The sequence below is a fragment of the Aquarana catesbeiana genome, linkage group LG06 (genome assembly GCF_042186555.1).
Source record: "Aquarana catesbeiana isolate 2022-GZ linkage group LG06, ASM4218655v1, whole genome shotgun sequence".
NCBI classification, from domain to species: Eukaryota; Metazoa; Chordata; class Amphibia; order Anura; family Ranidae; genus Aquarana; species Aquarana catesbeiana.
Window position 1 is genome coordinate 355348752 of NC_133329.1, and position 288358 is coordinate 355637109.

General features: G+C 43.4%; 1 protein-coding gene across 4 annotated transcripts; it reads right to left on the reverse strand.

Annotated features, from left to right (window-relative positions):
• Window positions 1-2188: 2188 nt before the first annotated feature.
• Window positions 2189-168777, reverse strand: TANK (TRAF family member associated NFKB activator). Of its 4 annotated transcripts, XM_073634055.1 has the most exons (11): window positions 126609-126673; window positions 123350-123415; window positions 101347-101437; window positions 101105-101254; window positions 94422-94527; window positions 92970-93103; window positions 69823-69999; window positions 53148-53209; window positions 37330-37439; window positions 28628-29199; window positions 2189-3616 (listed from the first exon to the last, which is right to left on the reverse strand). In XM_073634055.1, the coding sequence occupies exons 2-11, from the start codon at window positions 123382-123384 to the stop codon at window positions 3446-3448; spliced, it is 1608 nt and encodes a 535-aa protein (XP_073490156.1). In that variant the 5' UTR covers window positions 123385-123415; window positions 126609-126673; the 3' UTR covers window positions 2189-3445. The 4 variants fall into 4 exon arrangements, with proteins under 4 accessions (XP_073490156.1, XP_073490157.1, XP_073490155.1 ...); XM_073634056.1 differs by lacking the exons at window positions 123350-123415; window positions 126609-126673 and adding an exon at window positions 168597-168777; XM_073634054.1 differs by lacking the exons at window positions 123350-123415; window positions 126609-126673 and adding an exon at window positions 155875-156384.
• Window positions 168778-288358: the final 119581 nt, after the last annotated feature.

Genomic DNA, 288358 nt, shown 5'->3' on the forward strand with positions numbered 1-288358 from the left:
GTTTTACGCAGTGGGGTAGGGGAAGCCGGAGAAGAAGAACAGAGGCGCCACTCTAAGTGCAGTATTAAAAACAGATTTAATGAATCTTTAATATTGGTACTCACAAGGGTACATGTAAACAGGCATGTAGGTAAAGAATAAGTGCTGCCGGATGTCCCGGGAGTTGTGTCCAATCAGGTCATGAAGTGGCGGTGTTCTTCATACGACAGGCTGCGCTGCTCGGTGCCGATGCTTCCTGCCGCTGGAACGCACCAGTAACCAGAGGGATGGGATCACTTCTGGGTCCGTGCAAGGATAGGCGACGCGTTTGCGGAGCTACGCTCCTTCCTCAGGCTGAGGAAGGAGCGTAGCTCCGCAAACGCGTCGCCTATTCTATCCAACTCCTGGGACATCCGGCAGCACTTATTCTTTACCTACATGCCTGTTTACATGTACCCTTGTGAGTACCAATTTTAAAGATTCATTAAATCTGTTTTTAATACTGCACTTAGAGTGGCGCCTCTGTTCTTCTTCTCCAGTACCCAGAGGATTGCTTCTTCCATATCAATGGGGCTGCTTTCTATAGTTGCTTACACATGCAATGGACTATATCCCAGCTTATATGGACGTTAAGCAGTTAATAGCCCGTTTTGCTTTTATCACACATTACATTGTTTTAGCCCCAGTCTTTCATTCATGTTTGTAGCTGTTTATTATTTTTCTGAATTATCTTACCTGCTCCCTATTAAGAGCAATAAGGTTGGGGGGTTCTAATTGTTTCTATTGTGTTGAACCCAGAGCTCACACTTACATGTTGGGTAGGGGAAGCCAGTGAAGGATTGGCAGAGAAAAGCAGTAGTCATGGATTGGTTAGTGAGGTGTATTAGTCTAGCAGCAGAATTCATAATAGACTGAAGGGGGGGATAGCCTGCTTAAGGGTAGGCCATTAAGGAGAGAGTTGCAGTAGTCAAGGCGGGAAATAATCAAGGAGTGAATAAGTTGCTTTGTGGTGTCATTAGTCAGGTAGGGTCGAATTCTGGAGATGTTGCGGAGGTTAAGGCGGCAGGATTTAGCCAGTGATTGGATGTGGGGGCTGAAGGAGAGGTCAGAGTCAAGGATTACACACACTATACATGGACATACTTTTCAGTAAGCCAACATTTCTGTATTAAAAATCCTTTTTTTATTGGTCTTATGTAATATTCTACTTTTCTGAGATACTGAATTTTGGGTTGTCACTAGCTGTAAGTGATAAGTATCAAAATTAAAAGAAAGAAATGCTTGAAGTATTTCACTCTGTGTGTAATGAATCTATACAATATGAGTTTCACTTTCGGCATTTTATTACTGAAAAAAAAAAAAAAAAAAAAAAAAAAAAAAAATCACATTTTTGATGATATTCTAATTTTTTTTTAGATGCACCTGTCTGAGGACCATAGAATACTTTATACCTGCTCTTTTTATTTACATGATGCTGGTTAATAACGAATACAATAATCAAAATTACAATATATAAAGTTTCTACAGTGCAAAAAAAACAAAAAAGAACATCTGGTTGGAATTAAAATTTTACAATTTTTTTCAAGGAAGCAAAAATATACAAAAAACCCGTTTTGTAAACTTGGAACAATAACTGCGAATGCATTCAAAGAATATGCATTTCCTGCAGCAAAGCCAGTTTTGTTTACTTGTGATTGCAGAGGGCTCCTTGTTACACATGTGGTATAATTAGTAGTTTTGCTTTTAAGCAGGGGCAGTGAAAGGTGCGCTGGGAAGTATCACAGTTCTCACTAGAATATCTCACAATAAACAAAGTCTCTAGGTATAAGGAAGATATACAAGCTGCTGCTCTCTGAGTAATAATGTGGGCTTGCTTTGTTGCTCAGGGTTGTTAGGGAGAAGTGTAACATCTCCGGGGGAACTGCTACTATAGGGATCTCCACAACAGACCAAGCGCTTCGGCCTTTGCCCACCGAGCGGCAAAGCAGCTTTTTAACTAGAATCTTGATTGTGATAATCTCTGGTGGATCGCTACAGTTTAATCTCAATCGCGTCTTTTCTACAAGTCTTCAAAACCTTTTTCTGACAGTCTAAGATTTTCCAATAACCACATTTTACAAAATAGACAAAAATGGGTACTGCAACAATTTTGTTTTTTTATCAAAGTATTAAACAAAGTTTATGTAATTAAAAAGAAAAAACAATTGGGTTATTACATAAAAATATTTATTTTATTTTGACCTAGTGAACATGTGATCACTTGTCCTTAAACCGACTTATGTTTGAAGTCATCAGGTTCAGGATACGAATTATAGATTTAGTGAATCCCTTAATCTGTAACAGTTTATTCATTAGATATCTACTGTATAAACTGCAACCTGATACAGATTACATTTCAATGAACCCTTTATTACGCTGTGATTCTGGAATATAATAACCAAGATTAATATAGCAAAAATAAATCAAACAGGAAAAAATTACGACTTTGCTATAATAGATGACCCTTTCAGATAAAAATGAAGAAATCACTGAATTATATATTTGCGCCAGAAATCCCCTTTAATGCTTTATTTTTTTGTAAAATAGTTATCAGAAATATAAATATAAAATATTTTTACTTTTGAGGTGTATTGTAAAAAAAAAAAAAAAAAAAAAAGTAAACATACAGTTTATACAATGAAACTACAATATAATACAAAAGAATTTAAATAGATTTTAAATGCATCATCAGCCGCCCCCCCCCCCTCCCCGCCAACAAAAAATATACTTTTTACACCACATTTCAGTATTTTTTTTTTTCATTTCACCAGCGCCTAATTAACACATTTTATTAATTTCCTATCACATATCCATAATAAAGAAATATACCTAGAAGCAGTTAGGCTCAGACCATAAAGCAGGTTATGGTGCTAAAAAATAAGAATGCTGTTAGCTTGTTGCTTTGTGGGGATTGCCACTTTTTTTCTGTGCTAAATAGGGCCTTTTTATAATTTGAAGAGAACAAATTGGTTTTGCTTAATGGAAAATAATATAAATTATCACATATACAGTATAGTCTATTAACCGAATACCACAGATTAAAAAATAAAAAAGGAAAAGAACACAGAACACAGCATTATACCTTCATAACAGATATGTCAATATCACTAGACAGTTCAATAATTGTAAATACAGTTTTTGGCTTCTGTATTATAACTGACAATGTACATGAATAAAAAAAAAAAAGAGAAAGTAAAAAAAAAAAAAAAAAAAAAAAAAAGTATAAACATATAAAGCAGGGTTAAAAAAAAAAAATAAAAAAAAAAAAAAAAAAAGGTAATATTTTGAAAATGTACCTTTTAAAGGTTAATTATAATGTGTATATATATATATATATATATATATGGTCCGCTCCATTTACACACAATTTTCCAATCTGAATTTGTATTAAATATAAAACAATTTGGACAACAAAGTGTCTTTAAATTCAATTTTTAAAGTGTGAATTTAGATGTCTAAGAAATTCATCCTCAGCTCTTGTAGATGGAGGGAAAACAGCTTGGCAGAATTCACATACGTCCGAACTATCCCGATCCCATTTCTCACCAACTGCTATGGATGGGTCGTCATCTTGATGTGAGGATGGCTTCCAAACAGGCTACAAAAGAAAAAAATATGTATTTATGGCTTTGCAATGCTCACTGTATATGTCTTGCTATAACATTGTTATGTGCTTTTACAATGAGATAAAGACTGCTTCATACAACTTTTGACATCGACTATTAGCTTGTGGCTTATATTTCCCATTTAGCAGCTTAAAATTCCAAGTGAAGTTATGCTCCTTACCAGGTCTAAAGGTACCCTGAGATATAAGATGGTGGTCAAAAGATCTAACTACTACATGATAGTGCATCTGTATGTCTACTGATGGTGGTAAGGATGTTGGGGGGGTGGTCATGACAATAGCAAATATCTGGGGAACTGCACTCTGGATCTGTTTTTCCTCCAGACGGTCCAGGTATATCTGCATGGGTTGAAGTAATTCTGCTGTAGAGTGGATTGCAAGATGCGGATACCATGTAAAATTCAGGTGCTCACACGGCTTGCATTTAATATAATTTATGCATAGCTCCCAACTGTCCCTGATTTCAAGGGACTGTTCCTGATTTGGAGCAATGCCCCTCCGTCCCTCTTTCCCCCTCATTCGTCCCTCATTTTGGGCGGATCCATATAGTTGTATACAAAATGCACTTTTTATCTTTCAAAAAGTGTTTCCCAGTGCTAAACCTTTCATCCAATTTCTAAATTGCTGCATTTGTACATTTTAAAAGCCAATATAAAGGAATAGTAGTGGTAAAAAAAAAGGCCTTGTGGATTTAATTAACTTTTTTTGGGGTTAATTCTTCTTTCAGGGGGTGTGGCAGGGGGCGTGTCCTATGCCTACATACGTTTGTTAGTAGGTGTCCCTCATTCCCATCTCAAAATGTTGGGAGGTATGAATTATGTATTAATAAACACAGAACTGAATAAATGTATTTTTTATATCCAAAGAGTTCAGCTTTAGGATATGCTCTAGTTTTAAGCAAAGAAACATTTAAGAATTGTTTGAAAATTCAGACACAAATAACATATATGGATCAATACAAAGTCATCTCTGCAGTTGTGTACACTAAACAGAGGGCAGTTATAAAACTTTCCTAGAAACATTAAAGTGATTGTAAAGGCTTGTTTTTTTTTATAATAACAAACATGTTATACTTGCCTCCTCTGTGCAGTTGGCTTTGCACAAAACAGCCTGGATCCTCCTCTTCTCGGGTCCCTCTACGCTCCTGGCCCCTCCCTCCTTTGAGTGCCCGTCAGCCAGCAGCTCGATACAGGGGGCACCCAAGCCGAGTCACAGCTCTGTGTTTCCATTCAGACACTGAGCCCCAACCTGGCCCCTCCCCCTCTTCCCCCTGATTGCCTGACTGACTTTGATTGACAGCCACGGGAGCCAATGGCGCCGCTGCTCTGTCTCAGCCAATCAGGAGGAGTGTCCTGAATGGCTGAGGGGATCATGGACATGGCTGGAGAGAGAAGTGCCTCAGGTAGGCAATTAGGGGGGTGCTGGGGTGGCTGCTACACACAGGTTTTTTATCTTAATGTATAAAATGCATTAAGACAAAAAACCTTCTGCCTTTACAACCACTTTATGGATATTTTAGAAAGAAGCCAGATGATAGAAGGACCCATCATTTTTTATGATTTTTTTCTGTTCTATTTTTTCCCCTGTGAAATTTTCTTATTCAATTTACTTTTTCCTTTAGCAAGTGTTGATCTCTGATAAACATGACCCGAGAACAAGTTGTCCTTTAATTAAGCATTTTTTATTCATTTGTACACAGTTAATCTCTATTATATTGTTACATTTTCAGCTAATTAACTAAATGGCAAATAGACAAAATTAAGTTAGTTATTACAAGATTAAGTATCAGTAGCCTTAGAAGGAAAAATGTGCAAAATAATTTACCATTGATTTATCTTTTGTCTAAGTTCACAAATCAAGTTAAAAAAAAGCACTTGAGAAATTTTAATTGATTGGTTAACTTTTTTTAATAGATTGGACTAGCCAAAACATAATTAACAGTTCAGTTTTTGAACATCGGTCATTAGAAATAGAAGTATTTTATTACCTAGCTAATACACAAAAAAATATTAAAAAAATTAGTTCATCGTCCCAGTGGTTTAAAAAAAATTTAATTCTTTATACCCGACTTTCAGGTAAAACTGTACATAATGCACCCTGACACAGAGCAAAAGAAGGAGGCTCTCTACACACAGACTAATATCTTCTGTGTTGACAAAAAGTCAGCAGTGGATACGCCACTCATGTGTCACTTTGTTTTTCCCACTTCATAGAGGTGAACGTCTTATAGGGTCGTGTTGTAACCCAATGTTTTCATCTGACCACTAGGAACTAGGAAGGAACAGTTCATAAAAATAACCACAATCCAACATTTAATTGATTGCAACTCATTTTACACTGTTCTCTGCGTGTGTGTGTGTGTGTGTGTGTGTGTGTGTGTGTGTATGTATGTATGTATATGTATGTATGTATATATATAACACATACATACACACACACAGTAGGGACAGAAAGTATTCAGACTTTTTCACTCTTTGTTATATTGCAGCCATTTGCTAATACCATTTAAGTTCATTTTTTTCAATGTACACACAGCACCCCATATTGACAGAAAAACACAGAATTGTTGACATTTTTGCAGATTTATTAACCACTTGAGCCCCGGACCATTATGCTGCCTAAGGACCAGAGGTCTTTTTCCAATTTGGCACTGCGTCGCTTTAACTGCTAATTGCGCGGTCATGCAATGCTGTACCCAAACGAAATTTGCGTCCTTTTCTTCCCACAAATAGAGCTTTCTTTTGATGGTATTTGATCACCTCTGCGGTTTTTATTTTTTGCGCTATAAACGGAAAAAGACCGAAAATTTTGAAAAAAAATGATATTTTCTACTTTTTGTTATAAAAAAAATCCAATAAACTAAATTTTAGTCATACATTTAGGCCAAAATGTATTCGGCCACATGTCTTTGGTAAAAAAAATGTCAATAAGCGTATATTTATTGGTTTGCGCAAAAGTTATAGCGTCTACAAACTAGGGTACATTTTCTGGAATTTACACAGCTTTTAGTTTATGACTGCCTATGTCATTTCTTGAGGTGCTAAAATGGCAGGGCAGTACAAACCCCCCCCAAATGACCCCATTTTGGAAAGTAGACACCCCAAGGAAATTGCTGAGAGGCATGTTGAACCCATTGAATATTTATTTTTTTTGTCCCAAGTGATTGAAAAATGACAAAAAAAAAAAAAAAAAAAAAATATTTACAAAAAGTCGTCACTAAATGATATATTGCTCACACAGGCCATGGGCCTATGTGGAATTGCACCCCAAAATACATTTAGCTGCTTCTCCTGAGTATGGGGATACCACATGTGTGGGACTTTTTGGGAGCCTAGCCGCGTACGGGGCCCCGAAAACCAATCACCGCCTTCAGGATTTCTAAGGGTGTAAATTTTTGCTTTCACTCTTCACTGCCTATCACAGTTTCGGAGGCCATGGAATGCCCAGGTGGCACAAAACCCCCCAAAATGACCCCATTTTGGAAAGTAGACACCCCAAGCTATTTGCTGAGAGGCATATTGAGTCCATGGAATATTTTATATTTTGACACAAGTTGCGGGAAAGTGACACTTTTTTTTTTTTTTTTTTTTCATAAAGTTGTCACTAAATGATATATTGCTCACACAGGCCATGGGCATATGTGGAATTGCACCCCAAAATACATTTAGCTGCTTCTCCTGAGTATGGGGATACCACATGTGTGGGACTTTTTGGGAGCCTAGCCGCGTACTGGACCCCGAAAACCAATCACTGCCTTCAGGATTTCTAAGGGTGAAAATTTTTGATTTCACTCTTTACTGCCTATCACAGTTTCGGAGGCCATGGAATGCCCAGGTGGCACAAAACCCCCCCAAATGACCCCATTTTGGAAAGTAGACACCCCAAGCTATTTGCTGAGAGGCATGGTGAGTATTTTGCAGCTCTCATTTGTTTTTGAAAATGAAGAAAGACAAGAAAAAACATTTTTTTTTTTCTTTTTTCAATTTTCAAAACTTTGTGACAAAAAGTGAGGTCTGCAAAATACTCACTATACCTCTCAGCAAATAGCTTGGGGTGTCTACTTTCCAAAATGGGGTCATTTGGGGGGGTTTTGTGCCACCTGGGCTTTCCATGGCCTCCGAAACTGTGATAGGCAGTGAAGAGTGAAATCAAAAATTCACGCCCTTAGAAAGCCTGAAGGCGGTGCTTGGTTTTCGGGGTCCCGTACGCGGCTAGGCTCCCAAAAAGTCTCACACATGTGGTATCCCCGTACTCAGGAGAAGCAGCAGAATGTATTTTGGGGTGTAATTTCACATATTTCCATGGCATGTTTGAGCAATATATCATTTAGTGACAACTTTGTGCAAAAAAAAAAAAAAAAAAAAAAAAATTTGTCTCTTTCCCGCAACTTGTGTCGCAATATAAAATATTCCATGGACTCGACATGCCTCTCAGCAAATAGCTTGGGGTGTCTACTTTCCAAAATGGGGTCATTTGGGGGGGTTTTGAACTGTCCTGGCATTTTATGCACAACATTTAGAAGCTTATGTCACACATCACCAACTCTTCTAACCACTTGAAGACAAAGCCCTTTCTGACACTTATTGTTTACATGAAAAAGTTTTTTTTTTGCAAAAAAATTACTTTGAACCCCCAAACATTATATATTTTTTTAAAGCAAATGCCCTACAGATTAAAATGGTGGGTGTTTCATTTTTTTTTTTCACACAGTAATTGCGCAGCGATTTTTCAAACGCATTTTTTGGGGAAAAAACACACTTTTTTTAATTTTAATGCACTAAAACACGCTATATTGCCCAAATGTTTGATGAAATAAAAAAGATGATCTTAGGCCGAGTACATGGATACCAAACATGACATGCTTTAAAATTGCGCACAAACGTGCAGTGGCAACAAAATAAATACATGTTTAAAAGCCTTCAAAAGCCTTTACAGGTTACCACTTTAGATTTACAGAGGAGGTCTACTGGAAAAATTACTGCACTCGATCTGGCCTTCGCGGTGATACCTCACATGCATGGTGCAATTGCTGTTTATGTTTGACGACAGACCGCCGCTTGCGTTCGCCTTAGCGCGAGAGCAGGGGGCGACAGGGGTGTTTTTTTTTTTTTTTTTTTTTTTTCTTTATTATTTTTTTGCTTTTTTAATCTTACTTTTAAACTGTTCCTTTCATATTTTTTTTTTTAATCATTTTTATTGTTATCTCGGGGAATGTAAATATCCTCTATGATAGCAATAGGTAGTGACAGGTACTCTTTTTTGAAAAAATTGTGGTCTATTAGACCCTAGATCTCTCCTCTGCCCTCAAAGCATCTGACCACACCAAGATCGGTGTGATAAAATGCTTCCCCAATTTCCCAATGGCGCTATTTACATCCGGCGAAATCTAAGTCATGAAATACTCGTAGCTTCCGGTTTCTTAGGCCATAGAGATGTTTGGAGCCACTCTGGTCTCTGATCAGCTCTATTTTCAGCTGGCTGAATCACCGGCTGCATTCTCAGGTTCCCTGTTGAGACAGGAGAGCCAGAGAAAAACACGGAAGACGGTGGGGGGCATTCCCTCCCACGGCTTGTAAAAGCAGTCTAGAAGCTAATTAGCCGCTAGGATTGCTTTTACATGAAAGCCGACCGCTGGCTGAAAAGAATGATACCAAGATGATACCTAAACCTGCAGGCATCATTCTGGTATAACCACTCAAAGTCGTGAATGGCGTACCTGAAGACAAAAAAATGGTTAACAATGGTTAACAATAAAGCACAGTAAAGTGTAAATAATTACACACCTGAAAAACAAACATGATAAAACATAATAACAATAACAATAACAATAAAACATTGCAGAATAGAATACAGTAAAAAAGAGCAGAACAATAGAGAGAGAGAGAGAACAATAAAACAACAACTATTTTTTTTTATTTCATATTTTTTTTTTTTTTTACACTTTTTTTGTAACTAACTTTTATAACTGTAACCGGTTCCAGGTTCGGGTCTCTCAAAATGCGATGGCATCTTGGGAGACCCTGTGAAAGTGTGCCTAGTCTGTGCAATGCTGTACCCTACGCTAATACTCAACTAGTGAATGGTAGCGTTCAAAACATTCACCAATGCAAAGACCAGGATTGTCAGGACAGGAGGGACAATAATAGCGGGTGTCACGTCTATATCCGCGCTTGCTGCAGACACGACATCTTTTTTGGGGGGTTCGTTGGGTAGGGGTACTCGGGAGGACATAAAAATGCCTCTCATGCAGCCGACTGCATTTGGTTGGGGATGTGAATGGGGGAAGTACGGGCGCTCCAGAAGCGGTGGGTTCCCAATTAGGATTGGCGAATGCAGCAGGAAGGGCACTATGGGCACGATGGGCCTGTGTTTGTCTTTTTGGTGGCAGCGGGACACTACTTGTGCTTGCCACCTCACCAGCTTCAACTGCACTTATGGGACTCGCCACGTCACCACGTGTTACTGCAGTGCTGGTTTGACTACGACCGGGGTATACTAGGCCGCTGGCGCTTGCCAGTTCACCAAAACGCTACCAAAAAACGTTAGCGATCGCAGGGATCAGGCCTGACTCTGCGAACGCTGCAGTTATGCGTTTAGTGTTTTGTAAGTGTCAGTGATCGATCGATACTGCACTTGGGTGGGCTGGGCCGGGCGGAGGGGCAAAACGCAGGTGCTAGCAGGTATCTGGGCTGATCCCGCTAACACTGCGTTTTTGGGAACCCTAAACTGCTGGTGACGCTAGTATAGATCTGATCGGATCAGATATTGATGCGATCAGATACTATACCACTAAGGGAGGTGTACGGTGCGTGCGTGGGTGTTAGCGGTACTGGCGCTAATCTGACGCTGCCTGGGGCTGGTGCTTGCCAGTTCACCAAAACGCTACAAAAAAAACTGTTAGCGATCGCAGGGATCAGGCCTGACTCTGCGAACGCTGCAGTTATGCGTTTAGTGTTTTGTAAGTGACAGTGATCGATCGATACTGCACTTGGGTGGGCTGGGCGGAGGCACAAAACGCAGGTGCTAGCGGGTATCTGGGCTGATCCCGCTAACACTGCGTTTTTGGGAACCCTAAACTGCTGGGGACGCTAGTATAGATCTGATCGGATCAGATATTGATCCGATCAGATACTATACCACTAAGGGAGGCGTATGCTGCGTGCGTGGGTGTTAGCGGTACTGGCGCTAATCTGACGCTGCCTGGGGCGACGCATATCACCGCCGGGCGATCAGGGGGCTAAACCTTTATTTGGTAATAAACGGCGGGTGCCCTGACACTATAAAAAAATAAACGAACTAACCAGCGTCATCCGTAACGGTTATATGGTGATCAGTGGTGAAAGGGTTAACTAGGGGGCAATCAAGGGGTTAAAACATTTATTAGGTAGTATATGGGGGTCCCTGACGCTATAAAACGCTGACGGCGAACCTAAATATTTACCTCACTAACTAGCGTCACCAGCGACACTAATACAGCGATCAGAAAAATGATCGCTTAGTGACACTGGTGACAGGGGGTGATCAAGGGGTTAAAACTTTATTAGGGGGGGTTAAGGGGGTACCCTAGACCTAAAGGGGGGTAATACTCACTGTCCCAACACTGTAACTGTCACAAACTGACACTATGCAGTAATCAGAAAAAAAAAAAAAAAAAAAAAAAACTGCTGGTGTCAGTTTGTGACGGGGGGGGGGGGGGGTGATTGGGGGGGGATCGGGGGGCGATCGGGGGGGGGAATCGGGGTGTTTTGTGTGCCTGGCATGTTCTACTGTGTGTGTGTGTGTTGGTGCACTCACATAGATGTCTTCTCTCCTCGGGCCGGAACGGAAAATACCGACCCGAGGGGAGATGACATCACTTCCTTTGCTGCTGTTTAGCATACAGCAGCAAAGGAGTGTTTTCATTGGCCGGCGGCGATCGCGAGGGGGGGGGCCACGAACGGATGGTCTCCCCCTCATCACCGATCGCCGCTGGACAAAAGACGACCGCCTCGGGCACCGGGGGGGGGTCCGATCGGACCCCCCACCCGCGGAAGGCAAATCACGTACCCTGTACGTGATTTTGCCTGTCCGTGCCACTTTGCCAACGTACATCGGCGTGAGGCGGTCGTCAAGTGGTTAAAAAAGAAAAACTGAAATATCACATGGTTCTAAATATTCAGACCCTTTGCTCAGTATTTAGTAGAAGCACCCTTTTGATCTAATACAGCCATGTGTCTTTATGGAAAGATGTAACAAGTTTTTCACACCTGGATTTGGGGTTCCTCTGCCATTCCTCCTTGCAGATCCTCTCCAGTTCTGTCAGGTTGGATGGTAAATGTTGGTGGACAGCCATTTTTAGGTCTCTCCAGAGATGCTCAATTGGGTTTAAGTCAGGGCTCTGGCTGGGCCATTCAAGAACAGTCACAGAGTTGTTGTGAAGCCACTCCTTCGTTATTTTAGCTGTGTGCTTAGGGCCATTGTCTTGTTGGAAGGCAAACCTTTGGCCCTGTCTGAGGTCCTGAGCACTCTGGAGAAGGTTTTCATCCAGGATATCCCTGTACTTGGCCGCATTCATCTTTCCCCAGTCATGGGGAAACATTTGTAACCAGTCATCCTGTCCCTGCAGCTGAAAAACACCCCCACAGCATGATGCTGCCACCACCATGCTTCACTCTTGGGACTGTATTGGACAGGTGATGAGCAGTGCCTGGTTTTCTCCACACATACCGCTTAGAATTAAGGCCAAAAAGTTCTATCTTGGTCTCATCAGACCAGAGAATCTTATTTATCACCATCTTGGAGTCCTTCAGGAGTTTTTTTAGCAAACTCCAAGCGGGCTTTCATGTGTCTTGCACTGAGGAGAGGCTTCCGTCGGGCCACTCTGCCATAAAGCCCCGACTGGTGGAGGGCTGCAGTGATGGTTGACTTTCTACAACTTTCTCCCATCTCCCGATTGCATCTCTGGAGCTCAGCCACAGTGATCTTTGGGTTCTTCTTTACCTCTCTCACCAAGGCTCTTCTCCCCTGATAGCTCAGTTTGGCCAGATCTGTGCCTTGCCACAATTCTGTCTCTGAGCTCTTCAGGCAGTTCCTTTGACCTCATGATTCTCATTTGCTCTGACATGCACTGTGAGCTCTAAGGTCTTATATAGACAGGTGTATGGCTTTCCTAATCAAGTCCAATCAGTATAATCGAACACAGCTGGACTCAAATGAAGGTGTAGAACCATCTTAAGGATGATCAGAAGAAATGGACAGCACCTGAGTTAAATATATGAGGTCTAAGCAAAGGGTCTGAATACTTAGGACCATGTGATATTTCAGTTTTTCTTTTTTAATAAATCTGCAAAAATGTCAACAATTCTGTGTTTTTCTGTCAATATGGGGTGCTGTGTGTACATTAATGAGGAAAAAAATGAACTTAAATGATTTTAGCAAATGGCTGCAATATAACAAAGAGTGAAAAATTTAAGGGGGTCTGAATACTTTCCGTCCCCACTGTGTATATATATATATATATATAAAATATATAAACTTGTTTTCTGCATCCATATTTTTACACCCCCCAAAGGATAGAATTTTCATTGTGAGCAAAGCAAGTAAATGGTGTCTTTTATACTTTCATTATTACTACCACTGCTTTATGGTGCTACAGCCCATGAAGGGGGCTTGACCTCCTGTTTTAAGCATTACAATAATTGCTATCATATATAACTTTTTTAATAGGATGCGTTTTTAAGGTGTTACTAAACCCAGGACCCTGCATTCACTATATCTGTTCTCCCACAGTACACAGAACATGTAAACGCAATTATTTTAGTAAATATAAACTGCTAAATACCTTTTTTTTTAGCAGTCTTATGACTTCTATCAGTGTCTGGCTGAGCACTGGTTAAAGCTTGTAGGAGGAGTGTTCATTCTCCTCTGACTGACCTATGAGACTGCATGAACCCCGACCCTCTTTCTGGACAGCGCTGATTGGCCCTGTGCTGATCACATGCATCCTCCCAAAAAAAAAAAATCTCTAGCAATTTGCACCAAACTAAGCATGTGCAGATTACCCCAAGGCTCTGTACTATCAGCAGATGGATTAGGGACAAAAAATGAGGGGGGGGGGGGAATTTTACACAATGAGCAGGATTAACCCCTTAGGTTCCAAAAGGAGTACAACAAGCATTCTTTACTGCAAATACACAAACTGATTTTACTGTTGTGGATTTAGTAACACTTTAATGCCGCGTACACACGGTCTGACTTTCTGACTGGAAATGTTGGATGTGAGCTTGTTGTCGGAAAGTCCGACCGTGTGTATGCTCTATCGAACATTTGCTGTCAGAATTTCCGGCCACAAATGTTTGAGAGAGAGCAGGTTCTCAAATTTTCCGCCAACTTCACTTGTTGTCGGAAAGTTCGATCGTATGTACACAAAGTCCGTTGCACAAAAGCTCACACATGCTCGGAATCAAGCAGAAGGAGCTGCACTGGCTACTGAACTTCTTTTCTTGGCTCGTCGTATGTCTTGTATGTCGCCGCGTTCTCACGTTCGGAATTTCCGACAACATTTGTGTGACCGTGTGTATGCAAGACAAGTTTGAGCCAACATGCTTCGGAAAAAGACTGTCTAGCAATATGCACCAAACTGAGCATGTGCAGAGTACCCCAAGGCTCTGTACGATCAGCAGATGGATTGGGGACAAGAGGGAGGGGATCAAACAGCCTTTTTACACAATGCGCAGGATTAACACCTTAGGTTCCAAAAGGAGTATAACAAGCATTCTTACTTCACTTGTTGTCGGAAAGTCCGATCGTGTGTACACAAGTCCGTCGCACAAAAGCTCACGCATCGGAATCAAGCAGAAGGAGCTGCACTGGCTATTGAACTTCCTTTTTCTTGGCTCATCGAACGTGTTGTATGTCACCGCGTTCTCACGTTCGGAATTTCCGACAACATTTGTGTGGCCGTGTGAGTGCAAGACAAGTTTGAGCCAACATTCTTTGGAAAAAAATCCACGGTTTTGTTGTCGGAAATTCCGATCGTGTGTAGGCGGCATAACTGTATGTCCATCCCGCAGCCTGGAAAAGCAGGTATTTGTTTTTGTCTGGGTCACTGCTATAGATCTTGAAAGCATCGGTTTCACTGATAGTTATGCAACTGCGGGCATAGTTCTCAATGTCAGTTGACCGTGCAAGCCCCCAGCATTATTGCAAAGTGCAAGTACCCTCCAGGTTACATCACATGTAACAGATGTGGACAATGTTATTTCAAGCAAACAAGAAACAAAGTATAATTAAAGGCGAAACCTTTTTTGTTTTGTTTTGGATACAGAGAAAAATTAGAACACCGTTTTTTTATTGCTGTCCGTGCCCCCAGTAAGGAGATTCATCCTCTCTTTTTGTCCCATTTACCATTATCGCTCAATGAAAATCTGAAATGTTGTCCCCAGAATAGTAATAGAGGGGATATGTTCCAATGGGGACACTAGTTCTGGTGACCCCGGTGACAACCAGGGATTTACTCGCTTTGGGTGGGGGATCTCTTACTTCCTGTTTTGGCTACGGGACACAGATGGCCAAAAGAAAACCGATGGGGGTTATTACCCTCTCTTACTGTATCCAAAATGAAAGAAAAAATGTTGCCTGTAGTTCTACTTTAATTTAGCATATTAGCAGCCAGTGCCTTGCTGCAGGTTGGGTCGTTAACCTGTGTGGCAGTCTGATGAACAGCAGAAGTGTGCCCATGGGTGTACGTGTTCAGCAAAAAATATTTGAACTGAAATCCAAATGAACAAATCCATATTAATGGTTATAAATAAAAGGCAATGCATTTCAGGGGTCGCAGACACCACCTTACCATGAAAACACTTCAATCAACTAACACTCTTAGCTTGAAGTCTATAGTGAAGGATGAGAGATACTTGCAGGATATAGCTGGGCCAAGTAAAATATATGCATTAGTATATTATCAAAATTAAACACAATGGCGCAGTAGCTAGCACATTACTGGTCCATGCATTTTCCACTCATCAAGGTGCTTAGAAAGAAACGTTTGCATGGTTGTTTCCTTATACCTTTTTGGAGCGGAGTTTAAACACTTCAATACCGGGCACTTTCACCCCTTCCTGCCCAGGCCAATTTTTAGCTTTCAGCGCTGTCACACTTTGAATGACAATTGTGCGGTCATGCAACGCTGTACCCAAATGACATTTTTATAATTTTTTTGACAGATAGAGCTTTCTTTTGGTGGTCTTTAATCATCACTGGGTTTTTTTAATTTTAAATTTAAAAAAATTTTAATTTTAAAAAAAAGACGGTAAATTTTGAAGAAAAAAAAAAGTTTTTCTTCGTTTTTGTTAGAAAATTTTGTAAATAAGTATTTTTTCTCCTTCACTGATGTGTGCTGATGAGACAGCACTAATAGTTTGAATTGATGGGTACTGATGGGGCGGCACTGATGAGAGCGCACTGATATGCAGCACTGATGAGCGGCACGGATAGGCAGGCACTGACTGGCATCACTGCTGGGCACTGACATCCTTTACTGCTGGGCACTGTTGGGGCTGCACTGATAAACAATGCCCTGATGATCTGTACAGGTCTCCCCTGTGAGGAAAGGTCATTGATTGGCTCTCATTTCCTCACTCTGTCAGTGTGAGGAAAGGAAAGCTGATAACTGGCATTTCCTTCGTTACATGTGATCAGCTGTGCCGCCATGATTTGCCTATACAGCGGGCAGGAGGTGGTTAAAAAATATTCCCACTTTAAAAAAAATGTAAATAAAATAAAATCTGTTGGTGGTTTTTTGGTCAGCCATTACTGCCCCCTTTACATGCACTGTTTGAAATGTTCTGGGCAGGCAAAGCTCCGACACTTCCAGGTAATGATATAGTTTACCCATCCTTTCACTTCTTCACACTTTCCCAATGGATAATCTCTATGGCTAACCTCTTCAATTGTAAGCTCTAAGGAGCAGAGCCCTCTGATTCCTACTGTATTAAAAGTGTATTTTATGCATACCGTGTACCCTCAAGTTGTAAAGCGATGTGTAAACTGTTGGCGCTATATAAATCCTGAATAATAATAATAATAATAATGACTGGCTGCCTCACTGGTCAATAGGACTGTGTGGGAGGTGGGAGGCCAAAGGCTCTGTCATTACCAAAGTTCTGCCCTTCCAGAATGGACTGGCATTTGGGCATACAGGGGACAATGAATGCTGCTTGCAGGTATGTAGAGTCACGTCTAGGTGGTTGAACTTTATATCTACCTGATCTTTTTTTTCCAAAGGAACACAATCACTTTAAGAACTGATGCCTGTGCGTACCAGACACTCTCCCTTTGATGACAGTTCTTTAAACCTATTTAGGTTTTTAAGATGAAATAAAAAAATTCTGATATTAAAAGTAATTAGAAGCTTTTCCCAAAAGGTGCCTTTAATCATGTAACAGTTGATGATCATTTCCACCACCGCTAAACTAAGCATCACAGCTCACCAGAGTTGCAATCTATTCCAGCAATCGCTTACAACCACATAAGCTGCTGCCTACTTCTATAAACAACTGTGTTTGGTAACAGCCCTCGCTTCTTCGATGAGTAGGGGCCAGCCATATGGACCATATGGGATCTCTAGAGCATACTTGAGATGTCCATGTTAGTATGTCAACCTCCAGAGTAGATGAAAGTTGCGTAGAGCCGTCTGCATTGGATGTTAGTACAGAAGGATTAAAGCATATTGAGATTGGAGAAGGGAATTACTTGGCAGTACGTGAATGTGATGACTTATGTGTCGAAACATTCCATAGACCTCAATTATTTGCCTGAAGGACGACAATGCGTGTCGCTCCCAATTGTGTTTTCAGTTGTCAACAAACTTCTATGTTTTAGCTGACCTTCTGTCTCCACCAAAAAGTGTTCCTTTCCCATCACGCCTGCTGCTCCGCCGCTATAGAGCTCAAGAACACGGCTCCGATTTAAAGGGCAAAAGTTGAAAGTAAAAATACAACATATACTTCAGGATGAAGTGTTACACAATCAGCCAAAAAATTCCTGAGTTGATGGTACTGTTGACTAACATGAAGAGAAGTATAATGACCCGTTCACACTATGTGCCGCGATTGGTGTTATTCTGCACCTGATCAACATCAGTCACCGCAAAGGGCACATAGAAGATAATTGTTTTCTATGGGCCTCATTAACACCACACAGACACACACACCACAGGTTGAACAGGATGGACTGGTGTATTTATTCAACCTTATCAACTATGTAACTATGTAACCATAGCATTGGTGTGATGTGCGGTGCAGAAAAATAGAGACACGTTGCATTTTGTTAGAGGTGCACCGATTGGAAATTTTGGTGCCGAAACTGAAAAGTCAGGATGCACTTGGGTGAAACCAAAATTTACAGTTCTTTAAAAAAAAAAAAAAAAAAAAAAAAAAAAGTATATAAATTGTATTATATTGAACTTTTTAATTAATATAATGAATTTAAAATTAATATGAATTTATTGTTGGCCATTAGAAAAATGCATCCCTTTAAATTCTATATATAAAAAAAAAGGAAGAAAAACTGCGCTTGGAAGAATCAAATGAGCAGCAGCTTATTGTGGGATATACACAAAACAGATAAGAAGCAGAGAAGCTGCGCTAGAAAATGATAAAACCTAAAAGAGTGATTGTTCTTGATATTTGAAGCATTGGAACATCTACTACTTTGGACTTTAATTAGCACATCACAGAACTTTATGTTTTTGTGTTTTCTGGGTTGTTCATATATTTTTTAATTTTTAGATTTTTTCACATATTTATTCATTTTTATAGTTCATACTGAAAACAATCACTCTTTTAGGTTTTATCATTTTCTAGCGCTTCTCTGCTTCCTAAATTCTATATATGTCTTCACACTAGACTGCTGCGCTTCCGTTGTGGTGTAAAAAAATCTTGCTTGCTGCATTTTTGGTTAGTTAAAAAAGAAGCATCAAAAAGACACCTCCCAGTTGAAATGCATTGAAAATGTAGCAAGAATGCATCAATAACGCACCCGTGTTACATTTTTGATGCGGTTTTGGAGTCACATGACCTATAAAAAACACAGCATAAGCACAGTAAAATCATGGTAAAATCGCACCACCATTTTCAGCTGATATGTTTCGGCACCTGAAACTTCGTGCATCTCTACATTTTGCCACAGCGCATTGGGGGAAACAAAAGTTATTTAAAAAAAAAAAGTAAACAGTGAACAAGCTCATTGCACCACCCCCTCACCGCATGGCAAAATGTACATCAGAAAAATGGAAAAAAACAGAGCATTTAGCATACGGCAGAGATTTACACAGCACAGTTCTGTCTGGCAGGGAAGGAGACCTGAGTTTTCAGGTAATGTGTTTTTAAAAAAACCCACTTGAAGTCTACCATCAGAAGCCAGTGTGAAAGGGTGGCAGCAGCTGGGAGACAGGGACAGATCGTGGCCACTCTAACAGGAAGTGCTTCAACGTGGCCTCTCATGGTGGGATCATCAGGTATTATTTTAACAGAAGCTGCAGATGTAAAAAATATAAAAATTATTTTTTAAGTCACATTATTTATTATTTTACGTCATGTTTAAAGCCCAACTACAAACGTATCTTTTGCAGTAGGACTGTGCCTGCACTGCAAGGGTTAATTGCTCCTTCTGCTCTAAGGGAACAAAAAAAAAAAAAAAAAAAAGATACTATTACTTGTTATTCTTGATGCAAAATTTGAATAAAATAAGACTGAACCAAAAAAAAGATACTTACCTGCTTTTACCTGTAGCTTCTTCTCCCCCAAGTTCCAGCAGTCTAGGGTCCTGACATCATCCAGACCAAAGCAGGGTCTATATCCCTACATTGGACGTGATGATGCCAAGGGACAGTCCACTGCCAGAGTGCTGGGAAGAGCTGTCTGCCCGGGGAGCAGATGATCAGGTAAGTAAAACCGTTTTTTCTCTCTGCTAGACAAACAAGCTATGAAAGTGGTTGTAAAGGCAGAAGGTTTCCTGTACTGCAGCCCCCCCTCTTAAATACATACCTGAGCCCGATCTCGATTCAGGAGATGTGCACGAGAGCCAAGGCTTCTCACTCCTCACTGGCTCAGGTACAGCAGAGGGAGCCATTGGCTCCAGATGCTGTCAATCACAGCCAGTGACGAGGGAGTGGGGGCGGGGCCAAGCCCCACTCTGTGTGTCGAGCTGTTAAAATGGCTGTAAGGGCAGAAGAATTGTATGCAGTAAAGTAAAAGAAAACCTTCTGCAAGCAGGCCCCCCCCCCCCCCCCCCCCCCAACACATAACTGAACCAGATTGCGATTCAGAGATGTGCATGTGAGCCGAGGCTCTTTCACTCCTCATTGGCTCAGATACAGCAGCGGGAGCCATTGGCTCCAGATGCTGTCAATCACAGCCAATGACGAACGAGTGGGAGGCAGAGCCTAGCCCCGCTCTGAGGGTCATATGGACACGCACAGCTGGCTCCGAAACTAACACGTATGAGTGCCCCCTATAGCAAGCAACTTGCTATGGGGGCACTAGGCAGGGAGGAGGAGGCAGGAGTGCTGGTGGGGGACCAGAGAAGAGAAGGATCTGGGCTGCTCTGTGCAAAACCACTACACAGAGCAGGCAAGTATAACATGTCTTGTTTTTTTTAAATAACGAATAATCACTTTAACCCTTTTAGTGTGGGTGGAAGGGAGATGGGCTTTAAGCTTTTGAAAGCTACATTTCCATTAGAATATTACCTTGTAATTCTGCAATGAAACCTCCTGCTCAGCCACTCCCTGTTATGGGGGTGACAATGCTCCTTGCCTCCTATAACTGCTCTAATGGGTTGTCACCCTTTCAAATGTGCCTCAAAAAGTCCCTAAGCCATTGCCCTGGTATGTTTGGCTTTTGTCATCATAAAGCCAGGCCAGAACCATTACTGTACATGCAGCCGCTGTTGGACAGAAAATAGCTACAGAATAGGCTGGATGAGAACAGCAGCACTGAGATGCATAAAAAAAATGAAAACATCACGTTCTATTTGTGATCCGCAGTGTGTTAGGAAACTAAAAGATCACTAAACACAATACAAATCTGCAGAGTATGAGAAAGATCATTCAAATACAACACAGCAACCACATAAACATGTATAAAGATACATCACAAGGTATTCATTATAAAGCACTTGTTGAAAAATAATTTTTTTTTTTCATGAATATAAAAAAAAAAATTAAGGCTCCACTAAAGTGTTCCTTAAAAGCATATTTGAATAAAAAAAAAAAAAAAAAAGTTTAATGTGTACAAAAGAAAATTATATATCAAAATATATATTACAACACTGAAGCTGTGCTGTTTTTTTTTTTAATAGAAAATATCATTTACACAAAAAACAGTTCAAGAAAATAAAATGTATAATTAAAAAAATGGATTGTTAAACTCACAAAGCAAAGTCATTTCAAGGCTCCTTCCCCCACCTTACCCTAGTGAGAAAGCCAATTATCTAACCTTCTGCCCTTTGCCTTTTGACAGCTCAGCACCAATTCACTTGCATTTTTTATTTTTTTATTATTTTTTTCTCTAGCTGCCTACTTTTCTATCAACTTGCAATCACATAACAGCTGTTTCTTGTGTTCTGGTATGGAAAGAAAATAGACAATGCAGCCTGACACCTAGTGGATAAACAATATACAACAGTCACAGGAATAAAGCAGGGCTCTAGGCTAAATATAAAATTGTAAGTTAGAGTAATACTGGTAATGCTCAATTAAAAAAAAACAATGTAATGTAGTTTTACTCAGGAGCACTCGTATGTGAATCCGTCTTCATATCAGCACTTCTTTAACCTGTTTGTACAATGCTTTCACAAATTTGCCTACCTAAATATTTTTTTTTTCAAAGCGTATTCAACCTCCCTGGCGGTATGATTATTTCCGATTTTTGCATCTCAAAGCGCTACAATTATTTTGCATAGAAATTTGGCATTTTATATTGTAATTCTTAGTAATAACACACTTAAATCTGTCCAAACCAGAGTCTAGTAGACATCCCGGGTATGATGAAGTTTGAAACACAAAATCATAAATTATTATTATTATTATTATACAGGATTTATATAGCGCCAACAGTTTACGTAGCGCTTTACAACTTGATTAATATAATAAATATAAACAATTATAAAAAATAATAATATAATAATAATAATAAAATGAATTTCCCCACAATTCACTATCGCTCAATTCTGCAAGTGTTCTAATTTACTATCGCTGTTTTCTAGCTGGTCTAAAACCACTTTTGACGTAAAGGGACATTTTTTGGTTGCCATGGGCAATCTCAAGTTTCCAGGCAGAAAGAACAGTATATATCATATAAAACTGCATGCAGGGCATTGGACAAAGCACTAGGGACAAAATGGATGTGAAAAAATTTCATACAATACTGTTAATCTGTAAGATTACAGTACTGTATGTGTTATGAATTTTCACTTTTTTTAATTTCCCGCCAGGCTCCGCCCCCGTGCGTCACGACGCTTGCAGGGAACGGAGCCCGGCACAGAGAGGCTTCAGGCGGAGGACACAGCCTACGTACACAGCGGGGGGACATCACAGGATCCTGGGGACGAGGTAAGTATACTGCACCAGGATCCTGAGATGTAATCCCGAGTGTGGTTCGGGGTTACCACTAATGGTACTGAAATTTAACCCCGAGCCACACTCAGGAAAACCGCCAGGGAGGCTACAGCTGATCTCTAGGCAAATTTTTTATTTTATTTTTTATTTGGATCAGTGCCCGCACTGCATGGGTAAACTGCTCGCTTTAGTCTAGGGGTTCGGAGAGCTAAGATATACTCACCTAGTCCTCTGATCCTCCCAGTCCACCACTGGATGCGGGTGAGTATATGCTCTGTGTTCACCCCTAGACAAAACAAGTAGTTAACCCATTCATTGCGGGCACAGCCCCACTGCATGGGAAAAAAAAAAACTGCCTGGTGTTCGGCTTTACCACTTCAATACTGGGCACTTTCACCCCCTTCCTGCCCAGAGCAAGTTTCAGCTTTCAGCGCTGTCACATTTTGAATGACAATTGCACAGTCATACAACACTGTACCCATTTAAAACTTTTATAATTTTTTTTCCCCCCCAAATAGAGTTTTCTTTTGGTAGTAATTGATTACCACTGGGTTTTTCTTTTTTGTTTTTTTTTTTTTTTGCTAAACAAATAAAAAAAGACTCAACATTTTTTAAAACAAAAAAAAAAGGCTTTTCTTCGTTTTGTTATAAAATTCTGTAAATAAGTACATTTTCTCCTTCACTGGTGGGCACTGATGAGGTGGCACTCATGGGCACTGATATGTAACACTGATGGGCACCCTTGATAGGTCTGCACTCATAACCAATGCCCTGATCATCAGCGAAGACCCCATCAGGAGAGCTGTTGATCTGCTCTCCTCTACCTGCACCTTGTCAGCGTGAATAGAGGAAAAGCCGATAAACGGCACTTCTTGGTTACAATGTGACCAGCTGTGATTGGACACAGCTACATCATGGGCTCTTTACCGAGATGCGGTATGTCAGAGCGACACACCACACTACTGATCGCCGTTTTTGTCAAATTTACAATATGTTTTATATCAGAAAGTAAAAAATAGTTTTTTACTTTCAGATATAAAACATATCCAAAAAAAAAAAAAATTGAATTTCTTCATCATTTTAGGCCAATATGTATTCTGCTATATATTTTTGGTAAAAAAAATCCCAATAAGTATATATTGATTGGTTTGCGCAAAAAGTTATTGCGTCTACAAACTAGGGGATAGATTTATGGCATTTCTTTTTTTTTTTTTTTTTTACTAGTAATGGTGGCAATCAGCGATTTTTAGAGGGACTGCGACATTGCAGTGGACAGATCGGACACCTGACACGTTTTTGGGAACCAGTGACATTACTACAGTAATCAGTGCTAAAAATATGCACTGTTACTGTACTGACACTGGCAGGAAAGGGGTTAACACCAGGGGCGATCAAAGGGTTAAGTGTGTCCATAGGGGTTGCTTTCTAACTGTGTGGGGGATGGACTCACTAGATGAACACAGTGATCTGTGTTCCTGATTAGCAGGAACACAAGATCACAGAGTTCAACGGCGGTCTGACTTGTTTACATCGGCAGACCGCCGTTCTATCCCTCTGGGGAGCAATCACTGATTGGCTCCCCCTCTGCGCCGCCACTGGCAATTGCACAAAATGACATACAGGTACGTCGTTTTGCGCAATAGAGCCGACTTGCTGCAATATATGTACTGTGGCAGGTCGGCAAGTGGTGTAAAAAAAAAAAACCAAAACAAAAAAACAAACTTACATTTGAACATAAAAATCCAAATAATTTGTACTACTCTTAGTACCAGAAGCCTGTTTGCTCTCTCTCGCTCTTTATCCACTTGCCAACCACCTCGTGTAGGAGTACAGTGACAGAGCGGCTCTCCTGTGATCCAGAACTTCTACTGAGATTAGACACAGCACAAGCCAATCAGAGGGTGCCAGCCAACGGACTTCCGCCAGCAACTGCTGATCAGAGAGGAGAGACACACAACAGAGCTCTGCATATGTAAACAAGGCAGAACTCTGTTCTGTCAGCAGGGATGTGGTGGATTTTGAATAAAATCCACCACATCGCTTATTAAAAGCAGCACATAGTAAACACAAAAACACTGGTTAGGCATACATTTAACCCTTTGATCGCTCTAGCTGTTTAACCCCTTCCCAGCCAGTGTCATTAGTACAGTGACAGTGTATATTTTTAGCACTGATCACTGTATTAGTGTCACTGGTTCCCACAAAGTGTCAAAAGTGTCAGAGAATGTCCGCTGCAATATTGCAGTCCTGCCGATTGCCGCCATTACTAGTATAAAACATAAAATAAAAATTCCAATAATTAATATATATACATACATACACACACACATATATATATATATATATATATATATATATATATATATATATATATATATATATATATATATATATATATATATATATATATATATACACACATACATACATACACACATATATATACACATACACACATATATATATATATATATATATATATATATACATACATACACACACATACATATACACACACACGTATACACATACACATACATATACACACACACATACACACCATAGTTTGTAGATGCTATAAAAAGTGCGCAAACCAATCAATATACACTTTTTGGGATTTTTTTTTTTTTTTTTTTTTTTTTTTACATAAAACATTATATTGAACATGTTTTATTGCAGAAAGTAAAATATATATATACTTTTTTCAAAATACACTCATGGTTAGTGTTTGGCTGAAGCCATTCATTATCAACTGTTTACTCTTTTGAAATCATAATCACAACAGAAACTATCTAAATGACCCTGATCAAAAGTTTACATACCCCAGTTCTTAATACCATGTATTGCCCTCTTTAACATCAATGACAGCTTGAAGTATTTTGTGGTATTTGTGGATGAGGCTCTTTATCTTCTCAGATGGTAAAGCTGCCCATTCCTCTTGGCAAAAAGCCTCCAGTTCCTGTAAATTCTTGGGCTGTCTTACATGAACTGCACGTTTGAGATCTCCCCAGAGTGACTCAATGATATTGAGGTCAGGAGACAGATGGCCACTCCAGAACCTTCACTTTATTCTGCTGCAGCCAATGACAGATCGACTTGGCCTTGTGTTTTGGATCATTGTTATGTTGGAATGTCCAAGTATGTCCCATGTGCAGCTTCCTGGCTGATGAATGCAAATGTTCCTTCAGTATTTTTTGATTAATTACTGCATTTATCTTGCCATCAATTTTGACCAAATTTCCTGTGCCTTTGTTGCTCACACATCCCCAAAACATCAGCGATCCACCTCCATGTTTCACAGTAGGAATGGTATACCTTTCATCATAGGCCTTGTTGACTCCTCTCCAAATGTAGCGTTTATGGCTGTGGCCAAAAAGCTCAATTTTGGTCTCATCACTCATGAGAATGACTTTGTGCCAGAAGGTTTGAGGCTTGTCTCTGTGCTGTTTGGCGTATTGTAAGCGGGATACTTTGTGTTATTTGCATAGTAATGGCTTTCTTCTGGCAAGTCGACCATGCAGCCCATCTTTCTTCAAGCGTCTCCTTATTGTGCATCTTGGAACAGCCACACCACATGTTTTCAGAGAGTCCTGTATTTCACCTGAAGTTATTTGTGAGTTTTTCTTTGCATCCCGAACAATTTTCCTGGCAGTTGTGGCTAAAATTTTAGTTGGTCTACCCGAAAGTGGTTTGGTTTCAACAGAACCCCTCATTTTCCACTTCTTGATTAGAGTTTGAACACTGCCGATTGGCATTCCTTGGATATCTTTTTATACCCCTTTCCTATTTTATACAGTTCAACTACCTTTTTCCTGTAGATCCTTTGACAATCCAGAAATGTCAGTGCAGCACTGGATGAAAGATGCAAGGGTCTGTCAGGAGTCCAGAAACTCATTGACCTTTTATACACACACACACACACACACACACACACACTAATTACAAGCAAACAGATCACAGGTGAGGATGGTTACCTTTAATAGACATTCAAAATGCCTTTGTGTCAACTTGTGTGCATGTTATCAGGCCAAAATCACCAGGGTATGTAAACTTTTGATCATGGTCATTTGGGTAATTTCTGTTGTGATGATTAAAAAAAAAAAAAGAGTAAAACATAGTTGATTGATATTAAATGGCCTCAGCCAAACACTAACCATGAGTAAAAGAAAAGTTTTTTTGTTATTCATATTCTCTGAAAAATGGCCAAGAAATCATAAATTCTGCCAGGGTATGTAAACTTATGAGCACAACTGTATATACACACACGGTATCTCACAAAAGTGAGTACACCCCTCACGTTTTTGTAAATATTTTGTTATATCTTTTCATGTGACAACACTGAAGAAATTACACTTTGCTACAATGTAAAGTAGTGAGTGAACAACTTGTATAACAGTGTAAATTTGCTGTCCCCTCAAAATAACTCAACACACAGCCATTAATGTCTAAACCGCTGGCAACCAAAGTGAGTATACCCCTAAGTTAAAACGTCCAAATTGGGCCCAAAGTGTCAATATTATGTGTGGCTACCATTATTTTCCAGCACTGCCTTAACCCTCTTGGGCATGGAATTCACCAGAGCTTCACAGGTTGCCACTGGAATTCTCTTCCACTCCTCCATGACAACATCACGGAGCTGGTGGATGTTAGAGACCTTGCACTCCTCCACCTTTCGTTTGAGGATGCCCCACAGATGCTCAATAGGGTTTAGGTCTGGAGACATGCTTTGCCAGTCCATCACCTTTACCCTCAGTTTCTTTAGGAAGGCAGTGGTCTTCTTGGAGGTGTATTTGGGGTCGTTATGTTGGAATACTGCCCTGTGGCCCAGTCTTCGAAGGGACGGGGATCATGCTCTGCTTCAGTATGTCACAGTACATGTTGGCATTCATGGTTCTCTCAAGTGCCGGCAGCACTCATGCAGCCCCAGACCATGACACTCCCACCACCATGCTTGACTGTAGGCAAGACACACTTGTCTTTGTACACCTCACCTGGTTGCCGCCACACACGCTTGACACCATCTGAACCAAATAAGTTTGTCTTGGTCTCATCAGACCACAGGACATGGTTCCACTAATCCATGTCCTTAGTCTGCTTGTCTTCAGCAAACTGTATGCGGGCTTTCTTGTGCATCATCTTTTCTGGGACGACAGCCATGCAGACCAATTTGATGCAGTGTATGGCGTATGGTCTGAGCACTGACAGGCTGAACCCGCACCCCTTCAACCTCTGCAGCAATGCTGAAAGCACTCTTATGTCTATTTCCCAAAGGCCATCTCTGGATATGACATTGAGCACATGCACTCAACTTCTTTGGTCGACCATGGCGAGGCCTGTTATGAGTGGAACCTGTCCTGTTAAAACACTGTATGGACTTGGCCACCGTGCTGCAGCTCAGTTTCAGGGTCTTGGCAATCTTCTGATAGCCTAGGCCATCTTTATGTAGAGCAACAATTTTTTTTTTTGAGATCCTCAGAGAGTTCTTTGCCATGAGGTGCCTTGTTGAACTTCCAGTGACCAGTATGAGAGTGAGAGCAATAACACCAAATTTAATATACCTACTCCCCATATACACCTGAGACCTTGTAAGACTAACAAGTCACATGACACCGGGGAGTGAAAATGGCTAATTGGGCCCAATTTGGACATTTTCACTTAGGGGTGTACTCACTTTTGTTGCCAGCGGTTTAGACATTAATGGCTGTGTGTTGAGTTATTTTGAGGGGACAACAAATTTACACTGTTATACAAGCTGTGCACTCATTAATTTACATTGTAGCAAAGTACCATTTATTCAGTGTTGTCACATGAAAAGATATAATAAAATATTTACAAAAATGTGAGGGGTGTATTCACTTTTGTGAGATACTGTATGTGTATATATATATATCTATCTATCTATCTATCTATATATATATATATATATATATATATATATATATATATATATATATATATATATATATATATATATATATATATATATATACACATACACATACATACCCCATATAGTAACAATTACACACCATCAGTCTGGGGTATCAAATACTTTTCTATTTTTAAGCAGCCTGTAAAAGGGGTGACTGCATACTTACTTCTCCAGGGAACGGCGAGTCAAACCTTAATTTTCTTTAAGAATAAACAGTATTGCCTGCTATATGATGCTCCTCCCTGCATGCTGTGGTCCTGCTATATCACTACTACAAAATACGGAAGTGATGTAAAGGTTGGTGAAGGAATCAAAGTGCTCACTAAGAGACACACTTATTTAAAACCAAAGATTTTTAAATAAATAGCAAAATAGATAAAATAAAATTACTCCAAACCATACATGTTTACCCAAAACTGGATAAATTGACCTTGGGCCACAAATGACTGATTACCTGCTGAGGTCCTCGGATTCTTCTCTCTGCGACGTCTATGGATTCATCCATATTTGCAATATCTGGCATACGGAAGGTATTCGTACATATCTCAGATGGATTGTGGGCTGCAAGGAATAGACTGCTATCGTGAGCTCCTACTGCAAAGGTGCCCTTGTAGTTAGGTCCTAGTTCATCAACCTTGACATTGTCCATGGGGCATACAGTTCTTGGTGAACGAGGTGAATATGGTGGGCTGCTCACTGCCGTGCTGAACTTCCTAGGATTGAGGGGTGCTTCCACCTGGGCTTTGCCAGAATTTGTGTTTTGTTCCAGTACAAGAGGAAGAACTGGCAGCTTTTCCACAGAACTCTGTAAAAATTCTGAATTGTCAGTGCTTGGTGGAAACTTCACACTCAAGTTTGAGAGGGACTCTACAGAAACGGTCAGATCTTCATCTGAAGACAATCCTCGTGCTGTGATGGGTGTAAAGTGTGATGGGCCCATTCCCATAATTGGCTTCTGTGGTATCTGGGCTTCCTGGAAGTCTTCATCTGTGCATTGGATGGGCATAGAAAAGGGCAGCTGGGGATCTGCATTTAATCAAAGTATGGAATATAATTATTTAATATTACTGCATAAAAGTTTCATTTTCCTAAATGAACGGCTTTAACGCTCAAACTAAAAAGGAAGCAGTTAGCAAGTGGCTATAGAGTCTCCGAAATGTAAGGGTTAAAAAGTGTCAAACAGTTAGGTGTCCACAATGAACTGTGGGGAACCCTGGTGCAAGCCAGAGCTCCAATTTTTGGAGCCTCTCTTTAGGAATTAAAGCTCATCAAACACCAACACTTTTATTTTTACTTGGAAAGTGGGAAAGGTTAAAACTCCTGCCAGGTTTATATAGCTGTCTCCCTAAGGGGAGATTCACTCCCTCTATTTGCTCAGAGTTACAGTTATAGCCGTAACCTGAACAGTGTGAAAAATCTCTCAATCTCTCAATAGGATAATCAATAGGAGAATCGACCAAAAAGTTCCCATTTGCAAACAATGGAACAGGCATAAGTTCCATTCTGATCGATTTAGTTTAGATTCGATCAAACTGAGTAAATCAGCCAAGGCAGCAAATTGTTGATCATTCTGCATCAAATCAGCAGCACTTGATACTTATTGATAGATACTTTATTCATGAATGCAATCGTTTTTTAAGTCTCCATCTGTGGCTTCCCTCTGCTGGCTGGACCGGTAGCTACACTGCGGACATATCTCTGACTAGTCTTGTTACTCAGAGTGCCCTACATCCAGAATCACATCCCTCCAGCACAGAAGTGGTAAAAATATGCCCCGATCTGGGGGAGGGGGGGTACTGGGGAGGGGTGGGCTTCCCCCTTCCAAGCCCTCCACCACCCCTGATGCTTGCCGGCAGTCTCCAATCTTGAGCACAGCATTAAGAGCTCCTACTCCCCATGCCATTCCCTTTCAGATACCATGTGCACAGTATACAGCTAGCTACTGCCACTAATTGGCGTTCCTACCATGGAATTTCACAGGTCGGAACTTCACCCGGTAGCTAGCTATACACTGTGCACGTTGTAGCTTTAAGGGAATGGTATTTCAGCTCCAGCATGTGCTGTGTGGGGAGTAGGTGCTCTGCCTGTGTTCAGGCTGTGTACAATGCAGCGATGGGAGACAGAGCTCTGCCCAGTGACCCCTGTATTCTGCCCTTCTAACCCACTGTACTGTGCCCTATTGCCCACCCGTACTGTGCCCTCTTGCCCTCCCTGTGTTGCGTCCTCCTCCCTCCACCAGCTGTCACCTCTGCCCCTATGTCTCCCAATGACCTTCCCATCCCCATCCTTTCCCCCCCATCGATCACAGCCTTTTCCAAAAAAAGTGGTATCGGTGCATCCCTACTATCCAACAGAAACCTCTTCCTAGTGTGTGGAATATCAATGGAATGGGCTGTCAGCTGCAGGTTGATTATTCCTATCAGGAGAGATCAATTAGAAAATAAATTGATCGTATACCAAAGCATAACATTAGAGAATAAATCCCCTCATTTTTCAGAGATCTACTCTCTCTTCTTGTTGTGTCTCCTAAACAAGACATCAAGGTAAATTTCCCCAACTAGGCATAGATCGAAAAAAAAAAAAAAAAACCTGACAGAGGTCTGAACCATTCCCTACTCCAAGGCCTCGTTCACACAGGTGGTAAGGTAAAAACAGGAGTTTGATCTGCATGTTTTGCTGCTCTATCCCCCACCAACTGCCAACCAGCAAGTGAATATTGCCAGCAGACACGTTTGTAAACTATGTCTTTGTCGCTTCTTAGTGCAGCAAATTTTATACAGCATGTCGTGGATGGTAGGAGGCTTGCCAACCCTGTCCTATTCAAGTCAAAAGGGACTGCAAACACAATCACATCTAAAGCAGGCTGGACAGAAAAAAACCCAAAATGGATTCCCCCATCCACACAAGCAAGGTGAATGGAGGAATCCTCCCTGCTGAGACAATGTATTCTGATGGTGTAGACCAGGGGTCTTCAAACTGCGGCCCTCCAGGTGTTCAGGAACTACAATTTCGATCATGCCTGTCTGTGAATGTCAGAGTTTTACAATGCCTCATGGGATGTGTAGTTCTGCAACAGCTGGAGGGCCGTAGTTTGAGGATCCCTGGTGTAGACCCTCCGCTGTCCAAATACACTTATCAGTGGCTGCAGCCCATTGGCTACAACTGCTGATTTAGATACATTTTCCAACAAGCCCGTGTGACAGAAGTTGATTGCTAGATTGACTTCTGTTGAGTGGAAGTGGCTACAAAAGGGTTGAAGCCGTTCCCTGCTAAACCGGCCGAATTTCAATCAATCTATGGCCCGTTTTAAGCGAAAGGATGCAGTGCAGTCTGGTGGGACTTTGTGTAAATCGTACTTGGGGGATCAAAAAAACTGGCACTCAGAAGGCGGCACATCACCTTCTGAACACCTGTGAACCAGCTCTAAACCACCTCAGAAAAGCTATGTGTTTACAAATCGGACCCGTGTGTGAACAAGGCCTATAACAAAAAAACTACTGGCCTGAGATACTTTAGGTAACTTCATATCATTATTAGGTTTGTGTGCAGTTTACTTTATGCTACTACATAATAAAATCCGCTAAACATGTAAGCAGTGAGGAAAAATTGCAAAAATACTAGTGCACACAGCAATTCGTAGATTGTGAAGATTGCTATAATGTTCTGGGATACATTTGTAGTAAATTTTGAATTTCAGCAGATGTAAGATGCATTCGTTTTTCTAAAACCAGTAAAACCTAACTAGATGATATGTAAATGGTCTGATTTTTCTTTCAAATCATTTTTTTTAAAGACTAAAGAAAGTACAGTTACACAATGTCAACCAGAGTATATTTTTTAGAGGAACATGCAGGAGCCTATAAAACATGTTATAATGGGGGAATTTAATTAAACAGACAAAGACTGGGAGCGGAGGGAACCACGCATTCATCTTAAGGCCCATACACACGATCTGACTTTTTTACAACAAACATGCAAATTAGCTGTTTTAAGGCAACATCAGACCGTGTGTACGCTCCATCGGACAAACTTTTTAGGTTTTCATCGGACAAATGTTGGCTGTACGAACAGACAAACTTGGCAGCAACAAAAGTCCTACTTCGGCTAGTCCGATCGTGTGTACATAAAACCATCGGACTTTAGTCCAAAGTACAAACACGCATTCTCAGAACCAATGCAAAAGATGAGGCAACAATACAGAAGTTGACCAAAGGGTGGCACCGGAGAATTGAACTTTCTCTTTTGAAGTGTTTGTGTTTGTTGCCTAAAAAGTCCTGCCGTGTGTATGCAATACAAGTTCATGGCAAACACTCTTTGGACAGAAATCCACGGAAAAGATTGTTTAAAGTCCAATCGTGTGTACAAGGCTTAAGGCTCACCAGTTTCTAAATATCTTGCAGGACAATTTCATGGTTCAGATGGTAGATGCACCAACTAGAAATAAAGCGTTACTGGATCTACTGATTACCAACAATACAGACCTGATCACAGATGTGGAAATACGGGGCAATTTAGGTAACAGCGATCACAGGTCAATTGGCTTCAGTACAAATCACACAAAAAGGAAACATAAGGGGAATACAAAGACACTGAATTTCAAAAGAGCCAACTTTTCTAAACTACAAACCTTGCTAGAAGGCATAAATTCGGACAAAATCTTAGGAAAAATGAACACGGAGGAGAGATGGGTTTGCTTTAAGAGCATATTAAATAAGGGCATTAGCCAATGCATCCCATTGGGTAATAAATTTAAAGGAGCGAACAAAAGTCCTGGGTGGCTTAACTCCAATGTAAAAATGGATATAAAAGCAAAGGGGAAGGCCTTCAAAAAATAAAGGGTTGAGGGGTCATCATCAGCATTCAGACTTTATAAAGAATGCAACAAGAAATGTAAAGGTGCAATAAGGATGGTCAAGATAGAACATGAAAGACACATAGCAGAGGAGAGCAAAAAAAATCCCAAGAAATTATTTAAGTATGTAAACAGTAAAAAAGGGATATCAGACCATATTGGCCCCATAAAGGATGAGGAAGGACATCTGGTTACAAAGGATGGGGAGATGGCGAAGGTATTGAATTTATTCTTCTCCTCAGTCTTCACGAGGGAATCGAGGGGCTTCAGTAACCAAAACTGCAGTGTTTATCCTCATAACACATCACAAGAAGCACCTCCCTCCATGGTTAACAGAGGACAGAATTAAAATTAGACTTGAGAAACTTAACATTAATAAATCACCGGGAACAGGTGGCTTGCACCCGAGGGTACTTAGGGAATTCAGTCAGGTAATTGCCAGACCATTGTTCCAAATTTTTACTGACAGTCTACTGACCGGAATGGTACCGGCTGATTGGAGAATCAATGTAGCACCAATATTTAAAATGGGCCCAAAATACATCCCTGGGAATTACAGACCAGTTAGCCTAACATCAATAGTATGTAAACTCTTGGAGGCGACAATAAGGGACTATATACAAGATTTTAGTAATGAGAACGGTATCATTAGCAGTAATCAGCATGGATTCATGAAGAATCGCTCTTGCCAAGCCAATCTACTAACCTTCTATGAGAAGGTGAGTTGCTATCTGGATAAAGGAAGGCCCGTAGATGTGGTGTATCTGGATTTTGCAAAAGCATTTTGAAACAGTTCCCCACTGTACAAAATAAGGTTTCGTTGGCATGGACCATAGGGTGAGTACATGGATCGAAAACTGGCTACAAGGGTGAGTTCAGAGGGTGGTGATAAATGGGGAGTACTCTGAATGGTCAGGGGTGGGTAGTCCCCCAGGGATCTGTGCTGGGACCAATCCTGTTTAATTTGTTCATAAACGACTTGGAGGATGGGGTAAACAGTTCAATCTCTGCATTTGCGGCTGATACTAAGCTTAGCAGGGCAATAACTTCTCCGCAGGATGTGGAAACCTTGCAAAAAGATCTGAACAAATGAATGGGGTGGGCAACTACATGGCATAGAAAAATGTAAAATAATGCATTGGGGTGGCAAAAATATGAGTGCAATCTATACAATGGGGGGAGAACCTCTGGGGGAATCTAGGATGGAAAAGGACCTGGGGGTCCTAGTAGATGACAGGCTCAGCAATGGCATGCAATGCCAAGCTGCTGCTAACAAAGCAAACAGAATATTGGCATGCATTAAAAAGGGGATTAATTCCAGAGACAAAACGATAATTCTCCCGCTCTACAAGACTCTGGTCCGGCCGCACCTGGAGTATGCTGTCCAGTTCTGGGCACCAGTGCTCAGGAAGGATGTACTGGAAAAGGAGTACAAAGAAGGTGTAAGGAAACCAGTGGAAATCGCCTGGCGCGCGCGTACGGGTGACTGCAAATGCCCGTATGCGCTTATGTGCATGTGCGGCGCCCAGCGTGCACGAGCAGGAGCGCAACCCTAGCACCAATTGGCGCCAGACAGCCTACTTAAAGGGGGCCCCAACCACTGATCTGTGCTGACTGGTCTTTAGCTGTGCTCCTGTTACCCTGAAACCTGTGTTTGTTCTGTCTGATTCCCGTTGCTGACCTTGGCTCCTGTTGACCCTGCTCTGAACTCTGCTATACCTGATCTCTGGTTCCTGATCCCGGCTTCCCCTCTGACTTGTCTCCACCTGTTGTTCCGGTACCATGCTGCCCGCCTGTTAACGAACCCGGCTATCCCTGTGACCTTGCTCCGGTGCCCTGCTTGGCTCAGCACTACTATCAGAGTGTCTGCCACTACAGTCCTGCATCCAGCTGCGACTTCCTGCTCTGCAGTTCTGCAGCCAGCTGCGACTTCCTACCCTGCAACTACAGTCCTGCGACCAACTGCGACTTCCTACTACAGGTTTCCGGGTCTTCATCTGCAGGCACTCATGTGCCTCCCGTCCCTCAGCTCCCTCTGTTTCACTCTCAGTGGGACCTGGGCTGGAGATACAAGAGAGGCCGACCTCGTCATTTCAGCCCCCCTTCAGGAACGTGACAGAAGGGCAACTAAGCTAATAAAGGGTCTGGAGGATGTTAGTTATGAGGAAAGGTTGCGAGCACTGAACTTATTCTCTCTGGAGAAGAGACGCTTGAGAGGGGATATGATTTCAATATACAAATACCATACTGGTGACCTCACAATAGGGCTAAAACTTTTTCGCAGAAGGGAGTTTAACAAGACTCGTGGCCACTCATTAAAATTAGAAGAAAAGAGGTTTAGCCTTAAACTACATAGAGGGTTCTTTACTGTAAGAGCGGCAAGGATGTGGAATTCCCTTCCACATGCGGTGGTCTCAGCAGGGGGCATCGATAGTTTCAAGAAACTATTAGATAAGCACCTGAATGACCGCAACATACAGGGATATACAATGTAATACTGACATATAATCACACACATAGGTTGGACTTGATGGACTTGTGTCTTTTTTCGACCATTTAAACTTTCTTGAAATTGCATATCTGCCATGCCTTATCCACCAAACGTTGCTTTGATCTTAATTTTCCCCTGGGTCAGGGGAGTACAGGGGCAAGTATCAAGTGCTGTGATGTTTTCAAGAAGCTATGTACAGCCAAAATCTGCTTGCATTGCAAAGAGAAGCACAGAAACCCACTGGTGAAATTATTGTGTCTAAAATAACGTAATTGCAGCAGAGAAAAATAAGTCAGGTCACCCTGGCTGTGCAGTCTGGCAGTGGTGCCAGAATCTCAGGACAGAATTACAAATCATGTGGCAGAATAAACCTCCCACATACTGTATTCTAACTGTATGTTGAGCGGTTTTTCTGAAACTCAACTTCAGTCTATCCCTGAATCTTATTTCCCAACACAATGATAACACCTACCAATCCATCCTTACTTTTTTTCTTATCAGAAGCCATCCTGCTCTGGGATTGGTGACAAAAACCACCCAGTGTTTGCTCCAAAAACGAGCAGTGCTGCAATCTTGGTGCTGAAACTAACTGATTCGCCAATGCCACGCGTCTTTAAATTGTGTTGCTATGGCTACTTTAGTGATTTTATAGCATAAATATGGATTAACATTTTTAAGACCATGTATTGTTTTTAGAAGCTGGGCTTCCCCTATTCATATGCTAATGAACCCACTGGACTGGTTCATGAGCTCAAGGCAAGAAGTGTGCTACAGGAAGTAGGGGGAGGGAACAAGGGACTTGAACAAGCCATGTGCAGAGGACACAAAGGAACTGGGAGAAGCCTTTGCAAAACTGCAATAAGCAAGAAGCAGTCTGGAAGATCTTGGATGATGACTCCCTCATAAAGAAAAAGACTTAAAATAGGAACCTTACCTGGGAATGACACTAAATCTACAACCCAACTTAATTTTTAGTGTATCCCTCTTGCATACATTATCCATGCTAATTTGCTGGGAAGGATAGATACTTTGTGCATGTGTATATTGTATGCATATTTTATGATGCTTTTTACATTTTCAATTGTTTTTCCTATGAGAACACCATGTTTGTTTAGTAAAGTAAATTATTATAGTTTTTTATGCTTCCTTGCTTTTACCGCAAAATAAACTCCCGTGGACGATTTTTACCTATAGTTAAGCCTATAGTAAGGCTTACCTATAGGTAAAGTAAATATCTCCTAAACGTGAACCATGTAAGAGATATTTACTTGTGAAGCTGCCAATGACGTCACCAGCGAATGCACTTTGAACGAATGGCATACCGTGCTGTTCCTACAGAGCCCTGTGCCGTGAACAGCGGCTCCTGTGTGCATGTGCGGGAGTGACATCATCTCAGCTCGTCTAATCAAAGAACCGAAGCCTGCCAACCCGGAACAAAGATTGGGTGAAGATAGAAGCCCTGCGGTGACAGCGCGCCGCTGGATGGCTTAGTTTAAGGCAAGTTTCACATAATGTGCTAGTATGCGATGCATACTAGCACATTATAAAACTTTGCCTTGCAGGTTTAAAAAAAACAAAACAAAAAACAAAAACAGAAGTTTACTACCGCTTTAAAAAACGCAAAGCAAAGCAATACAAGTCAGCTATGGTAAGCTCTGTATCCCTGTCCTCACAGGTTCACATTCATGCAAAAACCATGCTTGCTGTGTTTAGTCTAATGTTACCCTCTTTATAGGTATGAAGCGTTTACAGTTAGATTAGGAGATGTGGAAGAATGCATTTCATTCAATGTGAAATCGAAAGCACATCATACCATTACTAGATGCGATTTCTCCCTTTAGAAGGCGGCTTTGACTTCTAGATAACTTGGAAATCCGACTTAATTGTTCCTTTAGATCCGAGAAAACCCGCACAAAGCTTTGCCTGTGTATAAAACATTTTGGTTTAAAGCGTTCATTAGCAGAGAAGGTAATAAACACATCTACGGCATGCTAATGTCTTTTAAAGGCAAAACACAACCAATGAGCACTTGTACCTTAAATACTGATAAAGTATGTCACTGAAATAATTCTATATAAAATAAATTGGTTATAAAATCTTGATTCATAAAAAAAACAAAAAAAAAAAAAAACAAACAAACACTTATAGAAACAATAGGAGGTGCACTTATTTAAAAAAATCCACATAGCTTTTTGCCTGTCTAACTGTGCAAAATCTAATATTCTCAAGTTTTATTCTCTGCAGTTTGAATGTGGATAATACCACATTGTGACCACTAGATGGGGCTAAGGAGCATACTTCTTTCCTATAATAGCACCATCTAGTGGCCATAATGTGGTATTTTCCCAATTCACACATTCTTGAACTGAATACAAAAATAGCCTAAGAACTTTCAATTTTGCCCTATTCGCAAAGAATGAATTTACATGCGATTTTGCTGATCAGCTATGTGAATGTTTTCATATAAACACACCCCCTGGGTATCTTTCACTAAATCTATAAACAGTATACACCCAACCCTGCCAAAGCATTTAGTTAGTTCACCCAGTTACAAGTAGAGTCATATTTTCACCCTCTCCATTTCGGTCTTGATTTCATTTATTTAAAAAAAGAAGGCAGGTTCAGCGTAAATCTTATATCAGAATTGTATTGCGGTCTGTGTTACCAGTAGGGAGATTCGCCCTCTCTAGGTGCACTGGTGTCCAATGTTACCTAGACATAAAATGATGGGTTGTCAGAGTTGTCACCAGAACCAGAGGTAGAGGAAAATCATTCAAACAGGACACCTGTTCCAGTCACAAAATGTGTAAGAGGGAATTTCCCTTTACATTGTAGATATTAGTTATTTACTATTGTGTCTTCTAGACAGGAAATGAAGATCTCCCCAATCGAACACAGACAGAGAGTAATCAATGGATCTGTTTTCACAACCTTCTTTGATGGCTTCAGTTCCACCGATCTTCAATTTAAAAAAAAAAATACATACTGTAGATCTTTTACTAGGTACAGAGAAATGTAGGCAGAAATTGCAGCCATAAATGTATGAAAAAGTATCTGGTTCTCTATGTATTGTTTCCTTTGTGTGAAATACTTGGTAATCCTGCCAGTCCCCCAGCTTTCTTACTTCAAACTGACCACACTAGGCTTGGTAGCACTTTCATCCCAGCATGGTCAGTTTTCTAGCTGTGCTGGGTGCACAGTCTGCTTGTCCTCCAATGGTTAGTGTTGTGCTGACATGCCCCCTCACCGAACAGCTTATCACTGGTAAGACCAGTGTGCTATTGTTTCTCTGCCTCCTGCTGACACGCCCCCTGCAGTCTCCACCCCCCCCAGATCTTCAAGGGCTTGTTCACATGTAATGAAGAAGAATTAAGAAATTCTCATTAAGGTTATAGCTATAACACTTATAACATGGTTTTGAAGCGTTGAAAAAGCAACAAGAATGCTTGTTTTAAATGCCCATGAAAGTGTTGTATTTTCAGAGGGAAGTTCTTAAAGGGGAAGAGGAAATGATCTGCTTTAAGGGATGATTGGGTTGTGGTGCGATAGCCGGCATTTTTGGTAATTCTTTGCAAGACAGATTAATATACTTTTGATCTCTTTGACACTTGGCTTGGTCCAACAAAAAAGGATCATGGAAGGACTGTCAGTCACCTGAAGGCACTGACTCTTGCTGGCACCAACATTTTGGTGACACAAAAAGCTTTACCACTGGCAATAATGCTCAATGCCTCTGCTCCTGCCTGGCACCGTCAGTATTGCTGGCTGGTTGATGTTTTTGCCCACACATAGCAGCCAATGGTGTTACCACACCAAACGTGCTGGAGATGCTCTGTCCTAATTCTCTATTATTTCCCAGTGCATTCTGGGATACAGGAAACTCCACTGCCTGTCCCCCAGAACCCAGTTAATACTTTATAAATACTTCACTAACATGCCATAAATGCTATAGGTGCAGTTACAGGGAAGTTACGGCGCACTTCCATCAAAATTAATGGAGGCGGCTGACAAGCAGTAATGCTATATAAAAGCGACATGCTGCTTAATTTTTAACACAGCATTATGTTACCACATCTGTGTGTATTGCATTATATGTACATTGCAAGAGCAGAAGAGAAGCTCTAGTAGACCGTCAGAAAAAGCTATTCGATGTATGAAGTGCATATTCTATCTCAAGGCCAATGAGCCAGATCCCTGCTAGTGTGAAGACTAGGGCACGTTGACACGTCCCACAAGCTCCATCACCACCATACTGGGAAGCACATGTATATGAGCAGCCCCCCAAATTGTTCGTTTTTTTCGACAACTGACCTTTTTCTACAAAAAGCAGCATGTCTGTGGCCTTTTGCCAGGCACTAGACTCTCCAATTTAAGATGAAGAGGTTGTGTTGCCTATCAAAACACTAAAAACGCGCAAAAGACTGGGACCAGATGGCTTCTCAACCTCTCACAAATGCTCCACAGATATTCTAGCCCCTCTTTTGCACCAGGCTTTTATAGATCTCCGTGACCAACATTCTTTTCAACCAGGATCCCTACTAGCTGATATCTCTACGATTCCTAAACCCAACTCCAATGACACAAATTGGTCTTCCTTCCGACCAATATCCCTAATAAATGTCAATATTCAACTCCACTCCAAAATTCTGGCCACCAGGATGAACCAAGGCAAAGGAGGCCTTATCCACCAAGATCAAGTCGCTTTTATTCCCATTTGATAGGTTAGTGACAATATGCATAAAATGCTCTCCTGGTTGAGGTCTCTATGAGAAGAAACCACTTATGCTCTTTTCACTTGATATACAAAAGGCCTTCAAACACTGTGTCCTGGCCTTACCTTTTTTACATATTAGAGAAGTGGGGCTGTTGCCCCAAGTTCTGCCTGTTAATCTAAAACTTTTTGACTCCCCCATGCCATATGTAAAGTATGCAGGCTTTAAATCCCCTTCTATCAAGCAGGGAACCAGCCAGGGTTGCCCCCTATCTCTGCTCCTATTTGCTCTGGCTATTGATATGGGACTCCCCAGACAAAAATCGGTCTGTCAATAGCTGTCCACCACTACAAGTTGAGCAGCTTTGTGGATGACGTCATCCTGACAATAGCCAACACCCTAATCTCCCAGCCCAATTTACATAAGATCCTAAAGCAGTTTGGCTTGCAGGTTAATTCCACAAAATCAAAAGCTCTAAATATGTTCCTCCCCCCACTCAGCTCCACAATCTTCAACAAACCTGTCAATATTAGTGGGAACACCACAAACTACAGTTTCTGGGCGTTAATTTGATGAATAATTATTCTACTCTTCTTAAAGCCAGGTATCCTCCCATTAGTCAGGAAACTCAAATCTCACCTGCAGAATTGGGCTACCCACAACCTGTGCTGGTTGGGGCACATAGGGATAATAAAATAGGTAGGTACTTAATTTTTATTGTTGCCACTTAGGGTCTTACAGTTACCAATTCCTGAATCTTTCATGAGCTCCATCCAAGGTCAGGTAATGTGTTTCAAGTGGCGGGGCTGTAAACCAAGGATCTCTAAACATGTTGCTTCAAACCAGACCAAATAGGGGGCTGGGTGTCTCAAACTTCTTGAGATATTACCAAGCTGCACAAATTGCTAAACTGACTAAATATTATACCAGCTCCTAAACACTGTTTGGGGTTCAGCAGGAAGTTGTTGGTCTCGCCCTCCTGTCTATTCATAACCTGTTGTGGCTGCACCCTCGGGACCAGAAAACACTTCTGAACCCTATCACACAGCATTCATTACAGCACTGGGACAGTCAAGTATTCAAGAAGGATGCTCTCCCCCAAATGCCACTATTGTCTATTATTCGCAACCCCTCCTTCCCCCCAAGTCTTTGAATTCCCTGGGGCCTTCAAACATTTCCTTTACTCTTTGTTGACCCCCTAGATGATTCAAACCCTTTGCTAACCTCCAGAAAACCCACTGCTTGCTCTCTTAACAATGTTGCTATCTACAGGTTATACAGACTTGTGCACATCAACCGTGCGCCTTAAGGGAGATTTTCTAACCCTCACACCTTTTCAATCTAAATGTAAAAATGACCCCCACTCTGAGGGGCTAATCACTCTACTTTATGGCACCTTAACCTCCAAACAAACACCAGTAACCTAAACTGTGTCAGTAAGTGGGAATAAGGTTTACAGTTGTCTATTGACCATAAGCCCTGGGACTAAAGCTACCACAAAATATTGCCTTCGTACTCATAATGCAACTACGGTTGAACCGAACTACAAAGTACCAATTCACTGGTCCCTATTAGACTAGCACATATTAACCCTAATGGCTCTTTGCATTGCTTGTGTGGCTGTTCAGAGGCCGGCTCTTTTATTCACACATGGTGGAGTTGCCTGGTAGTATAGGGGCTCTGGCAACAAATATATGGCATGTTACCCTTTTTTGCAGAGCATTGCCAATGAGCCCTCTTAAAGCACTTCTCAAATCGGAAACCAAATCCCAATTTACTCTCTTGACCCACATCCTCACAGCTAAGAAAAAAAGGATAGCGAATGCCTAGAGCTCAAACACATCTGTGTCTGAGGTTAAATCCCAAGTTCTTTGGACTTTGCTTAATGAAAAGCTGACAGCTAGGCTTCAGGGCAGTATGTTTATGTTTTGGCAAGTCTGGGAACCATGGAATACCAACTACCTTCCATGAAAATTTCATTGCCGACTTTTGTATCTAAAGCAACCACCACGTTTGTGTACTCATATCTGAGCTGATTGTCACCTCCCCCCAGCTGACTACCTCCCCTCCTCCTTTCTCCTCTCTCTTCCTGCCCAGTATCTCTCTGCCTCTTCTTCTAAAATGTTTACTCTTCCTTCTTTTTTGTTTCATATTCAATTGTGGGCAATATGCAGAACTTATACCAATTTAACCGATATATCAGTGTGATATACTGGATGTTCTTATCGTCCCCAAAAATGTGTTGTCTGTTTTGCTGAACATTGTCTCTACGTGTGAATTATTACTTGCACAAGCAAATAACATGTAATCAAAACTCTATGCATTTTTCTTTTGCTTTGTTTGCGCTTTAATATTCAATACAAATCTACTGAATGAAAACGTTTTTCTATTTAATTTTTTTAATTGCTCTCTCCCTGCTGGTTTTTACATCTGTACATTTGTGTACAGGAAAATCAAAATTTGTGTACAGGCTCTAAAGGTACACGTGAAAGTGAATTTGCAGTTAATCATATATGCCAGGCCTCAGTCTGGGGTTTCAAAGGGAGCTGCAAAGCAAACGTCTGCTGTACTGCCTTTTTAGATAACCCATGGTGCTGTGGAAATCCTTGTTATGTTTGACTGTTCAAAATACACACAAAGCTTTTATTATTATTCATATACACACACACAAAATATATAAGTGATTGAAAACCATTATAATTTTAATTAACTAATATTTGGGGAAGCAAATCACTTCCATGTCTGCATGTCCAGACCCAGGATAAAATTAAGCTCCCTGCTTCATTCCTCCTGTGGATCTGTGCTATATTCTGATGCTTCTTAAATATTGCCCCCCACAAGCCATCAGGAAGCCAGCTCTGACATGAGGAAGAAAAGTCTTGCCTCTACTAAGATGTCCAAATTCACACAGATTCAATAATACTGGTTAACATTAACGGAGCCTGGCACTTCATGTTGTAAATTATACTTCCTCAACAGCTGTAGGAATACAAATTGCTTATTACTGGTATACACACACCTGCATAAGAATGTACAGGGATGTGAGTAGATTAATAATAATTATTATTATATTGGAAGCAGAGTGAGCTATGGCAGATAAAAATACTTAATATTAATGGTAAAAATGGTAAAAAATTGTGCTAATGATATTTATTTCATGTGAATAACAATGAATATAGGAAGATAGGCCCCGTGTTAGTGGGTACTAATTACAGATGACAGGATTGCTAATAAATGCTTGCAAATACAACCAGCATATGCTGTGAACTGTTAGAAAAATAGAGTAACGTGCTAATAAATGCTTACAAAAGCAAAGAATTACACTTAACAACTAATACTAGTGAATGGTAATGAAAACTAATAAGAAAAAAAAAATGTAAGTAATAACGGCCCTAAGAAAGAACACTGTGGGCTAATTAGTGTTACTGGTGGCTGGTTAGTGCCAAACACATATTACCCAGGAAGGCTAATTATAGAATATGGAAATAAGCTATACTAAGAAAGGAGGGACAGCCAACGCTGATGTGTGTTAACATGTGCAGTTTTATCAACAAAGAACGGGACTGGTAAGGAGAAAGTGTGCACGTTAATGATTCAGGATGCTTGGGATGGTGGATAATTAAAAGGGAAAGTCGAATGGTTTTTGGCCGATTGTATTCTAAAACTCATCCCTGGGTTTAAAAAAAAAAAATCCTTCCTTTCCCACACTATTCACCCTTCGCTAATCACAACTTTTTTTTTGTAAATAAAAACATCAATATGCTAAAAACACTGACAGCCCTTATCAGTCTTCCTTTTCATTTAAAATGAAGGGGGGGGGGTCCCTTTTTTGTTTTTTAAAGACATATTAGATAAGTATAGGTGGTGGTGGTGGTGGGGGGGGGGGGGGGGGCAGGATTATTATTATTTGTTTTGCCCAGAGGTTGGCTTTCATTTTTAGAAATGTACAAGGCTTATACCCAGAATTTTTTTTATATCCGTTTTACATATAATACACAGTTTATTTCTACTGTTTGAAAAGTTGTTGTGGTGTTTTTTTTAATAAGGATAATCTCTGTGTAACTGACTAAACCAAAAAGTTTTATCCATGCTAGGAGAGAGGAAGAGATTGTGTCCTTTATCTGAGACTTTCAGGAGTCTGTTAGTTGGGCTGGGTTTTCTAAAGAGGGGAAACAGCAAAAGGTGCTTGCTTGCAGGGTCTCTCTAACTAAAATGTTTAATTATTATTATTATACAGGTTTTATATAGCATCAACAAAATAAACAGCGCTTAACAAAATAAAGGCAGACATTATAGTTACATTACAATTTGGTACAAGAGGAATCAGAGGGCCCTGTTTATTAGAGCTTACAATTTAAAAAGGAAGAGTCAATTGATACAAAAGGTAATAGCTGTGGTGGATGAGCTGATGGAGGAAGCAGGACAGTGTTAGAAGTGGGATAGGCTTCTTTAAAGAGAAGGGTTTTCAGGGATCATCTAAAGATGGATAGATTAGGCGACAGTCGGCCTGATTGGGGTAGGGCGTTCCAAGGGATGGGAGAAGCTCTGGAGAAATCCTGGAGGCGAGCATGGGAGGAGGTGACAAGGGAGCTAGAGAGCAGGAGGTCTTGGGAGGACCAAAGAAAGCGGCTTGGTTGGTATTTTGGGACTAGGTTAGCGATGTAGCTGGGGCAGCGTTATGGATGGCTTTGTAAATTATTGTTAGTACTTTGAATTTTATTCGTTGGGTGAGTGGAAGCCAGTGGAGGGATTGGCAGAGAGGGGTGGAGAACACGGAATGGTTGGTAAGGTGGATGAGTCTTGCAGCGGCATTCCTTATGGACTGAAGGGGGGATAGTCTATGTAAAGGTAAGACAATAAGGAGGGAGTTGCAGTAGTTGAGGCGAGAGATAACCTGGGAGTGAATTAGAAGCTTGGTGGTGTCTTTAGTTTAAAAGGGGTGTATTCTGGAAATGTTGCGGAGGCTAAGGCGGCATGATTTGACAGGGATTGTATGTGGGACTGAAAGGACAGTTCAGAGTCTAAGGTTACCCCTAGCACCCTGGTATGTGGGGACAGACTGATAAATGTGCTATTATTCTTGATAGAGAAGTCAGGGGAAGGGGCACGTGAGGGAGGAAATATTAAGAGTTCATTTTGAGGAAGGAGTTTGACATCCAGGCTGATATGTCTGTTAGTAGATCAGTGATTCGTGAGGAGATTGATGGGGTGAGCTGAGGGGCAGAGAGATAGATTTGGGTGTCATCAGCATATAAATGGTAGTGGAAGCCATGGGAGGCTATGAGCTGACCCAGGGAGGACGTGTAGATCGAGAATAGTAGAGGTCCAAGGACAGAACCTTGGGGGACCCCAACGGTCGGTAAGAGGAGTTGGAGAGGAGGAAGTGGAGTTGTAAGTGACACTGAAGGTGCGATGAGATAGGGAAGATTCGAACCAACGGAGAGTGCAGCCATGGAGACCAAGAAAATTGAGTTTAAGGAGAAGGGGGTGGTCAACTGTAATAAAGGCAGCGGAAAGGTCCAAGAGTAAGAGTATTCAATAAGGACCGTTGGTTTTGGCTGTTAGTAAGTCGTTTTTGAGTTTTAGGAGGGCAGTTTCTGTGGAGTGCTGTGGGCGAAATCCAGACTGAAGGGGATCAAGAAGGTTATTCTCAATGAGGTGGTCGCTCAGTTGGTTGTAGATTAAACGTTCAAAGAGTTTGGAGGCAAAAGGGAGTAAAGAGATGGGTCTTAGTCTATTAAGATTGGTGGGGTCTAGTAAGGCCTTTTTTAATATAGGAGTGACTAGCTCATGTTTTAGAGGGTTAGGGAAGATGCCAGTAGAGAGTGAGAGGTTGAAGATATGAGTTAAAGAGTGTAGGATAGAGTTAGATGGTGACCGTAGTATTTGAGAGGCAGGAGGTTAGGTGGGCGTTAGGAAAAAAAGTTTAGTGACTTCCTCTATAGTAGCAAAAAGAGGGAAGTATTGATTGTGCAAGGGGACAACGAGTGTAAAGTGAGGGAGATATCTGTAGAGCGTGATATCTGTAGTGATTAGCAATCTCCTGGGCAGTGAGTAAGTTAGTGGGAGGAGGTAATGGAGGACGAAGTAGAGTGGTAAATGTAGAAAAGAGTTAATGCAGTCGGCTATACACAGCTCCGACTCAGTTACTTCCCCTAAACAGAAGAAGGATAAGCGTATCCCGTGCCACCAACTGTTCACTTGGGTGCCATTCTTCCATAGTACATATTGGTATGTGAGAGCCACGAATTCCCTGATGGGACAGGGTGGTCGGCATTTTTTAGTATTGTGACATTCTGATCACACAAGGGTGGACTATATGGGAGCCTTACTACATGTTGATGGAGTGTTTTAAACCACAGTTCTGGCACACGCTGCAGCAACAGTAGAGAACCATGGTGGTAGGCTAAAATGTTCTTTGCCCATTTGATAAAATATTTACAAGATAAAAAATGATTCTGTCCTAAATGTGTAACTCTTGCACTTAGTGCAAATGTTATAATAAGGAAAACAAAAAGAACCAAAATACTTTCCATCAGAAACAATGTGAAGTACAGCAGTATCTTCTCAAAGAAACTGATGGTCAGTCTATTTTTTATAACTTCTAATTTTGTAGTTTTTATGTAGTGTGTCTGGTGTGAACACTCTGCAGAGCAAACCAGATCCCACCCCCTCCTCAACCGTCCTGGGGTGCCAGTTTGACAGCTGGGTCTTATGCCCCGTACACACGGTCGGACTTTGTTCGGACATTCCGACAACAAAATCCTAGAATTTTTTCCGACGGATGTTGGCCCAAACTTGTCTTGCATACACACGGTCACACAAAGTTGTCGGAAAATCCCATCGTTCTAAACGCGGTGACGTAAAACACGTACGTCGGGACTATAAACGGGGCAGTGGCCAATAGCTTTCATCACTTTATTTATTCTGAGCATGCGTGGCACTTTGTGTGTCGGAAAATCCGATGGAAAATGTCCGATGGAGCTCACACACAGTCGGAATTTCCGACAACACGCTCCGATCGGACATTTTCCATCGGAAAATCCGACCGTGTGTACGGGGCATTATTCTGTGTCAGAGCACCAGGAGCAGCTCTTGTGTGAATGAAACCTGCAGACAGTCTTTATTCATAAAAAAAAAATATATAGTTATATTTTATGTTTAGGGTTTGTATGCAGATCAGATACCTACCCTTTAATCTACCTATAATGTCCATTACAAGAAACTTGCAAGTGTTAAAATAAATAATTATATTTGACCCCCTTATTCACCCTTCGATAACTTGCCTATCTTAAAGCAGAGTTTCAGTCTCCTGTGGAAAAAATAAAAGTCAGCAAAAACTGTAGTGGCCGACTTTCAAAAAACAGCCACTCACTTGTCCCACAATCCAGCAGTGTGCTCACCCCAGTCAGTCTCACCCGCTGTCTTCTTTCCTCAGGCCAGCATCCTTACTATGGGCACCTGGCTGTGACAGCCTGCAGCTTCACAGCCGGGTGCCCATTGCGCATGCACGAGCAGCGCTGCACATCGTGAATGGTGGATGTATTCTTCTGGGACCTGTCACGTGTCCCAGAAGACTGCAGGAGGGGGGGGGGGGGAGAGAAGAACCTATGCTTTGATTGCCTAGGCGGAGTGGGAGAGGGTACCTGACCCCCCCCCCCCCCCCCCGCTCCTCAAAAGTGCCAATTGTTCAAGAGGAGTGGGGGACAAGTCCTTAAAGCAGAACTTCCCACCTTAAAGTGGTACTAAAGCCACAACAGTAAAATCAGTCTGTATATGATTATGCAGTAAAGCATGCTTGTTATACTCACCATGGAACCTAAGAGGTTATTCCTCCGCAAAAAAAGGCTTTTAAAAAGGCTGTCATAGTTACATAGTTAGTCTGGTTGAAAAAAGTTCATCTAGTTCAACCAATAAAAAGGGAGAAAAAAAAAAAATCACAATCCTGTCTGATTCTATCTTCTCTAATCCTCCCCTTCTTTTACTGTCCCCAACCCATCTGATAAGACAGAGCCTTTGGAGTCACTCTACACATGCTCAGTTTGGTGTGCATTGCTAGAGAGTTTTTTTTTTCCTGGAGAGGGTGCATGTGATCAGCACAGGACCAATCAGCACTGTCCAGACAGAGGGTCAGGGGTCCTGTAGCCTCATAGGACAGTCAGAGTAGAACGAAAACTCCCCCTACAAGCTTTAACCAGTGCTTGGCCAGACACTGATAGAAGTCACAAGACTGCTATATACTGCTGATGAGAAAAGGTATTTAGCAGTTTATATTTACTAAAATAATTACATGTCCATGTTTTGTGTACTGTGGGAGACCAGATATAGCGAATGCAGGGTCCTGGGTTTAGTAAAACTTTAATTTATTACTCCCCTTTAATTTTTTTTTTTTTTTTTTGCTAAACTGTATTTTTTTGACATTCTTATATAAACATTTTTGTGGTTTGTTCATGTATTTTTGTTGTCACATTATTAAACCATTCTAAAAATGTTTTTTTTTTTTTTAAATAATAAAAAATTAGCGCACGCACGTACGCATTATAATTAAATCACACAAATTGGATCTTGCCCACGTACTAAGCACACAGCAGCACCCACACCCCTGCTCAATTTTCCCTAGACTAGAAAGGGGCAATCCTAAATATAACCAAGGATAAGAGCCAGTACCACTGCATGCTGGCAACACATTTGGATTCCTGTTTACATGGGAAGAAAAGTACAGAGCCACTTTAAATCTGAAAATGTTTTGGGGCTTACAGCAAACATACTAAGAAGTTGGAATGACAGGCAACATATCATCATTTAAAGCAAACTGACAGATTTTAGAACAGCTGTTAAAACTGCCCTGTGTAAATATTCAGAAGATGTAAATGCTCCCCACTCCAAACCTAAATGAAAAAAAATAAAAATAAAAATAAAAAAAAATAAAATAAAACCCCAGAAGCAATGCAGGATATAAGACAGCAAGATGAGCAATGTAAATCCTCTGTTTCAGACTTTCAGGCTCAGTGATAACTTCTGATGCAAATTTGTGCTAATTGGCAAATGTTTTGGTTTTAAATGTATATTTATTGGTGTTTAAATATACGAATTGAGCTATAAACACAAAGTATTTTTTACAAACGTAAATGTTACAAATACTACCTAAATGATGAACATTTATAGTTTGTATTTGATAACTATGTTTGATATCATTTTTTATTATTTCTTTACTGAAAATTCCACTATATTTATTGGTCATTCCATTGCACTCAGAGCTAATGCTAAACGTTAAAGTAAATCTAAAAGCCAAAATGCAGTCTTTGAGATAAAAATAGGAAATGACCCAATGGAGTGCTTTCCCTTAATTTTCTTCCCTGTAGATGCAACAGGAATTTAGAAGAAATATCTAAAAAGTGAACAGGAACCCTTCTTAGATTTCACCGTAAAAAATGTTCACATTGGAAGATTTCCACTTTTTTTTCCTGTGCTCATGAAAATCTTCAACCCTGTGATCAATAGAAAGCAGTAAAAAACCTGAGAGATGGACATAAGATTGTCAAAAGTATTGGGATGTCTGCCTTTACACACACATGAACTTTAATGGCATCCCAGTGTCAATCCGTAGGGTTCAATACTGAATTGGCCCACCCTTTATAACAGCTTCAACTCTTCAGGGAAGGCTGTCTACAAGGTTTAGGAGTGTGTCTATGGGAACGTTTGCCCATTCTTGCAGAAGAACATTTGTGAGATCAGGCACTGATGTTGGAGAGAAGGCCTGGCTCGCAGTCTCTGCTCTAATTCATTCCAAAGGTGTTCTATCAGGTTGAGGTCAGGACTCTGTGCAGGCCAGTCAAGCTCCGCCACCTCAAACTCGCTCATCCATGACTTTTTGGATCTTGCTTTGTGCACTGATGCGCAGCCATGTTGGGACAGAAAGAGGTCATCCCAAACTGTTCGGAGCATGAAATTATCCAAAATGTCTTTGTATGCTGATGCCTTAAGTGTTCCCTTCACTGAAACTAAGGGGCCAAGCCCAACCCCTGAGAAATAAATCCACACCATAATCCCCCCTCCACCAAATGATTTGGACCAGTGCACAAAGTAAGACTCCTTACCTCAACCCGATAGAATACTTTTGGGAAGAATTAGAGCAGAGACTGCGAGCCAAGCCTTCTCGTTCATATCAGTGTCTGACCTCACGAATGTACTTTGGAAGAATGGTCAAACATTCCCATAAAAGGTCCATAAAAGACATGGATAAGTGAATATGGGGTGAAGGAACTTGGAGTCTTGACCTCAACCTGATAGAACACCTTTGGGATGAATTAGAGCGGAGACTGCAAGCCAAGCCTTCTTGTCCAACATCAGTGCCTGATCTCACAAATGCACTTCTGTAGAATGGTCAAACATTCCCATAGACACTCCTAAACCTTGTGGACAGCTTTCCCAGAAGAGTTGAAACTGTTATAGTTTCAAAGGGTTTGCCTAACTAAATATTGAACCCTACGGACTAAGACTGGGATGCCATTAAATTCACGTGCGTGTAAAGGCAGGTGTCCCAATACTTTTGGCAATATAGTCTATATCATAAACCATTTGCACAATGGATGTTTTACCAACTCTCCTAGACGCCTTTCCTCCTGGCTGCAGTGTTTTGGCAGAAAGAATGCTTGATGGCTGTAAACGCATGTAACTCGTTTTGTCGCTTCAAACTCTTAGACGGTAATTCATTTCATTGACCAGAATAATAATTTATTCTTGCCACAGAAACAAAATAATGCTCAAGCGCTAAATTAACCTAGCGCTTAGGCACGTCAAGTGTTTTTTCCGCCAAACCTCTGCTGCTCCTGGGCGCACTAGCTGTGTATATTCTTTTCTGCCTTTAAACTTGTCTAAATGCCTAAGTATGCATGGACACATAGGCTAAGATGCAGGGGCATTTAGAGGCAGGGGAAAAAAGGAAACACAGAACACCCCTAGGAGCAGCAGAAAAAACGTCCACTGTGCATGAGGCCTAAAGTTCACAACAGCTGTAGTTGGCAGCTCAGGGACAGGAAGCAGCTTCTAGACCAGGGGTCTCCAATCTACACAATTGTATCTGCCCACAGCTAGGGACAGTGGAATATCCTCAATGTGCATTGATTGAGGATTAAAGTCAGCAGAGGCTGCCTATGGTCTGTGCTTCAACACCCCCAACCCACACCTGGACTTTGTATGGGGGGTGCGGTGATCTTCAACACTTACAGGGAATGTGAGGTAACAGGAGGCTCTGATAAGGACCCTGACATAACGGGGGACCTTGACGAAGGGAGGGTGGGGGGATTCTGATGTAAAGGAGGCTCTGATATAAAGGGGACTGAGATCAGGACTCTGATGTAAAAAAACAATCTAATGGGGACCTTACACCTTAAATAAAAAAATACCATACAAAATGTCTTTCCAATCTTGGCATATGGGGGAATTTTTTTTTTTTAATCAAATAATTATTTCTTTCTTTTATATACAAACATCATGGACAATGATAACAACATACAACCCAAGCATGTATAGAGAGGGAATAACCCAAAAATAAATCATCAACAAAGACAAAAAAACAGGAAGAAAAAAAGAAAAAACCCATCACCCCTGGCCCCCATGCTCCCCCCTCTCTCCCCATCGCTTCCACATCTATCCGGACCCCTCTCGCCATACCTCCAGAATATCAAACCATCTTCTCCATATTTGTCAAATTTCCCTAGACTGCCTCTATGTAAAAAGGTATATTTTTCCTTAATTATGGTTTCCCTTACTTGCATTTTCCATTCTGCTACTGTAGGTGGATATGGTGACAACCATTTTTGTGCGATAAGCTTACGAGCTTGAAATAAACTTCTATTTATTGATACCGTGTATTCCCCCGGAGTTCTTAGTTCATACAGGATACCCAGGAGACACCCCCTGGTTCTATAGACATCTCAATCTCAAATACATTATTAATCATAGATACCACCCCGTACCAATAGCGATGGAGTTTAGGGCATCTCCATATCATGTGTATTAAGTTGGCAGCCCTCCCTTTACATCTAGGACATTGGTCTGTTTGCCTCCGTTTCCATTTAAATAATTTCTCTGGTGTATAATGTACCCTATGTAGGATGAATAGTTGTGTTAAATTTTGAGTTGGAGATAGAGAGGCCAGGGGTATTGCCGACAGTGCCAATGCCCACTGTTCATCAGAAATTGGCCCAAGCTGATCTTGCAGGTATACCCACAGCACCTTAAGATTTGTCATATAACATATCATATATATGGGAAATTTAGGACATATGGCAGGCTGCTTCTGCTCTATTTATCCCTGTTGAGATTTCCAGAACCGGAAGTGAGAAAAAAAGCTTTCCAATGGAGGAAACACCTGACAGGGGTTCCTAAACTTTTCACCCTAGTTTACACCTCTTCCCCCCTCCCCAATCCTTCCCTCAAAAGGTCTCCAGTGTGTTTAAGCCTTTATTATACCTTTTCCAAAGTTTTTCAGTCTTTTGACATTGCAGGTCCCATTTCACCTCAACCTCCTTACTGATTTAAAAGGTGAAGGACCATGATGACCAGTACACTGAAGGGCGCTGTTGTGTAAGAGGGTCCCATGATGTCCTGCCTTCACAGAAGAGTCCTCAGTCTGCTGAGGATAATGATGCTGGACGTCATTTAATCCAGAAAACTAAGGACAATCTTGTAGAGAAGGGGGGTTACTGTGGGGACAGCTCTGGGTTTTAAATAAGTATAGCAGCCTGAGCTTTTTTTACTATATGTTTTTTTTTTTTTTAACAAAGGCTAGATTACTTGTTTTTTTGGTAAATCTAACCAGGATGTAGGCATTAAATTCTTTCCCTCACTTTCTGTGTCTATTTACATTGCATGTCTAGGAAGAACAATCATAGTCAATAACGTTCGTTTACTTTACCTTTCATTTTCACTGAAGGCAGAAGCAGCAGAAAGGTCTGGATTCAAGTTTTTACTTCTCATCTCAGAAAATAAAAATAAAACAAAAAGTACACCTTAACAAGCACGAATAACAAAGCATTTCAGTTCATTCAGTTTTGTACATCTATTTCAGGCTCATCTAAGATTGACGGGAGGTGCCGAAAACCATCTATATACTATGCTGGTTTAAAAACATTGATAATTATGAAGTATAGTCTCTGTCAGACAGGAATAAAATGGATGGATATGATTTGACAATAACAAAGAGATGGAAATAGACGGTGCAAAGCAACACCAGAAAATCTATTGCAGTGTTATACCGTCTCCTAGTGGCCAACCAATGTATAGTTCACAAATGGATGATGAAGGTTTTTACTGGATAGATGGATAGCTGGAGGCTGGCTGGTTGTAGTAAGAAAGATCAGAGTTGATTCTCACCTCCTCTATTGAAGATTATTAAAGCAGCTGATGTCTCAAAAAAAGTCAGATCGCATTTAAAAATTGCAAAATGGGAGGTAGCACTCTACTGGATGTCATAGGCATTCCAAAAAAAAAAAAAAGAAAAAATAATGCCAGCAACTTACAGGCCTGTGAGCTTATTCAACGAGAATCCGTAGTGTTAAAAATGATATCATCATGAATAGGAGATAGGGATAGAATGATTTGATTTTATCACACACACCTGTATCCAGATCATCCCATTCCATCCCATCTGGATTCACCCTTTTCCACCTTTATCAAATTGATTGAGGGCCTGTTCACACCAGTGGTAGCATTATACTGTGTTGTGAAGGGAGCAGTGCCAGTGCACTGTAATGATACAACACGCTGTTCACTTCTTTTTAATTTAAACGTTTCAACATGACAATTTTGTTTATCTTTATGCACTGCAGCATCTTATGATGGGGTGTAGGGAGTCAGTGAAAAATAGGATTTTTTATAACAGCTTAGCTGTAAAATCCTTTTCTTTCGATGGACGTCACGGGACACAGAGCCACAGTAATAACGGATGGGTTATGTAGGTACCACTAGGTATTGGACACTGGTCACACCCTAATCAGAAAGTTCAACCCCCATATAATCCCTCCCCTCACAGGGATACCTCAGTTTTGTAGCAAAGCAATATAAGTGTATTAGAAGAGGGACGGGACCTCTGTGTCCCGTGATGTCCATCGAAAGAAAAGGATTTTACAGGTAAGCTGTTATAAAAAATCCTATTTTCTTTCTCGGACATCACGGGACACAGAGCTACAGTAATAACTGATGGGATGTCCCAAAGCAATGCCAACTGAGGGGGGAGAAAATCACAACCAAGTAGGGTGCAATCAGACCTGAGGACCTTGTACCGCTGTCTGCAGCACACTACGCCCAAAGGCGATATCCTCATGCCTTTTCACATCCACCTGATAAAATCTGGTGAATGTATGGACTGAAGACCAGGTTGCGGCCTTGCAGATCTGAGCCATAGAGGCCTGGTGATGCACCGCCCAAGAAGCACCAATAGCCCTTGTGGAATGTGCCCTGATCTGAAACGGAGGAATCTTCTGTTTCAAACCGTAAGCCTGAATAATCAATTGTCTAATCCATTTAGAAATGGTAGCTTTTGACGCTGCCTGTCCTCCACTAGGACCCTCTGGCAGCACAAACAAAATGTCCGTTTTGCGAATTTGAGCAGTTGCTTCCAGATAGGCCTTGACTGCTCTTACTACATCCAAAGAATGTAGCACTCTTTCTTCCGGAGAACAGGGATCTGGAAAAAAGGAAGGCGGAACAATGTCTTGGTTTAGATGAAAATCTGAAACCACCTTCGGTGAAAAACTAGGATGAGGGTGCAGTACCACTCTATCCTGGTGTACAATCAAATAAGGCTCTTTACAGAAAAGAGCTGCTAATTCTGATACTCTTCTAGCAGAAGAGATGGCTACCAGAAAAATTAGTTTCCTTGTCAGCAAGATCAAAGGAATCTGCCGTATTGGTTCAAAAGGCTGTATCTGTAACACCGACAGAACCAAGTTCAAGTCCCAGGGGTTTAGGGGCGCCTTAACCGGAGGATTAAGATGCATCACCCCCTGCATAAAGTTTCGGACCAAAGAATGCGAAGCAAGTGGCTGTTGAAACAATACTGATAAGGCCGAGACCTGGCCCTTGATGGTACTCAAGGCCAGCTTCATCTCTAATCCTAATTGTAGAAAATCAAGAATTCTACCTATCACATATTTTCTGGGATGCCAACCCCTGGATTCACACCAGGATATATAAGCCTTCCAGACTCTATGATAAATCATTCTGGAAGCTGGCTTCCTTGCATTGATCAAGGTAGATATCACAGGACCTGAAAGCCCACGACTCTTCAGAACGTGGGTCTCAACAGCCAAACCGTCAAATTTAGCATTTGTAAGGCAGGATGGAACACTGGACCTTGAGATAACAGGTCTGGGCGTACCGGTAGGGTCCACGGGGAACCCACCGTCATCCTTACTATTTCTGCATACCAAGTCCTTCTGGGCCAGGTGGGGGCCACCAGAAGTACTGACTTCCTTTCCTGCCTGATCCTGCAAAGGAGTCGTGGCAGTAGCAGAATAGGACGGAATGCATAAATCAGTGAGAACCGATGCCACGGAATCACCAACGCATCCGTCCCGCATGCAAGAGGATCCCTTGTCCTTGCCACAAATCTGTCTATCTTTTTGTTGAATCGGGAAGCAAAGAGATCTACATCTGGAACCCCCCATCTTTGGCATATGGCCAAAAAGACGTTGGGATGCAGAGACCATTCCTCTGGGAGTAACTGCTGGAGACTTAGATAGTCCGCCTGCCAGTTCTCTATCCCTGGAATGAAAACTGCCGATATGCATGGCACATGCATCTCTGCCCAGATTAAGATCTGGTTCACCTCCTTTTGAGCAGCTTGGCTCCGGGTGCCTCCCTGATTATTGACTTAAGCCACTGCTGTGGCATTGTCGGACTGAATCCTGACCGGGCAACCCTGTAGCCTGATAGTCCAGGCTTTTAGGGCTAGATATACCGCCCGAATCTCCAGAATGTTGATGGGTAAAGTCCTCTCGGTCTTGGACCATAGCCCCTGGATCGCAGACTGTTCCAGAACTGCTCCCCAACCTGACAGACTGGCATCTGTTGTTACCACCGTCCAGGTAACCGGTAGAAAGGATTTCCCCTTCTGCAGGTTTTCGGGTATTAGCCACCAATTTGGGCTCTGACGCACAGCATGAAACAGGTGCATCGGAAAGTCTAATGCCTGAACCCTCTTGTTCCAGGTCGACAGAATACTGTGTTGCAGCAGTCTCGAATGAAACTGAGCATAGGGAACTGCTTCGAATGAAGACACCATCTTTCCTAGCAGCCTCATACAAAGACGGACAGAAGGACCCTTCTTGGTCCCGACTGCCAGAATCAGTTCCCTTAAAAGCAGTAATCTTTGCCTGAGGAAGAAATACCTTCTTCCTGGCTTGTATCTATGATCAGACCCAAATACTCCAGTCTTCTTACTGGCTTTAGGAAAGACTTTGCTAGGTTGAGGATCCAACCTAGGTGTTCCAGATCCTTGACCGTGGTCCTCAAGCTCCCGTTCAAGGAAGCTACCGACTGGTCTATTAAGAGCAGGTCGTCTAGGTATGCTATGACAGTTATACCCTGAGCCCCTAATCTGGCCAGAGGAGGAGCCAAGATCTTTGTGAACACTTGAGGTGCAGTGGCTATCCCGAAGGGCAAAGCCACAAACTGGAAATGACGCCCTTCTATCTCGAAGCGTAGAAACTTCTGATGAGCAGGAAAAATGGGCACATGTAGATATGCATCTCTGATGTCTATCGATGCCAAAAATTCTCCTCCCTGCAGGATGGAGACTACTGTCCGAACTGATTCCATTTGGAAGGACTGAATCTTTAGGAATCGATTCAGATCTCTTAAATCCAGAATGGGTCTGACATCCCCATTTGGTTTTTTGGACCGTAAAAAGGTTGGAATAGAAGCCCAACCCCTGATCCTTTGTGGGGACCACCATAATGACCTCTTGCGACAAAAGTTGCTCTAACGCTAGAGAGTGCTTTTCCCACAAGAGATTCTCTTGATATAGTTATCCAAGTCTTCTCCAAACAACCTTGTACCACGAAAAGGAGACCCAGCCAAGAGCTTCTTATATGGTGCTTCAGCTGACCAATTTTTCAACCATAAGATCCTACGCATATGCACCAACCCAAGTGAAAGACGAGAGGTTTGCATGATAGAATCTCTGATGGCGTCAACAACATAACATAAGGCCGCTGGAAGGTTAGCAAACCCCTGGGCCTGCTGTTCAGGTAGAACCTTAATGACCTGCTTAACATGGTCTCTTAAGTATTGACAGACTCCAATCGCTGCTACTGCAGGTTGAGCCACTGATCCTGCTAGGGAAAAAACATCCTTCAATAAGGATTCCATCTTTTTATCCACAGGATCCCTGAGCATCTGAGCGTTGTCTACAGGACAAGTCAGACTACTATTTATAGAGGAAATGGCCGCATCAATGGACGGCATTTCCCACATTTTAATAAATTTTTCTTCCATAGGATAAAGTGCTGAAAACCTTTTCGGCGGAAGAAAACGCTTATCTGGGTGATCCCACTCAGAATGAAGGAGCTTTTCAAGCAAATTATGAACAGGAAAAGCATGTGCTGTTTGAGAAGGTTTCAGCGACCCCAAAGAAGAAGATGGCTCCTTAACAGATTCAAAAACGGGCAACTTAAATGTGGAGCGGACCAATCCAGTAAGGATCTGTACTAAGACTTTCTCCTCTTGGGAAGTCGAAGAGGGTCCCTCTCCGCCTGATTCCTCCGAAGAGGAATCATCCGTCCCATCCTGATCCTCTGAAAGGGATTCTTCTCCTTTATCCCAGAGCTCCTCTGTCTGAGGGTCTTGGGGAGCAGAGGAAGGCCTAGTGCATTTTCTTCCACTGAGTGAAGATGTAATCACGGCCATTAATCTTTCCTCTAAACCAATAATGGTTGAGGAAAAAACCTCTCGTGTAATGTATACAGGGGCTGAAGTGCCAGAAACGGGTACAGCCCCTGACCCCAACGGTTCTCCCTGGCTAGCCGTCCCTGGCCCCTCAGGGGGAGAGGATGTTGCAGACAGGGGGTCCTCAGAACTGGACTGAGATCCCCTAGTGTCTCTGGTTCTGGGGGTATTTGAACCTCTTCTACCCACAGTGCAAAACAACAAGGTGGAGGTATCCAAAATGAACACTGACTGCTGAGCGATGTAGTCTGGCAAAAGCCTTGCTACCAAATGCCCAGTCTGGTGTTATCTTAGTAAATGCAGCCTAGGAGAATGCCTGTGTCCCACCTTACATGCGACTGTCAGCTCTGTGTCCCTCCAATGGCTCAGAGCACCTGTAAAGTGTGCTTTAAATAGCCCTGTTTCAGGTAATGTGGGTGTCTGAGCACGCTGACGCTGTGCTGACGCCCCGCCCCCCCCTTTACCGCCCCCCCTTTTTTCGAAAAACGTGCGCTTCCCGCGCGAGCCGCTTCCGGGACAAGCATGGAGGAAGGCTGGGGGTGGAGGAGGAAGGAGAGAGGCTGGCAGAGATGGAGCCTGCACGAGGCAATGGCGGCCTGCGGCAGCGGCGCTGACAGTGCAGTGTAAAACCGCCTTACAGTCCTCCCGCGGCCTCCCCCTAGCCTGGGGGGAATATCCCAGAGGAGAAATCCCCCCAACCCATCCTACCTGGAGCCGGTCGGAGGAGCCTCTGCAGTGTCGAACGCTGTGACAGAAATCAGCATGGAAAGGTATGTGCTCTTGGCAGCCCCCGGTGGTCCCAATAGGCCTAGCATGCATCTACCTTAAAGGAGAAAACCTAGTAGAATTCAAAAATTCTGTGGAATCTCCTCTTACCTTATCCAGCACCAGGATTCTGTATATACAGACCCAATCGTCACCTCTCACAGTGGGCTCCGTTTAAAAAAAAAACCTTCAGAGACTGGGGCCCCCTACGGATAGGGGGATCCACAGTTCTGGCCCTGTAAAGCACCCAGCCAGAAATAAGGTGTTAAAGACCCTTTTCTGATATGCGGGGTCCAGCTCTCTAAAAAGAGAAGCATTACAGGTAAAACCTCGTTTCTTCGGACACGAGGCCCGGGTACCATCCAATTCAGCCATGAAAAGACACTTTGAATGGATCCGATTCGCCTGGCTTGCCCCAGTATAGGATATCAGGATATTCCCTTTGGAGCTTCAGCACAGGACATCTTTACACGTCCAACACCTAAGACACTGGCGTAAAAACTGAGGTATCCCTGTAAGGGGAGGGATTATATAGGGGGTTGGACTTCCTGATTAGGGTGTGACCAGTGTCCAATACCTAGTGGTACCTACATAACCCATCAGTTATTACTGTGGCTCTGTGTCCCGTGATGTCCGAGAAAGAAAATTGTCTTATCTATGCATTAGGCAAGCCTGCCCAGGGCAGTCTATTGCATATGGTGTGAATTTGCTCTAAAGGAGACTGAAAAATGCCTATGATTTTTCGTAACTCTAAAATCCAGAGTATCTAGACAACTGGAGTATCGTACTGGGATCAGATTTAATTGAACATTGCAAGTATATAAATGCGATTGTTAGATTTAGGAGATAGATTTATATTATATATAGAAAGGAGCAAGAATGCCTGTGCTTTATCCATTCTATTTGCAGATACACTATATTACCAAAAGTATTGGGACGCCTGCCTTTACACGCACGTGAACTTTAATTGCATCCCAGTCTTAGTCTGTAGGGTTCAATATTGAGTTGGCAATTTTTTTATTTGAGAATCTTGCAAACAAGAAACACATTCCAACTTTTTTTTATACAAAAATATAAAAAAATAAATATTATACATATATACACACACACACACATACATACATACACACACACACACACATATACATACATCTATTTCCTTTCCTTTTTTTTTTTTTTTTAAATATGCATAACATATTGTATATACGACTAAAAATAATAATAAAGGCTTACTTCAACCTATAATATATGAACAAAAGGGGTTTTTTTTTCCAACCAAGAGGAATATAACTGTATTATATTATACTATATACATATATCACTAAATAGCACAGACATCTTCAACAATTCTACACATTACTCAACTTGATTAACATTCAGACCAAGAAACATAGATTATCATGTGTATGTAGCCTTTCTTCAAAATTATGTTTATCCTTGAAAATCTAAAGAAGTGTCCAGAGAGAAAACAGGGAAAGAACCCAACACCCAGAGATCAACAAACAGCAGCTACAGGCCTGATATTCCTCCACGCCTTTATCCAGACCCTTTGCCGCCATCTGTCTTTCTCGAGACCCCGAATTTTCCCTACCTCACCAAGAATCTCACACACCACCACCGGAATAGGAAGGACTTTCTGCCGAAGGGATACCTGACACCCTGCATTCCAGGTATAATATCGGACTACTAAGCTGACTAGAAAAAGAGTGTCCAAATCAAATCCCTTGCGATTCTGCAATGCTCCATACACCCACTCAGCATAAGACATGCAAGGCAGGAAAGGAATATTCAGAGCCCTCCCCACCTTTTTATAGACTTCTATATTGAAAGGGCACTGAAGCAAGAAGTGGTCCATAGTTTCCACTTCACCCTGACACTCCACTCTTGGACAACCACGATTATCCAAAGAGCGGCACTTCACGTTCCCCCTCACATAGAGCCTACCGTGGAAAGCGAACCAGGCCTGGTCCCTAAATTTCAAGGGAATCCGCTCAGAATTTATTAAACGTAAACCCTCCCTCATAATATGACCTGGGCAATCCCTCAAGGCCAGTGGCGCATGAAAGACAGTACCCACGATCTTCTCCCCCAGGAGTCTCCTAGGAAGGGACCTGATATCCTCTGCTGTCACATGCCACCGTTTAAGAATTTTCAGGCACAGGGCAACATAAGCCGGGAGCTTACCATGCTTGATCCTTAGGCTTTTCACTGGCCCGCCACTCTCCCAACAGCCCAGAAAAGGTCTAAACCAGATCTGGAAAATACCTACCCATCCAGGCGGTCTCTCTGCTAGCATGTTACCAAAATTGTGTTTCAAAAACATCAGAGAGAAGAACACAAACGGGTTGACCATCCCTAGGCCACCCTTCCACCTAGATAGGCAAGTCACATTCCGCTTCACAAGATGCAGCCTGTTCCCCCATAATAATTGGAAGAAACAACTATAAATCCTGGTATAGCAAGACTCTGGCAAGATGCAAACAAAGCTGACATACAAAAAGGTAGGAATCAGGTAGGTCTTAATCAAGTCCACCCTTTCCCTCAAGGAGAGCCGCCACCCTTTCCAGCATTTCACCTTGACATCAGCATCATTCAGCCTGGCTTCCCAATTTGACTTACTGTAATCATCAGGGCCAAACTCGATGCCTAATACTTTGACTTTCTGCTGAGGCCTCGGGAAGGTGTCCGGAAGTGCAAAGCTCTCACCTCCCTCGCTCATCCAAAAAACTTCACTTTTATCACGGTTGACCTTGGAGCCTGATGCCTCGGAATACTGCTCTATAACTGAAACCACCTCCTGTGCCTCCTCTGTCCCAGAGATTAAGACAGAAACGTCATCAGCATAGGCTACAACCCTCAAGGGTGGCTCACCAGTAATGCCCACCGGCACCCCGCACAACGGTCCGCTCTCTAGCCTTCTGATGAAGGGGTCGATTGCAAATACGTATAGCAAAGGGCTCAGCGGACACCCCTGGCGCACCCCCGATCCAACCCCCGAAGGGCCGTCCAACCCAACCGTTAACAAGCATGAAGCTCTCTGCCTCTCTGTATAAAGTCTTAAGCCATCTAATAAACCCACCCTCCAGGCCATACTTGTCAAGGAGAAGCCAGAGGTACTCATGATTGACACGATCAAAAGCCTTCGCCTGATCCAGTGCCAGCAAATACTTTCCCCAGCCTTCAGCCCTGCAACGTTCCAGAGCCTCCCGGACAGCTAACACCGCTGAAAAAGTGCTTCTGCCCTGGACCGAACAGTGTTGCTGACGAGAAAGCAATCTGTCTGCTACTGACAAGCGCCAGAAAATTATCTTCGCCAGAATCTTTCTATCGACATTGAGAAGGCTAATGGGGCGCCAATTCTCAATCATCGAGGGATCCTTGCCTTTTGACAACAGAATCACAGCAGATTGTCTCATGGAGGGAGGGAGCGAACCTTCTTGCAGACAGCCGTTAAATACCTCCACAAGATAAGGTACCAAGCTGGATTTGAAAATCTTATAAAATTCAGCCGTCAATCCGTCTGGCCCAGGGGTTTTCTTAATAGCCAGACCATCTATAGTTTTGACTACCTCTTCTGCTGTGATTGCCCCTGTCAAACTTGCAAGCGGAATGTTATTTCCCAGACCTGGTGTAGAATCCAAAAAACTCGACATCTTTGCCCGATCGAGGTACTTCTCCCTCAGAAGATCCACATAAAAAGACCTTGAGACCTCCAGGATCCCTGACCTGGATTTCGTCAAAGAGCCCGTACTATCCCTTAGCCCAACAACCGTCTTAACTGCTGCGCTTTGTTTGCAGTTCTGATAAGGGTCGGGCGAGTGATATTTCCCGTAGTCCCTTTCCAGAACCAAAGAAGCGTGCCGGTCATACTGATACTTCCTAAGGAGAAGTTTCACCTCAGAGATTGCCTCGGAATCTCCACCACTCGAGACAAGGCGATCAAGTTTTCTCCGCAGCTGCTGGTAGGCAATGTACTTACCAAGCTGTTTCCTTTTTCCTATGGCTTTGAAAAACCCACTAATCCAGCTTTTAGCAAGCTCCCACCACTCCGACTTACTGCTGCAGAAATCCAGGATGGTTACCTGAGCCTGAAAAAAATCCTCAAAAGATGGTCTTACCTCCTCTTCATCCAGCAGAGCCGAATTCATCCTCCAAATACCCTTTCCTTTAGGTGGTATATCTGAAGCATTGAGAATCACAGACAGCAAAAGGTGATCAGAAAACTCAATCATACGACACTCAGGAGCCGAAAAGGCAGAGTCCCCTTTTAAAAAAAAAAAAACCTATCTATCCTGCTCTCACAACTGCCTCGCCTAAATGTGTACCCCGTGCTGTCTGGGCAACGCTTAATATGCGCATCTTCCAGACCTGCTTCCCTGGCTATCGTATTAAGAAAAACGCTATCATATCTCAGGCTGTCAGTGGAGCCTTTCCTGTCTTTGGGCCTAGTAACGGTGTTAAAATCACCTCCAAAGACAACTTGCCGAGATGTAAAAAGGAAAGGCTTAATCTTTGTAAAGAGGCATTTCCTCTCCCATCTAGTCTGTGGTCCATAAATATTTATTAAACGCAGATCATGCCCCTTCACAGAGACGTCCAGGACCATACACTTTCCAATCTCTACCTCGATAACCCGCCGACACGTTACCATGCCAGTAAAAAGTACTGCAACTCCGCTGTAAGGCTCAGCCGCAAGAGACCAGAAGGAGGGCCCACGCCTCCACTCCCTCTTTGCCAGGTGGACATCGGCAAGTCTATTTAGCCGGGTCTCTTGCAAAAATAAAATATCAGCATCCATCTCGCTGAGCAAAAATAAGGCCATATTACGAGCCCATATTACGAGCCCTTACAGATTTTATGCTGGCAACATTAATCGTTGCCAACTTTATCGGAGTGGGAACTGCCATCAGGATGATTGAGGTAGGCGTTTCTTAGCCTGAGCTCCCTCCCCCCTTACTGGAGACCTTGACCTCTTTAGAGAACACTCTACCTCATCTTCCTCCATCTGAGACAAGGAATTAGAAGACTCCTCCTCCCCCTCAGATAAGGACCCAAACTTGTTTCCCAGCGGTACATCATCTACCTCTAAGGATGAAACCGAGGAGGCAGAGGTCAGGACTACCTTATTCCTCCTTCTCCCCACCTTGGTCCACTCTCCCTCCTCCCCTGAAACATTACCCTGAAAGACCTCATCTACATTATTAGCAGTGGCAACTTCCCCCTTCTTCACCTTAGAACCTCCACTAGAGGTTTTACGCTGCCTTAGGGAAGGCCCTGATGAAGCTGCCACCTCAGATTTGCACGAATCTGCCCCTTTGGCAGCCTCAGCCAATCTGGATGACATTTACTTTTGGAACACTGGGCACTTGAAACACTGGGGATGAACACACAACAGAAGTAGACACAGACACAGTAGGGAGCACAGACTGGGGAGCAGACACAGTAGGGATCACACCTTCAGGCTGGGAAACGGACACCTGGGGGGGGTCCTCAGGACTAGCTGAAACAGCTCCACCAACCCCTTGCTGCCCCCCACGTTCCTCCTCCTCCTCCATCCTCAGAAGTTCTTCCACCACCTCTGGCTGATTATGGAGGGCTTCAGGGCAAAGACTATAGGGGTGACCTAACTTGTTACAAAGATTACAACGAATACTATTGCAGTCTTTTGCAACATGCCCTGAGCCCTGACAGAGGGAACATTTCTGCACAGAACATGAGCTTGAAAAATGCCCCTTTTCACCACAGCGATGACACAACTTTGGTTGCCCTGCATAAAAAGTGATAATCCTGTCACGACCTATAAAGGCAGACGAAGGGATGTGCTTAACAACATTACCCGTGACATGCAGTTTTACCAACACCGTCCAACCTCCTGTCCAAATCCCCCTATCATCTACAACTTTCCTCAATGGAGCTTGGACATCAGCATATCTCCCCAACCACACCACCAGATCCGCAGCAGGAATGGACTCATTGCGTACCAGAATGGTGACGTTCTTATATAATGGCTGGCGAGAGATTACTTTGGGTGACAAACCTGCCCATTTTGGGGACTCCTTCCACCTCTGCTCATACCTCTCCCAAAAGACATCTAATCCTTCCGCCTTGACAAAGGAGAGGTCATACTAATATGACCCAACTGGGCTGATAAGGGCAAAAACCTCCTCTGCTTTAAAACCCATCCCCAGAATACGGTCCACCACATCTCTCCTATTTGGGAGGGGGGGGCCTTCTCCAGTCCACCTCAATTGGACCACATTGCGGCGTTTGAAGGAGCTACCAGATGGTGTCAGATTGGCCTGACCTTCACTCACATCAGTCCTAGTGACCGCAGAATAACTGGCCCTACTCACCCTGGGGACAGGTGCAGCCACCGCTGCAGCATAGGAAATAACTGCACTCCTTGCAACATCCCGCACATCACTTTTAGTTACAGACCCCTCTTTAGATAAGTTAGAAACAACATTATTATCAACAGATGGAACAGAGACTTCTGACACAGAAATATCATTTACATTACCCTTGGTAATTCTTACTTCATTACCAGTAACTAAAGGGTTACTAACAGCGGAGATGTCTTTATCAGCACTCTTCACAGCAGAGTCTGCACACCCCTCACTGGCTCTCTGTACACAGGTGGTAGTCTCAGCCAGGAGATGAGCTTGCTCTCCACTGCCCTCTACAGCACCCTCTATAGGAACTACATCTCCATTATGTTGTATTGGGAAATCTTTAACAAAAACGGCTTTTTCAGCCAACCGATGTTTCAAAGGTTTTGGGGGGACATCACTATCCTCTTCTTCATCCTCTGATGATCCAGACACGGCAAACTTGCGACCATGCAAAGGGGATTCCATTTCTTTGATTAACTTAAGCATTCCTGCTCCCTTTACAGGCTCAGATGGATCATCTTGCTCCATAGCCTCCTGCTGCGGTGAAAAGGGCACAGAACTTCCTTGGCCCAGTGACATACTGGCAGTCAAAACACCTGACTGCTGATCACCCGCAGCCTGTGTGCCAGAGCTTTCTCCACTTTCTGCAGGCATACCGATACTTGGTAAAGATTTTCCAGCGTGCTGGCCAGAAACACAGTCCAAGCCCGAAGAAACTTTTTTGCTTTGCACGGACCTTTCTTTCTCGCACTCTGGTGATGCTTCTCCTCCACTGGACTCTATGGTCCCTCTGCGCACTGTACAGAAGCGATCATCATTGCCATATTTCTCCTTGAAAGTTCCGCTGGTTTCTTTCAATGCGGCCACCAGCAGACTCTGCTTTTCCACTTTAGCCTCCAAAGCCATTAACTCAGGCCGCATCTGTCTTCTCTTGGAACTGTGAAGCCGGTCATTTGCAATTTTTTTATGTTTGAAGTCAAACTTCAACTTCGCCAGTACTTCCTCCTCCTTGGCAATTCTCGCACAAACCTTCTTTCTGTAGGCTGACAGACTTTCACCTTTAGCTGGGCCATTTCCCAGGTCCTCAAACACTGGTATGGGAGGACCGGTACTCTGGCCATCCGGGGGATCCTCCCCGGGGTCCACCCCAGATTCCTGCATCCACTCTGGGTATAGGGAGTAATCAAGCTCCCTGGATCAGTAGGCCTCTCTGGAGCTCAGGAGATCAGCAGTAGTGCAGCCACACCCTTTGCAGCTATAACAGCTTCAACTCTTCTGGGAAGGCTGTCCACAAGGGAGTGTGTCTATGGGAATGTTTGACCATCCTTCCAGAAGTGCATTTGTGAGGTCAGGCACACTGATGTTGGACAAGAAGCGCTGGCTCGCAGTCTCCGCTCTAATTCATCCCAAAGAGGTTCTATCAGGTTAAAGTCAGGACTCAAGTTCCTCTACCCCAAGCTCACTCATCCACGTCTTTATGGATCTTGCTTTGTGCATTGGTGTGCAGTCATGTTGGAACAGGAAGGTGGCATCCCCAAACTGTTCCCTCAAAGTTGGGAGCATGAAATTGTGCAAAATGTCTTGGTATGCTGACACCTTATGAGTTTCCTTCACTGGAATCAAAAGGCCAAGCCCAACCCCTGAAAAAAAAAAACCCACACCATAATCCCCCTCCACCAAATGATTTGAACAAGTGCACAAAGCAAGGTCCATAAAAGACATGGATGAGCAAATATGGAGTGAAAGAACTTGATGGAGTCTTGACCTCAACCTTCCCAGAAGAGTTGAAGCTGTTATAGCTGCAAAGGGTGGGCCAACTCAATATTGAACCCTACGGACTAAGACTGGGATGCCATTAAAGTTCATGTGTGTGTAAAGGCAGGTGTCCCAATACTTTTCGGAATATAGTGTATGTTATATATGATCTCCCCAAAAAGAATGGATGAAGCACAGGTGCTCTTGCTCCTTTATTTGATCTTATTTAACAAAAGATACATTTGAACATTTTGCAAGTTCACAAGTGTTATATCAAAATATACACAATTATTTTTAGTTTAGTTCTATGATCATAAATTAGAAGACCGCTAAGGAACCTAAAAGTGGAACTAAAGTAAAATATAATTTACCTCTGTTCCAATAGTCCGATGTCCCTTGGTGGCATCTTATCCCCAGCTTCTTCTGGGTGCTAGGTCTGACAGTCTTGGATGATGTCACGCCCGCGGCATGCGCAGAAGCAAAATCATCACTGCACACAGGCACTGTTTTTCGGAATATAAATTAGGCTGCACATGCGCAGTTCAGTATACATACTATAGAAAATTTCAAACAGGCAGGTACATTTATATTATTGCAGAAAAGACACTGCATGTCTGCAATAAAAGAACCTGCCTGGCTGCAAACTTTTTTTTTTTTCAACTTTAGTTTTGCTTTAAATGATAATTGCATCAGTGCAACACATTTTTTAGAGATTGAACAAATAAACTAAATAGAAAATAAGGACGAGCCTAAGAAAATACCCAATGTGGCAGAAATGCTGATTTTAAAGCAGACTCCAGCATCCTGATCCCTTAATAACTATGGTGTGATTCTGTACTCTTCTCTTCTGACCTTCTAGATATCTAGATATTTGTCACAGTGTTATGGGTATATTGAAAAGAACCTAAAGTTTCAGAAGGTCCCTGTTCCTTTACAAACCCCATGCTGTGCTAAATACTGAGTGGTGGCTGCAAGTTCCCAAGAGCACCATCAACCAGGATTTGTGTCTGGCCAAATACATTGATAGATTGGTTAATACTGGTTAAGCCACAGCTACGGCTGAAACCTAAAGCTGAACCAGGCTGAATTGGTGGATAGGCGATAGCTGGAGAGCCATTTGTGAAGTCCAGTATTTATCTCAACAGAGGAGTTGAAAAGGACTGTCTGAGACTTCAGATGTGGATTAAACTGAAGCTGGGTTCACATCTATGCGAATTGGATGAGAGTTTCACCACATCCAATTCGCATAGCAGGAGATTGTGACTGGCTCTCTATGGAGCCGGTTCACAAATCTCCGGGGCGGCTGCCGAGCGCACTGCACAGAAACGCTGTGTGTCTTTGGCTCAGTTTCAGGGCCGAATTCAGGCAAAGATTTGGCCCTGAAACGGAGAACATGGACGCATAGTGTTCTTGTGCAATTCGCGACCAGTTTAGGTGTGAACCGAGCCTCACGCTTCACTGTGAAAGCTAAAAAGCTTCTGCATTACTTTAATTACTATTTCACGGTAAAGAATTGTGTTTAAACAATGCCAGTAGGCTGTTAATGCTGAAAACGATTAAAGTGATAATAAACCCTCAGTTTTTTATAGCACTTTCAGCAGCGGATTTATTTAAAGCAGTTGTAACCTTACAAAAAAAAAAAATGATCCTGTTTCTTTAAAGCAGGATATACAGCATAGCGCTTGTGTGTTGTCATTTGTCCCTCTCTATGCTGTAAAATACCTGGTTGATCCTGCCTGTTCCTGTGTCCTCCTTAGTGTGCTGACCATGGCTGCTAATCCATGATACTGTGGTCAGTTTACGTGCCTCTGTCATCCCACAGTTTCTCCCCCTCCCTGCCTGCCTGTCTCACTAATCCCAAATCCTGGAAGCCCCTCTGTTACTGTGCAGTATCTGTGTTTTAAAAATTATGCAGCAAAATATATCTTATTTCAGAGAGCGCTCATGTAAGCTCCCGCCACTCTCCTCCTGACCGACGTCAATGGGAAATCCCAGCCCCTCCCAATATAGTCCTCACATTGATGAAGCTGAGCGCCAGGAGGTCATATGAGCCCACAGCATCACTGTGAAATAAGGTATTTTGCTTCATAATTTTATATCTTTCTGTAATGGAGGGGATTACAGGATTTGGGATTCGTGACTTTACAACCACTTTAATTACTGAATATACAGCTTTTCTTTATCTTTAAATCCATGCCTATGCCCCTGTTTAAGCTGGTGCTACATTTCCTGTTTCATGGCAGCTTTTTCTTGCGGCCTCCTCTGGAGTCACCCTTGCATGCGGGGACTAGAGCTGGGTCTCCCTACACTGTGTGCATCAATAAAAACACACACCCCATTGGCTAGGATGGCAAGGCACCCCCCTGCTTTTCCTCCTCCTACCCAATTTCCTTCTTCAAGCTAACAGACTGATTGGAGACTGCACTGTGTACTGTTAACACTTTCCTATGGTGATTGGAAGTTCGGGGAGGCGGCACTGAAAGAAGTGGAGTCAGCAGCATTGAAAGTTGTAAACTGCAATTGCTTGGGTAAGAACTCTAATAAAGTTTACTGGAGGATGTTTATTTTTTTGGGGTTCAATGTGATAAGCTAAAAATAGTAAGGTATTAATACTAGTTTAAGGAAAAATTCTAGTTATTGAACTATGATACATTTTTGTAATATTACCCTCTCTAAATGAATACCGTTACTGAAGAGTTTCATATGGCACCTTCACAGGTGCCTCCTTACCTCCATTTCATGTCCATGGACGGTTTTAGAATCTTGCTTTTCTCGCCTCTCATTGGCTTCTTTCAAAAGGGTTTTTAAATGCTGAACTTCTTCATTTTTACAGGAAAGGACAGATAATAGCTTGTCCCGTTCACCTTCCATTTCCAAAAACCGGAGATTCTCTATGCCAAGTTGCTCCTGTCCAAATATTCAAGGTTAATAATACTTTTACTATTGTTACACCCACATATTTTATACATTTCAAAGAGATTTTATTCCATAAATCTCAATGGCGTATGCAGAAAAAAAGGAAGTACAAGGGGCCAACACCTGACATCAATGTACCACATCCCAAAATCCTAGAAATACCCAAAACATGAAAAAGTAGTTGGGACTATTGAGGTGCAATGAAGATCACGCTCAATTATGAAACAAATATTTGATTGATGAAAATGTAGTAAAAAAACTGCCTATAACACGATCAGAGAATGGGAGAAAGAATCTTGTAACTCATCAGACTCTCCCTTCCAATCACAGATCGTGTTACAGGCAGTACAAGCAATGAAAGAATATTTCTTGGAGGATGAGGAAGATTGAGGTGGAGGAGAAAGAGTGGGGAGAAAAGAGGAGGAGAAAGGATGGAGGAGGGGATAGGAGGAGGAGAAAGAGTGGGGAGAAAGAAGGAGGAGGAGAAAGGAGGAAGAGGAGAAAGAGTGGGGAGAAAGAAGGGAGGAGGAGAAAGGAGGAGGAGGGGATAGGAGGAGGAGAAAGAGTGGGGAGAAAGGAGGAGGAGAAAGGAGGAGGAGGGGATAGGAGGAGGAGAAAGAGTAGGGAGAAAGGAGGAGAAAGGAGGAGGAGGGGATAGGAGGAGTTGCCTGAAGTTGGGCTTTAACTGTGGAGACTCTTCACACAATAAATTGTGTGAACACCTAACTCCTTTAGTAGATCAGTCTCTATATTTTACCAGATAGCTTTCTGTCATCTGCATACATCTAGATCATTTTAGCAAAGAAATTGTATTATATTGTGTTTGTATGTACTAAACTTCATTTTAGTGTATTTTTTATTTTTCCCTTAAAATATGAGTTTGATAAACAGTTGTGAAACTATCATACAGCATAAAACATTGAAAACTGTTTCCATTTTATTCCACAGGGCCTCTGCTTCCAGAAAAGATATAATTGTTTAGGGGTTCAAAGTAATTTCCTAGCAAAAAATGCAGATTTTATCACGTGGTGAAAAAAAATTTAAAAATGTCCCCAAAACGCAAAGTGGTTAAAACTTCACCTGTTACGCCACTACAAAAAGTACAGCATGCGTCAGGGGAGTGTGCATTTTGGATACCTGAAGTGTCAGATACCTGCAAAATGCCAGGAAGCAGAGTTTTGAGACCAAGGCTGCCAGAGGGGGGGGGGGGGGAGTATACATTTCACTGTACCGGGTGGCCTTTACTTTAGATTGGACCCGCTAGTAGCCAGGTCACTTTAAAAAGTATGATTCCAAAACTGAACACTGGGATGTACCACTTACATCATCACACCATTCAGAGTGTGAATTATTAACACAGCTGTCGCTCATTTAAAAATAAAAATAAGGATACTGCCACATAGTAGTACTGTTTACTGATGGTTGAACATCTGTATTCCTGGCTGAAATTTCAGGCGTTCATTTTGTGCATACGCGCAAGCGTAAAATTAATTCAACCTCTTCAACACTCTTATCATTTTCACACAAATAGAGCTTTCTTTTGGTGGTAATTGATTACCACTGGGTTTTTTATTTTTTGCTAAACAAATGAAGAAAAAAAAAAAAAAAGACCGAATATGTTGAAAAAAAAATAAATATTTTTCATTGTTTGTTATATCATTTGCAAACAGGTAATTTTTCTCTATCACGGATGTGCGCCGATGAGGAGGCACTGATGACGCAGCCCTGACGAGCACGGATAGGTGGCACTGGTAGAAGGCACTGATGAGGCTGCCCTGATGAGCACTGATAGGTGGCACTGGTAGACAGCACTGATGAGGCTGCCCTGATGAGCACTGATAGGTGGCACTGGTAGATGGCACTGATTGGCAGCACTGGTGGGCACTGTTGGGACTTCACTGATAATTAGGACATTGATAATCAGTGCCCTAATTATCAGTGCCGATGTCCCTTTAACACAAGCTGATTATTGGCTCTCTTATTCTCTCTTAATAACCGGCTTGTGTTTACATCCGTGATTAGCTGTCATTGGACACAGCTGATCACATAGTAAAGGGCTGCTGTAATTGGTTCTTTACCCCGATCTGTGATCAGCACGTTCACAGGAGGACATCCATATATGTCCTCCCAATAAAGTAAGCCCGCACTTTAGCCTTCTTTCACCTATAGCGCGGGCGGAAAGCGGTTAAGAAAAAGGCAATAGAGCCACTTTAATCAAGAATTTCTGAATGCAGTCTCTAGCCTAGTCTTCTGTTTACAAACTGAATTGTGTAGAAAAGGAAAGCCTTCTTATTAACATGTCTCATTCCATCACATATTCAAAAAATAAAGATGATCATCCCTCATTTTAAGATGACAATTTGAAGACAAAGCCATTACAAGCATTCTTTTATGCCCTAACAGACAGGCACACATCCAGAACTGCCGGTGTATAGAGAAAATATGGCTTAATATTATAGAGCCATTTAATCCAAACTGCATACATCCGTTTCAGGGTTTTTGGCAATTATTATTGCAGTATATGGAAACCATGGCTTCTCTGGGGTAGGGCTTGAGACCCAACCATGCAGTATACCCACACAGGGTGTGGGGAGAAGGAAATAAAAAAAATCAACAAGCCTTGCAACTGAATCAGGGTATAGCACAGTAAAATTTTCTTAGAACAGAAGGTATTTGCAGAGCCATGCAAATCATTGCTTCACACCCTACTGGCCAGATGCACATCCAGAACCTCTGGTGTATAGTGCAAATATAGATTAATGTTGAACCATTTATTCCAAACTACATACAGCTGTTCGGGCCTTTCGGCCAGCATCAGTGCAGTGTATGGAAACCATAGTTGATATGGATTAAGGCTTGGGATACAAAGAGACAATATAACCATACAGGTTATGAAATGGAAAGGGACATGTGAATACCTTTTGTTCCAAGAAGGCTTTACTGTCCTACACACTTGGTTCAGGTGAGCGGTCTTCTCGATACCCTTAGTCCTTCTCACTATAACCTGTATGGTGCATTGGCTTTGCAACAAACTGCTTTTACCATCCCAGTTATTAAATAATTTTTAAAAACTACAAACAATAGCTTAAAAATATTGTAACTGAGCTCCACTCTTGAATACTCTCATGACACAAGATCGGTCACCTAAGCTGCAGAGAGGAACTTCTGGTCACCGCTTCCAGAAGAGGCATTGGTGGGTATCATGTGATAGCTTACTCAGCATGGAGGACTGAGACTGGTAGCGGCTGAGGAGCTGATCATTGTGGGGAAGGAGATCACAGGCTGTTTCAATTCTTACCTTTGGTAAGCATACACACAAAAGCGGCTGATCACGTGGTGATTTGGTGAAGGTCTATCATCCTAAGGATAATATAATCCATTTGAATTAGAAGCTCTTTTTTCCTTAACTGCTGTCACTTGCATGCACGGGATTCATCACAGAAGGATATGTTTTGAATACATTTATTATGCTATACATATAGTCCATTTTTTATGATACCTGGAACTTCTTTTCTTTTAAAAGAACATTTTCCTTGGACCAAAACCATTGCCGAACTTTGACAAGGATTGTGGATTTTTTACCTTTGTCTTTTTTTGGTTTTGTGATGTCAGCTTTTATACTACTATTTGAACCTCATTATTGAGGCATACTTTTGCACTAAGAGTCATAGTGTATATTATGACCAGAGGGTAGTAGATGGTTTCAGCACTTTATGGTACATCATATGTATGAATGAACATTCATAGTTCGTGCTGTTAATACTTTCTTCTCCTAAGAAAGTATATATTTATTGTGTTGGTCCATCACATAAAATACCAATAAAATACATTTACGTTTTTGGTTGTAAAATTTCAAGGGGTAAATACTTTAAGGCACTGTAGAAAAAGTATACGATACAGATATGTTCATATGAGTATTCTAATGAAGCAACTTTTGTAAAACTAGTGTTCAGGTTTCATTCATATACCTTACAACTTGGTACATCCATGCCACTGAGGCTGCTATTGGTTTGGCTACACAATTATTTTTCTCCAAATTTCTCCTAGTCAATATTAAGCCAAATTGATGCATACAGTGCTTTGAAAAAGTATTCATACCCCTTGAATTTTTCCACATTTTGTCATGTTACAACCAAAAAGGCAAATGTAACAACACAAAGTGGCAAATAATTGTGAAGTGGAAGGAAACTTAAATGGTTTTCAACATATTTTACAAATAAATACCCGAAAAGTGTGGCGTGCATTTGTATTCAGCCCCCTTTAATCTGATACCCCTAACTAAAATCTAGTGGATCCAATTGCCTTCAGAAATGACCTAATTAGTAAATAGGGGTCCACCTGTGTGTAATGTAATCTCAGTATAAATACAGCTGCTCTGTGAAGCCCTCAGAAGTTTGTTAGAGAACCTTAGTTAACCAACAGCATCATGAAGACCAAGGAACACACCAGACAAGTCAGGGATAAAGTTGCGGAGAGGTTTAAAGTAGGGTTAGGTTATAAAAAAAATATATCGCAAGCTTTGAACACCTCATGGCACACTGTTCAATCCATCATCAGAAAAGGGAAAGTGTATGGCACAACTGCAAACCTACCAAGACTTGGCTGTCCACCCAACCTCGCAGGCCGGGCAAGGAGAGCATTAATCAGAGAAGCAGCCAAGAGGCCCATGGTAACTCTGAAGGGGCTGCAGAGTTCCACAGCTCAGGTGGGAGACTTTGTCCACAGGACAACTATTAGTTGTGCACTCCACAAATCTGGCCTTTATGGAAAAAGTGGCAAGAAGAAAACCATTGTTAAAGGAAAGCCATAAGAAGTCCCATTTGCAGTTTGTGAGAAGCTATGTGGGGGACACAGCAAATATGTGGAAGAAGGTGCTCTGGTCAGATCAGACCAAAATTTAACTTTTTGGCCTAAAACCAAAACGATATGTGTGGCGGAAAACTAACACTGCACATCACCCTGAACACACCATCCCCACCATGAAAGATGGTGGTGGCAGCATCATGTTGTAGGGATGCTTTTCTTCAGCAGCGACAGGGAAGCTGAATGGGAGTTGATGGGAAGATGGATGGAGCCAAATACAGGGCAATCTTAGAAGAAAACCTGTTAGAGTCTGCAAAATATTTGAGACTGGGGCGGAGGTTCACCTTCCAGCAGGACAATGACCCTAAACATACAGCCAGAGCTAAAATGGAATGGTTTAGATCAAAGCATACTCATGTGTTAGAATGGCCCAGTCAAAGTCCAGCCCTAAATTCAATTGAGAATCTGTGGCAAGACTTGAAAATTGCTGTTCACAGACGTTCTCTATTCAATCTTGCAGAGCTTGAGCTATTTTGCAAAGAAGAATGGGCAAACATTTCACTCTTTAGATGTGCAAAGCTGGTAGAGACGTCCCCAAAAAGACTTGCAGCTGTAATTGCAGCGAAAGATGGTTCTACAAAGTATTGACTGAGGGGGGCTGAATACAAATGCATGCCACACTTTTCACATATTAACTTGTAAAAAAAATGTTGAAAACCATTTATCATTTTCCTTCCACTTCACAATTATGTGCCACTTTGTGTTGGTCTATCACATAAAATCCATTTATGTTTTTGGTTGCAGCATAACAAAAATGTGGAAACTTTCAAGGGGTATGAATACTTTTTCAAAGCACTGTATGTTGTGTTAAATAATCCTTAGATTGTACATCAGCGCCACCAATTTCCCTTTTTTTGTAGCACAAAAGACACTAGTCAATCACTTTGCTTTCTCTATGTCTCCAGTGACCTACTCAAAGTTATTTTTTGTTAGAGAATCTGTGTGAATCTATTATCAATGGTTTAAAAACGTATTTGGCATTTGTCTTACTGTCTTCAGAAACCTGTTTTGCCAACCTGATTTCCTTTTCACAGCTTTTGTTGTATTATATTTAACTCTTAAATGATGGGCGTTTCTTTGGTTTCATATTTTTGAACTGTAATCTTCTCATTGTTCATGGCTTTTTTTCAAACCACAATAAAGAAGCCCACGTACATTGTTTTGATCAAATTAAAATCTTGCGAGCAACTAGGAGATGATCTTGGCGGGCAGCAAATAACACACTCTCTATATATACAGAGAATGTGTAAAAGTGATAATACAGAAAATGCCGCGCTAATATACCAATCTCTTAACATGTCAATCATATAAACATGCGCCAGTGTCAAATTAAATTCAAAATCTTCTTATAACAGTCCAAATAAATATATCCAGTATTTCAGTGCAATCAGGTGAAATATAAATAAAAGTCAAATAGATGTCAGATAAAGATGAGGCTTGATGAATCTTCACAAATCCTCAAAACATGCCTTATATGATTTACCACAGTGCTCCACCATTAGATATGAGCTCACCTCAAGATGTGTGACCTCACAATTAAAGCAGGCCATACGTGGTCGAATTTCGAACACATTAGCTTTTCAAGATCAGGTTTGTTTTCATTGTGATCTGATGGCGCCACCATTGATTTTCGAAATTCGGCTGACCAGGCCTTCAATTTTACCTCATGTTGCTACAGAAAATAATTTTTGTGGCCGGGAATCTTCTTTTCTCTCCATAAATTTTCTTTTATTGTTACATTTCTCGCACGATTCTCCCTTCATTGATTCGAAAATCGTTCGTTTTTCTAAAAATTTCCGACATGTCCAATTCCTCAAATTTGATTGCCGCACGAAAATCGGCTGTTGCTGCAGCCCACTAATGGTGCGAAATTCGTACAAAAATTCTTAGATACAATTTTCAAAAGAAAATTCTTTCGAAATTCGAACCGTGTATGGCCGGCATAAGTTTAGTCAAAATTAGCCTTTTGGTCACCCTGGACTAACAAATCGTGCTTTCCTTCTTCCCGTCCTGTTGGGGACGCTCGTTTGGGTCTCCACAGCAGCCTGTGAGGAAGACGGAGAACTGCTGCAGAGACCCGAGGGAGCGTCCTCGACTCCTGTGTCCTCTGTCTTCCTCACAGGCTGCTGTGGAGACCCAAGCGAGGGTCCTCGACTCCTGGAATACTGGAGTGCTTGTCCTCAGTCCTCCTCACAGGTTGCGGTGTCATCAGGTTCCACTTGGCTGGCAGCAATGGCGGAGGAACACTGACAGGACGGGAAGGAGGAAAGCACGATTTGTTAGTGCAGGGTGACTTAAAGGCTAATTTTGACCAAACTTAATTGTGAGGTCGCACATCTTGAGGTGAGCTCATATCTAATGGCGGAGCACTGTGGTAAATCATATAAGGCATGTTTTGAGGATTTGTGAAGATTCATCAAGCCTCATCTTTATCTGACCTCTATTTGACTTTTATTTATATTTCACCTGATTGCACTTAAATACTGGATATAATTTATTTGGACTGTTATAAGAAGATTTTGAATCTAACCCAAAACTGGCACGTTTATATGATTGACACAATAAGAGATTGGTATATTAGTGCAGCATTTTCTGTATTATTATACCTTCTTTTGATCCTTTTAAACATATTGCCCTTGGGAATGAATTATGTAATGTGTTTATTTGAAACCCACCAATTTCTGTTCTGTGTTCTTTGATAGTAATATTTGCTTCCAATATACACTATATCACCAAAAGTATTAGGACGCCTGCCTTTACACTCACATGAACTTTAATGGCAACCCAGTCTTAGTCTGTAGGGTTCAATATTGAGTTGGCCCACCCTTTGCAGGTTGAACAGCTTCAACTCTTCTAGGAAGGCCATCCACAAGGTTTAGGCTGCTTTCACACTGCAGCCGCAGCTGAGTTGGCAGTAAAGCGCCGCTTTACCATAGTTTTAGCGGTGCTTTTCAGCCGTTAGTGGGACGCTTTTAACCCCCACTAGCGGCCGAAGGAAGGGTTAGAAACGCTCGTGTTACGGTGCTTCCAAAGTGCTTTTAAGGCCAATGGGCAGGGGCGGTTTGGGAGCACTGTATACAGCGCTCCCAAACTTCCCCAAAGATGCTGTTTGCAGGACTTTTTTTTCCCATCCCACAAGCGCACCGCCCCAGTGTGAAAGCACTCAGGCTTTCACACTGGGGAGGCATGAGAGGCAGGTTTCAGGTGCTTTACGGGCGCTATTTTTAGCGTGAACACGCCTGAAAACTGCCTCAATGTGAAAGGGGTCTTAGGGGTGTGTCTATGGGAATGTTGATCATTCTTCCAGAAACAAATTTGTGAGGTCAGGCACTGATGTTGGATGAGAAGGCCCGGCTCGCAGTCTCCGCTCTAATTCATTCCAAAGGTGTTCTATCGGGTTGAGGTCAGGACTCAATCCATATCTTTATGGACCTTGCATTGTGCACTGGTCCAAATCATTTGGTGGAGGGGGGGCGGATTATGGTGTGGGGTTGTTTTTTCAGGGGTTCGGCTTGGCCCCTTAGTTCCACTGAAGGGAACTCTTAAGGCGTCAGCATACCAAGACATTTTTGACAATTTCATGCTCCCGACTTTATGGGAACAGTTTAGGGATGGCCCCTTCCTGTTCCAACATGACTGCGCATCAGTACACAAAGCAAGGTCCATAGAGACATGGATGAGCGAGTTTAGGGTGGAGGAACTTGACTGTCCTGCACAACCCGATAGAACACCTTTGGGATGAATAAGAGCTGGGAGAATCTCAGGGATGGATAAACAATTACAAACTCACTGGAAAAACTGCTCTAATTTTTTCTAATTTATTCCATCTGTGTATTTAGTGGTTTGCTTGAAGTTAAACTTTAATTTCAGAAGGGGGGGGGTCTGTAATGTGTAATGTGCTGCTATGATCAACCCATATACAAATTCACTTTTTTTATATTTTAAAAGTTATTTTTTGCCAAAAGATCCTAACAAGTTTCTTCAGTGCCCACAGGAATGGTACATTCTGGGTAGCTTTAAGAGAAGCTGATGTTTAATTTGCTGCAATATCAGCAAATAAAAAAAAAAAAAGAAGATTATGGTGCATCTTTCATCACTGTAAGGAAGGGCAGTATAAAATGCAATTTCACTGCTGTTCCTATGAACTCTACACTTGTGAAAGTCCCAGGTGACAGTATTATCTGGAAATCATAAGATAGCCTGCAATAAATACCTGAAATTAGATTTCCATATTAAAATTGGCATTATGCGAAGTTTCAGTTCTGTGCAAAAATAACCTGACCAGGAACTGCGACTACACTAGATACAAAGGCTGATAGTTCAATTCTGAAATTGAAAAGTGTAAAATACGGCTGATTAAAGTGAACCTGTAGATTATCGAATAAAGGCAAAATAACAGCATGACACCCAACTCTATATCTGTACTTCTAACTTCACTCCTTCAGGCTCAGTTCATTATATATATATAAAAATTTTAACTGCATCAAATTCGCATAACATGTGAATCTGACAGGCTTTTAGTAGAGCCGGTTCACACATATGCGGGGCAGCCATGAATCGGTTTTAAAAAGGGTCCTGTGTGATTTTGGGTCTGGTTCGGGTGCGATTTCATGTAAAAATTCACACCTGAATCGCACCTTAACCGGTGAACAGAACTGTACCAGACTGCTGCACTGAAACCACAGCTGCATGTTTGAACCCAGCCTGAGTTTCCACTCTCATTACTGACATATCAGCATGGATGTCCCACCACTGCCTTAAGCTAAATCTTTCTAAAACTGTGCTCATATTATTCCCCCCTGCCCCACTGACTTTTCCATCAAGATCAATAATACAACTATCAGTCCCACCTCTCAAGCTGGGGTGCTTAGTGTAATCCTGGACTCTTGACCTGTCCTTTCAGCATCAAATCCACTCACTGTCCAAAACTTGTAGACTTCACCTCCGTAACATCTCCAAAATATGCAGACCATCATGAATACTGCTCCTAGACTCATCTACCTTACCAACCGCTCAATGTCCTCCCCTGGCTTCATATTGCCCAATGAACAAAGTTCAAAATACTAAAAAAAGCATGCAAAGCCATTCACAACTCTCCTGCAAGCTACATCGCCAATCTTGTCTCAATATATCACCCACACTTCCTCTCTGCTTCTTTTAAGACCTCCTGCTTGCTAGCTCCCTTATCTCCTCCAGACTTCTCCAGAGCCTCTCCTATCCTCTGGAAGTCCCTACCACAATCTGTCCAGCTATCTCCTACTCTGTCCATATTTAGACAATCCCAGAAAACTCATCTAGGTAAGCCTATTCCGCCTCCACCTAACAAATTAACTTTTAAAGTGTTTGTAAAGTCTTTTTTTTTTTTTTTTTAAATAACAAACATGTTATACTTACCTCCTTTATTCAGTTGGTTTTGCAATGAGCAGCCCGGATCCTCCTCTTCTTGGGTCCCTCTTCGCTGCTCCTGGCCCCTCCCTCCTATCGAGTGCCCCCACAGCCAGAAGCTTGCTATGGGGCACCTGAGCCGAGCCACAGCTCCGTGTATCCATTCAGACACGGAGCCCCGACCCGGCCCTGTCCCCTCTCTCCCTATTTGGTAACTGACTTTGATGGACAGTCGCAGGAGCCAATGGTGCCGCTGCAGTGTCTCAGCCATACAGGAGGAGAGTCCAGGATGGCTAAGAGACTCGTGGACATCGCTGGCGAGAGAGAAGTCTCATTTAATTAGGGGGTGCTGGGAAGGCTGCTACACAGAAGGTTTTATATCTTAATGCATTGTGATGATCCGGGATGATTAAGCTCTAGTGGTGCGTGTGAATTGAAGAAATCGTGTCAGTCCCGACTGCATTTTCAAGGGCATGGCAGCCCATTTTTTTATTCAAAAGAAACAGAAAGTTCAAAAATAAACAGCAGATTCCCTCGCAGGGGTATTCAGCATTACAATCCTGCTTCAGAACAAACAGCATTCAGCCTTCCTGGCTAAAAACGCAGCACTCCTGTTCAGGCCTTTCACCTTAGGCCTTGGTCTGTCTTCCCCAGACCTGACGCTCAGCACCTCTGTGCTTCCTGCTGCACTGGCTCCCTCCTGACTCCTAGGCCAGAACTCCTGTCTGCCGGGCGGAGCTGTCTCCAAGGATGCGCACTGACCTCTATTCCTGGATTATGAAGCCAGCACACAGGTGTACAATTAGCAAGCCTACCAAAATCAGGCATACACTGCTTGTCTGCACCTGTGACATGGGGTCGCATCTCCACAGCATATGCATTAAGATAAAAAACCTTCTGCCTTTACAACTACTTTAAGTCTTCAATCAGCTCATCCCTCACAGTTATTACCTTTTGCACCACTTTTCCCTCTATTAGGCTCGATTCACACTAATGCATTTTTTGATGCATTTTGCAGAAATGCAGGGAAATTTTTTTAACATGGATTCCAATGGAACATGTTCACATCAATGCATTTTTGTGCCTCTGAGTTTTTGGAAAGGGTCGGGGACTTTTTTTACATGCAAAATGCAGCGTTTTGCATGTAATAGAATTCAATGGACCCGCATACAAAACGCAAGTACCACGTTCTTGCCGCGATTCGCGTTTTGCATTTTTTTTTTTTTATTTCTTTTTTTTTACATTGTATATAGCTGGTTGCTAAGCAACCACATTGTAAAAAAAAAAAAAAACAGTGTAAAAAAACAAAACAAAAACGCAAAACACAAATCGCGGCAAAAACGCATGTTCAAAAATGCGGCAATTACCGCAAAAAGCACTGCAGAAACGCTCAAAAGCAACATGCATAGATGTGAATCGAGCCTTAGATTGTAAGCTTTTATAAGCAGGGTCCTCCTAACCCTCTTGTATTGTATGTGCACTGTCTGCCTTTAGATTGAAAATGTATTTAAAAAAAAAGATTGCAATTAGTCAAAGATCAGCAATTCAAGTATAAACAAAATCTCTACGATACAGAAAAGGCACACGAGTCATCCACAACAAGTATAGTTAAGAGCAAGCATCAAGAATGTAAAATATACACCAGTATAACTACAAAAATGTTTGATCAAATTTCGCCAGACAGAAATTCCCCTTACCGTAGGGGTTTCAGGTGGATTTCTACGCTTAACAATCAAAAATATCCATATTAATAAAATAAGGGGAATTTTTGCTTAAAGTTTTGCCAGCATTGGTAAAGGAAGTAAAGGAGGGACCTTACTAGGTGAACCCATTTTTTTTCTTGAACATTTAAAATACAGACCCTTAAAACTCTTATAGCAGTAAGATTGGAGAAGGGAGAGCTGTACGTTCATCCATACATCCTCTATTCAAATAATGCCTTGGATTAGATAAAAAGAATGCAAGGCTTTTTCAGAATCAATGAAGTGCCGAGCGAGCAACCCACTGTGACCAGTATACTGCAGCCAGAACTACAAGTCCCTGACCCAGAGCAAATACGCATATAATGACTATTTACTAGGGCTGTTACTGATTAAAATTTTCGTGTTCAATTAAACGATTTTTTTTTTAAATCAACTAATCGACTAATTTCGATTAATTATAACACACATACAGATCCAACTACTTTTAGCTGATTTAGCACCGTTATGGCAACGGCCGAAGCCAGACATAGCTGGGCATGGCTAGGACATCACATGTCATAAACTCAGCCTCACCGTGCCCATAATCGCAGCCTTGCCGTGCCCATAATCGCAGCCTCACTGTAGTCAGTGCCTGTGCCTGTATTACAGTCTGTGGGCATCTCCCGCTGTGTGTCTCCGAGCTGAGTGTGAAAACTTTGGCCACGCTGTGAGAAAAGTCCCGCCCTCCTCCTAGATCAGCTCGTGTGATAGACAGAACACTGTCTATCACACGAGCTGATCTAGGAGAAGGGCAGGACTTTTCTCACAGTGCGGCCAAAGTTTTCACACTCAGCTCGGAGACACACAGCGGGAGATGCCCGCAGACTGTGTATGATATATAGGCAAAACAAAATGTGTAGCGCTAGAAGTTCAACATAAACAAAAATGTCCAACTGATGATTCCAGGTATCACAGAAAACTCAAACAGTCCTCCATGTATATGAAGCTCATGAATAAACAGATACTATTCCGGTGACTTTGTGCAAAGAGTGTATGATATGTGTGACATCAAAGGTGATCATAGGGGGGGGAAGCACCACCACCAACATTAGGAAGGCTTACCAGATGGCGTTGACCCAAAAGAGCATACGCCCAACTGGGTCAAATCAGGCTTGGGTGGTGGGTGATGATGGTCGTTCCAAAGGAATGATGGAAATGAAAATTCAGAAGCCGACCAGTAGCTAGTGGGTCCCTCAGGATAATGATGGAGAGCAATTGGCCATGAAATGGGATGAGAAGGAGAGAAGCCACATAGTGTAATTCCGTAAAAAATACCAAATTTTATTTAAAAAAAGGGGTACACTCACATGAAAGACTAAAATCAGCGCTGTAAAAAGAATGGCGGCAGTGGGGTCCTACCCGACACGTTTCGTCCTCTTAGACGATGTCTCCTTCTCATCCCATTTCATGGCCAATTGCTCTCCATCATTATCCTGAGGGACCCACTAGCTACTGGTCGGCTTCTGAATTTTCATTTCCATCATTCCTTTGGAACGACCATCATCACCCACCATCCAAGCCTGATTTGACCCAGTTGGGCGTATGCTCTTTTGGGTCAACGCCATCTGGTAAGCCTTCCTAAGGTTGGTGGTGGTGCTTCCCCTCTATGATCACCTTTGATGTCACACATATGATACACTCTTTGCACGAAGTCACCAGAATAGTATCTGTTTATTCATGAGCTTCATATACATGGAGGACTGTTTGAGTTTTCTGTGATACCTGGAATCATCAGTCGGACATTTTTGTTTATGTTGAACTTCTAGCGCTACACATTTTGTTTTGCCTGTTGTTACATACCCATATTTCATTGGTTGTGTTAGCTGCTTATTTTTATCTTTTGTTTGGCCGCGCAGAATTTTTTGATATCCTATGTGTATGACATATAGTGGAGGGAGTGGAGCGCTGCAGCCACAGCTTGGCCCAAAGCGGCCCCAGGGCAAGCAGCCTACCAATCAAAAAAATTTTGATCGATCAAAAAAATTAACGATTAATCGAGGAATTAATCTTTAATTTCCACAACCCTACTATTTACCTTTTCTGACTCGCCTGTTCCGAGATTCCAAATAATGAAGCCAGTGGATCAGCATAACAGCCAGGCAACAGAGATGGTTAGAAAGACAAATGAAAAACCAACACAGAGTATTCCAGCATTAACTAAAACTTTACTTTTTACAGAGACATAAACAACGGTGCCCATTGTGGGATCTCCCTATCCTAATTCAGATGAGAGGTCCCAGATGGGAGTTTGTTGTTCATGTCTCTGAAACAATAAAGATTTAGTGAAGGCTGGACTACTATATGTGCAGCCGATTCTTTATTTGTGGACTTTGCTGTAGGTAGTGCTGAAGAGCTCCGACTCAGTGTTTGCACCTGAGAGCCGAAAGCCAGAGTCATTAAAGCGGAGCTCTATCCAAAAAGGGGAAGCTCTGCTTGTTTGCCTCCTCCCTCCCTCAGCTGCCACATTCGGCACCTTTCAGGGGGGAGTGGGGAGCGGATACCTAGTCTTGACAGGTACCTGCTCCCACTTACGGCTGACATTTCCATGGCAAACTCAGCCGGAAGTTTGGCCCCCTTCCTCCTTCCCCATGCTTCGCGTATGTGCAGTAGGGAACCAGCTGTAAAGCTGCAAGGCTTTACTGCCGGTTTCCCTTAGCCGAGATGATGACCATGGCCACACCCAAGAGCCACCTGAAAAACTTGCTTGGGTGAAGACACCGCTGAATTTATGGACAGGTAAGTGTCCAATTATTAAAAGTCCGCAGCTACAGTATTTGTAGCTGCTGACCTAAATTTTTTTTTGAAGGAGCCTGAAACTCCACTTTAAGGAGGCCATGATTATTGGAAGAAGGCCAACAATAAAGTACACCTAGATTGTTCGAATTTTGCTGATTCCTGCTGAATCTGCCTGAAATTTGAGCCAAGGGTGGCCCTGCAAGCACTACCTAGTTCGGCAAAAGCCTATTTAAAGTGATTGTAGAGTCTTTGTTATTTTTTACCTAAAAAAAAAAAAACCAAGATGTTATACTTACCTGCTCTGTGCAGTGGTTTTGCACAGAGCAGCCCAGATCTTCCTCTTCTTGGGTCCTTCTTCGGTGCTCCTTTCTCTCCTTATTGGCTGACTATGGCCACAGCAGGAGCCAATTGCGCCGCGCTGCTGTCTCAGCCAATGAGGAGGGGAGTCCCGGACAGCCGAGACACTCCTGCAACATCGCTGGATCTAGATGGACCTCAGGTAAGTATTAGGGGGGCTGCTGCACACAAAAGGCTTTTTATCTTCATGCATAGAATGCATTAAGAAAATCAAACCTCCTCCCTTTACAACCATTAGCCCCCCACCACATCGCAGGAGGCTGGGTAAAAAATTTTAGTGGGCCAAAAGTGGCCTATACTTTGGAGACCCCTTCCTTAGAGGATGCAGAGCACAGAGACAAAGTCAATCCTATCAAGTGAATTCTGCACAGGAATAAACTGAACTTATAGGAAATCAGTGCAGAGATCTTTTTACTGTGGTCTTGGACAGCACTGAATGTCCAATAAAGCAACCCTACCAGACTACATATAAAATCTTGTGAAATTCAGTACAAGTAAAATTTTGTTCCAGTTTTACTTCAAAGTAGTAAATAAGTAGGCCAAATGAACTGCACGACTGTCTGTGTAATATTTATTCTTGCTGACACATAGACACTTCTTCTTTGAAACAGTTGTTTCCTGTTCCGTATCTTTGAAAGTGACCATGTAAATTCCCCAATTCATGCAAACAGCCCATATAAACTGGCACTATACAGAATCATCTGAGGTCATCTCTTACAGTTCTCTCTTCCATAATTAGTTTACTGTGCAATGTGTATGCAATCTAGTTTCCTTAAAGTGAACCTGAACTGGTTTAACCCTTTCATGACTAAGCCTATTTTTGAAATTTGGTGTTTACAAGTTAAAATCCGTATTTTTTGCTAGAAAATTACTTAGAGTTCCCAAACATTATATATATTTTTTTAGCAGAGAATCTAGAGAATAAAATGGCGATTGTTGCAATATTTTTTATCACACGGTATTTGTGCAGCGGTGTTTTAAATGCAAATTTTTGGAAAAGGGACACTCATGAATTTTAAAAAATCCAAACAGTAAAGTTACCCCAATTGTTTTGTATAATGTGAAAGATGATGTTACGCCAAGTAAATAGATACCAAACATGTCACCCTTTATAATTGCACGCACTCGTGGAATGGCGACAAACTACGGTACCTATGAATTTCCATAGGCGACGCTTTAAAAATTTTTTACGGTTACCAGGTTAGAGTTACAGAGGAGGTCTAGAGCTAGAATTATTGCTCTCGCTCTGACGATCGCGGCGATACCTCACATGTGTGGTTTGAACACCGTTTACATATGTGGGCGCGACTTCCGTATGCATTTTCTTCGCTGCGTGAGCTCGTGGGGACAGGGGCACTTAAAAAAAAAAAATTTATTTTATTTATTTTTTTACTTTATAAATTGTGTTTAAAAAAAATTTTTTTTTTTTTTACTTTTATTGCTGTCACAAGGAATGTAAACATCCCTTGTGACAGTAATAGGTGGTGACAGGTACTCTTTATGAAGGGATGGGGGGGTCTAAAAGACCCCCCATCCCTCCTTTACACTTCAAAGTATTAAGATCGCCGAAAACGGCGATTCTGAATACTGTGTACTTTTTTAGATTCGGCGCCATTGGCAGCCGAGTAAACGGGAAGTGACGTCATGACGTCGCTTCCGCGTTTACAATGAGAAGGCTGGAACGAAGCCGCCCACAGCTTCGTTCCAGCCTGCCCCCAGCCGCCGAAGGTACCCGATTGGACACCGGGCCTCCCAATCGCACGGGAGGCCCGGTAACAGCGGCGGGAGGCGGCGGGAGGGGGGGATGTCCCCTCCCGCTCCTCCGGTATAACAACCGAGCGGCTTTTAGCCGCATCGGTTGTTATACACGGGTAGCCGATCGCCCGCTGTAAACAACGGTACCGGGATGATGCCTGCAGCTGCGGGCATCATCCCGGTATAACCCCGGAAAGCCGAGTACGCATATCTGCGTACGGTCGGCGGGAAGGGGTTAAAATATGTGTGAGATAACAACAGACCTGAAGTGCAGGAATCTTGTAGTATTTGTAAGTAACCAGTCTTATGCCGTGTACACACAGGCGGACTTTTTGACCGGACTGGTCCGACGGGACGAATCTGTCAGACAATCCGACCGTGTGTGGGCTTCATTGGACCTGCAGCTGGCTTTATTGGTCGAAAACCAGACGGACTTTAGATTTGGAACGTTTCAAATCTTTCCAACGGATTCGAGTCCGGTCGAAAAATCCGCTTGTCTGTATGCTAGTCCGACGGACGAAAACTGAGGCTAGGGCAGCTATTGGCTACTGGCCATCAACTTCCTTATTTTAGTCCAGTCGTACGTCATCACGTACGAATCCGTCGGACTTTGGTGTGATCGTGTGTAGGCAAGTCCGTTCCTTTGAAAGTCCGTCGGAAGTCCGTCAAAAGTCCGTCGGACCTTTGATGCCGAAAAGTCCGCCTGTGTGTACACGGCATTAGGCTTTACATTTATTACTTTTTCCCCTTTAGTGCCTGACTAGATTCAGACCCAGGTTATACAAGGGACCTCAACTTCCGTCCAAGTTTAAATTAAGTCCTGCACATCTTTTGTGCCAAGCCCCCTCCCTTTCCATTAAAATGTAAAATTCCAAAATGTCATTAAGTAGTAGAATTTTTACAATTCGACATTTGAATGGCAAGGAGGAGGCCTATCCCTGGGAAGGGGATGGGGCTTAATATTGAAATGAGCTGTGAATAGCCTGAGCCTAGGACCCAACAGGATTCCACAGGGACAAATAGATTTGTATAAGTACCTGCAACCCCTGCAAGGTGTCTGTCCTTTAGCGATGTTGCTACCTTAAATTGCTACCTCAATGTTCACTTTAAATTTATTAAAGAGCCACCTAACTTTAACGGCAACTCAGACAACACAGCTAAATGCACAGATGAAACATGTTTAGAAGCTTTTATCTAACCAACAGATCTGAAGAGCAACCCCATCCGCATCTCTACCCCATCTTATACAAGCTTTTGAGAGATATTAAATACTATCAAAACCAAAAAAAGTAATTACTTGAAATAAGCCACATGAACATTACCCTTCTTCTCCCACTATGACGTACGTGAATGATAAAATTCCCATTTATTTGGGCTAAAAATTTTGGGAATCGATCTCCCTCCGGACCCAGATTACATATATAGGTGACATATTGGGTTAAACAAGGCCACTTTGCCCCCCTTTCCTTCCATTTCACATTTTCTTTTACCAAGCCCATTTCATGTGGCTTTCAGGTTTTGTAGTCAATGCAGAACCCCCCCCCCCCAAAAAATAAAAGAAAAGAAAAAAAAAAAAAAAGAAAACATATATAGACTTAGACTCATGTCACATTATCTATCCTGTTACAACAAAATCACTAGAGACCACTCACCTTGCCTCTAAGCATTCACTCCAATGTTGATCAAAAGGCTAAACAACCTAATTTCCCAGAAAAGAAGCAGTGACAGAACAACATCTAAAGCATATGACCAGAAATAGAGCGGGTGAGTTTTCTTTCTGCTCCCTAATGCTGGGTTCACACTATAACATAGAGCGGCTCACAGCAGAGGGTCCGGTGCTTCTTCATTCACCAGTTCAGGTCTGATTTCATCCCAAATGTTTGGCTGAATTCGGACCTGAAATGGACCAAAAGATGCACAGGACTCCTGTGCAATTTGCAACGGAGCCGCTCCGGAGATGTGTGATCCAGCTCCATAGAGAGTCGATCACAATCTCCTGCTATGTGAATTGGATGAAGGGAAACCCGAAATGAATTCACAATAGTGTGAACCCAGCCTTAGGGATCTTGTTGGTCAAGCTGCTGCCAGCAACAGGTTCACTAGTGAGCCTTAACCAATGAAATGATTTATGCATGCATACGTTGTATTTGCTGGCAATTCTAGGACTCAGAACACTTGTCTTGAAATTTTAATGATGGGTGCAGTTTAGCTTTGTCCACTGACGGGTAACAGGCAATCAAAAACCATCTTTCACCAAACTCTGGTTTTGTAAAAGCCCCTGCTTTCTTGCACAAATTTTTTTCTGGTAAATTATTTTTATTTATTTTAAAAAGGTGCATAATAAAAAGGTATATAATAAAAACAAACAAAAAAAAAAAAAGACGGCAAAAAATACAAAAATGTCAAAATGAAAACAAAAAAAATAAACAAACAAATAAATAAAAAGCCAGCACTGACAGGTCACACAGGAACCCTCTGGCATAAACATTCCCTCTCCCAGCCACTAATTTCTATTCCTTCCCGCCCCTCTCTGTGCAATACTATCCCCACCCAACATCAAAGATAGCATATATCATAAGAAACTCAACATCTTTATGTCCATACTGTCAAAATAAAATTCCCCCAACATACAATATCTCACAAAAGTGAGTACACCTCTCACATTTTTGTAAATATTTTATTATATCTTTTCATGTGACAATGAAGAAATGACACTTTGCTAATGTAAAGTAGTGAGTGTACAGCTTGTATAATATATAAATATATATATTTATTCATTTATTTATTGTGGCCACCATTATTTTCCCGCACTGCCTTAACCCTCTTAAACATGGAGTTCACCAGAGCTTCACAGTTTGCCACTGGAGTCCTCTTCCACTCCTCCATGACGACAGCATGGAGCTGGTGGATGTTAGAGACCTTGCGCTCCTCCGCCCTCTATTTGAGGATGCCCCACAGATGCTCAATAGGGTTTAGGTCTGGAGACATGCTTGACCAGTCCATCACCTTTACCCTCAGCTTCTTTAGCAAGGCAGTGGTCATCTTGGAGGTGTGCATGTTGGAATACTGCCCTGCGGCCCAATCTCCAAAGGGAGTCTGCTTGTCTTCAAACTGTTTGCGGGCTTTCTTGTGCATCATCTTTAGAAGAGGCTTCCTTCTGGGACAACAGCCATGCAGACCAATTTGATGCAGTGTGCGGCGTATGGTTTGAGCACTGACAGGCTGACCTCCCACAACTTCAACCTCTGCAGCAATGCTGGCAGCACTCATACGTCTATTTCCAAAAGACAACCTCTGGATATGACGCTGAGCACATGCACTCAACTTCTTTGGTCAACCATGGTGAGGCCTGTTCTGAGTGGAACCTGTCCTGTTAAACCACTGTATGGTCTTGGCCACCGTTCTGCAGCTCAGTTTCAGGGTTTTGGCAATATTCTTATAGCCTAGGCCAGTGATGGCGAACCTTGGCACCCCAGATGTTTTGGAACTACATTTCCCATGATGCTCAACTACACTGCAGAGTGCATGAGCATCATGGGAAATGTAGTTCCAAAACATCTGGGGTGCCAAGGTTCGCCATCACTGGCCTAGGCCATCTTTATGTAGAGCAACAATTCTTTTTTTCAGATCCTCAGAGAGTTCTTTGCCATGAGGTGCCATGTTGAACTTCCAGTGACCAGTATGAGAGAGTGAGAGCGATAAGACCAAATTTAACACACCTGCGACCTTGTAACACTAACAAGTCACATGACACCGGGGAGAGAAAATAGCTAATTGGGCCCAATTTGAACACTTTCACTTAGGGGTATACTCACTTTTGTTGCCAGCGGTTTAGACATTAATGGCTGTGTCGAGTTATTTTGAGGGGACAGCAAATTTACACTGTTATACAAGCTGTACACTCACTACTTTACATTGTAGCAAAGTGTCATTTCTTCAGTGTTGTCACATGAATAGAAATAAAATATTTACAAAAATTTGAGCGGTGTACTCACTTTTGTGAGATACTGTATATGAATTACAGCCTCTGGCAAAGTAAAAGCATGTTAGGAATGTCAGAGATACGAACAAAGAGTATATTACACCATCTCAGGAATATTCAGAATACACTATGTATGTCCAAGGCTCACATGTCAGAGCAAACCAACACTTTTTACAGACAGACCGGGACAAAAGTGGAATTTAGCATTGGTGTCAGATGTAGAAGTCCAACTACTCCAAACTCTTTCATTTTTTTTAAAAAACAAAACCCTGTTTAGGTATGTGGTGTGGTAGGATGACAGGGCATTCAATAATCCCTTCCAAAACTGTAGCACAGAAGCTATAGTTTTTTTTTCCAGTGTAAAATGATCGCTTTACAAGCATAAAATAGCAGTATGCTCAGTAGGGTTCTGTGTGCCACTGTTGTAGCCATCCCCTGCACTAAGCCCAGTAGACAGAATTAAATGGATAAGGGGACTGGGATAGATGTGACCTCCGCAATCGTTTGGGTGACCCCATACAAAATTGTTGGATCAAGGGACAGTGGCAAAAGACATGGGAAAAATCCACTGGGGTAAAAGTTCAATGCCAGCACTCTGCCGTAGGGGACTGATCAATTATGCATAACTAAAGCCGTCCCTACACTATACAATTTTCTTGTTCAATTTCCTTTAGATTTACCTGCAACTATGAAGTGCAAGGGCCCGATTGCATACACATTTAAAAAAAAAAAAAAAAAAAAAAAAAAAAGGTGTTTAGGTTTGACCTCATATTATATGGTTTTGGTAAATCTAAAGGAAAGTTGTACAAGACAATTGCATATTGTATGGCCAGCCTTAGCAGGCGTGAGAGAGATGCTGTGTAGAAATTTATAACAGATCAGACGATCTGACACCAGAGGCTGAAATGGATAATCCCATTTCTCATCCCAGTCATCCCTTTGTAAATCAGGGACATCAACCACTAATTTCTCCCTGCAACCCTCATTTGAAGGGGGTCTGACCGCGAACAGTTCTTTGTATACTTCAGACAGGTGTTTTACCAAGGAAACAGCACATAATAACCTTTCTAGTGAGAAGGACTCTTGAGTGAGCAAGCCAAACTGGGATACAAGGGCATGACGTAATTGTAGCTATCTAAAAGAGTACCAGTTTGGAAGTGCAAATTTACCCTTTAATTCAACGAACATCAACATTTTTTCCTAAAAATAAAATGTCTCCAATCGTTTTAATCCCCCTGGTGGCCCAAAGAGCTGGTTCTGGCAAGGCCATGAAATGTGAAAACTGAGGGTTGATCTACAGTAGGAAGCAGTTGAATCTTTAACCCCTGGCAGGTGTAGTTTTTGGGCTTGCCCCCGTGCCTTCATTAAGATTTTCATTGAGCCAGTGATAGTATCCGGAGCCTAAAGCCCCCTCTAAGGCTGGGTTCACAATGGAACACGCAGCGGCTCATATTAGGAGTCCGGTGCGTCTCCATTCATCGTTTCAGGTCCGATCTCAGCCCGAATTTTGGGCTGAATTCGGACCTGAAACAGACCAAAAGACGCACAGGGCTCCAGTGCAAATCGCACTGGAGCCGCTGCAGAGATGTGTGAATCAGCTCCATTGAGAGCCAGTCACAATCTCAAGCTATGCGAATTGGATGCGGGGAAACCGGCATCCATTTTGCATAAGTGTGAACCCAGCCTTAATCATAAAATTTTAAACGTTCATAAGACCCCACTAGAACAGCCTCTACACTGTGGCAGCATCACTATAATCTTCCAGCAGTCACCTACAAGCAAAGACCATCTGACCTGCCAAATAATGCTTATGAAGGTCAGGTAATGCCAAACCCCTTGCATGCATATTTAATATACATCCTAAACGGCAAGTCAGCGGATTTAAAGCTCAACTTCATCTACAACGTATATTGGGATCTACGCCGTTGTGACAGTGCTCAGGTCTAGCAGCCAATTGCTGCAAGCGATGTCACCCCTCCCCCTAGTATCCAACATGCTGGCTGTAGAGAAAGGAATGCTGGAGAAACACTGGCAAGGAGAAGATCAGTGGATTGGGAGTCCCTTCTTTACAATGAGCTAGAATGGGGGCAGGATGACAATGCCTCTTTAAATAACGCACATTGTAGTCAGTATTATATTACCTTGTAATGCTTTTCTCGCAGCATTGTCATTCTTAGCTGTTGTTGAATCTGTTCCAGAGGCGCATTAGGAATGCTGTCATTTTTCCAACCATCTTTATTTTCTAGTTTAGGTGACTGTGGTGCATTGTGGCCAGCTAAAGGAAGACAGAAACAAACTTTATAGGGACCCTGTGGCCAGATCAATTATTTCAACAATCTTCTCATAAGATTATACAGGCATTTCATTTTAGACATTATTTACCTGCAGCAGTTTACACTTGCAGCTGTCATTGCTCTGAGGTTTTGCATCTCAATCCATCCAGTTCCGAGATTAAAGCCGGAACTGGATGAAATTTAGACGAAATGAAATTTAGCCAGTTCAGCAGGGACCAGCTAAATTTCGATCAATGTATGGGGCACTATCAATCGACTTGTGTGCAACCAGCCTGTTGGAAAATTTTTTGTCAATTGGCACCGCTGACTGATTCGTGTATTCTGATGACAGGGAAGTCTCCCCACTACCAGAATGCAATATAGCACAGCAGGAGGGATTCACCCATCCACATCAAGTGTGTGGATGGGGTAATCAAGTCATTTTTTGAGTCACCTCCATCAGATCATCCCCCTGAGGCTACGACCTTTTGCACCACCTCCCCCTCCCTTTAGATTGTAAGCTCTATGAGCAGGGCCATCCTATTCCTTCTGTATTGAACTGTGTTGTAATTGCGCTGTCCCCCTTTATATTGTAAAACGCTGCACAAAATGGTTTGCACTATATAGAAAAAAAAAAGAAGAATCATGTATGGCCAGCCTTACAGTTAAGAGGGTATGGGCACATAACACATGTATACCTGATATGTGTCCTAACCCCCCCCCCCCCCACCCTTTTATCAAACATCCAAGCCTGTCTCAAATAAATAAAAACTGTTGGAAAAAAAAAAAAAAAAAAAAAAAAACACATTTGGAGTTTTTCAAATTTGGCTGCAAAGGTGGAAATATACTTTAAACATTTTAGTTAAAGTGGTTGTAAAGGCAGAAGGTTTTTTTTTATCCAAAAGCATTCTGTGCATTAAGATAAAAAGCCTTCTGTGTGCTCCAAACCCCCCCCCCCCCCCCCTTATACTTACCTGAGCCCCATCTCGGCCCAGTCCAGGACTCTCCCTCCTCAATGGCCAATGAGGAGCGGGCTGGGCCGAACCGCAGCTCCATGTGTGAATGGACACAGGGGGCTGCGGCCTGGCTCGGGTGTCCCCCTAGCAAGGTGCTTGCTGTGGGGGGACTCAACAGGAGGGAGGGGCCAGGCGCAGCGAAGAGGGACCTGAGAAGAGGAGGATCTGGGCTGCTCTGTGCAAAACCAACTGCACAGAGCAGGTAAGTATAACATGTTTGTTATTTTTAAGAGGAAAAAAAAAAACCAAACAACAGACTTTAGTATCACTTTAATACTTTTATTTAGTGCTGAGAAAGACCTACCTGTTGCAGTCAATGTATTGAGTTGTGAGGTCAACTGACAGACATGATTTTGTAGGCCTTCTATCTGTTTCTTGTGCTCTCGTGTTTGTTGTTCATAAAAGTCTTTCTAGAAAGAAAATAAAAATAGGTGAATAGAAATAGATGAGGTGTAGCTGGATACACTAATCAAAAACCATAAACATGTATTATATTTTTCTTTTATTGCACACAAAACCAAGCCCCCCCCACTACTCCCATCTACATCTGTAAGAATATTTTCCATTGCTGCACTGATAGTTAGCATTTTTCTTTGTTCTTGGAATTTTATCATTGCTTTGTACTTTTGGCACCACCCACTTTCCCAGATTTGCTCCAGAGGAAGGCAAAAAAAAAAAACCCCACAAAAGCATGAACAAATTTGCTCCAGCAGGGGGGAAAAAAAAGTCTTCCTGACTCCCCCCCCCCCCCAAGAGGCAATCGGATATTCCCTGGATCTTTACCTATAAATGTTAGTATCCAGTTATATTATGTACAGTTAGGAAAGAATCCAGACCTCTTTAAAGCAATCTGAGCTGAACAGAACCAGCTCTTTAGGGAGTCCATTCCATTTTCACAGCTCTTACTGTGAAGAAGCCTTTCTGTATTTGGAGATTAAATCTCTTTTCCTCCGAAGATAAAAGAGTGCCCACTTGTCCTCTGTGATGACCTCAAAGTGAATAACTCACCAGCGCAGTCCCAACAGTGCCCACCAGTTCTGCTGAACAGTGCCCATAAGTGCCGCCTACCAGTGCCCTTCAGCACCGCCTAATAGTGCCCATCAGTGCCGCTTATCAGTGCAGCCTCATCAGCACCGCCTCATCAGTAAAATCAGTGAAGGAGAAAAAATTACCTGTTTGCAAACTTTTAGAACAAACTATGAAAAACTTAAAAAAAAAATTCAAAATTTTCAGTATTTTTGCAAAAAATAAAAAACCCAGAGGTGATTAAATACCACTAAAATAAAGCTCTATTTGTGTGAAAAAAAATGATAAAAAATTAATATGCAATATGGGTATAGTGTTGCATGACAGTGCAATTGTCAAATTGTGACAGCGCTGAAAGCTGGCTTGGGCAGGAAAGGGGTAAAAGTGCCCAGTAGGCAAGTGGTTAATCCAAGAAAGGAATTTGCTTGCCTTGGAAATCGAAGCTTGGCATCGCATGCTATTATTAAGCTTACGATCTGCCAGAACACCCAGATCCTTCTCCGCCATTGATTCCCCCAAGAAGGTTTATTTTATTTTTTTTTTTAATTAATAATCTTGTTACATATTAAAGAAAAAAAACCCACACTGTTGTATACAAAACATTCTCAGGTCTGTTTCCCCATGCTGTGAAAACATATTATAGTCCCAGTTGGGACCTAGGAGTGCACAGCTGTGGACTCTCCTCTCATCCCTTATAGCTCAGGTTAATGATGCCATGACAGCCATTCAATTATCACAGAAACGTTTCTCCTGGCCACAAATGGCACTGACACTCTCACGCTCTCCATGTTTGCTGTGAGCAAAAACAACATACATGGATCCCTTTAGTGCCAGTCTATATTCCCCCCCTTCATTTTCAGAACATTTTTCAGTTTTCAGTACTGTGATTGCATTTACTTGAACAAGCAACACCATACACAAATGGATTTTATATCAATCTTTTGAGACAGATATAGATTTCTCTTGGTGGCATTTAAAAGCCACTGAGTTTTTCTATTTTTACTATATTAAAAAAAAAAATTGTAACTTACTTTCTGTTATAAAATCTGAAAAATAAAATTGCAGAAACAGTGCAAATGCACCCAAAATGACTCCTTTTTGAAATTTTTGCCAGAATTTTTAGGAAATGAAGAAATGTGCCGCCATTGAAATGGTTAAAACCTAGAGAATGATAATGGAGCACCAGATACAGTGTACATCATTAATGTACGGATCATGCACAAAGAGAGGAGGAGTTAGTGAAGCAGACAACTTACAGGTTACATACAGTGGGAGGATGGGGATGGTTATTGTGCAGGATAAGGGAGGCGAAGGGTTAAAATACAGAGAGGTGAGTAGGCAAAAGGAAGATTAATGCATGCTGTCCGGGACAATTTTTTCATGTGTCACACACGTTAAAATCATCATTTTATGCCAGAAAATTACTTAGAAGAGACGTAGCTAATAATTATCTGGCCTCACTTCAGTGAAGCATCACAGCGTCTGCCTAATGCTTGTTTTACAGCAATGTCAGGACATGCCGTACTATTGCTCAATAAGTAAGCCAGATTTCCATTACACCCAGCAGCTCTTACGTGATGACATAAAAAATGGGATTAACATATAATAAAATAATTACACTGAAAATTATAAACTTGTGAGACAATTTTATAGCAGGTGTCATATCCCTAGAAAAACAACAAAAGCAAGGATACTAGGTTGTAGGGATCTGGATTCACCCTGGGTACCAACAAGATAATTTTTTAAGATAATAAAGCCGAATTCCAGGAATTCTATTCCTGCACATCCAGTCCAGAGAATTACACAGCTCTGCCCCACAATACAGCTCCCTCTCAGGGAGCAAACTTGATCACTCTCTGCTGCAGTTTCAATTTAACTTGCAGGTCTCCCCACCACCTCTGCCCTGTGACTGGACAGTGCAATGATAAGCAGCACACTAATTAACTTATTGTTGTCTCTTCCAATCAGCATGCTGTTTGCAGTTTAGCATACCTGATTGTTTCCTTGCGCTATTCTATAAGAATAGGGCAGAGGCTCATACCAAGTCAAATTCAGGTACTTAGGCCACTTGTATTAAAAAACAAAAACAAAAAATAAAAACCACACACAACATTTAAGTAATACTAAAGGCTATTTTATTTCCTTTTATAAAAAAAGAAGAGTTTACTTACTGCTCAGCAATACTGAGCATAAAAGGTTGCTTTTCTCCTTTGACAGTCCCCTGCCAGTGCTGTCAGCATCTCCCTCCACCGGGCGTCTCCTGTAGCAAGCCAGGTTCTAAGGAGGCACATGTGTGTTTGAGCGCTGTCTAGCTGGGCTGTGTGCATTCATAGCTACACTCAGCATTGGGAAGCCACACCCCGCTCCCTCCTCACAGGAGTAAAGAATGCAAAGAAAGCAAAGAATGCATTAAAAACAGACCTCTAATCCTAAGGCCCCTTTCTCATGAGGCACATCCATTTTGACAGACTACGCTTGCTCAGTGGGCGATTGATCCTCTGATCCCCACTGAGTAGGCAGAGGACAGGTCCATCTCCGCTCATGTGCAGAGACAGACCTGTCAGAGCCCCGGATCCGCCTGTCTGTTTTCGACAGATCCCATCCGATCCGCCAGTGGATGGAAAATAGGACCTCCATCCATCTGGATTTGGCAGACAGGATCGAAAGGGATAGAGGCAGATGTCAGCGGACATGTCACAGCTGACATCCGTCGCTCCATAGAGGTGAATGGAGCGTCCGAACAGGTCCGCCTGAAAAACATTCTAAGTCCTATACTAACTAGCCTGTAGAGGAAAAATATCTACATTTACCTATTCTAAGGGCGCTCCAGTCTGGTCACATCATCGGCTCCTAGAGCCAGCTTCAGGGGAGAGGAAAGATCACCTACAACGGCTGCAATGCCTGTGCAGTGACGTCACCCATAAACTAACTATGGGGCATCCATTGTTGGTTGTCCTTCCTCTCCCCTGGGAGCCGATCCAATGACTGGACCAGAGCACCCTAGAATAGGGAAGTATAAGCATCTAGCTTTTACAGGCTAGTTAGTATAGGACTTAGAATGTGGATGGGAGCAGGATTAAGATTAGATAGGTGTAGCCCAGAGGTCTACAAAAAACATTTCTACTTTAGAGCCACTTTAAAGCAGAACTCCACTCAAAAGGGGAAGTTTCGCCTTAAAGCGGAGTTCCACCCATTTAAAGTCAGTAGCTACAAAAAGTGTAGCTGCTGACTTTATAAAAAAACACTCACCTGTCCCATGGTTCAGTGATGCGGGCGCACAAAGCCGCGCTCCTCTCCCCCTCCTCTCTCACTAGTTCTTTCTCTCCCCCTTCCCGCAGTTTTCTAGGACACAGATCCCAGAAGACTGCGGGACCATTCACAAAGCGTGGCTCACGCAGGCGCAGTGGGCAGCCGGCTGTGAAGTCGAAAGCCACACAGCCGGCTGCTCACAGTTAGGATGCCGTCACTGGGAACCCAAAGGCTAGTGAAGGACAAGCCCAGGTGAGGATGGTGCTAGATCTACGGACAGGTAAGTGTCCTTTTATTTAAAGAGTCAGCAGCTACAGGATTTGTAGCCGCTGACTTTTACTTTGTTTTTTTTGTTTTTTGTTTTTTTTAAATAACATGTTATACTTACCTCCTCTGTGTAATGGTTTTGCACAGAGTGGCCTGGATCCTCCTCTTCCCGTTTCCCTCTTCTGTGCTTCTGACCCCTCCCTCCTGTTGCGTGCCCCCACAGCAAGGAGCTTGCTGTGGGGGCACCCGAGTGGAGTCACAGCTCCTGTGTCCATTCAGACACATATAAAATGACAAACTCCATATTCAATACGGGTCTACTACATATTTCCAAACCACAAAACATATTCTCTTTCATAGTAGACAAAACAAAGATAGATAGTGAAGCTTCATTTAAGGGATATATATTTTAATCTTTTATTTTATAATAGAGAGAGTTCATTTACATTGTTACAGCTAGAAACACAAGGATGAAGGAAAGGTTTTCCAGGGATACTTTTAGTGCAAGCTAGAGAATAGGTGCACTTGTATTGCCTAAAGGGCTCAGGGTAGGTTGCCCATTAACCTTAGAGGGGGTTTAACAAGCAGACATGATCCAATTGCAGCTTCAAATCATCCAAAGGTTGCACAGCATAATAAATAAAAGGGTGAGATTTACTAAAACTGGTGCACTCAGAATCTGGTGTAACCAATCAGCTTCTAACTTCAGCCTATTCAAATAAGCTTTGACAATAAAAGCTAGAAGCTGATTGGTTACTATGCACAGCTCCACCAGATTCTGTGTGCACCAGTTTTTGTTATGCACTTGGGGACTAGAAACTCACACGCATCCTACATACTAGGAGGAGAACAGCTGGGGGAGTCAATGGTGGAGAAGGATCTGGGTGTTCTGGTAGATCATAAGCTTAATAATCACATGCAATGCCAAGCTGCAGTTTCCAAAGCGAACAAAATCCTTTCTTGTATTAAGAGAGGTATAGACTGCAGAGAGAGAAAGACATTATTTTGCCACTGAACAAATCATTAGTAATACCTCATCTAGAATATGCAGTTCAGTTTTGGGCACCAGTTCACAAAAAGACAAAATCGGGGAACTGGAGAAAGTGCAGAGAAGGGCAACCAAACTGATGAGAGGCATGGAGGAGCTCAGCTATGAGGAAAGATTAGAGGAACTGAATTTATTCTCTCTTGAGAAGAAGAGATAAGGGGGGATATGAACAACATGTTCAAATACATAGTGGTCCACAGTGATCTTGGTGTTGAGTTTTTCACTTTAAGGTCATTACAGATGACAAGGGGGGCACTCTTTACGTCTAGAGGAGAAGAGATTTTATGCAGGTTTATTCACAGCAAGAGCTGTGAAAATGTGGAATAGACTCCCTCAAGAGCTGGTTCTGACCGGTAGATTGTTTTAATAAATGCCTGGATTCTTTCCTAGATAGACATAATATAACAGGATACTAATATTTATAGGTAAAGTTGATTCAGGGTTTAAAAATTCAATAAAAATAATACAAAAATAAATAATATAAAAAAAAGTTAATTCAGTCGGGGGGGGGGGGGGGGGGTGGGTGGGGTTGGGGGGAATCACTCAGGAAGGAATTTTTTTTCCCCATGCTGGAGCAAACTGGATCATGCTTTATTGTTTTTTTATTTGCCTTCCTTCTTCCAGATCAACTGTTGGTATAAGATTGTGTGTGTATAAAATATATATATGGCCTTGTGCCTTTTGTGTTTGTAACTATGTAGTAAATCTCCCCCAAAGAGTCTACATTCTGCTCTTCTTATTTATTGTATTAAAAGCTAAGTGACACTTTCACCTTCTCACTGCTGGGATTCTTGCTGAATTGACTGGTCAGACATACCATATTCTACCAGCAAGATCCCAATCCAGATACGCATGCTGAAGGTATAGTGTATGTGGACCATGTACTTAACGTTACAAAAGGAGTGCTAAGCAGACAAACTGGGGTAGGGATTGAGGAGTATAAAAACTTCATATCAATAAAAGGTCCGAAAAGAGCATCAAATACATCCAACACGTTTCAGGGAAAGGCATCCCCCTTCTTCAGGGTTTGAGCAGTGGATGTTATTAATACCACGGTGAGATGCAATAGAAGACCTACGCAAGGGCTTGATAAAGTCTGTCATTTATTACCAGCGCCATGAACCAAGTACTGGGACTTGTGGTTCAAATTTATTTTTGGTAGACAACAGTGTCACTTTAAAATTTTTCCTGAATTCAGATCTAAAATAAAAGGAAAAACAGAGACTGAAAAAGGATATGCAGCGAGAGTCCCTTTTCTTCAATAACATGGTAAGCATGCCAAATTGGAAATGAATCATATTTTGCATTGCGTTCAGGCAACTCATTTCATCAAGAACTGAGCGTGAGAATTGTGAAAGTCTGGCCCACGTTTCAAGTCGCTGGCGGTGATAGTTTACCTTTTGCTGTAGTTCTTTTTTGTAGCGCTCTTTATCCATACATGCCTGACGATATGCTTCGTAGGCTCTGTTAAGCTGATCTCCTTGGCTTTTATCCATATTTCCCAGTTCTGTATCATCACTAAAAAGGGTGAGGATAATAACTGCAACCTTCAAAAGACAAAAAAATAATTAAAACCTACCTGAATCACAGGATCATTCACAGTACATAACCAGGATTACACCACCATCAAAATAGTTACCTGAAAATTACAAAGAATTGTTTCCCAACTGCTCTGCTCAGTGTCTTGCTCAATCAAGTCATTCTTGGGAGGTTTAGCAATATACTTCCACCTACAGGAATTAGAATGAAGATCAATAAGATCAAGCAGTATATTATGGCTTTCATTATCCAAGAACAAAAAGCCAACCTTATTTACCAACATGGGCAATCATTTAAACCTCCCTGAAAATTGGTGCAAGCAGCCAACAAGGGCACTCTATTGTGTAGACCAGTGTTTCTCAATTCCAGTCCTCAAGGCACTCCAACAGGTCATGTTTTCAGGATTTCTATTATTTCGCACAGGTGATTTGATCGGTTGCACTGCCTTAGTAATTACCACAGCTGTTTCATCTGAGGGAAATCCTGAAAACATGACCTGTTGGGGTGCCTTGAGGACTGGAGTTGAGAAACACTGGTATAGAGATTACCCATGACAACCAATGGAAAAATCTGGAAAAGTCAACAGGGCCAAAGAGGGAAGTGGTTGCAAACCTAAAAAAAAAAAAAAAAAAAAAAAAAAAAGGGGGGCTGGGGGGTCCTCTTTAATACATTGCAGCTTACCCATCCTTAGATGTGGCAGCTATGTTTACCTAATGATCCTACCAGTAATACACTTCTTGTTTTAGGTTGACAATGTTTTCCTTATGTATCGAGGAGCAGCACCATCACCCTAGGCTTCTCTCCTGATTTAGTCACTATTCCCTCTCCTTATCACAATAAACATGGGGGATGATCTGTAGTTTACAATGTCAACTAGGCAGGTCTGATTAACACTGCAGGGTGCACCGCAAGCTCATCAGATCGCAACAGGTTTTTTTTTGCACATATTTAACAGATATAGCAAAAACACTTTCAATGGTACTGTACATTTGACACCAAAGTATACCGGAAAAAATAAAAGCTGCCCAGTCACTTGTGAAAAAAAAAAAGTGACCAAATGTGTCAATTTGGGTTATAAATAGGGCTGCAGCTAACGATTATTTTAATAATTTTGATTAAACGGATTAAAAAAAAAAAACTTTAAAAAGTTTGTTTTATAATTTAGTTAATATGTAAAGTTTAAAAAAAAACAAACAAAAAAAAAAACAAAAAAAAAAAAAAACAACAATTTATTCTTGAATAGCTATACACCGTGGTAAACGTAAGTAACCAGCTATATATGCTTAGCGAACAAAATATCTAATCCACTCTGATAATAACAGACAGAAGAGATACAGTATCTCACAAAAGTGAGTACACCCCTCACATTTATGTAAATATTTTATTATATCTTTTCATGTGACAACACTGAAGAAATGACACTTTGCTACAATGTAAAGTAGTGAGTGTACAGCTTGTATAACAGTGTAACTTTGCTGTCCCCTCAAAATAACAACACACAGCCATTAATGTCTAAACCGCTGGCAACAAAAGTGACATATTATATATATATATATATATATATATTTATTTATTTATTTATTTATTTATTTTATACCCAGACGTAGGATATACAGGGTATTTTAACTAGGAGTCAGACATGAAGCTATATGAAGGGTGTGTGGGTGTGGGGGGATATACATATTGTATATCAACCCTTTCGCTGCCAGAGCCATTTTTGCGGGGGGGGTTTTTTGTTTTTTTTGCACGCATGTTTAAAAAATCATTCTAGGTCTGAAGATTACGCAAAACCCACAATTATATATTTTCTGAAAGCAGACACCCTAGAGAATAAAATAGTGGTAGTTGAGATTTTTTACATCACACGATATTGGTTTAGGAAACGCAAAATTTTAGTAAAAAAAAAAAAAAAAAAAAAAAAAAAAAAAAAAAAAAACACATTAATGTGAATTTTAGGGCAAACAAATGCAATAAAAATTACCCAAATTTTCCATCACAGTTTTTGACGCTGCTTTTTCCTGGCAGCACTTTTTTTTTTTTTTTTTTAAACATCTTGTACATGAGGCCTTACTGAACTGCCAAGCCTTCAAATGATTGATGTCATAGTTGATCACATGTGCAGCACCTTGGCAGCAGAAGATCAACCAGAAGCCATTAATCCATTCCATCCTGTAAAACAATGGTTCTCAACCCTCTACTTAAGTACCCCCAGCAGGCCATGTTTGCAGGTTTTCCTTTATCTTGCACAGGTGCTTTAAAGCAGAGTCAATGGCTTGGTATTTTGGACAGCTATTTTATCTAAGAGAAATTCCCAAAAACATGGTCTGTCGGGAGTACTTGAGGACAGGGTTGAGAACCACTGGTGTAAAGGTTAGGAGGATTTAGTTACACTTTAACTCTAAAAACATCCCTCCTGTAAAGAGAACTGTCACTTTACTAATTCAGGGCACAGTAATCACTAGTCTTGATATGGCACCCGCTTCCCCCAAACTACTTATACTCACTTTCCCTGCCACTCCGCCTACTGGAACGCTGAGAATAATAACCTGCACCCCTCTATATTGTGTCAGTCTCCAACCCTGGCAATTGGCATGTTCCTCATACCTATAAATAAAGGGCATTTCTCATTGCTGCCTAGGGCCAGAGGAAAGGGTAAGCAGGAGAGGCCGTCACCTTGGGCTCTCCAGCAGGAGGGGGTGCAAAAAAATGGCAGAAACTGCAACCTTTGCTTCTGAACTTGTTCCCAGCTCTTGGGGATGGGGGGGTGCTCAGGAACCTTGTCGGATCGATGCTGCATCCACCTAGGTGAGTAGAAATGTTTTTTTTTTTCATAAAGCCATATTTCTTTTAACCACTTCCCGCCCACCATATAGCAAAATGACGGATGAGTCATAAATCCAGGAGAGAGCAAAGGCGATGTACCTGCTACAAACATTGCATAAGGAACATACAGGTGTCATAAATGACGCAAGAATAATCCGCTTTCTGCTTCACCTGGATGTCAAATATTCAGCTGAAACACTAGATCCAAACTGAAATCAGTATTAAATCCAAAAGCAAACCTTTATTATATTGCAGTTTAGCAATTATTGGATGTAATGGCTGTCTTAGTTTTCTTTTTTAGGCTTTTTCTTTATTTTCACCTGGTGATCTGGCCAGTAAAGGGCCGTACAACACGGGGTGAATATCAGGCAGTTGTATAGAAATTGGCTGAGGTTTGGCCAGTGTGTACAGCAGCCTGGAAAGGGGCATGACCAAAAAAGGTCTGCCAATCTGTGTCTGATCAGCACTCTTAGCCAATGGCTGAGAGCGCTGACCGATGTGTTCTGGTGGGGGGGGGGGGGGGGGCCACCTCCCTGTCAGAACACAATAGCTCAGCGGGAGGAGATCGCTGTACTAACATCAGGTTGTTAGTACAGCAGCTCCTTCTGAGCTCTTCTGTTTTTTTTTCCTTCAGCCCGCTGGAATGAACAAAAAAATTAAATAAATAAATAAATGGTTAGTGTGCACCAAGCTTTTATTTTTCAACAGAAAGCTCTCTTGCAAATGTAGCAGTTGGAGTGTTTGGGTACAATTGCACATCTGAGGATTTCCAGCAGTTTTCAGCCTGGGCTCCGGTGCGTGTCTGTTCACCAGTTCAAGTGCGATTCAGGCCCGAATTTTTGCCTGAATTCATACCTGAACCGGACCCAAAAACGCACAGGACCCTTTGGCATCCGCACCGCGGCCACCCCAGACATGTGTGAACCGGCTCTATGGAGAACCTGTCACACTTGCATGTCATGCAAATTAGACGCATGTGAACCCAGCCTAAAGCCCCATACACACCATTAGATTTTCTGCAGATTTTTATCTTCAGATTTACCAAAACCATGTAGTGCAAGGGCCTGCCTGCATACAAATTAAAAGTCTTAAGGTTTGACATCATATTCTATGGTTTTGGTAAATCTGAAGACAAAAATCTGCAGAAAATCTAATAGTGTGTATGGGGCTTTAGGCTGGCCATACATTATCCACTTGCTTACTGGGCACGTAAACCCCCCTTCTGCCCAGACCAATTTTCAGCTTTCAGCGCTGACGCACTTTGGATGACAATTGCGCGGTCATACAACACCGTACCCAAATTTTTATCATTTTTTTTCCCACAAATAGAGCTTTCTTTTGGAGGTATTTAATCACAACTGGGATTTTTATTTTTTGCTAAACAAACAAAAAAAAGATATAAAATTAAAAAAAAAAAAAAAAAAAAAATCAATGTTTCATAGTTTGTTATAAAATTTTGCAAACAGGTAATTTTTCTCCTTCATTGATATGCACCGATGAGGCGGCACTGGTGGGCACTGATAGGCTGCGCGGATAGGCACAGATAAGGTGGCACTGATGGGCAGCACTGTTGTTGAGGCACTGATAGGTGGCACTGATGGGTGGCGATAGTGGGCACTGGTAGGCGGCACTGCTGCCTATTGCAAGGTGGAACTGGCAGGGGGCACAGGTGGGCACTGAGGATATGCAGCAGCTCGCCGTGATCAACTGGTGATCGACTTTTTTTTCCTCCTCACGCTGTCAGCACGAGGAGAAAAAATAGCCGATTACCGGCTCTGTTGACATCACATGATCAGCTGTCATTGGCTGACAGCTGATCACGTGTTAAGGGGTCGGGATCGACCCCTTACTCCGATCTGTGATCAGGCGAGTATCATACAATCGCTGATCACAGAGCAGGGGGCGCGCAGGCCGCTCGTGCACGGGACGGCGTCAATGGACGTAGTCCCGGCAAAGCAGGTCCGCGCTGTAGCCGTCATTCGGCTATAGCGCAGATCTCAAGTGGTTATACAATTTTCTTGTACAACTTTCCTTTAGGTTTACCAAAACCATATAATATGAGGTCAAACCTAAACACTTTCAATTTGTATACAAATCAGGCAGGCCCTTGCACTACATAATTGAAGGTAAATCTAAAGAAAATTGCATAAGAAAATTGTATGGTGTATGGCCAGGTTAAGTCTACATAAACTCCTGACATGTCTCAAGATAACAGCATTGTTTTTCCAAAAAACCATTAAAAAGCCATCCTTTAGCTCCAGTCTATTGTCTAGGTCTAGGAAGAAAAGGATGCAATCAATAGGAAGCATTTCTCCAGTCTTTCCCAACAGTAATCAGACACTAAAATTGTAACTTTGCAGAAAGTCACATGGTTAGAGCGACTTTGGAAATTAAAGTGGAGCTCCACCCAAAAAGGGGAAGTTCCACTTCAAGGATCCGTTCCCCGTTCCTCTTGAAAAATTGGCACTTTTGAGGAACGGGGGGGGGGGGGGGGGTTCAGGTATCCGATTTTAACAGGAACCTGCTTTCCACTTCCGTTCTGACCGCTCCTCCCTCCTGCAGTCTTCTGTGACACTGACATGTCCCAGAAGACTGCATCCACCATTCACGATGTGCACGTGCAGTGGGCACCCGGCTGTGAAGCTGCAAGCTGTCACAGCCGGATGCCCATAGTGAAGATGCTGGCGCCAGGGACCGTAGACAGCGGGTGAGACCGACTGGGGTAAGCACACCGCTGGATCCCGGGACAGGTGAGTGGCTCTTTTTTAAAAGTCAGCAGCTACAGTTTTTATTAGCTGCTGACTTATTTTTTTTCCACAGGTGACTGGAACTTCGCTTTAATATGTACAGTCTGGAGGAAAGAAGGGAAAGGGAAGACATGACTAAAAACTTTAAATACATCAAGGGGGTGAAAAAGGTTCAGGAAGGAAGTTTTTTCAATATGAAACCAAAATAAAGAACACGGGGACATGATCTCAAATTAAATGGAGGGAACTAATTTTAGAAAGTATTATTTTACTAAAAGGATAGTTGATGTTTGGAATAAACTACCAGAAGAGGTAGTGAGACAGTCAACAGTAAATGGCTTCAAACATGCTTGGGATAAACATAGATCTATAATCAGACAACAAACAAAAAAATATAATAAAAATAATAATTCAAACGGAACTAACAACAAAAATAACCTAAGAATCTTCCAGTATATAAAAAAAAAAAAAAAAAAGAGAAGAGCAGACTTGATGGACTACTCTGTCTTTTTCTGCCGTCACTTTTCTCTGTTTCTATAAAATCTGCAGTGGGGGCTGATCTGTGTCAGACATTTGTAAATACAGACACGAAAAGCATAGACACCATAATGAGCAGGATTCTTTAAGCTTTGAGTCAGCAACTCAGTTGAGGTGGTAGACGTTGATCCTGTCTGAGCAAAGCTACCTTCATTCTGAAGAGAAAAGCAGAAGAAGACAGGGGCTGCCATTACTGACCCCCCTGCTGAAATTCTAGTTTCCTGGCCGTTATGCCTTCAATTCGGTATCATGACCCCAGAATAGTATGCAGGTCAGAAAAGACTTTCAAGTATAACTAAACTTTTTTTTTTTTTTTCAGTTTTGGCTAGAGCGGAGAGTGATTAGAACGCAGGGGCGGATCCAGGGGGGGGGGGGCAACGGGGCAATTGCCCCCTTTGAGAAATGCGGGTGAGTCAGAGAGCCGGCGAGAGAGCCGCCGGGCAGCTCCGTAGGCGACAGAGCCGGCGAGCGGCTCCGTAAGTGAAAGAGCCGCCGGGCGGCTCCATAGGTGAGAGAGCTCTGCAGGAGAGAGACAGCGGGCTGGCCCGGCAGCTCGGGTGGTGAGATGTGCCGGCGCCGCTCGATGTGTGAGCGGGCTGCTGGCCAATCAGGGAGCCGGCAGGCGGGGGAGCAGAGAGATGACATCGTCTCTCACCGCCCGGCACCCGCCCTGCATCCCTGCAGTTCCCCCCTCACCATGCAGGCAGCAGAGAGATTACATCATCTCTCTGCTGCCTGTCTCTAGGACACAAGAGACCACCTTAGCAGGTGGCAAGTGACAATCTTCATCTGGTGACAGGCGACCTGGCAAGTGACAATCCGCAACATGTGGCAGGCGACGTGGCAAGTGACAATCTGCATCTGGTGACAGGTGACATGGCAAGTGACAATCCGCAACATGTGGCAGGCGACATGGCAAGTGACAGTCTGCATCTGGTGACAGGCGACATGGCAAGTGACACACTCGGGGCTCCCACTGATTCTGCATTATGGTGAGTTAAACTATTTAATTTTTTATAACAATGTAATAATAGTAATAATGCACTTCAATCATCCTGACACCATAACAACCATGGTGCTGTGATGATTGAAGCGCCAACACCAGCCATTTCCCCGATAGATGTACCCCAAAAAAATATATTTTCTGGCAGTGCCCCTCCCGAGACTAGACTCTGGATCCGCCCCTGTTAGAGCGCCTGCCTGTATTTATTGCTGTCTGTGCCCCGTTGAGGAGATCCTCTCTAATTGTCCCACTTACCATTATCATTGAAAGTGAAAGTAAAAGAAAATCCCAAATTTTGGGTTTTAAAAAAAAAAAATAAAAGTAATGGAGGGGAAATCGGGACACTAGTTCTGGTGACCTGGGGAATCCCTAATTTGCAGGGATTTCCTCTTACTTCCTGTTTTGGACATGGAACAAGAAGGGAAATCTCCCCAATGGGACACAGATGGCAAAAAAAAAAAAAAAAAAAAAAAAAAATTTATAACCCTCCCTTACTCTTTGCAAAATGAAAAAGAAAAAGTTTTGCCTTTTATTAAGCCACTACTTTATACACCATCAGCACTGCCTCCTATTATAGTATCCCCCTCTGTGTGCGATTTATAGAAATAAATGCTGCAAATACCCAATTTCACTGCCAAGATTGTGATCACATGACTGGCCAGCTTTCTCCTTTCCTCCTCTGAGAGATACAGCGGGAGAGGCTGAGATTCCTCTGCTAATGTCAGTCTGGAGGGGAGGAGAGAGAACTGGCTGGTCATGTGATCGCAATCTCGGCTCTTAAATGAGGTATTTACAGCATTTATATTTATAAAATTCACAGAGGGACACTGGAATAGGAGGCAGTGCTGATGGTGTATACAGGTTAGTGTTATGAGAGCAATAGGAGGGGGGAGGGGCAGCTCACGCACAGACAGAGAGGGGAGGGGGAAGGAGGACACAGGTGCAGAGAGGAGAGCAGATAACAGAGGCACATAAACTGACCACGGTGTCTGGGCTCAGCAGCCATGATACACCGTGCTCAGTTTACATTGGTGGGGAGAAACAGGCAGGAACAGCCAGGTTTTTTTTTTTTAGGTGTTACAGGGGGTCAAATGACGCGAGACAAGAACTGTGTCATATGGGCGGCACAGTGGTGTAGTGGGTAGCACTGTCACCTAGCAGTAAGAAGGGTTGCTGGTTCGAATCCCAACCATGACACTACCTGCCTGGAGTTTGGGTACTCCGGTTTCCTCCTACACTCCAAAGACATGCTGGTAAGTTAATTGGATCCTGTCTAAATTGTCCCTAGTATGTATGAATGTGAGTTGGGGACCTTAGATTGTAAGCTCCTTGAGGATAGGGACTGATGTGAATGTACAATGTATATGCAAAGCGCTGCATAAATTGACGGCTCTATATAAGTACCTGAAATAAATAAAATAAAATAAATATAACATGCTTTAACCACTTGACGACCGCCTCACGCCGATTTACGTCGGCAAGGTGGCACGGACAGGCAAAATCACGTATATATACGTGATTTGCCTTCCGCGGGTGGGGGGTCCGATCGGACCCCCCCCCGGTGCCCGAGGCGGTCGTCTTTGGTCCCCCGGCGATCGGAGGTGAGGGGGAGGCCATCCGTTCGTGGCCCCCCCCTCGCGATCGCCGCCGGCCAATCAGATAACTTCCTTTGCTGCTGTATGCTAAACAGTAGCAAAGGAAATGATGTCATCTCTCCTCGGCTCGGTATTCCGTTGCAGCGCCGAGGAGAGAAGACATCACTGTGAGTGCACTAACACTACACACACAGTAGAACATGCCAGGCACACAAAACACCCCGATCCCCCCCCGATCCCCCCCCAATCACCCCCCCCTTCCGGTCACAAACGGACACCAGCAGTTTTTTGTTTTTTTTCTGATTACTGCATTGGTGTCAGTTTGTGACAGTTACAGTGTTGGGACAGTGAATATTACCCCCCTTTAGGTCTAGGATACCCCCCTAACCCCCCCTAATAAAGTTTTAACCCCTTGATCACCCCCTGTCACCAGTGTCGCTAAGCGATCATTTTTCTGATCGCTGTATTAGTGTCGCTGGCGATGCTAGTTAGTGAGGTAAATATTTAAGTTCGCCGTCAGCGTTTTATAGCGACAGGGACCCCCATATACTATCTAATAAATGTTTTAACCCCTTGATGGCCCCCTAGTTAACCCTTTCACCACTGATCACCGTATAACTGTTACGGGTGACGCTGGTTAGTTTGTTTATTTTTTTTAGTGTGAGGGCACCCGCCGTTTATTACCGAATAAAGGTTTAGCCCCCTGATCGCCCGGCGGTGATATGCGTCGCCCCAGGCAGCGTCAGATTAGCGCCAGTACCGCTAACACCCACGCACGCAGCATACGCCTCCCTTAGTGGTATAGTATCTGATCGGATCAATATCTGATCTAATCAGATCTATACTAGCGTCCCCAGCAGTTTAGGGTTCCCAAAAACACAGTGTTAGCGGGATCAGCCCAGATACCTGCTAGCACCTGCGTTTTGCCCCTCCGCCCGGCCCAGCTCAGCCCACCCAAGTGCAGTATCAATCGATCGCTGTCACTTACAAAACACTAAACGCATAACTGCAGCGTTCGCAGAGTCAGGCCTGATCCCTGCGATCGCTAACAGTTTTTTTGGTAGTATTTTGGTGAACTGGCAAGCACCAGCCCCAAGCAGCGTCAGATTAGCGCCAGTACCGCTAACACCCACGCACGCAGCATACGCCTCCCTTAGTGGTATAGTATCTGAACGGATCAATATCTGATCCGATCAGATCTATACTAGCGTCCCCAGCAGTTTAGGGTTCCCAAAAACGCAGTGTTAGCGGGATCAGCCCAGATACCTGCTAGCACCTGCATTTTGCCCCTCCGCCCGGCCCAGCCCACCCAAGTGCAGTATCGATCGATCACTGTCACTTACAAAACACTAAACTAAACTGCAGCATTCGCAGAGTCAGGCCTGATCCCTGCGATCGCTAACAGTTTTTTTGGTAGCGTTTTGGTGAACTGGCAAGCACCAGCGGCCTAGTACACCCCGGTCGTAGTCAAACCAGCACTGCAGTAACACTTGGTGACGTGGCGAGTCCCATAAGTGCAGTTCAAGCTGGTGAGGTGGCAAGCACAAGTAGTGTCCCGCTGCCACCAAGAAGACAAACACAGGCCCGTCGTGCCCATAGTGCCCTTCCTGCTGCATTCGCCAATCCTAATTGGGAACCCACCACTTCTGCAGCGCCCGTACTTCCCCCATTCACATCCCCAACCAAATGCAGTCGGCTGCATGAGAGGCATTTTCTTTATGTCCTCCCGAGTACCCCTACCCAACGCCCCCCAAAAAAGATGTTGTGTCTGCAGCAAGCGCGGATATAGGCGTGACACACGCTATTATTGTCCCTCCTGTCCTGACAATCCTGGTCTTTGCATTGGTGAATGTTTTGAACGCTACCATTCACTAGTTGAGTATTAGCGTAGGGTACAGCATTGCACAGACTAGGCACACTTTCACAGGGTCTCCCAAGATGCCATCGCATTTTGAGAGACCCGAACCTGGAACCGGTTACAGTTATAAAAGTTAGTTACAAAAAAAGTGTAAAAAAAAAAAAAAAAAAAAAAAAAAATTATATAAAATAAAAAAAAAATAGTTGTCGTTTTATTGTTCTCTCTCTCTCTATTCTCTCTCTCTTGTTCTGCTCTTTTTTACTGTATTCTATTCTGCAATGTTTTATTGTTATTATGTTTTATCATGTTTGTTTTTCAGGTATGTAATTATTTATACTTTACCGTGCTTTATTGTTAACCATTTTTTTGTCTTCAGGTACGCCATTCACGACTTTGATTATGGTTATACCAGAATGATGCCTGCAGGTTTAGGTATCATCTTGGTATCATTCTTTTCAGCCAGCAGTCGGCTTTCATGTAAAAGCAATCCTAGCGGCTAATTAGCCTCTAGACTGCTTTTACAAGCCGTGGGAGGGAATGCCCCCCCCCCCCCCCCAACGTCTTCCGTGTTTTTCTCTGGCTCTCCTGTCTCAACAGGGAACCTGAGAATGCAGCCGGTGATTCAGCCAGCTGACCATAGAGCTGATCAGAGACCAGAGTGGCTCCAAACATCTCTATGGCCTAAGAAACCGGAAGCTACGAGCATTTTATGACTTAGATTTCGCCAGATGTAAATAGCGCCATTGGGAAATTGGGGAAGCATTTTATCACACCGATCTTGGTGTCATCAGATGCTTTGAGGGCAGAGGAGAGATCTAGGGTCTAATAGACCCCAATTTTTTCAAAAAAGAATACCTGTCACTACCTATTGCTATCATAGGGGATATTTACATTCCCCGAGATAACAATAAAAATGATTTAAAAAAAAAAAAATGAAAGGAACAGTTTAAAAATAAGATAAAAAAGCAAAAAAAATAAAGAAAAAAAAAAAAAAAAAAAAAAGCACCCCTGTCGCCCCCTGCTCTCGCGTTAAGGCGAACGCAAGCGGCGGTCTGTCGTCAAATGTAAACAGCAATTGCACCATGCATGTGAGGTATCGCCGCGAAGGTCAGATCGAGGGCAGTAATTTTTGCAGTAGACCTCCTCTGTAAATCTAAAGTGGTAACCTGTAAAGGCTTTTAAAAATTTATTTATTTTGTTGCCACTGCACGTTTGTGCGCAATTTTAAAGCATGTCATGTTTGGTATCCATGTACTCGGCCTAAGATCATCTTTTTTATTTCATCAAACATTTGGGCAATATAGTGTGTTTTAGTGCATTAAAATTAAAAAAAAGTGTGTTTTTTCCCCAAAAAATGCGTTTGAAAAATCGCTGCGCAAATACGGTGTGAAAAAAAAAATGAAACACCCACCATTTAAATCTGTAGGGCGTTTGCTTTAAAAAAATATATAATGTTTGGGGGTTCAAAGTAATTTTTTTGGAAAAAAAAATATCTTTTTCATGTAAACAAAAAGTGTCAGAAAGGGCTTTGTCTTCAAGTGGTTAGAAGAGTGAGTGATGTGTGACATAAGCTTCTAAATGTTGTGCATAAAATGCCAGGACAGTTCAAAACCCCCCCAAATGACCCCATTTTGGAAAGTAGACACCCCAAGCTATTTGCTGAGAGGCATGTCGAGTCCATGGAATATTTTATATTGCGACACAAGTTGCGGGAAAGAGACAAATTTTTTTTTTTTTTTTTTTTGCACAAAGTTGTCACTAAATGATATATTGCTCAAACATGCCATGGGAATATGTGAAATTACACCCCAAAATACATTCTGTTGCTTCTCCTGAGTACGGGGATACCACATGTGTGAGACTTTTTGGGAGCCTAGCCGCGTACGGGACCCTGAAAACCAAGCACCGCCTTCAGGCTTTCTAAGGGCGTGAATTTTTGATTTCACTCTTCACTGCCTATCACAGTTTCGGAGGCCATGGAAAGCCCAGGTGGCACAAAACCCCCCCAAATGACCCCATTTTGGAAAGTAGACACCCCAAGCTATTTGCTGAGAGGTATAGTGAGTATTTTGCAGACCTCACTTTTTGTCACAAAGTTTTGAAATTGTCTTTTTTCTTGTCTTTCTTCATTTTCAAAAACAAATGAGAGCTGCAAAATACTCACCATGCCTCTCAGCAAATAGCTTGGGGTGTCTACTTTCCAAAATGGGGTCATTTGGGGGGGGTTTGTGCCATCTGGGCATTCCATGGCCTCCGAAACTGTGATAGGCAGTGAAGAGTGAAATCAAAAATTTTCACCCTTAGAAATCCTGAAGGCGGTGCTTGGTTTTCGGGGCCCCGTACGCGGCTAGGCTCCCAAAAAGTCCCACACATGTGGTATCCCCATACTCAGGAGAAGCAGCTAAATGTATTTTGGGGTGCAATTCCACATATGCCCATGGCCTGTGTGAGCAATATATCATTTAGTGACAACTTTGTGCAAAAAAAAAAAAAAAAAAAGTGTCACTTTCCCGCAACTTGTGTCAAAATATAAAATATTCCATGGACTCAATATGCCTCTCAGCAAATAGCTTGGGGTGTCTACTTTCCAAAATGGGGTCATTTGGGGGGGTTTTGTGCCACCTGGGCATTCCATGGCCTCCGAAACTGTGATAGGCAGTGAAGAGTGAAATCAAAAATTTACACCCTTAGAAATCCTGAAGGTGGTGATTGGTTTTCGGGGTCCCGTACGCGGCTAAGCTCCCAAAAAGTCCCACACATGTGGTATCCCCATACTCAGGAGAAGCAGCTAAATGTATTTTGGGGTGCAATTCCACATAGGCCCATGGCCTGTGTGAGCAATATATCATTTAGTGACAACTTTTTGTAAATTTTTTTTTTTTTCATTATTCAATCACTTGGGACAAAAAAAATAAATATTCAATGGGTTCAACATGCCTCTCAGCAATTTCCTTGGGGTGTCTACTTTCCAAAATGGGGTCATTTGGGGGGGTTTTGTACTGCCCTGCCATTTTAGCACCTCAAGAAATGACATAGGCAGTCATAAACTAAAAGCTGTGTAAATTACAGAAAATGTACCCTAGTTTGTAGACGCTATAACTTTTGCGCAAACCAATAAATATATGCTTATTGACATTTTTTTTACCAAAGACATGTGGCCGAATACATTTTGGCCTAAATGTATGACTAAAATTTAGTTTATTGGATTTTTTTTATAACAAAAAGTAGAAAATATAATTTTTTTTCAAAATTTTCTGTCTTTTTCCGTTTATAGCGCAAAAAATAAAAACTGCAGAGGTGATCAAATACCATCAAAAGAAAGCTCTATTTGTGGGAAGAAAAGGATGCAAATTTCGTTTGGGTACAGCATTGCATGACCGCGCAATTAGCAGTTAAAGCGACGCAGTGCCAAATTGGAAAAAGACCTCTGGTCCTTCGGCAGCATAATGGTCCGGGGCTCAAGTGGTTAAATGAGCAGGATCCATTTGGGGGGGGTTAAAAAACGCTTTAACAACTTTTTAGAAAATCTGTATTTGTACGGCCTCCACTGGTGATGTGAAGATAAAGAACCTTGAGTAACGGCATTTTTTATATATAGTATATTATTGGAATCTGTGCTTGAATTTCCTGTACAAAGTGACATCACTGTGATAAGAAACAATACCTCATTCCTAATGTGCAAGGCCAGCAATAACTCCATATGACAAGGTCCTTCTAAACCGGAACAAACACCAAAAATCCTTCAGTATGAAAGGAAAAAAAAAAAAAAATAGCCTAGTAACACCATTCCAGAATAGTGACAACCTTGGGAATTATGTTTTGTGGGAGTCACATAACCCCAACAGTTATACACATGTGGAAGAATTCATACACAATAAATTGTAGTGCCCTTTTGCAATGGTGGTCAGTGTAGATTGGGCTGAATTCATGTGAACTGAGTTTGTTCTAAAAGACTTATCAAGAGCCCCCTGTTTGGAATATATATATAAAATCTTTACTACTTTGATTACCATGCTGTCTTCATGGTGACTAAAGCCTCGTACATACGATCAGATTTTCAGATGACCGTTTGTCCGTTTTTTTTTTTGTTGCATGCTAGTCTCATGTCGAAAGTGAAGAGGTTACTCATCATACAAGAATTTTCGTATGACAGAACACAACTTCGGAAGTGACGTAATGTGTTGACTAGTTTTTTCTGAGCATGCATAGTTTTGCTCTTACAATTTTTTTTGTACGAAAACCATACTAATAAAACGAAAATCGGACGTTGCGTTAGCATCAGACAAAAATTTTATAGTCTGCGCATCCAGCTTTTGTTGGACGAAAAATCTGAATTTGCCGTCGAAAGCACCGTACTGACGATACGAAAATCGGCAGATCGTTGGAACGAAATTTTACTTCTGATTTTCGTATCGTGTGTACAGGCCTTTACTCACATTATGGATAGTTCCCCATTTGAAAGTTGGTCCTTTTACTTTAAGATTGTAAGGTGCATAGAAACCAATCAGCTTCCAGGTTTTTTTTTTGTCAAAGCTTAAAAGGGGTTGTAAACCCTCATTATTTTTTGTTTTTTTAAAAATAACAAACATGTCATACTTGCCTCCACTGTGCAGATCGTTTTGCAGAGAGTGCCCCAGATCCCCCTCTTCTGGGGCCATCAGCTCCTCCCTGCATCAGGAAACCACTCAGGAGAAGAGCTCTCTTTGGGGGTCTCCGTGTGGGCGTGCTCCCGAGTCCAGCTTTTACATCCATTGAATGCCGGACTCGGCCCCGCCCCCTGGCGCCCACATCATTGGATTTGATGACAGCAGCGCGAGCCAATGGTTGTGCTGCTATCAATCTATCCAATCAAGAGCCAAGAACCCCCTGTCAGAGAGGTAGAGCGCGTCTCCGATGTGGGAACGAACGGGCTCACAAACTGAAGTTAGAAGCTGATTGGCTACCATGCACAGCTGCACCATATTTTGCACTCTCCAGTTTTAGTAAATCAACCCCTCTGTGTACAAGACCATTGGCTATTGCCGGGGCTATGTCCACAGGTAGATGCCATAACCCCAGTATTAAAATTTTCTGCAACCACCATTCTTTCTGATAAAAATGATCTGAGTGGCCGATTAGCCGCTGGATCCCTTTTAGAAGCTGCAGGAGGGGTCAGTCACCCCCCGACCTTCCACTTCCCGGTGGTTCTAGGGCTTACGTGGCTCATCCAGGAAGCCCAAGAACCGACCTGGCGGCTGTGGCAGATGGCCATAGAGATTAGCAGAGGAAAGATGGACTCCGCTCATCTCTATGACCTAGGAGGCTGGGAGAGACTTCATGATGTCACTTCCGGTTCACAGCCGATGTAAACAAGGCCTTTTTTTTTTTTTTTTTTTTTTTTTTAAGGCATTAGATTTTATATCTGATGCTTTCTATTGTAAAGGAGAGATGTGGGGTCTTATTGACCCCAGCATTCTCCATAAAGAGGACTGGTCATGTAAGGGATATTTACACTTCTCGTAATAGCAATAAAAGTAATCAATTTTTTTTTAAAGAGGCAGCGTACAAATAAAAAGCTTATGGTTTGACAAAGAAATGTTGTAGAGCTTCGAAACATGTTACTGTCCACATCCTACTGGCGCCATCCTGTCCGATGTCACTTCCGATTCCGGCCCCGCCGCTGGCTTGCGTTCCAGTGTGCTTACGGCTCTCACTGGTGAACACTGTTCAAGCCTCAGCTGGATGTCTCCTGCACAACACGGTTGCTTCCTGGTTCCTTTGGCCAGCATTTTGGCTGCTTTTTATTGAGTCCTGCTAGTGACTAAAGACCGATGATGGGCCTGTCTGTTTTCTGCTTTTGTGAACTTTTACCCAATTTATAGCTGCAGGCATCATTCAAGTGATTTTTCCCCAATTGGACTTATTTACCTTGGGACTTTATTATTCTTCTTTTTGGCGCCATTGAGTTTATTTTTTCTATCCACAACTTACTTCACTGATATCGCACATTTATTTATTTATTTATTTCAGGTACTTATACAGCGCCGTCAATTTACGCAGCGCTTTACATATACATTGTACATTCACATCAGTCCCTACCCTCAAGGAGCTTACAATCTAAGGTCCCTAACTCACATTCATACATACTAGGGACAATTTAGACAGGAGCCAATTAACCTACCAGCATGTCTTTGGAGTGTGGGAGGAAACCGGAGTACCCGGAGGAAACCCACGCAGGCACAGGGAGAACATGCAAACTCCAGGCAGGTAGTGTCATGGTTGGGATTCGAACCAGTGGCCCTTCTTACTGCTAGGCGAAAGTGCTACCCACTGCACCCATGAACTCACATCTTGAGCTATGGCACTTCTGAAATCTGAAATGCAGGTCAGGTGCCTAAATCAGGAGCAGTTTCTCGGGTGCTAAAAATGTTGTTAATCCAATACAGCCATTCTCAACCAGGGTTCTGTTTAACCACTTACCGCAAACCGTCGTAGCTGTACGTTGGTACTTTGGCAAAGAATACGTCATAGCTATGCCAATAGCTGCCATAACCCCGGTATTTCTGAAACGGTGGCAGTCCTCTGGGGAATAAAAGTGGTCTCCACGGTGGATTTACCGCAAGATCACTTTTAAATCGGCGGAGGGAGAGGTGCCCAACCCCCTCCTGCCACGTTACGGCCATCTTCGCCGCTTACCGGAGCCATCGGTAGCGACGCAGACGATCTAATCCTTTCCCCTCAGAAGCTTTACATACATGTAAACAGTATTTAAACCACACACGTGAGGTATCGCTGCAACCGTTAGAGCGAGAGCAATAATTCTAGCAAAAGACCTCTTCTGTAACTCAAAACTGGTAACCTGTAGAAATTTTTAAACATGAAGATTTTTAAGGGTCAAAGTTTGTCGCCATTCCACGAACGGGCGCAATTTTGAAGCATGTTGGGTATCGATTTACTCAGTTTCACAATATAAAAAAAAAAAAAAAAAAATGGGGCTAACTTTACTGTTTTATTTTTAAAAAGTTTATATTTTCCAAAAAAATTGCGTTTGTAAGACTGCTGCGCAAATACGGTGTGACAAAGTATTGCAACAAATTTAATTTTATTCTCTAGGGTGTCAGAACCCCCAAACATTATATATATTTTTTTCAAAGTAATTTTCTAGCAAAAAAAATGATTTTAACTTGTAAACAACAAGTTTGATAAATAGGCCTGGTCTTTAATTGGTTACTCCAGTGGAGTTCCTCCAGAGGTTGCTAGGAGTTCTTTGAGCTGTGGCTGATTGACCTCCCATCTGACAGTGTCTTCCTTTTATTCAGGTCCATCGGTACTTGGCAAATCCAACAGCATGACCCAACTATCTTTTTTTAGCTGTTCGTAAGGGTGGCATTTTGACCACCACTGTAATGCCCCGTACACACGGTCGGATTTTCCAATGGAAAATGTTCGATGGGAGCTTGTTGTCGGAAATTCCGACCGTGTGTAGGCTCCATCTGACATTTTCCATTGGAATTTCTGTCACACAAAATTTGAGATCTCAAAATTTCCGACAACAAAATCCGTTGTCGTAAAATTCTGATCGTTTGTACACAATTCCGACGCACAAAGTTCCATGCATGCTCGGAATCAAGCAGAAGAGACGCACTGGCTATTGAACTTCACTTTTCTCGGCTCGTCGTACGTGTTGTACGTCACCGCGTTCTTGACGTTCGGAATTTCCGACAAGATTTGTGTGACCGTGTGTATGGAAGACAAGTTTGAGCCAACATCCTTTGGAAAAAATCCATGGATTTTATGGTCTGAATGTCCGATCGTGTGTACAGGGCATAAGGGTTGCATTCTTCCTAATGATCACCAATGCAAGGGGGAATTTCCCCACTGTCTCCAAATGAATTGGTTTCAGCAGAGGTGCACCAAGATCTGAGAATTATTTCAAGGTTTCCTCTGGAGTGAAAAGATTTAGAAAGGCTGATCTAGTATGTAGCAACCGTATTAGTTCTGAAGAAGGACTCTGTATGGGACACAATTTTGAAAAGTACCTTCTAGTTCAAAATCATTTTTGCAAAAACTAGATCCTCTGACACTTCTGCACTCAGCACAAAGCGTTCCGTTTTACTCATCAAATCCCACCTAAAGTGTTTAGTGTGAACACAAGTGGTTACTAAATATGAAGGACCAAAGACAAAACAAAAATGAAAGTGAAACATACACTCATTATAGGATAGGGTTTCGCTGACCCTCTATCACAGGGGTAGGCAACCTTTTGAGCACAGTATGCCAAAAAATATTTTCAAAGAAATTGAGAGTGACGATTTTATAACAAAAAAATGTCAACTTCACACTCTCGATCACCAAAAGGATTTTTTAAAGTAAATGCTGTAAACTACTTTAGTAGTGAGAAATTAACATCCTGCACTCTCACGCCTCAGATCAACCCCAATTCCTGCACCTTCACACCTCAGATCACTGCCCCCGCAAATCTGTCCCACCACTGTCCCACCCTGCTCTTCTGTCCCGCCACTGTCCCACCCTGCTCTTCTGTCCCGCCACTGTCCCACCCTGCTCTTCTGTCCCGCCACCGTCCCACCCTGCTCTTCTGTCCCGCCACTGTACCACCCTGCTCTTCTGTCCCGCCACTGTACCACCCTGCTCTTCTGTCCCGCCACTGTACCACCCTGCTCTTCTGTCCCGCCACTGTACCACCCTGCTCTTCTGTCCCGCCACTGTACCACCCTGCTCTTCTGTCCCGCCACTGTACCACCCTGCTCTTCTGTCCCGCCACTGTACCACCCTGCTCTTCTGTCCCGCCACTGTACCACCCTGCTCTTCTGTCCCACCACTGTCCCACCCTGCTCTTCTGACCCGCCACTGTCCCACCCTGCTCTTCTGTCCCGCCACTGTACCACCCTGCTCTTCTGTCCCGCCACTGTACCACCCTGCTCTTCTGTCCCGCCACTGTACCACCCTGCTCTTCTGTCCCGCCACTGTACCACCCTGCTCTTCTGTCCCGCCACTGTACCACCCTGCTCTTCTGTCCCACCACTGTCCCACCCTGCTCTTCTGACCCGCCACTGTCCCACCCTGCTCTTCTGTCCCGCCACTGTACCACCCTGCTCTTCTGTCCCGCCACTGTACCACCCTGCTCTTCTGTCCCGCCACTGTACCACCCTGCTCTTCTGTCCCGCCACTGTACCACCCTGCTCTTCTGTCCCGCCACTGTACCACCCTGCTCTTCTGTCCCGCCACTGTACCACCCTGCTCTTCTGTCCCGCCACTGTACCACCCTGCTCTTCTGTCCCGCCACTGTACCACCCTGCTCTTCTGACCCACCAATGTCCCACCCTGCTCTTCTGTCCCACCACTGTACCACCCTGCTCTTCTGACCCACCACTGTACCACCCTGCTCTTCTGACCCACCACTGTACCACCCTGCTCTTCTGACCCACCACTGCACCACCCTGCTCTTCTGTTCCGCCACTGTACCACCCTGCTCTTCTGTGCCAACACTGTACCACCCTGCTCTTCCACTACCACCCTGCTCTTTTGTCCAACCCTGCTCTTCTGTCCCACCACTGTACCACCCTGCTCTTCTGTCCCGCCACTGTACCACCCTGCTCTTCTGTCCCGCCACTGTACCACCCTGCTCTTCTGTCCCGCCACTGTACCACCCTGCTCTTCCACTACCACCCTGCTCTTCTGTCCAACCCTGCTCTTCTGTCCCACCACTGTGCCACCCTGTTCTTCTGTCCCGCCACTGTACCACCCTGCTTTTCTGTCCCACCACTGTAACCCCCTGTACATCTGCTCCATTGCCATACCCCCATGCTCTTCTGTCTCACCACTGAACCATCTTCTCATCTGTCCTAACACTGAACTTATTTGCTCATCTGCCCCACCACTGCGCCGCAGCAAACATTTGGTGTGATTTTCATTGCACTAAATACTGGCTCTGGCTTAAAAGGTACACAGAGTTCAGTGGAGTTCAGTAGTAAGTGACGCAAAGGTTCAGGAATATTTTCAACAAAGTTCCCAGAAGCTCAACAGTAACTCCACAAACTATCACCTGATTGTGGTTTTCTCAATCACAGTGAATTCCCTTCTTTCTGAGATTGGTAGTGGCAACCAATCTTCCTCCAGATGGTGGACGGGGCTAGCAGGACTGTGATTGGCTTTAGCAGTGGCCAATGACAGTCCTCATCCTCCTGGAAACAGGGACCCCCCCCCCTCAGCAGAACTGCATCCAATCTCTTCCCCATCACACAAGCTGACGATCGCAGCTACAGAAAAGTTAGAAAACCAAACAATGTTTTCCATCTTTTACAATGTGTGGGGGCACAGTGCCTCCCCCTCAGTACAGGTGCGGTGTGGGGAATTCTGAGATTGGAATGCATTAGTGTCTCACTGACTTCTCCCGGCGCTGCTGGGGGGGGGGGTAGGGGGAGTCGAGTGCCGGCAAAAGAGGCTTTGAGTGCCGCTTGCCAGGGGTTGCCTACCGCTGCACTAAACAGTGTTGTGTAGGCAAGTAACTAGTTCACTGAAAAAAACAGAGGTAAGCAACTATAAGAGACTTGGGGTGTATTGAAAAAAAATTCCCATAGCTATTCATCCAGTGAAACTGCTACATTCGCTCTTGGCGATCTGCTCTAGCCAGGTCACATGATCTTCCGTGTCAGTCAGCGGCACCTGCAGGGGAGAGGAGAGAACGCTCGACAATGGCAGGAATGCCTGGGTGTGGTAATGTCATCCACAGGCTCTTTTAGCCCATCCGCTGTAGAGTGCTCCTTCCTCTCCCCTGCAGCTGCCAATGACTGACACAGGGGAGCCAGATCACGTTACCAGACCGGAGCAGACCAAAAAATAGGTAAATATATATTTATATCCACCTCTTTCTTACACAGGTTAGTCAGCAGAAGTGTTGGGGGGAGCATTTTTAATGTGGTTGTAAACCTTCTCCTATACCCAGTGAAGTGACGAGCCTCAGATGATACACAGAGATGAAACAAATCTCCCTACATAAGTTTGACATGTATATCTGCTGTCTTCATCTTGCTATATTCTTTAGAAAGTGAACATTGTGTTAGAATTTTTTCTTCCTGTTCCAGCAGTGGGTGTGGAGTCTGGGCATACACTGTGTGACAGCTGATTGGAGGAAAGGCACACCCCCCCCCCCCCTCCACATAGGCAGAGGAACAAAGATACTTGCAGAGCTGTGCTGTGAATAGACAAGCTCTCTGCTAATCTATTTATATCACCCATCCCGACACAAAATGTTCAGCTGCTTTTAATCGGAGAACATGTTGGAAGCTATCATGCTGATAACAAAAGAACGGAGCAGTAGAAAGACACGGGACTTAGGGCTTTGAAGAGTGAGAACAAAAACACAACAGATAGATGTGCCTAGGTCAAATTTCATGAATCTGGTTTTCATCCACTTTAAGGCTAGTTAAGTTTACCCTGGATTTCTACGTTAAAAAGTGTCTGTAAGCCATTACATATACCCAGTGAAGTGACTGGCCTCAGGTGATACATTGATTAAACAAATCCTCCTACATAAGTTATACCTGTTTATCTGGAGTCCTCTCTCCTCTAGAGCCATTCAAAGTGCCGAATTTATAAGTGTGTCCGAGCTGTCAGAAAAAAAAATGGGAGTGTTTGACCATTCTTCCAGAAGCGCCTTTGTGAGATCAGGCACTGATGTTGGACAAGAAGGCCTGACTTGCAGTCTCCACTCTAATTCATTCCAAAGATGTTCTATCAGGTTGAGGTCAGGACTCTGTGCAGGCCAGTCAAGTTCCTCCTCCCCAAACGCGCTCATCCATGCTTTTATGGACCTTGCTTACTTAAAGCTGTGTTTTGCAAATGTGTTTAGGCGCATCAAGTGCTTAGGTGTTCATTCATTCCATTGGCCTGATGCGCCTAGTGCTAAAGTGCGCTTAGACACGGCAAGCAGTTTTTAACACTGGAATGCTCCTCCCCAGAAAGCACCAGCCCTGTTTTGTTTTTTTCCTGCCTCTAAATGCCTGTAAATATTTATATGAGCACTGATACATAGGCTAACATGGAGGGGCTTTTAGAAGCAGGAAAAAAAAAAAAAAAAAAAAAAAAAAAAGCGGAACAACTCTTAAAGCGGTGTTTAAAAAAGTGGCACAGTCCTACTGCAAGGGGTTATTTTTTTTGTTGCCCGGAGTTGGGCTTTAACCTATTCTTCCTCATTTTACATACACCAACATTTTACGCTTCCCGCCTGCTGGTCAATATAATTATATTCCCTAAAGCTTTTTATTTTTAACCACTTGCCTACTGGGCAATTTCACCCCCTTCCTGCCCAGGCCACATTTTCAGCGCTGTCACACTTTGAATGACAATTACGCGGTCATGCTACACTGTACCCAAACAACATTTTTATAATTTTTGGAAACAGATAGAGCTTTCTTTTGGTGGTATTTAATCACCACTGTGTTTTTTTTAATCTTTTGCTAAGCAAACAAAAAAAGACTGAGAATTTTGAAAAAAAAACTTTCTTAAGTTTTGTTATAAAATTTTGTAAATAAGTAATTTTTTTCCCTTCGCTGACAGGCATTGATGGGCAATGATAGGTGGCACTGATGGGCACAGATTGGCAGAACTCATGGGCACTGTTGGGGCTGCACTGATAATCAGGGCACTGATCATTAGTGTAGATGTCCCCTGTGTGGATTTGCTGGTTATTGGCTCCCCTCGCCCTGTCAGCGTACTGCTGGTAACCGGCAAAATACTGTTCACACTGTGATTGGACACAGCTGGTCACGTGATAAAGAGCCACTGTGATTGGCTCTTTACCCAGATCTGTGATCAGCTGTGTCTGAAGAACACAGCGATCACAGATCTGTTCCGATGCGTGCCGCAGGGGGGCGCATGATCAGGGGAGGACGTCCATAGCGCGCCCGCACTGTAGCCACCCTTTGGCCATAGCGGAAGGTGGTTAAAGAGGAACATCATTTCCTTGTGTCCCCGCTGTGCGGGTGTTTTTTTTTGTTCACCCTTTCCTTTAATCCTGAATGACATACTCACTGGTTCAGCAAATCCAGCGTTGTTCTTCTGGACTCCCCCAATTTGCTGCCAGGCGCCAGATCCCACACCACCATCTCCTCTTCTATAATCATCCGGAACCGACTGCCTATTGCAGGTTCTTGCAGCCGACACAGGATGATGCCCTCCAGCTGATGCACATGCCCGCTCCTGCATTTGGGGTGCCATTACCAATTGATGATGCCACAAGTACGACGCATGGATGCGAATGGAGCCTAATCTGAGGATCTGCCTACTCTATTCAATCAATGGGGGTTATTTCCAAAAGGCAAATCCACTATGCACTACAAGTGCACTTGGAAGTGACGTTGCTGTAAATCTGAGGGGTAGATCTGAAATGAGGGGAAGCTCTGCTGATTTTATCATCCAATCACATACAAGCTAAAATCCTGTTTTTTATTTTCCTTGCATGTCCCCCTCGGATCTACAGCGACTTTACTTCCAAGTGGACCTTCAGTACTTTGCACTTGTAATGAAAAGTGGATTTACCTTTAGTAAATAACCCCCATTGTGTATCTGATCTGACAGGACCTGTTTTTTGGCTGATCTAAAAGGAGATTGTAACGTGTGTGAAGAGCTTAACCGCTTGCCGACTGTATACTGTAAATATATGGCAGCAAGGCAACTCCCCTGGGAGGGATCACTTACCTCTACATACCTGTACATGATCCCGCACTTCCGGGTCCGGGGCACGCCCACCGCTGATGAACTGCTCCCGCTGCGATTGGACACAGCAGGAGCCAATCAATAAGTCTGGCGGACGCAATGTCCACCGGGACCCGCCCGATCGTCCAGGACACAGATAGAACGGTGGTCTGCCTATGTAAACAAGGCAGATCGTGTGCTGTGAGAAGGGAAGGCTGTGATCCTACAAAGCAGGAACACGGATCTCTGCCTTCCCACAGTAAAAGCACCTCCCCCCTACAATTAGTAAGGACATTAACCCTTTGATCGCCCCTGATAATCCCTTCCCAGCCAGTGTCATTAGTACAGTGACAGTGCATATTTTTTAGCACTGATCACTTTATTAGTGTTACTGGTCCCCCAAAGTGTCACTTAGTGTGTGATTTGTCCCCCACAATCCTGCTATAAGTTGCAGATTGCCGCCATTACTTGTAAAAAAAAAAAAAAAAAAGTCCATATATCTATCCCATAGTTTGTAGACGTGATAACGTTTGCACAAACAATCCAATATACGCCTCAATGGGATTTTTTTTTTTAATTAGCAGAATACATTATTGGCCTAAATTGATGAAGAAGTTAGTTTTTACATTTTTTATTGGATGTGTTTTATAGCAGAAAGTTATTTTATTTTTTTTTTTTTTTTTTAATTTTCAGCCTTTTTTTTGTTTATAGTGCAAAAAATAAAAACCATAAATCAAATACCACCAAAAAATAAAAATAAAAAGCTCTATTTGTGGGAGGAAACAGGACATCAATTGTATTTGGGTACAGTGTTGCACAATTTTCAGTTAAAGTAATAGCAAAAAAAATGACCCGGTCATGAAGGGGGGGGGGGTAAATCTTCTGGAGGTGAAGTGGTTAAAGCATTAAGTTGTACAATCAGATTGTATGGTGTATGGCCACCTTGAATGGTGCAATCTAACTAAACACAAGGTGAAAGTCACCTCATGTCTGTAAAATACACTTTGCTGGTTACTTTGTATCTGTATGATCAGAAGGATACAATGTAACAATGAGTGGATACAATCTCCCCATAGAAAGTTCAGATCCCCCACCCCCAGCACTCACCGGTCATCTCCGGGCACCAACACGGAAGCGATGTGCAGGCTGGGAGTCTATAGGAAGAACACACACACGACTCCCCGCCCCTAGACACGCCCCTTATGCCCATGAGCTGAGGTAATACTACAAACTTCTCCGGAGAAAAGGAAACTGAATGAGGTGAGGCGCGTCCCCGTGACGTCAGCGCCGTACACGCCCCCTTTGCACACAGCGCAGAGCTGAGCTGAGCTGAGGAGGGAGTTTTGTAACTTCCATTCCTCATAGAAAGTGACTGTGGAGGGCTGAGGGAGAGGAGAGGACTGATACCGAGGGGACCCACTGCACGTGGAGCAGGCTGGCCATACTAACCAATCAGCTTCTAGCTGTAAACTGTGAAAATGAAAGCTAGAAGCTGATTGGTTGCTATGCACAGCTGCTCCAGATCCTGGATCCAGTTTTGATAACAATTTCCCCTCACTGCGTGGAAACCTAAGAGCACCATTCTCCTACATTGAACATGTGTCTGTGGGAGCCAGTCAGGATTTTTACCTTCATTTATGTCTTATGCTGGCCATACGCTATACAAAAAATCGTTCGAACCCATTTACGAAAAATCAACATTCAGCCGTGAGCGCAAATGATAGTGCCATCATGTAACGACCGATAAATCGTTCAGGGGACATAAATGAATCCATATTTTGTTCGTTTTTTTACATATACCTAGTGCAGACAGTTCGGACGGGAAACACATTAACTGCGGCAAACAAACCACCCTGCCCCCCTTATGGATGGGCCGCCACTGATCGAATGGCATTTATCCGGCAGGCTAATTGTATGGAAGTCGATCGGTAGGGTGTAATTGCTTAGTGCTGGGACAAGGTCTTCTAGAGCTCAGGGTGAACATGCCAAATTGCCCCCCCCCCCAAGGTGTATAAGAATTATGTAGCAATTGCCCCCCCTTAAAAAATTGAGCACTAATCTGCATGCCTATCCTCTATGGATAAATTCTCCTTATTCCCAGAACAAATCCGCCTCCCCTGCTGAAATTCCACAAATGCCACCCCCCCCAAAAAAAAATCACCCCTTCTAGCACAAATCCTCTACCCTTCAAATCCCTCAAGTTTCCTCTCTGAGTACACATCTCCCCCACACTCCGAATCCCCCCCCCCCCCCCCCCCCAATCTCCCTCCTAGCTCAAATCCCTCCTACCACAAATTCCCTCCAAAAAAAATCTCCCCTCCCAGCATAATTCCCTTCCCCCCTCTACCATATCACCTCTTCTAGCACAAAACCCCCAAATCCCACTTCCTAGCACAAATCGTTTTCCCCCCTCCCAACACAAACCCCCCTAAATCACTACTCCTAGCACACACTCCAAGTGTCCCCTCCTAGAACAAGTCTTACCCCTTGCTGCCCCTCACAACCCCCTTACCAACACATATGCCCTCCCACCATCTCCTTGTGGTGCCCCCACATCACATCATACCACAGTGCCCAGGGCAGCCGCCCGTCCTGGCCACCCCCTGTCCCGGCCCTGTTGCTTATAAAGTGTTGGCTCGAGTTCAGCTTCAATGTGTCAGTCAAGTCAATCTCCTGCTACTACATCTAACATTATCCCCCCCCCCCAAAAAAAATGACAATGCTGTCTTCAAAAGTGTCCCTGTTGTTCCTCCATCCAGAGTGGAGACTCCATATGATAGGAAGCGTGTTACAGGCTGGAACACCATGTGAAAAAAAAAGCCTAAAATAAGAAAATGAATGCAGCCACCAGATTTAGGCTGTGTTCAGATCTCCGTCTGCGTCTCACAGCAGGGGTCCGGTGCATCTTTGTTTATGGTTTCAGGTCCGATTTCAGTCTAAATTTTTGGCTGAATTCTGACCTGAAACGGACCAGAAGACGCACAGGACTCCTGTTCAGTTCGTTCCGCAGCCGTCCTGGAGATGTGTGAAACGGCTCCTGTGAGAGCCGGTCACAGGCTCCTGAAATGTGAATTGGATGCGACTGTATTGTCTGTTGTGTATGTTTGGCTGTCAATTAGTTGCATTGTTACCCAGACAACCAGACGCTGGCTCGATCACGCAGTCTTACGTTCTGGCTATTTAAGGATGTTGTTCCAGCTATAGCGCATGCTCTGAAGAAATCCGGGTGATGGATGAAACGCGTCAGCCGACGCCAGCACGCTCCCTATAATGTATCTACAGACCCACCCACATGCCGAGGGGATACTTCTGCCAATTCCACGAGTGCCCCAGGAAAGCCCCAAAACTTTGGGACGGCCGCGTCTGGGCTACTACCTTGCTCCACCTAACTTCTGGTAGGTGGTAGGTGCTCGGTCTGTAAATATGTGGAACGAACGGATGTGTTCACCGACTCAGATGGGAAAAAACAATTTAAAATCTACAACTCTATTAATTGCAATACCACCAGAGTAATTTATATGCTTACTTGCCCCTGTGGCAAGAATTACATGGGTAAGACCAAGAGACAACTTAAAATCAGAATTGGTGCACACGTCCAAAGCATCCTCAGTAAGGATGATGAACGTCCAATTCCGTTGCATTTCATTAAATTTCATGGCGTTGACCCCACTGGACTCTCGTTCAAGGGCATCTACAGGTTGAATCTCCCTTTGAGAAGGGGGGATTTCAATAGTATCCTGTGCCAGAAGGTAAAAATGTGGATATATAAATTAAATAGCATGCAACCTCAAGGGTTGAATAATGAATGTAACCTCTCTGTGTTTCTCATGCCTTAGCTCTGTATAGCTATATATTAATCCATTCTATGTCTCCTTTTTTCTTCTGGTGTCAATTCCATAAGGAGTGTTCTTCCTTTGGTTTGATCTGTTCTGTTTCTGTTTATTTTGGTTTTGTTTTATATTATTCTATTTAGCCCTTTTACCTTTCCTCATTTTCTCATTGTTACTGCCCGCATTCTCTGCTATTTTTATTTCTATTTTCTATTTCACTTATGTTGAGGATCTCTGCACTTTCAGATCGGCCCGCCGACTCTGTGTGTTGTCTGTTGTGTATGTTTGGCTGTCAATTAGTTGCGCTGTTACACAGACAACCAGACGCTGACTCGATCACACAGTCTTACGTTCTGGCTATTTAAGGATGTTGTTCCGGCTACAGCGCATGCTCTGAAGAAATCCAGGTGACGGATGAAACGCGTCAGCATGACGCCATCACGCTCCCTATAACGTATCTATAGACCCACCCACATGCCAAGAGGATACTTCTCCGTAACTTTGGGACGGCCGCGCCGTCTGGGATACTACCTTGCTCCACCTAACTTCTCTCTACCTGATCGGCACTATCTGGACCCTATTGAAGATACCCTGAACAAGGAAGGAAGTTATCTTGATTAGCTGCCGGGAGACTGAACAAGCAGGAATTGTCTATCCATCAGCTCGGTGATGTGTCCCGGTGTCTACAGAGCGGTGAGATCTTACCTTTCATACCTCCCTAATGGGAGGGTACTACATATATAATTAGACCGCTCTCTCCGTAGGCACTTACTCATCTACCGATACAGGTACTTTTGAGCCTGCTATAGCTCCCAAGCAATCATAGCTTCATCACAGGAACTTCCCCTCAGCGTATCTTTTCAATTGATCTTGTATGTCACAGTGAGTTCTGCATTTAAGGACCTTGTTCTATCTGCATTATCAGCTAGTCGGCTGTAATCACAGTCACTCACTGGGTCCCATATAGTGGATAAGAGGTGAACATGACTGAACGGCTATCCATACTCTCCTTCGATCTATATTTTTTCACGTTGGTGCTATTTGTAGGACTATCATCTTTCCCCTAATATGATCTAACAGTCACCATCATCCATATTAGTTACTATTTGGGGATTTGTATGGAATAGTGTGTGGTGGCCATCTGTGTGTGTGTAGACAACATTGTCTATTTTAATGAATTGTCGGTTTGTACTCTTTTTAATCATGTTTTTTGATTGGTGTTTAAGTGAATTGCTCAATAAACTTTACTTATAAATTTTTGTTAATTGCTGGTTCCTCCCTGATGAATTGCTTTCTTTGGAATTACCTTTGAATTCCACCCTTTTATTGTAATAATGTGAACCCAGCCTTAAATTGGTTGTACACCCACGTTTACCTACATGTAAGTCTATATTAAGGCTTACCTGTAGGTGCTGGAAATATCTCCTAAACCTCCACGGTTTAGGAGATATTTACAAAAAAGCCGTGCGCTGATGTCTATGGCGTATGCGCACTTTAGAAAAGTGTCATGCCATGACTGGCGACTCCTGCCAGTCACAGAGCCAGAGTTCGCAGCCCCAGAAGGAAAATTGGTGAAGATGGACGCTCACTGCTAGTGGGGACAGCGGTGACATTGCAGGCTTCGGTTTCAGGTAAGTGACACATAATGGGCTACTATGCAATGCATAGTAGCCCATTATGCTTTACCTTTGCAGGGAAATAAAGAGGAAGTAAAACCCATCAGGGTTTACTTCCTCTTTAAAGGGTAGCTTCACCTTTTCATGAAAAATTAAATATGGACAAATTCCAAGTATCCTGGCCACTCCTCTGGACCCCGCTGCACGTAGTGGTGGTGATGCCCAGTACTGCCAGGGTAGCAGCTTGTACACGGGACACTACAACACACAGTCCCAGAGTGAGTGTCCATCATAATGCTCCCAATGGCAAGAGCTCATTGGTCAGTGCAGCCACATGACTGTTGCTGTGATGGCCAGTGAGACGGCTTCTTTTTCCGGTAAGGTGTTGCAAAAGATGCTTCTCATTTGTCATCACGGTCACATGGTGACCGATGAGCACTTGCAATTCAGAGCATTACGATGGATATTCACTCTGGGGAACTGTGTATTGTGCTGTACGACCCGTTACACCGGCAGCACAGGCCATCATGGCCCATCAGAAGGAGTGGCTAGGATATTTGGAGTTAGTTCACCTTTTATTTTTTTTGTGAAAAGGTGAACTTACCCTTTAAGGATTGGTAAACTGCAATATATTACATTTTTGTTTTTGCAACAAGCGGATCTCCATCCTCATCTATGACTTTGTCATCATATTCCTCATTCACTCCCCCAGTTACACAATCAGATATGAAGTAGATCTGTGGTCACAGCATGCATAACTTTTCATTTTATAACATCAGCATTGTAACAACACTACAAACAATAGTTGTTTTTGACAGTCCAATCTAAGCATACTTGGACAATCTCCTTTCATATTGGGAGTTCTGCCTGTCTGCTGGCCATTTCTTTCCACAACTACCTGGATTCCCTGCATGCTTTGCAGCTTTTCCTCTGCTGTTTACTTTCAATTTCTTAGGACTACATATCCAATGGTACCTTGCTGCCTGTAAGTAGAGATTACTGTACTGACTCCTCCTCTCAGCTCCTCTGTAATTCAGAAGGCAGGATCTGTGAAAGGTGTAACACAGCAGTGCCTCCTACAGGACATAGTGAATACCTGTCACAGAATTCAAGTGTGGGATCTTCACAGAGCAAGTTTACAAACCTCAAGATTGTTCAGAGTAATACTAGAAGGCTAGAAATAATTAGGATGTTAGTTTACCTTTTTCATGAATAGGTGAACTTACACTTTAAATATTCCCTCCCCTTTTCTCCCCACAGCCCTGAATGCCTTATATCAAAAATCACAGTGTAAACACCTTTTTTAGGTTTTTTTTTGTGGTCAGATTACCACAAAGTTCCAGCACCTCTCTGTAATGCAGAGGGCTGACACTGGGGATGAAGTCAATAGGGCAGCAATGTTACCCATCAATAGGGATGAGCCGAACACCCCCCTGTTCGGTTTGCACCAGAACTTATGAACAGGCAAAAAATTTGTTCGAACACGCGAACACTGTTAAAGTCTATGGGACACGAACATGAATAATCAAAAGTGCTAATTGTAAAGGCTTATATGCAAGTTATTGTCATAAAAAGTGTTTGGGGACCTGGGTCCTGCCCCAGGGGACATCGATCAATGCAAAAAAAAGTTTTAAAAATGGCCGTTTTTTCGGGAGCAGTGATTTTAATAATGCTTAAAGTGAAACAATAAAAGTGTAATATTCCTTTAAATTTCGTACCTGGGGGGTGTCTATAGTATCCCTGTAAAGGGGCACATGTTTCCCGTGTTTAGAACAGTCTGACAGCAAAATGACATTTCAAAGGAAAAAAAGTCATTTAAAACTACTTGCGGCTATTAATGAATTGCCGGTCCGACAATACACATAAAAGTTCATTGATAAAAACGGCATGGGAATTCCCCACAGGGGAACCCCGAACCAAAATTAAAAAAAAAAAATGACTTGGTGGTCCCCCTAAATTCCATACCAGGCCCTTCAGGTCTGGTATGGATATTAAGGGGAACCCCGGCCAAAATGTAAAAAAAAATGGTGTGGGGTCCCCCTCAAAATCTATACCAGACCCTTCAGGTCTGGTATGGATTTTAAGGGGAACCCCGCACCAAAATTTTTTTTAAAAATGGCGTGGGGTCCCCCCAAAAATCCATAACAGACCCTTATCCGAGCACGCAACCTGGCAGGCCGCAGGAAAAGAGGGGGGACGAGAGAGCGCCCCCCCTTGTCAACCGTACCAGGCCACATGCCCTCAACATTGGGAGGGTGCTTTGGGGTAGCCCCCCAAAACACCTTGTCCCCATGTTGATGGGGACAAGGGCCTCATCCCCACAACCCTTTCCCAGTGGTTGTGGGGGTCTGCGGGTGGGGGGCTTATTGGAATCTGGAAGCCCCCTTTAACCAGATCCCGGCCCTCCCCCCTGTGTGAAATGGTAAGGGGGTACAAAAGTACCCCTACCATTTCACAAAAAAACTGTCAAAAATGTTAAAAATGACAAGAGACAGTTTTTGACAATTCCTTTATTTAAATGCTTCTTCTTTCTTCTATCTTCTATCTTCCTTCGGTTTCTTCCTCCATCTTCTTCTTCTTCTGGTTCTCCGGTGTTCTCGTCCTGCATCTTCATCCGCGGCGTCTTCTTCCCTTCTTCTCCTGGGAGCGCTCCGCATCCATGATGGCATGGAGGGAGGCTCCCGCTGTGTGACGCTTCTCCTCTTCTGACGGTTCTTAAATAACGGGGGGGGCCACCTGGTGACTTCCCTGTGGCATTCCCCATGATGTCAGAAGGGGGCGGGGTTACATAACGGGTGACCCCGCCCCCCTGACATCACGGGGAATGCCACAGGGAAGTCCCCGTCAAGTCAGAGGGGGCGGGGTCACCGGGTGGCCCTGCCCCCCGTTATTTAAGAACCGTCAGAGGAGGAGAAGCGTCACACAGCGGCAGCCTCCCTCCATACCATCATGGATGCGGAGCGGCCCGAGGAGAAGAAGGGAAGAAGACGCCGCGGATGAAGATGCAGGACGAGAACACCGGAGGAAGAACCAGAAGAAGAAGAAGATGGAGGAGGAAACCGAAGGAAGATAGAAGATAGAAGAAAGAAGAAAGAAGAAGCATTTAAATAAAGGTATTGTCAAAAACTGTCTCTTGTCATTTTTAACATTTTTGACAGTTTTTTTGTGAAATAGTAGGGGTACTTTTGTACCCCCTTAGCATTTCACACAGGGGGGATGGCCGGGATCTAGGGGTCCCCTAGTTAAACCACAACCACGAGCCTGGTACGGTTCAGGAGAGGGAAGGCCACTCTCTTGTCCCCCCCTCTTTTCCTGCGGCCTGCCAGGTTGCGTGCTCGGATAAGGGTCTCGTATGGATTTTTGGGGGGACCCCACGCCATTTTTTTTTTAAATTTGGCGCGGGGTTCCCCTTAAAATCCATACCAGACCTGAAGGGTCTGGTATAGATTTTGAGGGGGGCCCCACGCCATTTTTTTTTTACATTTTGGCCAGGGTTCCCCTTAATATCCATACCAGACCTGAAGGGCCTGGTATGGAATTTAGGGGGACCACCACGTCATTTTTTTTTAAATTTAGGTTTGGGGTTCCCCTGTGGGGGATTCCCATGCCGTTTTTTATCAATTAACTTTTATGTGTATTGTCGGACCGGCAATTCATTAATAGCCGCGAGTAGTTTTAAATGACTTTTTTTCCTTTGAAATGTAATTTTGCTGTCAGACTGTTCTAAACACGGGAAACATGCGCCCCTTTACAGGCATACTATAGACACGCCCCAGGTACAAAATTTAAAGGCATATTACACTTTTATTGTTTCACTTTAAGCATTATTAAAATCACTGCTCCAGAAAAAACAGCCGTTTTTAAAACTTTTTTTTGCATTGATCCTTGTCCCCTGGGGCAGGACCCAGGTCCCCAAACACTTTTTATGATAATAACTTGCATATAAGCCTTTAAAATTAGCACTTTTGATTTCTCCCATAGACTTTTAAAGGGTGTTATGCGGCTTTTGAATTTGCCGCGAACACCCCAAATTGTTCGCTGTTCGGCGAACGGGCGAACAGCCAATGTTCGAGTCGAACATGAGTTTGACTCGAACTCAAAGCTCATCCCTACCCATCAACATCCACTGCACTAGCCATTGTCAGAGGGAGACAGTCTCCTCCCACCAGTAGTTGGCCAGAAGGAAAGAGACAAAGCAAAGCTTTGCAGTCATTTGACCACATGGAAAAAATTCCTACAAAAAAAAGATATTTACACTGCAATTTGTTACAAAAGGTATGCAGGGCCATAGGGGAAAAGGGGACGAAAAATTAAAAGTAGAAGTGTTATAAACCCTGTAATATTTTTTTTCTTTTTGCCATCTGTGACCCATTGTGCATATTTCCCTTCACTTCCTGTCCCATAGCGAAACAGGAAGTGAGAGGAAATCCCTGCAAATTAAGGGAAACAATCTCCAACCCCCAGGTCACCAGAACTAGTGCCCCCCAATGGAAGATGTTATTAGGTGTTATCCTGGACTCTGAACACTTCTTTCAGACCCACATTCAATCACTTTCCAAAGCTTGCTGCCTCAACCTCTAAACATCTCTAAAATAAGTCCCTTCCTAACCAATAAAACCACAAAGGTCCTAGTGCACTCCCTGGTCATCTCCCACCTCGACTACTGCAACTCTCTCTTCACTGGATTACCTCTACATAGTCTATCCCCACTTCAGACCATCATGAATGCTGCTGCCGGACTCATCCACCTTACCAATCATTCAGTGTCTAGTACCCCTCTCTACCAATCCCTCCACTGGCTTCCGCTCACCCAACAAATTACAGTGCCTTGCAAATGTATTCACCCCCTTGTTTTTTTACCTATTTTGTTACATTACAGCCTTTAGTTAAATGTTTTTTTAATCTGGATAATATGTTATGGATCAGAACACAATAGTCTAAGTTGATGAAGCAAAATTATTTTTCAGAAATAAAAAAATGATAATTGGCATGTGCTTATGTATTCACCCCCTTTGTTATGAAGCCCATAAAAAGCTCTAGTGCAACCAATTACCTTCAGAAGTCACAAAATTAGTGTAATGATGTCCACCTGTGTGCAATCTAAGTGTCACATGATCTGTCATTACATATAGACACCCTTTTGAAAGGCCCCAGAGGCTGCAACACCTAAGCAAGAGGCACCACTAACCAAACACTGCCATGAAGACCAAGGAACTCTCCAAACAAGTAAGAGACAATGTTGTTGAGAAGTACAAGTCAGGGTTAGGTTTAAAAAAAATATCCAAATCTTTGATGATCCCTAGGAGCACCATTAAATCTATCATGACTAAATGGAAAGAACATGGCACAACAGCAAACCTGCCAAGAGACGGCCGCACACCAAAACTCACGGAACGGGCAAGGAGGGCATTAATCAGAGAGGCAGCATAGACACCTAAGGTAACCCTGGAGGAGCTGCAGAGTTCCACAGCAGAGACTGGAGTATCTATCTATACATAGGAAGACAATAAGCTGTACGCTCCATAGAGTTGGACTTTATGGCAGAGTGGTCAGAAGAAAGCCATTACTTTCAGCAAAAAAACAAAATGGCACTTTTTGAGTTTGTGAAAAGGCATGTGGGAGACTCCAAAAATGTATGGAGGAAGGTGCCCTGGTCTGATGAGACTAAAATTGAACTTTTTGGCCATCAAAGAAAACGCTATGTCTGGCGCAAACCCAACACATCACATCAACCAAAGAACACCATCCCCACTGTGAAACATGGTGGCGGCAGCATCGTGCTGTGGGGATGTTTTTTAGCAGTCAGGACTGGGAAACTGGTCAGAGTTGAGGAAAAGATGGATGGTGCTAAATACAGGGATATTCTTAAGCAAAACCTGTACCACTTTGTGTGTGATTTGAGGCTAGGACGGAGGTTCACCTTCCAGCAGGACAATGACCCCAAACACACTGCTAAAGCAACACTTGAGTGGTTTAAGGGGAAACATGTAAATGTGTTGGAATGGCCTAGTCAAAGCCCAGACCTCAATCCAATAGAAAATCTGTGGTCAGACTTAAAGATTGCTGTTCACAAGCGCAAACCATCCAACTTGAAGGAGCTGGAGCAATGCAAGGAGGAATGGGCAAAAATCCCAGTGTAAGATGTGGCAAGCTCATAGAGACTTATCCAAAGTGGCTTGGAGCTGTGATAGCCGCAAAAGGTGGCTCTACAAAGTATTGACTTTAGGGGGTGAATAGTTATGCACATTGACTTTTTTGTTATTTTGTCCTATTTGTTGTTTGCTTCACAAAAAAAAAAAAAATCTTCAAAGTTGTGGGTATGTTCTGTAAATTAAATTATGGATATCCTCAAACAATTCGTGTTAATTCCAGGTTGTGAGGCAACAAAACACGAAAAATGCCAAGGCACTGTAAATTCAAAATACTAACAACTTACAAACCCATCCACAACTCAGCCCCCAGTTACATCACTAACCTAGTCTCAAAATACCAACCAAATGGTTCTCTTCGTTCCTCCCTGCTCTCTAGTTCCCTTGTCACCTCCTCCCATACTCGCCTCTAGGACTTCTCCAGAGCTTCTCCCATCCTTTGGAATTCCCTACCCCAATCTGTCCAACTATCTCCTATTCTGGTTGCTTTCAGATGATCCCTGAAAACCCTTCTCTTCAGGGAAGCCTATTCTGCCTCCATCTAACAACTGTACTTTTATTTTCTCTATCAGCTCATCCCCCACAGCTAATACTCTTTGTATTGAATTGTATCTGTACTGTCTGCCCTCATGTTGTAAAGCGCTGCACAAACTGTTGGCGCTATATAAATCCTGTATAACAATAATAAAAAAGATGGGGAGAACCCAAAATTGGTGATTTTCTTTTACTTTCACTTTTAGACTGGGTTCACACTTAGGGCCCTTTCACACTGGGGCGGTTTGCAGGCGCTATTGCGCTAATAATAGCGCCTGCAAACCGACCCGAAAGTGCCGCTGCTTTCATTCCAGTGTGAAAGCACCGAGGGCTTTCACACTGGAGCGATGCGCTGGCAGGACGGTAAAAAAAGTCCTGCTAGCAGCATCTTCGGAGCGGTGAAGGAGCGGAGTGTGTACCGCTCCTTCACCGCTCCTGCCCATTGAAATCAATGGGACGGCGCGGCTATACCGCCGCTTTGCGGTGGTTTTTAACCATTTCTCAGCCGCTAGCGGGGGGTAAAACCGCCCCGCTAGCGGCCGCATACCGACGGTAAAGCGCTGCTTACAATAGCGGCGCTTTACCGCCGACGCCCGCCCCAGTGTCAAAGGGCTCTTATGCAAATTGAATGTGGGTTTCCCCGCATCCAATTTGCATGACAGGAGACAGTGACCGGCTCTCAATAGAGCAGGTTCACACATCTCCGTGGTGGCTGCGAAGTGCCCTGTGCGTCTTTGGCTCAGTTTCAGGTCCAAATTTAGGGAAAAATTCTGATCTGATTTCCCCCTGAAAGGGAGAACAGGGACGCACCGGACGCCCTGCTGCGAGCTGCGGCCGCAGCTAGTGTGAACGCTACCTGAATGATAATGGTAAACAGGACAAATAGAGAGGGTGAATACAATGAGGGCACAGACAGCAATAAAAACTGACAGGCGTTCTAATCCCTCTCCACTCTATCCAAAACTAAATAAAATGTTTTGCCTTTAGTTATACTTTAAATGTCATTATGGAAGTTAGCCTTTCTATCTACTTTGTGGTAGTTTTGGTGGTTTCCAGGAGTACAATGGCCTTAAAATCACTTCCAGTGGTTACTGAAGTGCCTTTTAACTATTCTGGGCCCATTCCTTCTGCCAAAAAATGGATCCTCGTCAGCCTCATATTTTTTACTTTGTTTACAGGGGAAAAAAAAAAAAACACAGAAAGCAAAAAATAAATAAAATGAAAGCAACAGTACTCAAATAACAAATGCACAATAGAATTGAAGAAAATCTCAGCTAAGCAGCTAATTGAGTGTTTTTGATTTAACAAAATCTTACTGACAGCAAAATCTGCATTTATATGAAGAAACTAGTTTCACCTTAAATTACCTAACCATGCCATTAAAAATAATATTTATATGTTATTCTGAATGATTCCCAGGAAACACTGCCACCCAGTGGGCCTAGGATCATGATAAACCTCAGTCTCTGTGGAGTTAATTTACTAAAACTGCAGACTGCAAAATCTGGTGCAGCTGTGCATGGTAGCCAATCCACTTCTCAAATAACAAACATGTTATTACTTACCTCCTCTGTGCAGTTGGTTTTGCACCGGGCAACCCAGATCCCTCTTTGCTGCTCCTGGCCCCTCCCTCCTGTCGAGTGCCCCCACAGTCAGCAGCTTACTATGGGGGCACCTGAGCCGAGCTGAAGCTCTGTGTATTCATTCAGACATGGAGCTGCCATTCGGCCCTTCCCCTTCTCTCCCCTGAGGTGTTAACTGACTTTGATTGACAGCAACGGAAGCCAATGGCGCCGCTGCTGTGTCTCAGCCAATCAGGAGGAGAGTCCCGGATGGCTGAGGGATTTGTGGACATCGCTGGACAGAGAGGGGGTTTAGGTAAGTATTAGGGGGTGCTGGGGAGGCTGCTACACACAAAATGAAAAACAAATACATACAGCGCTGGCAATAGAGCAAGTACCACAGCCGTGATTGTAATACTGAGTGAAAAGTGAACTGTGCGGTGATCCTGTGATCATGGATACATAACACTTATAAAATACGTGCTAAACATATAAAATTGATATATAAAAATATGCTGACAAAGGATATATGCAATTGCTAATAAAGTGACAGTGATTGTTCACGGATAAGTGCCATAAGCTGAACTACTGTGCAAAATTCTTGGTAGCAATCACACTGGATAATAGCATCTCTTCAGCCTATGCTGACAATCAGTCACCTGAAGTACTGCGATTAGATGGCTCTGATATGCTGCAGTTCAGAAGGCAGAAAGGATGGCTCTAAATCATGGTAGGTGGGATAAAAGCTTGGAGATGTGGACCATCAATTCCAACCCAAAAGACAAGGTGAAATAATATGGTGAAGTACTGTGGAGAAAGATATCACTTGCGCATCACAGCGCTACTCACAAGATTCAGGGTTGCAACCAGGTATTTCAGAAAAACTTCCGCAATCGCCGCTGTAAGCGTGCGTTCCACGGGAAACAGGAAGAAGCGTCACTGGTTAAAACGTGAGTCGGATATTGCACGTTTCGCCCCTCCTCCAGGGCGTCATCAAAGACATCACACACACAAAAGTTTTTATCTTAATGCATAGAGTGCATTAAAGGGATTGTAAACCCTCAAGGTTTTTCACCTAACTGCATTCTATGCAGTTAGGTGAAAAACCTTCTGTAGTTCAGCAGCCACCCAGATCCCCCCTTTTTCTTACCTGAACCCAATTTTTCCAGTGATGAGAATAAGCCCAGCAGCTCCAGCCGCTGGGCTCATTCTATCCGGCCGTCCTCATTGGATAGATTGATAGCAGCAGCAGCCATTGGCTCCTGCTGCTGTCAATCAAATCCAGTGACACAGGAGCCAGGGGGCGGGGCCGAGTCCTGCAGTCTATGTCAATGGACGCAGCAGCAGAACTTGGAGGCGCGCTTGCATGAGTGCCCCATTGGAATGTGGGTCTCTGAGGGGGGCACTCGATGCGGGAAGGAGCCAGGAGCACCGCTGGGGAGACCCCAGAAGAGGAGGATGGGGCAACTCTGTGCAAAACCCTTGCACAGAGGAGGTAAGTATATCATGTTTGTTATTTAAAAAAAAAACAAAAAAACGAACCTTTAGGCTACTTTCACACTGGGGTGTTGGTGGTAAAGCACCGCTATTGTTAGCAGCGCTCTACCGTCGTTTTTGCGGCACTTTTAGGCCGCTAGCGGGGTTAAATGCACCCGCAAAGGCCGGCTCTTCGGCGGCGCTGCCCATTGATTTCAATGGGCAGGGGCACTGTAGGAGTGCTGTATAGTGCCTCAAAGATGCTGCTTGCAGGACTTTTTTTGGCGTCCTGCCAGCGCACCGCTCCAGTGTGAAAGCACTCGGGCTCTCACACTGGAGTGAGAGGAGAGGCTCTTTACAGGCGTTATTTTTAGCGCTATAATGCCTGTAAAGCGTCTCAGTGTGAAAGCAGCCTAACAATCACTTTAAGATAAGATAAAAAACCTTCTTCCTTTACAACTCCTTTAAGCTTTGACAAGAAAACCTGGAAGCTGATCGGTTTCTATGCAGAGCTGCACCAGATTTTGCACTCTCGAGCTTTAGTTAATTAACCCCTGTATGCATGTGTGGTAGGCGCAGGGAAGTTTTTGAAGAAGCTGTGCAGTGCCCAACGTGGCACTGTCTGACCCTAATAAGGATAACAGTACTAAAAATATAGTGATTTAAACTACAAAGTCGTAACAAAAGTGTTTTATTCTCCAGTATTTGTCTCCATTAGGGAGATGTTTCATTACTCCCTGCCCCAATGACACATACAGTAAGGGATGTAAGGGTTTTTTTTATTATCATCCTCACTGAGAAGTTTTCCTGGCAAAGTTTCTAACCCGTTTACTAACACATGCTTTTAATACATGTTTACATGCTTTGTTTTAAAGCATTCCTTTCTTTTTGCAAAAGCTGCCCACGCACCACAATTCAGCAAAAATAGACCTTAACCACTTCACCTCTCACACCTGTTCACCCCCCATTGACGCATTTTTTTACATTTCTGCTATGTGTTGTCAGAGTATTAAAATTATGCACTGGAATCTTCTTTGATACAGCAAACGGCTTTACTTTTATGGAGGATGTCTTTTATGGAGGATCATGGAACAGGAACAAGGAGCATACAACTACACACACTTAGGAACGAAGGTACTTCCTCTAAATACATTATCATAGAATACACATTATAATACTGCAGTGCCACCTGCTGGATAGAAAGGTAAAATTCATATATATTGTTCACAGTACAGAACAACCATCTTGTTGTACTTCCAACACTATGGACCTGTTTATTCAACAGTAGCTTTGTCATTACTAAGGATAACAAGGTTTTGCCTTTAGTTATACTTTAAATGTTAAATTGTTTTGTTTATTTTCATTTTAACCTCTTCAGCCCCCTTCCTTACCAGAGCACTTTTTGCGATTCGGCACTGTGTCGCTTTAACTGACAATTGCATGGTTGTGCGACATTACACTCAAACACAATTGATGTCCCTTTTTTTCCCCACAAATAGAGCTTTCTTTTGGTGGTATTTGATCACCTCTGCGATTTTTATTTTTTTACGCTATAAACAAAAAAAGAGCAACAATTTTTGGAAAAAAAGCAATACAGTGGAACCTCGGATTACGAGTATAATCCGTTCCAGGAGTATGCTCGTAATCCAAAGTACTCGCATATCAAAGCGAGTTTCCCCATTGAAGTAAATGGAAATGAAAATAATTTTTTCTGCATTGACTTCAATGGCATGCAATACCGCATACGGCCAGAGGTGGGGGGCGCCAGAGAGCCTCGGAAACGGCCGGAAAGGCCCGAGGACACCTCGGCTGACCTTGGGCCTTTCCGTGCATTTCCGAACTGTGCCGATTGGCGCCGCTCAGCTCCAGCGCCCCCCCCCACCCCAGGCCAAACGCGGTACTGCACACGCTTTGGCCTGAATCGTGCTCGTTTTGCGAGACAACACTCGCAAACCGAGTTACGATTTTTAAAAATACAGTGCTCGTATTGTGAAACGCTCGTTAACCGCGTTACTCGCAATCCGAAGTTCCACTGTATTTTTTACTTTAAAATAAATATCCCTCAAAAAATATATAATAAAAACTAAATTTTTTCCTCAGTTTAGGCCGATATGTATTCTTCTACATATTTTTGGTAAAGAAAAAAAAAAATATCGCAATAAGCGTATATTGATTGGTTTGTGCAAAAGCTATAGCGTCTACAAAATAGGGGATAGTTTTATGGCATTTTTATTATTATTTTTTTTTTATAAGTAATGGCGGCAATCTGCGATTTTTATCGTCACTGCAACATTATGGCGGACACATCGGACACTTTTGACAATATTTTGGGACCATTGTCATTTATACAGCGATCTGTGCTATAAAAATGCACTGATTACTGTGTAAATGACACTGGCAGAGAAGGGGTTACACACTAGGGGGCGATCAAGGGGTTAACTGTGTCCTAGGGAGTTATTCTAACTGTGGGGGGGGATGGGCTTCCACTCACATGACAGGGATCACTGCTCCCGATTGACAGGGAGCAGTGATCCCTGTCATGTCACTAGGCAGAACGGGGAAGGCCTTGTTTACATAGGCATCTCCCTGTTCTGCGGCTCCGTGACACGATCGCGGGACACCAGCGGACATCGAGTCCGCAGGTCACACGGGCACGGTCACGCTGTACACGGCGGGTGCCCGCTAGCCCCACCACTTAAAGGGGTCGTACAGATACGCCCATTTGCCAACCGCTGCCATTGTGCCGACTAGGGATGAGCCGAACACCCCCCTGTTCGGTTCGCACCAGAACATGCGAACAGGAAAAAAGTTCGTTTGAACACGCAAACACCGTTAAAGTCTATGGGACACGAACATGAATAAACAAAAGTGCTAATTTTAAAGGCTTATATGCAAGTTATTGTCATAAAAAGTGTTTGGGGACCTGGGTCCTGCCCCAGGGGACATGGATCAATGCAAAAAAAAGTTTTAAAAACGGCCGTTTTTTCAGGAGCAGTGATTTTAATAATGCTTAAAGTCAAACAATAAAAGTGTAATATCCCTTTAAATTTCGTACCTGGGGGGTGTCTATAGTATGCCTGTAAAGGGGCGCATGTTTCCTGTGTTTAGAACAGTCTGACAGCAAAATGACATTTTGAAGGAAAAAACTTATTTAAAACTACCCGCGGCTATTGCATTGCCGACAATACACATAGAAGTTCATTGATAAAAACGGCATGGGAATTCCCCAAAGGGGAACCCCAAACCAAAATTTAAAAAAAAAAATGACGTGGGAGTCCTCCTAAATTCCATACCAGGCCCTTCAGGTCTGGTATGGATATTAAGGGGAACCCCGGCCAAAATGTAAAAAAAAAAAATGACGTGGGGTTCCCCCTAAATTCCATACCAGACCCTTCAGGTCTGGTATGGATTTTAAGGGGAACCCCGCGCCAAAAAAAAAAAAAAAAACGGCGTGGGGTCCCCCCAAAAATCCATACCAGACCCTTATCCGAGCACGCAACCTGGCAGGCCGCAGGAAAAGAGGGGGGGGACGAGAGTGCGGCCCCCCCTCCCTCCTGAACCATACCAGGCCACATGCCCTCAACATTGGGAGGGTGCTTTGGGGTAGCCCCCCAAAACACCTTGTCCCCATGTTGATGAGGACAAGGGCCTCATCCCCACAACCCTGGCCGGTGGTTGTGGGGGTCTGCAGGCGGGGGGCTTATCGGAATCTGGAAGCCCCCTTTAACAAGGTGACCCCCAGATCCCGGCCCCCCCCCTGTGTGAAATGGTAAGGGGGTACATAAGTACCCCTACCATTTCACGAAAAAAGTGTCAAAAATGTTAAAAATGACAAGAGACAGTTTTTGACAATTCCTTTATTTAAATGCTTCTTCTTTCTTCTATCTTCCTTCATCTTCTGGTTCTTCTGGTTCTTCTGGCTCTTCTGGTTCTTCCTCCGGCGTTCTCGTCCAGCATCTCCTCCGCGGCGTCTTCTATCTTCTTCTCCTCGGGCCGCTCCGCACCCATGGCATGGGGGGGGAGGCTCCCGCTCTTCTCTTCTTCTTTTCTTCTCTTCTTCTCTTCTTCATTTTCTTCTCCGGGCCGCTCCGCAATCCATGCTGGCATGGAGGGAGGCTCCTGCTGTGTGACGGCGCTCCTCGTTTGACAGTTCTTAAATAACGGAGGGGGCGGGGCCACCCGGTGACCCCGCCCCACTCTGACGCACGGTGACTTGACGGGACTTCCCTGTGACGTCACGGGGAATGCCACAGGGAAGTCCCGTCATGTCCCGTGCGTCAGAGGGGGGCGGGGTCACCGGGTGGCCCCGCCCCCCGTTATTTAAGAACTGTCAGACGAGGAGCGCCGTCACACAGCGGGAGCCTCCCTCCATGCCAGCATGGATTGCGGAGCGGCCCGGAGAAGAAAATGAAGAAGAGAAGAAGAGAAGAAAAGAAGAAGAGAAGAGCGGGAGCCTCCCCCCCATGCCATGGGTGCGGAGCGGCCCGAGGAGAAGAAGATAGAAGACGCCGCGGAGGAGATGCTGGACGAGAACGCCGGAGGAAGAACCAGAAGAACCAGAAGATGAAGGAAGATAGAAGAAAGAAGAAGCATTTAAATAAAGGAATTGTCAAAAACTGTCTCTTGTCATTTTTAACATTTTTGACACTTTTTTCGTGAAATGGTAGGGGTATAAGTACCCCCTTACCATTTCACACAGGGGGGGGGGCGAGATCTGGGGGTCACCTTGTTAAAGGGGGCTTCCAGATTCCGATAAGCCCCCCGCCCGCAGACCCCCACAACCACCGGCCAGGGTTGTGGGGATGAGGCCCTTGTCCTCATCAACATGGGGACAAGGTGTTTTGGGGGGCTACCCCAAAGCACCCTCCCAATGTTGAGGGCATGTGGTCTGGTACGGTTCAGGAGGGAGGGGGGGCCGCACTCTCGTCCCCCCCTCTTTTCCTGCGGCCTGCCAGGTTGCGTGCTCGGATAAGGGTCTGGTATGGATTTTTGGGGGGACCCCACGCCGTTTTTTTTTTTTTTTTTTGGCGCGGGGTTCCCCTTAAAATCCATACCAGACCTGAAGGGTCTGGTATGGAATTTAGGGGGAACCCCACGTCATTTTTTTTTTTTAATTTTGGCCGGGGTTCCCCTTTTAAATGAGTTTTTTCCTTCGAAATGTCATTTTGCTGTCAGATTGTTCTAAACACAGGAAACATGCGCCCCTTTACAGGCATACTATAGACACCCCCCAGGTACGAAATTTAAAGGGATATTACACTTTTATTGATTGACTTTAAGCATTATTAAAATCACTGCTCCTGAAAAAACGGCCGTTTTTAAAACTTTTTTTTGCATTGATCCATGTCCCCTGGGGCAGGACCCAGGTCCCCAAACACTTTTTATGACAATAACTTGCATATTAGCCTTTAAAATTAGCACTTTTGATTTCTCCCATAGACTTTTAAAGGGTGTTCCGCGGCATTCGAATTTGCCGCGAACACCCCAAATTGTTCGCTGTTCGGCAAACTTGCGAACAGCCAATGTTCGAGTCGAACATGAGTTCGACTCGAACTCGAAGCTCATCCCTAGTGCCGACGTATATTGGCGTGCATCGGTCAGCAATTGGTTAAGGACAAACAATGCTTTCTTTTCATGATATATAAAACAATGATTTATTTTCACAGTCCTTAGACAATAAAACACAACAAAACTAAACAAAAACACACTTTTTCTTTTGTTGAGTCCTCATTCACATTGAATCGATTTGTCATGCGATTTGACAGGTCACACCCTATTGGCAGCAATTGCACTGTTCAAATCAGTGCAATGCCGACCTTTCGGTGCCACACCGATTTGAAAAAGTAGTTCCTGTACTACTTTTGCCGATTTTAGGTGCGACTTGCATAGACATGTGTACATGAAGCTGCATAGATGTCTTAGAAGTCACGCCCCCGAAGTCGCACTGACATGCGGCTTTGAAATTGTGCAATTTCAGATCAGAACAGTATTAGTTTTAAAATAAATAGTGTTACTGCACATAAAATGTACACATTTTATTCTCTAATATGTCAACACAATCAACACAGGGCTCTGTACAGAGAGAACAAGGGCTTGTTCACATTGACTAAATTACTAACGCTCAACAAACACTCCTATAGCGTTTGTATGGCGTTAGTATGGGCATCAGACAGGTGTCAATGAGCTTTAGAATGGGGCGTTTTACAAGCGTTAAACACTCCCCAAACACCCTATGCGTGGTTTTGTAGCATTTGATGAGCATTAAAACTGCTCCACAATGGAAAGTGACTAATTTTAACGTGCCGCAACCGCACCAATACCGCTCCGAAAACGCCTGCCAGAGCCTTCGCAGAGCGTTACCATAGACTTGAATGGGAGGCGTTGAAAGGCTTCAAACTCCTCCTGACTCAACATGAGGCTTCAATTTTGAAGCAACACTAGCGCTTAGTGTGAACAGCACAATGTGCTGTCTATTATATCTTGTGCATAAGCTATTGAGCCTGCTCTTAATGCCAGTGTGAACTAAGCCTAAGGCCTCTTGCACACTGCAGCTTGAAAAAGCTCAGTACAGCTTTTTCTTTTACTGAGCTAAAATACAGCCCAATAATTGTAATGTCCCTATGTACACAGACACGCAAACAAGCGGCATGCATTGTTCAGTAAAAATAAAAATAGAAAAATCTGCATTTTTGGTCAGTAATTTACGCCTCATGCGTGCAAGTGCGCACAAATGCGCTTAAATGTCCATTTCTATATTGTGCCGAACAAAAACGTCAGAATTTTTGCGAAATCGCGCGTAAATGTGCAAACACATATGCATGAAAATACGTGCAAATACTTACAAAAAAATCACCTGAAATTACATCTGAAAAAGTAGATTCTCAAACAGGAGTATCATGTGCAAGAGGCCTAAGGCTTGATTTACACTAATGCGTTTTTTGATGCATTTTGCAGAAATGCATGGAAATTTTTTAACATGGGTTCCTATGGAACATGTTCACATCAATGCATTTTTGTGCCTCTGCGTTTTTGGAAAGGGTTGGGGACTTTTTTTCATGCCAAATGCAGCGTTTTGCATGTAATAGAATTCAATGGACCCACATCCAAAAATGCAAGTACCGTGTTTTTAGCGCGTTTTTGCCGCAATTTGCTTTTTTCTTTTTTTTTTACGCTGTATTACCACAGCGTAAAGAAAAAACTAAAAAAAAAAAAAAAAACGCAAAACGTGGCAAAAACGCGGTAAAAACGCAGCAAAAACGCCTGTTCAAAAACGCGGCAAGCACCGCAAAAAGCACTGCAGAAACGCTCAAAAGCAACATGCATAGATGTGAATCGAGCCTTAGGCTTCAGTACACAGCCAGTATCACCCTGAATGGATGACACAAGGCAGGATGGATCTAAAGATGGTAAGTAGTGGAAAAGTCCGAACTTTTCCACTACTTACCATCTTCTGTCATCTGGTTGGATGGTTTCATGATTGTTGTAGGATTTTGCCACTTCTGTTTATTACTGTATACATTTATCCAAAATACATGTATATATGTTTCTCTTGTGGCTCTTTCCATAAGAATTTTATGAATTTTTTGTGTATTAATAAAATTATATATATTTTTATTATGTTTTCTTCCTATATTTTTTGTTAAATTGCCTTAAAAATCCCATTTTGAGATTTTCCTTCTTTAATTAGGCTACATGAGAGCACTTCCGTAACTTCAGGACATGGCATACTGGGAGGTTCAAAGTACTAGTTCTAATTTGAAAGTGGAGGGGGGTAAAATGTACTTTTGTTGAAAAAAGTATATTACACAGGAAGAGAACAAGAAATTCGCCCTGGGACTTTAAATGAGGTGATCACGGTTTTGCTAATATACATAATAACAATAAGTACAATTAAAATTTAAAATATAAGGATTTATTCAAGTGTACAATCATGCATAATTGATATCATCAGCAATGGCCAGTTTGAACATACATTAAAATGAAAATAAAAAAGATGGGTACATGTACATATTTTATATATAATCAGTATCATATGGTGTACAGGCATCTAATGTACCCGACGCGTTTCACGAGACCCTGCTCGCTCATCAGGGATGGATGCATGTAAAAAATGTACCTAGGATATAAGAACATAAAATAAGTATGTAATATAATGTAGGTTATATGGGCAACAGGGTATGGGAGCCATAATGCAAGACCCCGTACTCACCACTGAAACAAGGCCAAAAACAAAGTGTGTAGTTCCCAAAGGCGGCAGCAACTGTCTCACCAGGGAGCTGAGGAGGCGGAGCCCAACGAGACCACACCGAGGGCAAAACAGAGGGCAGGCACGCCGTAGATGTGAGAGTGTATTACATACTTATTTTATGTTCTTATATACTTATTTTATGTTCCTATATCCTAGGTACATTTTTTACATGCATCCACACCTGATGAGTGAGCTGGGTCTCGCAAAACATGTCGGGTACATTAGATGCCTGTACACCATATGATACTGATTATATATAAAATATGTACATGTACCCATCTTTTATTTTCATTTTAATGTGTGTTCAAACTGGCCATTGTTAGTGATATCAATTATGCATGATTGTGCACTTGAATAAATCCTTATATTTTATATTTTAATTGTCCCAGGGCGAATTTCTTGTTCTATTGCATATTTTAGGGATGGAGGTGTGTCACCGGTGACACCAGACCTCCCTCCTTCCTTTTGTTAAAGTATATTACAAAGGTTGGTAAAGGGCTTACCCCATCCCCAACCTCCTGGACATCTCAATCCAAGAAAAAAGGGGTTGTGGCTGAAGTTGAATGACAATGGAGTTTTGCAGCTTTACGAACAGTTGAAGCAGCAAAAAAAAAAAAAAAAAAAAAAGAAGGACACTATATAGGGGTTAATTTACTAAAACTGTAGAGTGCAATATCTGGTGCAGCTCTGCGTAGAAACCAATCAGCTTCCAGGTTTTTTTTTTTTTTTTTGTCAAAGCTTAATTGAACAAGCTAGAAGATTTTGCACTCTCCAGATTTAGTAAATCAACTCCTATGCATGGTCTACAGCAATCAGTAGAGGTATCATGAGTAGACTGGTGAAGCTGATAGAACAGATTTTCAACAGAGTGCATGTCTCTGATAAACATATGCATGTGTATAAAGCTGCAGAGTTAAATATATCTTTGAATTTTCCAATACACACCATCATGTCATTTTCACAAAGCATGGCATCATCTGATTGGCTCCAATACACATTTGAAGAGGGAAGATAAGACACAGGAGGAAGATGCTGAGAGCAAGATAAGAACTAACTGTCAGTTATCCTCTTACCACAGAGAGTACGTAGGCAGATTACAGTATGGGCGGAGGGCGGCTTTCTGACTCCAAACTCAGCATTTAAATGGCTGCAGACAGCACAAACTATGATTGAGGTTGCTTTCTCGGTCATACATATAGCACAATACATGGCAGCTTCTAGAAATACATTTCACTAACATGACCAGATTTTTGTATTCATTTCACAAACACGCTTCTCATGATTTCCAGGTATGTTTTTTGCTTAGTTACATTGTTCCAGCTTGGACCAATGTAAGTATCCATATGCCATACTTGGCCGGTCCCTGTGGAAGCAGACAATCACTGTAGTAGGCACTGGTACTGCAGGACCCTCCCGGTCTTCTGGATCCTGTGCTGAGCGGCTGCCCTGCTACATAGTACACCCATATGGTCACCCACTTAGCATAAGCACCATTCACAGAATTTTATTGTATTGTGTATTGAGAATGCAAAACATTCTCTGATTGGACAAGGTGGAGATTGCAATGTCATCACCCTACCCCTCCACCTAGTCCAATCCGAGCTTACATTCAATGCTTTGCATTCAATGAGACAAATGCAAGGCGTTCTGTGAATAGTGAATAGGGCTCGTGCTGAGCAAGTGATTCTCTGTATTCACTATGCAGTAGGGCAGCCACTTGGCACAGGACCCAAAAGACAGTGAGGATCATAGTAGTAGTGGAGGCTACTACAGCGAGTCTCTGCTTCCACAGGGTTCCCACAGGTGTGGACTATGTATCCTTACATTGGTACAAGCTGGACTGATGTAACTATGCAAAAAAAAAAAAAAAAAAACATACCTGGAATTCAGCTTTGAAGCGGTAATATAACCCCAAAAAAAAAATGTAGTATATATTTTGCATTTTTTTTAGGCTTTTTTCTTTCTGTTTTTACCTGGTGATCCTGACAGTAACACACTTCCTATATATTAGGGTTCTCCACTCTGGATCAAGGAGCACAGGGGGCACATTTGGACAGCAGCATTCTAGGGAAGGGGAGGGGGGTTGGTGCATTAGTAGATTTATATGTGTAAATTATGGGAACTAATGAAATTGGACTTTGGGGGCACACGAGTAGTTAGACTATGAAATCTAAAAATAGTTTTATTTGATTAAATTTAGGTTACAAATTAGAAATAAATATTATAATTGATAACAATATACATATAGAAGTACTGTGTATAAAATAGATCCTGCCCTGCATGCACATTAAACCCAACTGATTGTATATATATTCTAACATTAGTAGATTTAGATACACTAAGAAATTGAAGGCAAACTCCAGCTAATATTTTTTAAGCAGTTACAACTGTAACCAGGTGCTTACGGGGTGCTATTGAATGTATTTTTGCTGTTAAGGTATTTGCACTATGTAGCTAGTTTGGGCTCCCCGGGATGGGAAGGGGTTAACAGTACTGGACTCTTTCCTGGGTTTTTTGTGGGTCCTGCCCCTTGTAGTAAATTATTAAATATTTGGGAAGGGAGGACTTGGGAAGGGGGTTCGTCGTGGAGTGCTGAGCCATGTAGACCTGCTGAGCCATGTAGTTTCGTCAGGGCAATGGATTCCCCGCCGCTGGATCAGCCGCATGGGATTTCCTGGGGCCAAGAAACTACCAATTATGGACTGTTGCTAGGGACTTGCTACCTCTGGGCAATGTATGAACTGGGCAGCCAACATTAGGTAGTTAGGGATGAACTGTCTCTTATGTGTGCTGTGCTATGGACTGTACCACTGTTTTTTACCACTGAAAACCTTTTCCTATTGGTTGATAAAGGAGCCCTCCTTCTGTCCTGAAACATGTAGCCACATCCCCTCCACTTCCTGTCATCACCCAGCCAAGAGAGGTGCTGGTTGGAGCCGCAGCCATCTTGCCTTTTCTGGAAGCTGCTGATGCTTATGTTCCAGCCTGAAGCTTGACAGCTGCATTTCCATCAAGAACTCTGCTTCAACCAGCCACATGCCTGCTGAGCTCTGCAGCTTTGCGGTGATCCTATGGAGGTCTATATGGGTTTACGACAAGTCTTGATCCACTTTTATCTAGTAAGTGCATTTTTATTGTCTATTATACTTTTTAAAATAAATCGCTACACCTAGATGGAGCCGCCCTCTTGTGTTTGCTTGTTATATGTGCATTAGGATCTCAAGAACTCATCTGAGAGGAGATGCATCCATTTTATTTGGTGTTCCCTACCACTCTCCTGGCCCTCTCATGTGCTCCATTTAATTGATTGGTGCATACTTACACGTCCGGCGGGCAGCGAGATTTTGTTCGCTGTCTGCTGGTAAGGTAACTGCGCCCCATGCTTCTTTACAGGGCAATGCTGCATAAAGTTGTTGATATTTGCTTTAAAATGACCATATCAGCACTTTGTTGCTTTGTGGTATCCTGAATGCTTCCGTATACTACTATCATTGCCATGGACCAAGTTTGCTGATAAGGACTTTTGACTTTGCTAATCTGCACACATGTTCTGGGCTAGTGACTCAGAAAGTAAAGCTAATAGTAATTGGTAGGCTAAAGTTGCAGACTATGTAGCTCTGTACTAGGGTTGCCACCTGTCCGGGATTCACCTGGACAGTTCGGGTTTGGAATCAGGCTGCCTGAAACCCGGACACATGATTCAGACTGGACTATGGCTTCCCAGCAGGGTTTCTGGCTGCAGTTGTCTATTACACTCTCTTTAACACTGCCCAAAGCCAGCACTAACAATCCCCCCCCCCCCCAACACACACAGACGGGAGAGGAGAGAGGGCTTGATCTGTACCTCTTCCTCCTACCCCACTCCACCCCACTCCAATCCCCGAAACTGTGCCTCAGAAAAGGAACGTGGGGGCTGTAAATTTGGGGTCAAGCAGCCTCAGATACCTCTGGATGAGAGGTGCCAAGGGGTGAGTGAGCTCACCATCCATCCCTGTCTGTGACTGAAGTCTCCCCCTTCTCTCTCCTGCCTCTGAGTGAGTACACTAAAGGTAAATCAGGGTTCTCAGAGCACCCCTTACTTCAGAGGCCACAGTGTTGCCCCTTACATCAAGATCCTCTCCATACAGCAGAGTTCTCAGTGTTCCTCCTTCAATCAGGGTTCCCAGAGCATCCCTTATGTCAGAGTCCCCAGAGTCCCCCCTTACAGTGAAAGGGAACTCTGCGAGTTCAGATGTAAAAGGGGAACTCTGTGGACTCTGATGTAAAGGGAGACTCTTGTTATTAACTTAATATGATTTGAAATGTTATTTAATATCAAAATATATGTATAGTTTATACTATAAAAATTTTTTTGCTGTTTGCCGCTAAAGTGTTCGGGTTTGACTTGAAGAAAAGGTGGCAACCCTATACTGTTCAGCTGTTAGTCACTTATTTCACTACATGTTGCCATTGCTGCTGGCAGTGAGGATTTATTAAAGCCCAAATTTCATTTTTTGTAAATCAGCACAAGAGATTTTACATATAGTGGGAAGTGTCCCTTGTGCTGATGGCTGCACTCTTAATTGAAATCTTCCATTTACTACCCCCCCCCCCCCCCCCATACCCCCTACAGCCGTTGCAGGGATTGGACCTGTCATATGCACTCATCAATAGTGCCAAATATTCCTTTCCTTTCCAGCTGTCCTCCATTCCTAGAAGCTGTACTGTTGTATGCATCAATGAGAAGTGTTCTATTGATGGAGGTAGAAGGCTCATTATTCACCTGCCCATCTTCCATTCATTGATGAAAGCTATAGTACAGCTTCTATGAATGGAGGAGGGGGAGGAAAGGGCGGGCATAGTTGAGAGGTCCAGTGGGTGTAATAACCCCTGCAGCACTGGAAGACTATGGGGTATGCGTGGGACATAATATGGAAGATTTCAACAAAGACAGCAGCCATCAACACAAAGGGCAATTTTCATTGAATGCAAGTACCATTCCTTGAGCTGATTTAAAAAGAAAATTAAAGGATAAAATCAATTTTGGAACATGTTACATTTTCCACGTGTTTTTTAGGTAACATGTTTCAGCATCTGCAGCTTTCCCACTGCTCTCTGCGACATCAGGCCAGGGATCTTCTCCCCCCCACCCCTGTGACAGTGGGCCAGGGATCTTCTTACTGCCCTCCCCCCTCCCTGTGACAGTGGGCCAGGGACCTTCTCCCTGCCCTCCCCCTCCCTGTGACCGTGGGCCTGGATCTTCTGCCTGCCATCCATCCATTTGAAAACAGCATGGCCATGTGGGGCTCCACCCACAAGGCCACGCCATTCATTTACAGTTTCTTGTGAATTAATGCCTACAAGTACCATCAGACATTGTGTCTGACGACTTGCAGTTTTCAATGAGCTGTGAGGGCACTGGTGAGCGTCCTTGTAGTCCATTGATCTTCCTACTCTCAGGTTACTGTCTGCCTGCACGAGGTATGGGCAGACAGCTGTGCTGAGAGTCTGCAGGAGCTGGACATTGCACCTGTAATCTGCTGATCATGGGTGCAATGCTCTGCAGGCTTCTTAGGAAAAAAATAATAAATGCACATTTAAAAGTTAACGTTCTCTTATCCTTGTGAATCTGTGTTCACTTTAATCATCTATTCATGTACAAAAACGTCTAATTTTGTAAAATTCTCCTGCACATGTTTAGGTATTTCAAGTGACAGCAGCCTCTCCTGGAATAGTGAACACTTTCCACCTTAATAAATCCTTCTCATTGTAATGCTTTTATTTGGAGAGAAGGGTGAGGCTGAATAACGCATTGCATTCTACAGAGGGGATTGAGTCACATTTCATGGGCCTAATGTAAAAACATTCCAGTCTGTGATGAAGAAATATAATTGTGCAAACATCTGGTCCTGCTTGCTGCTGTATTGTGTATAAATTGTAGCTTCTCTGATCCCGGAATGGCAGCACTCCTCTTCCTGTGCTGCGAGTGAAAGTTCTGACTCTCATGCAGTGCAGGGATCGTGTTGTGTAATCTTCCCCCTCTATTAACAAAAAGTTTTGCATTCTATTCACAGAATCCCACACTATACAATAGCTGGAGCATTCCCTTGCAGAGCAGGAAGAGAGATGACACTAGTATTCAGCATTAGTGATGTTATAATTGTTACCCTACACTCATATTTGGCAACAATCCCTAATTTGCTGGGACAGTCCCGAAAATCTGACCCATGTCCTGGTTTATTATTGTCCTGGCAGCAGTCCCAAAAATTGTTTTTTTGCCCCGGGCCACTCTGTCATCCCCTCCCCACCTCCTCCAGGAAGTACTGCGGATTGGTCAGTGGGGGGCATGGCCAGCCGGGATGATCCCCCATTAGCATAGCGCTGCAGAATGACACACGCAACAAGCCACCGCCGTGGGACAGGACTCAGTGAGACAGGCAGTGGGTCGCTGTGCTGTGTATATGTCTATTCTTCAGCGCGGAAGGAGCGGGCGGGGCCGCAAGCTCCACTGCTGCTCTAATCCCGCCCTATGCCATGCTGCCTGTATGTTGGTGACACCGCGGGGTAGGAGCTGCTGGGAGTTGTAGAAGGCTGTGTTCAGAGCCTGCAGATGCTGAGCGGAACTCGGCTTGCCAGCAGGACCAGGTATGTGCTGCCTTCTCCCCATAGACTGTTCCTAAACCCTGACCTGGCTGTGGTGTTGCTTTATAAATAGAGAGCAAGGGTCACAGTGGCACTGCCCTGCAACCTGCTGACCTTTGTACACTGCATAGTTGCCAACCGTCACAATTTGGCCTCCCTCTCTTTTTTTCTCTCCTTCTCTCCTTCCTCCTTTCTTTCCTTTCCTCCCTATCTCTTTCTCTCTGTCTCCTTCTCTGTTTCTCCTTTCTCTCTCCTTCCCTCCCTATCGCTTTCTTTCTCTCTCCTTCTCTGTTTCTCCCCATCTCTTTCTTTCCCTCTCCCTCTCTTTCTCCCTTACCTTCTCCTTTCATCCTTCTCTTCCTTCTCCCTCCATCCCTCTTTCATCTCGGACTCTAACCACACCCCCTTTAAGCCATGGCCAATATTTTGCTTAAACCACGCCCATTTTTTTTGCCGCGGCATGCGCGTTGCATTTTTCCTTCCCACCTATGCCACACCTACAAATGAATGCCCCACCCCTAATTAAATTCTTTTTTCGAATGTTGGCAACTATGCTATACTACACAGCAGTCCTTAGATGTGGCTATTGCATTTGTTTTCTTTTGTTTTCTTTATTCTCACTTGGTGGTTCTTCTTCTAACACACTACCTTTCCCAGGATGACAACACTCACTTACTGTACAGTATCTATGGAGGAGCAGCATTGTCCAGGACACAGGACCAGATTTCCCAATAGGCACTGTAGGCATGTGCACCCTTCTGTATGAGTTTTTTTTTTTCAGAATATTTTTTAACCCTTTCGCTGCCAGGTCTGTTCAATGCGATGTGCATTGCATTACATTCAGTGGAGCCCAGAGGAGACATGCAGGGTCTTTAAAGAGAATCTGACACTTAAAAATCATCACATTGGGAACTTTTTGTCACCTATGTGATGAAAAAAAAAAAATGCGATGTGCATTGCATTACATTCAGTGGAGCCCAGAGGAGACATGCAGGGTCTTTAAAGAGAATCTGACACTTAAAAATCATCACATTGGGAACTTTTTGTCACCTATGTGATGAAAAAAAAAAAAGTGAACCACTTGCTGACCTGTCAATAATTAAGTTGCGCTAGACTCCTGACACATTAAAATACACAAATAAAGTCCATCCAATGAAAGATGAAAAAAATTGATGTGAAGCTGAAAAACTATGCACCCAAAGAATGTGAGAGAGATGATTTCCACCACTACACACACTGCCGCCTACCAATGATCTCCTATCACGGGGGATAATAAGCACTTTTAGCTTAATACCCAGCCTGGGCCTTTGGTAAACACAGCAATGGTCTCAGCATCTTCCTGGATAACACCACTCAAAGTTACATATTGCCATACGATCCCCATAAGAAATAAAGGCTTCCATAGTGTAAAATCTTTGTGGTAATTTAATAGGTAGAATATACAAAGCATAAAAAACAAGCTGGCTGGCTCTCCAATGCAGCCCGTCACTCCAGGACCTGCGTGAACATGGTGACGTCAACACGTCGCTCCTGCATACGCACTTCATCAGAACTGACGTCGTCCAGGGGCACAGGCGGCATGCTGACTTACCGCCTTATATTCATCTCCATAACAAGGAAACCACACCCCTGCTCTCAGCTTTGAGTGGCAGCTTCGCTAACTCCTCCATTTTGGGAAAGGGCAAATGCCCTCACTCATGGGGAATGGACAGATTACAGCCAATTGATAGTCAGAGTGATCCGTCTCATCTAAACTCCAAAGGGAATATCTAAAATATCCTGACTATGTTAGATTAAACACTAACATATACTATTTAAAACCCTCAATAGGACCTCATAGAATGACCTTATATTCTTACTCCACCGATTTGAATCGGGACTAGGTCTATCCACTGGTTGAAGACACGATTACTCATTGTGTGACTCTTCTACAGGCATAACAACTTTGAGCATTTAAAAAGAAAGGGGAAAAAAAGAAGAAAAAAGGTCTTCTCTAACTGTTAAAGCAACCGAAAAAGAGTCCGGTCTCGCAAAGGGAGAGATGAAACACCTCCATGGGGACACCCAACCCGAAGAGTCTAGTGACCTCTGGTGGTAGTGGCAATAACCGCCTATATGTAGAGGCCAAGCGGCCTCTAGCGGTGGTTACCCAAAGGTAAAAATATGCCAGAGCCCTAAATTATGGACTTCCATTAATAATGAAAAAAATGAAAATTAGTTGTTTATTAAAGGCCTTAAATATGAAAAAAGATGTATTAATTATTGAAAAAAGGTTATTAAAAAAATAATTATATGACAAGAACCCAATCATTATGATTTTTTTTCCTGATTCCTTACCCGAAAAACTAACACTATGTGGGCATTAAAAATGAACAATTAACAATGTGTAGACCTTCAGAATGGACATAAAGGTTACTCTCCCTCCATACCCCCAAATTTTTTTTTTTTTATTTTAACTAGTGCTGCCATCCCAAAACTCAAATCGGGTTTACAGTGTTGGATGCTTTCGATCATCAAGAATTGTCTATGAACGCGTTAACATCCGCATCTACATTAAGAGCGAAAGGAGTACAGCAACGTACCCTATGCATCTATGACATTTCTAGTCTTGACAGCTTTCTTACCAAGGAGCTGCCCCTCCAACGGTCATTGAATCTATCTATGCCCAAAAAGAGGGTATTAGCCGGATTCCTATTATGATATGTGGCATAGTGTTTGGAAACTGAATGGTATCTGAAGCCCCTTTTGATGTTAGCAATATGTTCGCCAAGACATACCTGCAACCTGCATACCTCACATACTGTAACCCACATGGGCATTGCAGCAAGTAGAATACACACATCGTGGAACAGGTAATAAATGGTTCAATCCGATGTTCCACAGAAGTGCTTGATGAAACAAAACATCTATCCTCCTGTTCCTACATTTATTTAAAGAACAGACTTGGCACTTGTGACATTGGTGGTACCCAGTTAAATTTTGAAAGAAGGCCAGTTTTAGTCAGGGGGTCAAAGACATTAGGGGCAATTTTATCTCTGAGTGAAGGGACACCTCTAAAGATTACCTGTGGATTTGCTGGCAAAAAGGTCTTTATAACTCAATCGTTGCCAAGCAAATACCAATGTTTACGAATTATGTTTTTTATCTGATGGTGCTGAGTAGAAAAGATGGTAATAAATGGCACTGAAGGTGCCCCACCCACATCCTTATTTCATACTTTCTCTGTTGACAAACTTGATCTTCCCATTATGCCAACCTGTTCCATAATATTTTGTAAAGATTCTGGGTTATAGCCTTTTTCTAGGTCTATTCATGAGGACACCAGCCTGGGTTCTATAATACCCTACCTCTGTCCAGTTGCGCCTTATTCTCAAAAATTGGCTCCTAAGCACTGATTTGAGCAAAGAGTCATGGTGGCAACTGCCCAGAGGTATGAAGGAGTTTCTATCTGTCATCTTGAAGTGGGTGATAGTATTAAAACCATTTCCTCTCTTGGAAATAGTCAAGTCCAAAAAATTGACCTCCTTTTGACTGGCCTCATGAAAAAAACTGATCCCGCTATCATTATTAATGGAGGCAAAGAATTCATCCAGTTGCAGGCCAGTGCCACCCCACAGGAGGAGGACGTCATCTATATACCTGGCCCAAAAAATCTAATGGGGGCTCCGCTCAGAATAGATGACGTCCTTATCCCACTTGGCCATAAAAAGGTTGGCCAGACTAGGGGCGTATTTAGCCCCCATGGCAACTCCTCATTGTTGGCGGTAAAATTGATTGTTAAACCAAAAGTAATTGTGGTTAGCCGCAAATTCTAACAATTCCATAATGAAACCCTGTTGATTGTGTGGCTGTCAGAAACCATGAATCAGACTGAGACAGAAGTACAATTAAATCACACTTGTTTAACCACTGGGCACTTAAACCCCCTTAATAACCAGACCAATTTTCAGCTTTCAGTGCTCTCACATTTTGAATGACAATTACTCAGTCATGCAACACTGTACCTATATGAAATTTTTGTCCTTTTTTTCACACAAATAGAGCTTTCTTTTGGTGGTATTTAATCACCACTGGGTTCTTTATTTTTTGCGCTATAAAAGAAAAAAGACCGAATATTCTGTAAAAAATGCATTTTTCTTAGTTTCTGTTATAAAATTTAGCAAATTAGTAATTTTTCTTCATATATTTTGCCCAAAATTTATACCACTACATATCTTTGGTTAAAAATAACCCAAATCAGTGTATATTATTTGGTCTTTGTGAAAGTTATAGAGTCCAAAAGCTATGGTGCCAATATCTGAAAATTAATCACACCTGCAGTACTGACGGCCTATCTAATTTCTTGAGACCCTAACATGCCAGAAAAGTACAAATACCCCCCAAATGACCCCTTTTTGGAAAGAAGACATTCCAAGGTATTTAGAAAGATGCATGATGAGTTTTTTGAAGTTGTCATTTTTTTCCCACAATTCTTTGCAAAATCAAGATTTTTTTTTCTTTTTCTTTTCACAAAATTGTCATATTAGCAGGTTATTTCTCACACACACAGCATATGCATACCACAAATTACACCCCAAAACACATTCTGCTATTACTCCCGAGTATGGCGATACCACATGTGTGAGACTTTTACACAGCGTGGCCACATACAGAGGCCCAACATGCACGGTGCACCTTCAGGCGTTCTGGAGCACGCAGGCCAATTCTGACATTTCTCCCCTACATGTAAAAATCATCATTTATTTGCTAGAAAATTACATAGAGCCCCAAAACATTATATATGTTTTCTTTAGCAAAGACCCTAGAGAATACAATGGCCGGTCGTTGCAACTTTTTATCTCGCACGGTATTTGCGCAGCAATTTTTCGATAACTGTTCTTTTTCCAAAAGAAAGCGTTGTGCTTTAAAACAAAAACAAAACAGCAAAGTTAGCCCAATGTTTTTACATAATGTGAAAGATGAAGTTATGCGGAGTAAATAGATACCTAACATGTCACCCTTCAAAACTGCACACGCCCGTGGAATGGTGCCAAACTTCGCTACTTAAAAATCCCCATGGGCAATGCTTAAAATTTTTTACTGGTTACATGTTTTGAGTTACAGATGAGGTCTAGGGCCAAAATGATTGCTCTCGCTCTACCGATCGCAGCAATACCTCACATGTGTGGTTTGAACACCGTTTTCATATGTGGGCGGGACTTATGTATGCGCTCGCTTCTGCATGCGAGCACACAGGGACAAGGGTGCTTTAATTTTTTTTTTTTTATTGTTCATTTTACTTTATTTATTTTAGTTTGATGCTTTTTTCCAAAAAATACATTTTTTGATTACTTTTATTCCTATTACAAGGAATGTAAACATCCCCTGTACTAGGAATATGGCATGACAGGTCCTCTTTACAGTGAAATATGGGGTCAATAAGACCCCACATCTCACCTCTAGGCTGGGAAGCCTGTAATAAAAAAATAAAAAAAAAACCAACAGCCGCTATGATCATTCTTATGGTGTAGGGAATCGCCGGCTGAAAAAGTTGATATTTGAATGATGCCTGTAGCTGCACCCATCATTCAGATATCCCCGTACAAAGTCAAGGATGTTGTATGACAGCCGGCGGGTGGGAAGTGGTTAAAAGGCATTTTTTTTTTTAACACAAAGTTGTCCATTTATACAATATTTCTAACACAAAGCATGTACATACCAAAAATGACACTCCAAAATAGAATCTCCTACTCCTTCTGAGTACGGCGATATCACATATGAGAGACTTCCACAGCCTGGCCACATACAGAGGCCGAATATGGCTGAGCATAGCAGAGCATGGCCGAGTATGGCTGAGCATGGCTGGGTATGGCTGGGTATGGCAGAGTATGGCTGGGTATGGCAGAGTATGGCTGGGTATCACTGAGTATTGCAGAGTATGGCTGGGTATTGCAGTGTATGGCTGGGTATTGCAGAGTATGGCAGAGTATGGCTGGGTATTGCAGAGTATGGCAGGGTATTGCAGAGTATGGCACAGTATTGCAGTGTATGGCAGGGTATTGCAGGGTATGGCTGGGTATTGCAGGGTATGGCTGGGTATGGCAGAGTATGGCTGGGTATGGCAGAGTATGGCTGGGTATGGCAGAGTATGGCTGGGTATTGCAGAGTATGGCTGGGTATTGCAGAGTATGGCTGGGTATTGCAGAGTATGGCTGGGTATTGCAGAGTATGGCTGGGTATTGCAGAGTATGGCAGGGTATTGCAGAGAATGGCAGAGTATTGCAGAGTTTTGCGGGGTATTGAAGGTTATTGCAGAATATTGCGGGGTATTGAAGGTTATTGCAGAATATTGCAGGGTATTTCAGAGTATTGCAGAATATTGCAGGGTATTGCAGGGTATTGCAGGGTATTGCAGAGTATTGCGGGGTATTGCAAAGTATGGCAGAGTATGGCGGGGTATGGCAGAGTATTGCAATGAAGTGCAGGGTATTGCTGAGCATGGAGGGATGGCTGAGCATGGATGGATGGGTGGCTGGATGTGACTGCATTTGTCACAGAGCAGCGCTGTGGGCACTACACATCCAGCCCACAGCGCTGCTGCCATCCGATCTCCCCCCCTCTGTACCGATCGGTACACAGAGGGGAGGGAGAAACCGGCGTCATGGCACAGAGGGGAGGGAGGAACCGGCGTCATGACATGATGCCGGTTTGTTTGCATGTGATCGCTCCGTCATTTGACGGAGCGATCACATGGTAAACAGCCACGATCAGCGGCCGTTTACCATGATCCGTGATGGGCCGGGTCAGGTCACGGATGTTCTCAGGTGCGCACCCCAGGGGGCGCGCGAGAGCTGCATTCTGGGAGGACATCATAGTACGCCCTCCCTGAATTAAGCAACCGCCCTCTAGCCGTCATTTAGCTATGGGCGGTTGCTAAGTGGTTAATGATATAAAAAAAAGGTAAACAGAGTAAACTTGTCAAAACATAGCCAGAGTCCAGGAACCGGAATGGATAGTCAGACAAGCCAAATGTCAGGGAGCCGGAGATGAGCGTAGTAAAACAGCCAGCAGGATCTGGAGCCAGAAGGGATGTCAGATAAGCAAGTCTTTAACAGGAATGCATGAGATAGTCTCTGTGATGTTGACCAAGGCGAAGGCAGAGATCCTCTGGGCTGGACGGCTTAAGTAGGCAGGACTGATGAGCAGGATATCATCAACAGGTGCGTGGCTGTGGAGAGATAGGAGCTGGCAATTAGCCGACAGCTGAGCGGCCAGCTCAGAGAAGGAAGGGCTGAGCCCAGTTCTGACAGTGGTACGTCAGATAAAGTCTCTGACGAAATGCGTAAGGAGGAGCAACGTGCTGACGTCACCGTGTTCACGTAGGTCCCGGAGTTACGGGCTGCATTGGAGTGCCGGCCGGCCTGTTTTTTATCCTTTACATATTCTACCCAACTGTAAGTGCAATACTTTTTTACTTATTAAATTACCAAAAAGATTTTACGCTAAGGAAGCCTTTATTTCTTTATGGGGATCGTATTACAATATGTACCTTTGAGTGGGGATATCCAGGAAGATGCTGAGACCATTGCTGTGTTTACCAAAGGCCCGGGCTGGTTATTAAGCCGAAAGCGCTTGTGATCTTCCATGATAGGAGATCATTGGAAGTCGGTAAGTGGCAGCGTGTGTAGTGGTGGAAGTCATCTCTCTCCTATCACATTCTTTGGGTACATAATTTGTCAACAATTTTTTTTCATCTGTCATCGGATGGACTTTATTTGTGATATTAATTTTTTCATTATATTTATTTGTTAATGTGTCAGGAGTGTAGCGCAGCTTAATTATTGAAAGGTGTATATTTTGTTTGTATCTCACAAGAAGTTGCAACTTGGTTTCACAATTTGTTTAAATTAGTATCTTTTGCTAGAAAATTACTTAGAGCCCCCAAACATTATATATTTTTTCATTAGAGACCCTAGAGATTAAAATGGCGATCATTGCAACATTTTATGTCATATTGTATTTGCACAGCGGTCTTTTTGGGAAAAAATACACTTTAATGAATTGAAAAAAAAAGAAAACACTAAAGTTAGCCCAATGTTTTTGTAGAATGTAAAAGATGATTTTACACCAAGTAAATAGATACCCAACATGTCATGATTTAAAATTGCGCATGCTCGTGGAATGGCGACAAACTACGGTACCGAAAATTCTCCATAGACGCCGCTTTACATTTTTTTACAGGTTACTTGTTTAGAGTTACAGAGGAGGTCTTGTACTAGAATTAATGCTCTTGCTCTAACGATCATGGCGATACCTCACATGTGTGGTTTGAACACCGTTTACATATGCGGGCGCGACTTATGTATGCGTTCACTTCTTTTTTTCTTATTTAGTTAAATTTTAATTTTTTAATTTTTACACTGTCCCTTTATTTTTATTTATATTTTTATCACTTTTATTCCTATTACAAGAAATGTAAACATTCCTTGTAATAAAAATAAGCATGACAGGTCCTCTTTACTGTGAGATCTAGGGTCAAAGAGACCCCAGATCTCTAATTTACCCTTAAAAGCAAACAAAAAAAAAAGACACTTTGACAAAAAAACCCCCATCCCTTTAAGCCCGAGAGGCAGAAGTGACATCAGACATTGCTCTGGTCCTCCAAGGGCATAGAGCCGAGTGGGAGCCATCTTGCCCTCACCGGACTTCCTGCCCAGGCATCATAAGGATAGGATCAGCTCTGGGCTTGCCGACAGCTCCGGTGCGCTCGGAGACGACCGGGAAGCAGCAGGAGGGAAGGCACGCCTCTCCCACCGCCTCTAAAAGTGATTCTGCAGTGAATCTACCACTGGGACCACTTTTATCTCATGGAGAATCGCCCAAAGTACAAAATGATACTAGCTGCTGCCATAACAACGGGATTTAACGTAAAGTAATGACGTAATTGTACTGTGGGAGGCCAGCAAGTGGCAGCTTTTTTGCAAAAAAATTAAGTTACACCCAAACACATAAAATCTCCCCCCAAAAACATTTTGTGGCCATCCACCCCCACATATAAACACGTACGAATGTAAACATACGCATCTGGGGCGCCTACACGTGAAAACGTTGATTTTGATATACATGTTATACATCACTCACCACGCACGCCAGGGTGAGGGCAATAGTTCTAGCAGGAGACCTCCTCCGTAACACTAAAGTATGTCACCATTTCACAGGCGCACACAAATTTAAGGTTTGACATGTTGAGTGTCTATTTATTTGGTGCAACCTTGTCTGTTATATTTTACCGAAAATGTGGGTAGTTTATTATGTTTGTCCTAAAATTCACTTTAGTGTGTTTTTCATAGAATTTTGCATTTCCTAGACCTTTGCGGTAATTTATTAAGAAAAAAAAGTTGCTTCAGAATTCTCTGCCTATAGGCTCCTATACACTCCTGTGCGTTGAGTGTACGTAGATGCACGTGCGTTGACATGTGTTTGCATGCTGCGCTGCTATTTAACATGCACTGCAATACTGTTTACATTTTTCTCTTAAAAGAAAACAATTTGTAAAGAAAACTTTAACTGACTCTTTTTGACTCTTGCATTTATACGGATTGTGGTGCGCTTACATGCATTTAAATGCTTTGCATCACGTTGTGGTGAAACAAACTAAAGCTTATTTATTATTCTTTTATTTTTATTTTTTTAGTACAGGGCAGCACACATTAGTGAATGCACTGGTGTGAACTGCTTCTATTGAAATACATTACAAAGTGTCCTTATCTTTTTTGCCACTGTGTCTCAAAGTGCACTTAGACTGGCCATATAATTTTCTTGTACAAATCATATGTTATGAGTTTGGTAAATTTCAATTTTGTTCAATTTGTATGCAATCAGGCAGGCCCTAGCACTACATAGTTGAAGGTAAATCTAAAGGAATTTGAATAAGAACATTGTTTAATGTATGGCCAGCTTTATCCTTTAAGGAAGAAAATTATTGTGGAGCTATAAGGTGAAGAGCCGGCAACTTGTCCTTCAAAAAGGTCAAATGGAGTGTACAAAGTACAGTGGCTTATGCATTTCAGCAGTAGGCATTAATCATAGCCAGCGGTGGCTATGATTAAGGCTTATTGCTGAAACGCGTAAGCCACTGTACTTTGTACACTCCACTCTATGTAATAAAGTGACTTTTTTGGAAGGACCAGTTGCTGGTTTTTTACCTTATACCTCTATGTTCCATTAGTGTTGAGAAGACACTGAGCAGGATCACCATCAGTCCACCCCCATGGGGAATCTGTCTGAGTGTTGAACTTTTCTTTTGAACAATAAAGTATTGTGGCTTCTGAAGTAAAAAAAAAAAAAAAATCATCAACACAGCATTTTAACCCTGAATGACAACTACAGCATGGTCACAGATTTCCAGGATGGCATCTATTGACATCCTCCCGTGATCCTGCTTCCTGCACACCCCCTGCGGCCTGCATCAGGATCATTCTGTGATTGGGGTAAAAAGCCAATCATAGTGGCTCTTTACCATGTGACCAGCTGTGTCCAATCACAGCTGATCACAGTGTAAACAGGATTTGTCGGTTATTGGCAATCCTCTTCTCACACTGACAGAGCATGAGGAGAGGTGAGACGGTTACAGGCCAGTGTGAAAGGGGACATCTACACTGTTAATCAGTGCAGTCCCATCAGTGCCCATCAGTGCTTCCAATCAGTGCCCATCAGTACTTCCAATCAGTGCCCATCAGTGCAGCCTCATCAGCGCAAATCAGTGGAGGGGAAAAATACTCATTTACAAAATTTTATAACAGAAATGTAAAAAAAAAAAAATTTTTTCAAAATGTTCTGTTTTTTTTCCATCTGTTTAGCAACAAATATAAAACCCAGTGGCGATTACATACCACCAAAATAAAGGTCCATCTGTCTCAAAAAAAATTACAAATATTTTCTTTGGGTATTTTGTTTGCAATTGTCAAAGTTCAACAGCCCTGAAAGCTTAAAATTGGTCTGGGCAGGAACGGAGTAAAAGTGCCCAGTAGGCAAGTGGTTAAAAAAAGGCATGTCAATGCATCTCAACTCAAGAGCATTTAGCACGCACCAAATACACTGCAATTTGTATAAATCCAATTTGAAATTTCCCCTTTTTTTTAGCTTGCTCTGAAAAAGAAACATCATTCAACTCAAGCGTAATTAATCCTGACGTAGCTTTCTTGAAATCCACTACAAGCATTACAGGGCATATCCTGTTTTCATCTTAAACTGAAATTTCCCAAGCAAAAGATTTTTTGTGGCAAACAGGAATTCATTGATTACAGCTTATGCCAGCAAAATACTACCCAGATATAATGAGGGAGTTTTTTTTTCTCTGTTGCGAAAAAAAAATACATGTGAAATAATGCCATGTACATGCTTTTGCTTTGTTTATAAGATAAATATATATGCATTTATACAGCATTAGCCGCTGTTTCTTTAGAACAGAGGTCATCACCCCTGTCCTCAGGGCCCACTAACAGGCCAGGTTTGCAAGATAACTAAAATACATCATAGGTGATATAATTTGTTGTCAGTGATTGCAGTATTCTAGTCTGCATCTCCCCAAGGTGATACTTAAAACCTGGCCTGATAGAGGGCCCTGAGGACAGGGTTGATGACCACTGCTTTAGAAGATGCTGTTCATTGTAATGACACCTCCATGCATCTGCTAATGCATGTGGTTTGGTGAATTTTTGGAAAAGGGTCAGGAACTTCTTTTTTGTGTTTCTCGCAGGGAAGCCCATTGAAATGATTGGGCTATCCTACACGCAGAAAACGCTCATAAACACACGCACGCTTGGTCACACCTGTTGAAATTCATCTTGATCAGATCCAAATTTCTGGAATTTGATTGATATGGGCTACTGAATAAGCCATATGGGGTAGGGATGAACCAAATAAAGAATTTCTATGGTTATCAAGCAGCTTTAAATGGCTCCAGAGGATTACGGAAGCTCCTTTATTAATCATAGACCTGTTCTTGAGCAAAAAAAATGACTGCCCCCCCCCACAAACAAAATGATAAAACTTAATATTAATATACTAAACTTTCCTAAATACACCCCCCTCCCATAAAATGTACCCACTACGTAAAAAAACAAAACACAGATTGTTTTTTCAAGCAAATTTGGCCTTAGCAGCTCAATTAGTGAAATATATACTGTATATATTTTATTGATTTAATTTTTATTACTAGCAAAGAGAATTTTATTATGCTTAAACATTTAAATTTGAAAAGGTTAATACACACATCCTCTACATGATTTATAAAAATCAAAAACATAGGCCATACATTTTCTGAGACTCCGCACTGCTTTTTTATAAAACAGCTACAAGTATTTAACTTGTGTTTCAGACTTACCAACTTTTTAAAAAGTTTAATTCATACAATGTAGGAAATAACAAAACAAATACCATATAAAGGCATCATGACATTTCAAATTAATTTAGGGAGCACAGTATTTGGAAAATTATTTGCTATTACTACTATAGAAGTCAGGGATGTTTAAATGGAAACATTTTAAATGCCTTTGTGTTGATGTAGCATTTTGTATTTAGTAATACTAGTAATAACAAATACACATATAAAAATATATATATTATTAAATGTCACTAGTAAATGTCAAACTAGTAGTGCCAAAAATCCGTTTCCTACAGATCTTAATATTTACTTTACTTAAAAAAATATAAAAAGAGATTTAGAAAATAACTGACGACATACAAAGTATAATAATATTATATTATTACAATTATTATTATACTAGCAAAACATATTTTCTGTACTTTTAAATCTATTTTCAGCAGTATATTTTAAACACTGTAACCAGTGAGTCATTTCCAGTTTCAGTCTCAGTATATATCTATAAAAAAAACATGCAAGATCTGATTGGCAGTACAGGCACATTTAAAAGAATTAATTCTTTACTCAACAGGCCAAAAAGTGCAAAATATTAACTTACTACAGCACTCTACTGCCTAAGCAGACACCGATTCTCACTAGCAGTCTTACTAATAAAGTTTAAAACAGCATGCTTTTTAAAAAGCAAAATGAGTTACCTTAGTGCCCCGGATTACTGTGCTTCGCAGGATAATAATGTACAAAATAAGAGATTGTTTGCTGGCTCGACAGGTCTTGAGTATGAAGTTTCAGCAATCAGACTGGCCTGTGCATATGGTAATTGCAGCTCTAGTGTGGGAACTTCCAGGGGGAATCCCCTAGCTTAGCTTCCTTATTTGTTGTCAACCAATTGCTTTCAGTATTTCTTAACCCAAACTGCTCTGTAAGAGTGGACTGTTCTTAGATAACGCACTTTTCTTTCTTAGAAAACCACATTTTCGTTAATGTGCTAAAAATTGTATATGCTTTATAAATATAGATCAGCAAACTGTTGTGTACAAAACAAAATAGGCTAAATGTCACCATTGAGCTTAAAATTCAAATGCCGTTCCTTGTAGTAATTGTTTCTAACACTTCCTCTTTCTGTAAAATTGCAAATTTTATAGGTGTGCTGTCCTAACAAATGTTTTAACCTGTGACTTTCCAGCAACTGCAGCAAAATCTACGAGTCTTTATAAAAGGATTCAGCTAAGCATCATCAGTGATTGGAATGTTCTTAAAGCATGAGCCCATTGTCATTTTATACAACCTAAATGTCTTGTTAGGCTTCATTTACACTACTGCTGGTAAACGGACGGCGGCCCCTGAACTCTCCTCTATGTTATCTTATCAGTACATGTGCACAGGGACGTTTATAGTCGTTTCTATGCAGTTGAGTTTAAAAGCAGTTTTTGGAAAGCAATAAAATACGTTCAGGACAGATGTTCAGAGGCATTTGAAATGCCAAACGCCTGTAACATTTTGTAAATGCGGTAACCGTTTAGCCGCGTTTCGTTTACAGGTGTTTTTAATTTTTGACTATCTGAAAAAAAAACGCATCTAAACGCAAATGCGGCTAAACGCTGCATGTAAACGCGGCAAAACTGACTATTTTAAACGTGGGTTACTATCTGTTAAGTTAGATCATTCAGGAGAGGTTGTAAAAGGTCCCGTGTACATGAAACCTTAGGAAGCCAAAACACATTTCTATGTTGTCCCCGGGCATCTAACTGCAATCGATACATGCAGGTATTTTGTTCTGGAATGCGGTTGCTACTTTTCTTCACCTGGTTATAGATGAGCTTGTCTGGACAACAAATATTATGTTATGCAATGAGGAAGGGGGCGGAGGTTGGGTGAGGGAGGGGGTCAGCACAAAACAACTTAAAGAGGAACTTCAGTTTGCTCACATAATTTGTAATAAAAACATCTTTGCCATTCTGAAGCTTCCCTCCAACCACTTTGCATATATACTGTACTTGCCAAATATGCTGCAGAAATCTCCCTCCACTGTGTCTGTGTGCATCCATTTTAACTGTTGGCAGCTGAAGCTGCTGCCTGTTCACTTCCTGGATTTACACAGACACACCTCCAGCTCTGCAGCTCTCATTGGCCCTCTTATGACTTAAGAAAAGCAAAGTATTAATTGGCTGCATGTTAATGTAATTTAAATGTAATTTTAATATTTAAATTTTGCAGATTTCATTAAAACAATACCTTGTGATTTTGCTATGAAGGTCCTTCGGTTCAATCACTTCCTCTTATAGGGTGACAAAAGTCTTTCCCCTAGTTGTCACCCTGCAACATAGGCCTCTGATGGAGACTGATAGAGGATGGATAGATCTCAGGTGTGAGGTCATCAAGATAGTAGTATAGTTTGTTTGCATAGGGTGACTCTTTAAAGTTCATGTAATCCCCAACTGAATGACATTTAGTTTGCTAATGCAATGTATATGATAAATAATTCACATTTTTTTTCTTTTTCTTTTCTGTCCTAAGCAAGAGTGTCCCTAGTGTAGCACCCTATAGTGTGTGCTACTAGAAGTGAGAACAGGTAAAAGCATTTTTCTGGCTTTGGGATAAACTTGAGTCACCTGGGTTATTAGAGGCCAGGGCTGGATGACTCATCCTGGCAGCTCTCTGGTGCCTCCCCCTGGTATCTGGAAAGTTGGAGAACATTCTAGAACTAGTGGGTGGAGGTGAGGAGGAGCAGCCTTGAATATTTATGGGCTCTCAGCCAATCCCCAGGAGTGGGCCTGGCAGGGAACTGGGATAACCCATAAATAGACATGGGCCATGCCAGCAGGAGAGTCGGGTGGAAGATTGAGAAGCAGTACTGAACAGCTGCTGCCAGTGGCCCTTGAGGGACCCCTGCCAGGGAGGGGTTTTACCTCGGGGTGGAAGCTCAGGAAAGCTGGCCTGGAAGAATCCTACCACAGGAGGCAGTTGGAGGGGTTCATGCCGGAGAGGCAGCGGGAAGGAGAAAGGAGAGACAGTGAACAAATCAGCAAGGTGCAGGGGCAAGACAAGGGGAGAGACTGTCAGCTGTAACAGTGCTCTCTTGAAGACCACAATGTGCCATCTAACCTTGCCCTGGGAAATCTCTATGTGTGTGTCAGTCAGGCAGGACTGGTGCAGGGAGTCAGTTGGGAGGACTGGGATGAAGAGCAGCCAGGTGGGCCAGCATTCTGCAGGCAAGTGGAGCAGGAGTCAGTGGCCACAGGGAAGCAGAAGGAGAGATGGTTTGCTGTACACTCCATTTATGCTACTTTTGTCAAGGGACTGAGAGTTCCTGCCTGTAATGGGCTTTTGCTGAATTAGCAATATACTGCTAGTTCCACCAGGAGTGAGCAGCAGGTGCTGTACAAAGGAACCAAGTTTTTGCTGGAGGAAGGAAGAGGAAGATCTGTGTAAATAGGGAGGAAGATGTCCCTTTGTTCTGAGTTCTGGACATTTTTTCGAGTTAGGCATCCCATAGTTCCCTACCCCATCCAAGTTAACATCCCTAATAAAATAACAAAAACAAGCCAAAGAATGATTTCTTTGTCTGAGCGAATGAAGGAAATGCTAAGTGACTGGCTTTGCAGCAGTGGGGACCCGAGCATCAGCAACTCCTGCAGGGGTAATGCTACACTAGTTTACATTTAGTGTTATTTCTAGTCTGTAGTCAGCCAGAGCTTGGATTGTTTTAGTTCTACAATCAGTTTGTTTCCTCTAAGTTCAAACTATTGATTACTCCTACCTGTTGCATGGTAGTGCTCCTAGCAAACAGAGCAAGAAGTTAAAATAGTATTGAGTTATCAATGTTTATTTCTCCCTGGCCAACCACCAGGATGGGGTTGGGGAATGGTCTTTGTTCTTCCAAGCTTTGCCTGGGAAGGTGGTTGCATTGAAAATCTGTGCCTCCTAGGCCTCCTGCCTGGAGAGAGGGCCATTACTAGAAGAGTGGCTTGGGGCCATTAAAAGCCCATGTAACAGGGTGACAACTGACAACACAGGCACTCAATTGTCAGACAGGGACAGAGTGTTGTCACCTGATAACAGGAAGTGCTTCAACCATTCATGACAGGATCACAGTGTATTATTTTAATGAAAGCTACAGATTTAAACACGTTGAAATTGAGTTTTTAAAATATTAACAATTTAAAGCTTATATGAGAGTGATTTAGTGATTTTTTTTTTACTGTGTGAATTTACATATACTTTAATTTATGTTTTATTATACAGGGCTTTGAGTGATCACAGTTCAGCAAACCAACTTTTACATTGATCCAAAGAAAAATGTTACATGTGATGGAGGGAGAGGAATAGAAATCATACCCATAAAATGCTAGATCAGTCCGATCAATGAATCTGTCATTTTGCATAATTAAAGTATAAAAAACAGTGCTTGGCATCATTTCAACCTTTACATTTACCAGCTGCTGTGCCATCTTCATATGCTTGAATGGGTTTTCAAAGGCAAAACACACCTGTTTTGCTACCATTTACTGCTGGCTATGACAGATTTTCTTCTGCCTTCTCTCCTATATCATCCTAATTTGTGTCATTCACTAATCACTGTAGAATGGGGAAAATTAAAAATATTTGTAATAGAAGACTTGAAGGAAAATTGCACTTTTAACCCTATTTACCACTATATTTTATCAGCGTGTAATTATTCAGAATGTAGGAAGTCATTTCATCTTTTAAAGCCACAGAGTACCTCATAAAACAGGAAATTTAATTCAGAGCTCAGACACATTTTCCCCTTGGTATTCAACAGGGTAACATTGTTTTAGGTTGTCCTTGTTCCCAGGGAGTTGTTTGGGCCCATTCCAATGGGAGGCGATCCTAAGGCAACATGGACTTTGTGAACTCGAACACTCAGGCATTTGCTATCATCTCACAAGGACATCCTTGCCATAGTTACTACATACCTACATAGTGATACTAAAGGAAAGGGAGATCATATCTACCTTACTGGTATGACCACACCTCACCCAGCAGCCAACATGCACTAGTCCTGATTTACTAATGTAGCACAACCCACAAAGGAGCTGTTGAGTTAAGATTCCCCACTGGTACATGGCCAGGCACACAGCAATTCCTTTGTGCATTCCAACACAGAAAACAATCCTAGGCTTGTTTTTTTCTTTATGTTGTATTAGGGGTTGATAAGTTGGATGGGGTAGGGAATTATGGAATGCCTAAGTTGAAAAATATCCAGAACTATGAACAAAGGGGACAACTTCCTCCCTATTTACACAAAGTCCTCTTCTTCCTTCCTCCTGCACAAACTTGGTTCACATGTACAGCTCCTGTTAATCACTTCAGGGAAACTAACAGTCTTTAGTGATAATTCAGCGTCTGCTCATTACAGGCTGGGAACATCCTGTCCCTTTGTGGATAACGTAGTACAATATGGAGTGAACAGCATCTCCTTCTGCCTTCCTGTAGACCCTGAGCCCAGTTCTACTGCTTCAGAAGATAGCAGCCCACCTGGCTGCTTGCTTTCCTAGTCCTTCTGACTGGCACACACTTTCCCAGTCCTTCCTGATTGGTACACTTCTCCAGTCCTTCCTGACTGGCTCACTTCCATGCAGATTCCCCAGGGAAAGCATGAAGACTTAAGTACACCGCTGTCTTCACAGAGCACTGTTACAGCTTACAGTCTCTCCTCCTTGTATTGTCCCTCAACTGTGCTGGTATTACTCACTGTCTTTGCTTGCTCTTTCCTGCTGCCTCTTCCGGCACAAATCCCTCCAGTTGCCTCCTATGGTGGGATCCTTCCAGGCCAGCTATCCCAAGCTCCAGTCCAAGGGAAACCCCTCCCTGGCAGGGGTCCTTCAAGGGCCGCCAAAAGCCTCTCCTTAGCACTGCATCTCCAGCTTCCACATGACTCCCCTGCTGGCATGGCTCAAGTCTATGTATGGGAGTTCCTCAGCCCCCTGCCAGCCCACACCTGGGGATTGGCTGAGATCCCCTAAATATTCATAGCATCCTAGCCTCCACTCACTAGCTCTAGAACATTTTCCAATGTCCCAGAAACAGGGGGAGGCACCAGAGAGCTGCTAGGATCAGTCACCCAGCCATGAACGCTAATAACCCTGACCCAATTAAGACTCACAGGTCAACAGCATTAGTAAGAGTTAGGTTTTTTTACACCACTAGTAGCACGCACTAAAGGGTGCTACACCAAAATAAATGAAAAACAGTAGAAACTGCAATGAATATGCCCAAAGACGAACTTCCCTGTGGTAACTGACTCCATACCATCTTTCAAAATTTTCGACCTCTACTTCCTCCTTATGCTGGAGGGACTGTGGACAAGTTGGAAAATTACTTCACATATTTTGGTTGTCCAAAAGCCTCACCAGCTTCTGGATGAATATTTTAAATATCATATCTGACATCTCTGGTGTCCTAATGCAACCATATCCGCTTTGGCCATTTTACACCTGAGCATAGACTGTTTCAGAACAATGATAGTACTCTCAGAATATACTATACTCTAAGACTCTACTCTAATATACTTTAATGCTGTGAACTTTTCGACTGGACGAATCCGTCGGACAATCTGACTGTGTGGGCTTCATCGGACCTGCAGCTGACTTTTTCGGTCAAAAATCAGACGGACTTTAGATTTGGAACATGTTTCAAATTTTTCCAACGGACTCGAGTCTGGTCGAAAAATCCGCTCGTCTGTGTGCTAGTCCAACAGATGAAAACCGACGCTAGGGCAGCTATTGGCTACTGGCTATCAACTTTCTTATTTTAGTTCGGTCGTACGTCATCACGTACGAATCCGTCGGACTTTGGTGTGATCGTGTGTAGGCAAGTCTGTTGGTTGGAAAGTCCGTCGCAAGTCCGTCAAAAGTCCGTCGAAAGTCCGTCGGAAAGACCATCGGACCTTTGATGCTGAATAGTCCGCCCGTGTGTACACAGCATAAGAATGTTTCTTAGAAGTACTGATGACGAGATATAGCGTCAAATCCTTCCGAAGTCATGTCATTGATTAATGTCAATTACTTTTTTTGAAAATATGTTTTCTTATAGATCTGCCACATGAACATCCTTTGATAAACAATGGAAACCATGGGTCCGATTGGTGTTATTAATATGCTATTCTTCCCTAACTGAATTGATTGGACATGTAATAAAGTAACGCTGTAATACACCTTGTTCACCTTGTCTGCCTTAAGCCCTGCGTGGCTCACCCTATAACTCTGTGTTATTACGAGTGATCATAGTCTCTTTTGTTATCATAAAAGATCTATCATAACTTATACTGTTCTATTTCTTAAATTCAATAAAAAATATTGACATAAAAAATATGAGTACAGTAGTAGAATAGACTCAAATGAAAAAAAAAATCACATAATTATTTTTAATTAAAGTATATTTATAATGACACCACCGTATGTTACATGTGGACACTGGAGCATGCATTCCATAGCAAACCTTCATTGTTAGTAATTTCCACATATGTATATATACACTATTGTCTGTGAGCAAGCATTTGTGCACACCGCAGGCACATGGAAAAATCTGTGAGCATATGATTAGCTTCTTCTCACAGGATCTATGTGTAATTGAATGCGCATATCCTTTTGGTTAATCAACCCCAAGATCTGCAACCTTTGCTCTCACAATCTTACAGTGCCTTCTGCAGTTCTGTATTATTAGTGCGATTAAGACGACACAACCGAGTGGATGTCATCAAAACTCTAATGCCCCGTACACACGGTCGGATTTTCCGATGGAAAATGTCCGATCGGAGCGCGTTGTCGGAAATTCCGACCGTGTGTGGGCTCCATCGGACATTTTCCATCGGATTTTCCAACACACAAAGTTGGAGAGCAGGAGATAAAATTTTCCGACAACAAAATCCGTTGTCGGAAATTCCGATCGTGTGTACACAAATCCGACGGACAAAGTGCCACGCATGCTCAGAATAAATAAAGAGATGAAAGCTATTGGCCACTGCCCCGTTTATAGTCCCGACGTACGTGTTTTACGTCACCCGCGTTCAGAACGATCGGATTTTCCGACAACTTTGTGTGACCGTGTTTATGCAAGACAAGTTTGAGCCAACATCCGTCGGAAAAAATCCTAGGATTTTGTTGTCGGAATGTCCGAACAAAGTCCGACCGTGTGTACGCCCTATAACTCTTCCTACATACAACACATTGCTAATATAATAATTTCAGTCTCATCAACATAGCTGTTTCTGCAGGGGTTCCTTCTAACAGGTGTACTCTCACTTGTTTTGCAGTCCTGGCTAAAGAGTTGGATAACCTCTCTGTGCTTCTCCTTTCCAGCAGCCTCCTAGCTGCCTGAAAGGCATAAAATCCAGGGGTACCATGTTTCCTCAGGATGGGGTATGCTGTTGCCTATTCACATACTGAGTCTGGGATTTCACTCCGAAACATACCTGAGGAAATTGGAATTAATTAACTACCACCACAGACTGGCCATCTCATTCAACTACAGATGCCCTCCCTCCCAAATTTGAATAAAAAATTTCTTCTATCAGAAATCGTGAAATCTGCTGTCCTCCTTACGCTAAGAGAAAATGAGTCAAGTCACTTACAGACCACTGACAATCAGACGTTAAGTCCCAGGCATCAAAAACATGGCCAGCACGTTTCTTACCTCCTTCCATAGTCCTGACTATGACAGAGGCAGTTTCAAAACCCACTGCTGCCATCAGAAGGTGACACCTGCGATCTCAGCCTCAGACTCACAGGGATTTTTTGGCTTGTGGGACAACAGTCCCACCAGCAGACTGAGGGTGATCATCACTGGGGAGATAAACTCCACATTTCACTCTTTACACCCACAAATAGAAGCTTCCATCACATGCTTTAATGGAAAAACACTTCATATCTTCTGTAACAATTCTGAATTTGTCTGTGATACTCACTGCCGCACCAGATAGAAAGGTAGCAGAGATTGAAATATGGCAACGTTTTTGATAGAGGCAAAAATTATTTGGAGAATCGGCTGAATGATTTTTTAAACATAATGTTAATGAAAGGAAAGAAAACATGCGACAGTGCGAGAAAATATTTTCAGAAAATATATTACACAATAGAAAATACACAATAGTGAAATAAATGTGATTTAAAGTGGTTGTAAACCCTTACAATCCACTTTTTATTACAAGTAAGCCTATAATAAGGCTTACCTGTAGCTACCATGGATATCTCCTAAACCTGCACAGTTTAGGAGCTATCCCCTGTATCAGCATGTGCCAACGTCATCGGCACATGCTCCCGCACGCATGCGCGGGAGTGGCGTCATGGCGGCTCTGACCAATCACAGTGCCAGAGCCCGCGATACCTGGAGCAGTGTGCGGGGACCACAGCAGGGGCTTCGATCTAAGGTGAGTATTTCATAATGAGCTAGTATGCTATGCATACTAGTTTATTATGCCTTTGTCTTGCAGGTTTTTTTTGTTTTGTTTTTTTGTGGTTTTACAACCACTTTAAGTGAAAAGTGTTTAACAAAGATTTCCTGGGTTTTGATTCCTATGCAGAGTCTGAGTTTCTTCAGAGTAGTCTGATCTGGTGTATCAGAGTCACTGGCTCCCATGAATGCATGTTTTTAAAGGAAAATTACGAGCTCCCAGCTGTCAATTACAACAGCTCTGGAAGGTGTCACTGAGCCAACGCTCACCCAATCAAGAGTGCAGTGGGTGTAATGTAGGAGGACTGTATTTAGAGTGTTTAAAAAAACGCCCAAAAGGAAAAGGTGTGTGCAAGTTGACGCTGTGAAATCTCAAGCAGAAATCCAAATGTGCAGATTTAATCCTCCACAAATCACCCTTAGTGGTTCACCGCAAGCCTTCTTAGTGGGGATTACTCACTAGATGTTTTCTTCATTAATCATACACCTCCTGGTATGACTCCCAGGTGATCCACTTGTTTAGGTCATGAGATCTCTCAAATATCAAAAAGGAAAACTCCCATAGTGCATTACCGTAAGAGTATTTAAAATGCATTTGCAGCACTACCCCCTTGAGGGCCGCTTAAAGATACTGTACCCCAATGTTTGCCTTGAATTTGCAGGTCTCCTGACACCTCTGACACCCTGGGTTCAGACATTTCAGCAAAGAAATATGGATGCAGACACAGAATAGTTCACAGTAAACATGCACATGAGTTTTACTTAAAGCGGAACTTCAGTCATTTTTTCAACTTTCCATCTATTAAATCTTCTGCCCTTGTTGTTTTAACTTTGGATATTAAAACATTTTTTTTTTCTGCCAGTAAATTCTGTTAGAATTCTGTAAATCTTGTGTGAAAAAATGTCTAAATAGACCTCATTAAAGTGGACCTTCAGTAATGTTTTAATCTTTCCATCTATTAAATCTTCTGCCCTTGTTGTTTTAATTTTGGATAGTAATTTTTTTTTCTGCCAGTAAATACCTTATACAGCCCACTTCCTGTTTCTTGTCTGGTAAAAAGCCTAGGCTTATGACATCATGCACAGCTCTCTCTCTTTCACTCTGGAAGGGAGGGGGGATGAGTCATAAGATGGCCAATGAGAGCTGCAGGGCTACAGAGCTGGAGGTGTGCCTCTGTGTGTCTGTGTAAATCCAGGAAGTGAACAGGCAGCAGCCCACGGTTAAAATGGTTGCAGCCAGATTTAGTGGAGGGAGATTCAGCATATTTGGCAAGTACAGAATCACAGTATATATAAAATAATATGCAAAGTGGTTGGAGGGAAGCTTCAGAATGGCAAAGTTGTTTTTATTACAAATTATGTGAGCAGACTGCAGTTCCTCTTTAAGTTTATAGCATAAAGTACAAAACAAAACTGACCAAAAATTCTTATATTTCTTCTTTATAAAAAAAATAACTCTGCTAAGCAATGTCTATACTGATTTCAAAGCATAACCCTAGTTTTAGTGTCAGAGAAAGAAAAATTGGGGGAATTCAATCATTAACTTCTGACCCTTTTGTCCCTTTAGGCTGGGTTCATACTATCTTTGCATGCGGCTCACAGCAGGGGTCCGATGCGTCCCCGTTCACCAATTCAGGTCTGATTTCAGCCCAAATTTTTGGCTGAATATGGACCTGAAATGGACCAAAAGATGCACAGGGCTCCTGTGCAAATTCGCCCGGAGCTGCAGCAGAGATATGTGAACCGGCTCCATAGAGAGCTGGTCAAAATCTCCTGCAATGCGAATTGGATGCAGAGAACCCTCATCTAATTTGTAATAGTGTGAAAGCAGCCTAAAAATGACCTGTTCCAGATTAAAAAAATTCCTACCGCCTATTTTAGTAATCTTACTGACATAAAACATGGCAGATTCAGGTAGTTCGATGTCCGCCGGTGGCCTGCAATCGTGGCGCGGAGAGGCAGAACGGAGACATGCCTATGTAAAAAAGGCATTTCCTTGTTCTGCCTAGCAACATGACAGGGATCTACTGCTCCCAGTGATCGGCAGCAGTGATCTCTGTCATGTTCTAGTGAGCCCCCCCACAATTAGAACATGCTGAGGGAACACTGTTAACCCCTTGATCGCCCCCTAGTGTTTAACCCCTCCGCTGCCAGTGACATTTATACAGTAATCAGTGCATTTTTATAGCACTGATCGCTGTATAAATGCCAGTGGTCCCAAAATAGTGTCAGATCTGTCCGCCGCAATGTCACAGTCATGATAAAAATTGCAGATCACCACCATTACTAATAAAAAAAATGATGAATAAAAATGCCATAAATCTATCCCCTATTTTGTAGATGCGATAACTTTTGTGCAAACCAATCAATATACGCGATTATTATTGTTATTATTGCGATTTATTTTTACCAAAAATATGTAGAAGAATACGTATTGGCCTAAATTGTGGAAGATATTTCTTTTTTTGGGGATATTTATTATAGCAAAAAGTAAAAAGTATAGCTTTTTTTTCAAAATTGTCGCTCTTTTTTTGTTTATAGTGCAAAAAATAAAAACCGCAGAGGTGATCAAATACCACCAAAAGAAGGCTCTATTTGTGGCAAAAAAAGGACGTCAATTTTGTTTGGGTACAATGTCGCACTACCGCGCAATTGTCACTGAAAGTGACGCAGTGCCGTATCGCAAAAAAGGGCTTGGTCAGGAAGGGGGTAAATCCTTCTGGAGCTGAAGTGGTTAAAGTGAATGTAAACCCTCACATATACCTAGTGAAGAGAACAGCCTCAGATGATACACAGAGATGAAACAAATCTCCCTATATAAGTTTTACATGTATATCTGCTGTCTTCAGCTTTCTACACTCTTTAGAAAGTGCACATTGTGTTACAAATAACTTTTCCTCTTCCAGCAGTGGGTATGGAGTCTGGGTTTACACTGTGTTTGAGCTGATTGGAGGAAAGGAACACCCCCCCTCCACATTAGTAGAGGAACGAAGAAACCTGCAGTCTGAACAGACCAGCTCTCTGCTTATCTATCTCTAAGCTCCCTCCCTGACACAAATTTTCAGCTGGTTTTATCTTATGTGTCGGAGAACTTGTCAGAAGTTATCATGCTGATAACAGAGGAACGGAGCAGCAAAAAGACATGGCACTTAGGGCTTTGGAGAGAGAGAGAAGTAAACACTACAGATATATATGCCTGGGTCCGATTTCATGAATTGGTTTTACAATCACTTTAACGCCCCTTCATGTTAGCCTATGTGTCCATGCACATGTAGGCGTTTACAGCATACCTTCCAACTATTCTGGATTCCGCGGGACCGTCCCACGATTTGAAGTAAGTCCTGGCTCCCGCGTGAAGGAGGAGAAAGAGTTAACATGACTGAAACTTTAATATAGCTGACAGAAGAATATCTCTTATTTTAGGGTCTTGTTTTCATCATGACCACAGTATAGATAAGGTCTGGTAAAAACTGGTTTTGAAATGATGTCTAACAAAGTTAGAACATCAGCATTAAATAGTTTAAATTATATTTTCAGATAATATCCCCTGTCAGCTAAAATACTAGTTTAAGACTATGTCTGAGAGGCTAGATGTTTGTATAGGAATTATGTGTCATGTGATGAACTCTGTCCTCCCTCCCTCCTTTTCTTTAAGTTGTGCAATATTCTTTGTCCATAAATTGTATAAAGATGCGAGTCTTACCATTAAAACCAAGCATTCATTCAATGACTATCTTGTCTTGTGCATTGAATGCTTCTGGAGCTCCAAAAGAATTCTACTGATTTTCCAGGTCTAAGCAGAATTAACCCTTACAGCGTGGTGGCAGCGGTGGGATGCGATGTTCATCTAAAGGTATGTAGACTGTGTCTCCTTGCCTTGGCTCTGACAATATTGCATCCTTATATAGTGCAAAATTGCAAACTGCCGTGCTTTTGGCAAGCACATTTGGGCAGAAAGTCTTTGGTAGACTAATAGTGCAAAATTGTAGAGAGGTTTATTGTAAACTGCTGTGCTTTTGGCAAGCACATTAAAGTTAGTCTTTGGGAGACTAAAATAGAGGCTCTTAAGGAAGGAGCCAGACAATCAGTGGAAATTTTACCATTTCCCTTTTTCTTTCTATAGCAGAATATTGTATTGTACTGTATAAGAATATTGTACTGTATAAGAATATTATATTGCATAAGACTATTGTACTGTATAAGAATATTGTACTGTATAAGAATATTTTTTAGAGCTTATATTATTGTTGTACATCGCAAGAGGGTCTTGTAAGGTAAGACAACGACCCTTTGGTAAGTTTGTATAAGTTGTTTGTAACCAAATTAAGAATGGGTAAGGGAGAAAGTAAAGAATATCCCCCACCTAATCCCGGAGAGACATGTAAAGATATGTAAAGACATGTAAAGACATGTGGTCAGAGTATGCGAAACAGATTATTTTTTGATAAATCCTTTCATATACGATCTGGCCGGATAAACTGAAAGTATGTGCAGTAGCCCACCCTTCCCGCGCACAGGCGCAAATCACCAATTCCATATGGATATGGTCAGGGGACCCTGAGTGGGACATAAGGTACATGAAGGAAACAGGGACCCCCCACCACTCAAATAGGCCAAGAGGAAGCTACCTCTTCGGCAGATACGATCCTTGATAGTGAGTAACTTTGTTACTGGAACTGTACTCTTACATCATTCATTCAGGATAATACCTTCATGCCCGGTAAATCTTTTGGGAAGAAATTGAATAGGAGTCTTAGAAATTGAAATTTTCTTGACTCGAAGAGGGGGAGTAGCCATAGAATTACCACTGTTCTTTCAAACTGAAGTCCCTCCCCCATTTCCACAGGACCACCCCCTCTGGGCTAAAAACAGTCTTGATGTAGGATACATTTCATGTACCCCTTAAAAAGCTAGACTAAAACAAGGAGTATCCCCAGTTCACCACAAGCAGTACCATCTCTCCAAAGAGAAGGAGGAAGGCATCAGACCCATTATTGAGCAATTCCTGAAACAAGGAATTTTAAGACCCATCATATTGCCTTATAACACTCCCATAAACCCATTCAAAAAAAGTGATGTATCATATAGGTTTGTGCAGGATCTCCAAGCCATTAATAACCTTGTGATTCCAATTGCCCTATTGTACCTGATGTGCCATCTCTCATTACCTCCATACCTGCCTCGGCAGTGTGTTTTTCAGTTAGTGATTTAAGTAATGTTCTTTCCATCGTCCCTGTTGATGAAGAGACACAACTACTACTAGCGTTTTTCCTATAGAGGGCGCCAGATAACCTGGAATTGCTTGCCATGGCTATATAGACTCACCTGCAGTCTACTCAATAGCTCTCCAGGCCACCTTACAGTCTTAGGCACCTAGCCATGGTTCTGTCCCTCTTCAATGACCTACTGTTGTGTAGTCCCTCCCAGGAAGCCTGTCGGAAAGACTCTGTTTTACTGTTAGAACATTTAGCACAGACAGGTCACAAAGTGTCTAATGAAAAGTTGAAATGGTGTCAGGAAACTGTTCAGTGTCTTGATTTTACTCTGTACCATGGTGAAAGGAGAATCAGTCACAAATGAGCTGCAGCTCCGTGGATCTGCCCCGCCCACATACCAAGAAGGAAGTGTTAACCTTCTTAGGTACGATTGGTTACTGCTGCCAATGGATATCTGATTGCTCCTACTATGATAACTTGCTGAGACAAGCTGCTCTACCTAACAGTCCTGATCTTGTGAAACGAAATTGTTAATGCTTTTGTGTATCTTAAAACTGCTATGGTAATGGCTCCTGGTCAGGGATTACTTGAATATTGTAAAATGTTTCATTTGTTTGCAAAGGACAACTGTAAAACCATGGCTGGGGTCCTTGCACAAGAGCATGGAGGAAAGCTGAGACCTGTAGCCTTTTTTCATACACACAGTACTGATGACATTTCAGAGGGAAATGCACTGACCGACACCACTGCTAAACAAGCTGCTTTAATGGTTCCAGCCTTTATTCAAATGCCCCCCCTTACACCCCCAACTTTGCCCTGGAACAGGTTTTGCAGGACCTATAGGCTATTGCTTCACCGGAATATATGGCCTATTGGCATACACAGGGTCTGACAATCAGTCCTGACACAGAACTCACTGCCAAAGAGGGGAAACCAGGCATAGTAAAAGCAAGTGCACCTTTATTCATCTCACAGTAGCTATGGGTGGCACATTTGCCAAATGGAAAACTGTACTGCCTGCGTTTTTAGCAGAAATAAGAATGACCCCTTCAAAGACCAATCACTTGTCCCCTTTTAAGATCTTGATGGGCCGACCTTTTCCCATGCCCTGGATTAAAAAACCCTTGGTAATAGAGCAGGGAGCTCTGAGTTTGATACAGGAAGAACATTGTAGAAACTTGATTATGAAGTTGAATGGCATCTACGGTAAAGTATTCTTTTATATTACCCTCACAGGAACCAACACACGAGTTCCAACCCAGAGATGTGGTCGTAATTCGCCAGCTGAACCGGACCAAAAAGCAAGATTACCCTTTTGGCCTGCCCACTTGTGTAGTCGCAGTGACCAGAACCGCTGTCCTCAAGGAACAATCCGGAGCCTGGATCCATGACGAGAGGATAAAGGAAGTACCACAAAGGACCCCAAAGCAAGACACAGATAAAGGAGGTCAAACAGGTTGATGCAAATCCTTGAAGACTCTGAAAAAGATGACCTCTCTTCTCTCAGACTTTTGGGAAAGCCTTGTGCCTACTCTTTATGCTGACACTGATGGTGTTTTTGCCCACATGGATCATCACTAACTGTATCTATCATCCTGAGGGCTTGGGCACCCTAAAGGCCATATGCAGCCCCCCTTCTAATGGAACAGTAACTAGACAAAGGAGGGAATCCAACGTGGAGGGCCCAAAGGACTCATACCCCCCTACTGATAAAATGTTGTTACTTTAGTATAAGTATTCTTTTTCTCAGAGATCATGTTATGACAAATGTTTGGTATGTAGTAAATTGCATCCAAGCACACTCCAAATTCCTCTCTTAGCTGCCACTGTAATTATAACCCAGAACTTAATACAAATTTAAATACCATTTTGAATAGGGGAGCTGGTATCAACAATCCTGTGAGTTTCGTTTTGAACCAGTTGACCATGGCCACCGTTTTTTTAAGTTTTCAGGATACTATAAGCCAATGATCATTTTGTCTAGGGAATAGTGTATATGTAAAAAGAAAATACTGCGCTATTAAAAATAAGATAAATACCAAGCTGCAAACTTAAACTGATATACAACACCAATATACATATAAAAAGAAGAAGCTGCGCTATAAATAGAGTGATTGCAAATAACCTGTGAGAAAACACATCGAGTGCATGTATCACAAACACATTGACAAGTGCAAAAAGAATTGTCCACCTTTGATCGGACGTTGAAAAAGTGATACCAAATTATATATGCATTATAAATTTGAACCATTAAAAAGTAATTAAACAAAAATTGCACAAATGAATATGGATGCAGTCTATATCATGAATGATGAAAAACAAAGCAACACCCAGTGGCAAATCTTCAGGGGACACGGACTGTGAATCCACACAGAATAAAGGCTTACCAGCTATACAAGCTAGATTAGCGTGTCACCCAACCTGGGTACTACGATCTCCCACTGTGGATAGAGGCTTGTAGATGGAACATTCCTCAAATCCCAGCCAAAATAGGATACCGGTCTACGTGTGTCAATCGTATAGCAAAACGATTGCTATACGATTGAGTCCTACGTGCTGACCAATCTTTTTACTTAAATAAATCCTCTGGTTTTACTGATGGCGAGTTTTTTTGTTTTCTCCTTCTGGGTTGCATACCTTTATTGAGATCGTGTACCTACCCCGGGTCTAACAGCAAATCCCCTAAGTGGTGAGTGTTGGTAATACTGACACATGTGGACCGGTATCCTATTTTGGCTGGGATTCGAGGAACGTTCCATCTACAAGCCTCTATCCACAGTGGGAGATCGTAGTACCCAGGTTGGGTGACAAGCTAATCTAGCTTGTATAGCTGGTAAGCCTTTATTCTGTGTGGTGGTGGATTCACAGTCTGTGTCCCCTGAAGATTTGCCACTGGGTGTTGCTTTGTTTCATCGTTTTTCATCATTCATGATCATTGGGACATTTCCTGGTAGGCTGTCTGCCCTGGGGCCACTTTGAGCTAAGCTGTGGCTGTGAGCAGCTGCAGCGCTCCCCTCCCTCGTCCTGTCACACTCACATACAGCAGGCACGGAGTTCAGTGTGAAAAGTTCGGCCGAACTGTGACAAAAGTCCCTCCCTCCTCCTAGACAAGCTTGTGTGATAGACACAGTGTTCTGTCTATCACACAAGCAGGTCTAGGAGGAGGGAGGGACTTTTGTCACAGCCAGCGCGGTCGAACATTTCACATTGAACTCCGTGACACAGCGGGAGATGGATGCCTGCTGTGTGTAATCCAGCCAGGCACTGACTGTAGTGAGGCTGCAATGAGGAGCAGGGTAAGGCTGAAATGGGCACGGTGAGGCTGCAATTATGGGCATGGTAAGGCTGCAATGGGCATGGTAAGGCTGCAATTATGGGCACGGTGAGGCTGCAATTGTGGGCACAGTAAGGCTGCAATGGGAATGGTAAGGCTGTAATTATGGACACGGTAAGGCTGCAATGGGCATGGTAAGGCTGTAATTATGGACACGGTAAGGCTGCAATGGGTATGGTAAGGCTGCAATTATGGGCACGGTGAGGCTGCAATTATGGTCATGTTAAGGCTGCAATTGTCGGCACGGTAAGGCTGCAATTGTGGGCACGGTAAGGCTGCAATTATGGATACCGTAAGGCTGCAATGGGCATGGTAAGGCTGCAGTTATGGGCATAGTAAGTCTGCAATGAAGAACACGGTAAGGCTGCAATTGTGGGCACAGTAAGGCTGCAATGATGGACACGGTGAGTGTCAGGGCTGGGCTCAGCCCTTCCTTCTCTAAGCTGGCCACTCAGCTGTCGGCTAATTGCCAGCTCCCATCTCTCTCCACAGTTACCCAGCTGTTGTTGATTCTGCTTGTCAGTCCTGCCTACTTAAAGCCGTCCAGCTCACTTGATCTCTGCCTTCGCCTTGGTCACATCACAAGAAACCATCTCCTGCGTTCCTGTTTAAAGACTGGCTTTGCTGACATTCCTTCTGGCTCCTTATCCTGCTTGCTGTTCCTCCACTTGGGTCCCTGACTTCTGGCCTGGCTGATTCCCTGATCTGGTTACTGAACTCTGGCTTGGCTGATTACCCGATCTGGTTACTGAACTCTGGCTTGGCTGACTACCCGATCCAGTTACTGGACTCTGCTTATGCTTTGACTATGTTTACTCTATTTACCTTTTTATTTTTATTAACAAACAAGTGTGATTTTACTGTACTTCTGTTCCTACATGCTCCGCTTCTGCTGCCAAGTGCCTCATGTCCATCAAACAGAATACGAGAACGGTTGCCGACTACGCCATTGAGTTCCGTACTCTGGCAGCAGAGGTTGCTTGGAACAATGAGGTCCTCCTGGCTGCTTTTTCTCATGGTCTCTCAGATTCCATCAAGGAGGAGATAGCAGCCTGAGGTATAACCACTGAGCTGGAGAGCTTGATCTCGTTTGCCACCCTCATTGACTCCAGACTCAGAGAAAGACTTTCTTTTAAGAAGTGCTTGCGGAAGCCCCCTGTATGTTTGCCTCCGAGCTTTGCAGTCCCAACCATGCCTCCCTCACCTCCCATGTCTCCTGGTACCGAGTCGGTCAGTGAAGATGAACCCATGCACTTGGGCTTCAAGGCGTCTCTCTGCGGATGAGAGAGCCTTTAGGAAGAGGGGGAGATTGTGCCTTTATTGTGGCCAGGCAGGTCATTTTTTGAAGTCTTGTCCTACCCGTCCTGGGAACACCCGAACCTTGAGGTCCTGTCATGGACAGACCTTAGGTGGCGTTGTGTCATCCCCAGTTATCCAGAAGGATAAGCCTCTGGTTTCAGTCACCCTTTCTTGGGCTAAGTCATTGAGAAACAGGCTCTAATCGCCTCTGGGGCTGCAGGCTTGTTCATTGATGCTGCCTTTGTATCAAAGCACTCAATTCCACTACAGCTGCGTGATTCTCCAGTTGCCATTGAGGCTCTTGACGGGAGACCTCTACAACCTGCCCATGTGACTCATGAGACGGTTCCGTTGTCCATGGCCGTAGGGGCTCTTCACCATGAGATAATCCAATTCCAAGTGATTTCCTCTCCTAAGTTTCCACTGGTTATTGGTTATCCTTGGTTAGAGGCACAACCCCTCTTTTGATTGGCTCCGTGCTGAGTTTCTCTCCTGGTCACCACAATGCAGTGAAACATGCTTCTGGAAGGTAGCCAAGGTCCTGCGTACCTCTTCATTCTCCTCCCTCCCGGAGGAGTACCATGATTTTAGCGATGTCTTTGAAAAAGGTCAAGCTGATAGTTTGCCTCCACACCGGCCGTATGATTGCGCAATTGATCTTCAGCCTGGTGCCACTCCCCCTCGTGGCCGGGTTTACCCTATGTTGTCTTGGAGAATAAAGCCATAGAGGAGTATGTTACACTTTCTCGGGGGTTTCATCCGCAAATGCTCGTCTCCTGCTGGTGCTGGTTTCTTCTTTGTGAAGAAGAAGAGCGGTGAACTGAGACCTTGTATTGATTATAGGGGTCTCAATCGTTTCACGATTAAGAATGCCTACCTGATCCTGTTGATTACAGAGTTATTTGACCGCCTCAAGGGAGCAACGGTTTTCACTAAGCTTGATCTGAGAGGGGCTTACAATCTCGTGAGGATTAAGGAGGGCGATGAGTGGAAAACTGCGTTTAATACCAGAACAGGCCATTATGAGTATCTCGTAATGCCTTTTGGCCTTTGTAACGCCCCGGCAGTTTTCCAGGAATTTATTAACGATGTCCTCCGAGATTTGTTGCAGTTATGTGTAGTGGTTCATCTCGATGATAAGTCCCTGGAGAGCCACCACACAGATGTCTGTCGTGTGCTTCAGAAATTAAGAGAGAACGATCTCTATTGTAAACCGGAGAAGTGTCATTTCTACTGCTGGTTTTTCGATGGACCCAGTGAAACCTTCGGCAGTCCTACAGTGGCCTCGACCCGTGGGGTTACGTCCTCTGCAGCGTTTCCTGGGTTTTGCCAACTACTATTGGAAGTTTATTCGTAAATTCTCATCTCTGGTCAAGCCCGATATGACCAGAAAGAACGGTAACCCACAGAGTTGGTCTCCAGAGTCCATTAAGGCCTTTGAGAGTCTCAAGCCTGCCTTTGTTTCTGCTCCTGTGTTGGCACATTCTGATCCTATGTTACCTTTTATCCTTGAGGTTGATGCTTCTGAGACTGGTGTTGGCGCCCTTCTGTCTCAACATCCTACCTCTGAGAGCGCTATGCATCCTTGTGGCTACTTTTCCAAGAAATTGTCACCTGCGGAGTGCAATTACGAGATTGGTGACAGAGAGCTGTTGGCAATCATTTTAGCCCTGAAAGAATGGAGACATCTCCTCAAAAGGTACCACTGTGCCGGTTCTCATTCTTACTGACCATAAGAATCTCACATTCTTGTCTGAGGCTGGCAACTGAATGATCCAGTGGTTTCTAGCCTGTCTAATTTCTTGAAACTTTTTCGGAATATCTTCGAGGAACCGGGTCGTGTCTCCTCAGCCGCAAGCGCCCTTTTACGTCTCCATCAAGAGTCTGCTTCTGTGGGAAAGTACGCTCTTCATTTTTGTACTTTGACTGCTGAGCTGAGCTGGAATAATGAGGCCCTAGTTGCAACCTTTTGACATGGCCTCTCTGATAGAGTGAAGGATGAATTAGCAGGAAGATCCCTCCCTGCTGATCTGGACTGTGTCATCACCTTGTGTAACCAGATCAATATTCGCTTTCAGGAGAGGGCCCTGGAAAAAAGACGCCAGAACTCCCCGTTCTTTAGGCAGCCTGAGCTCCATGTCCCTTCTCTTCGTTCTGATGAGCACCTCCTGCCTACTGAGGAACCTATGCAGCTGGGCCAGACCAAGTTATCGCCCAAAGAATGCGCTAGGCGCAGAACTCTGGGCCTGTGCCTCTACTGTGGCGTCAAAGGTCATTTTCGTGATACTTGTTCTCTTCGTCCGGAAAAACGCTCAGGGCTAATACATCTGGAAGGTGGAGTATTGAACTCTGAAATATCACCTTCACCTTCTTGTCTTCTCCTTTCTGTGTTCCTTCATGTCGGCGCTTCCCCTCGTTCGATATCGGCATACCTGTATTCCGGAGCCGCTGGCAATTTCATGGACTGGGGAACTGCATCTTCCATGAGACTTACCCTTTTGCCTCTCACAACGTCATTGGTGGTTTTGGCGATTGATGGCACTGTTCTTACAGGGGGTCCTATCCGCTTCCAGACCCTCCCCGTTAAGATGTCGGTAGGGACACTCCACCAGGAGTGGATCTCCTTCCTTGTCTTACCTAAGGCTTCATCTCCTATCATATTGGGTCTTCCTTAGTTACGGCTCCATTCTCTACATGTTGACTGGACTGCTGGACAGATCTTGACTTGGGGTTCATCCTGTTTCTCCTCCTGCCTACTCAAGGTTACCCCAAAAGAGAAACTTCCTGTTGCCACCATCTCAGTATCTTCTGCTCTTCCCGCTGCATATAGCGATTTCTGGAATGTCTCCTGCAATAGTCGGACTGAGGCACTCTCTGGGTCGTGTGGCACTCTGGATGAGGAGCCCACCTGTGATCCTGAGCCGATCATTCACTCCAGTTTGCACGGCCATTTCCCTTTGTCTGTCCCTGGACCCCCCTGGACACACACCCAGGCTGACTCGTCCACCAGTTCCACAGTCGCTACGCCCTGCGATGCAATTCTGGTGGTCGCTGCACCTGGCTATGCTATTCAGTCGGCCTCTGCACCAGTCCAGCCTATGCCCAGTGAGCTTCCTGCTTCTTGTTCAGGACCTTCTGTAACCTGGCCTCACCCTACTGCTACTACGTCCGTTCAAACCTGTTTAAGAGGCTCAATCCATCCTTTGGATAGACTGCCTCATTCAGGCCAGGTGGGGTTTTCAATCTTTTTTTCAGGGCTCTCTGCATTCTGTTTGTGTTTCAGCTATCCAGCTTAACTCTTGTGACACGTCACCTTCTAACCAACCTGACCTCAGGGATCCACTGACCTCTGCCCAGTCTGATGGTCCTGTGTTGGATGTCCAGCTCATCTTTAAGGGTCTGGGGGACCCTGCTCAGACTCCTGATGGTCTTCTCGTGCCCTTACCCATTCCTGAAAAGGCTTTAGTCCTCAATAAGTCCTCCCGTCCTCTCCCTACCTCGGTTCCGGTGTCTGAGGATAATCTAAAGTACGAGGTTGGTCAAGTTTTGGATTCCCGGCTCCGTAAAGGCATTCTTCAGTACCCCGTACATTGGAAAGGGTTTGGTCCTGAGGAGAGGTCTTGGATCACTGCATCTGAGGTCTTTGCTCCTCGTCTGTTAAGGAGGTTCCATCTGGAGTTTCCCTTTAAGCCTGGGCACAGGCGGAGGAGGGGGAGGCCTCGTAAGAGGAGGGGTACTGTCATGGTTATGCAGTAATGTGTGTCTGTCAGCTCACCTTTCCTTCTGTGTTCACCTTTAGAGGCCAGCCACCCTCACCTGACTGTTTAAATAATCTTCCCTCAGCATAGCTCCACCCTGGTCTCTAATTAGGAACACTATATTAACCTCGGCATTGCAAGCCAACCTTGCTGATCAACCATTGTGTGTTAGCTTTCGTGTGTACTTGCTGTTTTTCCTACGTCTGATTCCAGTTACCGACCTTGGCCTGTTCTTGACTATCCCTGTCTGCTTGTGTCCCTGACCTTTGGCGTGTTATGTTTATCCTTGTCTGCTAGTCGCCCCGACATTTGGCTTATCCCTTACTTTCCTTGTTGTTCTAGCCTGCTGCCTCCTACCTCTTCTCCTACCTTGAGTGAGCTGTGAGACCCTGGGGGCTGCAACCTGGAGCCAGACTGCAGCGCAGTCCATCTTCACCACTAGAGGCTCTGGTGAACACCTGCTGGCTCTTAGACTCCACGCCTGGGGAATCTATGGGATCTGTGTCAGTGTTCCAGTAGACCTGATTCCTGAACCTCCCAGGGTTCAATCCGCAGCAGTCAGTCCTAGGGTCCACTACCTTAGCGCTGCACTCCTGACTTCCACGGAGTGCATCTGTCATCTGGTCTCAGGTGACCTGACACACTGACACACAGTGGCAATACGCATGTAAAACCATTTACAGAGTCACGAAATGCTCGACCCTCTGGGAACTTACACAGAAAATCTTGTTACGTTGGTACATGACTCCGGCTAAGATAGCAACCTTCAACCCCCAATCCCCCAATACGTGCTGGAGATGTAAAGCAGACAAAGGTGACATGCTCCACATTTTTTGGGCTTGCCCCCACATCCAGGGATACTGGGGACAAATCTTCAAACTTATCTTAACCATAACCAACCATACAATTCCCCCCTTTGCCCAACCTCGCACTACTAAATCTAAGCATAGAATCAATTCCCCATCCTTGCATATCACCACCCACATTCTTCTGGCCTCCAGACTCAACATAACGAGGCAATGGAAGTCTGATAAAACCCCAACTGTAACACAAACTATTGACCTGGTTGCATTACACTACAGCTACGAGACGATGATGGCCGCCAGTAATGATCAGGCCACAAAAACCCGCAAAGCATGACAACCCTGGGCGGAATGGTCTTGTGCTGCGACTGTCACCTAAACTTCTACCTTACCCCAATATTTTTCTTCTTGATATAGTTTTCTTCTTGATATAGATATAGTTTTTCTTCTTATATATAGTTTATAGATCTATATATACAACATACAGGGAACCTTGCCCTTGTCAAGCATGTATACATTGGGCCCTCTCTCCTCCTGTGGCACAAAAGTGCTCCCATTTGGGGTGCCACGACTGGAGAGAGAGTCGATTATAGACGTTCAACAACGTCGTTGCACGACGTACAATATTTAAATTGTACTCTGTATTTTCCTGTGCAAAACTCAATAAAAACAAACAAAAAAAAGAATGTAAGGGCTGACGCCTTGTCACAGCAATTTTCCTCCACTTCCAAGTTGGAGTCGGTTCCGGTTCCTATGATTCCTCCTGATCGTATTCTGGCTACGGTTTGCGTCAGTCTTACTTCTCCTTTGGGTGACAAAATTCTTGCTGCTCAGGTCGATGCTCCTAAGAAACCTTGTGACTGCTGCTTTGTCCCAGAGTGTCTCCGTACTGCTGTGCTCCATACTTACCATTCTCCCAAGGCAGCTGGCCACCTTGGTAAGAATCAACTCATTTGGGCTATTTCCCAACAATTCTGGTGGCCTAGTCTATGTGCTGATGTAACTGCCTTCGTTGCCTGTTCCATGTGTGCTCAGAATAATGCCCTGTACATACGATCGGACATTGATCGGACATTCCGACCACAAAATCTGTTGGATTTTTTCCAACGGATTTTGTGCCAAACTTGTCTTGCATACACACGGTCGCACAAAGTTGTCGGAAAATCCGATTGTTCTGAACGCAGTTTGCGTAAAACACGTACGTCGGGACTATAAACAGGGCAGTGGCCAATAACTTTTGTCTCTTAATTTATTCTGAGCATGCGTGGCACTTTGCGCGTCGGATTTGTGTACACACGCTCGGAATTTAAACAATCGGATTTTGTTGTCGGAAAATTTTATATCTTGCTCTCAAACTTTGTGTGTCGGAAATTCCGACGGAAAAAGTCCAACGGAGCCCACACACAATCGGAATTTCCGACAACACAATCCGATCGCACTTTTTCTGTCTGAAAATCTGACCATGTGTACAGGGCATTAGACTCCACGACACCTTCCAGTGGGCCTCCTACAGCCCATACCCAATGGAGAGAGGCCCTGGACCCACCTGTCTATGGATTTCATTGTGGGATTGCCCAACTCCCAAGGCAACACAGTTATCCTTATGGTGGTTGACCGGTTCTCAAAGATGTGTCATTGTATTCCACTTAAGAAGTTGCCCACTTCTAAGGAACTGGCTTCCATTTTTGCTCGGGAGATCTTTCTCTTACATAGGTGATTGTCTCAGACAGGGGTAGTCAGTTTGTGTCCCGGTTCTGGCAAGCCTTTTGTGCACAGCTGGAAATTCAGCTTGCTTTCTCCTCTGTGTATCACCCGCAGTCTAATGGGGCCGCAGAACGAGCCAATCAGTCCTTGGAACAATTCCTACCTTGCTATATTTCTGGCCATCACAACAACTGGTCAGACCTATTACCATGGGCAGAGTTTGCTCACAACAGTGCCTTGAATTCTGCTTCCCGGTTGTCTCCATTTATGGCGAATTATGGTTTCCAACCTTCCATGTTGCCTGACTCGTTTGTTCCGTAGAGTATTGCTGCGCTAGAGGAGCATCTCCGTGGTGTTCGTTCCACTTGGGCACAAGTCCAGGAGGCTTTGCGTCATGCTAATGATAGGTACAGACACCATGCTGACCGCAGACGCCTACCTACGCCTTCCTACCAGGTTGGGGACAGGCTCTGGCTGTTATCTTGCAACCTCCGACTTTGTGTACCCTCACTGAAGTTCGCACCTCGGTTTATTGGGCCTTTCTGTATCCTTCACAGGATTAACCCAGTGGCTTACGCGTTTGACCTTCCTCCTAGTATGCGCATCTCGAATGTGTTTCATGTCTCCTTATTGAAACTTTTGGTCTGCAACCACTTTACCACCTCGGTGCCACGTCCTCACCCTATACAGGTTGAGAACCATGAGGAGTACATCCATTGAAGTACAATCCATTGTTGACTCCTGTAGGTTCTGTGGGCGCATACAGTACCTGGTGCATTGGAAGGGGTATGGTCCGGAGGAACTCTCTTGGGTCTCATCCTCAGACGTACATACCCCTGTCCTCCTCCGTGATTTCCGTAGACGGTTTCTCCTCAAGCCCGGTGGTCCTCCGAGGGGGAGGGGTTGTTGAGGAGGGGGTACTGTCAGGGCTGGGTTCAGCCCTTCCTTCTCTGAGCTGACCGCTCAGCTGTCGGCTAATTTCCAGCTCCGATCTCTCTCCACAGTTACCCATCTGTTGTTGATTCTGCTCGTCAGTCCTGCCTACTTAAAGCCATCCAGCTCACTTGATCTCTGCCTTCGCCTTGGTCACATCACAAGAAACCATCTTCTGCGTTCCTGTTTAAAGACTGGCTTTGCTTACATCCCTTCTGGCTCCTTATCCTGCTTGCTGTTCCTCTACTTGGATCCCTGACTTCTGGCCTGGCTGATTACCCGATCTGGTTACTGAACTCTGGCTTGGCTGACTACCTGATCTGGTTACTGGACTCTGGCTATGCTTTGACTACGCTTACTCTATTTACCTTTTTATTTTTATTAATAAACAAGTGTGATTTTACTGTACTTCTGTCTCGGTCTGGTTCATGGTTTCTGACAGTGAGGCTGCAATTATGGGCATGGTGAGGCTGCAATGATGGACACAGTGAGGATGCAATGATGATGCACGATCAGGCTGCAATGATGGGCACAGTAAGGCTGCAATGATGGACATGGTGAGGCTGCAATTATGGGCACGGTGAGGCTGCAATGATGGGCACAGTGAGGCTGCAATGATGGGCACGGTGAGGCTGCATTGATGGGCAGTGAGGCTGCATTGATGGGTACAGTGAGGCTGAAATGATGGGTACAATGAGGCTGTAATGATTAGTACAGTGAGGCTACATTGATGGGTACAGTGAGGCTGCAATGATGGGCACAGTGAGGCTGCATTAATGGGCAGTGAGGCTGCCGTGATGGGCACCGTGAGGCTGCAATGATGGGCACAGTGAGGCTGCATTGATGGGCAGTGAGGCTGCATTGATGGGTACAGTGAGACTGCACTGATGGGCACAGTGAGGCAGCATGAATGGTTACAGTGAGGCTGCATGGAGTGGCAGAGAGGCTGCATTGATGGGCACAGTGAGGCTACATTGATGGGCACAGTGAGGCTGCATTGATGGGCACAGTGAGGCTGCATTTGATAGGCACTGGTGAGGCTGCATTGATCTCCTGTATCATGCCCACAGCCTCCAACATCTCCTGTACCATGCCCACAGCCTCTGACATCTCCTGTACCATGCCCGCAGCCTCTGCCATCTTGACATCTTCTGTACCATGCCCATAGCCTCTGACATCTCCTGTACCATGCCCGCAGCCTCAGACATCTTGACATCTTCTGTATCTTGCCCACAGCCTCTGACATCTCCTGTACCATGCCCGCAGCCTCTGACATCTTGACATCTCTTGTACCATGCCTGCAGCCTCTGACATCTTGACATCTCCTGTACCATGCCCATAGCATCAGACATCTCCTGTACCATGCCTACAGCCTCTGACATCTCCTGTATCATGTCTGCAACCTCTGACCATCTCCTGTACTATGCCCGCAGCCTCTAACCATCTCTTGTATCATATCTGCAACCTCTGACCATCTCTTGTCTTATATCATGTCTGCAGTTTCTGAGGGAGTCTGGAGAGGAGTCAAGAAAGAGAGCACCGCCGAGATGGGGGTCATGGGAGAAGTAGACTTGTGTGAACTGTGGAGAGGAGACTATAGGAAAACCAGAGCCACCAAGCTGGAGCCGACTGATTGAGCCCTGCAAGGTGCAGCTGAGAGGAGGTCAGTGACAGGACCGCCAGGCCAATCTGAGGGGGGTCACTGATGTAAGGGGGGAGTGAATACAATAATGTAAGGGGGCACTGATATAAAGGTTTCCCCCTTATATCAGTAACCCACCCCCCTTACCTTAGTGTATTCTTTCTGCAGAAGGTCGTCTCTGGTCATTAGAGTCCCACCACATTTCCAGAGTCCCAGGTGTCCCCCTTGATAATTGCTCCACTTTTACTGGAATTTGCTGTTTTATATACTGTATTTATGGGCGTATAACATGCAATTTTTTCCCCTTAAAATCAGGGGAAAATCATGGGTGCATGTTATACACCGATCCCTGCCGATCTCCGCTGATTGTGAGCGGAGCAAGCACCAGCGATATACTATTCTCGGCTCTACTCACAGTCAGGGGTGGAACTGCGAGAGGAGCCAAAACTAGCTGAGTTCACTCGGCTATATGTTTGTCGGCGTCGCTCGTTCCTCTCCTCTCGCAATCAGTGGAGATGGGTGGGACTGTGAGAGGAGCCGAAACTAGCCGAATACACTTGTCTTTGTGTATGTCCCAGGCGCTCGCTCCTCTCCGCTCACAGTCAGCGGAGATCGGTGCCAATTTTAAATAATCAGCGGCTGGGCAATGCTGCAAAGAGGCTGGCAAGGCTGCACAGACACTGGGCAATGCTGCAGAGACACTGGGCAAGGCTGCAAAGGCACTGGGCAAGGCTGCAAAGGCACTGGGCAAGACTGCAGATGGACACTGGGCAAGGCTGCAATGATGGACAAGGCTGCAGATGGACACTGATATAGCTGCATTGATGGGCATTTAAATGTAAGTTTTTTCCTTAAAATTCCCTCCTAAACTTGGGGTGCGTGTTATACGCCGGCTTATATCTGTCTTATCTATATATAATATGCTCTTCAAATGTGTTTTAAAATACATGGTTTTGCCTTTTAAGAACAAGAAAATAATGACATTATGCTGTTAGGCTGGTATAATAATGCTATGGGGCTGGTATGACATTTTTTCCAGGGCTGGTTTTTATTCCCAGTCTGGTCCTGTTCACGATATAGACTGCATCCATATTCATTTGTGCAATTTTTGTTTAATTACTTTTTTATGGTTCAAATTTATAATGCATATACAATTTGGTATCACTTTTTTCAACGTTCGATCAAAGGTGGACAATTCTTTTTGCACTTGTCAATGTGTTTGTGATACATGCACTCGATGTATTCTCACAGGTTATTTGCATTCATTCTATTTTTAATAGTTACTTTAAATAGTGTATATGTATGTTGTGGCAAATAATGCTATCCATGGATACCGGTTGGTACCCGTGGGTGTTGTTATTTGGTCTCATTGATTCCATTTATGGGAATCATAGGGAATGAAAAAGGAAAGCACCAACATCTTTTGAAAGCTAGCACATACCAAAGGTACCCCCTTAAACATAGAGAAAATAGAGTTGTTGTCTGATAAAGACCAAGCCTGGGCATTGTTTCCCTCATGGACAGGATGGGGAATAGAAATAATGAAAAGATTGAATAACTACTCCAAAATTATGGATGAAATTATGGAAAAACATTCTGTAGACATCAAACTGTTAAGTATTGAACAAAGGGCTATTCGTAAACAACTAGATATGCACGAAGTAGCTATCGAATCCAGTGCTGCTCTGATTGGACTCTGAAGTAACAGAGGACTATGAGTGCTGCACGTGGATTCATAATACCAGTATTGAAGTTCCAGATTATTATGATAAACACTGAAAGGAGGTGTCAAACCTCCAAGCTGAAGTGAGAGATATTGCCAAAAATGGGTGTAACGCCTTTAAGGGACTAGGAAGTTTTGGTGATTTTTTTGGTTCCATTTTCTCTTAGTTCCGACAGGCAGGAATGTTAATTTTAATGTTCCTGGTTTTTATCCTTGTTATATATTGTTCAAACTTATTCAATGTATCTATAATTATACAATGCAACGAAATGACCCCACATAGAAAACATTAATTGATCATAGTGAAATCACGTTTGATGATTTAAGAGGGGATTGAAGGAGGAGAAAGAGTTAACATGATTGAAACTTTAATATAGCTGACAGAAGAATATCTCTTATTTTAGGGTCTTGTTTTCACAATGACCACAGTATAGATAAGGTCTGGTAAAAACTGGTTTTGAAATGATGTCTTCAGACAAAGTCAGAACCTCAGCATTAAATAGTTTAAATTATGTTTTCAGATAGTATCCCCTGTCAGCTAAAATACTAGTTTAAGACTATGTCTGAGAGGCTAGATGTTTGTATAGGAGTTGTGTGTCATGTGATGAACTCTGTCCTCCCTCTCTCCTTTTCTTTAAGTTGTGCAATATTCTTTGTCCATAATTTGTATAAAGAAGCATTCATTCAATGACTATCTTGTTTTGTGCATTGGATGCTTCCGAAAGAATTCCACTGATTGTCCAGGCCTAAGCAGAATTAACCCTTACACCGTGGATCAGGGCTGAAGTCCCAGAGCCCAGTGCCAGGACAGATGAGTTCCGACAATGGGCTCCACTCAGTGGAAGTATCCCCACTGCAACCAGTAAGGATTTCTGCCAGCAGGATAAGTCAGCTTCTCCCTCCCCCCTCAAACTTCTCCCCCCCTCAAACTTCTCCCCCTTCCCCCTCAAACTTCTGTCCAGACACTGGTTGCCAGGGCCGCCGGCATCCTGGCAACCAATTGCGGGTGCGCACTGTGGAGGAAGCTACCTCTGATCAGAGCAGCTCTCCTTCCCAGCTCCACCCCTTGACTTCTGGCTCCAAGATGCTTCTGAAAATGTAAGGTAAGTGCAGGGCTGGGACTATGGCTAGACAGGTTCCCTGGAGGCAGACTTTACATGGGAGAAAGGGGGGGTCACATGGTAGCCCCCCAGTTTAGAGCACATCGGCTGTGCTTCCTATAGCACCCCCAGTTCCATCGGCAGCACGAGCGATAGCAGAGCCCTGTGGAGCTGCCCTGTGATTTTGCTCACTGATCTCTCCTCCTGGATCCTGCTGTCTGCATTCGCTTAACAAAGAGAGATCCACCCCCTCAGTCTCGGCTCAGCCACACACCCTCCCTGGTGTGTGTGAGAATGCCAGGAAAGTGGGGAGACTCTACACTGAAGTTCAGCAGGTCAATTTCCTGTGCTGTAATTGTAATGCAAATGTGTAATGTGAAGGGGGGAGGGGTGGCTGCATGGAATGGCTGGGGGGGTCTGCAGTGCTATGGGGTCTGCATGGGGGCAAAACTTTGGGGCATTCTTGCAGTGATGCACTTCCCCCTTCTGCATGCAGACTCCATAGTGCTACAGCCTCCTAGCTTCCATCAATGTAGGCAGCTTGGGAATGGAAGACTGCAGGGAGAGGAAGGGATCTGACTCCAACAATGAGGTTTACTTTACTAACAGTAATGATGGTTATTTTAGGTACTTCAAGCTCACAGGTCATGATTTAATGTGATCATACACTACACCCCATGTATCCAGAAACAATAAAGGAAGTATCACGTATCTGAGCATGGTTTCAGTGTGGTTCTTCTTGTGCATGCACCAAATTACATAAGCCTAATCAGGACGGGGACAGATACTCACCAGACGATTGGTCTGATCCATTTCAAGCATACAACTAAATACTGAATCAGATGGTTGGTCTCATGGTGGGAGATCAAACAATCCAGAGATCTCTGAATCTTGGTTTTAATATTTATCGTATGTACATTTACATTTTGTTTATCAATACATTTTGTAATTTTGTATTAACGCTCTATACTCTTATATCTGACTATACCCCTAGCCCATAAAATCCCTAGGGAACCCCTTTGTTGCTTTTTCAATCTGATTGTACAATCTGCTTTAGATCTGCCAAGAACTATATAGTGTAAGGGTCTGTTTATTTTATACAAATGCAATGCATTGGTGTGTCCTCACATTACATTGTTTTAGTAAGTCTCAAGGAGATTGTACAATGAGATTGTGTAGCATATGGCCACCGTAAGCCCCTGTTGGGAAGAAGCACATTGAAGGAGTAGGAGAGGGTCTGTCTCTTCAGTCTGGCTTTGTGAGTCTGCACTACTTGTAATAAAGTTTGTTGGATATTAAAGCAGACTTTCAGCTTTAGGCTGGGTTTACACTTATATGATCCCAGACATCACATGTGATTCGCACTGCATTGCTGTGCAGATCAGGCCTCAGTGCACCTCCATGCTCAATGCTTGCCCCAGATTCATGTACTTGTCTACAACAGGTATATGAATCTGTCACCCGCAATGACATTGGTCACGTGGAGGCACCTGAGAATTCTAAAGAGTGTCTTCCACCCTCTTTATGAAATCCCCTGAATATATTGAAAAATATAGGACCCGATATGATCTCTACAGATTTAATAACTGCATATACAAGAATTCATCTTTCTCTTCTGGAAATATCATATATATAAGATATATCATACATATTAGTTCAAAACTGCTGTGGTGTGGTGCACACAAGTATAACAAGATTGCAACAGACTCCTGATGACTTTAAGTTAATATAAAAAACAGTCTTTGCTGCTATACTCGCCTCCCTTCTAGTACTGTCCTCTTCCAGCAATTTCTTTTTGTCCCTAAATGTCCTCAGTCTTGCCAATTGAATGACGCCCATAGACATACTATGAGTGTAGGACATCATCATAACTTCCCCCTGATGGGACTTTACTGTGGCACCCTGCACACTCAGTGTAATAATGCAGGGAGTCATCAAGTCGGCAATGCTTCCTGAACTGTTGAAAGTCGCCCACTGCCAGAGATGTAACGAGGAAGAGGATACTTGTCTTCATGTGACCAAGGTGGTAAAGATATCTGGAAAAAGTCACAATAAAGGAAAACAAACACTAATATACACGGGGGGGGGGCTGGAGTCTGGAGTTGGGCTTTAAGAATTGGCAGACCTGAAAAGTATTGTGGATATCCAATACAGGGATCAGCTAACACCACCAGCACCCTTAAACATCAGAAATTGGGAAAATATTTTTATCATTTTTATATTTAGATGGCTAAATTATGTTGGGCATTAAAAGAAAAAGGCTTTATTAACTGATTGCCGACCGGCTAACGCCGATATACGTCGGCAGAATGGCACGGCTGGGCATAACAATGTATGGGTACGTTGTTGCCTTTAAGAGCCACCAGAGGCGCGCGCACGCCCGCAGCTCCGCGCGCGATCACGGGCGCGAGAGCCAGCATGGGGATTTGTGTATATAAACACACAAATCCCTGTTCTGTCAGGGGAGAGGAGACATATCGTTTGTTCCTACTAAATAGGAACAACGATATGTCTCCTCCCCCAGTCAGTCTTATCCCCATACAGTTAGAACACATCCAGGGAACACACATTTAACCCCTTGATCACCCCCTAGTGTTAAAAACCTTCCCTACCAGTGACATTTACACAATAATCAGTGCATTTTTATAGCACTGATTGCTGTATAAATGTCAATGGTCCCAAAAATGTGTCAAAAGTGTCCGATCTGTCTATCGCAATGTTGCAGTACTGCTAAAAATTGCAGATCACCGCTATTACTAGTAAAAAAAAAACACAAATAATAAAAATGCCATAAATCTTTCCCATATTTTGTAGACGCTATAACTTTTGCGCAAACCAAACAATATAGGCTTATTGCAGTTTTTTTTTACCAAAAATATGTAGAAGAATATATATTGGCCTAAACTGATGAAGAAATTTGTTTTTTAAAAAACATTTTTGGGGATATTTATTATAGCAAAAAGTCCGAAATATTGTTTTTTTTTTCAAAATTGACGCTGTTTTTTGTTTATAGCACAAAAAATAAAAACCGTAGAGATGATTAAATACCACCAAAAGAAAGCTCTATTTCTGGGAAAAAAGGACGCAGATTTAGTTTGGGTACAGCATTGCATGTCCGCGCAATTGTCAGTTAAAGCGACGCAGTGCCAAACTGTAAAAAGTGCGCTGGTCAGGAAGGGGGTAAAATCTTCCGGAGCTGAAGTGGTTAAGGAATGTAAAATGAAAAACTAAAATATCATAGACACACTAAATGAATAGAGTTAAGGTAGAAGCAAAGAGGCAGATGGGCCATCCTAACTACTTCTGGGACCCACTCTACTCTTCTCTCTGAATTGATTTCCATGCAGATGGAGAGCAATTCCCTTTAAAAGACACATTCCCTTTTATACACAGTAGTGTTTCTGAAAATGTGAGACACTTACCACTGGTGATGTAATGTGGTACAACTAAATGTTGGGTATTTTTGTAGCACTATCCCCTCAAGGAGTTGCTTATTGACTGGGTCCTTCTACTTCCAGAGGTGATGACCCACTTGGGTAATACCTTAATGCATTGATACACCTAAGGTTTACAATGGCTTTATTGGGCAAATATGCCATGAAAAAAGTAAAAAAAAGGTAAACTGCAAACAATATTCCTCTGCAGTAAATTATGCTAGACACAAACTAACAGTAGACACAGGCCATGAGGCAATTGTACTTTAAATAACCCCTACTGTTAATACAAGTGACACCACTAAGGGCCTAATTAAGGGGTCCCTCTCTAAACCACTGGCCAGCAAGTACTGAATATAGTCAGCCAGCATTGGGGCCCTTAGTCTTTGGTTTGAGTGCTCACTCAGCTACGTGCAGCAGCAGCACTCTTGGTTAAAGCAGGTTTCTGGTACAGCAGATATGTGGAACAGCAGGTCTTGGAAACAGAAGATCTCTGGAACTGCAGAGTACAGTCCTTGCAGTCAGAACTGTACAGCAGCACCTCTCAGTGTCTGACACAGATCTGCATACACTATCCCTCTACCCAGCTCAGTCTTTCAACCAGGTGGAGTCCTCTTTATCACTCAGTCTTCTCCAAAATGGCCACCAATTCACCTTTATTGGGGGAACTCTCTAGTTCAGCACTGTCAACACTGCAGAAAGGGAGCAATAAACTGCACAAAGGTATATTAACCACTAGCCTACCGCCCATTGTCACATGACGGAGGGACAGTAAGGCTCTTGTTCTGGGCGGATGTCATATGACTTGAGCCCGTTCAAACAGAGCATGTGCGCGATCGTGTGCGCGCAGCCCTGTACTGTCGGTGGCGGCGTGTCACCGAGACACCGCTCATCACCGACAGGGGTGAACAGCCCCACGGCCAATCACGAATGGTAACTCCCCACATTGCACGGCGCATGCGCGTGATCGTGAGTGCGCTGCGCGTGCTTGTCGGTGGCGGCGTGTTCCCGGGAACACTGCTCGTCACCGACGATAGTACACAGCCATTGGCCAGCGCTGTGTACCACATGATCGGCTGTGATCCATTCACAGCTGATCACTAAATGTAAACATAGAGCTATCACTAGCTGTTACCAGCTCTTCTCTCCTCACAGACCGTTTCCAGTGTGAGGAGAGAAGAGCCAGGAACAGTGAGTTACAGATCTATGTTTAGTAGTGTCTGCACCAACACCACACCTGTCCCATCGCCCCCCCCCAATTGTCATCTGTCACCCAACAGTCACCCCATAAAAGTGCACCTGTCACATAAGAGACTGCCATCAGTGACCATCAGAAGTGCAACCGTCACCCATCAGTGACCGTGCCCTGTCACCCGTCACCCATCAGTGACCGTGCCTTGTCACCCGTCACCCATCAGTGACTATCAGCGGTGCACCCGTCACCCATCAGTGACCGTCGCCTGTCAGTGACCGTCACCATCCGTGGCCTGTCACCCATCAGTGACCATCGCCTGTCACCCATCAGTAACTGTGCCCTGTCACCCGTCACCCATCAGTGACCGTGCCCTGTACCCGTCACCCATCAGTGACCATCAGCGGTGCACCCGTCACCCATCAGTGACCGTGCCCTGTCACCCATCAGTGACCATCGCCTGTCAACCATCTGTAACCATCACCCGTCACCGTCTGTGGAATGTCACCCATCAGTGACCATTGCCCATCACACCATCATCACCTCTCAGTGAACGTCACCTGCCACCCATCGCACAGCCCATCAGTGACCGTCACCTGCCACCCATCTGTCACCCGTCACACAGCTACCCACCACACAGCCATGTCCAAAAGAGTATATACTAGTGAGGAGGCGTACCAGATCCTCTCCATGACTGATGAGAGCACCGGGGAGTTCTCATCAGATTCCAATTCCAATTCTGATTCCGAATCAAATTCGGCATTTGAACCGATCGAGAGTAGTAATGATTCGGATGAAGAATGGGTCCCTCCTAAAAGCAATAGGCCCCAGGAACAAAGGCCCAGTATCAGCGCTACCGCCGGCAATAGGCCCCAGGAACAAAGGTCCAGTACCAGTGCTGCCGCCAGCGATAGGCCCCACGCACAAATGCCCAGGCCCAGTACCAGTGCTGCCACATCACACCTGAGTACCAGCACAGGAAATTCAACTCCCCCAACTACTGGAGTGTCACGTCCTCCAAGAGCCAGGGCCGCTACATACATGCCAGATGGTCTTGCCAACCCAACATGGCTGCCTTCCAACTTGGGATCATCAATTATTCCCCCTTTCACAGCACAGCCAGGTGTGCAGGCCAACACCCAAAATTTCACAGAGATCGATTGCTTTCACCTGTTTTTGCCCGACACTTTGCTGCAATTCATTGTGGACCAGACAAATTTGTATGCCCAGCAGTATATTGCCAGCAACCCCCAATCATCTTATGCCCGTCCGTTTGAGTGGAGAGATTTGAATTTGGAGGAATTCAAATTGTTTTTGGGCCTCACCCTAAACATGGGGCTTGCAAAAAAAAAATGAAGGACATGCCTATTGGTCCACCAACCCAATCCACCATTTGCCCATGTATTCTGCCGCAATGCCCAGGTCCCGATATAATATGATTATGAGATTTTTTCATTTTAAGGACAACACCCAGTGCCCTCCCCGCAATCATCCAAATTCCGATTTGCCCACTGATAAATGTATTTTACCAACGATTTGCAGAACTCTATGTCCCCGAGAAGCATATATGTGTGGATGAGTCCCTGGTACCATTTTCAGGCCGGCTAAGAATAAAACAATATATTCCTAGCAAAAAGGCCAAAAATTAGAGAGCCACGGGATATCTGTATGCGTACCGCATATATGAAGGAAGAGATTCCCAGCTCCAACCCCCTGAGTGCCCGGCCTACATGGGCACAACTGGAAAAATCGTATGGGACCTGGCTTACCCACTTCTGAAAAAAGGATATCATATATACCTTGACAACTTTTATACCAGCCTGCCCCTTTTCAGACACCTATATATCGAAAAAACCCTGGCCTGCGGAACCTCAAGAAAAAATAGGAAGGACTTCCCACAATCCATAGTAAACAAAAAGCTGCAAAGGGGGGAAAGAGCAACACTGAGATGCAATGAAGTGCTGGCCTTGAGGTGGAAGGATAACAGGAACGTGCACATGATGTCCACCATTCACGATGACACTACAGTTGTAGTTCAGCAAAGACAAGGCCCCATTGAAAAACCGACACGTGTCCAAGATTATAATCTCTACATGGGGGGGGGGGGGGGGTGGATTTCAATGATCAAATGATTCAGCCCTATTTGTCAATAAGGAGGTCCCGATTCTGGTACAAGAAGGTAGCAATTTATCTCATCCATTTGGGCCGTTAACAATTCCTACATAGTCTACACAAAATCCACAGAAAGCCCCGCCCCCTTCCTAAAATTCATAGAAGTAGTAGTCACGTCCCTCATCTATCAACAAAGACCCCCCCCAGAAGACCTTCGCTCTGATGCTGTTAGCCGACTTCATGAACGCCACTTCCCATACAACATTCCACCATCGGAAGCAGGCCGAAGACAGCAAAAAAGATGTCGCGTGTGCAGCAGAAGAGGATTTCGAAAAGATACCAGCTTCCATTGTCCCCAGTGTCCCTCCCAACCTGGCCTTTGCATTGGTGAATGCTTCGAACTTTATCACACATCCCTAAATTATTAGCCCATATTTTCCCCATTTTCATCATCTGTGCTGACCATTTTCTATGCTTCCCCAAATAACCATGCCACTGCCTTCCACGTGAACTGACCCTGGCCTGCTTTTTGACTATGCCTCTGCCTACCATTTGGACTGCTTCCACATGAAGTGACCCTGGCCTGTTTTGTGACTATGCCTCTGCCTACCGTTTGGATTGCTTCCACTAGAACTGACCCTGGCCTGTTTTGTGACTATGCTTCTGCCTACCACTTGGACTGCTTGCACGTGAAATAACCCTGGCCTGTTTTATGGACTATGCTTTTGCCTACCGCTTGGACTGATCTGTTGCCCTGCTACTGTAGTACACAGGGGTCTCACATATGTTAGGGGCTCCAGAATAGTTTTTCCGGATGGAGAAAACAATTTTTTTTGTTTTCTCCGGGTTTTGTAATTTCCGGACTAAGGTCTGGAGTCCGGAGGGTTCATATAGATTTGGGTGTGTTGAAGCCTCTACCACTGTGCCCCTGTGCACAGGTCTTACCCGATTGCGGCCCTCAATCTGCTGCTGACTTACTGCCATCATGCCTTTGCCTGCCGCATGAACGGACCACACCTCTGCCTGCTACCTGGACTATGCAAATAATTAGCTGTAGCAAGAGACAGTATGTTTATGAAGGGCTGGAGAGCGGTACAATAATGAGTGTCTGCAGGTAACAGTGTACCAGGACCAATATTATGGCTGTGCTGGCTGTCTCTGCCTGGACAATTTCTATGAACAAATGCTTTGGCTGTACTGACAATATCCTTGTGCTGACTATAGACAATATTCCTGCCTGTTGCCTGGATAATTACTATTGTTGTCGCTAAGCACATCCCTGACTGCTGCCTGGACCAGTGCTCTCTTCTGTGGACACTACTAAAAGCACAGGTAATACTTTTTTTTACCCTTTCCGCAATAGAATTTATTTTGGGTTGTAATTCTTGGTATGTACATGCTATGTGTTAGAAATGTGAAGGGCCTTCAAAAATGATAGGTTGCCAGGAAATTATCTATGTAATGTATGCTCCTAGAACGCCTGATGGTGCTACTTGGATGTTGGGCCTCTGTATGTGGCCAAGTTGTGTAAAAGTCTCACACATGTGGTATCCCCATACTCAAGAGGAGTAGCAGAATGTATTTTGGGGTGTAATTTTTGCTATGTGTTGGAAATATCTTATAAATGGACAACTTTGTGTAGAAAAAATGCGTTTTAATTTTTTTTCCACATTTTCCAAAAACTTCTGGAAAAAATATAACCCTTCAAAAGATTAATTATGCCTCATAGATTATAAGTTGGGGTATTTGCTTTCCAAAATAGGGTCATTTTGTGGGCAATTCCATTGTCCTGGTGCTCCAGGGCCTTCAAAAGTGTAATAGGTGGTTGAGAAATGAGATGTGCAATTTATGCTGGTAGATCGCCTGATGGTGCTACTTCAATTTTGGGTCTTTGTATGTGGCCAGGCTGTGTAAAAGTCCCACACATGTGGTATCGCCATACTCAGGAGGAGTAGCAGAATGTATTTTGGGGTGTCATTTTTGCTATGTATTTGCTATGTGTTGGAAATATCTTATAAATGGACAACTTTCTTTAAAAAAAAAGCGTTTTCATTTTTTTCCCACATTTTCCAAAAACTTCTGGAAAAAAAATAACCTTTCAAAAGACTCATAATGCCTCATAGATTATACGTTGGGGTGTTTGCTTTCCAAAATGGGGTCATTTTGTGGGCAATTCCATTGTCCTGGTGCTCCAGGGCCTTCAAAAGTGTAATAGGTGGTTAAGAAATGAGATATACAATTTATGCTCGTAGATCGCCTGATGGTGCTACTTCAATGTTGGGCCTTTGTATGTGGCCAGGCTGTGTAAAAGTTCCACACATGTGGTATCACCATACTCAGAAGGAGTAGCAGAATGTATTTTGGGGTGTCATTTTTGCTATGTATTTGCTATGTGTTGGAAATATCTTATAAATGGACAACTTTGTGTAAAAAAAATGCGTTTTCATTTTTTTTTTCCACATTTTCCAAAAACTTCTGGAAAAAAAATAACCGTTCAAAAGACTCATTATGCCTCATAGATTATACGTTGGGGTGTTTGCTTTCCAAAATGGGGTCATTTTGTGGGCAATTCCATTGTCCTGGTGCTCCAGGGCCTTCAAAAATGTAATAGGTGGTTGAGAAATGAGATGTGCAATTTATGCTCGTAGATCGCCTGATGGTGCTACTTCAATATTGGGCCTTTGTATGTAGCCAGGCTGTGTAAAAGTCCCACACATGTGGTATCCCCATACTCAGGAGGAGTATCAGAATGTATTTTGGGGTGTAATTTGTTGTATGCATATACTCTGTGAGAGAAATAACCAGTTAATATGACAATTTTGTAAAAAAAAAAATCTTCCTTTTGCAAAGAATTGTGGGAAAAAATTACAACTTAAAAAAACTCACCATGCTACTTACTTAATACCTTGGAATGTCTACTTTCTAAAAAGGGGTCATTTGGGGGGTATTTGTACTTTTCTGACTTGTTAGTACCTCAAGAAATGAGATTCACCTGATGTACTGAAGGCCTGATCAGATGTTTTCAATTTTCAGTGATTGGCACCATAGTTTGTAGACTCTATAACTTTCACAAAGACCAAATAATATACACTAATTTGGGTTATTTTTACCAAAGATATATAGCAGTTTACATTTTGGCTAAAAATTTATGAAGAGAAATTACTAATTTGCTAAATTTTATGCCAAAAACAAAGAAAAAGGCAATTTTTCACAAAATTTACGGTCTTTTTTTATTTATAGCACAACAAATAAAAAACCCATTAGTGATTAAATACCACCAAAAGAAAGCTCTATTTGTGTGAAAAAAGGACACAAATTTCATTTGGGTACAGTGTTGCATGACTGAGTAATTGTCATTCAAAGTGTGAGAGCACCGAAAGCTGAAAATTGGTCTGGGCAGGAAGGGGGTTTAAGTGCCCTGTATTGAGGTGGTTAAAGGAGCTACAAGCAAGGCTACATTGTGTAAAATGAATCTCCTACCAGTGTTGTGCAAAAACAGCACGTTACCAGCTGGAGCCTCTGTAGCCATCCCAGTCTACTAACTGTTTTTTGTCCCTTTAAATTATGAAGCATGGTAGTGTGATCATGTGACCAGGGCCGATCCTAGGGTCACAGGCGCCTGGGTGCAGAAATATTTCTGGCGCCCCCACATGGGCGTGGTCATTTTAGTAACTCCTCCCCTTTACAAATATTTCTATGGCAACGACTCAACCACAGAGATGCTTCACCACAAAGTCTTCATTACCCTGGGATCCTCACAGGTACAATAAACAAAATACAGGAAGAGAAATGCAGACATAGTACAGGAGATGGTCAGAGACCGCAGACATAGTACAGGAGATGGTCAGAGACTGCAGACATAGTACAGGAGATGGTCAGAGACTGCAGACATAGTACAGGAGATGGTCAGAGACTGCGGACATAGTACAGGAGACGGTCAGAGACTGCAGACATGATACAGGAGATGGTCAGAGACTGCAGACGTGGTACAGGAGATGGTCAGAGACTGCAGACATAGTACAGGAGATGATCAGAGACTGCAGACATAATACAGGAGATGGTCAGAGACTGCAGGCATGGTACAGGAGATGGTCAGAGACTGCAGACATAGTACAGGAGATGATCAGAGACTGCAGACATAGTACAGGAGATGGTCAGAGACTGCAGACATAGTACAGGAGATGGTCAGAGACTGCAGACATGATATAGGAGACAGAGACTGCAGACATAATGCAGGAGATGATCAGAGACTGCGGACATAGTACAGGAGATAGTCAGAGACTGCAGACATACTACAGGAGATGATCCGAGACTGCAGACTAAGGATGATCTCCGGCGTGTTCGCAAGCTGCACGTGCCGAGTCCGCCAGGAAGTCGGCAATGCGCTGCGCTAATCACAAGCAGTGAGACATTTCCCGATCTCTGCAGCCGCACATTGGGAAATGTCTCACTGCTTGTGATTAGCGCGGTGCAGTGTCGAGTTCCTGGCAGGCTCGGCACGTGCAGCTTGCGAACACGCCGGAGATCATCCTTACTGCAGACACAGTACAGGAGATGGTCCATTAGACCCCTTTCACACTTGAGGCGTTTTTCAGGTGCTTTAGTGTTAAAAATAGCGCCTGGAAAAAGCCTTATCTGCAATCCCAGTGTGAGAGCCCGAATGCTGTCACACTGGAGCAGAGCACTGGCACGACATCCAAAAAATTCCTGCAAGTAGCTTCTTTGAGGCGCCTTAGGAGCGGTGTATACACCGCTCCTAAAGCGCCCATGCTCACTGAAATCAATGGGCATGCCTGCAAAGCGCCTCCGCGGTTGCGCCTTTGAACCCTTTAGTGGGGGTTAAATGTACCTCTAAAGTGACGGTAAAGCGCCACTAAAAGTAGCAGCGCATTACCGCCGATGCCCCTGCACTGTCAGTGTGAAAGGGCTCTTAGTACATCTCATTATACATCACATCTGTAGATGGACTACTTAGGTGCAGGAAGGGACAGGGCCTGTGTATCCTATGTAATCTATCATGCCAAAAAACATCTCCTAGTAGGGGCAGCCCAGAGCACATCTAAAGGTGTGCTGTGGATGCCATTCCTACACACAGCACACTGACTCACCTCAGTTCTCTCTCCGTGCAGCCTAAGATAGAGATGGGAGGGGGAGGCATTCCAACTGGAGTTGGTAGAGACAGTGCGGGATCCCAGTGTGAGGAATTCATTCCCGTGTCAGGAAGAGGAGGGCCCCTCCCCCGAGCACTGCCAGGCTGGATGGCTGCCCTACGCTCACACTGGAGTTCTGGATGGACACTCACAAGGAGAGAAGGAGGGAGGGGAGAACTCTGGCTCTTCAGCGCCCCCACCACTGCAGGCGCCTGGGTGCAAAGCACCCTTCGCACCCTGGGTAGGATCGGCCCTGCATGTGACATAATTTAGGAAGATGATTTTACGAAACTTGATATTTTGTTGTGAAGTGAATGCTTTTTATGACATTCAATGTAAACTTCTCATCTGAATAATGATTTTTTTTCTGATGATCGCCAGGCACAGGTTTTATGGCATACAATACTGGTTCTTTCATTTGATAAATACGTGGCAGCTATAAAGTGAATAAAAACACATTAGGTGGCAGGGGCATAACCAGAAATCACAGGGCCCTATAGCAAAATGTTGTATGGGCCCCCCCCCTGCAAACACCCCCCACAAAAAAATTAACTAATGCCATTGAACAACAGATTACCACACTCACATATATTAAGAGCTCTAAAGTGCTGGTGTCTGCTCAGGCTGCTGGAATCTCCTCCCCTTCTCCTCCTTAAGAGAACACAGCGCTGGCCCCACCTCCTCCCCAAGACAGCCACGCTCCGACCCCTCTCTCCACTGCTTGGCCGTGCTTGGAACTGCTTGGAGCTCACGGGCAATGGTTTTGCACAGAGCAGCCCTGATCCTCGTTTTCTGGGGTTCCCCCTCCAACGCTCTTGGCTCCCCCTCCTCAGCGAGTCCCTCCATAGGAAGCCGCTATCTATGGGGCACTTGTGCGGCTCAATCCTGAGCCATGCTGCCTGCATCTATAGACACAGACAGTGTGTCTCCACCCTGCCCCCCCCCCCCGCCCTTATCACTATTTCCTGCTACTGCCTCTCTGTCCTGTGAGGAGGGAGAGAGTTGAAGGAGCCAATGCTCTTGGGCACAGAAGGTTTTTTTTTACCTTAATGCAGAGAAAGCATTAATGCAAAAACAAAAAAAAAAAACCTTAAGCCTGTAGAACCACTTTAAATATGTTAATCTTAACAGCCAGCATTAACAGCACATAGCATATGGCACTATCTATCACCTCAGCTGCTGCTTGCCTCTCTCTGCCAAGCTGAATCTCAGTGCTACATTTACTGCAGCCGAGATGTTAAATATGACTGTTCCTCTCATTTTAGTTGACTCATTCTTTTTGTGTCTTGGCTACCCATGAAAACTCCAACTCTTAAAGGAAACCTGTGAGGGCAAAAAAAAAGAGAGCTTCCATTTCTTACACTGTTGTTAAAAATACATGCTTGATGTAGTGGTAATGACTATATATATATCTATATATATAGATATATATATCTATATAGATATATATCTATATAGATATATATATCTATATATCTATATAGATATATATCTCTATATATAGATATATATCTATATATCTATATAGATATATATATATATATATATGTATATATTTATTGCTTATGCTGGAGAAAGTATTCCCTTGGAAACTACATGTGTAAGTGAGCCCCTCTCTTACATACAATCCCACCAATCTGTCCTTCGGGGAATGTGTGTTCAATCCAGTGGATGGATTGGTGGGGCTGTATATAAGATGAACAAAGATTTGGGGGGCACACCCTAAAAAATGCATTAAAGATGGTGCAGCCATAAGACCATACAGACAGAAAAAAAGATTACAGCGCACACATACAAAAATGACATTTAACTTTTGCAAGGCTATTTGAAAACTCCTGAGCATATTCAGAAAATATGGGGATTTAGTTATGCCATATATATAAGATGGGACCATTTACAGATGTAAGTTCCGAGCACATACTTTCTCCATCATGAGCTATATATACTATATATAGATAGATATCTCTATCTATCTATCTATCTATCTATCTATCTATCTATCTATCTATCTATCTATCTATCTATCTATCTATCTATCTATCTATCTATCTATCTATCTATCTATCGATAGATAGATATCTAGCTATCGATACAGTATATATATATATATATATATATATATATATATATATATATATATATAAAACCTTGAATATACAGAGGAACTTGTGGAGGAGAGAGTAAAGAATATAAAAAATGGAAAGGGCCTGTTGTAACCAGATATTGGGAAATACATCAACCTGATAGATTGAAGTATGTGGAAATTCCTTAAAGATTAGATCCCCACCAAGACATTGCACTTTCTGATGCCTATCTGTGAATGTACGTCATGGTTTTGATGTTAAATACCGTTGTTATGGCAGCAGCTAGCTAGATAAAAGTGGTCCCAAAAGTGGCGAATCCGCAGCATCATTTTTATAGGTGGTGGGAGAGGTGCCCCCCTCCGCTTCCCCATCGTTTCCAAGCTTACCGGAGCCATCGATAAGCCCGGAACCGATCCAATGTGGCCAATGGCTAGGCAGGAATTCGAGTGACAGCAAGATAGCCCCCACTCAGCTCTATGCCCATGGAGGTCCGGGGCGACCTCCAACGTCACTTCCAGTCCTCAGGTAGATAGACAGGATTGTTTTTTTCAAAAATGGAACTTCCGCTTATCCGGTTCCTCCCCCCTTCCAGTGTCACATTTGGCGCCTTTCAGGGTAGAGCGGATATCTGTCTAATACAAGTATTTGCTCCCACTTCCGGCGATAGATCGCTGCAGAATCTGCGGAGAGCTGCGCCATGTCCGGCCCCTCCTTCGTACCCCCGCTGTCTTCTGGGAGACACACAGGTCCCAGAAGACAGCAAAGACCAGTCAGGACACGCAGCGCGACTCGTGCATGCGCAGTAGGGAACCAGGCTGTGAAACCGCAAGGCTTCACTTATCTGATTCCCTTACTGAAGATGCCAGCGCCTGCACCCAGAGCCGAGGGATGTGTCGGCTTCAGGTGAGGACATCGTGGGCGCCCTGGACTGGTAAGTGTCCTTATTTTAAAAGTCAGCAGCTGCAGTATTTGTAGCTGCTGACTTTTAACTTCAATTTTTTTTCAGTGGAACTCCGCTTTAAAGTCAAAATTACTTTATTTTTAATTTTTTTTGCTTTTAAAGGTAAATAAAAGATCTGAGGTCTTTATTACTCCAGCTCTCTCAATAAGAGGACCTGTCATGCTTATTTCTATTACAAGGGATGTTTACATAGGTAAAATAAAATAAAAGTGATAAAAAAATAAATAAAGGGACAGTATAAAAATAAAAAATAAAATAAATAAGAAAAAAAATAATAATTTTAAAGCGCCCTATCCTTCCATGCTCACGCACAGAAACGAAAGCATACGTAAGTCGTGTCCACATAAGTAAGCGGTGTTCAAACCACACATGTGAGGTATCAACGCGATCGTGAGGGTGAGAGTAATAATTCTAGCACAAACCCCCCTCTGTAACTCTAGACAGGTAACCTGTAAACATTTTTAAAACGTCGCCTATGGAGGATTTTAACTACCATAGTTTGTCACCATTCCACGAGCGTGCAAAATTTTAAAATTTACATGTTAGGTATCTAGTTAGTTAACCTAGCATTACATGTTAGGTATCTATTTATGCGGCGTACCATCATCTTTCACATTATACATAAAAATTGTGCTAACTTTAGTGTGTTTTTTTTTTTTTCATTAAAGTGTATTTTCTTTTTTTAAATTGTGTTTGAAAGACCGCTGCACAAATACAGTGTGACGTAAAACATTTCAACGACCACCATTTTATTCTCTAGTAAAATACAGATTTTTACTTGTAAACAACAAATGTCCGAAAAAGGCCTGGTCTTAAAGTGGTTAACCACTTTAACCCCCAGAAGGATTTACCCCCTTAATGATCAGGCCATTTTTTGCAATACGGCACTGGGTCGCTTTAACTGACAATTGTGCAGTCGTGTGACGTTGTACCCAAACAAAATTGATGTCCTTTTTTTCCCTAAAATAGAGCTTTCTTTTGGTGGCATTTGATCACCTCTGCGGTTTTTATTCTTTGCGCTATAAACAAAAAAAGAGCAACAATATCGCAAAAAAAAACAAAACATTTTTTTTTTAAACTTTCTGCTATATATTTTTTATCCAAGAAAAAAAAAAAAAAAAATTATTCATCAGTTTAGGTCAATATGTATTCTACATATTTTTGTAACAAAAATCCCAATAAGCGTATATTGATTGGTTTGCGCAAAAGTTATAGCGTTTACAAAATAGGGAAGAGATTTATGGACTTTTGATTTTTTAATTGTTTTTATTGGTAATGGCAGCGATCTGCGATTTTTAGCGGGACTGCGACATTGCGGCGGACAAATCTGACCCCAAGTGACACTTTTTGGGGACCAGTGACACCAATACAGTGATCAGTGCTAAAAAAAATGCACTAATCAATGTATAAATGACACTGGCAGGGAAGAGTTTAACACTAGGGGGTGATCAAAGGCTTGTGTTCCCTGGGTGTTCTAGCTGTGTGGGGGATGGGCTCACTGGGAAAACACAGAGATCGCTGTTCCTGATTACTTGGAACAGCAGATCTCCATGTTGTCTTCTGTCAGAAACGGGGATCCGCCTTGTTTACATAGACAGATCCCCATTCTGCCTTTCTGTGGAACAATCGCGGGTTGCCAGAGGACATCAAGTCCGCGGGACCCACGTGCGCTCCCCCGGCCTGCAGCGGGTGTGTGCGCCCACAGTATCACATGCACGAAACGATGTACAGGTACGTCCTTTCGCGCAGCCAGGCTGTCTTGCCGCAGTATATGTGCGGTGGGAGGTCCGGAAGTGGTTAAATTAAAGTAAAGCAAAGGCTCCTGTATGACAGTCTAAGCAAGTACCAAATCCAGTTATTATGTGATGCCTTGTAAAGTAAACCAAAAACTTATTTTGCATTCCCTGATTGAGCCAAACCCCCCTACATTTTTGTCTCAAATGCTCCTCCTCCCAGTGGGAGGGTTTTTGCAGCACGGCAAGTTCTGTCAATGCAGAGAGCAGTGGGTAGGAGGTAGCTGGTAGCTGCACTTCCTGCAACATCTTCTCATCCCACTGTAGTGCAAACAGAATAGAGCCTACATGAGAGTGGAAACACAGCTCTGAATTCCAGAGCAGTGCCACATCTTTGCCACACCATCACAATAAGATGTATTAGGTGGATTTTAATGGCAAGATCAACAGGTATTTGTTGAGGGGGACTAGAATAAATGCAGATGCCCTTATAATGAAATGCTGTAGCACAATTTTTTCATGGGAGACCATAGTTCTACCTTAATGCATTCATTATTTTTCATAACTGAGTTTGACATAGGTTAGAATACTGTAAAGAGAAATGAATTTAGAGAGCGTGCTTTAGGTTTAATCTTGCTTTCCTTTCAGTTTGTGGTGTGGAGACTGCCAATCGGTGTTTGATTCCATCGTTGACTTTTTATCTGAGGCTGGGATCACACTACAGTAAAACCGTGATTTGAGAGTAACTTAGTTTGAGAGCGTTTTGCAAAACAAACAAATATACAAGCGATGTCTTGATATACAAGTAGCGTCATGTCACAACTTAGTATAAAAGTGAAGAGAGGCGCCATGGCAATATGGTTACATTTAATGAAGGTACAACATTTAGCAACATATTGCTACACTTAGAGGCGCCTCTCTTCTCTTTTATACTCTGGAGCTCCTGCTGGATTTTGCTTCTAATCCCCTTGTGGAGGCTTCCATTTGTGGATGGACATTTTATGGTTACACAACCTGGTCACATTGCTATAATCTTTTTATATGGACTATAAACTGAAGGACCTATGAATAAATGGTTGTGGAGCTAATCCTTTGAGTTTCCATTATTTCTTATGGGGAAATTCGATTTGTTATACAAGTGCTTTGGATTACAAGCATGTTTCCAGAACGAATTATGCGCGCAATCCAAGGTTTTACTGTATTGCGAATTGTATGCAAGTTCTCCGCATCCAATTTGCAAAAGCAGGAGATTTTGACCGACTCTCTATGGAGATGGTTTCACATATCTCTGCTGCAGCTCCGGTGCGAATTTGCACAGGAACCCTGTGCGTCTTTTGGTCAGTTTCAGGTCCGAATTCAGCCCAAAATTTGTGCTGAAATCGGAGCTGAAACAGTGAACAGGGATGCACCGGACCCCTGTTTTCAGCCGCATGCAAAGATAGTGTGAACCCAGCCTAATGCCGCGTACACACGAGCGGACATTACGGCGGACTTTGCCCGGCGGACTGGATTTCGTCGGACAATTCGATGTGTGTGGGCTCCAGCGGACTTTGTTTTCTCAAAAGTTGGACGGACTTAGATTTGAAACTTGTTTAAAATTTATCCGTTGAAATCGAGTCCGGTCGAAAAGTCCGCCGTCTGTATGCTAGTTCGACGGACAAAAAGCCATGCTAGGGCAGCTATTGGCTACTGGCTATGAACTTCCTTGTTTTAGTCCGGTCGTACGTCATCACGTACGAATTCGACGGACTTTGGTGGATTGTGTGTAGGCAAGTCCGTTCATTCAGAAAGTCCGTCGGAAAGTACATCGAAAAGTCCGCCGGGCAAAGTCCGCCGTAATGTCCGCTCGTGTGTACGCGGCATAAGGGTTCTTTCACACAAATCGCTGTCCGCTCCAATCAGTAGGGGATCTGTGAGTAGATGTGTGTCTGGCGGACATGGGTGAACTCATGATAGCTCCATGGGCAGCTGGATACAAATAGACTCCGCTGACTGTTTACATCAGGCTGCCTCTGATCCATCACGTTTAGGTCCACAAAAATAGAAAGTGACACAGTCCTTTTCCTTTTTTTATTTTCTGGACCTGGAAGGGTTCAGATGTAGGCGGGTAAATGGACACAAGTCGTTTACATCTGCCTGCCCATCGAAATGCATGGAGTTTCAGATTAGGTCTGTGTGAAAAACGGACTGACCTCAAATCTCGAGTGAAGGGGCCCTAAATCAGGCAAAAATATTCAGAGACCCTTTCTAGCATACCATCAGGACCCTTTTCAAAGCTGCTATTCAAACATCAGGAAATTTGAATCAGAACAGTACGGAATCATTACAGGTCCATAAATATTGGGACAATGCTACAATTCTAATCTTTTTGGCTCTATACACCACCACAATGGATTTGAAATTAAACGAACAAGATGTGCTTTAACTGCAGACTTTCAGCTTTAATTTGAGGGTATGTACATGCAAATCAGGTGAACGGTGTAGGAATTAAAACAGTTTGTATATGTGCCTCCCACTTTTTAAGGGACCAAAAGTAATAGGACAATTGGCTGCTCAGTTGTCCCATGGCCAGGTGTGTGTTATTCCCTCATTATCCCATTTACAAGGAGCAGATAAAATGTCCAGAGTTCATTTCAAGTGTGCTATTTGCATTTGGAATCTGTTGCTGTCAACTCTCAATATGAGATCCAAAGAGCTGTCACTATCAGTGAAGCAAGCCATCATCAGGTTGAAAAAACAAAACAAACCCATCAGAGAGATAGCAAAAACATTAGGTGTGGCCAAATCAACTGTTTGGAACATCCTTAAAAAGAAAGAACGCACCGGTGAGCTCAGCAACACCAAAAGACCCGGAAGACCACGGAAAAGAACTGTGGTGGATGACCGAAGAATTATTTTCCTGGTGAAGAAAACATCCTTCACAACAGTTGGCCAGATCAAGAACACTCTCCAGGAGGTAGGTGTATGTGTGTCAAAGTCAACAATTAAGAGAAGACATCACCAGAGTGAAAACAGAGGGTTCACCACAAGATGTAAACCATTGGTTAGCCTCAAAAACAGGAAGGCCAGATTAGAGTTTGCCAAACAACGTCCTATGGACAGATGAGACCAAGATCAACTTGTACCAGAGTGATGGGAAGAGAAGAGTATGGAGAAGGAAAGGCACTGCTCATGATCCAAAGCAAACCACCTCATCAGTGGAGCATGGTGGTGGTAGTGTCATGGCGTGGACATGTATGGCCGCCAATGGAACTGGTTCTCTTGTATTTATTGATGATGTGACTGCTGACAAAAGCAGCAGGATGAATTCTGAAGTGTTTTGGGAAATATTATCTGCTCATATTCAGCAAAATGCTTCAGAACTCATTGGACGGCGCTTCACAGTGCAGATGGACAATGACCCGAAGCATACTGCGAAAACAACCAAATAGTTTTTTAAGGGAAAGAAGTGGAATGTTATGCAATGGCCAAGTCAATCACCTGACCTGAATCCGATTGAGCATGCATTTCACTTGCTGAAGACAAAACTGAAGGGAAAATGCCCCAAAAACAAGCAAGAACTTAAGACAGTTGCAGTAGAGGCCTGGCAGAGCATCACCAGGGATGAAACCCAGCGTCTGGTGATGTCTATGCATTCCAGACTTCAGGCTGTAAGTGACTGCAAAGGATTTGCAACCAAGTATTAAAAAGTGAAAGTTTGATGGATGATTGTTAATCTGTCCCATTACTCTTGGTCCCTTCAAAAATGGGAGGCACATATACAAACTGTTGTAATTCCTACACCGTTCACCTGATTTGGATGTAAATACCCTCAAATTAAAGCTGAAAGTCTGCAGTTAAAGCACATCTTGTTCGCTTCATTTCAAATCCATTGTGGTGGTGTATAGAGCCAAAAAGATTAGAATTGTGTCGACGTCTCGATATTTATGGACCTGACTGTACACTATATTGTCAAAAATATTGGGACACCTACCTTTGCATGCACATGAACTTTAATTTGCTTGTGGAAGAATGGTCAACCATTCCCATAGACACACTCCTAAACCTCGTGGACAGCCTTCCCAGAAGAGTTGAAGCTGGTATAGCTGCAAAGGGTGGGGCAACGCAACATTGAACCCTATGGACGAAGACTGGGATGCCATTAAAGTTCATGTGCGTGTAAAGTCTAGTAAAAATAGACTACATATTCCATTTACATATAGAATGGTCACAGCAATAAAACATATTAATGATGTCAGTTTCATATGTGTCAAACTAACCCAAACCAGATATTATTTAGTCAGCTAAACCGTGCACTGTAAGAAAAAAAATTCTACTGAAGCATAGAGATTTGAAAGCAGAAGAGGGCATGATAATGTAACAGGTGCTGAAGGAACGGAGGCAGTTGGTGAATGGAGGGAAAATGGTGTGTAAACAGATGGTTGTGTAAGGGTAGCAAAAAAAAAAAAAAAGAGGTTATTTAGAAGATGAAGACTTCATAAGAAATATAAAATTCCTGATTGCGATTTGCTGGGAATACCACTTAAGGTGTATCTAAAGGCAAAACTTTTTTTTCAGTTTTGATAGAAGAGGAAACAGGCAATTAGGCTCCAAGTTTTGGGTAGAATGCAAAAGGATTAAGACATTTTATGTTTTATTGCTCTGTCCCTGCTAGGGTGACTTTTAGTCTTTCCATTTATCCTGGTGAGGGGCTGATTTACTCAAACTGTAGAGTGAAAAACCTGGTGCAGTTGTGCATGGTAGTCATTCAGCTTCTGACTTGTTCAATTGAGCTTTGACAAAAAAAACTGGAAGCTGATCGGTTTCTATGAAGAGCTGCACCAGATTTTGCACTCTCAATTTTTAGTAAATCAACCGGACAGGGACTGAAAGTGGAGGAAAATGTGAAATTGTGAGTTGCCACCAGAACAGGAGGTAAAATCTTTCAATTGAGACATCTTTTCTGGTGACAACTGTGTAAGAGGAGATTTAGCTCCATTAAAAAGATTTGTTCTGACTTCCTGTTATTTCTACAGGGCAGGAATCAAAGGGAAACCCATTGAACAGGAAACAGATGGTAAAAAAGAGGTTTTAAACATTCCCTACTCTATCCAAAATGGAAAAAATTTGGACGTTAGAAATAGTTTAATGTTTTGGCACTGTTATTCTCAAGTTATAGCTTTGAGTTTGTGCATTAGAAGGTCTGTAAGAATACTTTGAATACATCATTATTTGAGCTTATGTAGAGGTTTATATTGACTTTATATAATCCTTGGAGAAAAGCTCCAGGACACAAGTGAACTGCTGGTTCTTTTCAGGTTAAAGAGAACCAGCCACTGCTAGTTTCAGAGAACTCGTACAGCGAGCACTCGTCTCGGTGCAGCAGCTGCCAACTCCCGTTCCTCTAATGCCAATGCGCATGCGCGGAGTCTTAGACAGAGACGAGTGAGGTCCAGAGTGGGCATGCGCAATGGCGCATCCATACGAGTGAGTGTGCGTTAGCGCGCACTCACACACGCACACACGCATCCACGAATCCCGGCGCACTGCGCCCTATATAAACAGAGCGTCTACCTAGTGTCAGTGCTGGATTGTCTTCAACCTGTCCCTGTGTTCCTGATTACCGTTTCTGCCTGCTGACCTTGTTCCTAAAAAACAGGCTTCCTTTGACCACTCTCTTGGATCTTCCCTGCCTGTTCATCTGCCTCTGCTTGCTATACAGACCTTGGCTTGGACTTATGACTATGACTTTGACTTATGACTATGTCTTCAGCTTGTCCCTACCTGGCTCCCGCTGAACAAGTCTGGTGATCAGTTTCCACGTCTTCTCCAGAGAGGTTCCTGTGTCTCCAAGCTTCATCCTTCTGCCTACAGGCTCCTGCACCCTTCTCTGTCTCCACCACCAGGGGTGCTTGGACCGTAACCGTGCAAGAGGCCATCCTCATCATCTCGGGCTCCGCTGTAAGGTACGTGACAGTACAATCCAGCCACATGGAGCCCAAAAGGGGGGGCCTCACCTTTTAAGGCACTGTACCAGCAGATTGCAGCCCTCACCAGGCAGTCCAGGGCCTACAAGATGGCTATCGTCAACTTGAGCAAAGAGTAGAATCTCTATCTCCAAGCGCATCAGACAGCCACAGCACCTTTGCCCTCTGTTCCAGTAGCCTCAGCATCAGCACCCACAGTAGTGGTGCCACCCCCAGAGCCCCGAGTTCCTACTCCTGAGAGGTTCTCGGGGGTTCGCAGCAAGTTCCGTGCCTTCAGGATTGCTTGCCAGTTATACTTCCTGCTGCAACCACGCAACTTCTCTCTGGAAAGCACTAAAGTGGGGTTAATCGTCTCGCTACTCCAGGGAGAACCCCAAACCTGGGCTCACCGCTTGATGGAACCGGCCAGTCCTCTTTTGAACACTATGGACTCTTTCCTGGATGAAATAGACAAATTATATGATGACCCCCAGTGTACCACAACGGCTGAGGCCAGCCTTCACGCCCTACAGCAGGGTCGTAGGCCGGTGGAGGACTATGTAACAGACTTTAAGTGGTGGAGTTCCAATACACAATGGAACAATGCCGCTCTCCACTACCAGTTCCGCCTAGGACTCTCTGAAGCACTTAAAGACGAGCTGGCTCGAGTTGGGGTCCCCAGTTCTTTGGAGAACCTGATCCAATTATCCATCCAGATCGACCATCGTCTAAGGGAGCGACGATCTGAAAGGACCAGCCAATTCCATCCCACATGGATGTTGCCCAAGGTATCTAGCAGTCCATCTATTCCTGCTTCCCCACTACCTACTGCCACTACTGAGGCTCAGGCAGCCAATGCAGATAGGCCTGCTTTGCTCACCATTGTCACCAGAGGAAAAGCAGTGTCGTAGCCAGAATAACCTCTGTCTATATTTTGGGGGAGCGGGCCACTACGCAAGCATGTGCCCTAATAAGACCTGTAATTTTGACTCTCCTCTTCATGATCCTTGTGCATTGACTATAACAAGATCTGCTCACATTGCTGTTCCTGTCTCACTACAGCTTCCAGAAGGGGCACCCTGGGTCCAGGCTATAATTGACTCAGGCGTCTGTAGCTGCTTTATTGACCATGTCTTCATTCAGCAACACAACATTCCACTGCGACCCAAACAACAGAGACTCTCCATACGGCTGGCTGATGGGTCAAACATCAAATCCGGGCCTATCACCCATAAAACTCAACCTCTGTCCGCTGACATTTTGCCAGATCACCAAGAACTGTTATGCCTGGACGTCATCTCCTCCCCATTATTCCCGATCATTTTGGGGATGCCATGGTTGCAAGCCCACAACCCCCAAATAAATTGGGTTACCGGCAAGGTGATCTTCCAGTCCTCCTATTGTCTCCAGAATTGTTTCAAGGCCTCTCACCATGCGGTTCCAGTCATCGGCTGCTTAAAACCTGTATCTAAATCCCTAGAACTCATCCCATCTGTATACCATGACTTCCTGGACGTGTTTGACAAGCAGAAGGCAGATACTCTTCCCCCTCATCGGGCTTATGACTGCCCAATTGAACTGTTACCAGGGGCGGAAATTCCATTTGGAAGGATTTTCCCTCTTTCAGGGCCTGAACTCCTGGTCCTTAAAGTGGAGGTCCACCCTAAAAAAAAAATTTGAGTTGATTAGTTGATTAGAGCATCTGACATTGTTGAGACTGTTCCAGCCCTCCCTTGAACCACTTGCAAAGTGGTCTGAAGGAATGTTTCTTCAAAGAAACTCACCAACAGGCACAAAGATCTGGCATGGATGGCAATCCAAGGGGGAGTGCCACTCAGGACATTTATGCATGCCAGAAACCTGTGCAGATACAGGCACTGCCCTTTTTGCATCATCCAGGAGGAAACTGCTTTGCATGTTTTCTGGGAGTGCCTCTTTGCACAGAAACTGTTGAGGAACAGGAACTTAAAGACTTTGTAACACAGACTGCAATCACACACTTTGGTGTGTTGAACGGACTCTTCTGTGGAACTCATTCACAGGAGGACATTGACAGTGCCTGGCGGGTGCTGTGTTGCTTTAAGGATGCTATATGGTGCGCCAGAAAGCGCCTCATCCACCAGCGGGAGAGGATGTCCATTGAGGACTGTCGCAGACTGGTCCACAGTCTACTCAGAGACCATCACTTGATGGACTTTAAGGAGAAAGAGGAGGTCTGAAGATTTCCCCTTCCCCCCCCTGTATCCTTTGGCAGTTCAATAAAGCTTCGGGCCTGTGAACTCTTTTTCCTCCCCTTCCCCACCTCCCCCCACCCCCATCACACCCATTGCCCATTGAAATGCTATTTGACAGTATATGACTTGACTTTTTTGTGACATGTTTTTGAAGTAATGCTTTCAGGGTAATGCGGCGTCATGCACGATGTGATGGTTCGGGGTACTATTAGTCTGCGCAACACATCAGGCATCATACCGCAGGATGAATGTAATTTATTTGTATGCTTGGAACTGTATTGTTATGTAGTGTATTTATGCGCTGCGTCGCAGTACAGAGTGGAATGTACCCTGTTAAAGTATTTGTTTTTTGTATATTCTCTTGCAAAATAAAATATACATTTTCAACCAAAAAAGAAGAGTTTGCGACTGAAGCTATTTTGGATTGTAGAAAACGACAAGGGCAGAACCAGTACCTGATCAAATGGAGAGGTTTTGGCCCGGAGGAAAATTCCTGGGAGCCTGAGACAAATCTCCATGCCCAGAGACTTATACGGGCCTTTCATCGCTCCCACCCAGAGAAGATGGCTTAAATGGGCATCCGGAGGCTGCCCCTAAGGAGGGGGCAATGTCAGAGAACTCATACAGCAAGCACTAGTCTCCATGCAGCAGCTGCCAACTCCCGTTCCTCTAATGCCAATGCGCATGCGCGGAGTCTTAGAGATGAGTGAGGTCTGGAGTGGGCATGCGCAATGGCGCATCCATACGAGCGAGTGTGTGTTAGCGCGCACTCACGCATCTACGAATCCCGGCGCACTGCACCCTATATAAACAGAGAGTCTGCCCAGTGTCAGTGCTGGATTGTCTTCAGCTTGTCCCTGTGTTCCTGATTACTGTTTCTGCCTGCTGACCTTGTTCATGAAAACCTGACTTCCTTTGACCACTCTCTTGGATCTTCCCTGCCTGTTCATCTGCCTCTGCTTGCTATACAGACCTTGGCTTGGACTTATGACTATGGCTCTGCCTTCTGATTGTGTACCCCGCTGCCAGCCTGTTGCCAACCTCTGCCTGTCCCTGACTACGGTTCTACCTTCTGATTGTGTATCCCGCAGCCAGCCTGTTGCCAACCTCTGCCTATTCCTGACACTGCAGTTGATCCTGAGTCTGTACTTACCTACCTGGCTCCTGCTAAACAAGTCTAGTGATCAGTTTCCACATCTTCTCCAGAGAGGTTCCTGTGTCTCCAAGCTTCAGCCTTCTGCCTGAAGGCAACTGCACCCTTGCCCTAGCAGTCCCTGTCTCCACCACCAGGGGTGCTTGGACCGGAACCGTGCAAGAGGCCACCCTCATCATCTTGGGCTCCGCTGTAAGGTACGTGACAGCTAGGCTTACATAAGATTCTAATCTTATATTAATTGTACAGGCTTATGTACAAAAAAATTATCTTTGTCCCTTTATTTAGCTGTATTTACTATGGCTGATTCTTCTTCATGAGTTAAGCAGCCCATAGATCAGCCCTCAAAATTCCACTCGCCTGCTGGCATTAGATGAGTGGAAAAAAGCTGAAGGCGAGTGCGGAGCCGCATTGGGGGGGGTGCGCTGCCCCAGCAGGTGGGGTTGAATGGGAGCCGACTCTCCTCCTAGCCTCCGCCCCTTGTCATTCTCTTTATCAGGGCCTGGCATACAGCGGGAGTTGTATAAAGAGAAGAAATAGCTGCACACTGCATTGAGATGAATGCTTGAAGAGATTCGTTATTGTCACAGTGCCAGACAGATATAACAGGAACAGGATTAACGCGTTTCACACTAACATACCGTGCTTGTTCACAACCGTTGTGAACAAACACGGTATGTTTGTGTGAAATGCGTTAATCCTGTTCCTGTTATATCTGTCTGGCACAGTGACAATAAAGAATCTCTTCAAGCATTCATCCCAATGCGGTAGGCGGCCATTTCATCTCTTTATACATGTACTGTGGACGGTGGTGAGCCGGGGCAAGCACCTGCGGGGATGTGGTGAAGCTCAAGCTTTGACTGCTTGAGCGGTGTATGTACTTTTATACAGCGGGAGCTGGCAAAGAACTAGATGAGGTGGGGGCGGGGGGGTTGGGCGGGAGCTGCCAAAGTTGACTTTTCTTATTAACAAGCTGGTGATTGGTTGCTAGGCGATCCGAGCAACCAATCACCAGCTTGTTAAAGAGGAAATAAACTTCCTCTGCTGACATTTACCTATAGGTAAGCCTATAATAATGCTTACCTATAGGTAGTGTAAATATCTCCTAAACGTGTACCGTTTAGGAGATACAGTATATTTACATTACATGCAGTCAGTGACATCACTGGCACATGCATTCTGAAGGAGCAGCTACGGGTGCCGTTCCTTCCGAGCCCTGTGCCGTGAACGATGGCTCCCGTGCGCATGCCCAGGAGTGACGTCATTGGGGCTCCTGCCACTCACAACACCGGAGCGAGCAAACCCAGAAATAACTCCGGGAAAGATGTCAGCCACCTCAGCGGGGTGTGGGTACCACTAGAAGGCTTAGTTCTAAGGTAAGTATTTAATAATGAGCTAGTATGTTATGCAAACTAGTTCGTTATGCCTTTGTCTTCCAGGTTTTTTTTTTTTTTTTTTTAGTTTACAACCTCTTTAATAGGAAAAGTTAACTTTGGCAGCTCACACTCCCCAGTCTAGTGCTGTGCTCCGCTGTAAGTCTCTGCATCCTAAATCAGGATATTTCATATTCATTTTAATTATAGTATTTAACTTTTTATTATTAATGTATTGATTTAAGTTATCATCATTGTTACTTCTAGCACATTGCACTTTTATATAATATTTTTTGCATTATCATAAATATTTGAAGCACATTGCACCTTACTGTTGTATTGCTAAAGGATCACAGTTTTATCAATTTGGGAGAGGAAAAATATTGCTCCTCTCTATATGGTTGCAAAGATTTATTTCCTATTAAGGTGTATTTGTTTTGTACAATATATATATGGTGTTGGTGAGTAATTTATGTTGGAGCAGGAACGAGTATAGTTACAGTAGCAGTGCAAGCACACTATGGGGGTTATTTACTAAAAGAAAATCCACTTTGCACTGCAAGTCGCTGTAGATCCGAGGGGGACATGAAAGGAAAATAAAAAACAGCATTTTAGCTTGCATATGATCGGATGATAAAATCAGCAGAGCTTCCCCTCATTTCAGATCTACCCCTTAGATTTAGAGCGACTGCACTTTCAAGTGCACTTTCAGTGCAAAGTGGATTTGCCTTTCATGAATAACCCCCTATTTGTTTCTTTACATAGTCACATTTATTGTGGGAACACATCTAGCGATTGCAGCAGCTTTTTTGTGTTTTTGAAGATTACATTTTGTGGCAGCACGCATCATCACATCATTTTTTGGTTACTGTCACTGTTGATGTCAGTGTCAGTAATTGTACCCTCCAGTCAGCGTCAGCCAGTGTCAGATTGTCGGCCACACTATCACAGTCCCACTATAAGTCGCTGATCACCGCCATTATTAAAGGAAAATTCCAGCATATATACCATAGTTTGTAGACGCTATAACTTTCACACAAACCAACCAAAATGGGATTTTTTTTTTACCAAAGACATGTAGCAGAATATATTTTGGCCTAAATTCATGAAGAAATTTGATTTTTGTTAAAATTTTTATTGGATATGTTTTATAGCAGAAAGTACAATTTTTTTTTTTTCCTTCAAAATATTTGGTCTTTTTTTTTTTTTTTTTTAATAAGTAATAAAAAATAAAAAACCCAGCGGTGATCAAATACCACCAAAAGAAAGCTCTATTTGTGTGAAAAAAAATATACAAATTTAATTTGGGTGTTGCATGACCGTGCAATTGTCAGTTAAAGTAGCACAGTGCCAAATAGCAAAAAAATGGCCTGGTCATGGAGGGGGTAAAACCTTCCGGAGAGCAAGTAGTTAAAAACACATATAGCAGTATTTGCTTTTCTATTGTAAAGAGCTCTAGAATTCCTACCCATCTTCTTTCTCAATTGTAGACAGACATTTTATATAGCAAAAGCTTATATTGTTTAAAAAAGACAGTGTATACAGTTAAATAAAGTTATAAAGTTGTTTACAGTATAGGTATGTATGTATCAATCTATGTGTATATATATATATATTTATTCCTTTATTACTATACAGCAATGGAGCATCTTATATTAAAATAAAATTCAGGATCATACCTTTTTTTTTAACTGGAGCCTTTAGCAGATGTCAGTTGGCACAGTTTAAAAAGACAGATGGAGATGCAAAGCTAAAGCGCAGAGGTTTTTCAAAGGCATGGAAATTTTTATTCCACCTTTTGAATACAGATGCAGATGTACCTGTAAAGTGCTGTCAGGTGGAAACATCAGAAAAACAAGCACAGCTTGACTCTCCTATATGTGTAGAATTGCCAACTGTCCCTGATTTTTTGAGACAGACCCAGGTTTGAAAATGTATAATTTGAACGTTTTGACCCCAGAAATGCTGAAAATTGATCAGCTTTATGTGGTTTAATGTTATATACTTTTACTCAGGACAGTATTACATTCATTTCAGTATTATAACAATCGCATACAATACATTATATACAGTAAAACCTTGGTTTGAGAGTAACTTGGTTTGAGAGCGTTTTGCAAGACAAGCACATTTTTTTTATAAATTTTGACTTGATATACAAGTGATGTCTTGATATACAAGTAGCGTCATGTCACAACTATGTATAAAAGAGAAGAGAGGCGCCTCTAAGTGTAGCAATATGGTTACATTTAATGGAGGTACAACATTTAGCAACTCACATGGTTCATGATTAAAAAAAAGGCACATCTAAGTATGCTGGCATCCGGGGTAAAGCTGTTTACATAGACCATCGTCCGCATCGCCATCGACTTCATCCCTTCCATGCTGCGCTCCACGAGCACTTTAAGCCACTTTTTCAAATTGCTCTGCTGGATTTTGCTTCTAATCCCCCTATGGAGGCTTCCATTTGCGGATGGACATTTTATGGTTACACAACCTGGTCACATTGCTATAATCTTTTTTATATGGACTATAAACTGAAGGACCTATGAATAAAGGGTTGTGGAACAAATCCTTTGAGTGTCCATTATTTTTTATGGGGAAATTCGCTTTGATATACATGTTTCTGGAACAAATTATGCTCGCAATCCAAGGTTTTACTGTATAATAGGACGTATGCTGTCTGTAAGGCCTTTTTTATATTTGCTACTATAAGAGCAATGTGTACAGCAAGCTTTTGCCAAGCATTTGTAAAGCTTTGAACAATGTTGAAGTGTTTAGTTCTAGTTTGGAGAAGTTAAAGTGGAACCCCAGAAAAAACAAAATCTTTTTGGCCATAGGCACAAGTGGTACAATTTACCTCTAATGCTGATTATCTTATTGCCAGCTGGCTGCTGGTTACTGTACAAATCTTAGTGCAGTGATTGCCTTATGCAGTGATTGCCAACAAATGTAGGTCAGCGAATATACTGTGGGGCCTCTTTATAATTTGGTGTGTTTTCCTGTCTCCATACACTGAAGAACACCACAGGAAGTACTCTATTATGCAAAGGGCCAGATTAAGAGCATCATGGGCCTGGTGCTGTGGATTTTGGTGTTTTTTTTTTTATGGAAATAAAAAAAATGAAAATGCAAACAATTTTTGTTAAAACAAATTAAATATTTAAACAAATTAAATTAAATAGAGAGGGGGTGAGAGAGAGAAAGGGGGTGGGGGGTGAGAGAGAGAAAGAGGAAGGGTGAGAAAGAGGGGGTGAGAGAGAGAAAGAGGGAGGGTGAGAGAGAGGGCGATAAGGGGGGATGAGAGGGGGAGAGAGAGAGATAAGAGAGAGAACGAGGGCGTGAGAGAGAAGGATGGGGAGAGAGAGAGGGAGAGTATGAGAGAGAGTGGGGGTGAAAGAAAGAGGAGAGAGAAGAAGGAGAGAAAGAGGAAGGGTGAGAGAGAAAGAGGGGTGGAGCCACATTGCAAGAGAGAGAGAGAAAGAGGGGTGTCACATTGCAGTAAGAGTGCGAGGGGCTGCCCTGCAGATGCCTCTCTGCATCTTTACCCACCTCCTCGGAGTACACCTGTGCAGTCTAATTCCCCTTGCTATCCCGTGCACCCCAAACTGTCCCCTGCACCCCAAAAACCCTCAGCTCTGTGCTTACCTCCACATACCTTTATTCATCTTTGCACCCCAGCCCCCCCCCCTTTGGTCAAGTTTGCCCCTCAAACTGTAATCCCTTTTCTGTTTACCTCATCCATCTGCACACCTTTGCAGTACAGGCTGATGGCAGGCTTAGTGACCGTGGCAGGCAGGGCTTGTTGTACATCCCCAATGTCCGCAGCATTCAGCAAAGATGATGATGGACCAGGGCTCAGGGAGTTTGACATACCTATGAATGCTCTAACAATTTACATGTAGCTGGGTGACTCACAGATGGTGTTATCAGGACCTCCCACTCCTTTCCAGTACCTTCTGGTACTTTCTGGAAAGAGAGGTAGAGAGGGGAGGTGGAGCCACCTGGGGTATTCTGAGGAGCCCTGACCAATCCCCAATCTGGATTAAAAGGGGCCAGGGCTCCTTAAATACCCAGTGTCAGCCCAGCTGGGGAGGGGTTGTATTGGGTGGAAGATGGAGATGGAGTTTTAGGCTGTCTGGGCCCTTGAGGGAGCTCCCCAATCTGGGGGGTGGGGGGGGGTGACATTTCAAACCTCAACAATGACATTTATAAAGGCCAAATAATGACATTTTCCCTGGAACCTTTCTTTATTTTATAAACAACGGCTTAGGGAGCCAGTCTGTATGATGAGGTCACAATTTAGTGCACTCAGAACAAGATTAGAGATTTTTTTGCATACATTTTGGTGTCTGCTTCACAGACTTTGGATAGAAGTAACAGCTGTGGAAAAATTGGGCTCTGGGTGTTGGTGGTCTCTTCACACCATAACACTATAGAAGTACCCTCAATGAAAGCAAGAGTTGGCCTTGCTTTAAAAAATTTAAATGATATGCCCCGGTCAAACGGGTGCAGAAAAATTGGGCTTTGGGTGTTGGTGGTCCCTTCGCACCGTAACCCTATAGAGGTACTCTTGATAAAAGCAAGAATTGGCCTTGCTGTCAAAAATTTAAATGATATGCACCTGTAAAACAAGTGCAGAAAAATTGGTCCTTGGGTGCTAATTGTGCCCATCAAACCTATATCAAAAAGTTTCTTCACTATGAAATCAACACCCACAAAGCTAGGCAGCCTAGACAGTCTTGCACAGATTCCAAATCTCAAAAACACCTAGTCGTCAAAATCGGCATCAAGGGCTTGATAGCTGCTGCTAATCTAGAAATGATTAATTTTGATAAAAGAGCACATCTGTCCACAGACTACGTTGACTGACTGACATTTATCTGTCACAAAACCTCCAGCAGCACTGAATGTCCGTTCGGAAAGCATGCTGGATGCAGGGCAGCCCAGCAGCTCAATTGCATATTGGGCAAGTTCTGGCCAGTGGTTTATTATCATGACCCAGTAACCCAGTGGATTGTCAACTGGAAAGCTCTCCATGTCTGTTTTCACCCCTAGATAATCTCTCACTATATACTGCAGATGCTGCCTCCTTCTCCACCGCTCCTCTCTTGACCAACAGAAGCCTCAAAACTAGCCTTCCTGCAACCTAGCATTGTCTGGAAAGGCATTACATAAACTCTTTTTTAAGGTGTCCTCAAGATATGTCATCCTCTACTCCCTCTATGAGGACAGGATGAGTTCTGAGTCTTTCCCCTTGTAACGGTGGTCAAGGACGGTTGCCAACCAACTGTGATTCTTCTCCTTGATGCCACAAATGCTGGGTCGTTTTGCAGGCTTTGAAGAATGAGGGCGCCCATGCTCCGTAAGTTTGCGGAGGCATGAAAAGCAGAGTCCTCGGGGTCACTGAGGATTACAGTATCTGGAACTGTCTCCTCCCAGCCACATACTACTCCCAAGGGTTCTGGGGACTTAAAACCATCTCTTAAGGTTTGACGTATGTCTTCCTCTGCTTCAATGCCTCCAAAACTGCCATCATCCTCCTCCTCTCCCTTCTCTTCCTCCTCTTGTGTATTCTGTGGCATCCCAAAAATGGTGTCTGCATAAAGTTGGCCGTGAGAGGAAAGGAAGTCCTCCTCTTCCTCCCGCTGCTCTGCCAAGAGTGCCCTGTCCATAATTTCACGGAGAGTCTGCTCCAGCAGGAACACTTCACGGATTCTGTCACTGTTGCATGCATTGTCACGGCTCACCATTCTTGTCACCACCTCAAATGGTGACAGAACAGTGCATGCATCCTTTAATCAGCAGTCATTGGCATGAGGAAAAAAAATCAAGCCAGCCTAAGCCTGTCGTTGTGCCATACTCACACAGGTACTTGTTGACGGCCCTCTACTGCATGTGCAGCCCCTGCAGCATTGCCAAAGTTGAGTTCCACCTGGTAGGCATGTCACAAATCAGGCCGTTTACATGCAGGTAGAATTCCCGCTGAATTTCGGGCAACCGAGCAGGCATGGCACATGTGTCAACTTACCCTGTCTAAGGGCAAACGGGAGGTTAATACCATTATCGCACACCACCATTCCTGGCTCCAGCTGGCGTGAACCACCTCCTCCTGGGCCTGCCCGTGCAGAGCTGAAAGAATCTCTGCTCCGGTGTGGCTCCTGTCCCGTAGACAGACCTGCTGAAACACTGCCTGGCATCTTTTTACCTGACTCATTGAATAGCCCCTTAAACGCCTAGGGGGTACTGGTGGTTCATAGGACAATTCTGAAGAGAAGGGCATGGAGGAGGAGGTTGTGGAGCTGACAAATCTCGAATTATCACCACCAGCTGTATGGAGATGTGGTGGCAAAAAAAGCTGCAGCATTGAGCCCTGTCCCGCATCCTTCCGAGTTGCAAGCAAAGTTACCCATTGTGCTGTGAACAAAACATAGCGTCCCCGACCATGCTTGCTGGACCACGTGTCAGCAGTAACGTGGACCTTGTGGCTGGCTGCTTTGCCTAATGATGCCACAACATTTCCTTCCATGTGATGGTACAGAGCTGGAATGGCCTTACGTGCAAGGAAATAGCGACGGGGAACCTGCTATTGTGGTATATCACATTCTGCAAAATCACGGAAGGGGGCAGAATCCACCAGATGGAAAGGCAGGAGTTGCAAAGCCAGCAGTTTTGACAAGCTTGAATTTAAACGCTGGGCACGTGGGTGGCAGTGACTGTATTTTATTTTTTCGCTGCAACAGCTGAGGCAGAGAAATTTGACTGCTATTATTATTATTATTATTATACAGGATTTATATAGTGCCAACAGTTTGCGCAGCGCTTTACAACATGGGGCAGACAGTACACTTACAATACAAATCAATACAGGAGGGATCAGAGGGCCCTTCTCATTAGAGCTTACAATCTAGAAGGGAGGGTCAAGTGGAGACAAAAGGTAATAACTGTGGGGGATGAGCTGATGGAAAAAATTAAAAGTACAGTTGTTAGGTGTGGGTAGGATAGGCTTCTCTGAAGAGAAGGGTTTTCAGGGATCTTCTGAAAGCTAATAAAGTAGGAGATAAGCGGACAGATTGGGGTAAGGAGTTCCATAGGATTGGAGAGGCTTTGGAAAAGGCCTGGAGGCGAGCATGGGAGGAGGTGACAAGGGAGCTAGAGAGCAGGAGGTCTTGAGAGGAACGAAGAGAGCGAGTAGGTTGGTATTTAGAGACCAAGCTAGTGATGTAGCTGGGGGCAAAATTGTGGATGGCTTTGTACGTAGTTGTTAGAATTTTGAATTTAATTCTTTGGCCGAGCGGAAGCCAGTGGAGGGATTGACAGAGAGGAGTGGCAGACACAGAGTGATTGGTAAGGTGGATGAGTCTGGCAGCGGCATTCATAATGGATTGAAGAGGTGATAGACTATGTAGTGGTAAGCCAATGAGAAGGAAGTTGCAGTAGTCAAGGCGAGAGATGACCAGCGAGTGAATTAAGAGCTTTGTTGTGTCATTGGTTAGAAAGGGGCATATTTTGGAGATGTTGCGGAGGTTGAGGCGGCAGGATTTGGACAGTGATTGGATGTGTTGCTTGAAGGAGAGTTCAGAGTCTAGGACTACACCTAGAACCTTGGCATGTGGGGATGGGCTTATAGTTGTGCCATCGATTTTGACAGAGAGATCAGGGGAAGAGGCATAGGGGGGAGGAAAAATTAGAAGTTCGGTTTTGGTTAGATTGAGTTTAAGGAAGTGGTGAGACATCCAGACTGATATATCTGAGAGTAAATTACTGATACGTGAGGAGACAGAGGGAGTGAGCTGAGGGGTAGAGAAATAGATTTGGGTGTCATCAGCGTAGAGATGGTATTGGAAGCCATGGGAGGCTATCAGTTGACCCAGGGAGGCAGTGTAGATTGAAAATAGTAGAGGTCCAAGAACAGAACCCTGAGGGACCCCAACAGAGAAAGGAAGAGGAGAGGAGGAAGTAGAGTTATAACAAACGCTAAAGGTGCGGTTGGATAAGTAGGAAGAGAACCAGCGAAGTGTACAGTCACGGAGACCAAAGGTGTGTAGTTTTTTGAGGAGGAGGGGGTGGTCAACTGTATCAAAGGCAGCAGAGAGGTCCAGGAGTAGGAGTACAGAATAGTGTCGATTGGTTTTGGCCGTTAGTAGATCGTTTGTTAGTTTTAGGAGAGCAGTTTCTGTGGAGTGTTGAGGACGAAATCCAGACTGAAGGCGATCGAGAAGGCCATTATCAGCGAGGTGGACGCTCAGTCGGTTGTAGACCAGACGTTCGAGGAGTTTGGATGAGAAGGGGAGCAAGGAGATGGGGCGTAGGTTGTTAAGATTGGATGGGTCCAGTGAGGGCTTTTTAAGTATGGGTCTGACAAGTGCATGTTTTAGAGAGTTAGGGAAGATGCCAGAAGAGAGGGAGAGATTGAAGATGTGGGTTAGAGAGTGTAGTATAGGGCCAGAGGGTGGCATTTGTGAGGGAACAGGATCCAGAGGGCAGGGGGTGAGGTGGACATTAGCAAGTAGTTTAGCAACTTCGTCTGTAGTGGTGGGGTTGAAAGAGGGAAATAATGATTGTGCCTGTGGGCATGAAGTGTAAAGCGTGGAGGGTGTCTGCACAGTAGAGATCTCAGCGCGAATAGTATCATTCTTCTGTTTGAAGTGATTGGCGATATCCTGTGCAGTTAGTGAGTTGGTGGGTGGAGGCGGTGGAGGACGAAGTAGAGAGTTGAAGGTGGAGAAGAGTTGACGGGGACAGGATGATAAGTTGCTAATGAGAGTGGTAAAATAGGTCTGCTTGGCAGAGAGGAGGCTGGAGTTGTATTTTTGGAGGGCAGATTCATATTGGTAGAAATCTCTCTGGGACTTAGTCTTACGCCACAGGCGCTCCAGAGCACGACTACGTTTTCTCAGACTTCTAGTATCATCTGTTTGCCAAGGTTGAAGGGGTCTGGGCTTGATTCTGTGTGTAGTGAGGGGGGCAAGTCAGTTCAGTGAGGCTAGAAGTGAAGCGTTGTACACAGAAGTGGCTAGGTTGGTGCAGGATAGGGGTGAGATTTTGTTGTAGAGGTTGTTGATAGCAGAGTAGAGAAGAGAAGGGTTGAGATGACGTAGGTTTCTGCTGGTAACTTTAAGGTGGTTGGAGGGAGAGGAGGTGAAGGAGAGGGAGAGAGTAAAACTAATAAGGTGGTGATCAGAGAGAGGGGATGGATAGTTAGAGAGGTTGCATGGAGTGCAAAGGTGAGAGAACACGAGGTCAAGGATATTGCCTTCTGAGTGAGTTGGAGCATGTATCCACTGCTTCAGGTCAAAGGAGGATGTTAGGCTGAGAAGTTTGGAAGTGGAAGGAGTGTTAGTATTAATAGGGATGTTGAAGTCCCCGAGAATGATAGTGGGGATTTCAGAAGAAAGAAAGTAGGGTAGCCAGGCAGAGAAGTCTTCAAGAAAGGTTGATACTGGTTCAGGGGGCCTGTAGATCACAGCTATCTTTAGGGAAATTGGAGTGAAAAGGTGAATACATTGTGCTTCGAAAGAGGAGAGTGACAGAGAGGGAGGTGGCTGAAGTACCTGAAAGGTGCTATGTGGGGCTAGAAGAATTCCGACACCTCCTCCCTTACGTCCGCTGAGTCTGGGGGAGTGAGTCCAGAGAAGACCACCATGGGATAGGGCAGCAGAAGATGCAGTGTCGGATTCGTGGAGCCAGGTTTCTGTAATGGCAAGTAGGTTAAATGAGTTGGCAATAAAGAGGTCATGGAGAGAGGTGAGCTTGTTGCAGACAGAGCGCAAGTTCCAAAGGGCACAAGAGAAAGGGAGTCTGGATTTGGGAAGAATATAAATGAGAATTAAATTGTGTTGATTGTGGCGGCTGCTGCCAGAGGGTGCAGGGTGATGGGTGCATGGGGTACAGTTAAATGATGGAGGCCCAGGGTTTGGGGATATATCTCCAGAGGTTAGGAGAAGCAAGAAGGTGAGGGAGGTAATATGGGAGTGGGATTTATATGAAGTGACATGCCCCAGGGTCTTGGAGATTTTTAGCGTATGTGGATTTAGAATTAGCAGGAGTTGGTGGGTGCAGTAATAAGGACAGGACAAGAGTGAGGGTGATATATATATGCTGTGGGGGGGAGAAGAGGGGTGAAGGAGAGATAGTTTTAGGATGGAGGACAGAGTTGTCAAAAGCAGTGGTAGAGAAAGCATGTTCCAAGGAAAAAGAGCTAAAGGAATAAACAAGTTCACCTGATGTCTGTGTGCTGGTTTTCAAAGTGTTTATCTTGTGTCCTTTCGCTTTGTGCCTTCGCTGAAGTGCAGAGTCAGAAGTGCATTTCACTTGTAGAAATCGCCACTGAGAAAGAGCCAAGTTGCAAATGTGCCCCCCCTGCAAATGCTTCCCCCAAGAGAAGCTTAAATATATACTGATATATACTGATATACTATACAGTAGTCTACAGCTGGTGGTGTGCTGTTGGCAGACGTGCTGCAAGGATGTGTGACACCCTTCGCTATGCCATCATCCCTGTCAGTGGAGGCTGCTGAGAGGTCATTAAATATAGCGGGGTTGGCCTGAAAGGTGAGGAATGAAGAGGAGCAGAATTTGGTCCCTTTGCTCAGATTGGTCGCTACGTCATTTCTGGCTCACGTTGCTTGCGTTCCACACTGACACGCACTTCCGGTTCCGGTTTTTGGCTTCTGTACGCCATAGCGATCACACGGCGTGCTACCCAGCTAGCCTTCTGGACATCCATGGAGGCTGTACCGCTGCTCCGCCTCCCTACGGCTGGTCATCTCGTTTGCTGGAACACAGCTCCCCACACCGTGGACTGCACAGTGACCCCAGGCCACCTATCCTATATATGCCTGAATATTACCATCTCCTTGTGAGTAGCCATTTGGCTTGTTTGTCCTATTAAATGAGTTCTTAAATACTACACTTAGTCTGGCGCGCCTTGTTCCTTTTCCATAGGGTGGTATAGTGACAGATGTGGGTAGTATAGGGAGGTATAATGACAGATGTGGGTAGTATAGGGTGGTATAGTGGCAGATTTGGGTAGTATAGGGAGATATAGTGGTAGGTTTGGATAGTACATGGTGAAATAGTGGCAGGTTAGGGCTGTATGCAGTGACAATGTGCTCAGTGAATCACTTACAACATTCCTGGATACGAACACTCCCAGGCTGCTGTGGTCCCTCCTCAACCTGAGTGAACGAGTGTTTGGGAGAAGTGGAGGAGGCAGTCACGCCTCTGGCTCCACCCACCAACTCCGGCTTCTTTGGGAGATAGTGAAGATCACTGAGGGACAGCCTAACTTGGATAAATGGCAGGGAGTGTTACAGGCAGCCTCCCCCGCACCACTGACACTCCTGCTGACCTGCTGACTAAGCAAAGCAGAGCAGTACATGTTTACAAGGGGACAGGTTAAGTGCAGGGGCCCCGCATGCAGCTGGGGCCCTGGGGTGGCCGCTCATTAAGATGGCCTTGGCCTTGTCAAGCATGTGGTACCCAAATGGCTGGTGTTTTTTGCATGCTTGATCTGCTTGAGGCAAGTTTGCAAATTCTGATCGGCTGCACATGTGCTAAAAAAGGCCAAGACAACTGAGCTGTGGGAAGTGGGCCGGGAGTAGGGATGAGCCGAACACCCCCCAGTTCAGTTCGCATCCAGAACATGCGAACGGACCAAAAGTTCACGTGAACATTCGAACACTGTTAAAGTCTATGGGACTCGAACGTGAGAAATCAAAAGTGCGAATTTTAAAGGCTAATATGCAAGTTATTGTCCTAAAAAGGGTTTGGGGACCCGGCTCCTGCCCCAGGGGACATGTATCAATGCAAAAGAAAGTTTAAAAACAGATGTTTTTTTGGGAGCAGTGATTTTAATGATGCTTAAAGTGAAAAAATAAAAGTGAAATAGTCCTTTAAATATCATACCTGGGGGGTGTCTATAGTATGCCTGTAAAGTGGCACATGCTTCCCGTTTTTAGAACAGTCCCTGCACAAAATGACATTTCTAAAGGAATAAAAGTTATTTAAAATTGTTTGCAGCTGCAATGTAATGTCGGGTCCCGGCAATATGGATGAAAATTATTGAGAAAAACGGCATGGGTAACCCCCCCAGCCCATTACCAGGCCCTTTGGGTCTTGTATGGATATTAAGGGGATCCCCGCACCCGAATTAAAAAAAGAAAAGGCTTGGGGCCCCCAGGCCCTATATACTTTGAACAGCAGTATACAGGCGGTCCAAACAAGACAGGAACTGTAAGTTTGTTCTTAAGTTGAATCTGTTTGTAATTTGGAACAGGTACATTTTTTAAGTGGAGCTCCAGCCAAAAAATCTATTTTTAAGCTTTGTGGATAATATAGGGAAGGGTTATCATCACCCCTGTAACATTTTTTTTGCTGTCTGTGTCCCTGTTCAGAAGATTTCACCTCACTTTCTGTCCCAATGACAATTGGATTTTGAAAATTTGGGGTTTTTAGGGAAACAAGGGCTGGTGATAATAAAGCATCAGTGGAGTCACCTTTTTCCCATATTAACTCGCATGCCCCGTACACACGAGTGGAATTTCCGTCGGAAAAATCTTGGATGGTTTTTCCGACAGAATTCCTCTCAAGCTTGCCTTGCATACACAGGGTCACACAAAAGTTCTCAGAACATTCAACCGTCAAGAACGCGGTGATGTACAACACTACGACAAGCCGGGAAAATGAAGTTCAATGCTTCCGAGCATGCATAGAATTGTTTCCAAGCATGCATGTTTTTTTGCGCATCGGAATTGCATACATTTTCGGATAGGAACTTTTTCCAACCGAAAAATAGAGAACCTGGGAATTCCGCCAGCAAAAGTCCGATGGAGCATACACACGGTCGCAATTTCTGACCAAAAGCTCTCATCGGAGTTTTGCTGGCTGCATTTCCGATCGTGTGTACGGGGAATTAAAGGAGAGAGTTTCCCTTCCTAGGGGTAGATTTCATCTCACTTCCCGTTGTCTCCCTCCGTTTGTAAGTAGGAGTTGTTTGAAGTCAGATGTTTGAAAGTAGGTATATACTACCTGTATATACTATACAGCCTGCCCTATATACTCTGCAAAAATTTGGGCCTTAGGTGTTGGTGGTACCAGAACACTGTAAGCCCTCACAGTTACTCTTGGTGGGCGCTGGAACGGGCCCTGCTGTGAAATATTATCTCAAGAATTGTAATTACATGCCCCTGCTGAACAGGGGCAGAAAAATTGGGCCTTTGGTGATGATGGTGGTGCCACAACACTGTAAGCACGCACAGTTACTCTTGGTGGGCGCTGGAACATGCCCTGCTGTGAAATATATCAAGAATTGTAATTACATGCCCCTGTTGAACAGGGTTAGAAAAATTGGGCCTTGTGTGGTGGTGTTGCCACAACACTGTAAGCCCTCACAGTTACTCTTGGTGGGTGCAGGAACGGGCCCTGCTGTGAAATATTAGATCAAAAATTGTAATTACATGCACCTGTTGAACAGGGGCAGAAAAATTGGGTCTTAGGCAGTGGTGGTGGTGCCACAACACTGTAACCCCTCACAGATTCTGTTGTTGAGTGCAGGAACGAGCCCTGCTGTGAAATATTAGATCAAAAATTGTAATTATGTGCCCCTGTAATTGGGCCTTAGTCGGCGGTGGTGGTGCCACAACACTGCAACCCCTCACAGATACTTCAGATGAGTGCAGGAACGAGCCCTGCTGCAAAATATTACAGCAAAAATTGTAGTTACACGCCCCTGTTAAACAGGGGCAGAAAAATTGGGCTTTAGGCACTGGTGGTGGTGCCCAGAACCAAAAATGTTCTTAGAAGCTATCAACATGAACATTGAGGAGGAATAGGATAGTCACTCAGCATAACAGGATAGTCACTCATCATCCGCATAGGCAGTCTTTAAGGGATCTCACATTCATTAAAAAAATTAATCGGTTACATCAGCATCAGGTGCTTGGTAGCTGGTGATCCAAGACTGATTCATTTTCATTGATTAATTTTCATTCAAGGTGAGCCGATTAACCGAGTCTGTGGACAGGCGCACTCTGTGATCGGTTACAAAGCCTCTAGCAGCACTGAATGTGCGTTCAGATAGAACGTTGTATGTAGGATAGGCCAGTAGCTCAATTGCATACTGTGCAAGCTGTGGCCAGTGATCCATCCTCAAGACCCAGTAACCCAGTGGATTTTCGGCTGGAAAGGTCTCCTGCACCATGTAAATCAGACGCTGGAACCGATCAGGCCTTGGGGCTGCGGACTAAATTGTCTGAACGCATCGGTTCAGATGGCCACCTTCTCCACCGCTCCTTCTGTGACTGACTGAAGCCTCAGTAACACATTGTCCAGCAGGACCAGAAATTGCAACCTCCCAGGCTCTGGAAACACATTGCACAAACCTTTCTGCAAAGCCTCCCAAAGATGTTTCATCCTCTGCTCCCTCTGCGAAGGCTGGATAAGTTCCGCAACCTTACCCTTGTAACGTGGATCAAGAAGGGTTGTCAGCCAGTACTGATCCCTCTCCTTGATACCATGAATCCGAGGGTCCTTTCACAGGCTTTGCAGGATCAGGGAGGCCACGCAGCGTAGGTTTGCTGAGGCATTTGGTCCAGAGTCCTCTGGGTCACTAAGGACGACATGATCCGCAGCCACCTCCTCCCAGCCACGTACAAGTCCATGGGTTTCTGGGGGCTGAAAACGATCCCTTGAAGACTGCTGCTGATGCTGAGTGCCAGGCTCCACCTCCATGCTGACACAATCCTCTTCCTCCTCCTCCTCTTTCTGTGTGATAGGCGAGCCTGCAGGAATACTATCTGGATAAAGGGGGCCTTGAGAGGTAAGGAAGTCCTCCTCTTCCTCCCTCTGTTCTGCCTCAAGTGCCCTGTCCATTATTCCATGCAGCGTGTTCTCCAACAGGAAGACAAGAGGAACAGTATCACTGATGCATGCACTGTCACTGCTCAGCATCCTTGTGGCCTCCTCAAATGGTGACAGGACAGTACATGCATCCTTGATCATTAGCCACTGGCATGGCGAAAAAAAGCCAAGCTCCCCTGACCCTGTCCTGGTGCCATACTCACACAGGTACTCATTGATGGCCCTCTGCTGCGTGTGCAGCCGCTGCAGCATTGCCAACGTTGAGTTCCACCTGGTGGGCATGTCACAGATGAGGCGGTTCTTAGGCAGGTTGCATTCCTTTTGAAGGTCAGCCAGCTGAGCACTGGCATTATATGACCGGCGGAAATGCCCACGGACTTTCCTGGCCTGCCTCAGGAGATTCTGTAAGCCCGGGTACCTGCACAGGAACCGCTGCACCACCAAATTAAGGACGTGAGCCAAACAGGGAACATGGGTCAAGTGTCCCTGTCAGAGGATGGAGAGGAGGTTGGTTCCATTGTCACAAACCACCATTCCTGGCTGAAGCTGGCATTGAGTCAACCACCTCTGAACCTGTCCCTGCAGAGCTGCCAGAATCTCTGCCCCAGTGTGGCTCCTGTCCCCTAAACAGACCAACATGGCATCTTTTTGCCTGAGTGCTTACGTAGCCCCTAGAATGCCTATGGAGCACCGTTGGTTCTGAGGACAAATCTGCACAGGAAGAGGCTATAGAGGAAGAAGAAGAGGAGGGGGTGGAGGAGAGAGGTGTGGCAGAATCACCACTACCAGCATTTTTGAGGCGTGGTGGTGGAACAAGCTCCAACATTACTGCACTCTGTCCTGCATCCTTCCCACCTGCCAGCAGGGTTACCCAGTGCTCTGTGAAAGGTAACGTCCCTGTCCATGCCTGCTGGACCATGAGTCAGCGGTAATATGCACCTTACCGCTGACCGCCCGGTCCAACTAGGCCAAGACATTGCCTTCCGCATGGCGGTAGAGAGCCGGAATGGCCTACTGAGAAAAAAAATGTCGTTTTGGAACCTGCCAGTGAGGTACCGCACATTCCACAAATTCTCGAAAGGGGGCAGAGTCTACCAGCTGAAAAGGCAGCAGTTGGAGTGCTAGCAATTTAGCCAAACTAGCATTCAACCGCTGAGCATGTGGATGGCTGGGACCGAATTTCTTTCGACGGTTTAGCAACTGGGGTAGGGAAATTTGCCTGCTACAATCGGATTTAGGTGTACAGCTAGCAGATTTCCCGCAAGCACTTGGGACACCTAATTCTACACCTTCTTCCTCTCAGTGCAGGTCTCTGAGAGGACTGAAGGTATAGTGGTTTGGAGATCCCAGCTGATGAGGAGCAAGGAGAGGTCTGCCTTGTTCTTTGGTGTGGGTCTTTTAAGTACTGTTGCCAACGGACTGCATGGAAGCTCGACATATGTCTGGTCAAGCATGTGGTGCCCAAGCGGCTGCTGTTTTGGCCACGATTTATACGCTTCAGACATATGTTGCAAACTACAACAGTGCGATCTGCTGCATACATCTCAAAAAAGGCCCACACCAAAGAACTTTTGAAAAAACGGGCAGAGTCAGCAGTGCCCTGCACATGCGTCAGTGACCTCATCATCCCCTCCCTCCTTGCCACTGGAGCAAGTATACCTGGCAGTAGGCTGCAGCTGGGGGAACATGACTGCCAGTTCTTTGTCCTTCTTGGGCACCCCCTCTCTCTGGGCTCACGTTACTGGCTTCATCCTCAACCTGGGTACCATCATCGGAGCCTTCAAAGCGCTGCGCATCCTCCTGCAGCATGTACCCGACACTGTGGAGTGGATATACAGTGGGGACAGAAAGTATTCAGACCCCCTTACATTTTTCACTCTTTGTTATATTGCAGCCATTTGCTAAACTCATTTAAGTTCATTTTTTTTTCCTCATTAATGTACACACAGCACCCCATATTGACAGAAAAACACAGAATTGTTGACATTTTTGCAGATTTATTAAAAAAGAAAAACTGAAATATCACATGGTCTTAAGTATTTAGACCCTTTGCTCGGTATTTAGTAGAAGCACCCTTTTGATCTAATATAGCCATGAGTCTTTTTGGGAAAGATGCAACAAGTTTTTCACACCTGGATTTGGGGATCCTCTGCCATTCTTCCTTGCAGATCCTCTCCAGTTCTGTTAGGTTGGATGGTAAACGTTGGTGGACAGCCATTTTTAGGTCTCTCCAGAGATGCTCAATTGGGTTTAAGTCAGGGCTCTGGCTGGGCCATTCAAGAACAGTCACAGAGTTGTTGTGAAGCAACTCCTTTGTTATTTTAGCTGTGTGCTTAGGGTCATTGTCTTGTTGGAAGGTAAACCTTCGCCCAGTCTGAGGTCCTGAGCACTCTGGAGAAGGTTTTCGTCCAGGATATCCCTGTACTTGGCCGCATTCATCTTTCCCTAGATTGCAACCAGTCGTCCTGTCCCTGCAGCTGAAAAACACCCCCACAGCATGATGCTGCCACCACCATGCTTCACTGTGGGGACTGTATTGGACAGGTGATGAGCAGTGCCTGGTTTTCTCCACACATACCGCTTAGAATTAAGGCCAAAAAGTTTTATCTTGGTCTCATCAGACCAGAAAATCTTATTTCTCACCATCTTGGAGTCCAGGTGTTTTTTAGCAAACTCCATGCAGGCTTTCATGTGTCTTGCACTGAGGAGAGGCTTCCGTTGGGCTACTCTGCCATACAGCCCCGACTAGTGGAGGGCTGCAGTGTTGGTTGACTTTCTACAACTTTCTCCCATCTCCTGATTGCATCTCTGGAGCTCAGCCACAGTGATCTTTGGGTTCTTCTTTACCTCTCTCACCAAGGCTCTTCTCCCCCGATAGCTCAGTTTGGCCGGACGGCCAGCTCTAGGAAGGGTTCTGGTCATCCCAAACGTCTTCCGTTTAAGGATTATGGAGGCCACTGTGCTTTTAGAAACCTTAAGTGCAGCAGAATTTTTTGTAACCTTGGCCAGATCTGTGCCTTGCAACAATTCTGTCTCTGAGCTCTTCAGGCGGTTCCTTTGACCTCATGCTTCTCATTTGCTCTGGCATGCACTGTGAGCTGTAAGGTCTTATATAGACAGGTGTGTGGCTTTCCTAATCAAGTCCAATCAGTATAATCAAACACAGCTGGACTCAAATGAAGGTGTACAACCATCTCAAGGATGATCAGAAGAAATGGACAGCACCTGAGTTAAATATATGAGTGTCACAGCAAAGGGTCTGAATACTTAGGACCATGTGATATTTCAGTTTTCCTTTTTTAATAAATCTGCAAAAATTTCAACAATTCTGTGTTTTTCTGTCAATATGGGGTGCTGTGTATACATTAATGAGGAAAAAAAATGAACTTAAATGATTTTAGCAAATGGCTGCAATATAACAAAGAGTGAAAAATTTAAGGGGGTCTGAATACTTTCTGTCCCCACTGTATATGTAGGAGACTGTATATATCTCTTTATGCACTGCAGATCACTGAATCACCTGCCTGGCCTGCCTGCCTGAAAGTGTCTTTGAATACGTACACCAGGAATGATCTGTAGTCAGGTATAGGCTTGGCTAGACTAGAATGCAGTGGATATATATGTAGGAGACTGTATATATATCTTTACGCACTGCAGATCACTGAATCACCTGCCTGGCCTACCTACCTGAAAGTGTCTTTGAATACGTACACCAGGAATGGCCTATATTCAGGTATAGGCATGGCTAGACTGGAATGCAGTGGATATATATATGTTGGAGACTGTATATATATTTAATGCACTGCAGATCACTGAATCACTTGCCTGCCTGCCTGAAAGTGTATTTGAAAACATACACCAGCAATGGCCTGCAGTCAAATATAGGCTTAGCTAGACTGGAATGCAGTGGATATATATATGTTGGAGACTGTATATATATTTAATGCACTGCAGATCACTGAATCACTTGCCTGCCTGCCTGAAAGTGTATTTTAAAATATACACCAGCAATGGCTTGCAGTCAGATATAGGCTTGGATAGACTGGAATGCAGTGTATATATATATGTTGGAGAGTGTATATATATTTAATGCACTGCAGATCACTGAATCACTTGCCTGCCTGAAAGTGTATTTGAAAACGTACACCAGCAATGGCCTGCAGTCAGATATAGGCTTGGCTAGACTGGAATGCAGTGGATATATATATGTTGGAGACTGTATATATATATTTAATACACTGCAGATCACTGAATCACTTGCTTGCCTGCCTGAAAGTGTATTTGAAATTGTACACCAGCGATGGCCTGCAGTCAGATATAGGCTTGGCTAGACTGGAATGCAGTGGATATATATGTAGGACACAGTATATATATTTTATGCACTGCAGATCACTGAACAACTTGCCTGGCCTGCCTGCCTGAAAGTGTATTTGAATACGTACAGCACCAGGAATGGCCTGCAGTCAGATCTAGCTACACAGGATACAGTGTGTGTGTATAATATATATATATATACAGGGGGTCCCCTAGTTACAAACATCCGACTTACAAACGACTCCTACTTACAAACGGAGGGAGACAACAGGAAGTGAGAGGAAATCTACCCTTAGGAAGGGAAATTCACTTCTGTAAGAACTATTATGGGGAAAAGGTACCTCCACTGATGCTTTATCACCAAGGCTTGCTTCCACAACAACCCAAAATTTTCAAAATCCAATTGTCATTGGGACAGAAAGTGAGGTGAAATCTTCTGAACAGGGGCACACACAGCAAAACAAATGTTACAGGGGTGTTAAACCTTCCCTATGCTATCCAAAAAGCTTAAAAATAGTTTTTTTGGCTGGAGCTACACTTAAAAAATGTACCTGTTCCGACTTACAAACAGATTCAACTTAAGAACAAACCTACAGTCCCTAACTTGTTTGTAACCCGGGGACCCCCTGTATATATATATATATATATATATATATATATATATATATATATATATATATATATATATATATATACTAAATACACTGCAGCTAACTAAATCAACTGCCTACCTGAAGTATATTCGAAACAGTACACCAGGAGATCTAGCTAAACTGGATACAGTGGATATATATATATACCAGTCTGACTGTATATATATATATATATATATATATATATATATATTAAATACACTGCAGCTAACTGAATCACCTGCCTGCCTGAAGTAGATTAGAAACAGTACACCAGGAACGGACTGCCTGCTCAATCTAATGCCAGCAACACACTACACAGGGCCGATGTGCAGGCAGCCTTATATAGTGTGGGACGTGGACTTAACCCCCTGAGCCATAATTGGCCAAAGGCACCCTGCCTTTGGCCAATTATGGGTCTCTTTGCTGACAGCGCCGTGATTAGCCAAAGCATGCAGGTCATAGTGCATGCTTGGCCAATCATCAGCCAGCAATGCACTGCGATGATGCAGTGCATTATGGGGCATGACGCACCGCTCGAATTTGCCGCAAACGCCCCATAATGTTCGATCTTCGTCGAACGTTCGAACAGTCAATGCTCGAGACGAACTCATGTTCGACTCGAACAGAAAGCTCATCCCTAGCCGGGAGATAACAGCTCCACAATGTGATGGAATAGGGTGTCTGCTCTCTACTCTTCCATGATGGCTGCCTTCTTGGGGTTGTGCCTCACCCTAGCTTTCCTCCTCTGCTCTATCCGGCACCCAAGTTGCATCAGTGACTTCATCATCAGCATCCCCTCCATCCTCATCATAACTGGAGCCAACTTGGCAATATACTGCGGCTGGGGGAACATGACTGCCAATTTGCTGTTTACTATTGCTCTTCCCTCTCTGTAGGGTCATATTCCTACCTTTCTCAACCTCAGAACCATCAGAATCAAGTAATGCCTGTGCATTGTTAAGGAGCAAGTAGCTGACGCTGTGTTCGAATAACTCAACTGACTCCTCCTTGTATGATGCTGGGGCTATGGCAGAAATAGCTGTGGACAAGGAGGCAGAATAATCCATTCTGGCAGCTGTGGTGCAATAGTCTCTGGAAGATAAGGAGGAGGAGGATGGTTTAGTAAGCCAGTCCCCACCTTCTCTGCATGCTGTGGCTGGATAGTACGGGCAACATCACTAAACCTAGGAAATGGTGCTTTGCCTGAAGACAGACCACATTCACCTTTGCGTGTATTGACACAGACGCTGCTGGCCCCCTCACAGTGCCCTGGGAACGTCTGTCTCTCCTTGCTGGCCTCCCAGACATGATGGGGGGGTGGCTAATTTCCAAAATGTAATAGAGAAGGGTGAATGTGTACCTGAATCTACTTTGATCAATGGAAAGTGGTGTCTGGTGCACTTTAACTTGAGTACTCACTGCACAGAAACAATCTACTGCCACACTACAATATACTGCAGTAAAACTGCACTGACGCAATTCAATTTACTGCAGTAAAACGGCACTAACGCACTTCAATAGACTGCCGTAAAAGTGCACTAAGAGACTTCAAAATACTGCAGTAAAAGTGCACTAAGGAACTTCAATATTCTGCTGTAAAAGTGCACTAAGGCCCTTCAATATACTGCAGTATTTTCATTTCACTGCATTTCTACCACTTGCAGCCTGCAGGTGGAGCTCCATGTAAGATGAGTCTTTTCAGAAGTCTCTTCCTTTTCAGATTCAGGGGGACATATTTCCCCTTTGCTAGAAAATATGTCAACGTGATAACTACATGGATTAGAACAGTATGCCAGAAAGTTTTAGGATGGTGATAGACTTTCCTATTGAAAAGTCTTGCATGATTTTCAGAGAATCATGCATACCAACTATATTAAATATTTGACGGCTTTCACACTGAGCCGCGGGGGGGGGGGGGGGGGCATCGGCGGTAAAGCAGCGCTATTTGGTCACTAGCGGAGGTGCGGTTTTAACCCCCCCGCTAGCGGCCAAAAAGGGGTTAAATCGGCACGCAAAATGCCGCCAGAGCGGCGTTTTGCCGATGGTATCGCAGCACTGCCCCATTGATTTCAATGGGGAGGAGCGGTGGAGGAGCGGTGAGTTCACCGCTCCTTCACCGCTCCAAAGAAGCTGCTGGCAGGACTTTTTGTGACGCCCTGCCAGTGCACCGCTTCAGTGTGAAAGCCCTCAGGCTTTCACACTGGAGTGAATGGAGCCGCTTTTTTAAGGCGGTATACAGGCGCTATTTTTAGCACTGTAGCGCCTGAAAAACGCTGGCAGTGTGAAAGGGGTCTTTATGTATGTATGTTTTATTCAAATACAATAAAAAATAATTGATACATTTGAAATTGTAAAAAAATAAATAACACTAACCAAAAGTCCTGATAGTTTTCCTTTAAGGGCCGTTAAAACCTCATCCTCTTTAAGCACCCCTGAACTCTTTCCCTTAAAACTATTTATAAATATCTTTTTTGCATAAGGATTTGGTGCCAATCTCTGCTGCATTCTTCTGTGAGTCTAGGGCGGCCTAATAATGCATCCAAAGAAGGCGGGTCCTTGATACCCTGGGCTTACAGGAGGTGAGTTGAAAGATCCAAGACATCATTCGTCCCAGAAGATGATTGGCTAGATCGCAGAGTGGTAAGTCTCCAGAAAATAGCACCAGAGAGGAGGTGAGTATTGCAAAAAGTGCTAATTTTATTATTTTGGCAATGACTGGGTTAATTACCATTTACATTTTTTTAAAGTGATAATAAAGCCAATTTTTTTAAGCACTTTCAACTCCTGATGTAATCAGTTACTGAGTATGCATCTTCTTTATCTTTTAATCCTTGCCAAGGTTCCTGTTTAAGCCGATGCCATGACCACTGCCCCCAGGTTTCCTGTTCCAGGGTGGCTCCTTTCTCTTACAGCATCCTATGGAGATACCCTTGCATGCAGAGACTAGGGCTGTGTCTCACTACACTGTGTGCATCAAACAAACACACTGCGCCATAGCCTAGGATGGCAAGGCGCTCCCCTGCTCCTCCATCCTCCCCGGACAGACACAAGACTGCACTATGCACTGTTAACTCTTTTCTGTGAAGACTGGACATTCAGGGAAGCAGCTCTGAGAAGGCAGGAGCCAACAGCATGGAAAGTTGCAAACTGAGTATACATATTTTAACACATAATTTACTGTGGATTGTTTATTTTGTTGTACTCAATGTATTAAGTTAAAAATTGCTGAGCGATTATTACTACTTTAACCACTTGCTGACCAGCCACCGTCATTATACTGCGGCAGGTCGGCACAATCCCGTGAACCGCCGTAGCTGTACGTCGGCCCTTTAAATGCCTAGCAGGCACAGCGGGGGTGCCGATGAGCGTGACTGGCGGTCGCAATGACCGCCAGACACGCGCGATCATGGGCACGAGAGTCAGAATAGGGGCGTGTGTGTGTAAACACACAAATCCCTGTTCTGTGAGGAGAGGAGAGACAGATCATCTGTTCCTACTAGCTAGGAACAATGATTTGTCTCCTCCTCTAGTCACTCCCATCCCCCCACAATTAGAAAAAACACAAACGAGGGAACACAGTTAACCCCTTGATCGCCCCTAGTGTTAACCCCTTTCCTGCCAGTGACAGTAATCAGTGCATTTTTATAGCACTGATCACTATATAAATGTCAGTGGTCCCGAAAATGTGTCAAAAGTGTCCGATCTGTCTGCCACAATATCGCAGTACCTCTAAAAATCGCTGATCAGCGCCTTTATAGTAACAAGAATAAAATAAATAAAAAGGTCATAAATCTATTCCATAGTTTGTAGACGCTATAACTTTTGCGCAAACTAATCAATATACGCTTATTGCAATTTTTTTTAGCAAAAATATGTAGAATATATATTGTCCTAAACTGATGAAGAAATCTGATTTCTAAAAACATTTTTGGGGATATTTATTACAGCAAAAAGTAAAAAATATTGTTTTTTTTTTTTCAAAAGCGTCGCTTTTTATGTTTATAGCGCAAAAAATAAAAACCGCAGAGGTGATCAAATACCACCAAAAGAAAGCTCTATTTGTGGGAAAAAAAGAATGTCAATAATTTTGTTTGGGTATAGCGTCGCACGGCTGCGCAATTGTCAGTTAAAGTGACGCAATGCCATATTGCAAAAAATGGCCTGGTCATTAAGTTGAAGTTACACCCAAAAATGTAAATTCCACTTTTTGGAATCCCCCCCCCATCCGGTGTCACATTTGGCACCTTTCAGGGGGGAGGAGGGAGCAGATACCTGTCTAATACAGGTATTTGCTCCCACTTCCTGGCATAGACCACCGCAGTGATCGTGGTGACCTACCCCACTTCCGGTGTCTACTCTGTCCCCCCCCCCCCCGCTGTCTTCTGGGAGACACACAGGTCCCAGAACACAGCAGGGACCAGTGAGGATGCACAGCGCGACTCGCACATGCACAGTAGGGAACCAGGAAGTGAAGCCGCACGGCTTCACTTCCTTATTCCCCTACCGAGGATGGCGGCGGCAGCAGCCAAGAGCCGGCGGACAGAACGGCTTCGGCTGCCGAAATTGCGGGCTCCCTGGACAGGTAAGTGTCCATGTATTAAAAGTCAGTAGCTGCAGTATTTGTAGCTGCTGGCTTTTAATTTTTTTTTTTTTTTCTGGCGGACCTCCGCTTTAAGCAGGCAAATCTTCTGGTCTGTAAGTGGTTAAGGAAGCTGCAATTGAGCTTTAAGTATAATATTGAAATTTGCCAACTAGGAATAGGCCAGTGTTTGCAACTGGAAAACAATCATTAGAAAATGAACAAGAAGACTGTTTTTTTTTTTTTAAATATTATTTGAAAAGTGGTGATTGCAATAACATATAGGAGTTATTGGCCTACCTAATATACTTGTCATTTGTCAAAATATTTTTTAAAGTGGTAAAAATGTGCTCATCTCACAAATACAATATTTGGGTGTCATACTTTAATTGGTTTTATTTACATTATTTAAGCAGTGCAGCCATGCGCAACAAACTAGTGACAGTAATTCTAAGTAACTAAGTTACTTACAAAGTAAGTTTCAAAAATATCCCGAGTAAACATTTTTTAAAGAATTGTAATATGGAAAAACACCACTAGATGGCACCTTCTACTTTTGAATAAAATAGCATCTGTGCAGATTGAATAAACTGTGGTTTTGGACAGCTTTAAATATAATATTAAACAATTGTTAGCTTAACCAAAGCGAATATAATATTAAACAATTGTTAGCTTAACCAAAGCGAATATTTACAGATGTAAATTAAGAGTTTTTTTTTTTTTATATTTTCAGACTTTCATCCAACAAGTTATTAAGTCAGATTGTGCTTTGACGAGCTCCACTCTCTTTCCTGGATTTATAATCAGAAAATAGGGCTCAGTACTTACTGTAATTTTCCTTATTTGACAAGCTCTTAGGAAGCATACTAATGGAGTCGTCTCCACCTTTTCCACTCTTATAGGAACATGAATTAATACATTTAAGCCACAGCCACAGCTTTGCATAGCCAGCTTATTTGGACTGGGAGGGATACTATGCTGCCATGGATCAGGTCAAGAAAGGAAAATTACGGTAAGTATGGAAGCCAATTTTCTTATTTCCCAACAGCGCCATGTAAGCATATTGATAGGAAATAACGTGACAACTCAGGGAGGGAATGCTTAATATTTCAGTTAAAAGTGGTAGCAGAGGAAAGCACCTTCTGCCCAAAATTTACAGCTTTACGAGTTGTCTCTGCCCAGGAGAAAGAAACGCTTTGATCACCCATGAAGCAATAACCCAGCCGGATGCTTTTCCACCTTCGCTTGCACCTGAAGGAAAGATGAACAGGTGATCTGAAGATCTGATGCTAGCTGTTGACTCTGTATATGAATAAGAGCTTTACTATTGCCCAACATGGCAACTTTAGGAGTGAAACCCAACACTGGCACCAACACAACTCTGTCCACAAAGAATGTAATAAAGGACTCTTTCACCCCCAATTCAGTTATTTCAGAGACTCTTCTTACAGATGGACAGGAAGGCTTTGGTGGGATTTTTAAGGGTGCCGGCAAACAATAGATACAAATACCAAAGTATATTAAAAAATAACAAAGATTTTATTATTACGATCGGTCTCATCACCCAGGCAGTCCCATCCCCCCACAGTTAGAATCGCTCCCTAGGTAACACAATAAACCCCTTGATCACCCCCTAGTGTTAACCCCTTGTCAATGACATTTATACAGTAATCAGTGGCCATTTATAGCACTGATCGCTGTATAAATGTCAATGGTCCCAAAATAGTACCAAACATGTCCAATCTGTCCGCCGTAATGTTGCAGTCCTGATAAGAATCGCAGATCACCACCATTACTAGTAAAAAAAAAAAAAAAAATTATAAAAATGCCATAAATATTGTCCCTATTTTGTAGACGCTATAACTTTTGCGCAAACCAATTAATATACACTTATTACGATATTTTTTACCAAAAATATGTAGAAGAATACATATCGGCCTAAACTGAGGAAGAAATTTGTTATATTTGTTATATTTTTTGGGGATATTTAATATAGCAAAAAATAAAAAATTTTGTTTTTTTTTCAAAATAGTCCGTCTTTTTTGTTTATAGCGCAAAAAATAAAAAATGTAGTTTTTTTTTCAAAATAGTCCGTCTTTTTTTGTTTATAGCGCAAAAAATAAAAACCGCAGAGGTGATCAAATACCACCAAAAGAAAGCTCTATTTGTGGGAAAAAAGAACATCAATTTTGTTTGGGTACAGCGTCACACAACCGTGCAATTGTCAGTTAAAGCGATGCAGTGCCATATTGCAAAAAATGGCCTGGTCAGGAAGGGGGTAAATTCTTCAGGGGCTGAAGTGGTTAAAGACAAAAGATGTAGCACTGCATAAAACAGAACATCTTTTAAAACAAATGCAGTAACTGGTTAAAAAACATATTAAATTACAATTGGCAAAAAAATGGTATAAAGACATATAGAGTAAAGATCAAATGGACCTATGTTCTGTGTAACATTTGACCTAGATCCATTTGATCTTTACTCTATATGCCTTTATACAGTATATTCAATTTTTTCTCTATATATCTCACTAGCCATATTCTAGTTAATAGTTATTCCCAATTTACCACCTTTGGACTAACATATTACACCGTATACACATATATTCCAGCCTGGTCTATTCAGGGACTCATATTTTAATATTTTTTGTAACCAGTTACTGTATTTGTTCTAAACTATGTTCTGTTGTATGCAGTGCTACATCTTTTGTCTTTAATATATACCCCTGAAGAAGCCCAGGGTGGCAAAACATGTCGGGATAATGTCAGAAACCATGAATCAGACCGAGACAGAAGTACAATTAAATCACACTTGTTTAATATAAAAGTAAATAGAAAAACCGTAGTCAAAACATAGCCAAAGTTCGGGAACCAGAACGCATAGTCAGACAAGCCAGAAAGTCAGAAAGCCAGAGATCAGTGTAGTGGAACAGTAAGCAGGATCTGGAGCCAGAAGGAATGTCAGCCAAGCAAGTCTTTAACAGGAATGCAGGAGATCTCTGTGATGTTGACCAAGGCGAAGGCAGAGATCATCTGGGCTGGACGGCTTAAGTACCAGGACTGACAAGCAGAATATCATCAACAGGTGAGTCACTGTGGAGAGATAGGAGCTGGCAATTAGCCGACAGCTGAGCGGCCAGCTAAGAGGGAGGAAGGTCTGAGCCCAGCTCTGACAGATAATCACTTAATTGTCACCTTGAGAGACTAGATTCAAACATTTCTGAAGACAAGATGTTTCCATGCATATGTATACCAAAAGTATAACAAACCTTTTAATTATGTGTTGTACGTAATAATAAAATCTTTGTAATTTTTTTATATACTTTAGTATTTGTATTTATTGTTTGCCAGTACCCTTTAAAATCCCACCAAAACCTTCCTGTCCATACCTCAATTTCAGGAATGTTGGTGCCTGTTTAATATTGTCACCTATCCATATCACCATCTTTTTCCTCTTATTGCAGATGTGAAGGCCACTTTCAGAGTAAGATGCCAGAGGGAAACACCCTGTTCAATGCTAAAGCGATCAGAAGCCAAGAATTTCAGGTCAATCCTGTTTATGAATAAGCAGTTTCTTTAGAAGTCTCAACCTTATTACTGCTTTGAAAAACTGGACTCACTGGAGGACCACTCAATTTTTGGAAATGTTGATATAGCTGAGATATAGCTCTTCAAGCTTAGACTCATGTCAAATCCTCACTGCAAGAAGTTTAAGATGTTATGCACTTGCAGATCTGCAGCTGTGTGCCCTTGTTAGATGCAAATTGTTGCCAAACTCTGCTATAAGTGTTATGGTACTACTCTTCCTGTATTTCTAAAGGGTATCAACAACTTTTGCTGAGCAGCTTAACCTGATAAGCCTTTGTCTTTCAATATCCATGCAATCAGATAAGGTCTCTTTGGATGGAATATATGTGCTTGAGACAGGGGAATCGAAAGGGTCAGGGAAGTAAATCTCGAGTGCTCAGCTGTAGTAGCAGCTAATACCATGGGCGCTTCAGCCAGATGGCAACTATTACCAGCACCAATATTTTTTCCTTACCAAGTCTTTGCAAGAATTTGAATAACAAGAGATTGGGAATGATGGCATACATTGACTGGATTTACCAGTTTAACGTAAAAGGATTTATTCTCAATGATTGCAGGCATGAAAACCTCAAGCAAAACTTTGCTAACTTGGCATTTGCAAAGGACACAAAATGCCCAGCATATTGGATGGTTGTTGTGGGGCCAGTCTTCCCTTGAGGTACTGTAGATGCAGGATACATTCTCCTGGACCAAAGGTAAAGACATGACAGCCTCAGGAGAGGTGGGTCATTCCTTCTCCCTGCTGTCAAACACAAGGGTGCTCCAGGATACCTTCATCAACTTTTCTGGCCGTGCAGAAGAAGGCTGCGGGGACTCAGAGCTTTTCAGGTGAAGTGGAAGCAGGAGAAGCTTACAGTGAAGCGGTAGGGGTAGTTCTTGGTCAGCGTTTGGCATGACTACGGTGCTGGTGATGTCCGGGAGTGGCTCTGAAGGTATTGCCACCACTGTGGGTGCCAGCAGAGCAGGGACAAAAGGGCTGGTAGAGTCCATTGGAAAGGTGGTAAACTGTTCCGCATCCCAAATGGGCAGTTCTCCTGTAACAGGTGAATCGGTTAGCAGCTTGACCCCGGGTTCCTTGGGGAGGCCAACCCAGATACATTCTGACCGATGTCGGAGATGAGCAAGGCAGGTGGGCTGGGAACCCTTGTGGACTCAGAGGGGCTAGAAGGAGCAGAAGGCATCCGAGGGATTGGCAGTCCATCAGAGCTGAGATGGGATGATTCCTCCAAGTTGTAATATAGGAGTAAGCCACAACTGAAGCAAGTAGCCCAAGGGAAATACTCCATCGACGGTGGCAGGGCAGGAAGATGGCCTGCAACTCTTATCTTCCTTGTACCCTGCAGTGGGCAAATCCTGAGATCGGCAAGTACATTGAGGCCTGTGTCCAGCACGGGGATTAGCCTCTTCCAGGGCTGAGGCATAGTAAACCACGTGGAGATCTGGGCAGCTTCAGGGTTTCGAATGTTATCTATATGCCCCTCTTAAAAGCGACTTGTCCCATGTTACTACACACTGTAACTTGTATGTTTGCATTAGGAGGGACATGCTGAGCCTGTGCCCTCTCCACCAGCGTACCTCTGATACTCCACTCCCAGTAACAGAATGAGGCCCCACCAAGCACCTAGCGCAGACTTCATGCATGGTTACACTTAACTCTTTCCTTCCCATACCTCGTGAACAGGCCATAGATCACTATAATGCAGGTTTGGATCCAGTTGCTAGTGGATATCAACTGTTGGGAGGGAACCAGAACACTGACTCCCTCACTACCGGAGGACCTGTCACCTTTACCGGGTACCACAACTGATTGCTTGTAGCTTGGTTACCCATAGCAACTACATTCCTCTTCTTGTCTTGCAGAGTTAACCCTTTTGTAGTAGTGTTACTTTATACCCCATAGTGCTTTACAGACCCAGGTTCTTTGGAATGCGCCAGAACCAACATGCACCCCTTTGAGTAACTTCAGACCAGGCTCATAACGGTTAATATAACTATACTGAAACTATGTGGCATACAGTTCAACATGAACAAGGTCCTGTCTAATCCTAATTAGAATAATGTAGCTAATTAGAAAAATGTAGTGCTCCATAGTCCATCATGGCATTTTCCATGGCTTGGATGTCCTCCTCAATTGCCGGTTCCTTCAGCATCGTCACAACGAGACTGCAACATTTGAACCCACTGGTACCCGCATTCCTGCTCCAGCTGCTGGCCTTAGCTATCCCCCTTTTTATAGCACAGGTGGGCCACCTAGGACTAAAAGCCCGGGAACTGAGTTAAAACAATTAACCCTTTCCTCAGCCTGGGCCGGCTGCTGGCTAACAAAGCTGTACATATTTCCAACCTGCCTACAATCATGTCACTATAATAAACATCTCCAGCAGCAAGGACCACTTGTTACTGTCTAATAGGGACCCTGAGAGAAATCCACTTGGATACAGTCTGGGCCCAGAATGTACATTGCTGACAGGAGATTAGCCCACAACATTTTTGGAGCAACCACACGCAAAAGCATCCGGTCGAGGGTGCCCTCTTTTCTCTTGATATATGCAACTGATGTGATGTTGTCCAGTTTCAAAAGTAATGATTTACCCTGTACAAGGTGCTTTTGCTTCAAGGGTTAGATGGGCCGTCTTCAGCTCCATGAAAATGGACACCACTTTCTTCAAGAAAAGACCATACCTCCTTACTCGACTCTCCAAATCATAGGGCTTCCCAACCTCTCTTGACAGCATCTGTTGTAATTACAATCTATGAGATAGGTAACAGGGAATGGCAGCTTAAGAAATTCCCCTCTTTTGTCTGCTACCTAAGATTCTTCTTCATCAAAGGAGTGCTAAGTGTCATAAATCTGATAAGAGACCATGATGAAGGGCAGTCTCTCTTGTATCTCCTGCCCATGCACCCCTGAAGGTGGAACAGAGGGTGCAAAGGGACAGGAGGAACACGATTTTCACCCATTTAATCTCAGGAGTTTTTTTTACATGCTTCCATTCAGTGAAATAATGCATCACATTTCTCAACACGTTTTGTGAATTTTAATTCACTTTATCAATGAATGCTATTGACAAGGTGCAAATCAGCTTGAATAAAAACTGCAATCTTCCAGAAGGGATGTTGCAAAGGAAGTTTGCCCCGAGAGCTGTGGGGGAACCCTGAACCCCAACAAACAAAAGGAGCAGGGGTAGCCTAAAAAGACAATGGCTAGAGGGCCACAGGAACCAACTGTAGACCCACAGATAGTACTGGGATCTCCCTCAGGATTGGGATGGACAGTTGGAGCTGCTCTTTGACCACAGGCTCTTGTTTTCTTAGTCTTTTTTGGAGGAAAACATGACATAACAATGCCTTAGAGGAACTGGACCGCCAGGTGTGCCAGAGATTTATACCAGCTAGGCTGTGAACTGCAGAACGGAACATTGAAAGACAAGGAAAGAAAATGAATGCAGTGGCTTAGTAGGGTTTCAAATTCATAACTTCAAGGTCGTGTAAGGATACGAGTGACAGAGACTACCCTATTAGTATGCTGCCATGGAGCTGTAAGGAAAATGTGTTTTATGCTATGAAGAATTCAAAAGGAGGAAAGCAAATAAGCCGAAATGCTCATTTTGCAGCAAGAAGAGTGACAGCCAAGGTGAGCATGAATTCAGTAGAGACAAATGGCCTAGATATCTCACCACTGAAATCTCTAGGAAATAAGGAAATGCATTATATCACTTACCACATGCCGTATATTATATCACCTTTGGGTTGACTGGCTCTAATACTGATAGTGCTGATGACAGCAACATAAACAAGAAACAAATCAAATTTAAACAGAGGATTCCACGCTTAGGAGAAAAGTCTATAGCTGCAGCCCCCCCAAAAGAAGACACCACAAAATGGTGCCCATAGGACAAATAATCACCAACGGGAAATGGCACTGCTAGTAACTGCATGAATGTCACCTAATCAGGACAAATAGTGAAAATAATAAGTAACAGTGGGACAGGAAAAGTATGTGTATGAAGCAAGGTCCTTGTGTGATAATATGAATCATATAAAGAAGGCCAATGCAAAACCAAAAGAACTAAAAAATCATAATCACACCTGAAAATAATATATATATATATATATATATATATAAACACTATAAAATGAATAACTGATCAAATAAATCAAAAGGAATGTGTATAAGGCATATGAAATGATAAAAGTGATTATTCAATCCACAAATGAAGGAGCTGCGCGGGAAAAAATAAATTTCTGACTTTCTGCCAACACAGTTAAAAAACACAAAATATGTGTAAGGTAAGTAAATATACACTTAGTCCATTAATGAGATAATATAAAAGAAAGTCTCTTAATATAAAAATGTCATATTCCCAGTGAAGTAATAATTTTCAAGTGATGCGATTTTATCTCGACTTCTGTGCAATAAACAATAAAGTGACTTGTGCTGGTTTTCAAATGATGCATCTTTATCTCAACTTCTGTGCAACAAACAAGGTGACTTCTCGTGCTCCCCCTTAGGTATATGCACTCACCAGAAGCCCTCTCCCCTGCAGGGGTAAAGATCATGTAGTATATGCGATCTCCAATCCTGGTATCCCTGGGACCGATACGTTCTTTCGCTCCAGAACGAGGTATAAATGTGCATTCAATATGAGGACGGATGAATTATTGAAAAGCATAGTGGTCTTTAACTAGTAGTCCAATGATCTCCTGCCTCAAAATCCACAGAAAGATAGTTGTTGCTCCAAACAAAACCTCCATTCAAATGTCCTGCAGGTGGAGTATAATATGCCTTATACACATTCCTTTTGATTTATTTGATCAGTTATTAATTTCATGATGTTTATATATATATATATATATATATATATATATATATATATATATATATATATATATATATTATTTTCAGGTGTGATTATGATTTTTTTAGTTCTGTTGGTTTTGCACTGGCCTTCTTTATATGATTCATATTATCACACAGGGACCTTGCTTCATACACATATTTTTCATATTTTTCCTGTCCCACTGCTACTTATTATTTTCACAATTTGACCTGATTAGGTGACATTCATGCAGTTACTAGCAGCGCCATTTCACCTTTTGTGATTATAAGAAACAAATCAAGTGGGACTAGCAATATGTGTTTGTGGCATCCAATTACTTCTTCCTTTTTTTTTTTTCAAACCTAGAGAATGACAGTTGATATCTTATTGATTACTACGGGTACATCATTCTTAACTTGACTTTTTCATACATCAAGGCCTGTGTGGTTCTGAAAGGGAACTACAGTCTTTTTAACAGTTCCAGGTATATCTGTTGTGTGATACACCTACTTGTTTTGAGATCATATAAAAGATTAAGTCTACTAAGAAAGTCACATCGTGGAACACTCGGTTGAGAAGTAAAAAAAATCACAGCTTTATTAAAAAGTATTGCACATTACAAAAACAACATGATTACCTTCACCCAAGCAAGAGTTAAAAATTAGACAACATTGTCTGTGATTAGACAACATGTCTATGCATACCAGCAAACATTCAACAAGTGGTCTGGAATAAGCTAACTGACATATGAGTCCAGGGGAGGAGCAATAAATGACTTCCACTGATACTGGGATATGTATACCTGAGGCTAAATGCCAACTGATTAAGAATGCTCCATAAATGCCACGGGGTCTGTAACGGTGAAAAAAGGTTAGAGTGTTGCTGCATGGCAGATGATATTAGCAGATGTGCACTGAGGAATGCCTGACTGGTCCCTGCTGGGGTAATAACAGAGTAATGGACATTCTCAGTTTCTAACACAAAGGCATTGTCCTCAGAGTGCAGGAATTAACTGAAAGCTACTGCTGCTTTGCAATGGATGTATGCTGATTAGTTGGGAGGATAGGAGCCTGGGTGCATGAGGTGCATGAGTGGTGGGGAAAAGTCCAGGTAACTGTTTAAGATATAATCATAGATGGGGTAAAGGAGTATCTCACCACCTCGATCGTGTTGACCACATTCCGCTCCATTGCATCGCAACAAGCCGGATCCAAGATCACCCACACATCACCGGCATCCAACTATCCAAAAGTCCATCACGGATTCAGCATCCACCAGATCATCTGTGTATGTCAACAGCTGCCGTCCTGGAAGAGACGTCACGTGTGTGATGACGCCACACTGACGCGTATCGTTAGTGTCAGAAACCATGAAATCAGACCAAGACAGAAGTACAGTTTAATCACTCTTGTTTAATAAACAAAGTAGAAAGAACAAACGTAGTCAAAACATAGCCAAAGTTCAGTAACCGGAACAGATAGTCAGCCAAGCCAGAAGTCAGGGATCAAGGTAGAGAAACAGCAAGCAGGAACTGGAGCCAGAAGGGATGTCAGCAAAGCCAGTCTTTAAACAGGAAGGCAGGAAATGGTTTCTTGTGATGTTGACCAAGGCGAAGGCAGAGCTCCTCTGGACTGGACGTCTTAAGTAGGCAGGACTGACCAGCAGGATATGGACAACAGCTGAGTAACTGTGGAGAAGGATGGGAGCTGGCAATTAGCCGACAGCTGAGCAGCCAGCTCAGAGAAGGAAGGGCTGAGCCCAGCCCTGACCGTACCCCCTCCTCAACGACCCCTCCCCCTCGGAGGACCACCAGGCTTGAGGGGAAAACATCTATGGAAATCACGGAGGAGGACAGGGGCATGTACATCTGAGGATGAGACTCAAGAGCCTTCCTCCGGACCGTACCCTTTCCAATGTACCAGGTACTGTATGCGCCCACGGAACCTACGGGAGTTAACAATGGATTGTACTTCATACTCCTCATGGTTCTCAACCAGTACAGGGTGAGGACTTGGCACCGAGGTGGTAAAGCGATTGCAGACCAAAGGTTTTAATAAGACATGAAATACATTTGAAATACGCATATTAGAAGGAAGGTCTAATACGTAAGCCACTGGGTTAATCCTGCGAAGAATACGGAAAGGCCCAATAAACCGAGGTGCGAACTTCAGTGAGGGAACGCGAAGACAGAGGTTGCGAGATGACAGCCAGACCCTGTCTTCAACCTGGTAGGAAGGCGCAGGCAGGCGTCTGCGGTCAGCATGGAGTCTGTACCTTTCATTAGCATGATGCAAAGCCTCCTGGACTTGTCCCCAAGTGGAACGAAGACCACGGAGATGCTCCTCTAATGCAGGAATACTGTCAGGAAAGGGTCCGTCCGCTGGTAAGATATATCATTTGGCGTGCAGTACTGGTGTCTCCTGGCAGTTTGGAACTGCCAGGGGAATCTTTCCTGCTGGTGTTATTTCATCTTTTGGCCGCTGTACTGACGTCCACCAGCGGATGGATCCTGGCAGTATGGAGCAGACAACACTCCCTGTGCTCAGGTGTTACATGAAGACAATTATTGTCAGTCCCATAAATACCCGGCAAGTCCTCACATGCTTGCCTTGGTATCTCTCTCCTTGAGCCCTGACCCTGTTACCCGATCCTGAGCCTGCATCTGACCCTGTTCCATGCTTATCCTGACCCGGTCCCTCCTGTGTTCCTGTACCCTTTCCTTACCCTTCAGCCCGATCCATCCACTCCCTGTCCTGTTGGTTCCCAGTCCCTCATCTACTGATCTCCCGTGTATGACCTTGGCCTGGCTAAATGTTTATGTTTCTGGAACATCTCTTGTCTTTCTGCTGATCTGCTGTGTATGACCCTGGCCTGGCTGACATCTGTGATTTTGGTACTGCCCCTTGCTGTATATACTGTTGTTGGTGGTGGGTTTGTTGGGTTGGTTGTGCACTGTTTGTATTTTCTTAATTATCACCTATCATAAATAAATATCATTACTATTCACTTTTCATGCGTTTTTGGTTATCTCTGTGCATTCCACATAGTCTGGTCTACTAACTCTCCTGACAGTATACCAAGGCCATCCCTGACCAGACGTGGCTGCACTGAGAAACCATCCTGGTACGGTGGGCGCGCAAAAGATGGACTTAAATGAAATTGTCTATTATTCTCTGCTGACGGCAGAGGATAATGAATATTGCTGCCAGACTCTTAAAGATTGGACCAGTGACCAACTGCTGGAAATGATCCGATCAGCCCATTTTCTAGTAGATCAGGGTCATATGTTATTTGAGGATGTTCAGCCTTTGATCCAATTATGTGCAAAGCCAGCCTTGTCATGCTTTCCCGAAGGAAGTGACGATTTCTCCCCTCCTTTCAGTTGTGACCAGGTTGAATCCCTGGTATGGTTGTTAGAGGATGATCCGGCTTTTTTTGATGAACATTATTCCTCTTGTTCCCAGCAGGTGTTATCCGATTGCATTTGTTCAGTACAATCTCTGATTAGACAGGCTGTATGTGAACCAACTTTTGTTCAACCTGTGTTACAAGCATGGTCAGATCTCCTGCATTTAGCTAAGCTACAGCAATCCAGCCCCGCCATTAGTCACCTACCTTCCCAAGAATCTTTCTCCCAGTCGCCCATGGCAACCTCAGCTACAGTCCAGTATACACAGCTTCCCACTAAGTACTATTACCTAGTCTCTACTCACTGCACCTATCCTGCTTTCAATCCACCTGCCTCTTCTCTTCCACCTGTAACAATCCCACAGACCCCTCCTCCAGCCACTGTTCCCTGGTCTTCCTTTTTCCCAGTTACATCCCTTCTTTACAGCCCTGCAATTACCTACAAGGCTGCGCTGGCTAAACCAAAAAAGAAACGAAAGTTCTTTCCTACCCACACGATCCTGCCAGTAACCCAACCTGCCTCCACACCAACCAGCCTGTTCCAGTCTGATGTACCCACTTTCCAGTCTGATGTCCCGGTGCCTGCCTTCCAGCCCAAAGTCTTGGTGCCTGCCTTCCAGTCTGATGTGCCTGCCTTCCAGTCTGATGTGCCTACCTTCCAGTCTGATGTGTCCACTTACCAGTCTGATGTACCCGCTTTCCAGTCTGATGTCTTGATGCCTGCCTTCCACCCCAAAGTCTCGGTGCCCACCCTCCAGCCTGATGTGAATACCTTCCAGTCTGAGGTGTCCACTTTCCAGTCTGATGTACCCGCTTTCCAGTCTGATGTCTTGATGCCTGCCTTCCAGCCTGACGTGCCTACCTTCCAGTCAGATGTGTCCGCTTTCCAGTCTGATGTCTTGATGCCTGCCTTCCAGCCCGAAGTCTCGATGCCTGCCTTCCAGCTTGATGTCTCCACTTTCCAGTCTGATGTGCCCGCTTCCCAGTCTGATGTGCCCGTTTCCCAGTCTGATGTGCCCGCTTTCCAGTCTGATGTCCTGATGCCTGCCTTCCAACCCGAAGTCTTGGTGCATGCCTTCCAGTCTGATGTGCCCGCTTCCCAGTCTGATGTGTCCGCTTTCCAGTCTGATGTCCTGATGCCTGTCTTCCAGCCCGAAGTCTTGGTGCCTGCCTTCCAGCTTGATGTGCCTGCTTTCCAGTCTGATGTGCCTGCTTTCCAGTCTGATGTGCCCACTTTCCAGTCTGATGTCCTGATGCCTGTCTTCCAGGCCGAAGTCTTGGTGCACGCCTTCCAGTCTGATGTGCCTGCTTCCCAGTCTGATGTGCCCGCTTCCCAGTCTAATGTGCCCACTTTCCAGTCCGATGTCCTGATGCCTGCCTTCCAGCCCGAAGTCTTGGTGCATGCCTTCCAGTCTGAGGTGCCCGCTTCCCAGTCTGATGTGCCCGCTTCCCAGTCTGATGTCCTGATGCCTGTCTTCCAGCCCGAAGTCTTGGTGCATGCCTTCCAGCCTGATGTGCCCACTTCCCAGCCTGATGTGGCCGCTTCCCAGCCTGATGTGCCCGCCTTCCTGCCTGATGTGCCCACCTTCCAGCCTGATGTCTCGGTGCCTGCCTTCCAGCTTGATGTCTCCACTTCCCTGTCTGATGTGCTCGCTTCTCAGTCTGAAGTCTGGGTACCTGCCTTCCAGCCTGGTGTCTCGTTGCTTGCCTTCCAGCCAGACGTCTTGATATTGGTGTCTCAGCCTGGAGTTTCGGTGCCCGTGTGTCAGCCTGGAGTTTCGGTGCCCATGTGTCAGCCTGGAGTTTTGGTGCCCATTTTTTCGGCTTGCTGGACCAGTGCCCGGTGTCCAGCTCGCTGAGCTGGGGCCCGTTACCCAGCCCACTGGGCCGGGGCCCGTTACCCTGCCCTTACGGTGCTCGCTGTTCGGCCTAATGTTCCAGAGCCTGCTGCCCAGCTCGATGACCCGGAGCCTGCTGCCCAGCTCGAGGACCCGAAGCCTGCTGCCCAGCTCGAGGACCCAGAGCCTGCTGCCCAGCTTGAGGACCCGGAGCCTGCTGCCCAGCTCGATGACCCGGAGCCTGCTGTCTGCTGTGATGTGCCCGCTGTCTGCTGTGATGTGCCCGCTGTCTGCTGTGATGTGCCCACTGTCTGCTGTGATGTGCCCGCTGTCCGGTTTGAAGTACCCGATGCCCAATCTGACTTGCCCTCATCTATTGTTCAGTGTGAGGCCATTAACTTTGGACAATTACTTCTAGTTGGAGCATCCGGAGGCCGCTCCTTTGAGGAGGGGTACTGTCAGGAAAGGGTCCGTCTGCTGGTAAGATATATCATTTGGCGTGCAGTACTGGGGTCCACCAGCAGGTGTCTCCTGGCAGTTTGGAACTGTCAGCTGAATCTTTCCCTGCTGGTGTTATTTCATCTTTTGGCCGCTGTACTGACGTCCACCAGCGGATGGATCCTGGCAGTATGGAGCAGACAACACTCCTTGCGCTCAGGTGTTACATGAAGACAATTATTGTCAGTCCCATAAATACCCAGCAAGCCCTCACATGCTTGCCTTGGTATCTCTCTCCTTGAGCCCTGACCCTGTTACCCGATTCTGAGCCTGCATCTGACCCTGTTCCGTGCTTATCCTGACCCGGTCCCTCCTGTGTTCCTGTACACTTTCCTTACCCTTCAGCCCGATCCATCCACTCAATGTCTTGTTGGTTCCCAGTCCCTCATCTACTGATCTCCCGTGTATGACCTTGGCCTGGCTAAATGTTTATGTTTCTGGAACATCCCTTGTTTTTCTGCTGATCTGCTGTGTATGACCCTGGCCTGGCTGACATCTGTGATTTTGGTACTGCCCCTTGCTGTATATACTGTTGTTGTTGGTGGGTTTGTTGGGTTGGTTGTGCACTGTTTGTATTTTCTTAATTATCACCTATCTTAAATAAATATCATTACTATTCACTTTTCATGCGTTTTTGGTTATCTCTGTGCATTCCACATAGTCTGGTCTACTAACTCTCCTGACAAATACTCTGCGGAACAAATGAGTCAGGTAACATGGAAGGTTGGAAACCATAATTCGCCATAAACGGGGACAGTAGGCGAAGGCCATGAATTCAGAAGATGCAGTCAATCCACTTGTTTGTAATATTTTTTCCAGATTGGATGAGCAAGATCACTGCATGGATCAGTTTGCCATAGCATTACAAACACTCCTGAGTCGCACGGCTCACCTGGAATCTCCCACTGTGGCTGCTCCGGTACAACCTGGGTTGCAGGCTGTCCCTGCAGCTGCGCCAGTCTCTGTGCAGGCAGCCGCCTTGAGTATTACCTCTATAAGAGGTATGTCTGGTTTCGCTCTGCTTCCCCAGTGATTTGGGGGTGATACAGTTCAATGCAGAGGGTTTCTCAACCAGGTTGAGATATACTTTGAGATGCTGCCCCAGGCATTTTCCACCGACAGAAGCAAAGTAGGTTTTGTGATATCTTTGCTTTCTGAGAGAGCCTTGGCCTGGCAAACCCTCTATGGGAGACGCAAAAACCTGTTGTCCTGTTACCCTGAGTTTGTGGCCTCCTTTAAAAGGGTATTTGACGTTCCTGCATGCTCTGCTTCTGCTGCTAAGTGCCTCATGTCCATCAAACAGAGTACGAGAACTGTTGCCGATTATGCCATACACTGGAAGCAGAGGTTGCTTGGAACAATGAGGCCCTCGTGGCTGCTTATTCTCATGGTCTCTCGGATTCCATCAAGGATGAGATAGCAGCCCGAGATATACCCACTGAGCTGGAAAAGTTGATCACGTTTGCCATCCTCATTGACTCCAGACTCAGAGAAAGACTCTCTTTTAAGGAGCGCTTGCGGAAGCCTCCTGTACGTTTTCCTCCGAGCTTTGCAGTCCCAAACGTGCCTCCCTCACCTCCCATGCCTCCTGGTACTGAGTCGGTCAGTGAAGATGAACCCATGCACTTGGGCTTCACGCATCTCTCTGTGGATGAGAGAACCTTTAGGAGGAGGGAGAGATTGTACCTTTATTGTGGCCAGGCAGGAAACTTTTTGAAGTCTTGTCCTACCTGTCCAGGCAACAGCTGAGCCTTGAGGTCCTGTCATGGACAGACCTTAGGTGGCGTTGTTTCATCCCCAGTTATCCATAAGGATGAGCCCCTGGTTTCGGTCATCCTTTCTTGGGCTGAGTCGTCTGTCGAGATACAGGCTCTAATCGACTCTGGAGCTGCAGGCCTGTTCATTGATGCTGCCTTTGTATGGAAGCACTTGATTCCGCTGCAGCTGCGTGACACTCCACTTGCTATTGAGGCACTTGACGGGAGACCCCTACAGCCTGCCCATGTCACTCATGAGACGGTTCCATTGTCCATGGCCATAGGGGCTCTTCACCATGAGATAATCCAATTCCAAGTTATTTCCTCACATAAGTTTCCACTGGTTATTGGTTATCCTTGGTTACAGAGGCACAACCCCTCTTTTGATTGGCTCCATGCTGAGGTTCTCTCCTGGTCGCCACAATACCAGTAAGACATGCTTCCAGAAGGTAGCAAAGGCCCTGTGCACCTCTTCACTCTACTCCCTGCCAGAGGAGTACCGCGATTTTAGCAATGTCTTTGACAAAGTCGGTAGTTTGCCTCCACACAGGCCGTATGATTGCCTCAATTGACCTTCAACCTGGTGCCATACCCCCTTGTGGCCGGGTTTACCCTTTGTTGTTTTTGGAGGATAAGGCCATGGAGGAGTATGTTGCAGATGCACTTTCTCGAGGTTTCATCCGCAAATCCTCGTCCCTTGCTGGTGCTGGTTTCTTCTTCGTGAAGAAGAAGAGTGGTGAGCTGAGACCTTGTATTGATTATAGGGGTCTCAATCTTTTCACAATTAAGAATCAGAATTAAGAAATCTGACTTAGTTGATTACGGAGTTTTTTGACTGACTCAAGGGAGCAACTGTTTTCACAAAGCTTGATTTGAGAGGGGCATACAATCTCGTGAGGATTAAGGAGGGCGAGTGGAAAACTGTGTTTAATACCAAAACGGGCCATTATGAGTACCTCGTAATGCCTTTTGGCCTTCGCCTACCGTCAGAAACCATGAAATCAGACCGAGACAGAAGTACAGTTAAATCACACTTGTTTAATAATAATAATAAAAAAAAAAGAACAAACGTAGTCAAAACATAGCCAAAGTTCAGTAACCGGAACAGATAGTCAGCCAAGCCTACCGTCAGAAACCATGAAATCAGACCGAGACAGAAGTACAGTTAAATCACACTTGTTTAATAATAATAAAAAAAAAAAAGAACAAACGTAATCAAAACATAGCCAAAGTTCAGTAACCGGAACAGATAGTCAGCCAAGCCTACCGTCAGAAACCATGAAATCAGACCGAGACAGAAGTACAGCTAAATCACACTTGTTTAATAATAATAAAAAAAAAAAAGAACAAACGTAGTCAAAACATAGCCAAAGTTCAGTAACCGGAACAGATAGTCAGCCAAGCCAGAAGTCAGGGATCAATGTAGAGAAACAGCAAGCAGGATCTGGAGCCAGAAGGGATGTCAGCCAGTCTTTACACAGGAACACAGGAAATGGTTTCTTGTGATGTTGACTAATGTGAAGGCAGAGCTCCTTTGGACTGGACGGCTTAAGTAGGCAGGACTGATGAGCAGGATATGGACAACAGCTGAGTAACTGGAGAAAGATGGGAGCTGGCAATTAGCCGACAGCTGAGTGGTCAGCTCAGAGAAGGAAGGGCTGAGCCCAGCCCTGACAGTTAGCCAATCACCTCTAACATCCTCAGATCTTATGAGATCAGCTTAAAGGGGTTGTAAAGGTTTGGAGTTTTAAAAAAACAAAAACAAACATTTCATACTTACCTCTGCTGTGCAGTTGGTTTTGCACAGAGTGGCCCCGATCCTCCTCTTTTGGGTTCCCTCAGCAACGCTTCTGGCTCCTCCTATTCTCGAGTGCCCTGTTGGAGAAGCGCTCTCCTTCGTGGACACCCATGTGGGCTCGCTCCTGTGTCCTGCTTCTGCGTCTATTGACACAGAGAGCAGGACTCGGTCCCGCCCCTGGCGCCCACATCATTGGATTTGATTAACAGCAGCAGGAGCCAATGGCTGCAGTGCTATCAATCTATCCAATCAGGACACAAGACATCGGCCGGAGCTGCTGTGCTCGTTCCCGTTGTGGGAATTACGGGGCTCAGGTAAGTATAAGGGAGGCGCTGCTGCAGCACAGGAGGTTTTTCACCTTAATGCATAGAATGCATCAAGGTGAAAAATGGCGAGGGTTTACAACCACTTTAAAGCTGGGTTCACACTAGGTTTGGCAGCAGCGCAGGTGTATGCACAGTTTTTGTGCGTTTTAGCCTTGGTCGTATAGATTCCTTTTGGGTCGTACGTTTTATTCCGCATTTGCCGGTTTCTGAAAGTGCACCAAAAGTCTTGATGCTACATATTTGATGGACTTTCAGAAAACACAGCAAACAATTGCAATCTAATAGAAGTCTACTGCAGCTAAAAACGCAGATTAATTGTATGGAATCTACATGTACACCTGCCCTGCTGCCGAGCCGCAGCACACAGTGTGAGTCTGGCCCTATTCCTCATTCACATGGAAACACATGGGATCAGTACACTCGAGCAGAGGGCTGCAGTCTGTCTGCGTTCTGAGCCGTGCGTTTGTCCCACACTAATGTACGCTTGTAAAGTTCCATGCAGCCGTTTGTGTATAGATCCGTGCAGCCGCTTGCCTGCCATTGATTTGAATAAGCTGAATGCATTCTGCTGCAAGGACCAGCTGTGACCTTCCGGGTGGGTAGACACAGCCCGCTGCATATATGAATGAATCAGTGCTTTTGCAAACCCAGCTGTTACTTTGTATATGTGACATCATCAATGTACTGCACATAGCCTGTGCAGAGAACAGAGCTGTGGGAGGTTCCCAGGAGACCCCACCCAGTACAGGCTGCCAAGAGAAAACTACAGGAGGGGGCGGAGACAAGACCAGTCACCCTACACAAGGAGAGAGAACAGCAGTGACTGGTCTTCATTACACAAAGTTTCTGTTTACACTTGATTACTGCACAGATCTGGAAAAAATAAACAAAGCACACCAATGCCGCGTACACATGAGCGGACTTTACGGCAGACTTTGCCCGGCGGACGGGATTTCGTCGGACATTTCGATCGTGTGTGGACTCCAGCGGAGTTTGTTTTCTCAAAAGTTGGACGGACTTAGATTTGAAACATGTTTCAAATCTATCCGACGGACTCGAGTCCGGTCGAAAAGTCCGCTCGTCTGTATGCTAGTTCGACGGACAAAAAGCCACGCTAGGGCAGCTATTGGCTACTGGCTATGAACTTCCTTGTTATAGTCCGCTCGTACGTCATCACGTACGAATTCGACAGACTTTGGTGGATTGTGTGTAGGCAAGTCCGTTCATTCAGAAAGTCCGTCGTAAAGTCCATCGAAAAGTCCGCCGGGCAAAGTCTGCCGTAAAGCCCGCTCGTGTGTATGCGGCACAAGAGTCATGTAAGGGGATGCATTCATCTTTTATTCAGGATATATTTGCTTATCCTGGAGTTTATCTTTAAAACACAACTAAACTCTCTCAATTAACACAGTTTTAATCCCTATGCTGCTAGCATTAGTAAATAGATAGGATGGTACATTATATTTACTTGTTTTAAACTTTTCTTTTACATTTCTTCAGTTGCTTCCTGATTTCTGGCCTAGGCCAAAATTATGTCATCCCAGAAGTCTTCATGATTTTTTTTTCTTTTATCTGCAGGGGAGGAGGAGCTTTCTCAGCTAAGCACATCATCTTGCCCACATGAATAAGGTAATGGCAGATGGATTTTAGGAAGTAAATGCTACATGATGAATCATCTGCCCTTACTCAGGATGTTCATAGCTAGAACTGCTAGGGGGTGTTTTTCAAAGTGATTTTGCAGGAAAATAAAGCATGGAGACACATACAGATGGGAGAATTTACTCTGAATAATAAAAATGACTTAAAATAGCATTTTCAGTTTGAGGTGCTCAGATACATCGTAGTTCCACTTTAAAGTTCACAAAAAAAAGCCACCCCACACCCCTCATAGCTGTTGCTTAACTTATCTTCCAATAACAGCACCTCATGGGCCCAAAATCTTCTCTGTTGCTGGACTCACCTGCACAGTACCCTTCGACTGATATGAATAGAAAGTAATCCAAATCTAGAGATGCTGGGAGTATGGACCCCTTCAGGACAATGATAAGATGCTGTGCAGCCAGGTACAGCCAGTCAAGGAGAAGATTTCAGTTCAAAGGTTGTAAGCAGCAGAGGATTTCATGGAGAGGTAAAGAAGTAAAGAAGCACCTGTGTTTGGCAGGGAAGAAGGGAGGAGGAAAGGGATAGATTAAAGAGGAACTCCAGGCTCCCCCCAAAAAATTAAAAGTCAGCAGTTACAAATACTGTAGCTGCTGCTGACTTTTAATATTAGGGCTTTTACCTGTCCAGGCATCCAGCGGTGTCCTCACCTGAGCCGATTCTTCAATTGGCGCCGACATGTTGACTAAGGGAAAGCGGCAGTGAAGACTTGCGGCTTCACAGCCGGCTTCCTATTGCTCATGCGCAAGGCGCTTTGTGAACGGGCCACAGTCTTCTGGGACCTGTGAAGAGGGAAGAAAGGGGGGCATACTTCTGTGGGAGCGGGTACCTATCAAAACCAGGTACCCGCTCCCCCCAAAAGCTGCTAGATGTTGCAGTGGAGGGGGGGGGGGGCAGACAACCGGAGCTTCCCCATTTGGGGTGGAGGTCCGCTTTAAGTTAAAGGGCTGGAGAGAGTTAGTCTTTTTTTTTAGGTGAACTTGTCCTTTAAATAACTATATCAGTGGATCTAATGTCTTAAAGCGTAAATGTGCTTTAAGTAAAGTCCGCCTCCCAAGTGGCTTCTCCTCCCCTTGGGCACAAACTTTATGGCGCCTACATAGATGTACCCATTGGCTCTGCCTGGCCTTCGGGTCCTGGCAGAGCCCACTGGCACACGGAAGTTTTCGGACTGCTCTGGTGGAAGTCTTTGTGCATGGGAGCTCTACATGCCCTACATGGTGAAAATCCATTTTAATAACACTGTTTCTCTGAGTGGTTGATAACCAAATACTATGTATGGGGGATGCCACGTAATAGATTGGCTTCTTTTTTTGTGCTTCGTTGACCTTCTTGTTTACCAGATAGCGTTTGTTTGTTGCAACAGTTTCTCAGCCAGGGTTTCATGGAACCCCAGTGTTCCTCCAGTGGTTGCTAGGGGAAGTGCCGGATTTTTCACTAAACACAGTAGGAATGTGCCTAAAGGCGCCCTTTTTTTAAAATTTTGCTGCCAGGTCTGCCCCATTGCTTCCACACTCCCCCAGTACCGGCACCCCCCTGTGTGTGCAAGGGCTCCGCTTGCCAATCTGCGGGCCCGGGACCGACGTGGTGGATGCCGGTGGGTGGAGAGGTGGGAGAACAGTGGACACACGTGCAAAAAAAAGAAAGTTACACCCAAGCTCATAAACTCCCTCCACCCCAAAAAAATTTTGAGACCCCCCCACACCTACATATACACACGCACTAATGTAAATGTACTAGTCAGGGGCGCCTACACATGAAAACGTTGATTGTGATACACATGTTACATATCGGCGCACATAAGGGAGCAATAATTCTAGCATAAGACCTCCTCCGTAACGCAAAACTGATGACCTATAGAAAATATAGGGTTCTGAAGTATGTCACCATTTCAGGGGCGCACGCAAATTTAAGATTTGACATGTTGGGTAACTATGTTCTCTGTGCAACCTCATCTTTTATATTTTACCAAATATGTGGGTAGTTTATTGCATTTGTTTGCCCTAAAATTCACTTTTATGCCGTGTACACACAAGCTGACTTCTCATCGGACTAAACTCCGAAGGCATTTTCAACAGAGTTCTGACGAGACGGACTTGCCTACACACAATCCTACCAAAGTCCGATCGTTTCGAACGTAATGACGTACGACCGGACTAGAAAAGGAAGTTCAATAGCTAGTAGCCAATAGCTGCCCTTGCGTAGTTTTCGGTCCATCGGTCTAGCATACGAACATTTTTTTCAATAGGAATCGAGTCAGTTGGAAAGATTTATAACATGTTCTATTTCTAAAGTACGTCAGTTTTTTTGACAGAAAAGGTCAGATGAAGCCCACACACGATCGGAATGTCCGACAGATTCGTTCCGTCGGACCTTTTCTGCCGGAAAGTCCGCTCGTATGTATGAGGCATTAGTGTGCTTTTTACTGAAATTTTGCATTTCCTAGGCCTTTACGGGAATTTTAAGTTGTTCCTTATTGTTTTTGTTTTTGTTTTGTTTTTTTGCGGGGGGGGGGACTTCAGAATTTTCAGCCTATAGGCTCCTGAGATGTAAATGCGGTAGGGGTTCCTTGAGCAATGAGCAATTTCTGCCTCTCAGATAATCAGATTGGCAATGGCCAATGACCACAAAGGTAAGGAGCATTCTTGCCACTGACCATCATACTAATGTATCATGAGTTGTAGAAATAGTGATTATTAGTAGGGGTTCCCTGATACCAGACAATTTATTTCAATGGTTCCCCTTCGTTGAAAAGGTCATTAAAGGCTTTGATTCTACACAGTCTCTAATAACCTGAAAGCCTACAATTCTCCCAAAAGTCAGGCACTACCTGACCTTCTTTAATGAAGGAGAATGAGAGCAGATTTTGTTTTTTGGATTTACGACAAACCAGGAATATATTCACACCCTAAGAAATAAAGTCATCTGCCAGTGCTGACCCGTGTACTACTGATCCACATGATGTGTGAATGTTAACGATGGGTTTACTTTAATATATTAACATTGCTAACATTCTAAAGAAAACTTTGAAAGCTGTCCAAAGTTATTTCTAGCCATAACGCGCTCAAAATGACAGATAGTGGAATCCTTCAGCAAAGTCTAATTGGAACATAGTTATCCTATAATGCCTATAATTGTTATATCTAAGTTTTACATTTTCAGTAAAATATATATACTCATTAATGGAGAATCCAGAAAAGTTTTACAATCTCTCTAATTAACAAGCAACAACTTTGTTGATGAATTGACCGCAAACACATAAAATGATGCTGATCTGGATGACTGTCAGTGGGGATCCTAATCATCTCACGCTGTTTTTCAGTATTTTTTTTTTTAATTGATGTTAAAGCTTGATTAGAAGAACTTGAGAATAATAAAGTTTGTATTAGGCCTCATGCATACAATTGTTTATAAAAACGAGCTGTAAAGCTAGTACTGACACCAGGAAAAAAAGCAGTGTTAAAAATGCACTTTTATCCGCGTTTTGCATTGGCGTCAATGCGCGTTTTTTGATTTGAATAGATATCGCACCAGAGGTCGGATCATGATGATCCAACTTGCAGTGCGACTTGTGTGCTGAAGATCTTAAAAGGGAACCCCCACCAAAATTTTTTACAAAATTGGCATGGGGATCCCCCCCCCCCCCAGGATGATACCAGACCCTTCAGTCTGGTATGGATTTCAAGGGGAAATGGCGTGGGGTCACCCCCAAAAATCCATGCCAGACCCTTATCCGAGCAGGTCAGGAAAGGGGGGGAGGATGAGCGAGCGCCCCCCCTCCTCCTGGACTATAACAGGCCACATGCCCTCAACATGTGGGGTGGGTGCTTTGAGGCAGGGGGAGGCCCTGTGCCCCCCACCCCAAAGCACCTTGTCCCCATGTTGTTGAGGACAAGGGCCTCTTCCCGACAACCCGGGGGTTGGTTGTCGGTGGCTCTGTATACAGCGTTAAGCCGCGTTTAACAGCTTTTACCGGTGTCTGCCATTTTTACAGCTGTAGCGCTGGAGCCTCAGAACGCGCTGGTCCTGGGTTGTTTTTTGCAGCTTAAAAACGCCTATGCCACTTACAGCTCAGAAACGCCTGTGTGGATATGAGGCTAATAAATAACATGGAGAGGCGTTTTTAAGCTGTAAAAAAAGCTCCTAAACTCGGCTATAAAAATGCCCTAGGGCATGAGGCCTAAGTCTTGACTGCTATAAACTTTCAAGTATATTTAGAGGGTAACTCCACTTTTGTGGGAAAAAAATAGCGAATAAAAAAAAAAAGAATATAGCATAAATAATTGCAACTTAAGTCATATTGTAATTGAATGTTATTAAAAATGACCTTGTCTTTTCAATCTGCAGCTCTGTATTTCTGTAAAATGCAATGCAATATGGCTGCCTGGAGGTGTCCTTTACACAGAAAGTATACCAGACGCCCCCTAGAAACATAACTTCCTGCTTGTGTGATTGGCTCACTGATTTTCCTAAGTCTGCACTAAGATACAAGTCAGATTTTGGGCATCCCCTGCAACAAAAATGTAATTTTTGGTGAGATACTCCTAAAGGGAAATCACTCCTAAAGGGATTCAGACCCTGCTACTTTCCTTATTAGAGCCCTGCAGGTGCAGCAGTTGATTGATAATTATAAAACCATTCCCATACAGATTCACTTTCCACACGGACACAGATAAAAAGCTATTCCTTCAGAATAACAAAAGTTAGGAATTTGCAACAAAGTTTGTTAAAATCCCTGTAATGTGCATAGATCACCCAGAGGAGTTACTCTTTAACCACTTCCGGACTACCCCTCGCTTATAAACTGCGACAGGGTGGCCCCTCCGGGGTCTGGGTGCACGTGAGCCAATCAGCAGGTCTGACTGACCCGATGTTCTCCGGGACCTGCTGGTCATTACCGAGGCAGACAGAATGGCGGTCTGCCTATGTAAACAAAGCAGATCGTCATTCTGTGACAGGAGAAGACAGAGATCTTGTGTTTATGCTAAGCAGGAACACAGATCTCTGTCTTCTTACAGTACAAGCACCCCCCACGGTTAGGAAGCACTCCCAAGGAACACATTTAACCCTTTGATTGTCCCTGAAGTTAACCCCTTTCCTGCCAGTGTCATTAGTACAGTAACAGTGCATATTATTTAGCATTGATCACTGTACTGGTGTCCCCAAAAAAATGTCAAAAGTGTCATTAAGTATCCGATTTGTCCGCCACAATGTCGCAGTCCCGATATAAGTTGCTGATCGCCGCCATTACTAGTAAAAATTATAAATAAATAAAAATTCTATAAAGATATACCATCGTTTGTAGACACTATAACTTTTGCGCAAATCATTCAATATACGCTTATTGGGATTTTTTTGACCAAAAATATTTAGCAGAATACATAATTGGCCTAAATTGATGCAGAAATTTGATTTTTTACATTTTTTATTGGATATGTTTTATAGCAGTAAAGCATAAAATATTGTTTTGTTTTTTTTTTTCAAACTTGTCGACCTTTTTTTGTTTATAGCACAAAAAATAAAATCCGCAGAGGTGATCAAATACCACCAAAAGAAAGCTCCACCTGTGGGGAAAAAAAGGACATCATTTTTTTTTTTTTTTGTGTACTGCGTTGCACAACCATGAAATTGTCAGTTAAAGTAACAGTGGCGTATCACAAAAAATGGCCTGGTCATGAAGGGGGGTAAACCTTCCGGAGCTGAAGAGGTTAAATAGCTTTATGAACAATACATTCAGTGTATTGGTATGTAGTATGACAATATAGACGTCTTAAAGAAGATATAAACTCTACCTTTACTGTTCTATAGCACTACGTATCATAAAGAATTGTGATTAAAAAAGAAAAACTGTTCTCACTGCTTTTTTTCATCCTTTGTTGCGTCTCATGGCTGCTGATCCCCTGCAGACTCTTTGCAGCCATTTCCGGTATACATACACTCCGCTGATGGCTACATGACATTTTTCAGGGCCAATTTTATGATGGTGACATAGTGGACCATGTCTGTATAATGTGTGTTGAAACAGACACTTGTATTCTCCATCAGAAGGCCACGTGACATGGTGACAACACAGGAGCACAACTGAGAGACAGGAACAGATCGCCTCAAAACACACCTGAAAAGGACCTTTATGGCAGGGTCACTGAGTATTCTTTTAATGAATGCTTCAGAGTAAACATTTTTAAAGTGACTTTAGGGCTCATTCACACTAGGGGTGGTAAAACGCAGCGGTTGTGCCACATTTTTACTGCCCCTGAACTGCTCCAATTTTAACTACAGGCAGTGGCCTGGGGTATACATATGCCACAGCTACGATGTGTTGCTTAACAGCCGTGGCAGGAATGCCACTAGCGGCGGGCATGGTGCCCACTGAACGAGACCCATTCAAGTGTGCAATACATACAGTTGTGTCACCCTAGTGCAGTGATCAAAGGGTTAAATCAGGCGATGAGGAGGCAATACAACATCCCCTCAGCGTGATAAATGCCCTGCAAAGAGCATTCTGAATGCATATTGCTCTTCAGTGAAAAGTGTTAAAATACATTTTTAAAGCTTATGTGAGAGTTTGGGTTTGCATGTACAGATCTTTTGTACATATTATCTTGCTTTCAGGATTTGAAAATACTTTTTTAAAAACTTGTTTTTAAACATTTAACATTTTCACTGATAATGTAAATATAAAATATTTCATATGAACATATTATAATCTCCATTTGATCCAGCGGGTAGAACTTTAAACGTTTCCAGTGACTCCTGCCCCTCTGTTGTAAAGTGGGGATGTTTACAGAGCTCAATGGCTCAAGCTGAAATTAACACGTGGATGTGACAGAGCAACAACTTCCCCCTCCCTTTGTACAGCTCCATCTGTGGCTTCAATCAGCCAGAGCTAGACTGAAGGCAAGCAGCTTCTTTAGGAAACCTATATTGCTCTTGGAATACTTTGTATTGTATTTGTATTACTTTGTATTAGAAACAAATAAAATTAAATAAAACCAAATATAGTTTCTCCAAAAAGTATAAGTTCACAATTGCAGCCATAAACAAAATAAATAGTTGATGGATCGCACATGCTTGTGCTTGTGTTTCTGAGCTTGTTGTACTTATTTTTATACAGTTCTTAATGGGCAGGAAAAGAAAACCCAGCTGCAATCTTGTATCACCTGTGCCAACCATTCAGAAAAAGTGAGCGATTGCAGCTTCACACCAGACGGTGGTGCAGGAAAGGCACGGCCCATGCGTGTTTCCCAAACCATGTTCAAAACGCACTGCCTTTGCTATCAGCTGCGGGTGTCAATACATTGTTAACCACTTATGGTCCGCCCTGTAGCAGTAAAACGACACCTCTGCTCCGGATCACGTATATATATACATGATCCAACTCTTCCGGGTAGGTGGCATCCATGGCATCCATTACAGCTCGCTCCCACTGTTATTATACACAGTTGGAGCTCAATGTCCGCCGGCACCTGCCGATCATCAGGCAGAGAAGCAGAACGGCGGTCTGACAGGAGGGAAGGGATGGAATTTGTGTCCCTGCAAAGGATTAGGGACTAGGATCCATGTCTTCCCCTAGTAAAAGCACCTTCCACAGTGTAGTAAAACACTAGCTAGGCACAGTTAACCCTTTGATCGCCCCTGATGTTAACCCCTTCCCAGCCAGTGTCATTAGTACAGTGACAGTGCATATTTGTTAGCACTGATCACTGTATTAGTGTCACTGGTCCCAAAAAAGTGTCAAAAGTTTCAGCTAGTGTCCGAATGTCCGCCGCAACATCGCAGTTCCATAAGTCACTGAGCACTGGCTTTACTAGTAAAAAAAATAAAAATACTCAATAGTTTGTGGACGCTATAACTTTTGCACAAACCAATTAATATACGCTTATTAGGATTTTTTTTTTTTTTTTACCAAAAACATGTAGCAGAATACATATTGGCCTAAATTTATTAAGAAATGTTATTTTCTCTATATTTTTTCTATTGAATAGGTTTTATAGAGGAAAGTAAAAAATATTTTGTTTTTTTTTTTTTAAAGTTGTTGGCTTTTTTTTGTTTACAGTGCATAAAAAATACAAAGCTAATTAAATACCACTGAAAGAAGGCTTTATTTGTGGGAAAAAAAGGACATACAGTGCCTTGAAAAAGTATTCATACCCCTTGAAATTTTCCACATTTTGTCATGTTAGAGTCAAAAACAAAAATGTATTTTATTGGGATTTTATATGATAGACCAACACAAAGTGGCACATAATTGTGAAGTGGAAGGGAAATGATAAATGGTTTTCAAAATTTTTCACAAATAAATATGTGAAAAGTGTGGCGTGCATTTGTATTCAGCCTCCCAGAGTCAATACTTTGTAGAACCACCTTTCACTACAATTACAGCTGCAAGTCTTTTTGGGGATGTCTCTTCCAGCTTTGCACATCTAGAGAGTGACATTTTTGCTCATTCTTCTTTGCAAAATAGCTCAAGCTCTGTCAGATTGGATGAAGAGCATCTGTGAACAGAAATTTTCAAGTCTTGCCACAGATTCTCAATTGGATTTAGGTCTGGACTTTGACTGGGCCATTCTAACACATGAATATGCTTTGATCTAAACCATTCCATTTGTAGCTCTAGCTGTATGCTTAGGGTCGTTGTCCTGCTGGAAGGTGAACCCAGTCTCAAGTCTTTTGCAGACTCTAATGCCGCGTACACACAGTCGGACTTTTCGGCTACAAAAGTCCGACGGACGCCGACGGACCAGGTCCGGCGGACAATCCGATCGTATGTGGGCTTCCCCGGACTTTCAGCGGACTTTTCCAGCCGCAAATCTGATGGACTTTAGATTTGGAACATGCTTCAAATCTTTACGTCGTAACTCCGCCGGACTCAGAAATCCGCTCATCTGTATGCTAGGCTGACGGACAAAAACCGACGCTAGGGCAGCTATTGGCTACTGGCTATCAACTTCCTTATTTTAGTCCGGTGTACGTCATCACGTACGAATCCGTCGGACTTTTGTGTGATCGTGTGTAGGCAAGTCCGGTCGTTAGAAAGTCTGTTGAAAGTCCGCCAAAAGTCCGTTGAAAGTCTGTCGAAAGTCTGTCGGACGGGCTGTCGGACTTTTGTAGCTGTAAAGTCCGACCGTGTGTACGCGGCATTACATGTTTTCTTCTAAGATTGCCCTGTATTTGGCTTCATCCATCTTCCCATTAACTCTGACCAGCTTCCCTGTCCTTGCAAAAGAAAAACATCCCCACAACATATTGCTGTCACCACCATGTTTCACAGTGGGGATGGTGTGTTCAGGGTGATATGCAGTGTTAGTTTTCCGCCACACATAGCGTTTTAGGCTAAAAAGTTCAATTTTGGTCTCATTTGACCAGAGCACCTTCTTCCACATGTTTGCTGTGTTCCCCACATGGCTTCTCGCAAACTGCAAACAGAACTTCTGATGGCTTTCTTTCAACAATGGCTTTCTTCTTGCCACTCTTCCATAAAGGTCAGATTTGCGGAGTGCACGACTAATAGTTGTCCTGTGGACAGATTCAACCACCTGGGCTGTGGATCTCTGCAGCTCCTCCAGAGTAACCATGGGCCTCTTAGCTGCTTCTCTGATTAATGCTCTCCTTGCCCGGCCTGTCAGTTTAGGTCAGGGGTCGGCAACCTATGGCCCGCAGGCTGCATCCAGCCTGCCACCGCTAAATCTCCTGCCCGTCAGAGCACGTGATGAATTCACATGCACCTGGCCCGCAGACATTTTTTCTAGAGCTGGTGGTTGGCTTACTTGGGATAACAACTGATGCAGCTAAAAATCCGCTCGGCTGTTATCCCCAAACAGTGGGAGGGGATGCCCCCCCTACCGCCGCCTTATGCAGCTCGCCTGGGCTCTCCCGTCCCACCGGGAGACACGAGCGAGCAGCTGGCACATCCTCCGGCTGGCTGGAGACCCGAACAAAGCCGGAATGGGCTTCGATTGGGTCTCAGATTTAGTAACCCGGAAGCAATGTCATGACATCACTTCGGGTTTACAGAAGATTTAAAGGCGCCAGGTTTAATGACAGCATTCAAAACAGCGAAACTTGGCGTTTTGAATGCTTTTAAGTGCAAAGGAGGGATTTGGGGTCTTATAGAATGTTTACATTCCTTGTGACAGCAATAAAAGTGATCCAAAAAAAAAAAAAACGAATTAAGGGAAAGTGTAAAAAATAAATAAATAAGATTTTTTTTTTTTTTAAAGCACCCCATCCCTCCGCGCTTGTGTGCAGAAGCAAACGCATATGTAGGTCGCGCCTGCAAATTTAAACAGTGTTCAAACCACACATGTAAGGTATCACCGCGATTGTTAGAGCGAGAGGAATAATTCTAGTACTAGACCTCCTCTGTAACTCTAAACTGGTAACCTGTAGAAAATTTTAAAGCATCGTCTATGGAGATTTTTAAGTACCATAGTTTGTCGCAAACTAGTGTGCACAATTTTAAAGCATGACATGTTAGGTATCTTATTATTATCTTAATTTATTAGCAGGTGAATCCAGCCGTCCATGCATTCACATACATTGAATATGGCCCTTGGAAAAGGGTTGTTGACCCCTGGTTTAGGTGGACGGCCATATCTTGGTAGGTTTGCAGTTGTGCCATACTCTTTCCATTTTCAGATGATGGATTGAACAGTGCTCCATGTTCAAAGCTTGGGATTTTTTTTTTAAACCTAACCCGGCTTTAAACTCTTCCACAACTTAATCCCTGACCTGTCTGGTGTGTTCCTTGGCCTTCATCATGCTGTTTGTTCACTAAGGTTCTCTAATCAACCTCAGAGGGCTTCACAGAACATCTGTATTTATACTGAGATTAAACTACATATAGGTGGGCTCTATTTACTAATTAAGTGACTTCTGAAGGCAATTGGTTCCACTAGATTTTAGTTAGGGGCATCAGAGTAAAGGGGCTGCCAAAAATGCAGGCCACACTTTTCAGATATTTATTTGTAAAGAAGAATGTGCAAAATGTACCTCTCTAGATGTACAAAGCTGGTAGAGACATCCCCAAAAAGACTTGCAGCTGTAATTGAAGCAAAAGGGTTCACCTTCCAGCAGGACAACCACCCTAAACATACAGCCAGAGCTACAATGGAATGGTTTAGATCAAAGCATATTCATGTGTTAGAATGGCCCAGTCAAAGTCCAGACCTAAATCCAATTGAGAATCTGTGGCAAGACTTGAAAATTGCTGTTCACAGACGCTCTCCATCCAATCTGACAGAGCTTGTGCTATTTTGCAAAGAAGAATGGGCAAAAATGTCCCTCTCTAGATGTGCAAAAGTGGAAGAGACATCCCCAAAAGACTTGCAGCTGTAATTGTAGTGAAAGGTGGTTCTACAAAGTATTGACTCGGGGGGCTGAATACAAATGCACACCACACTTTTCACATATTTAGTTGTGAAAAATTTTGAAAAACATTTTTCTCAATCTTTTTCCTTCCACTTCACAATTACGTGCCACTTTGTGTTGGTCTATCACATAAAATGCCAATAAAATACATTTACGTTTTTGGTTGTAATATGACAAAATGTGGAAACTTTCAAGGGGTATGAATACTTTAAGGCACTGTAAATTTTATTTGGATACAGCGTTCCACGACCACACAACTGTCAGTAAAGTAACGCAGTACCGTATTGTCAAAAAAATGGCCTGGTTATGAAGGGGGTAAATCTTCCGGAGGTGCAGTAGTTAAAGGCACCCCAAATGCAGATTGCAAGCCCAGTGAATTTGCAGAAACCAGATTTCATAGTAATGCAGTACCATACAATTTGGTACAGCGTGTTTTTCAAATGTAGTGCATGCTCTACTTCTTGTGGTCTTGGGTGATTTGCAGTCCAATCAAATAAATGAGCTTCCAAATCGCACTGCAGGGGAACGCACAGGAATCTGGTTTAAACCGCCCCCTAAAAAGAAAAGTGGAGAATATAGATAAATAGAAAGAAAAGTAAATGACTGCAAGAGACATACATACTTTAGGCATCTGACTGCCGAGGATTTGGAAACCGAATAATATGATGAACTACCTGGTGCTGGTCCAGTGAACATGACAGACGTTATATAGAGTGTTCTAAAGGAGTGTACCGCATTCTATAAGCATTTATTGATGGCTTAGAGAAACCAGGGATACTGTGCTATGCTTCCTGGCAAAGATAAAGTGGTAGCTGTCAGTTTTGTGTCTAGGCTGCAGATTCATGCGAGGAGATGTGTCATTCATCAGGTCACAGGTGTGTACTGTACACTCTCATAATGAATACCCCACACACTCTACTGCTGCATTTAAATCAGACTGACTCCAAATAAAATGAAGTGTGCAGAAAAGGTGAGATAGAGAGATATTTTAAAGGAATATATACATATATACTGTGCATATACTGAATATACAGTAAAACCTTGGATTGCAAGCATAATTTGTTCCGGAAACATGCTTGTAATCCAAAGCACTTGTATATCAAAGCAAATTTCCCCATAAGAAATAATGGGAACTCAGATGATTTGTTCCACAACCATTTATTCCTAAATCCTTCAGTTTATAGTCCATATAAAAAGATTATAGCAATGTGATAGGTTGTGTAACCATTAAGGCTCGATTCACATCTATGCATGTTTCTTTTGAGCATTTCTGCAGTGTTTTTTGCGGTGCTTACCGCGTTTTTGAACAGCATTTTTACAGCGTTTTTACAGCGTTTTTGCCTCGTTTTGCGTTTTTTTTGTTTTTTTTTATAGTTTTTTTTTATACTATATACAGTGTAAAAAAAAAAAAAAAACGCAAAATGCTGTAAAAACGCTGTAAAAACGCTGTACTTGCATTTTTGATGCTGGTCCATTGAATTCTATTACATGCAAAACGCTGCATTTTGCATGAAAAAAAGTCCCTGACCCTTTCCAAAAACGCAGAGGCACAAAAATGCATTGATGTGAACATGTTCCATAGGAACCCATGTTAAAAAATTCCCATGCATTTCTGCAAAATGCAAAATGCATCAAAAAACACATTAGTGTGAATGGAGCCAAAATGTCCATCCACAAATGGAAGCCTCCACAAGCAGATTAGAAGCAAAATCCAGCAGGAACTACAGAGTATAAAAGAGAAGAGAGGCGCCTTTAGGCCCCTTTCACACTTGTGACGGCAAAGTCACATGACAAGTCGTTACCCATGATTTCCAATGATAACCATTCATATCTGTGCGACTTCAAGTGTGCTGACTTCAAAGTAGTCCCTGTACTACTTTGGTCCGACTTTCATGCGAGAAGTTTACACAGGCATTCCCTGAAATTGCTTCAAAATCGCGCAACTTTTAAGTCATGGCAGTGTCAAAGGGGCAGTGTAGCAATATAGTTACATCAATGAAGGTACAACATTTAGCAACTCACATGGTTGATGATGATTAAAAGAGGCACATCTAAGTATGCAGGCATCCGAGGTAAAGCTGTCCACATAGACCATCCTCCGCACCACCGGCTCTCACCACTGTCAGTCTGCAATCATGACCGGGAAGACTACCCTGCAGTAGAGCCATTTGAAAGCGAGGCTTGAAGAGCTCGTGGAAGGGATGACATCAAAGCTCGGCCCTCCAGCTTTGATGAAACAACAAATCCCATCATGCCTCTGCCTCTAGGAGTCATGCCTGTGATTATCAGGGTCTTGCAATGTCTCATGGGACTTGTACATTCAAAACAGCTGGAGGGCCGAGGTTGCCTACCCCTGGTCTATGTGGACAGCTTTACCCCAAATGCCTGCATACTTAGATGTGTCTGTTTTAATCATCAACCCCCTGACTTGCTAAATGTTGTACCTTCATTAAATGTAACCATGTTTCTACTTAGAGGCGCCTCTCTTCTCTTTTATACTCAGTTGTGACATGACGCTACTTGTATATCAAGACATCGCTTGTATATCAAGTCAAAATGTATTTAAAAATGTTGCTTATCTTGCAAACGCTCTCAAACGAAGTTACTCTCAAACCAAGGTTTTACTGTATATTGGACAGGACAACAAGAATGGGTCCTAGATTGGAGGTACAGTATGTACCCCCCTTGTTTGGGTTGTGGTCCCTTTAAGGGGGACAGCAAGAGACAGCTGGAGTACCCAGGAATTCTCACCCATGTAGGGTGAGGATTTCTGGGGTGATCCGGCTGCAAGCAAAAACTGATTTACAGTTTTCCTAGGATTGTTAAGTCTTGATAAGGGTCCCAGGCATTGGAGCCTCCAAGACATTTGGGGTGGGATAGAGCCTTCAACCAAGACTACAGGTATCTTGGTCCTAGGAGGGTTAACCCACCTGAAATAGAGGGCTGAAAAGGGCAGGAAGCAGTCAGCAGGTGTTCATGAGGTGTACAAACAAATGGCCACTGTTCGCACCTATACCTGGACCTTGCAGGAAGGAGCACATAGAAGGGCAATGCATGTAAAACAAAACCAAGGAAAATTCCCAGCTCACCATTCCAGCCAGCCTGCAACCAGCCAATAAAAATGTAATAAAATAAAAAGAAATGTTTAAAGCGCCCCCATCCCTGCCTGCTCGGGCATGCCCACATATGCAGGCCTATTTTTTTCAGAGAAGGCGCAGGTGCTCCCCACTTCTGAATTACCTCTTGTCTCCACACCCTACCCACCTCTGAATACCGTCTCTTGAATCCACCCTCAACCCACCTCCCAGTACCACCGCTTTTAAAGAATACAGAACCAAGTATCATTTTGTGGTGCTAAGTAGAGTTTGTTAATGATAACAAGAAATTACTGGCTGCAATGTCCAGGGTGACAATGCAGCCAGTATCTTAAGATCCCCCCAACAACAATAGACCTCCCAGTGACTAGCATCAATAGATCCCCCAGCAGCCAGCAACAATAGACCCCTTCCCCATTAGTAGATGCCTTCAAGCAACAGTTGACTTCCCCCAGTAACATAACCCCCCCCAGCAACAATCGATGCCCTGTCAGCAACAATAGACCTTCCCAGCAACAATAAATTCCCCCAGCAACAATAGATCCCCCAGCAGCCAGCATTAATAGATCCTCCAGCACACGACAACAACCCTTTGCCATTACATACATTCAGTGCGTAAACCGCGTTCCCCCATGTTCCCACTGAAAAAAAGCCCTGCACATATGTAAACGGTGTTCGCACCACACATGTGAGGTATCGCGAACGTCTGAGCGTGAGCAATAATTCTAGCACTAGGCCTCCACTGTAATGCCATGTACACACAATCGGACTTTCCGCCAACAAAACCATGGAATTTTGTTCGAAGGTTGTTGGTTCCAACTTGTCTTGCATACACACAGTCACACAAATGTTGGCCAACAATTACGAACGTGGGAATGTGGTGACGTACAAGATGAACGACGACCCGAGAAAAAGGAAGTTCAATAGCCAGTGCGGCTCCTTCTGCTTGATTCCGAGCATGCGTGAACTTTTGTGCGTCGGACTTGTGTACACACGATTGGAAATTCCGAGAACAAAGTTTTGTTGGCAGAAAATTTGAGAACCCGCCAACAAATGTTCGATGGAGCATACACACGGTTGGACTTTCTGCCAACAAGCTCACATCCAACATTTGTTGTCGGAAAATCCGATCGTGTGTACGGGCATAACTCTAAACTGGTAACCTGTAGATTTATAAGTACCGTAGTTTGGCGCCATTCCATGAGTGCATGCAATTTTAAAGCATGGGGTATATATTATATTATATTTTTGTTTTTTTTAATTCATTAAACTGTATTTTTTCCCCAAAAATTGCGTTTTAAAAACCGCTGCGCAAAAACCAAGTGACATAAAAAATTGCAACAACTGCCATTTCATTCTCTAGGGTCTCTGCTAAAAAAATACAGCAAAATAAGTTCTCCTATTCCTGACAATCACGGTAATACCCCATACACTATATTAGCAAAAGTATTAGGACGCCTGACTTTACACGCACATGAACTTTAATGGCATTCCACTCTTATGCCCGTACACACGATCGGATTTTCCGACAACAAATGTTGGATGTGAGCTTGTTGGCGGAAAGTCCAACCATGTGTATGCTCCATCGAACATTTGTTGTCGGACTTTCTGCCAACAAATGTTGGCTAGCAGGTTCTCAAATTTTCCGCCAACAAATGTTTGTTGTCGGACTTTCCGATCGTGTGTACACAAGTCTGTCGCACAAAACTCCATGCATGCTTGGAATCAAGTACGAGCCGGAAGCGCTCGGCCTTGTAAAACTAGCGTTCGTAATAGAGATATCACGTACGTCTTGAACGTCACTACGTTCATAATTGTTGGCCAACATTTGTGTAACCGTGTGTATGTACGACAAGTTGGAGCCAACATCCTTCGAACAAAAATCCATGGCTTTGTTGTCGGAAAGTCCGATCGTGTGTATGGGGCATAAATCCGTAGCGTTCAGTATTGACTCAATAATGTGTAATAATACACAAATAAATAATAGTTAACCCCTAACCTTAAACATTTTAAAATATGTTATTATTATTATTAATAATAAGAATAATAATAATAATAATAATAATAATAATAATAATAATAATAAACATCCAAGCCCCAAAAAATGTAATAATATTAATATTATTAAAAATATTAAAAATAATATTTTAATATATTTATTTTATTTATTTTGTGTTAGGGTTGGGGTGTTTATTTATTATAATTATTTTATTTTATTTTTCTAAGGGTTAGGGGTTAATTATTTTTTTTTATTATTACCTAGTATTCATTTATTGAATTTATTATTTATTTATGATAATTTTTATTTGTGTATTTATTTTACATGCATTTATTAATGTATTATTATTGCTATTATTATTTTTATTAGCAGTAGTAGTAGTATTAACATCCTAATAAAACTAAATAAATACATTTCACAGTAAATAACCCTAACCCCAACACCTAATCCTAACCTTAACCTAACCTTAACTCTAACCCCTTACCTTAATGAAAAAAAAAATATTAATAAATGAATAATAAAAATAAAAAAATAAATAAAAGCTAATGGAAAAGCTAAAAAAAAGCTGAAATACCTAGCAACAAATCATGCAACAGATGAGTTTTCTCTAATGGCTATTGGCCAATAAAAATAAAAAAAGAGAAAAAAACTCAAAAATGCGCCAAAATCGCACATAAAAGCGTGCAAAATAAAACACTGGAGAAACGTTTAAAGACGCTATGCTCAGGTGTAAATGCAGCCTCACTGTCCTAGGGTGACAATGCTGCTCCTCTATAGAAACAGTACAATGAGTGATGCAGCAGTGCACACAAAGGTTTGGGCTGTGTTTCTGTCACCCGAAGACAATAAGTATATTACTGGCAGGATCACCAGGTAAAAAACTTGAAAAAGAAAACTAAAGCAGACACCACATGTAAGGACTGGTAAGCTGAAAAATATTACATTTTATTTTTCTTCTTGGGTTTAGATGCATTTTAGGTTTCTTGATGGACTTGAATCCAACAGGCTAAATTAATTAGTGCAAAAGTTACATCTGCAAGAAACCGGTGACTTCCAAATGAAAAGCCAGTGTCCTCTCTCCATGTCAGTGTTAATTAGCAGAATGATCCTAGCATGTATTAATGAGCCTTTAGCTGTTCTGTTCCTTTGACACTTGCTCCAATTATGACAAAGACAAGGCTTAAGACAAATATTGAATCTCAGTTTTGTGCAGCAACACGACAGATCAAAATAACGTTCTCTTCTCATCTGTGCTTAGGGAATATGCAGACAAGTTGATTCTCTATGGTCAGCCCTAAATAAACACTGAGGGTGATTTACTAAAGGGAAATAGGCTGTTTACTTTGCAAGGGGAATTTTCCTTATTTTAAAGTAACACTAAAATCTGGTTTAAAAAAAAATACATTCAAGTCTGCATTCTAAACTCAAAAAAGTCTCTTCTATAGTCCTCGGCCTCCTCCAAATCTCCAAATGTCTTTTTATGCTGCTGTGATCTTCTGTTAAACGGTGGCTATGTTCGCTCTCCATGGTTCCACGATATATGGAAACATTGGGGTTGATTTACTAAAAGCAAATAGACTGTGCACTTTGCAAAGAGCAGTTGTTCCAGAGCTTAGTATAGCAAAGT

Coding starts and splice junctions, on each gene's coding strand:
- TANK (XM_073634054.1), bottom strand. CDS start 155,999: ATGCCGCGGCAAAAAAAATGGGCGTGGTTTAAGCAAAATATTGGCCAT. Junction 70,000..92,969: donor TGCGAGAAAAGCATTACAAG/GTAATATAATAC, acceptor ATATTTGGACAG/GAGCAACTTGGCATAGAGAA. Junction 3,617..28,627: donor GAATCCGAGGACCTCAGCAG/GTAATCAGTCAT, acceptor TTTCTTTTGTAG/CCTGTTTGGAAGCCATCCTC.